This window comes from Chlamydotis macqueenii, chromosome 10 (assembly GCF_036417535.1).
Source record: "Chlamydotis macqueenii isolate bChlMac1 chromosome 10, bChlMac1.mat, whole genome shotgun sequence".
Classification (NCBI taxonomy): Eukaryota; Metazoa; Chordata; class Aves; order Otidiformes; family Otididae; genus Chlamydotis; species Chlamydotis macqueenii.
In genome coordinates, this window is record NC_141565.1 from 574,427 (window position 1) to 862,784 (window position 288,358).

Sequence of the window (288,358 nt, forward strand, 5' to 3'; positions counted from 1 at the left end):
GCCGTTAGACGTTTAACGAGGGTTCCAGGGGCTGTTAACATCGTCGTGGAAACTGGGAGTCGGTTAAAAATGTCAAACATAGCAAAATAATTCTCAAACGTTTGCTGACAGCACGCGAGCGCTCGGCCAGCCGGGGCTGTCGGGTATGCCAGTCGGCTGCTGGCGGCGGTGGGTGCGGTGAGTGCCTTTGAGAAGAGGTGCAGACGGAGACTTCGTGGGACTTCGCAGCCTTGAACGTTACATTTCGGGGGTTAATTGAGAAAGGTAACCTGGTTTTGCTGTCCTTTTTAAATCGAAGTGTGTATTTTATAAAAAAAACCCCAAGACATAAACTGGAGCCAGTGGCGCTCAGCGTTTCTGCGCCTGCCTATTGGTGGCAGAATGAACCTTGATTTCCATCTCCAGTTCAGCCCAGTAACGCTGGGGGGAGCGGGGACCGGAGAAGGCAGCAGGCAGCTGGGAAGAAGACGTGCTTCTTCGCCTGGTTAGGATCATCCCTCTGGTTTTGCTCTCGCCGGCATGAAGTAACAACCAACCTCAAATTACTGGATGCCGGCTGTCCCACCCTCCGCCCCACGAGACGCGGGACGGTGTCGGAGGCAGGCTCTGCTCGCCGTTGCTTTTTTAATAAGCTCAGAGATGCGTTTCCGTTACCTCCGTTGACCCGAGCGCCGCGCTCGCAGGCTTGCGGCGCTGTTTCTATTAGGCAGATGAAGTGATTACACGTCTTTCAGGCCGCGCGATTCATTTTCTTTCAAAGGAAGCGAGCAGAAGAGAGCAGGGCGATGCGGGATGAGGGGCGCACGCCCACCCCCAAGTTCAGCCCCCGTGGGTACAAACTCATTTCGGAGTCCATTTCTTACCAGTGTGCAATCTGGCAGAAGGGTTGGGAGCAAACGTGTCATTTTTTTTTTTCCGCTGTCCTTTTTAATCAGGTCTAGGACAAAATGCTCAGCGTGCGCGCTGGCGAGCGGGGCGCAGGGGGAGCAGCAGGCTGTAAATACTCCGTTCTCTTTATTTTTTAAGAAAAAAAACACATTACATCCTGGCTCTGCCAGATATTGCTCTTCCCAACAGTTAATGAAATGCCGTGGATGCTCGGGAGCTGCCCGAAACCCATTCCAAAGTATTTCTTTTCCCAGAGCAGGAAAAACGGAGTATTGAAGTAAAGCATCGATGTATTTTTCCACGCACAAAGAATTTCTGATGGGCCCAAGTCAGCTTTTCTGCAGGCAGCCCTCTCTCCTGGTCTTTGTCATGGTGATGCAGTAATGCTTCACCGTTGTCATGGCTGCAGGGTTACTACCACAGCCCAAGCAACTGCGCAGCCCTTTTATTCGTAGTTTCAGTGTATAAACTAATTAAGTAAACTGAAAGCAGCAGTCTATTCCCTGGGCCTTGTTTTTGTGACGCTCAGGATCAGACTCACTCGATTCCTGCAACCCTCCCAGATATCAAACCTGCCTCAGTTTGGTCTCCCGAGATGAGTTTTGTGTCTTAACACCGGGCCAAGTTCACCGATCGTTTAACGGCCCAGAAAGGCCCTCGCAAAATCAAAATGGTCTCTGGAAAAATCTCTTTTGAGCTGCTAAAATAAAGCTGGGAGGCCACGCGTCTCAGCCCAGCTGCATTCCTTGTCGCTGCTTTAGTCGTGGCAGAAACCCAGTCAAAACGTTGAGTTTCTGAGTTCATGCTTTGCTGTGTTTAAAAAAAAAAAAAAAGAATAATTTTTAAAAATGGTGGCAAAATGATGATGGTGGGGGGTGGATTTTTGCAAAGCTCCTCACTCCTTGCCCCGCCATGGGAGGGATGGCGAGCGAGAAGCACCGTCCGCCTTCTCCTTGGCCGTGAGAAGGTCGGGTGCACAACGACACATGAAGTAATTTTTTTTTTTTAATATTAAAAACTGAATATGAGCGCAGGATCTCCTTGCAAGCCCCCAGAGCGATGAGAGGAAGCCGGTCGTTTCTGTGTGAGATGGGAGCAGTGGCACCGGCGTTTGCTGTGGTCGGGGACGGGTTTAGGCTATTCGGTGTCCCCAGTTGGTGTCCTGTTTACTGATCAGCTGCTGCTCTGCCCTTGGCACGCAGCCTGCTCTGCTGTGGACAAGGGGGAATTTAAGGAGAAGCAAAGAACGAATGTATTTCTGCCTAAAATTAGCTGCGCCTTAGCGTTCCCGGAGCGCTCGCCCTGCCATCCAGTCCTGGGGAGTGCAGCGCCGTGCAGGGTCGGCCCTTCGCCTTCCTTGTGCAGAGGGAAGCGCGGAGGTGGGAGATGCTCCCCGCCGCTCGGTCGAGCTGGGCTGAGGACAGGGCTGCTGATCAGCTCCTCTTGAGGCGCAGGGGGAGCCTGGATTTCCCCCCTCAGCCCATGCGGAGCTGTGAGCCGCGGGTGGTCCCCTCTCTGTGGCAGTGGCACAGAGGGGAGCGCTGGGAGGGCGTTCGGGGTCCCTGCCTGGCCGGCAGCCTCAGACGTCCGTCCGCTCCCCATCATTAGCGTGGCGGGGATGGGGTGCAGCAGCTGAAGGGGCTCTGCTGCTCTGGGAGGGCGGTGGGCACGGGGCTCCTGGGGAGCTGCCCCTCGTTGAAATGAGGGGACCAAGGGGCCTCCTGGGGACCGTTGAACTCCTTCCCTGTTCCACACAAGGTGAAAACTCCCCAGTTCTCATACAAATTGGCCCTACAGAGAAGTTTCTCTCTACTGTTCGTGGTCCATGCCTGTCCTCTCCCTTCACTGGGGTGTGGGAGCAGCAGGAGCCCAGCTGAGATACCCAGGACGGAGGGATTCAGAGACAAGCTTGCTGTGCCAGGCCTCCTACTTACGGCTTTCCCTATTTTGTATCATGACCCATTACTCTGGTAGGACTTTTTTTTTCCCTTTTTTTTTAATATTATTCTTCACATATGAGAAAGAAACATAAAAATAAAAGGGTCCCTCTAAGGAGAATGAGCCCAGGAGAGGCAGCGGATCGATGGTGATACTTGTCATTCTTCAGAATCAACTTTTTTGTCACTAAAACTCCAGCTACGGGCCCAGCAAGCAGGCCCCGCAATGCCCCGGAGAGGTGAGGGGGGCCCAATGGCCTCCAGCGCCGAGGCCAAGAGCCGCTTGCGTTAGCAGCACGCCGTGGAGAGGGCGTTATTGGAGTGTCTGACAAATAAATAAGGAATCCTGGCAGCGCTTAAAGGGAAATAATTTGCAGTAACAACAGAGCAACAGTAACGTGAGCGACGGCCGTGCACCAGCCCCGGCCCTGCATGGCTGCTCGGGGACACCGAGAGCCATGAGGGTCCATCCCGCTGCTAGCGGGACGTTAGGTGCGTCACTGCTGGGAGAGCGAAGACGTGGCCGTGGCCGTGGTGAACGCCAGGAGCTGCCGGGCACTGGTCAGGCCAATGTTGTCTACTGGACCCCAGAGATGCCCTGTGCCCTCATCCACACCGTGACGCCGGGACGGCTTTCCTGAGGGCCGAGGCCAGCAGCTGGAGCAGCGCAAGCGGATCCACCCAGACCAAACCGCAGTAACCACGTGCGTACCGTCAGCACCGCTCGATCCGGAGCGGGCTGTATTTGCCGCAGCCTTGCTTGTGCCAGCAGGTAGCCATGAGCCACCTCAGTCGCTGCCTTTGACAGCTCTTAAAAGTGCCGTTCAAATGAGTTTATTAGCTGGAGGCTGAGAAAAGTAACCGTATTTTCTACCTCTTTTAAATTTAGCAAAGCAGCATTTCAGAGCCTGCAGCTCCCCTCTTATCTGGGAAGTGCCGTCTCATCCTGCAAACGCCACCTTTTCCCTTTTGTATTAGCAGCGAGATCAAAAAGGGTGAACACGGCAGCAAAGCAGCGCTTGGCTGCAGGTGTCAGACCCGGGCAGGTAGGTGTTTTGTAGAAATACTTCCTACAGGCGATGAAATCCTGCCTCTTCGAGGGCCGTGCCTTCGCGCCCACGCTGGGAGTGACTCTCTGCTGCTCCACAACCGTGCAGGAATAATTGCTTTGGTTGCTTTCTTAGGAAATATTTTTACTCTTAAACTTATTTGGTCAGAATACTCATGGGGGGCAGACGCAATAGAGCACACAAATACCACAGATACATGGGTGGTAGATGTTCCTCAGCTCCAGCCCCTGCCTGGGGACTGTTAGGGTGCTTAACTTATCAGCTGGAGCTTCTGCCTCTCCAGATGTCCCAGCTCCACTGCTGTTGTCGTCCCGGTGCGGTACCTGTCTGAGATCTGGGCCTGGGGGCAGTGGGAGGAGGGACCCACCTGGGACGGTGCAGAGGCTGGTTCCTGCTCAGCAGAGCTCAGGTTGCGTAGGAATAGGAAGTGATCCACGGCAGGAGCTCCACGGGAGCCAGCCGGGTGTCCCTGAAGGAAGGAATCGCAGCAAGGCAGGAGGAGGACGGCGGGGCAGGTGACAGCTGATCTCTGACCAGCCTGAGAGATCTTAGCACAGGAAAACAACTTGGACTCCAAGCGTTACCAGGCTTGTCAAATATTGGCGCTCTTGAACTCAACATCTTCCTGTCCTGGTGCACGTCACCGCTGTGGTCCTGGTGCTCAGCAGGCCAGTAGAGCCCGGCCGGGAAGAGCGTTACAGCCGGTGACGGGGCTGTTTGGCCCACGCTGCTCAGTAAAGGCGTCTGGAGGTCCATGAGTGGACCTTTCCGGCTTGCTGGGCATCACCAGCAGCACCGTTGGGAACGAGAGCGGCACAGCAGAGCAAGACCAAAATTGGAAAGCGCAGCAAGGAGAGTTCTCTTGATTCAATAAATGACTGGGACTTGTACCCTAATACTTCATAACTTTAGCTGCAAACAAAAAATAAGCAACCTTTATGTGTAACTGAGCCTGCTGTATTTTTGCAAACTGAGGACCTATTCTGGGCTGGATGAAGGGACGCATTCATTCTCCTACAGGAAGGACTTCCACGACTGATAAACATCAGTTTATATTTTTTAGCCCCACCAAAGTAAGCAGGACAGAAGACAACTATTTATAAATAACCTTAGGGATAAATATCAAGCAGGAGCAAAATTCTGGAGCGCCCCGTGATTGCAGAGGTGGTCTGAGAAGCTCATGGAAGGATTGTGCAACTAAGTAGAAATTCCTGGAGACAGAAAATGGCCTTTTGTTTTTAGTCCTTGGGGATCTGGTGGGCTGCTGTAGTTGAAAAGAGAAGGGATTGCTGGTTTTCCCCTCCCCTCGCTAGATCTATAGCGTATGAGTGCTAGGGCTTCTGCTGGTTTTCTGGGGGGATAAGAAAAAATGCCTGTTGGTGTGTCACCTGACTTGTCGGGGTTCGAGTTGTTGTTTTTCTCCCTGTCCTCCTAACCACTGACGTTTGGTCACAGCCAGAAACAGGATATAAGTGAGATTTGCTAAGCGGCATTAAAATCTTGGGAGTCCTGGCTGGTGTTCTTGCAGTCAGATTGCTCACAAGTTCGGGTTCGGATGGAAACCCTTCCCTCCGTCAAGGCAGCAGAGGCTACCGAGAGCTGGTATCCTTGTCCTCGGGACATGGTTCACTGCCTGAACATCTCCAGCCATTTTCACTGAACCGATTTGCATCAGGATGCAAATACGCATCAGGAACCGATGCTACTGATGACTTGTAACTCTCTTCTTGGTGCCTGTTACAGGCATGAGCTTGGGCTTCTGCTACAGGCTACGGCACTGTCATGTCTGCAGCCTGTAAGGAGACAGCCTTCGTAGTGTTTTAGAATCATAGAATCACAGACTGGTTTGGGTGGGAAGGGACATTCAAAGCCCATCCAGTCCAACCCCCTGCCAGGAGCAGGGACATCTCCAACCAGATCAGGTTGCTCAGAGCCCCGGCCAACCTGGCCTGGAATGTTTCCAGGGATGGGGCATCCACCGCCTCTCTAGGCAACCTGGGCCAGTGTTTCACCACTCTCAGCATAAAAAATTTTTTCCTAATATCTAATCTGAATCTTCCTCCTTCTATTTTGAAACCATGACCCCTCGTCCTGTCACACCAGGCCCTGCTGAACAGTCTCTCCCCATCTTTCCTGTAGCCCCCTTTAGGCACTGGCAAACCACTATAAGGTTTTGCCCAAGACATCTATTGCCCAGGGCATGCAGACGTTGGGGCCTCAGCTGTGGCGTCCCTTCCAGCCCCAGGTTATTGCATTAACCAAATGCACAGCAATCCGTACAGATCATCATGCATCTAGCAGTCAGTGATCTTGCAGTGGAAAAGGAGGGTGTAAAATTGTCATTTTCTAAACTGTAGGTGAGGGAGGCGCTGGGATATGTACCTGAGTGCTCGGAGGCAGCATGGGCGCATGGTCTGCTGTCCCGCTCGCTGGCTTGACACGCGTAGCTTCACATCTGCCGAGGGACCACAGCCTCTATTAAACGCACGGGACACGGTGTGTGGACAAACGGAAAATATCTAGAAGACCCTGATAAATAATACAGTCACCTTCTCTCTGCAACATAGAAGACGTAATCACAGGTTGGTATTTCATTCATTGAAGTGCATTTATTTTCATAACAAATAAAGGTCCACGTGGTGTTACAGAGGAGATAAGACATCACAAACTGTCCAGCTCTCCCGTTTGCTTTATTGATTGCCTTGGTCCCCTGCCAGCAGCTTCAGGCCTGGCTCAACTCTTTCTGTCCATCCTATCACAGCCGTAGTATTTTTGTAGACTCTCAGGTGAACACCCTGCACTCCGGTCATCGTCCTTTCCTGCTGTTACACAGTACCAGCCCAGAGTATTTAACGCGTGATTTTGTATTGTACCAAGCTGCTCTAGAAAGCCCTCTTCACTGATTATAAACTAATTATGGAGGACAACTTTCACCCAGCCCCAAAATAGCCCGGCATCGCATTCTCAGCTGAAATCAACTGCTGTCTTGCCATTGCCTTGACGCAGACCTACCAGGACAGAACAGCAGCAGGTCTGGTCCCAAGTGGTGAGCGGTAAAAAAAACCTCATAAAACTGATGGTAAGTTACTTAATATATATTTTTTAAAATTTTATTTTATTTTCCAAACTGCTGGGAAGGCTGAGATTGAGGGAACCCTTAGAGTATCCAAGTCAATGTAGTTAAATTATTTAAACCAAAGATCCAGCTTTCTTTGGAGCCCTTTCATACCTTATAGGTTAGTGGTGAAAAAGAACCTTGAGTTGAAGGCTGAAAAAGCAGGAGATGAAGATGCATTATTTAGAGCTGAAAGATGTTCAGGATGAACCTCTTTCTCTGGGCGTGGCACAACGGGACACTCTTGCATGGGGCAGGACGTAGCAAGTGTAATTAGCAAAAAATAAAAGAGAGTATTCCTTGTTCAGGCAGAACAACTCTAGTAGGAGAAGACTGACAGATGGATGAGCCCACACTTGTCATTAGTATCTGAGCCCTATTTAATAGTGAGGTTTTTCTGCCTGCTGATCTCGATTTCTGTCCTGAGGAAAGATGTTTCCTTCCAGAAAGAGGAAGGACTAACGATCTATCAAGCTATTTCATTTCCTCTTCCCATTGCAAATCCTTGTCTGCTTAGTTTGGGAAAAACATCTCTACTTCAGAGAGTTTTTATATTGGCCAAGGATTCAGTAACCTTGAAGGGAAATGTGTTCTGTGAATCTGGAAAAACCTGCACTGCTTCCACTTAAAAATCTCTTGGAAATCCCTTTATGAAATACTGTATCTTTTATTGACCATAACAGATGCCACAAAAGGCCACTGTTTGATTTGGCAAAGCCCCAACCTGTCGATTGCATTTTACCACCAGAGATGTTCTTTTATGTTTGGTGTTTAGATGAAAATGAAACTTCATTCTTGAATTTGGTAGCTTCTCATAGATCTATTTTCCCCAAATTCTGCTTTTTCTTTGTTCTCATATCATTTTCACCAGTAAGAAGCCTTTTGGATCAATTAAACCGTTCATTTTTCCTAGCAAAGGGATTCTTTCCTGTTTTCTTTTTTGACTCTCTTCTACTGTCCTTTTATTTTAATAGGAATTATTACTGAATTGACAAGAGCAGGAGAGGGGTGTTACTCCCCACTCCTGCTCTTTCTCCTGATGGATTTTTCAGAGTTGGAGAAAAAGGGTCATGTTACTTCAGAAGCAATGTCATGTGCTTTGGCTTTCAGCTCTTCCTTTCAGGACTTAAATGACCTTAGAGCGGCCTTCCAGTACCTGAAGGGGGCTTATGGTAAGGAAAGATGGGGAGAAACTCTTTAGCAGGGCTTGTTGTGATAGGACAAGGGGTAATGGTTTTAAAAGAGGGTAGATTCAGGCTAGATAGATGGAAAAAAAATTTCACACTGAGGGTGGTGGAGCACTGTCCCAGGTTGCCCAGAGAGGTGGTGGATGCCCCATCCCTGGAAACGTTCCAGGCCAGGTTGGCCAGGGCTCTGAGCAACCTGATCTGGTTGGAGATGTCCCTGCTCCTTGCAGGGGGGTTGGACTAGGTGGCCTTGAAAGGTCCCTTCCAACCCAAACCATTCTGTGATTCTATGATTCTAAAATTTCAGTCTCCGTACGTCATGTGCATATTGTGTGTGTTCAGTTTCCAGGATAACTAACCTTTCAGCAGGAAGCTAAAGCATCTCTTTGAGGTGCCAGTGGGTACGCCTGTTTTCTTAGTCATCAGCAAGATAACCGGCCCGGGGCATGTGCTGAGCAACAGCAATCGAGTAGCAAACATTGGAGTAGTCCCACCTATCCTGGCCAGGCTCCTGCTGGGAAACAACCCAGGGAAAACTGAGGAACGGGAAGCTGAAGGGCTATGGATGAAGAAGGTAATCACGGTAAGTCTGAAACATAGGAGATAAGGAGTTGGAAAATTAAAGTACAGGGCCTTAAACATCCCTGGGACCACAACTGTCATGTTGTCTATGGTGTGAGGTGCTAAGCAAAGGGAAGAGAAACACTCCCTGCCTCCAGCTGCTCAGGACATGCGAAGATTAAGGGGTCTCTGGAGAAAAGGCTACAAAATGCACAGTAGATCTGGTGATGGCTAACCACGTTATACTGCGAGCAGTGTTTCTAATGAGTTGTATCATCTGCTCACTGTTGCTCCTCTAATTCTGAGGAGCTGTAGTGGTTCAAAAAGAAGGGAGTCCTGGGATGAGAGACATTACATAGAAAACTGTGGGATTAAAGGCACAAAGGACAGAAGAAAAACATGGCCAGACAAGTAACTACGAGTAATGGTAACAAAGATCTGGAGCTGGTAGCAGAGCAAGAAGGTGGGGAATAGATAGTAGCTGGGTATCGTGCTGTTTCAGAAAGAGGACTGGAAAGGGATGAGGATGAAGATGCCTGAATAAATCATGCAAAGGGAAGAGAGCCCACCACAAAAAAAGTACGGCAGAAGCAGCACTAGCAAGGCAAATGCTGGTGGCCTGTAAGGAGAGATGGAGGGGACAGGACCTTCTCAAAGTGAAGACTGGGTTGGTCAGTCGCTTCACATCTTACACGGTGCTCCGAGAATTTTTCCTGGATAGTAGTTTCCCAACTTCCTAAATGTTTTTTCAGTTTTTATGAAGCCACCAGTGAGTAGCATCAGACTGCTTGAAGTCAAGAACATGAATACTGGAAAAGACAAAGCAAAGTGGAAGAGTATGAGAATGACAGATCACAATTATGACGACAATTCATGATGTCTGGATTATCACATGTGACGTCTGGGTACGCCACAAAGCAGTTTCTCTATTCATTTATTTTAAACCATCTGGTTTTTTTTACATACTCTGTGAAAATCTTTCATCTGCTCTCAGTGCCAGAGCTGACCCTTGTCATCCGAGATGTTCTTGCACTCAATAGGTTTGTTCCCAAAAAAGCCCAATCCTTCTCCCTCCGTGAAGAAAACAGCATGATTAATGTTTTTCCAAGGTTAAAAAGTTTTTTTTATTTATATAGGCAGAACGGGAGCACTTCTCAGTAGTACTACAATTGACTTAACCAGCTACTCAGCGGGTCAAAGGATGCTTGTGAGCAGTTATTCAATCGAATGGGAGGCTACAGATGTAGTATCACAGCAGTACCCATGTTGTGAAATAATTAGGGTATTTTCTAGCACAGAAATCCTCCTCAACACCATATGAGGCATCAGAAAAGTGCAGCTAAGGCTAAAGATTACGATTTCTTCTCAAGTTCTCAGATTTGCATGTTGCTGTAGCAAAACCTAATCTTTTGAATTTCTATTAATGTGAAGCTTTTTCCAGAAAAAAAATGCATAATACATGAAGTGTTAAGAATGATAATTAGAAGTTCTCAGATTTGAAGACCATGCAAAGATCTTACATTAGGTCCGTATGATACGTACGATTTAGACAATAGTGTCTGTGGTATAAGCTGGAGGCAAGGCCAGACATCGCTGGTATTGACAGGACTACAGATCAAGGGTGTCTGCATTTGTGACTGGACTTGGCTCATCAAATAGGAGGTAAAAGGCGGTCTGCGCAATTGAGAGATGCAAATATGTTACCAATATTAGAACAGAAAGTGCAGGGAGCTAGGAAATACCTTTACCTACTTTGCAAGCCTGCATTTTGAGTGAACTGTTTCTTGAATGATGGAGTATATCAGGCTATCCAGACCTGGTTTTGATCGCACACCTGATTTTATATCAACAAATAACATATTGGTACTAGTGGGAATTATTTCCCATGTCCACTGGTTATTTCAGAAGAGGCTCTATTGATCAGTGCTCCAAGAGATTGGTATTACCAGTAAACTGCCTCCAACACCCAAAGTAGGTGACAGAGGAAAGCACTAAAATTCCCAGGAGAAAAACGAGCAGGGAATGAAAATCTCATTTTCTGATTTCCATTTACAGCCTAAAATAGCCCGTCTGCTGGGAGCAGTTCTTTGGAAAAACAGTGATTATGAAGACTATGGTCTTATTTACTTTCTGCCAGCGTTGCAGCACGCTACGTATACTCACAGGATATTTTTAGTCAGAGATTTTGCCAAGCAGAAAGGCAGTGGAGTTAATCGCATGTAGCAAATTAAACAAAAGCAAAAGAAGCTGGTAGGCTTGGGGGGCCCTGCAGCAGCTGAACATTGTTGCCCTTTCTAGGCAAACCTTCCCAAATTGCACATGGGGAGGGAAAAGGCAAAGGGCAGTGGTGGCTTTGTTACCTGGATCAAACAACCTACACATGTATCTGCAGTTAGCAGGCTGAAGCAGGCTGAGAAATCTGTCTGTATTCAGATCATTATCACAATTAAAGCTCTTTTGCAGTGAAATTGTTGAAGTTGGTCCACCAACATGTCAGCTGTCCTCTGACAAGTGCTTTGCAGGTGATGAGCTACTCTGTGCCCTGAGCTCCTGTCCCAAGCGCAGATGGATGATACAGAAAGGGCTCCTAAAGCATGGAAGTTCACCCGCAGTGGGCTGCCACTACCATCCAAAGACATTTCAAGCATTCTTGGATCTAACGTGGCTTTCCAGCATGGGAGGAAAGGTACAAAGGGCAGGAATTAAAGGTGGTTACAGTGCAGCTCAACTGGATGCAGATATCCTCACCCTGTATCGTAATGGGCTGATGAAACAGCCCCTGAACGTCATCTTCTGCAGCATGTCCTTCCTTTGGTGAAAACGTTGCCTAGAAAAATTCTTGCAGAAATAAACCTTTTTTTTTCTCATTGTTCCCTTCAGTGGACATGGTAATGCATCAGTCCTGGTAGCTTTCTCTCTAAAAAACATAGAAATAGTAAAATTAATTTATAATCAACGGTTAGTGTTAAGTTATAACAAGCTAACTCAGCCCAGTTTAACTAAGCCAAGAACATACAACAGAATTACGGCAGCCAGCATTTATGGGAACGAACACGTCGCTGTTTTAAATGAAAACTATTCTTCCATTAGCTCAAAGTAGCTTGTAAAATCTTTCACTGAAGTGAAAATCTGGAGTAATGTTGGATATCATTCACTCCAAGATTGTGTTGTAATGCTTATTTATGGCATTAGCATTCGAAGGTTTTTGTGAAGTAAAGCAGTAGGGATCAAGTGGAGTCCCTCACATCTGCTATGCCTTTGAAAGACAGCCTGTGCCTGCTCAGGAATTAAATTAGGAATTAAAGATTGAATCAAGAATACAGGCGTAAGGAGTTAAGGAGATCCGAATGCTGAACTCGCATGCACCACGCCACAGGCATTAACAGAACTTGCTATAGTCACCCTCTGTCCTGAGCAGAAGACAACTCTGCCAGCATCCTGGTGTGGCATCCTGGAGACGCTTGCCCTGAAGGTGGCTGGCTTCCTCCCAGGGACTGGGGGAGAAGAGACAAAAGGTGGTCTTAGGAGAGAGACTCCCAAAGCGGGCTTTGAATTCTTCCAAGAGGAAAGTAAATCCCTGATCGTTTTATTACCATGGACTGAAAGATGGGCTGCTGGAGATGCAGTTTACACAAGACTCCACAACTCAAAGGCTGTGAAAAGATACACCAAATTTAAGACTGATTATGTCTCCCTTCTGGAAGGGCAAATCCTTTACTCTCCAGTGGGAAGATGCAAAGAGGATTATGATGGCAATATCCTTCCTCAGGCAGGTTTTGTCTTTTTCCTGGCAAGAGAGGTCTTTCCTAATAAACAACTGCTCTTTCTTACGAGCTAGCTGTTGTCAGTGACCACAGGACTGCATGGACACAAAACAGATTCTATCTGCCCAAAACAGCTCACAGAGATTGACTATCATTTTGCTTTCTTTACTGGGTAAAAGGAAGAAAATGGCTTTTAAATTAGATGTGGAAGCCCTTCCAGAATTGCAATATAAGATACTGAATCAATCATTCTTCATACAGTTACCTCCTACTCCATGAGCTCCTACTACCATAAAAATTGGTTGATGCCAACTGAGCTGAGTGAGTAATTTGCAGTTTCATATTTGTTACAGAAATTTTTCCTCTTCCTCTTTTCATTATTTGTCCATGAGCAGATTGATTTTTCTTGAATATTTTTTTTTTTTTCAAAAGCCTGGGCTGTAATCACTCTGCAAGTAATTCTCACCACAAATCATTTGTGAGCAATTTGTTGCGAGAAGTCTTCAAGCATTTGTCCTAATTCCGTTTGTTCTGTATGAACTTAAGTCACATGGTGTCTGTTTCTGTGAACACAACATCAAAAAAGCCGCTTTGGAGTAGTCTCCCTGAGAACAATCCCACTTCTGAATCCAGAAAACTCACAGAGAAAGCGCATTTTATTGAAAATTATTTAAGACTTATGGCTGCACATTCACTGAGATGCTTCCAGTTTACATGCATCTGTATTTTTCAAGCTAATGAGAAGACAGCTTTTCTAACCCTAAGGAGAACATTATTTTACCCACTCCACAACTCAAATCTGCTCCTTGCCAGAGCTTTTGTCTCATCCCACTTCATTACAATTTCTGTCTCACAAAACCTCCCTTGTGAGAGATGAGCCTTTCAACGGCATATAAAGTGATTGGGTTCCAAATTACGGCTGAAATGATGCACCACATCGCCGTTTAAAAATTACTTAATTCCCAGAAATAATTATGGGATTCTCCTGATTATTGTTGCATCTTAACGAAAAATAAGACCATATCAAAACAGTAGCAGAAGAGTCTGATCCTGACTCTGTGGAGTCAGCGCAAAGCCTCCTGTTGTCAATTATCTAGATGGAGGAAACGGCCCTTCTCAGACTGTAAAATACCATCTTCTCAGATAGAAGTTTAAAAGAATGACTGCACTGTTCAGAGGGATTTGGGTACTTTACCACGTGTCTTCTTTTTAAAGTATTAGAATGACTCTGCAATATTGAAAAGAGGGAAAAGTCAACTCGAACACCCAGTGCCATCACGCACCAGAGTGAGGGTTTCAAACCCAAGCCTTGCAGTTGGCCTCAAATGTTTGCTTTGAAGATGTTTGTAAAATATAGGCCTTGGCTCTGGTTGGTATGCAGTGGAAATACTTTGCTGGCATTTTAGATCATGTAAACAGTTGCTGCAGCTGTCACCCAGGCACTTTATGATGTTAAGTAGGAGAAATGGAAATGAAAAAGTCATAAAATTCATGGATTATGAAGTCTGTGATTGTAACTGCGCTACGTATGGGTGTGTCTGCCCTTGTCCCTTACAAAGAGTCCACTCTATGAAAATATGAAAACCTTGAAAAACAATTTTTAAAAAATCTGCATGGAAGCACGGAAGAACGCAAGTCATAAACCAGTTAACATTGTTTCAAATAAGAATTTTGCAAAGGGAAATTATAATTTCCTCTCCAATTTCTTCTGAAATTATTTTTGTCAGTGCAAAAAAGACTTAGTGCATCTTATTTTTAAGCTGTACCATCTGAGACGGACTGAAATTTTAACTCTTGGTGCTCATTATTAACTCCTGGGATAATTCAGTCTGTTTCATATAGTCTGCTACAGAAACAAGTTGTTGATACTAAGCATCAAAGTTCCCTGAACCCAACTTCCAAACCACCAGTTTAGGCTTGTCTACCAACCTGGGCAGTGAATCCAGCTCAGCCGCAGAGACAGGACAGCCTCCATGGGAGCTCCCGCGCGGAGCTGTGGCTGCCTTCCAAACATCAGCAGACCCAAGGCAGCTGATACTGAACGGTGAGAGCGCTGGCTGTAACACAGAGAGTAGAATCACCATGAGCCATCCAAACGAGGTAATTAGATTGTGTTAATTTGCATCTCATTTTTGCAATGTAGTTGTACGCAGCCAGTAAAGTAACTGGAAATGAATACAGCATGATTCGTGCTCTTGTCACACTGCTGGCCTTTCTGAGCAAGAGGTTTTTTTTTACTCCTATACTCATAAATCAAGTCCCTCAGGACAAGAAAATTATTATGAAGCTGAACAATGACAACTTACACTTAGAAGAGCTCCCTACTTCTTCTTCCACCTGGAGCAGAATAGGGAGCTCTTAATTTATTTTGTCGTATGGCAAAGTTAAATTCTACATCTTCAGCAAGAGCAAATAAATCAATGTTTCTGTTAAGCTACTTAACCAGCGCAGTGTTGTATCCACTCTCTGTAAAGGTCTGCATTTTCTCCTCAGAACAGAAAATGCTGCACACATCAGTCTAAAGGCTGGTACCACCATTTTAGAGCAGTGGCACAGCAATTCCTGCTTCAAATTATATGTATGGTGTTCCTCTTCCTGCTAGATGTGGATCTCGCATATAATAGTCTTTTAATTTCGTTTTAATTATACTTTACGCTGAATTATGTAAAATGTGACTAACTCAGAGACGCAATGCATCGTATTTCTTTGCACCTTTCACCATTAGCTGGTATTTTTCCCTATTATGCGACTTCACATTTGGTATTCTGATACTAATGGAGTTTTAGGGCAAAGAAATGGTGATGTGCTGGCATACAGTTTTTCAAAACTTTGTAAGAAGACAGATTCTCTCCATGCATTCTTTTACCTGTAATTATTATGAAGACCTACATTATACATGAGAGGAAAAAGTTGCTATAGTAAAAAACCAACCCAACCCTTAGCCTGTCTGATTTTGAATCTGCATATTCCAGTCCATTTACATCCCTGAAAGGGCGGCAGTCCAAAATATAAATAACTTGAGCTCAAAAAGCAAGGTTGCCACCCTGAATAGCCAGAAACCACAGCCATCATTTAAATAACAGCGCTCTGTGCAGATGCATGTGCAGTTTCATACCTGTGGCTCGCTTCCCCCTACTACAGAATGAAATACTTCATTAAACTCCGTCGTACTGAGCTCTGCTTCACCGGACCAAGCGATGTGAAGTAACAGAAAATAAAGCACACCGTACACCCTGTACTCTTATTCTACAGGGCAGGTATAATCTCTGTAATTATACCACAACCGCACGGCAAATACCATGTAAATGCACAGCAATCGCGTGTTCCTGCAGCTTACTTGTTAATTATGCATTGTTGCTAAGAAGTTCAAAGATAAATTATCATCGCACTTGCAGCATTTAGGTGCTTGCAAAGCTCCTGAGCTGTGTAATAATGGAATGCGCACTGTTAAACGCTCACTTTTGTTGGTTTCCCGTTGGAACAGGGAAGGGAAACAACCCACCTCTTACGCCTGAAGGAGTATTTCTTACTGCTAGAGCAGAGGGATGCTATGACAGAAAATAACATGATGCTCCTACCAATAAGGAAATCTGGATGAATTAACAAAAAAAAAATCATTTCCATTAATAAATCACCTTCCAAATTCCATTTGTAATCCTCCTAAGCAAATGCTGTATTTGAGATCACCGGTACTTGCGTGCAATAGAACAAATACCGGTTTCCTGACCCACCATTTGATCTTGCACGGTATAAAAATGAGAGGAAAACCTCATTTCACTGATGTCACCAGCAAAACTCCTGCTGATTTCAGTGAGGGCAGGGCTCTACCCAGACAGCTTGCTTGTAAATGGATCCTTGAAATAGGTTATATTATATTATTTCAGAAACGTATCACCAGGTAAGGCCCCTTCACAGTTCCGTGCTAGCTCTTCTATGAGCCGCACTGCAGTATTTTTTACTACAACTTATAACTTTTAATAGGTATTTTAATAGCATTCCATAAAATATAATTAAACTCTCTATAAACATTGCTCTTCTCCAAAGTGAAGCTTCCCTGTAAGTTACGACTCCGTAATGGCTTGCGCAGCCATGTATACCAACTTTTACAACCTACATTGGATCACCTTTTTTCAATTTCATTATTTTCATATTGATTTTCAATCTGAAAGGTGACTTTGATGTTTCTGACCTTTTTTTTTTTTCCTACTGTAGTTGTTGAGCTATTTCTTCTACCCATGCTGACAAGTAACGGCCTTGGCCCCCGCCACCGCATTTGGGCGTGGGACAGGAAAACAAGGATCTTTTGACAGCATTTTGAGGAAGATGAGGAGGTAGCTTTGTGGATGAACTGGCTTCTCAGCTGCAGAGGAGATTTTGGAATTATTACCCATCGGAGACATGAGTCAGTCATTTCCTTGTGAAAGGGATGGCTAGGGGAGTGGGTCAAGGAGAGTACTGGGAAAGCAAAGAGCAGTAACTTACTTGAAGTGACAGAGAGCAGAAAACAAAAGGAGGCTGATGAGACTAGTAAGGACACAAAGCCATAAATTATATAAACTGATTTTACTTTATCATTCCAACAGCATTGGTCAAGCTCAGAAAACGGGAATATGTATGTGAGCCATAAGATAATCAGAGCCTGGTTCAAAGCTTTAGTTTTCAGTTGGGATCGAAAAGGATGTTATTTTAAAATGCCACTCCTGTCACAGAGAAATAACTGTCGGGTTTGGATACAGTCTGTACAGGCTGGCCCACAGAGGAACCTCTGCTGAAGATGAGACAGTGGATGGGAATGACAAACAAGCAATGTGATCATACTGCTCACAGAAACTGGGAAATAGATTGATGGGACAAGTTTTAAGATACTGACCTTGAACAGGTAACTACACCTTCATGAAGAAATGCCAAAGACATGGGCTGAGCTTCCGGTGTGGATTCAAAAGTCTGTCCAGGAACGACAGGAGAATTCATGTTTGTGGTAGAGGCTCCTCAATGACCAAGTGCGGAGGAAACAGGGAGAGCTTACGGGTGGTCGAGAAATGATGAGGATGATGTTCCAGTCTCTTTTGAAAGAGCAAATAGAAAGGAGAGAGTCTAGCGTACAAAGGACTCCATTTCAGCAGGAGAACAGCTGGCAATGCTCAAGGCAGATTTTAAAGATAAAGACAAGACTAAGAGAAGGGATGAGAACTGGCTTAAAGCAGCCAAACAGGAACCAGAACGGGATTGCTGCGGCAATGCATGACATGCTGGGAGTATTTTATTATCCACTGTTCTTTTTAATTGCAAGTGCAACACAGGTAATAATTTAATAAACAAAGTACGTTCTTAATGAAGACCTTTGGCTCTGTAGTGGGAAAATAACTTTATATGCACCATGATTGTTGGTTTTAATGGGTTTATTTTTACGTAACGTACATTGACTTTAAATGAAAGGGAGCTGTAAGTTTCCAGTACTGAAATACTGGCAGTACAATTGAGGCTCATTAGCCTAGCTGCTGAAGCTGACGGTGTCTTTGAAGACAGTGTCTGTGTTCAGATGGAATTACCTTGTTTTCCTTAACTTATTTTCACTCCCTCCTCAATCCTACCCTGAAGAAATGGTTCTAGGTTTTCCTAGAAAATAGACATCTTCCTAAGACAAAGTGAATGCTAATAATCCTTTCTTCACTCCTACGGTCTGATCTTACTCTTCCTGAAATCTGCAGCGAGATTCCTGCTGTCTTCAGTGGTGCCAGGCACGGTTCAACCAGGCCAGATGCAGGCTTGAAATTCGTTTAATAAAAAAGGCCTAAGGACACTGAATTCAAGGCCAGGTTGGCCGGGGCTCTGAGCAACCTGATCTGGTTGGAGATGTCCCTGCTCCTTGCAGGGGGGTTGGACTGGGTGGCCTTAAATGCTCCCTTCCCACCCAAACCCTCTGTGATTCTATGAACGGGGGAGATAGATACTCATTAATAACTATTTAGGAGAACGTGGTTCCCTTGAAAGGCTAATTTCAAGTTACCCATTCAAAAAAAAGTCTGATCAATGAGAGAACAAATTAAAAATGAAGAATCTCTCATAAAACCAGACAGCAGAATACTGCATTCGAGAGGACAGCCACCAATTAAAAGAAATGTCAACAACTCAAGTGGCAGCAACTTCAAAAGGCAAATCTTTTCCTCGTTTTCATATGCATTCTTCATGAGCAACATCAGAAGTGTAAGATGCTAATAGCTAATAACACTCAGAGTAAGATTCACTAATTTACTAACTGAATAATTTAATGCATATCAAAGAAATTATTTTCTCTTTTTTTTTTTTTTTTTTGGATCCAACACTAAGCTGGGTATTATCAAGTAGATGAAACTGCACAGATTACAAGTTATCACCAAAACAGTCATTTTAAAATTAAGGGGTTTTTTTTCTGTTGAATATCTCTTTTGGGTTTACGGAATCACATACCTTTTTTCCTTGTTATAATTTAGATTTTGAAAAAAACAAATCAGGAAGATATCTTTGGGGAAATGTGATGTTTTGCTAAAAACAGTGTTTTGCAGAGATGTTACGATGTTAAACTTGGAAAATGTTGGGTACTGCAGAGAGATAATGCCATCCACCTGTCCTAGGTAAGCCAGTAACGCAGCGGCTGGGAGATGTACCTGAGGTTTAGGAGATGGGGCCCTGAGCTGAAGCAGGGATGGGACATGGATGATGGTGTGCGGCAGAGGGCCCGTGACTGTCCTGGCATGGAGAACTCTCCCTCCTGCCTCCCACGAGTGGTGTGACGTAGGTTTGATTCCAACGCAGACTGAAAGACAAATGTTGTTGGATTTTTTTTAATTGCAAAAGAACTTTTGTATGCTCAAAAATGCTAGACTAGGTACTAAAATTGCAGAAAGTCTACACAGTAAGAACCATTTCTTGTTTACTGTGATTTTTAGAAGCCTATTTACAGAATTCTACTAAATTTAAACAATGTTTTGCCTTTGCTAGTATTGCACACTATGTAGCCCACTACCATCTGCTAAAACACTTTAAGAATAGGTTACCAGTGAAGGTACCAAACAGAAAACCAGCTCTTCCTTCAGTTTGGGTGTCACAGTCAGCAAGCTCACTCAGGGAGGCTCGAGACTGAAAGACAGCCATCAGTGTCTCAACATCTGTTTGGGGACTGGGGGGTAGCAGAGTACTCCTGAGTCAACATCAGGGTTGGTATGGTTTGGCATCTTCACTGATGACCTGGATGATGGCATAGAATGCAGGCACAACGAATCTGAAGATGACACTAAAGTAGGGTTGAGTCCTTGACATGCTGAATATTGATTTTGGGGGGTGGATCTTCAGGAACTTGGGATCTGGCCAGCAGAAATCTCATCAAGTTTAACAAGACGTACAAAGTCCCACACCTTGGGCAGAATAATGCCACGCACCAGGACAGGCTGGGAACTGTCTGGCTGAGCAGCAGCCCTCCAGGAGAGGACTTGGAGGTTAGAGTGGATGGATGTCAGGTCAAATGTGAGCCAATGGTGTGCTCACTGCAAATGGGGCAAACTGCACATTGGCCTACTTTTGAGGGAGGGTGGCCAGCAGATGGAGGAAACTAATTATCCCTGTCTCCTCAAAGCCAGTTAATGTCACACTTGGAATACTGCATCCAGCTTTGGTTCTCCAGGTCAAGAGGACATTCAGAAATGAGAAAGGAAGGTAGCAGAGGGCTACTGGGATGGTCAGGGACATAAAGCACATACTTCAGGTGACGGAGGAGGCTGGGGCTCTTCAGTCTGGTGGAGCGGAGGTGAAATGGTGATCTAACAGCAGGCTGCAACTGCTTGAACTGGAGTTGGAAAGAAGATGGAGCCGAGCTCTTTTTGGTAGTGACAGATGGTATAGTAAAGGGCAATGGTCATGCACTGTAGCCTGGGAGCTTCAGACTGGATATTTGGGAAGAACTGCTTCCCTGGGAGGAGACTGCAGTACTTGAGAGGTCAGTGACAGCAGGACATCCAAGATCTGGCTAGGTAAAATCTCAGCAGACCTGATCCAGTGTTGGTGGCAGTCCTGCTGTGGAAGGTGGGAGTTGATCTAGGGGTCCCTTTACCTCAGTATTTCCATGATGTAACTCAGATTTAAGCCAGTGGCATTATCAAAATCTGACCTAAAAGCTGTTAAACACAACTAAATTAGAAGTACATTCACTAGTAAATAGCAAGGAAGACGCAGCTCCTCAGCTGGCTTGTTTTCTCATGGCAAACTTCTCACCAACAGGGCACACCGGCCACACGTTCATATCACTTCCCTCTCCCGATATCCCAATGGCAAACATAATGTTTCTACGATGCCCCTTTAACGGGGAAGGACAGACTGTTGGAACCAATGGCTTTGTGGCAGATGGAGCGACATTTGCAATTGGGAAAAAACACTCTCGTGCTGCCAAAATATTAACAAGGGGCTTCCTCAGCAATATTCTGCCACAGGCACTGAGACATGTAAATTCCCCATGTAAATATGACTTCTTCCAAGGAAAAAGGTAGTGTTCAGCAGGCTTTGTGAGGACAAGGACCTCCCGGCACTGTTTTTGTTTTTGTTTTTTTTTTCTCTCCTGCAAAACCTTTGACTTCCAGTCACAAATGGGTAAATGCTGGAACACCTTACAGATGCCGCTTGTGGTAACGCAGATGAGAGACAGCAGCAAGCAGGGCTGGTTTGGGGCAGGCTGTCCACCGATCGCCGCTCGGCTGGGCTGGGTCAGGGGACAGACTTGGCAGCGAGGGCACATTGTGAAATTGAGCTGGGAATGGGTTCTTTTGGGATTGTTTTTGCATAATGTATCTCCCTCTGTGAATGCTTGTGTTCCTTACGCAGTGAGAAAACCAACAAGAATTTCTTGACCTTCCTTTATACCACCTATTATTTTGCATATTTTATTAATTTTCTTTTAAAAATAAACTCTCCTATTCCTTTCAAATTCCACATATATGCAACATCAAAGCATTTCAGTGAATTTTTCATTCCATTTATATGCCAGCTCTCTGGTGCTGGAGTCAGACATGTTGTGGTCATACTGCAAGCGGTAAAGATGTCCAGCTTCCCTGAAACTGCTACAGTTATTCCTGTAAGTACTGATCGCTGGGGAAACTGAGCCTCAAATACCAAAAAACCTTTCTGTGGTGACCTACTGTTTCACAGAGGGCAATGGGACCAGCATGCTTTTTCCTTAAAGATAAAAAGACAGCCGTTGTCCCTCTACTGAGAAGGATCTGAGATTTATTTTTAACTTCAGACTTTTCTATGCATCGTGAAAAAAAAAGCTGAATAATTCTATTTTCATTTAGGAGGAGACTACAAGAGAGAGAAATAGTCTGATACATTTTAGAGATTTCTTCCTTAAGGAAAGAGGCTGTCACAGCGAAGTGTCCCATGCCAAAGAAAATCTTTTCCCCAGTACTGTCAGCTGGGCCCAGTTCTTCACCAGGTATTTTCACGCTAAACTGGGAGTTCTTCAACATGATGCTTCTGGGAATTTAGCTTACTCTCCCTCTGTCAGTACTGGGATTAAGAAGTTGTGAAGGTAGTCTGCATCTTAGTGATATGATAATGATTGCTCTGAAATGGATAAATATCACACATCTGTGTTTTCATTCTCCAGCCTGAGACATACCTTTAGGAAGTCAGTTTCTGATGACATGTTTGGGCAAACGATGCCTTATCTGCACGCTTTTTTCATGTATCATCCTGATCTGGTAACTTGAATGCCATAACCAGAAAGCTATGTTAATTGTACGTGTTTTCAAGTCAGCGTAGTCCAAAACATATTCCTCAAAACTATCAGCCTCACAAAGTCTGCTTGCTTGTTTGAGAAACTGGAGATGTTCTGTCTCTGTTGGAGGAATCATAACTTTTTGTAACAAGAATCTCCAACCAAGATAATCTTAGGCTCATGGATATAATATATTTCTATTCCCTAAAAATAAAACCCACTAAGTATGTGAACTGGTACTGTAAACAGAAGTGCAAGTAAAAGAGTTCCACTGTTGCCGGACGACTCCTCCCAGTCGACTGCGGCAGTGAGCAAAAATACTTATTCAGTATTAAGTTACAGTAAAGAATTGTTGACCCCAGTGTAACTGAGAGCAAAGATAAAGTCAAGTCAATAGGGTTTGCTTCAGCTTGCAACATTTCACAGAAAGCCTCTAAATTTGTTTGGATCATAAAAATGAAAGTGTACAGAAAGTACTTGTTAAAAACAAAAGATTCTATACAAGCTTCTCTATAAAGTAATTTTTCTGGAAATGCTCACAGTTGAGTTAGCATTATATGCTTCTAATTTGGGCTTCACTGTAAATACTGTACGTTAACAAACTTAGAGCACTTAATGCCAAGTGCTTTATGTTTAATTAAATTTCTCCAAAGAATCACATTACATAAGCATCTGCCCATACAAATAGCATGCTCTCGGAGATCCTGGGTAAAATTCAGGCACTCCTGCAGTCACCAGTAAAATTCCCATTCATGTCATTGGAGAAAGGGTTCTACTCTGGGTCTTTGCTGTAAATGGGTAATAAAAAATTATCTGGTTACCTACGTATTAAGTTCTTAGGTACGCTACTGTAAGAAACTTAGATCTTACTGAGGGCCATGCTAAAGCGTTCCTTCAGAGTTCAATAATGTCTAGTTTCAAGTATGCTTGTAATTGCTGGAATATGCAGCAGATGCCAGTTCAGATAAGCTTCTAGCCTGTGGATGGAGGCAGGCATTTGCTCTAAGAATCTGCAGTTTTACTAGAGGATTTGAGCGCAGCATTGCCTGTACCAAGCTCTGGGAAAACGTGAACCATTAGCATTTAGGGATTCTTTTAACTACACAATTATATGATACGGTCATTAATGTAAGACCAGGCATAACAATTTACCTTTATTTAATTATGAGATTTTTTTCCTCTGTGTCAAACATGTTGAAGTGAGCTAGTTCTGTCGTTCTCCCTCTTACACAGTTTTTTTTGCAGTAGTTTTCTCTTCCATACCTCAGCCATGCAGGGCTGTGGGGTTTGATGTTTGAATTCTCCAGAGGCAAAAAAAAAAAAAAAAAAAAAAAAAGGTAAAATTAGCATTGGTCAGAAACGGAAAGAACAGGAGCAGTTTGAGATGGTACCACTCCTGCCACTGCTCTGCGGGACATTATCACCTTGCAGCTGCAGAAATGGTAGAGATTGTCTGACTGCTGCTCATCTACTTTGGTGCAAAGTTTCTTTTCTAACTGATATTTTTTTCAGAGTTACTAAGATGTTACCTAGTTACCAGCTAATTACAGCCTGGTAACGATTTAGAGAAATCTAGATTTTTACTGACGACAAGGTAAGTGATCCTAAATAAGGGTGTCCAATTTAAAACAGGATAAGGCTCCACACAAAATTTATTTGAGGTGTTCAGACAAAAACTGCAGTTTGAAATTAATTATGATTACTCTTGACAACACTAATTCAATTTAAAATATGCTTAACTGGTTTAAAAATAAAACTTCAGATTCCCTTCGACTGCAACTCACTCCTGAAGCTATTTAAGCCTGCATTGCCTATCCCATGCCTGATTTTCTGATCTGGTTGTAAGATTACTATTAATAGACCAGAAGTGGGGTAAAAAAAAAAAAAAAAGAAAAAAAAGTGAGATTGCCTAATTTTGCAAACACCTGTGTTTGTTTACTTGCTTGCTTTGCTTTAGAGAAGCACTGTCAGAAGTTTAGTTCTCTGACAGGGATTAATCTTTCCCTTTTGTGACTCTGGACCATCCATCCCTCCCCGCCTCCCCTCCAATTCCGGCGCGGGGTTGCTAAGCGACATGTTCTTCTCTTCTGTACTTTAGCAGAGAGGAACACATCAAAGACACCCACAGTCCTGAATTATTTTATAAATGAATTTAAAGAGACACTCTCCCATGCTGTATTATGTAGGGGGCGATCAAAAATTACTCTATATACTGACTGTATCTAGAGAATTAAACTGATGTCTTCTGGAAAACAAAAATGCTCTCATTACTGAGAACTATGTAGTATTTACCTTTTTTTTTTAAAAAACTTTTTCAGAACTAGACTATGAATCTATGCTAATTAATGTTTCTAGTTTTCTGGCAGTCAAGACATTGAACGCAGTCCAAGCTGCATGTTTGTACGACTTTCAAAAATAAGGATTTCTGTCATCAAGTGACAAGCTTGCTGTTTTTTTAACTCTTTTCATCTCTTGCAAAAGAGTTGCCATTATTCAAAAAATATTTCATTCCCTAAATTTTAAAGGCTTTCCAGACTTACATTAAAGGCAAGAAAATCACAGGGTAGATTTCAAGTGATACATCTTTAAAAAGTATAAATGATGATGAGGAAGTAATCTGTGTAAATCAGGCAAAAAAACTACCACACCAATATCTCAGACCTTTCTGAAAAGAATGAATACTAAATGAATAATCTTTAATTAAAAAATGTGGAAATACATAAGTTTCAACGTTACCTCTTACCAGACCAGCACTTATCTGGCATCAGCTCAGGTCGGCTATTCTGTACAAGCTCTGAGATTTGTAAGAGCGTACTGGTCGTTCAGGCAAGCATTTCCTGAAACAGAAAAGGGAGAATTATTTGCCCTCGGATCTACTCAGTTTCAAACACCATCAACACTGTAAAAGGAAAAAAAACCAGCACGTAGTAACAAAGCGCAAGAATCTTTCAGGACTTTGATTTCCAAAGATACCATCGCTGCACAGCCTTAAGAAAAAGGAGAGGAACACAAATAACACGCTCCAAGCATTATCTAAGCAACCGAGACAAGATCATTTACGTGGAAAGCAGAACTCCCAGGTCGAATGCCTGTAAAAAAAGCATCTTGAAAATTGCATGCGACATTCCTCCCATGTGCAAATCTTGTCGGTCTGTAACCAGCCACTTTATCTGCTTAAACAAATGTCTCCTTTAAAGCAGTTTTGGGGCTTGTTCACATGAACAGGCGCTCAGCAGCCATAGGTACAAAATCGCTGGCTTCAGGTGGAAAGCGCGCACAGACGGTCTCACTCTCTTCGGGGCGTGCCTGGTCACAGAGCAGAGCTAGCTCCTCGCTCTCATCCTGTGCCTGCAATCTCACATTAAAAATTGAGGGTAGATTAGCGAAACCTAATACACTCTAGGACTGTAAAAGGATTAATCTCACATAAATCTTCACCAAAAAAAAAAAACCAAACAGCATTAGTATTTATTTACATGCATTTTATTTCCCAATGAGAAAACACGGCTCCCTTTTTTTCCTGCACCCGTACAAGTCTCTTCAAAATTCTAATTGCTTAGATTTGGCACTTTAAATCCACTGTACTACAGTTAACCTATATTCTCATAAAAGCATGCATTTTAGAAAAGGGCTTAGCCAGCTTTTCCATGTCATTACTAGGTATCTGTTACACAGGCACGATGTGTGCTTTACTCTCACTGATAGTGTGTTTTACGTATAAACATCTTCACCACCGCTATGTTGTCACTGGTTAGCAGATTCGGTGTGTTTTGGCTGAATTTCTGAAGGGGAAAACTGTGACTTGCACTCTAAATATTTTTTCTGGAGAATGGATTCCTCAACAGACTATGGGCATCTTGTACAAAATACAAGTAAACATTTGGAAAGGAATGTAACGCTTCTAGCGGGTACCGACTTGCCAGCCTTGGAAACGGAAATCCCTGCGACCCGCGGCACGAGCAGGGTGCCGCACAAGCTCCACAGATTGGCCGGGTTCCCCACTGCTCCTCCTGCGCGGCTGCAACGCTGAGGAAAGAAATAATGCCCGCTATGAACTGGCACGCGGCTTGTTGGTATTTGCATTTCTGGCGAGCGTATTTAAACATCCCGACTGCGCTTTGCTCAGAGATTTCAGTTCGATCGAGCTAGCATTTAAGGTAAAATGTTCTGAAGTGGGGATGTTTTAAGAATTTTAGTTAATATTTATTACTATTTTATTAATATAGGTAGAATTTTGGTTCATGAATGTAAGTAATTTTGAATGGCTGCTCTTTTCTTATTTCTAGGATGCCGTAAAAACATCTGCAGCAGCTGGGCAGCTGGATCACAGACGTGAGTGGCCAGGGCAGAGGTTTGGGCCTACGAACAAGAGATGATGCTTTTGATACGCAGGAGGGCGTGGAAGGCCATTGAGAACATGAATAATCTTACTTCACGTTTCTACAGTGCTTTGCCTGCTTACACCACCACATACGCTACCAGTAATTGGTGATCTGGATGTTTCTGAAATGATCAGCAGTATCATTTAGATTGTCACTAAAATACAATTAGCAGCCCTTCGAACCGAGCGCTGTAGTTCAGAACAGTCTAATCGGTGGCTCGTGGGCCAGATCTGGACAACAGGAGGATTGTGTCTGCTTTTCCTCTCCTCTAACTGCACCAGCTCAAGGAGCACCTCGTCCCAGGAGTGGCGGCCGGGCCGGTGGGACAGACATGGAGAGCCATTATGCGGCAGGAAAGGCAGCGGCACAAAGTATCCCTTGTGTCCAGCCCACAGCATTGAAAAGCCTGGATTTTGTAGAGCTCATTGCAGCCTGCGCGAGGATTCAAGCAGGCACTGCCCCACAACTTTATACTTTGCAATTCAAATCAATTTAATTTCTTTTTTTTCTTTTTTTCACTTGGCTTCTAGAGCAGAGCTTTGTGCAGCGAGAGTCATAGGGATGAAATAAGGGCACTACCCGGTAAGACAAGTAACTGAGCGATCTACGTTTTTGGATGATGCGCTGGGCTGGTAGACCATGCTGGCGTGTTTGGGTAAGATGAAAAATTTACTGTAGCAGACTGAGAGTGAAGGTCTGGCTTGGATGGTGTTCCCAAACCTGGCATCCATATCCCACATGTAGGTCGCTAAATCTGTCACTTCCATGCTTTAGATCCTTGTGTTAATTGCATAAGCGCCAACAAAAATGACATGTTTTTAAAGTGTTAGGAGTGTAAATAGCTGCTCTTCTGAAATGGCCACAGTAGATATTTTTAGCTCCATACCCTTCCAATGATACCACTTGCAAATGCACAGTATTTGTCGTAGTATCTAGCTGTAGTAATGTATTAGTAGCTTTTTGTAACACCATTGATTCTCCTGCATAAAGCACTGCAGAATATACTTCAAATACTGGCTTTTTGTACGTCTCACACAACTATTCATTAATACCAAGGGAACAGCACGCTACTGTTCCAGGTTTTCTAAGAACCAGTGCTATTGCTCGTCACCAGCTCCTGTTACCTGCTTCATAATGCCTTGATTATTTATGCTTTTACTCCTGAAAATTCAAATTTAGAAGTGAAAAAATTTTCATGCTTTTGTTTTTTAAAAATAATTCAAGGCAGCGAATGGACCTGATGTAATCTGTATACTGTGTGCCACGGCAAAGTATCCACTGCTGTGAAAGCACTGCTTGTTCTCTGAAAGGAGGAATTCTTTCAGACGGCGTCACTTGCCCCCTCCTCCTCGAGGCCGCTTTTCCCATACACTCGCAGGACTCGCTGCCAGTCATTTTCTTGCCCGAAAAGTTTGCTGGGGCAACATTGTCGTTGACGCGACGTTTGTACGTGGCCTAGCTCCTAACAGGTTGGCCTCTAAGTACAATCCACAGTTTTTGCGCTTGGTGCAGCAGTTGCTTTGCTAAAGTATGATGGCTTTTTAAATATCTTTTTTTTTTTTTTTTAATTGGTCCTTGGACTACGAATTGCTTCATCTTAATGCGGGCTTTACAGCAGGCTTTTGGAGAAGTTCTTTTCTCTTCCTCTGCCATTCACGTAGCAAGCAGCGTGCTTTCAGATATGTCCCATCTACAAAGGACTTCAGTGTGGGCCTGGCGTGTTTTACTGTATTTGAATGGCCTAAAGAAATTATTTGGAAAGCAGCAGATGCCTTTGGAAAAGAGGAAAAAAAAAATAGACTAGAAAAGGATATTAATGGGTCAACTGGCCCAAGAAAATAGAAAAAAGTGCAGCTCGAAAGCGGTTGCCAACGAGCAGTCTTGTCATACCCACCCGGCAAGATAACGCAGCTCCTCGTGATCCCATTTTTGTGGTGTTACGCCTTCTCTCCCTCTCTGCATTCATCATTCTATACAAGAAATGTAAACCGTTGCTGAGTTCATTCAAATACAATACACTTCCCAAATCTGCTTTTTTCAAACACACAAAATACGTATTGTCTCAGGAGGAACAAGAGACCAGGTCCTCGAAAACGCGATGTGAGGTTTGTCATGGCCGCAGCTCTTGGTATAGCGGCGCTCCAGGAGAGACGTTTGCCGGTGTTTTGCATAGGTAATTGTTAACGATACTAAAATAATTGTCTGCTGGATTACAGACAACACGCCAAAACACAGGCCAACAACCGTAATGGGAGAAAGTATTACAAGGAGCTCTTCACGGGGCAGTGTACAGAAAACACTCTGAATATGCAAGAACTCAGGATTTAGCAATTTTGGGAAAGACTGACAGTTCTGAAATAACATACTGCAATTAATGTTGGGCCGGAAATGTGAGAAAATCTTTGAAGAATTAATCAAGAATCAACAGCGGTCTGTCTTGAGAGTAAAGGCGGGCGCAAGACATAAACCAGCTCACCACAAAATGGCTTTTGACTAAGAGTGAAAAATGCAATGAGGAAGAACACGTTTTGGATAAACCTACATTCCGTTAAGGTAAATAAAAAAAAAGCAAATGCTAGTAGGAGGGGAAAAAAAAGACTTCTTCCTGTACGGTCACCACTAGCGTGTATTTGCATGAGGCAAGCACAAGGAGAGCAGACTTCCTGCGTGCCAGAATAGCACCCCTGCCTTCGATGGGCAAAGAAGTAGGATTTACAGCTCGGTACCACCAAAAAGATGTTGCAGTGATATCTGGCGAATACGACTGACTAGTTTCTCACAATTTGAAGTTACGGAAGCTGAATTTTAAACCAAGCTGAAATGTTAGAGCACACGAATGCCTGATGGGTGAGAGTAGATAAGCTGAAACTAAAAATTTTAACAAAGTCTTTGCAAAGAGAAAGTTTTACAAAATAAACCACGAGAACTGGTATTACCAATTATTGCTGGAAGACTAATATTCCTTCTTGTAGATTAAGAAAAAATTTAACTGTTAGCAACAGATCTATTTAAGCTATGGGTTTCTGCAATCTTAGGTCTTGCAGAAAGCTGCAAAAGGAAGAAGTTCCAGAAATAGACTGCAACTCCTCTAAGAGCTGATGCTGACAGAGAGACTGATCAGCATTTAAGTGACTCAGGTGTCTCCCATATGCCAATTTTTCTGTCCTGAGAGGAAAACATTCCATCATAGGTATCATCGATATTTGAAAAAAAAGTTATTGTATGATAAAGTGAGATGGTGTTTGTAGATACTTTGGAAGGCTATGGAGAGGTACCTGAACATGGAAATTCTTTAGTTGTATACATTTTATGTGACTGTATATGGGTATGATACCATTTTGTATATGTTAGCACCAACCTAAGATACAAGAAAGGGACGTCTCACCTGGTAGCAAGTACCGTGATACAAAATTAGAGCAAGGCTAGTGAGCGACAAATTTTGTCCCCTCAAAAATCCTTAAACCAAAGTAATTTTTCTTCAATTTCTACTATTTCAGACTATAGGCATGCCTATAACTCAAAAAAAAAAAAAAAAAGACTGGAAATCACTTGAGATAATGTGCATACTGAGGATGAAGGCAAGTCAACTTGCAGAAGTGTCCTGCTACAATTTTGCTGGTTTTATACAAATTGTGTGAAGATTCTGCAAGCTTCTGTAACCAAAATTTTTACTAAGTATACAAGCAATATACCATGAAAGAAACAAGGGCCAGTTTTACTGCTGTGTGCTATTTACCCCTAGTACAGTCAAATGCTCCAGATGACAGCTAATAGTCGAGTATTTACATTTATTGGATGTTTATTTGCAAATGTGTGCATTTAAACTTAGTACCGAAATAATAATGCAAGAGACATATTCACTTTGAGCACTTAAGTAACAATGCAGAAAAGTATCTTGCCCACAGGACGAGCCCGTGGCTGTATGGAGGAGGGCTGGAGTTCTTCTCCTGTAGCAGCAAAAACTGGGAAGGTCGGGGCAGTAGCTCCACAGTGAGACACACCAAGGTGAAAAAGGCAGAGAAATATTAAGGGAAATCATGAAAACAAGCGTTTCCCATGAATAATATATGTATCAATTATTCCCAGGCAAATGTACCTATCACGGTTACCTGGGATAGCCTGTTCCACAGCCTAGCTCCGTGTTCATCTCGCAGGAGGCCTGAGTTTCGTTAACAGAGGAAGCAAGACTAAAATGACAGCATTCATCTCTACATTCTTGCCCTGACATGGTTATTCGTTAGGAGTTCTTCCTAATGACTGTTCAGTTCCTTCCTTCTAGGGAGCCACTCCTAATTCTCTTCTGTTCAGGTTGGATAATGAGTCACTGACTTTAACGTTAATCTTTATTAACTCTTCCCTCACACAGCAAACATCTGGTAACAGTGAAACGTGGTGTTGTCTCAGTGCTGAGAAAGAAAGCTCTTCAAGGCCTTTTCCTCCATTACGCCATTTTCTTACATGCAGATGACCCGATGATTCCTGCAGGCTTTCTGTTGATGAAAAAAATACCTTGTTTGTCTTCATGCCTTTGCTTAATTGCTCTTTAAGTCTGTCTTAATCTACCTGTTCTCCAGTGTCATTCTGCTTTCCGCAAATTACATTTCTTTGCCTTCTTTGTCTGGCCAGAGTTTTAGCCGCAGCAAAACAGCTATTTGTGTCAAGTAACTTCCTGAAGCACCTTGTTTCCCTTTCTGGTTTTCCTCTCTCTTCTCTCCTCTTTTGGGGAGGAGGGTTGTGTTTGTGGAGGGGCACGTGAGCCCAGCAACATCCAGTTCTGCTGTGTCGACCTAACTCCGCGGGAAGTGTCAGGATGTTAACAGCCAGGTTTCTGCTGGCTGGTGCTTTTGACTACTTTTCCTTCTTAAACAATAACAACAAAAAAAAAGAACTAAACTTGGGAGATATTTTATTTAAACATGATTTGCCATTCCTAAGACTACTGAACCCTAAATATCCTGTGAGAGAATGAACGACTCAAGTATCTAATTCTTCTTGAATCAGCTATTGCTCATTTCTTAAGACTAATTAGAGAATGGCTTGTCTTGATCAAACTGTATACTCTGGTTAGAGCGTCAAATGCACGAAGGTATGTCTGATTACCTGCTTTTTAAGCACTTCATGTATGGCGGTACTTGTTCTTTTGACCAAACCTTGGCGTGTTTTGGAATATATGGAATTCTAAATTTCTTTCTCCTTGATCCTCTTTCCTTGTATTAGCACTGTTGGTCTGCTACCATGTTTTGCATGTCCTTCAAAGCATTCTAGTTTTTTATTCTTTTGATGTTACCATAACATGTAACTAGGAAGGAAAATCTAGGAAGTCTAAGGGAAAAGTAGCTTGGAAAGAGATGACTATTTACTTAGGAAACCACACTCTCAGATTATTACAAAACCAGATTTCTAGGAAGAAATGTGTATTTCTCATTGACTGTTTCCATAGCTTTTTCAGTATTCTTTATATCCCCATCCTTATGCTGTACCAGACGGTCTTGGATACAAACATCCACCGAGCAGCCCTGCGTTAGCGCTGCACTGCCTGCGAGCGAACCAGCCCACTCCCTAAGAAACAGCTATTCCCCGGTGGGAATATTTACTGTAGGTGCCAATCTAGCTGACTGAAATCTCATTAACAATACATTTTTTTCCTGATTAATAAAATATTAATATGAATATACAGGATGTGCAGCTTGATATTTTTTTGACACTTGCATAGCAGAGGACTGCTCAGACACAATGTTATTTCAATGGCAAACTACATGCAACTTCTGAAGCTTGGGGACAGTCCTGATCTCGGTCTTTTAAAAAATAATTTCATCCAGTTGAAACAGAGGAAAGGTAATTCCTCACTGCCTGTGCAGGGAAGAATGTGTTTGTTCCCCAACACTTTATATTTATGCTCATTTACAGCAAGAGTTTGGCTAACCTGCGGATGGCAAGCCTCAAGGTGCAACGAGCCACTTTAAATCTACTCAAGGTGAAAGGCCATCAAAGCCACCTGCAAGTTTTACCGGCAGCGGTAAAATACTCGGTTGCAGGCCAGGCTAAGCCAGCCTGTAATTATTATTTGTAAATAACGGCCATGGCTGCCATGTCTGTCAAGCGGGGAAGGAACCGTAAGTTGGCTGAGCCGCTCAGGCAGCCCCGGGCCGAGGGCCCTGCAGCGTCCCGGGCCAGGCCCGTCCGCGCCGGGGGTCTTTCTGCTGCAAACGGCAGCGTGGCCGCTGTTCGCCGGGGCTCCGTCGCGGCCGGAGACACCCGAGCCGCGGCGGCAACAGGTGCCTCGGGGCCGCCGCTTCCCTGCCTCGGGCTCGCCATGGCGGCGGCAGCAGGGACGAGGGGAACTCGTGGCCCGGCCTGGCCTCCGGGGCAGGGGGCGAGATGGCGGGCGGCGAGGCGCACCTGCCGCCCAGCGCCAGGGCCGAGCCCGGCCCAAGTCCCCCGGCCCGAGCAGGCTCCCGCCGCCGCCACTCCCCCGCCTCCTCCCTCCCCCCCCCCCCAAGCCCCCTCCCCTTCCCCGCCACCCGCTTCCGCCCGCGCTCCCGCGCATGCTTGGGTTATGCAACGGCCGCGGCGGGCGGGCTGCGCGGGCCCCGCCGCCCCAGTGCCGCAGGGCAGGGCCGGGCCGCGCGGGGGGCCGTGAGGGCGGCGGGCACCGGGCCGGCGGAGCGGCCCTCGGGGCGCGCTCCCGCCGCGCACACCCTCACCGCCCGTGTGCGCGCCCCGCGCTGCCTGTGAGTGGCAGCGGCGGCCGCCGCCAAGTCCCGCCTGTTCCGCTCTCCCTGCCGCAGGCGGCGGCGGCGGCGGGTTGGCTTCCTGCGCGCTGTGCCGCTCCCCCTCCCCCCGGCAGTCGGAGCCGCAGCGGCAGCAGCCCGGATCCCCGAGCCATGGCTCTGTGAGAGCAGCACATGGCGGCCGCAGCAGCCATGAGCCCCCCACTAATCCATACAACTCCCCCCTGAACGGCCACCGACGGCAGCCAGCGCTCCCACCCGGCTCCACCGCTCTCACCGCCCACCCGCAACTCCAGCCGCCGCCGCGCCGCCCGGCCCGAGCCCAGACCCCGCCGCCGCTGCCGCCGCCGCCGGGCCCCCGCTCGCCCGCCTGCCGCCGCCGCCCGGTCCTCACCATGGGAGTGCAGGGTTTCCAGGACTACATCGAGAAGCACTGCCCCAGCGCCGTCGTGCCCGTCGAGCTGCAGAAGCTGGCGCGGGGCAGCCTCGTGGGTGGGGGCCGCCAGCGGCCCCCCCAGACCCCGCTGCGCCTCCTCATCGACGCCGACAACTGCCTGCACCGGCTCTACGGCGGCTTCTACACGGACTGGGTGAGCGGCGGGCAATGGAACCACATGCTGGGCTACCTGGCGGCCCTGGCCAAGGCCTGCTTCAACGGCAACATCGAGCTCTTCGTCTTCTTCAACGGCGCCCTGGAGAAGGCCCGGCTCCACGAGTGGGTGAAGCGCCAGGGCAACGAGCGCCAGACGGCGCAGCAGATCGTCAGCCACGTCCAGAACAAGGGCACCCCGCCGCCCAAGGTCTGGTTCCTGCCGCCCGTCTGCATGGCGCACTGCATCCGCCTGGCCCTCATCCGCTTCCACATCAAGGTGAGGAGCAGACCCGCGGTGGCGGGGTCGGGGGGGCTCCTTCTTCCCTCCGCACCCCCGGGGACGCCAGCGCCCCCTCCCCGCCGCTCTCTTGCGCCCCCGCCGCTCCCCTCCTAACGCCGCCACCGCTCTAAGATGGCAGCGGGGGCTGCCCTGGGCCTTGCCAGTGCCAGGAGGGAGGAGCGGGGCGGCGGCGGGCGGGGAGGGGGGGCACCCTGCCTCTCCCCCTCAGCGCCTCAAAATGTCGTCGAGGCCCGCGGGGGCGGCCCAAGTTTCGGCGGCCTCAGTTCCCGGGGGGATTTTGGGGTTTTAGACGGCGGGGCGACCGGCAGCGCCCAAGCCCTCCCGGATTCCCCTGGCTGTGAAGCCAGGCCCAGCAGCAGGGAGGTTTTTTTGCCTCCATGTTCTTTCGGGGCCGCGGCTCCGTTGACTCAAAATGTCCCTTCTTGCCCAGGGCCTTCCCCCCTCCCTCCTTCTCCTCCTCCTCCTCTCCACTCAGTGAGGCTGGGACTTTGGTACCGCAGGTGAGAGCGGCTGGTGGAAAGCATCGTAATCTAATTAATTATTAAGACGAAGAGGAAGGGAGAGGAGGAAAAAAAAAATCAGTTTAGTTTGCGCGCTATGGATCTGCAACAAGTTCCCTACGGAGGCGAGGTGTTTAAACTTGGGCTGAAGGTGAAATCGCTTGCTGCGAGATACAGAGGTTCGAGTTTCGTGTTTAGGATAGTGGGGGGGTTTTGCTCGGCGTTGCCCAAACATCTTAATGGGCTTTTTGGTCAAGCGTTCCTCAAGCTTCCTCCGTAACGGCAAAGCGCTTCCAATTTGTGGGGTCAGGAGCACCGAGCTGACAGTTCTTCATTTAAACTTCTTATTTTAAGGGGGAGCCTCTGTTTTTTGACAACATCAGGCTGGAATTGGGGTCTGCGATGGTCTTAAACTGACACCAAGGCCACAATTTCAAAGGTTGCAGAATATTAACGTGTGGCATCTCTCTGTACAGCGTTCGTGATTTACAATGGTTTCTGTTAAGCCAAGCAATTGTGTATATTGAAGCACAAGACGCTGGAAAAACAAGCCCTGGGATGAAGCTGCAGTTTTAAGAGTTGCTTGCTGGCTTTCCCACTGGGGAAGGAAGAGCAGCGGGAGTGAAGTGCATACTTGTAGGCTTTATTATCGTAAATTACTTTTGTGTGTAGAAAATTATTATGCAACCTTGAGAGTTACGTGCTTGATCACTAGCAGCAGCTTAATGTTATCTGGCTTCTGTACTGCCCTTTCGGCAGATTAGAAAAAGTCTGGCCGGGTTCCGGTCCTGGGGTAAGGATGACTCTCTCGAAGGAGCTCACCCAAAAGGTGACTTTGGGTGAAGTTTCTCCTAGTTCTCCCAACGGGGTGAGAGTTGCTATTGCTCCGTCTTAGCGCTCCGCTCGCTTGGCCAGGCCCATCCTCAGAGGCTCGCTTGGCCAGGCCCATCCTCAGAGGCTCCCTCGGCTCACTGCTCGCCGGGCTGGTGTGAAGGCAGCAGGTACTCAGCCCGGCTGGCGGTGGAAGTCCCACCCTGTGGTGGCCCCAGCCGCGCCTGTCGAAGCGTGCGTGGAACAGACTGGAAGCAGAGGCGAAGCTCGTTCTTGCGGGGTGCGTCGAGCTCTGCTGAATGCAATGTACTTGGGCTTGGCGCTTGGTTAAAGTGAAAAGGTTACGGCTGTGTCTGCTGTAGTAATGTGTTTTCCTGGTCAGCGTAGAAGCAAAATCGTGTACGTGTTTTGGGTATGAATGATGGTGGGAATTTGAATGATAGTAAAAACATCCTCTGATTTGAACTTTTTTTTTTTTTTTCCTTGTAGCTAGGAAATACTTTTATTCTTTATGCAGAAAGTTTTAGGGACCCTGTAGTGGAGATACGTAGCTTGATCTGGTTATGAGTGCATTATAAACCTTCCTTAATTTGTTACTGAGACTCGGAGATCATTAGTAAAAGCAATGGATGGAGTAAATTAAGAACATTTTTTTCTTTTGGTGTGTTAAACTGTATACTTTGTTTAATGCAATATTGAAATGCATAGTACACAACAGGAAGCCAGCTGTTTTGATGATATTGATAGGAATTTGGTATTTGTGATAGTTTTGTGGCATGTTGAACTAGCTGTTAGTCTTTTAAAGGCATTCTGCCTCAGACCTGGTTAGTTTATTGTGAGGTGCATTATGTCCAGATGAGGTTGCCACATTTGACAATGCTGTCACCTGTAGCACTTTGTTTACTTTCAAGCTTAGCTACAGCATTAGCTCCTTTACAGTTTCTCAGTAATAGGACTTATTCTTAATCTCTAGAAACAGTTTTAGGAGTGAGAGGGCACGTCATACTGAGTCCCTTTTGTAACATTAAAAAAAAAAAAAACAAACCCAAAACCAAACAAACAAACCCAAAACTCACAAACACAAAACCCCCCCAATTTTTATGGGGAAGATTTGGGGGGTGGATATTTATTTGCTTTAGCTTAGCACTGGGAGTTGGCAAGTGCTGGTTACCAAATACCAGTGTGTGTTGGGGGAGAGCTTGTTGCTGTTAGGAACGTTCATATCACTGAGCCACCACCATGCTTGTCCCAACTGCACTGGTTCTCTGAACTGGTCCGCTGTCTTGGGGATGGGAAGGATATCAGCAGTTCCCATTTGGTGCTTCATTCGCACAAGCTGTTGAGAAACTGTGGATAGCTCTGGTTTTAACGGATTCATTTTCAGATTAGGTAGTATGTTTCATGGTTATAGTGGTAACATGCAGAATATGCATCAAAGATACCGCTGAACTTAGATCACATTCCTTTTCAGGGTTTCTTCTTCTCTTACACAATTTGTTATCTTTCTAAATCTGCTTTATTACCTGTAGCTTTCTTTCTCTAAACCTTACTCCAGTTTTTTTCATGTTGTTCCTTGTTCTCACTTTCTAGCAACCCTCCTGGTGGGCCAAGAGCACGTACGTTTTGAAGGTGTGATTTCTATTTCCATGTATGGGTGATTTTTTAAAATTTATATATACATAAGACAGTTGCCAAATCGTAGTGTTTTCTCACTTTGTTTTGAGAATTGTGTTTGAGAATACTGATTAACTTTAAATATGGAACTGATTTTCATATTTTCAGGAAATGTTTGAGTATTGAGTAGAAGACTTCTGTGCAGAGCTAGGAACTGGCTATGAATTTAATCTATTTTGGTAATTAAAGGGGAGAAAAAGAGGAAAAAGAGTAATGTCTTCCATCCAGAACAATTACAGATCACTTGCGGATGGCTTCAGCAGGATGTGAAAATAACGGGTTCCTCCAAGTTATCTCAAATATCCAGCAGGTTCTTAGCTTAGTTGTGGCCTGGTGTTTTTCTGTTTGGAGGAGGGAGGAATAAATCTTAAAAGAAACTTTTGTGCAAAGCAGGTTTGCTAAAATTTAATTATTTAAGCAGTGGAGATCTTAACATCTTTAATACTTTGGTGAGACTTTGTTCTCTAAATGTGCATCTGCCTGTTTACTCGGACAGGATTCTCTCTGATCCAGCATCCTTAATGTTTACATAAGATTTAGACTTGAAAATGATTCCAAGCTCCTGGCTGTGTCTCCCCCTGCGTGTCCTCTCCCTGGGCTGATTTTGAAGCGTGCACGTTGCCTGGGTATCGTTGCATCTTTGGACTTGCCCTTTGTGAGAGTTGTAAGCTACTACTCTGCCTCTCATCTTGTTAAGAGTTCTATGTTGCGGGTTAGCTGTACCTGGGTAAATACAGCTCTTTTCCCTGTGTTCAGTTATTTGAACAGGGATTCTGATATTACCCGAACATAATGCAGTTTCACGCTCGTAGCTTGCTGTGTCAGGGAGCTCTGTGAAATGGGGAGGGAGGGAACTGGAGGCTGTGGAGGTAGAGGAAATCGTTTATAGGAGATCAGAGAGGGCCGCACACCAAGTTTCCTCTTGTATTATCTGCACACCCATGGCACACCTCATGCTGCAAAGAGTTCTTACTTTGTTTTTTATAGATGATGTGCTTGCCATGCAAAGGGATTGATTTTAGATATATGTACATAAGTTATCTACCTTTAATTAAAAAAAAAAAACAAAAACAACATATGAGGGATTTCCTAATTTAAAACTTGGTGGGTGGGGGTGGTGAAGCCTAAATTGCTCTCTTTGAGGTAGTAACTGTATAAATCTGGTACCTTTAATTTTTTCCAAAAGTATTTACATTCTCTTCCAATTCTGTGTGTAGCAGGCACACATTATGCTAGGTGACGATATAATTATTAGAAAAATGAACACAATCATTTTTCTCTCAAACAAAATTCAACTTCAAAATCACTCTGGTACAGTCCATCAAGTGCATTTCTGAAGAAGTAAGACTGTTAGGTGACAGCATTAGGAGTAGAGAGAGCTTAGTGAGCTGGTTATTGATCGTAGGAAGCTCAGAGTGATGCTGGCTGTTCAGCTGCTCTGGGTTTTGCTTGAAAGGGAACATCTCATGAAGCTACAGGGAAAAGTAAAATTTTACGTACCTCACCGGAAGACCGTAATTCAGTGTGAAGTTCAGAAAATGTAAGGCGTAACTAGAAAGGAGGAGTCACTAAATTTGCTGCTGGACACAAATTCTTTGCGAGAGGTAGATGACTGCAGGGCCGTTGAAGGTGTAGGACCCTCGCTCATGTTCTCCAGGGCTTCTGCTGCAGAGGAAGTGAATGGCATCACTGGCACTAACACTGCAGTTATTCATGCAGACAGTGGAGACTGAAGCTAATAGTTTTGTGTCGTCTGTTTTGGGATAGCTTGCTATCTGCATTGTTAAAGTGGAATACTTGGTGAGGGTAGGTTATATCAACAACCAGCTTCAGTGGGGTTTTCTGAATCGCTGAGAGTTTATTGTGTATGTAGATGGTAAAAGCATTTGACATCAAAAGCACTCAGCTCACTTTATTTTTATGTGCTGGGGATTGTGTGCAGACTGTAGTTGTAACGGTTCCTGACAGTGTGTATGAATGCAGGACTGTAGGTACTGATCTGTTATCGTGGGTTTTTTTTGTTTTAGTATAATCTTGTTGATAAGAAAGGGTTGCTTTCATATTTGCGATGTTAGGAATTGGCCCATGTACCCCCTGCACAACATGTCTGTTCTAGTCATCTGATTGCCATAACCTAAAATATGTGCTTTGCTAGGCAACATGCGTTGAGAGGTGAAGTTTGGGCTGTAAACTTGAAGCAATTTGCACCATCAGAGACAGCTGTGCATAAATGAATAAGCTGTAGAGGTCTGAAAGTGGAAAGAGGAAAAAATTTGGCTTAACACTGCAAGGTAGACATTTGAAAGGTCAAGAAAGTTACCTCTGTTCATCTAGGGTTATGTTTGTTTCTTTTAAAAACAAGGCTGTAAAACTTTAAAAGTGATCTTGACACTGCTTTTTAAGGGGGCGTCTTGGCTTGCTGAGCTGCTTAAGTATCCACGGCCTTAAGATTTTTCCTGTGAGTTAATACAGACACTGGTATAGTAATATGTTTAGAGTTTGAGCGTTTCTGTTAATAAACAGTTACTTCAGATGAGCTTGGGAATACGTAACACCACTTCAGCACGTCGGCTTCCAGAACTTTGTATTGTGTTTCTGAGTGCTCCTTACATCCTGTCCGTATGTGCTGCGTCATTGGATTTTTAAAATTACTTTAAATATACTGCGAGTGTTTCAAATGCGCATATAGAGTTTCAGAAAGACCCAGTATAGTGTAAGACGTGATAAATCAGTACTGCAGTTTAACACTGTAGCTAATTACTCTGTCTTCCACTATAGGTTGCACAGAGCATTGAGGATCATCATCAAGAAGTAATTGCTTTCTGCAGAGAAAAAGGTTTCCATGGTTTGGTTGCATATGACTCCGATTATGCATTGTGCAACATCCCGTACTATTTCAGTGCCCATGCCCTAAAACTGAGCCGTAATGGGAAAAGTCTCACAACAAGCCAATACCTAATGCATGAAGTTGCCAAGCAACTGGACCTGAATCCAAATCGCTTTCCTATTTTTGCTGCTCTTTTAGGTAAGTGAAGTCATAAAATGAACTTGATGCTGCTAGTCAGAATTGTGATTTCAGTCTCTGTTAACTGTTTTAAAATATTTGTGTGTGTTTTGACAAAGCACCTGGGCAAAAGCATCCCTTTGTTTCAGGCATTCCTACTATATTTGAGGTGGGCCAGAAGCGTTTTTGTGAGGCCAGACATGCCAAATTTGTAGAGACCTGCGAGCAATGCAAATTGTGGCTGTCTAGAAACAGGAGTAGAAAGTAAAAATTTCTGCAAAGCTCTCTGCCTGTAGCCAAAATGTTCTCAGTGGGTGGGGAGGGATCGGGACAATTGTGGTTCTACTAGTTTTGGTCTTACATCACGTATGAGGTCTACTTCTCCAGACTGAGAAAGCGTACTTCTGTCCTGTTTTGTATTCTACCTAAAAATAACATATATGGAGTGAATATTTTTTTATTGTAGGGTTTTTTTTTCCCTCTGAAGTGGATATTGGACACATACAGCAGCACATCAGCTGCACCAGGAATATATTATACTACGTGATTGAGTGAAACTCCGCATTCCTGAGAGCACAGACGACCAGCATCGTACTGTTCCATTAGTGTTGTTTGGGGTAGTTTATTAGCACTCCTGCTTCTACTGCTAAATGGTGTGGTATCTTTAAAGGAGGACCTTGGTTTCATGTCTCTGCTTAAATGGGACAATTTTAGCACGCTGGATTTCCAAAGCAGCGGTAGAGAGTAGCTGTCATACTCTCAGATGGAAGAGGGAATTAATTGCTAGTTGACTCTGATGAATAAGATCTATTTAGAACAGCATTCTAGCTTCTTTTTGAGTAAATAATCATTGAGCAGCAATGTTCTTGATCTTGTCGTACTGAGCAGAAAAAAATTAAGAAAACTAGTTTTTATTTTTTGTTTTCTCACTGACTTTTGTGTTTCATTATGAGTACATGATGGAAGAAGAAAACTTCTCATTTGAGAGCTGTGAATGAGAGAGGCTCTGTGTTATTGCTTTAGCCTACTAATATTTTAGTAGTCTTTAGCATTAAATTGTTTCTAGTCCAGGCAGGTACCTTCCCTGTTAAGAAGGAAAGAAAGAACCAATGCATCTTACAGCAGAAAGCCACAAATATTTGGCTAGGTGAAGCTGCTTTTTGGTAGTGTCTGTTTTTTCATATCCAGAATGGTTACCTGCCTGCATGGCTGTATGGAGGAATGGCAGATTATTGGCTAAGCTGCAATTTAAAACAAAAACTCTGCTAACTGCATGACAGACTACTATTGCTAGGCTTTGTTTTGGAGGCTATAAATAAGTTGTTGCATGCCAGTTCAGTGAGTAAGAATTACTGCTTGAAAAGCAGTTACACAGATAGGCTTTATGGAATTAATGTGAAGTACACGTAAATAACATCGTTTTACCTTGTCACAGAGTTAGAGCGGCATGGCCAGCTGAGGCATTGCTTGGTTAGAGTAAATGGTATGTGAGAAATGTTCTGGTACATTTTCTGAAGGTTTTGTGATTTTATGCAAGAAGCTCTTGAATATTTTTTTCTCTCTTGATATCTTACACGACAAAATATTTTTCAGCTTGTTCTTGGGAGAAAGAAACTTGAGGTCATTTCACATGATTACTAGGGAGATATTTTGTAGCTTTTTTTTTTTCAAATTGGTACAAAGGTTAAAAAAAACCCAGTTCAGCTACAAGTTTAGTTTTGTGTATTCTTTTGCATTTCTTTTGTGTCTGTATTCAGTATGAGTAAATGGAATAAAGTTTATGGAAGTCAGGGTTAGAATGGAAGATACTTTGGAGGTCTTCCTGCAGTAAGGGGTTGATTTTTTTTTTTTTTTCCTTGTATTAGTGAATATTATGAAACCTTAGGTATTTGGCAATATAAACAATGATTATTTAAGTTTACAACAAACAGATACTGTTTGACAAGAAGTACTGACAAAATTTTTCAACTTTTGCAACCTTGGGAATATAGTGACTTCAGTTTTTAAATAAAATACTAAATGCCTATAGGCACATAATGGTGTGTAGTGTGGCAAATGTTTAAAGCAGGGTAGTTCATTCAGATGTAAATGTTTATATTTTTATTTAATATCAGAGGGCTTGTCTCACTTCACAGGTTACTCTGCCCATCCTTCTGTGGCTTCTTTGGGTCTCTTTTGAACGTGATAAGTAGAATGAAGAAAATCACAATGGGAAAGGATATGTGAGCGCTTGGTTACGTGGAAAGGCATATGAACCGGTTACATTGCTCTTCTGTTCTGGGTACATCAGTGTAACTCCCCATGCTAGTGTTTGGTTTAGGAATAAATTAATATATTTTGAAATAATCGCAGTTAAGCTGCTGGTTTCATGTTTACAATTACAGAAAGCCAAAACTATCACAATAGCTGTATCCGTGTTCAGCTTCAGGTCTGCAAATCAGTATTCCTGTATATGGAAAACACAAACTTCTTTGTTTTCAGATTCTTCCTTGTTGTTAACTTAAGGGTCAATTTGAGGATGCTGAAAAGAGGGGGAAAAAAATTTGAATGAGTCAGCCAAACATTCAGCAGTTGGAGGAGCCTGAGGAATGGCACCTAACTGTTCAATTAAAAAAAACATTTGCAATGGCAAAGTATTTGGGATTGAGTTATGTTCAAGGATAAAGTCTCTGCTGAAGTATTCCAGCAAAATATTTCTCTAACTATACCAACTAGGCAAATTTTAAAAGATTACTGTCTGAGAAGGTTACGTATACACTGTGGTTGGTTGATTTTATAGCTTTTTCCTTCTTAAATTTTTCCATGCAGAATGGTTTTGTAGTTTTAACTTCATAATGTAAGGAGTATCCTTCTCATGGGTAGTTAAAATGTGACCAAGATACTGTGTCCTCTCAGAGTGTGCTCTTAAAAAGTTGTGTCCTACTTGCTGGTGATCTAAACAGAGAGTTGATTTGGGTTATTTTGTAAATTTTGACTGAAATACTTCAGCATGTTTTAAAAAAAAAGCTTCAGCAGCAGAAAAACAAACACAGTGTGAGGTACAGGGCTGTAATTCAGTGAACTCTTTCGAAAGGGCAGTGGCTTCAATTAGTGTCTAATTACTTTAAAAAAATCTAAGGCATACACTATAATAAGCCATTAAAATGGGAAAAATCAATATATGGTGAGGTTGTTCAGCCAGGTCAAGAAATAGAGGTTGCTTATGTAACATTGATCTCTTTCCCACTGTGACAATACTTTGTAACACGTGTTTAGTTATGTAGTCTCATTCTGTTTCTCAGTAAAATTTTAGAACTACGAAAGGTAAGTACAGGCATCCCTTCTTATTTGCACTACAGAAGACGCTGCTGCATTTCAACATCCTAAATTCTGCAATTCAGCGTGTGGTGAGAATTGATCAAATGGTCAGATTGTCCTATGTTTGTGTGTGTTCAAGGGGATGAAATTAACTGAAATGAGAGAGAGGGACCAAACAGGGTTAAGGTTTTGGTGCAAGGGAGAGAGGCTCTGACCGTTTTAAAAGGTAATCTTGGTATCTGCATTGTTATTTATCATAAACCGTCCAGTGGTCTGGTTGTAATTGATTTTTTCAGACCTGCATTATAAAGGCTGTCTAATCCTACCTTGATCAGATTAGTAGAGTGTGGCTGTTGTATACTAACTTTTTGAATTTTTCTGATGTGAGTTTAAAGTTTAGCTCCTCATGAATAAAGATTATAATGTCTCCCTGCTGGAGATCTCAGCAGTAGGTGAAATACAGATTGGACATGAAGATTTCCCTCTCTAAGAGGGCATCTACTGGTTGCCAGGCCAATGGACAGCTTTCTTGGTTTTCACATGTTAAAGAGCATTAAAGGCAAACTAAATTATTTTACAAGCAAAATATTAAGAAAGTAAACAACTATGTTGTCATATTCAAAGAGTCCTGTCTTTAGGGGAGAGTTCAAGATGTCCAAACTGCAAAATTAAAAAAAAAAAACAACCCTGTAAATATATTAACAGCAATGAGAACTGCTAAGCTGCTGCTCTATAAAGCTGGATACTGAAAATATCCTTAAGTTTTCTACCAGAAGTGTAGTAATACATTCTGTTTAGCTCTAAAGTAAAGTTTGGATCCACAGATACTGAAGTCTTAGTGGTTGATTAGTTAGTCTTTGATTAATACAAATCTTTGAAATACTTCCTAGTAAGAATTTTTTAAAGTTTGGGTTTTTTGAATGTGATGTGCTTTGGAAGAAAAACCAAAATAATTTAAGTGATCTCCCGTTTGGTAATTATAGCCACCATCCCTATTCATGGAGACAACTACATAATTCCCCAATTACTTTAATGCTGCCAGTCCAGGCTCCTGTCTGGTCTAGTCAGGTCAACAAAAGAAACCTCAGGAACTGGGAACCTGCTCAGTGTCACCGGAGCTGCCAGCACTCCTGAGGGTCAGATGAATCTGCCTGGTGCCTTGCTGCCTGACCCACGTTGCATGATAGAGCGAGGTGCAGATTCCAGAGGCAGCTCCAGTGTGAATCACTAAGGGCACGTGCTGGGACGCAGGAAGGGCTTACCAGCTTGTGTTGGAGAGCACCAGTGTGTTCTTACGCTGTTGCACCTGCATTACTAAATCCCGTTGAGGATCCCCTAATGGGACATGCCAGGTTGAGGTTGACACCATGTGTTGTGACTGGCTCTGTTGCTTCTGTAAGCAAGCCGGGTTTCATGGAAGAGCGCTCCTGGAACAGAGGGGGAAGTGTATCCTCCTGCAGTGGCAGCATGCTAGTTAGGTTTTTGGGGAGTAACGAAAAGATATCTGCCAGTTTAATCTCTCTTTGTTAATCCTATCGATCGGGAATTGAGGACTCATAGCAAATGTGTTTTGCTGCATGTAGAATCAGTATGTAATGTTTGCTGGTGTGTTTAAATCAAGTTCTGCATTACGTTCTAGGTAATCATATTCTACCTGATGAAGATTTGGCTTCATTTCATTGGAGTTTACTTGGTCCAGAACATCCACTAGCTTCACTTAAGGTACAAATTTAATATAACTGCTAGCAATTAAGCTAAAAATCAATTGTAAGGGTTAATCAGAGCAGTGTGATAGGTTAATTCACAGCAGCTATGCAAGGCTCTTGTTCTCAGTTACCCTCTGGTGTCCCAGTCCCTCTCTGTTGACTGCAGAGGATACCTGGGGCGATTAGCCTTACGAGGCTAAACTTAGCCTTCGTGATCCCTCTCAGTGCCCTTCAGCTACGTGAGCCGTGTGCTCCATAGTTTCAGTGTGGTTTTGCTTTGAGAATGTAACTTCTTACTCTCTTCTTTTTTTTTTTTTTTTTTTTTTTTCAAGAGGAGAATTTTTTGTTTAGTCATGTTCTTCAACTGTCAAAAATAATTAGCTGGATATCTTCCTACCATATTGTTTTATTTTCTACTGATCTGAGTTTATGTATAATTGTCACTTTTCTGTACCTGTTAGAATGTAAATATGCTAGAGAATAGGTTGCACAAGAAAGCTAACATGGCCTCTTTTTTTTTTTTTTTTTTTTTGAGACAAGTAACTTGTGTCTGATGCTCTTAGTTTACAGTATGTCTGTTCTGCTGCTTCATCACACTTGCTTTGTGCATCTGCCAAGTAGACAGTTATAAAAGGGAAACTGGACCCATCAGAGAGTGGGATAATAGTGACCTTTCTTTCTGCTGCAATAGACATATCTTTTTCCCTTTCTCCTAAGGTGTACCATGCAGCAAATTAATTTACTTCTTGTAAATTCTCTAAGAATGTTTTGTTATATCTACAGCAGAAATAGATGGGGTTTTTCCCCTTCTGCTCTGGAACTTTTGTGAAGCATTGAAAAATTATAACTTATTTTACTTAAGGTAGAATTTAAAACAGATTTAAGATTTTCAGCAGTTTTTAAGGCTTGTGCATGTGTTGCTTAGTGAACAGCTGTGACAATTTGATGTTACGCTCATCCCCTATTTTGCTGCCGCTCCTGTGCTTAGAAAGGTAAGTGTCAGCACGTTGTAGTGGCAAAACAAAATATGCATGCATGTTTGCTACTTCCTTGTAGAACTTGAGATGAAAAAATGAAAGACTGAAAGACTGTGCCTGCATTTTCAATTTTACTAAAAAGGTTACCATATAGGACTTCTCTCAAAGTGATTGATAAACTTTCTGGTGTTCAAAATCCTTTTCTTGTTTTATGCGGCGTAGACTTGTTTTTCAGCCAGTTCATGCGTTCAAGACACCTAGACCTTCTGAAAAGCCTTCTAAATACATTCTGAATTACTTGACTAGAATGGAAATTAGATATTTGTCATCTTTGCTTCTAGATTTACATTTTCAGTGGAAACACCAATTGGGCTTTGTAGCTGGCATCCTAAAGAAATGAAACTTGTTTCCTCAGAGCATCACTGGGCTGTCTTAGGCAGTCCTCCCTATATTTATTTAATCTGTTGGCCAGTGTTAATCAGATTTGAAGGTGGTTGCCATTTGGCTGTTACAGGCTCTGTGAAAACTGATACACTGTTATCAGTGAAAAAGACCCAAATTAGTGCCCTTAATGAGGGAAAAGGCGAAGACAACACATGCTTTCTATAATTTCGCAGCAGCTTGCTGGCCAGTTGTTAAGTACGTACCCCCACGCTAACCACAGCATTTCTGTCTCCTGACTGATAGTGATGTCAAAGGGAGAAAAAGAAGAAGGGCTCAAGCGACAAGGGCACAAGTCTACACAAAACCAGTCTTCATTAGTTGCTGGTCAGGGAACAATTTATTGTTTTTTAGCTTCAGTTTGAACAGGGCTTACAGTTTGAAGTTATAACTTGTTTCAGTAGGTCATTAATTCAATTTCATTTCATTTGACATACTAGTATGTCAGTGATGTCATCCACAGGTCTCTTTGTAGAGAGCTCTTCTATTAGTTGTAGGTGTGCAGAAAGCAATATTCTTTGTAAATTTTATGAATGCTTAAAAAAACGAAAAACCACTTTTTATATTAGCCATAGGCTCAATAGCAAGAAGTAGTTTCAGAACAATTACAAAACATGCAAGCTGCCAGGAAAACTGGAAAGGGAACGAGGGGAAGGTGTTGCGGTTGCCCAGGATATCATCCCTTGGCTGTACTTACAAACTTTGCTTTGTTGTGTCTGTTTAGAGTTACTGTTGAGTATTCTCCGTATTGAGGAACTAAGGACTCTGAGTCCACGCCTCATTCAGCTCGGGATTTAGAAAACTTTTTTTCATTGTGTAAAGATTCTAACCTTTTGTATCTATGATCAGAGAGTATCAGAGTGAACAAATTCAGTTCCCAATGGCGTGATTTGTTGCTTTTCAGTGAGAACTATGGCAGTTAATGTACAATTTATTTTCTGCATTCTTTCTCACTCTTTTATTAGCAAAATGGTTACTCTTCCTGTGAGAGAAATTTTGCTAGTTCACCAATTAAAAAGTGTAGCTTAGAAGAGAAACTACCAATCTTCACTGATACAAACTCGGTGTATCTGCTCAGGTGTCAACATAGTGACGTCAAAAAAAGCAAAACTAAGGAATCTGTACCTCTGTTGTAAAGAGGGACATGAGGGTGGTGCATTCCATCTAGGAGCAGCTAAGAAGAAATGGGAAAAAGGAGGGGAAATGGAAACGTGAATGAGGAATCTATCTTTCAGATCTAGAAGGAAATGAACCTAATGGTCAGGGCAATGTCTTTGCATGCTAGATAAGAAGCCGTGCCTTTCAGAAGACACCAACAATGACCATCAGCTCAGCAAAATGGTTTTAAGTTCTGTGGACAAATTTAAATGTAGATATTTAAATTGCTATTGCTGCAAAACTGAAAAAGAATCAAAAACTGACATTGCAAGCTCTTCTGAGTCAGGGTCTTATCTGTCCAAGTGTCTCCATATAAACAGATAATGCATCTAATACATGCATAGATCTGTGCTTGCGTCCTCTTACCTGACTGAGCAGAGGGCACTGAAGTGACTGCCTGAATCAGAAGTTAAAACAAGAAAGGAATTGATAGACTTCCTGAGAAGTAGTTTGACTGCTAGACTCTGAAAACTAGCATTATACAGCGTTTAGTTGTGTGCTTTGGGATTTATCTTTAAAACAAAGACAATTCAGTTCTTAGTCTGGGAAAGCTTTTTACGGTATGGAGCAGCAAGATCAATGTGTAATACCATCAGAGTGATATTAGCGGTGTAGTTTCTTATCTCTGGAATGAATTAGTATCTATTTGGGAGCACGTATCACTGAAGAAGTGCTGACTCTTTATTCACAAGGTAACTTTAGAAACAAGTCTTAGTGCAATCTCCCTTTTTGAAAAAGAAGATTATACAGGGAAACTTTGAGATTGCCATCTTCATTTTGGGATGGATCAGCTTCCCATTAGGATGGTTTGGGAAGGATGAATTCATTGAACTGTCTTTGGCAAGCTCTTGATATGCCCAGCGTGCAATATTCCACATCTGGTTTTACCTGGCAAAATTAGTTAGCTGGTCTCCTTGGTTGTTTTGTCTTAGTAGACAGGCAAAGAGAGATGCTTCCAGAAAGCAATTCAAAACATGCAGGTTAGACTTCTCTGAATTGCTCTAGGATATTCCTGTCTTTCTCCATTTGTTGACTTCAGAGAGAGAGAGACTAATACGCGAAGTACATGCTTAGTACATGCTGCTGCTCAGATAACAAAGGTGGTACTCTTACGATATGCTTAAACTAAGTGTCTGATTGTTTTGGTTTGGGTTTTTTTTATGCTAAGGATCATCATAAGATGATGCAGGTTAGAAAGGACCTCAAGAAGTCATCTAGTCCAACCTCTAAAAGCATGGTCAGGTTGAGGTCAGAACAGGTTGCTCAGGGCTTTGCTGAGACTAGTCTTGAAAATCTCCGGGATTGGAGACTGCACAACCTGTCTGGGCAGCCTGCTCTGTGGTTTGACAGTCCCAACGGTAAAAATTATTTGCCTTGCATATAGTCTGAAGCTATGGTGTTTCAGGCTATGTCTGTTGTCTCTCATCCTTCCCCAGTTAAACTTCTGTAGGTATTGACAGGCTGCTGTAGGTATCTTCAAAGCCTTGTCTTCTGAGTAAGCCCCGTTGCCATAGCCTCTTCTTAAAGAGCAAGTGCTCCAGGTCTTCAGCCATCTTGATGGCCTTCTGCAGATTTAGTTCAGCTTTAGACATCTGGCCAGAACTGAATGCTGTTCTCTAGAGGTGATCTAACAAGCGATGACGAGCAAGATCCCTTGATCTGCTGGCTGTGCTCCTGCTACAGAGCCCAGGGCACAGCTGGCCGTCTCTGTTGCCAGGGCACCCTGCTGGCTCACATTCGGCTTGCTGTTTTCTGACAGCACCAGGTCCTTTTTGGCACAGCCCCAGCCTGCAGAGTAGCCAGGGGTTATTCCTGCCCAGGTGCAAGACTTAGCTTTTGTAGTTGTTGAATTTCTTAAAGTTCTCAGTGACTCATTCCTCTAGCTTGTCTGGGTCTTTCTGGATGGCAGCCCAGCCCTCCACTTTGTGGTAGCGTGCAGGGTTGTCACAGAGGCTGTCTCGTATGAAGTCTGTCTGTATCACATCTTTGACTTGTGTTTCTGCCCTCCCTTTTTCTTTCTGACATCATTTTTGTTCCTCTGTTTAGATTTGGTTTTCTTGGACTCGTAGAATCACAGAATGGTTTGGGTGGGAAGGGACCTTCAAAGCCCATCCAGTCCAACCCCCCTGCAAGGAGCAGGGACATCTCCAACCAGATCAGGTTGCTCAGAGCCCCGGCCAACCTGGCCTGGAATGTTTCCAGGGATGGGGCATCCACTGCCTCTCTGGGCAACCTGGACAGTGTTTCACCACCCTTAGTGTAAAAAAATGTTTCTTTTATCCAGTCTGAATCTACCTCCTTCCATTTTAAAACCATGACCCCTTGTCCTATCACAACAGGCCCTGCTAAAAAGTTTCTCCCCATCTTTCTTCTAAGCCCCCTTTAAGTATTGAAAGTCCTGTGTGTGTAAATTGTTATCAAATGATCTCCATGTTGCGAGTGTTCTTGTTACCATCAGGATATGCAGAAGTAGAAAGAGGTCAGTTTCCCAACCAGGATGGAGGAAGGAGGAGAAAGAATTTCTAATTGCATAACCCAGTCTTCAGGGAAAAGCTGAGCTTTGCTGATTTGAGAGGATTTTAAGTCATCCAGGGAACTTCTTGCCACTTCAGAAAGCTTTTCATTAGATCAGATGCAGCACAAGCTCGTAAGAGTAAATATTTTTAACCTTCAAAGGCGGAAACAAGATCCAAACAGTTTGGATGTGATCTCTAATAGAAATTACTAGATAAAAGTGACAAAACCCAGGCAATTTGTTGTAGTATTCTTCGTATCTTCAGCCTTTTCTCTTGCCAGTAAAAAAAACCTGTTCACTCTGTGTCACCTCGCAGTAACTGAATGTTCAAGGTCTCTTTTCTAATGGTTTGAAAATAAAACTCAACTGATTATCTGTCTGCAGCAGGCCCAACAGTAAATGCTGGTACTTGTGTTGATTAGCTTTTCAAGGCTTCACTTCCTGGAGACAGTGGGCAATGCGAGTTGTCCCGGAATTGGGGAGCTTTTCCCAAGTGTAGTTTAGATACTTTCTACAGTATCCTCATAATCCCGGAGAATTACACATAATACGTGAGTCTACTCTCTTTCAGTAAAGCATTTTTGCAGGTTTATTTTGTCAAAGCCAAGACATTTTTGTCTTGTAGCTTCTGGGCTTGTCATGTTACTCTCTGCCTCTCGTTTTGACAAATACCTATGTAGAATTAATTTCTTTTTCCCCATGTAATCTTTTCAGAATGCGTTAGTAGGTCGCTTGTGATTTTTGTCACTGGTCTGTCACGAAATGGAAGTAGTCCTTTTCCAATGAGCAAAGAAACAGTGCAGTTTTCAGATGTTGTGCTTCCTAACCCCATCACCTCCAAGTCTGTGATTCACCTCCATGTTTGCCTTTCTAAAATTGGTTTTCCATGTTGTTGCTTGTCTGAAGCTCTTCCGTAGAGGCTACGTAAAAAAAATAGCTTCTAGGAAGAAATCTCTTGTAATGAGAAATTGGTAAGATACGATGCTGCTTTTGCTCTGAAGTGCTTTGCATGCAACTGAAAGTAAGTTTGAACCACTGACAGATTTTCTGTAATTTTTGCTATTAAGTCTTGATTTTTCCCATACCTAACACTTCGTAAGACTTAGCCTATGTTTTAATGCACACAGTATTAGAAACATTATTTAAGATTGAGTACAAAATCTACGATCTGGAAAAGTTCTAAAATTAATAGAAATCTTTTCTTCTTTAATATCAGGAAAGTACCTCTTATTTCTCCACTTCCATTTCTGACTTCTGTGTAGTTCATGACATTTTTAGTTTTGAGGGTGTTCTGACATCTGAACTGGATGTCTTTGAAACAGAATAAAAGAAAATAAAATCCAAATGGCTGAAACGCCTCTAAATGTGTAAAATGTACTTTTAGAAGGTCTCACTTCAGGCATGAGGAATACGCTCCAGTGAGGTCTTTAGGCCATTTGTTTAAAAACAGCTAAACTGGGGGTGATATATGTAGTAAGTTCTTAATATGTCTCACTTGAGCTAGGGTCTGAGCTGAATATTAGTGCTAGAATGACGTGATGTCTTCTTAAATTATTTTTTTATTAAATATTACTGTCTTGGAGATCACATAAAACTAGTGATAGATTACTTCTTTAATCCACTGAATTTTCAAGCAGAGATTGCAGAAACACTTAGGTACTGATGCAGGGTTTCTCCAAAGGGCTCTGCAGAGAGCGCGTCTAACACGACACAGCCATGTTATGATTCGGCTACTTTAGAGATTTACAGCTGTTACACGTGCAAATAAAATGCTAGGTGTTCATAAAATTACTTAGGTTACCAGTGAGAAGAAAATCTATTATTTCAGCTTGCGGATTGGGTGCAAAATTTTATCATCAATATTTGTGAATGGTTTTTTACATGCAAATGTGATCTATATTTAGTATTATATATATTCAGGATGCACACTAGTGAAAATGTGGGATTTACTGTCTGAAATAGAAATAATTACTGTGCCACTGACTACACTAAACAGAACAGTCCTTAATTTGGGCTCATAAAATGTGGAGCTCATCTCTGGTAGAGAATGACCAGGGATAGAGTGAACATCCTGATACTTGTAAAAAGTAGACATTAGGAGGAAATTAATAAAAATGGGAATCTGGGCAAAAATTCCATAGTGTAAATAAGAAGAAGGCAATCTAAGAAATTGCATCTTATGTGGATCAAATATGGGCAAGAAAGAAAATAATTACATATGGTAGGCTTCATATAAAATAAAAAGGGGTTGTGGTACAAATTTTAAAGTTGCAAAATAGAATTAATGAAGTATTAATCAGAGTTTTGCATAAACATTTCTGACAAGGCTGAATTGCAGTATTTTCTAGTAAAGTGTGAGCCCTCTGTGGAATACAAGCATAAAGATTTTTCACATTTTCTCGTGTCTTAAAAAATAGAACTGTTAAATAATAATAATGATCTCTCAAGTCTTGAATTGCTGAATTTTGCGAATAGGCAGATCAAAATATGTAAAAAGGAAAAACTTAGCTGCCCCTATAGACATGGATGGAGTGCTCTAGAATTGTACAGAGGTTCTGGCAGAAATTTTAGAAATTCCTCAGGCATTCTCTGAAATTTAGGACATGTAGTTGGAGACCTCTTTCCTGCCCCTCTGAGTATGCGCATTGTGCAGCACGGAGGGACGGTAACAGAAATTGCCTGCAGTTGAGTAGTTCTTCAGAGCCAGCAAGCAGTACCGCTCACCGCTTTTAATTTCCGATGGTCCGTGATGACTGCTTGACCTGAGGTGTCTATACCCTGTATAGGATCACACAGTGCATAAGAGCAATAATTCCTGTAATCCTGTGCTCAATAAGCCTGAGTTTATTTTCAGGAGGAGCCTATTGAGGAGATTGTTGAGTGGAAGTCCAGGGTTTCCAGGACTGTCCAGTTCCCTTCCTTTCCCTATGTGGATGCAAGAAGGGATCGGGCCAAAGAACTGAGTCTGGAACTTCTGGTACAGCACATCCATCCACAGCTGCCAGTCACTGAGCTGCTGGAGCGTTGTCTGTAGGGACTTTGGACGTCGTCCCACAAAATTCTTCCATCTCTTTCTTCTTACTACAAAGAGAGGTCTTCTGCTACAAAGTCCGGTGATTCTTATCCTTTCAAACCCGTGGCTTGAGTCAGTGGCTGATGAATCAATGGGAATTCATCATTTTCCTAACATCTTGAGTAGACTGTACCGTAGACTCTTGATTTGTAGACAGATCTGTGGTCTGTATGGGCTCAGGTTGTAAACACGAGGGAAATTTTTAGCATACATTTTAGTGCGTGTTTCTTATCCATTTAAAATAGTTGGTGAATATGGGAGGTCAGACACATCTGTCATTGGATGGTGAAACGTCAATTATTTTAGTACTGGAATAGTGAAACTATTTTATCATGGAATTATCTTAAGAATTTCCTCTGTGTCTGCAAAAAGAGTAGCCAGCCCTATAACCATCTTGATACTGAGACGTTTGAAAGTAACTATGCTCACATCATAGCAACAGGAGAAATCCATACATCCGTTCTTTGTCAATTTATGATATAAAAGAAATAAAAATAATTTCTTGCCTGAAAAGTTATAGATAAGGTGAAGCTGTATGAGTATATTCTACTACAGGTAATGAAATATACAGGATTTGAAAACACTAATTAATAAAATATGTAATCTTCAAATAATGATTTTTTTTTTAGACCAATTTCTGTAAAATCTTAAAAATAAGTTTCCTTGAGATACTCCTTTTTCTGCATTTGTTTTTCAAATCCTCTGTTTTCTGTGTACGTAGAGATCTTTCTTTTCCCAGTGGATCTCTCTCATCAGTTCTGATACCAGTTCACATTCAGAATATAAACTGTGTCAAAATACTTTATATATATAAAGGATGTATCCACATTAGATAAAGCATTTTGCACTAGAGGAGATGTCCAACTAGAAAGCAGTAAAATAATTAGCATTGTTGGAGCTGATATTTAACCTGCAAATATTTACGTAGAGGTGAGGTTTCACATATATATAAAACAAACCATAGATGAAAACCATGAGTCATTGTTTAAGGTGAAGTCTTAAAAACAAAGTGGAGGGCCCAAAAAATATTTAAATGCTGAATCTGGCAACATAAAATTTGTTGAATGTATTTTGAATAAAGAGTTTATTCTCTGCTGTGTAACTGAAGTGTCTTGGGCTACCCTGTTGTTTCATGCTGGCATGTGTGTTTGTTTGCATAGGTACGTGCTCACCAGTTAGTTTTACCACCTTGTGACGTAGTGATCAAAGCCGTAGCTGACTACGTCCGTAATATTCAGGACACCACTGATTTGGATGCCATAGCAAAAGATGTTTTTCAACATTCACAGGTAAAGTATAAAGCAAAATATTGGTCTGGAGGTTTTTTTTTAAAACCAATTGTGTGACATTGAAGAATTGCATTCTATAAAAACCAGTTGATGATGGGAATCTATAGGTATATGCAGTGTCTTAGAAATCGTAATTTCACTTTCCACTTTCCATACTGCATTTACCCTCAGTGCTTTAAAGTTATTAATTCTTGATAATTTTGTAATTTGGCTTTATGCACTGTCACTGAGAATCAGTGATACATGAAGATGGCATTTTCCAGCTGTATCCTTACGTGGATTAACATATTTCTTGTGCTGGAGCAGTGCTGTATTCCTGAAGGGTCCGTAGGCATTCGTACTGTGTGTGGTATGGTGCACATTAACTGCGCTGCGGTACAGTGCTGACCTGTAGATGACATGCCTGGATTTGCTCCTGACAGATCTTTTTATTTTTTATTTTAGTCTAGAACAGATGACAAAGTTACTCGATTTAAGAGAGCAGTTGCTTATTACTCAGCAACTAATAAACCTATGCCATTTCATCCACCACATTACCTGGGTAAGTAATTAAAGCAATAAGGCTTTTCATTTTAACTAAGACCTGAGATAGCCCTAAATTGGAAATAGTGTTATTAGCAGGATCTCATTAAAATGTTTATACTCTCTGGCAGTTTTCATTGACCATTGAGTATGAGGTTTCAAAAGAAGGTTTTTCTGCAGAAATTGTTCTTTCCTCAAAAAGAGGAGAACAACCTGGACTGCTTTACCTGTTAGCTGTTGCTGCGTCATTTCTAGCATTCGGACACTTGAGAGCATGGTGCTGTAAACAACTGAAATCTGGTGACCTGCTCCAATCGTGAAGACAGTTTCTGTTTCTGTTCCGTAAAACATAGTTCCTGTTTCTCACTGGACTTGTAACACATTTTAGAAATGCTTTTATAGCCTTGGATTTTTTGATGTTGTAAACCTTCTTCAGTTGCAGTCACAAATTGTTTTGGCATTGCAGTTTATTCTCAAGGCTTACAAACAAACTGTATGATCACAGAATTTACTACACATGCATCATTCTTAACAGTGAAACATAAGTTGAGCTGGAATCTTCTAAAGATTTTAAGTTAGCCTACTGATACACAGATCTTTTCTTCTCTTTTTTTTTGAGGGTGGAGTGTCTCTATTTACATTCAAAGACCTGCAATAAAGGACATTAAGGCTATTGAGGTCAAATATTCAAATGATAGAAAGTGCCAGCACTGTGTGTCTGTGAGACATGGTTTTTGCTGGCTTCTCCGTTATGGCATCTCTTGGGCTTTTTTTCCCTTTAACCTTCTGTTGATTCCCAGGTACAGTAGTGAAATGTGCAGTTATGAGAGACACAAAGATCTGAGAGAGGGTGAGACAGGTAAAATAGACTTCACAAGCTACAAAGCATTTTTATTAAAAGGCAAAAATGAATAAAACTGACTTAAAGGCATACTAGAAAACAGTACTGCTAACAGAACAAAAACAAATAAACTATAGAAGCAAAAGGATAAAAAGAGTAATGTTTGTGTCAACTAGTGAGCATTTTCATGACTTTTTTTTTGTGTTTTTTTTTTTGTTTGTTTTTCTCCTTTCCCCGCCTCTCCTTCATGTTTGCGATCCAGCAGCCAGACCAAATCAGTTTGGTATGCCTGGGATAGTGCCACCATATGTTCCTTCTCAGATGCTTAACATTCCACAGACCTCACTACAAGCAAAACCTGTGGTAAGTGTAGCCCTCTGCCCTTCTCCTTGGGAGAAACCTGCTGTGCTCATCAAATTAAAATCTAGGTGGGAAAGGTATATCTAATTTTTTTAGCGTGGGTGTTCACTGATTAAGTCTGGAACTACAGACTCTGGTAGAACAATTTTTGTGGATGTCCAAGATGGCTGAGATTTAATCTACACATTTGGAAAATGCCACATGATTAAATAATGTATTGTATGTTTAAAGAAAAGGCTTATTACCTTCACTTAAGAAAGATCACTTTCTTTTAGGCCCAGCAGATGTCCAATCAGGGTGGGGCCCAAGGTCAGGGTCCATACCCATATAATCTGTCTGAGCCGGCCATCACCTTGGAAACAGGTGGAAAAAGTCTTTCTGAGCAGAACAACTACAGTAACATTCCTCACGAAGGAAAACATACACCATTGTATGAACGATCTTCTCCGATAAATCCAGCTCAGAGTGGGAGCCCTAATCATGTGGATTCAACCTATTTTCCTGCCTCTTCTACATCTTCATCCTCCGATAATGATGAAGGCAATGGAGGTGCAGTGAAGTAAGTTTTTCATGAGGATGTTTTCTTACTTGGCTTCTGTTAAAATAAATTTATTTTCAGAGTTGTTCACCAGTATCCTGAAAGTAAGAAGTCTGTTATTAGTGATATGATAGACCTTCAGAAAATAGTTTTTAAGGTCGCTCTGACTGCAAACATATCCGTGGTTCAGTCTAGTCACCTTGTTTCTTAAGAAGCAGAAATCCAAAACCAAATAATGCTGGGTGTTTTTCCACTTTTGCCCTTATGTTTTATTAAAAGAAGGAGTGTGTGAGGTTTTGGTAAATGTCATAAAGCCTTTGAGCTCTTTACTCCTACTTCATAGTATAATTCATTAAGATTTCAAAGGCTAAAAACTCTGAAACTTCACTGAATTTGTAGTGTTTACACTTCTTAAATTTTGGGATAACTTGGCTTTGCAAGGAAACCTGGTGTGAATGTCAGAAATCCACTGTTTAGGACAGTGACTTAAGAGCCCTCATTGACAGGCTGTGCGTGGAACAAAGCAGCAGCAAAATTGGTTTTGCTCTCCTACTAATGTGCCTTGTTTACTGCAGAAGTATTTCTGACTTCCACTAGATCATATGTCTGTCCTTGGCAATAAAGTTGTGCCGACTTTCATTTAATTACTGCTTGCTGACCTACAAAAAGGAAATTTGAACAGAGGCAGTTTGTGTTTACTTTTGTCTTGTTAGGTGCAGTGGCTTGCTGTGTGAGAATCAAAGCCTGGGGCTTTAGCGGGTCTGTGATTGCTTCTAAAAGTTTGGGGTTGTGTACAATAGTGGAAGTGTGTTCCTACTCGGTATGAAATTCTGAATGTGTCTGCAGTTATGCATGGTGGCTTGGACTTTGTTTTTTGGATGCAGTCTGCCAACTTTAAATATTATGTGTTTTGCTGAGTAAATCAAGTAAGTTTGCATGGCCTCCATGCAGTGTAGAATTGGAAATGTACCTGCTTTAGGAAAAAACAATATTTTTCAGCATTTTTTAGTGTTGCTTTGTGCATTTTGTGCAATAAATTTTGAACAAATTCAGAAACTGAAATCTAGACAGTGTCATTTATATCACAGTTTGTAGAAATACTCTTCTAATTAAGGGAAATACTTGGCATAGCGACAAATATTTGAAATTCAATCCAGAATTATTCCTGCATGAACATTATTTAGTCATTGTAACATACAGCTTTTAAATACAATCTCAATGTTGACATAGTGTAAATTAATAAAGACTCCTACTAATTGACACTTCAAATACATAGCATCCCATGAAATCAGCATCTCTGGCCCGTAGTTCCAGTATCAGTCCCCAAGGATTTATCCCCAAATACCTTAAACAGCACTTTAATACCATGTTTTTCTTTATGTTGTCCTTCAGCCATGTCAGTGGGAACAAAATAGGCTGGGAAAAAACAGGAACCCAGTCAGAAAGTCAGACACGTGGAGAGCTGGGAGACCAAACAAAGGTAATTCCTTAAGTTCCAAACATGACAATTTGTTATTTTGTATTAAAGCTTTACAGCAAACTCCTGAGTCGAATTTTCAATATTGATCTGTGGGGTTTAGTGTAAATGTTTACATATTTTTGTGAATTACAAAGCAGCACAGCTTTAAAGTACTCTGAGAAGTTTTCCAAGGACTATTGTAGCATATACATAAAAATGAAAGTTAAATAGGATGTGTTAGAAAATCTGAGATATAAAATAGAAAGAAACCAATAAAGTTGTTTACTCCTTAGCTAACAGTCTCATCCTTGGCTGTTGCTATCCGTGTTTACAGCAGCGCGTTATTTTGAGTTTTACTAAGGGGTGTAGCAGTCTAAGTGTCTGTGGGTTCAGGGTCCATGTTGTATAACCTACAGTGTAGTGAGAGCAGCTCTAACACACATTTCGGTGTTAGCCACGGACCGTTATGGGTGTTTTAAAGCTCAGCTGAGGAGTAAAGGTCCTTTATAACCACCTGGTATGAATTTCACGTAGTACATATTAGAGTAGCTCTGTGGGACCGGTTAGAATGTGTTGCTGCTTAACAAAGTAAGGATGAGATAATTAAGCCCTTGATAAAGACTTAACAATATCCTATTAAATTTCTTCAGACCGTTGTAAAATGAAGAGTGTGGTGGTCTGTGTTCTGAGTTTGAACTGTGTTTAGAAAGAACATTCAAAGCATTTGCACGTAATATCCCTGCGTCTTTGTGATGGAACTGTACACCAACTGTTAATTTTGTGTTTAAAAAAAATCACGAGTGAGTTACGCTGTGAACAAACAGAACATTTTCCCTGTACCTTTGGCACAGAAATTCCAGTAAACTTGGGCTTTGTGCTTAAAATATCAAGCTGATGATTTCATCCATCAGTGGTTATTATTTTTGCAGACTACGCCCCGTATGATAACTGTATCTGCCTGCAGATTAGTCACCATATGCAAATGCTGATCTGACCTACTACATTCCTTTCTCCTGTGTATCCCGGGCCGTGTCCAAAGCGTGGTGTGGCCCAGTTGCAGCCCTGCATGTGTGCTGCACAGCCCCATGTCCTGCAGAGGAGGGAATTCAATGTGTAAATGCTTGTGAGTTTACTTGCCCCCTTTTTTTTTTTAATATCAAATCAATTCTTCAGCCTTCAGTAGCAGGAGAAGACGGTTGCATCTGTGGAGCGTGACAGGGAGGATTACGAGTACATTTTGTAGATGAACTCATTTCCTAGAGAGGCCTATATTAATGATTAAAACAAAGAAATATTTCCTGAAGATTTCAACTGAATGAGCTATGTGAATTTTTGAGGTAATTTAAAGTGCTGAAAATCTAGCATAGATCAGATAGGTAGCAGCAATCTTGACGCTCCTTTTCCTTGACTTAAATGTCAAAATTCCTTGCTCGTAGTTGTCTCACTCCGTGATTACACACGACACAGGTATGCTCATCTCATTTGTGTGGATGTATATTGCTAAAGGAAAAAAAAAAACAACCACTTTTAACTGTGGTAGTTCCTCAGCTGTAGATGTTTGAATACCACTGGAGCAGATCCAGGAGGAACCCGGCCAGTGCAAATGAGGAAAGCATTGCTATCTTTTGAGGTTTTTTGTCTTCTTCCCTCCATGACCCCAATAATGGGCAGTTCTGCAAACTTCTCATTCTGGGAAGTAGGCAGTAGAAGACAGGGACAGAAATCTTTAAACAGGTAAAGAAATATATGTGATAATATAACACAGATTTAATAGAGCTGTGATAGCTCATGTGTCTATAAAAACATTCTGTACTAGTGTGTTGTGGTTTGCAGGTTTTAACCATTTCTTCTGTATATTTTCATTTTGATAAATAAAATGAAGTCTGGATTACCAACTCTAAAATACAACCTTTCAGTAGCGTCTCTTTGATTGTGTCCTTAAAATGTAATCTGAAAATAACATTGCCCCTTTGATAATTTACTAGAGCATGTTTTTACTAATATACACCTTCCTATATGAGGTTTTTGGAGGTTGTGTGGGTTTTTTTTTTTTGTTTTTACACGTAGATTTATATTTTTCGTAAGAGCCTGAAGTGGACAAGCTGAGCTTGTCTGGGCCTTTTTTATGTTGCTTGTTCTGTGGGATTTCATGGCTTTGGCCATTTCTGTTTCAGCTTTGCTTTTGAAGTCTTATGAAGCATGTGAAATTCTCTACACAAATTGTGAAAATACTCATGCATGATGCATCATCAAGTGAACAAACTAAATCTGAGTCTCAAAATTTCTTAATACTACTGTAATAGTTTATAGACATGAAACCAGTATGAATTCTTAAGCTAAAAAAGAGCTTTCAGTTATGAAGACAAGGATTTTTAGGAATGAACTCTACGTTTTTTGGGAGTGTCTATGAGAGAAAACATAAATGCTTACAAAAGGCTTATTCACCAGGAGGTTTGCAGTGTATTTTTATGCGTCATGTTTTTCCTATGAATTGGTGAACTACATTTCTAGAAATGGAATAAAATGCCACTTCAATCTTGCAGTCAGAAAATGTTGCCATTTTCTCTCACAGTCATCTTCTCAGATAAAATAATTTTATGTTTAAAAGGAACAAAACATTTACAAAACTCTTGAGTTCAGACACTATACGTTTTCGAGGTCTTTAATTGAACTATGGGGTTTTTTCCTGCTTAATTTAGAAATGCAAATTGGGAAGGGATGTATTAATGAAGTATAGGTAAATTATAGACCTTGTCAGTTAATCCATTTAGTTGCTAATATCTTGGAAATACTTTGTTAAGAGGTCATTCACCTTTCATTAAGAGGTCATCAGTCACCCACTATTGTGCAATTAAAAATTAAAAAAAAAAAAAAAATTACTGTTGGTGTTAATAAGTTTAAAGCTTTGCCATAATATTTATTTTTTTCAGTAATTTGCTTCTGCTGGCTGAAAGTTTACATTTTCTGCAAAACTTTTAACTGGCTTTGGATAATACTTTCTACATACTGATACAACTTGATGTGAAGATTTACTATTTTTATTGTGGGTGAAGAAGGAAATGTGCTGTTTCTCTTGGCTGATCTCCTGGTATGTTTCTGTACGTGTTCAAAAGCGCTTGATTTTGTATGTCCTGTTACAGGCAGAAGGTTCCTCTAGCGCTTCTTCAGGAAGTCAGGCAGCTGATGTCAAAGGGAATCAAACCAGTAATCCACAAATCCCATGCCTGTTGTCAATGCCCACCAGAAACCACATGGATATTACTACCCCTCCATTACCTCCTGTAGCACCTGAAGTACTAAGAGTGGCAGAACACAGGCACAAGAAGGGGTTAATGTATCCCTACATCTTTCATGTCCTAACCAAGGTATGACATTTGAAACTTATGCACTGTGAAGTAATGATTCTGTAAAGATAATTGCACTTAATTTCTGGCTGAAGAGGGTCATAAATTTAAATCTTTTAAGTGTTGAGTTTTGGTCCATTTTTAGTGCTTCTAACAATTTTTTCCCCGTTTTCTAGCCACTGATCTGGTACATTGCTCCAATAAATATGAGGTGACTGTAATTAGAAGTGTTTACTTACAAAATTATTCATTTTTCCTGGATATATGTAGATATTTTTATGTATCTATTTATATGTGTGTGTGTTTTCATGTAGAGTGCATTTCCATCTAGAACCTCCTGTGTATGTGCTTTGGTGTCAAAAAGATTGTTTTCCCTCAGAATTTGATCTGTCTCATCCCTGGTAGCTAGCACAGATAGAATCATAGCAGCTTTAAGAAATCCTTTTTGTATAATCCTAAAATATAATTATAGATGAACTCAATGTTCTGAATTTTAGTTCACTTTAGTTTGGCAGAACATTTCTGATGGCTTTGGTTTTTTTTTTTCTTTGGTTTGGCTATTTTATGTGCTAGCCTTCAAACCCCAGGTAAGCTGCAAGCGTTTTCACACAGCCTAGGACTTTGTCTGCTCATTGTGTCCTGTAAAAAAAAAAAAAAATGTACCTGAATGGCCACATGAGGACACCTTGGAAAGAAACAGGAGAGCTTCTTACAGAAACAGGCAGTGATAACCTGCTTCGGTGTGTCTGGAAGCTGCTGAAGGCTGCTTTGTGTTGAACAGGGAAGGAGCCAGGGCAGTGGTGTTCTGCACAACTCTGTGTTTGACTTAATCTAGTCTCAAAAGACTTGAGTTCATTGTTCCTTCTAAGTGCAAACAGATGAGTCCCAGAATGAGACAACTTTAATCATCTTCCTCGTTAGTGTTCAAGACGCTTAGTACTGGTTCTCAGACATCAAACCCATTCCTTGTACATGTTTGTACAGCATCTCCTGAAATGGCACTGTCCTCATTCCTCTTAACTTGCATTCATCTTAAAAATCCACTTCAGGACAATAAGGACCATAGGCGAGGATCTGAAATCCATAAAAAGAGAAGTTTCTGTGTCAAGGTTGAGCTTTGGATTTCCTATTTCCCATGTGTTTGTTTTGCACCGTAGCTTGTATTGCTTGTCATGTTCTTACACTTTCCTTCATTATCGAACCAAAGTGGGGAAGACTCAAAAGGTGTACAAAGACCATTGGTGCCAGTCCTGTGTCATACTTTGCGTAGCCAAGTACTGTTGGTACATTTAAATACTGCGTGATGTTTAATGTCATCTCTTACAATGGGAGGAAACAAATTAAATGCCTGCGTTTGAGAAATCCCCTCCCAACAGAGGAGAAAAGTAAAACTGGAGATGGCTGCATCAAAAATAAATCAGTACTACTCAAGACTGTTTTGTTTTCCCCACTATCTGAAGTGCTTTTGAACAAGTACCCTCAGGGAACGTAAAGTATACCGTGGGTATGCTGACAGATACTTTCTGGTGTAATTATGGGATTGTTTAGAAATTGGCACGCAGAGGTGTTGCAGGTTATGTTGCTGTTAGGTATAGAGACCTTTCAGACATACCTTACACCTAAAGTAGCATTGTAGGAGTTAAACCTGACAGTATCCTAATGAAATCGCTCCAAGATGTCACCTGCAGTATTCATTACTGGGACAGTTTAAATGGTTTTTAAGTGGAAGAAGCAAAATGGAGTGCTTGCTTGTTAGTGTTGAAAATAAAGGCTGATACTTGGGAGCAATACAGTAAGGTCAGTCATTTTCCAAGAAAACCTTAACATGGTTGGATGCACAGACACAGAAAGCATAGAATGTTGCTTCTGTTTTGAGAGAGAATGTTGGAAGGTTCTTTCATGCACTTTTTCTGAAAAAATATAAAATGCTAAAGCTTAATTTATATACATTCAAAAACAACCTTACATGTGTCATTTCCAGTTATGATTTTTTGGCCTGGTCTTCTCATAAAGTTGTTACTCTACATGTTACTCTGTCTTCATGTGTACTGTTTCACTGTTCAAAGTATCCATATTTGAAGATCAATATTTAGGTAATCCTAACCTGCAGATAGTCCAAACAACAACAACAAAAAAGGTGTATGATGGAGAAGAGAAAGAGGAGAGCAACAGGGTTAATCAGAGCCTGGAGACTTATTGGAGTAGAGCAAGTAGTTCATGGGGTAATCCTCCTCTGCCGTTACCTTCACATACACAAGATCCATGTTGCTGCTGGATCCCATTTTTCTTGACTAGATGAGCTTTGTAGCAGAGCTGGATTCACTTACCATGCATATCTAAATACTTTCTGTTTGCTATAACGTGTCATATTTTTCTGCTTTCTTTCATGAACAAGGGTGAAATCAAAATTGCGGTTTCTATAGAAGATGAAGCCAACAAAGACCTGCCTCCTGCTGCTCTCCTTTATAGGCCAGTTCGTCAGTATGTTTACGGAGTCCTGTTTAGTTTGGCAGAAAGCAGAAAGAAAACTGAAAGACTTGCTTTTAGAAAGAACAGACTTCCACCAGAATGTATGTACTGCAGAATCCATTCTTTATTTCTCTTCACTTTGCTGTGTTTTCATATCCATTTGTACCATGGTTTAAATGAGAACAGTTACTGGTTTCATCAGTGTAGCTAACGTTGGAGGAATATATGGCTTATTTGATCAATGGATAATAGAAAAAGATGTTGTTAATTTGAAATTTTATTTCCTGTAGTAGTTTTAAGAACTATAAATGAAACCATTTCTAAACAAGCTCTGGAGTTCGGTTTTTTTAAATGTGTGCTCGAGCTGCTATCAGGCTTGCAGCAAGTAATGTCAGTTTGTGGTGTAGTTTTCAAAGTATATGTCAGAACTTGATTATAGGGAACTTCTATTCTGTGCATATGCATACAAATTTGCTTTATGGTGCATGTGTTAACTTACCCTCTCTTCCCAAATGTATAATTAAACGTACTTCAGTGAAATTTGCAAGTCTCTAGTACCTTTCAGATATTGGCATATAAAAACTTGATTTAAAATCCCCAGAAGTCAAGTGGAATGTAGGTAAAGGTAGACCTGGGTGAAGACACACTGAACTTTTGCAAACAGACTTGTCAAAAGATGATCTTGCTAATTCAGAGGGATGAATTTTAATCTTCATATTAATCTGGAAGTTGTCTTTAAGTCTTTTGCTTCCAGGAGTTGCTAACGTTCCAGAAAATGCAAACTCCTCATTCTAAAGCGTTTGGTTTTTTTTTTTTTAAATAATGAAATGCGTACAAGGAAATGATTGAACTTTACAGTAGCATCTTAGAAAGGTTAAAGGAATGCTAGAGCAGTAAGTGGATGGCAGCAGCAGAAGTCTTTTGTGTATAGGAGCCTGCTATCACTAAACTAAATTTAAGAATGACATATTTAGAATGTATGAAAGCATCAGTCACAGTCTGCATGTGTAAAAGGTTAAAAATAATCAGTTGTAAACTTTGTCAATTCCCTTTTCTCTTTCTGTTTTTAATTGTGAAATAGTTTTGTATGTTCTTTGGGAAGATTACAATCTTCCCACTATGTTGGAAAAACTATTCATCTCAGCCAGTTATTCTGTGAGAATATTTACTGTGCTTGAATTATCTCAGCACACGTATTGTCACAAACTTCTTAATTCTTTAAGCTTGCAGAACTTAGTAGTACTTCAGGTTACAAGGTTATTTCAGGATTAAAACAGTGCTGTTATTTGCCGTATTCATTTATCCTCATGAGACTTCTGTCCTTAAAAGTGTACTAAGAAGTTTGTAGTGGTGAAGTAGCCGAGTGCTGAAGACTTGCTTCAGTTTTCAGAATGTTTTTATCTTGGAAGCCTCGAATGTTCTCTGTAGGCTTCTGAGGATCCCTATATAATCTCTGTTTTCATGTATACTGCTTTTCAGAGGTTTATTCTCAGTGGAGGCTAAGAACACTACTGCTGACTTGGTTTAGTTGCAGGAGCTCCGGCAAATCTTGCTGCAGGACACATTCAGCTACTGACCTACTTCTGTCTTAGGACTGACTGTGCTCTTAAAAAAAAAAAAAAACAAGAAAAAAATTCAGACGTCTACCCAAAAGTTAGTTCCTTCAGTGCAAAGCTGACAGTGCTAGTAAAGATGGATTTGAGCTGAGATACAAGCATGTGGTTTGAAAGGGCTGTGCTGCAGGAAAGCGTTTATTTTGTTTGCCTCTCTTACAAAGTAGCAAGAGCTGGGCAGGCTGTGCAAGATGGAAAGAGAGAATGGTGTCTTAAGTGGGAAAAGCAGATTTCTCAGATCAATTATCACACTCATTAGTCCTTGCTGACTTTTCTGATGCTGATTCTCCTTCAGTGTCTTAATTTTTTTTTTTTTTTTGCTGCTCTCAAAAAGGAATAAGTTATGAACAGTTATGAGAAAATTTAAGAATGAAGAGACATTAAGAGAATTAAGAAATTAATTTCTAAAGAAATGTATATTGTCATTAAGATTTATGTAGAGAGTTAATGAATATATTAATATCTAAAATCCTGTCATAAAACACTGGCAACATAATAATTGTACGTGAATAATTTGCAAGTATATAGGAGGCTATGAAAAATACATAATAAACTCACATGTCGTTATTACTAAATATATAGACAGCAAGATAATGGATCTTTCGTACAATGGATGACTTCCTGTCTTTTAAATCATTATTATTTTTATCTAGTTGAAAAGCCAGTAAAAAGCAACAGATCTGTTGGAGGAGGTAGTCAGTGAGGGTGAGGTTCTTCAGTGATGATTGTCTGCTAAGGAGTGCCTTTGCTGTACGTGTCCTCATGTCCCTCCCAGAGGATATGACAAGCTGAATCCCGAAGTTCTGTGCCCTTGGCTTTTGCTGCCCTTCCTTCTGAGGAGATGGAAGCAAAGTGACTGACTTGCTCTTCTTTTCAAGCTCTGAAATGGGTTATTTCCCATGTTCTGATAAATACACACATGTAGATGAAACCATCTGCCCTTTCCACTCTGTGGAAAAACGCACACTTGTACAAGAGGTCAGAACTCCTGGTTGGATCCAAAGGTTTGTTATTTTGAACCTAGCCACCTTGTGATGTACTGTTCTCCATCAAGGAAGTATTCAGCTGGTGCTGTTCCTGCCAAAAGGAAAGCTGTGCCTTGGGCAGTAGCCCCTTTGCAAAATCAAGCCTGCTTAGCTCAAGCTGTGCTGTCAGTAAAGATTATAAGGTTAAAAATGAGGCTTGATTAATCTGCATTAGCCAGCTCATCTTCTAGTGGTATTAAGTACCTCACACCTCATGTTCAGTTCATGAACAAAATGCAAAGAGAATACCAAAACCACCTGAGCTGTGGTTAGCAACAAGGGCTCTAACAGTTTGGGTGGGCAGGATGCTGTTGCTAACGACTTCAGAGCCTGCACCAGCATTCAGGTGTTTATCAGGCAGGTTACCCTAATGCAGATTGCTGCTGACCCTTTTTACATGGATTGACCTTACAGTGTCACCAGGGTAATGTTCAAAGCTGATGTCAATATATTGTGCGGTTGCTTGGGTTGCTCTGAGTATTCAAATCTGCTGATCAGCAGCAGGAGGAGGTTTAGTATGAAAAACAGTGTAGTTAGCACTGCGGTGGTGTTGCTGAACACCCTCTGATCCCGAGCATTCATTGTAGTTGTGTCGTCTTCAGGGTTGACGTTGCTTATCTCCAAGTGGAAGTCCTGGGAGGAAAGCACAGAAGGTTCCTCTGAGGACAGCAGATCCTCCGCCGTTGAGGAAGACAGTGTTTTTGGCAGCAGTCCCAGTACAGAGTTGTCAAAGGTGTAAAAATGCCCTGGAGAAATAAGTGGATCTAGACAAGTCCTAAATTCAGCTGTTACATTAAATGCTAAATTTGGGTGAAGAGTGCTACAGTTACTTGTCAACTGATATAGCTGTAGTTCCTCATCGCCATCCTTCAGGGCGGATACTGTTTGCCAGGCCCCTAGAGTGACCTTCATATTAAACTGTTCTGCAAGAGGCATGATTACCTTTCCCTTAATAACCGTTACTGCGCAAAATGGTGCAGCCAAGGTGGATCTCCAGAGTGACCTCTACAGGTAGCACGTTAGTGAAGCCAGTATGTTTTGAGAGCAAACTGAGGTACTCTTCCTGTGGCCTTAATCACACGGGGCCGTGGAAGTTGTCATCCCCAGATGAAAAGCTTTGAACCGGATTTGAATGTTGAAAGGTAGGATTGCAGATAGAAAACATAGATATAAAATATCTGCCCCCCCTCCAAGCTTGAGGTCTTTATATATGAAATATGTATATATGAAAGAAACAATAGTGAAATCGTAGAATCATGGAATGGTTTGGGTGGGAAGGGACCGTTAAAGGCCCTCCAGTCCAACCCCCTGCAAGGAGCAGGGACATCTCCAACCAGCCCAATGTTGTGTTCTGTATAGCTCTGTTTCTTTGCTGTTGCCTGCTGTTCCAGGTGTTGTGGAAGCTGAGGCCGCGGTCATCTGAGGGTGCTTAGATGTGCTCTGCATAGAGTTTGCATCTGCTTGCCTTTGGACGGGCATCCGGACTGAGAAACTGAGTGTAGCTAGGAGTGTTGCCTCCATTGTCAAAAAGAGGTTGAAGGAAAGAAAAAAAGGACTCAAAACCACAAACAGCTCTATGTCAGTTGTTAACAGTTTGGAGGTTTTTACTGCTAACAGATTAAACTGTTACACATAGTACCCTCATTGTGTTTGCTGTCTGTTTGCTGAGAGAGCTAAGAAGTTTGGGTCCAGAAGTATCTTTTGCTTCTGAGACATAAAACAATTAAATGAGTCTTTGAAAGCCTACATAAAATATATCTTTTATTTGTTCGTGTTTACTGTCCCGGGCCTAAAGAAGTGAAAACCGGTGCCATAAGCACAAATAACGGAGTAGCTCTGCTGGCTGTTAAAGCCCATCTTGTGCAGCTTGGTGGCACGTGAAAACTGGTAGCAACCAAAATAGAACATGATTTTGTAGTGAGGCTACCAACTAAATATATCAGAATATTTATTTTCATTGCTGCGTGTTATCTTTGCAAAATTTATCCCAAGCTCTATGAAACGTAGCTATACTGCTAGAGTAGTTTGATTCCAGAAAAGCATGAGAGTGTTTTGGGGAAGTTCTGGGGCTGGTTTTTTCAATCCCAGTCATCCCCTCTGCCATGGTTTGCCTGCCCCCAGCTATAAAATGACTGGTAAGGCTGATGTCTGATTGCTGAAAGAGACTTTGTGGCTGTAAGGGCTGTCCTGGCACCAGCGGTACTCCCTTCTCGACTGGTAATAGAAAGCCTTCTAGCAGAAAGCGGGTCTGTGCTCCTGCGCGAGTCTCCCTTGGGCTGTAACCTGAAGCTTCACTAACAAGCTCCTTGAATCTTTCCACACTGCGTAACTGGGCTCTGAGTTAAGAAGGGTGCAAACAAATTTTGAGCTGTGTCAAACTTGGGGTCATTCCAAGGCCAAAGGTATCATTTCTCACTCCTGACTTTTTTTTTTTTTTTTGAACTTGTGTTCTGTTTTGATTGCCTTCAAACATAAAAAAAAGGAGATGATTTAGCAGCAATGTAGAGTTGAACAGTCTTTGTTTTGATGTGGATGGAAGGGAGCTTAGCAGACACAAAAATATTAACTTCTTAATAGAAAGCAGTGCAGTACACTGAAAGACTTATGTAAAGTAATATTTTGCAAAATTTTTAGGCAAAAAAAACCCAAACAAAACTGCTCATATTTGAGGTCTCATTCCATTGCAGTAGTTTAACAACCACAAACAAGTATAATCTAAGTTTTAAATCTGATTTGAATAAAATCACTAGGATTATATAGTTCTTAAAAGACCATGTATGGAATATATTTGTATTTGTGTATTACTTTTATTTATCACTGTAGGTTTTTGGTTAATGTCACGGATATTTTAGGGGAAAATTGCATTTTCAAATTAATGCTGTTTATTTTGGAGAAATATATGTAATTCCTTTGTGTTGTATATTAATTTGAAAATATGAATGTGACATTCCTAGTGTACACTTGCATGTACTTAATTTCTCAGTGATCGCAGCTGAAAGTTGGCCCATATAGAATCTGAATTACCAATTTGGCAATGTCATCCAGAACATCAGTATCTATCGCAGTCTGAGTGATGCTTTTTGGATCAAAATCTCTTGCATACAAAGTTTTTGGTGTACACTGCTTTTTAACTGGGCGTGTTTTCTTTCAACTGTTGCCGTTTTGTAGTTTCACCAGTGATAATTAAAGAATGGGCTGCTTACAAAGGAAAATCTCCTCAGACCCCTGAGCTGGTAGAAGCACTCGCCTTCAGGGAATGGACCTGTCCTAATCTGAAGAAGCTGTGGCTGGGAAAAGCAGTAGAAGACAAGAACCGAAGAATGAGGGCATTTTTGGCCTGTATGAGATCAGATACACCAGCAATGCTCAATCCAACTAATGTGCCCACTCATCTTATGGTGCTCTGTTGTGTACTAAGGTCAGTGGTACCTTCAGGGAAAAGAGAACGAAGGAAGGGTTTTACTGCGTAATCTCTCTGACATTTTTAACTTTGTATTAAACCATGAGTACAGAAAGTGATAATTCATATTTGCAACATCACTAGAAGGGAGTTGTTCAGGTTTTTTTAGAACATTGCTGCTGTGAGTCTTAAAAGCATGCTGTATATTCAACGTTTCTTTCGTCAGTCCCTAGAGGACTGAAGGGAAGAGGAAAAAAATGTTGTGTTGCAAAGAGACCACTGCAGCATTGGAATTATTTTACCCTTACTATACTCTAGACTTCGCATTACTGAAAAATAACATTTAAGGTGTCAGACGCTGTGTTGGTGAAGTTGGAAAGCAAAAAAGAGTGTTCTTCAGAGAACAGCTGCGTAGCAGCTTCTCAGGATACAAAGTTCATGTGAATTATATTCTACCTATGCTGTGTTAGATGCCCTGTGTTAGAATTGCTCATCTCGTTGAGATGATGATAACCAACAGCTGAAGTATTAATTCTTTACTTCAGCTTTTCAAAGAGAACCTCACGAGGTCCAAAATAGTTGCCTGTTTAATTTTCAGATTGAAAATAGACTGAGGAATTGAGAGATGCTTACCTTTTTGGAAAAGGGAGGATTATTTCAGTACAACTAGTTTATAAATCTGACAGAATCCAAGATTAGCATGTGGCACATGAAAAATTTTAAGCCGTTTTTGAGAGTCATAAATGTAAATTTGTCTTTAGTTCTATTATACTGCATCTTGGCTTTTGAGCACTAAAACTCTTTTCTTTTTCTCCTTATAGAATAGTAAAGTATACCAAAAAAAAAATAGTCCAAATGGTATCTTAAAGCAGACCTCATTTCATTTGGACACTGTGTTTCTCTGCTCTGACATGTGCCATATATAAATTGTTGTTCATTAGGACGTGATGAGCATAAAATTCACCGACGAGATAATTGCTGAGTAACGTGTTATCTGGCAAACATATTCACAAAGTCCTTTTACCATTAGTCTTTTTTAATAAGGAAAATTAATCTTTATATTATTTCATTTTTAGATGTATCAGAATCCACTTATGTTTTAAATTTGGTTTTGGCAGCCTGTCCTCCCCTTCCTCACTGGAAGCAGAGTTTGCACAACTCATTCAGAGCCAGTAGCTCTTCCATGTGAATTTAAACAAATTTAAACTTCAAATGTATTTGGTGTTTTGGCCTTTTCAACTCTTCAAGTTTAGACAACAAAAAAGATTTTTTTTTTTTTTTGATGTTGCATTCTTCCGATCACATAAAATACCATTTGATTTGTCTATTAAAGGAAGCTTCTGAATAATTATGGGATTTCTCTGTAGGTATATGGTACAGTGGCCGGGGGTTCGTATACTTCGTCGCCAGGAACTTGATGCTTTTCTTGCCCAAGCATTGTCTCCAAAGCTCTATGAACCTGACCAGCTTCAGGAACTGAAGGTAATTCTTAACTAGAACTTTCGTAATTTAAGAGATTTATTCCTAGCTGGTCCATATTGTTAACTGTGGTGGGTGATGGGTATGTGCCTGTCTCAATAAAAGCCTTGCATAATTACCTGTACTTCCCAAAATATTTATCTTAGTATTTTAAAATGTTGCAAAGATTGATAATCAGTTCTGTTTCACTGGTTGGATAGGTAACTAAAATCTTAAACATGCTCTATACTGCAGAACCTTTTCTCACAATTTAAGTAATTGTCTTTTGGAAGTTTGAAATAAATGTGCTTCCACTGAAAAGATTAAAAAAAAGAAAAGAAAAGAAAAAGACTTCTTCCTTGCGTGGCTGGTTTTAAATACTAACCTAGGTATTTTTTTCATGATTCAGCATACAAAAGATTTTTGCAGGTAAGTGTAGAAGTGGAGAGACTTGCAGAATCTTGAATGGAAAAATGCAGGAGGAAAAAAGGGAAAAAAAGAGAAAACAGTTTATTAATACAGAATTGTAGAAATCATTATTTTGAGGATTTTAAAAGTTAAGATCTCAGTGTTTCCAATACAGCAGTATTATATGAATAAATACTGCTAGCTAATTGTCGTAGTTCAGCCCCGATCGGACCAGACTACGCAGTCTCTCTCTCACTCCCCCCACACTCCGAGAGAACAGGGAGAGAAAATATAAGGAAAAACGGCTCGAGGTTTGAGATAAGGACAGGGAGAAATCCTTAAAGTTACCGTCACGGGCAAAACAGACTCGACTTGGGGAAAACTATTCATTTATTACTACAAACAGCAGGATAATGAGACAGAGAACAAGATAACCTCCCTCCACCCCTCCCTCTTCCTGAGCTTAACATTATCTCTACTACCTTCCCCTCCCGAGCGGCATAGGGGGGAAGAGGGAATGGGGGTTGCAGTCAGTTCATCATACGTTGTTTTATGCCGCTGCTTCATGGTTGGGGGAAGAACTCCTCGCATTCCTCCCCTGCTCCGTTGTGGGGTCCCACCCCTACGCCACAGTCCTTCGTGGAACTGCTCTGGCATGGGTCATCTCTTCCACGGGTGCAGTCCTTCCAGAACAGCTGTCCCAGCGGGCCCTCCACGGGCCACAGCTGCCTTCAGGCATCCACCTCCCCGGGTACGGGGTCCTTCACGGGCTCCAAGTGGATCTCTGCTCCTCCGTGGACCTCCATGGGCTGCAGGGGGACAACCTGCTCCACCATGGTCGTTACCACAGGCTGCAGGGGAATCTTGGCCAGGAGCCGCATTACTCCTCCCCCTCCTTCTGAACTGACCTTGGCGTCTGCAGCCGTTCCTCACAACAGGCTGGTAGATGTCTCTCAGGATCCTTTTTACATCTTATTCACTTCTCATCTCCTCTCCACTTTTTGCAGCCGGGCTGGACCGAGTTGGGCCCAGTCGGCTGCCTGGCGAGAGGCCAGAGGGTGAGGCCTGCAAGGCCCATGAGGCTCGTGCCTCCCCCTCTCTGCCCCCCGCTCAGCTTCTTCACATCTTCTCTCCTCTCTCTCTTTTTTTTTTTTCTGTTTTCCCCTATTTAAATACGTTATCGCAGAGGCGTTATCACGAGACATTCTGCTACCAATCGGCTCGGCCTTGGCCAGCAGTGGGTTCGCCCTAGGCCTGGCCGAGTCCACTGAACAAAGGGGAGCGACTTCTAGCAGTTTCCTACAGAAGCTACCACCTTAGGCCCCCCCCTCACTAACAAAACCACGACACTAATTGATAGAGTTGTTCAGTGTGGTATCCTTATCCTAAACACAGAATGCCTATCAATCTGTGCAACATCGCCTTACTCTGGGGGATTTCTCCATTCAACCTTCGTATGCTCACAGTGAAATTTCCTCTTCTAGCCTTTGAGCTAAAATATACAAGATTTGGCTTTTGGTGTTACCTTATTTGCTCCTCAAAACTTGTTCAGAACATACTGTGAAGTTCTCTGAATAGAACGGTGGAATTTAGTCTTGTCTTTTTTTTTTTTTTTATGCAAACATTTTTCTGAATTGAAATAATTTCAGATGCTTTTTTCTACATAACGTATCTTAAGCCCAATTGTGTGTTTGATAACTGGAAGCGGTGGAGGTATTAGGATGCATAGGGAATGCACAACTGGAAGTGATATATCTTACCTCCCGTCTGCGTTTATGATCAGTGTAGCAAAGGAAGTGAGATGCTGATCACCTCTTCATCACGCAGCCTCATCTTGAGGAAGTCATTCCAGACGGTCTTTCAGGCCCTGTGTGGCTCAAGTTAGGAAAGTCTCCTGACCAGTTCTGCTCCTAGCAGTGCCTGGATACGTGCTGTCCTTCATTAAATCAGCAAGGAGGAGGAGGTACTTGCTTCCCAAGTTTGTTCAAATTCACAGGTATGCACTGCAGAGGGGCACAGACAAAAGCAGCAGTCCTAGCACCACTCTTCTCAGAGGAAGCAGTAATTAAACTCACTCAGATTTCAGCTCTTAGGCTTTTCTGAGGGTTATTTAGCCACTAATACCAAGTCTGCAAGGGCGTTCTCAAAGCCAGCAAGTGACTGTTTTTCTTCTGTGGGTGTTGAGCAGAATCTGGGTTACATTCCTGCATTTAGCACCCTGGCAAGGACTTCTCAGTCGCAATATATAAACTGAATCTGTCTGCTCGTGGAAACCCAGCACTTAGCCATAGAAGTGCTAATAAATGTAAGGAGAAGAAAAAAACTGAATCCACTTCAGAATCTATTTGAACTTGCCACAGAGCCAGTAGAGGATTCGTGTATTAGCAATTGCAATGGCAGTTAACAGAAAAACATAATTTTCTTCCTAAACCAAAGAATAAATGCCAACAGCAAAAATAATAAATAAATGAATAAAATCCATCAGGAAGACATTTGGTCTTTCTTTCATTGTTGAAAAAGATATGAAGAAACAGAGGATGAAGACAGCTGTAATGAACACTTGATGAGTTCATGCAAGACTGCTTGTTTGCTTCACATCTTAGAACTGAATTGCTGCTGACATGGATTGTAAGCATATTAGACTCCAGAGAAGAGCGTTTTTGAGTACTCCTTGTTGTGGCAAATTCCTTAAAAGCAGTCTAAATGTAGATCGTGTCCATCAGGAAAATCATTCAGGTGTTTGCTGGAACACCTTTCCAAGGTGTTTACTAGCTATTCCTGCTGGAACCCTTGTGTGCTCATGGGACCTTTCAGAACCGTGGAGATTCTGGTCCAAAGACGATGACAGTTGTCCGCCTCATACGAAGAGCAGTACTTTGTCTTCAGGGAAGCATGTGGCCAACCTCTGCCAAAGAAACTGATAGTGAGTTATCCTGTATGTTCAGAAGAAATGTACGTAGGTCATCTGAGGTGACAAATGCTGGACTTGGCAGAGTATAGTGGAGAGCCTTTCAAAGTCTAGCGAGAACTATGAGAGCATGGTTGAAGACCAAGTTCTCATGAAGTTGAGCAATTGTACCTGTGGGTATCGGTGAAAATTCAACTGACAGTTTTGCAGGCGAGGCTGGAGGCATTAAAGAACAGCAGTGTATCAGCCACATAGTCTTCAGTGTCCATTTTCAAAACACCACGCAATAAAGAAATAACATCTAGGGGTAGAGATTTTTGCAAAGGTATCGGTAAGAGTTATCAAAGCCTTGCCTCTGTCTTAAGATTTGATGCAAAGAGGAGGAAACCTCACTGTGAAAATTGCTGGTCTTGGAGATCTAAGAAGGGAATTCCCAGAGAAAATATTTTTTCCATTCCAAATTAAAATGAAAGGCAGAGACAAGGGAAGTGATAAACAGCATACAATATTTTTACTGGAAATTGTTCTCCGAGTTTTATTTTTAAATCCCACGTGAAGAGTAATATGGATAATTTCCATGATATATGTTCGTTAACTGAAAGATGCAATATTTCATGCGATGTTGTTACTGTCTCCATGTGAAGCAACTGCTTCTCTTTTTGTTGAAGTCAGACAGACAGAGCAGCTGAGTTTGAAACCCAGCTGCATATCTGCAAAACAATCCGGATAGTCTTTTGGATCTTAAAGGTTGCTTATGCATAAGGAAGGTAATGTAGTTTAATTTTAAAGTTTAATATCAAGGTCCTGAAAATGTTCCCAAGAAAGGGCTGATATTTTCAGAAGTATTTTGGAGAACACTATAGTGATATTTTCTTATGCCAGAGCTAAAAATACATTTGCTGCAAGCAAATTGGTTTTGCTTCTACCACCAGCTATTATTCACTATTTAATTCCACCTTTGTGGATCTGTTCTGCATCCTAAATAAAGCTGTTGTGTGCATAAACATTACTTTGTTAATAAGAGATGCATTCTAACAGCAAAACCTTGAATCAAGCTAATAAAAAATCCATGATAACAGAGTTGGAAGGGAAATGTGGTACGTGGGAAGAAAAATTGAATGCTAACACTGAGCTCATGCCTGAAACTTCCTACAAAATATCTCAGAAGCACAAGATTATTGAAATTATTTTTTCAATGAAATTTTCTACTGCTAATTTCTTGTAAGTGTCCTTAACGCTTTTCCTTGCTATAACATGCTTTAGCGTTGTTTGAAAAACTCTGAGCTGCTTATTTATCGACAATCTTAGTGCAGCTAAAGTATGTCTCTTACATGATTTATACACCACATGCCGCAAATTGAAGACGAGTATTTTATTTAAAAGTTCTTGTTCACTTCTTGGTAATAAATAGAGTTAAAGCACTAAAATACTAGAAATAATTTCCTGTGCTTTGTTGTTGAGAAAACAGAGGGGTTTGCTTTTATCTCTCACCTTTAGAATGGATGGATGGTGACCACAAGCTTCCTGAGTATTGCAGTTTTGCATATACAGGCGATAGATGCTGGTGCTTTCTTCTGTCAAACTGGTGATTACGTGTGAAAAGTCAGGACAACCTTTTAAAATTGCTCTGTTTTAAAGAGTTTTAAAAGAATGTAACTATTGGAGTAACTTTGACTTACATCTCATTATTATCTTACTAAATATACGATGTTTTTAAACAGATTGAGAATCTTGATCCCCGAGGAATTCAGCTGTCTGCTTTATTTATGAGTGGTGTCGATATGGCACTCTTCGCGAACGATGCTTGCGGACAGCCAATTCCATGGGAGCACTGCTGTCCGTGGATGTATTTTGATGGGAAATTATTCCAGACCAAGCTCATCAAAGCAAGCCGGGAGAAAGTTCCGCTCATTGACCTCTGTGATGGTCAGGTGTGTAGTTCCAAGTCTGTCACAAAGGACTAACCTGCAGTGGTTTTAAAGTGAAAGAAAATTTGAGATTTCTAACTTATTTTACAGACTGTGAAGTCATTCTTATGGTCCTTAAGCTCAAAATCTTTTCACATTTCTTACGACCCTCTTAAAATACAAATGAATTGGCTTTTTGTTTTATCCAAATCGTGCAAAGTTATTACCTAGCTATAAAAACAGGAAACTGATGAAAATCAGCAGTTTGCTGAATGCCCAGGTTTTTTTATTTCTTTTAACTTCCTGGGAGGTATGAGATCGTAACAAAACAGCTTAACTCTTCTTATTTCTGACTTAAGGGAGACTGATCATAGATTAAATATTGATGATGGCTGTGGTACCTCTCAGGTTCATCAGCCTCCAGGCATGTTTTTGCTGGACTTTGTTTTGCAGTCCAGGTTTATGATGATGATTCTTTTTAAATAAAGGGCTGCATTAAGTGTTCAGGAGACTACAGATGGAAGTTTCTCAGTTCCTTTCTGGAAAACTCTTTTTAACTTGTAAACAGTTTCTGTGTCACTGACTTCTAAACTGTTGTAGTATTTAGACTCCTATCTCTCTTATGATATGTTGATATTTTCTTGTGAACAATTGGAATATCATTGAAGTAGGTATGCAAGACAGATTATTGTAATTTTCTAGCTAGCTTTATGGGAGCAGTTTGCAGTAGTTATTTACTATTTTGCTTTCTTTGGATTTGTTGTGTAAATGCAGCTTTATGCAATTGAAATTAGAATTTTAACATCTCTAACTTTCTCTTTATTCATAGGCTGAGCAGGCAGCCAAGGTTGAAAAGATGCGTCAGAGCATCCTAGAAGGATTAAATTTCTCCAGGCAGAACCATCCTCTCCCTTTCCCACCTCCACCTGCCATGCCTTTCTATCCAGCTTCTATGTATCCTCGACACTTTGGGCCAGTCCCGCCACCTCAGGGCAGGGGGAGAGGCTTTGCTGGTAAGTGGTGGGGTGACTGTGCAAAACGTGTTGGTGTGAGGCATTACCTTGCCTTTCACATTCCCAAAACAATGAACTGGTTTTCTTGTTCAGTTTCAGAGGAAAAATACATAAAAGCAAGTGGTTGGCAGTGCCAATCACTGTGTTTTGTTGTTACTTTTATTAGCCACAGCCTGACAATATGGAATGTGCTGCACTGCTGCGTTTTAGTAACTGTGCCAGATCAAAATTTTTTTTACTGCTATTGTATGAAAAAAAAGAAAAAAGAGGAATGGATCAACACTGGATGATATGAAAAGGCTCTTATTTGCACTGTACATTGCTTCAAAATGGTTGTATGTATAAATATTAAGAATGCCTAAATTCACGGACACAGTTTAACTGTCAGGGCTGAAGACAACCTTTCCTCCTCCCCACCCCTCTGTGTTTTGCTACAGTCATTTAACCGTTGGCACCCTTGGGTGTAAATGTAACCATTCCGAGCTGTTTCTAGAATTGTTCCCTTTCTCAAAATCTCTCTGGTACCAAGGCCCGTAGGTGTATTGATACTGGGAGTAAGATATTCTTGGGGTGCCACAACTGTAGCTATCGCAGCTCATTGCCAAAAATTTGTTGCAAGCCTTTACAATGCTCATTATGCCACAGAAGTCGGGATGCCCGTTCTGAACCCAGGGTAGAGGCCTGCTGATTGGATAAGAGACCCCGTGCTCGCTAAGGCAGCACGACATCTTTGGCCAGGGTTTCCTCTGCAGTGGTGGCTTGATCCCATGCAGCATCGCCTGCGGGAGCGCGGCCCTCCCTGCTGACTCCAGAAGGATGGAAGGAGGCAGCAGCCTCTCTGGTAGGGGCCTTCCCGGATACCTGCCCCCCTCACAGCTTTTCCCCTGTCTTTCTTTACCCTGGGTCTAACAGGAGTCTATGGCTTCGGAGGCCCTTATGGGGAAACAGTAGCCACAGGCGCTTACCGGGCCTTCCGGGTGGCGGCAGCGGCAGGACACTCCGGAGCCTTCTCTGGCAATGACAGCAACAGGACTAGCAAGTTTCAGGGCGGTAATTATACCCAAAACCCTTTTCTTAGAGCTTCTGGCAACGGCTTGCTTCACTTTACGGTTTGGTCTGAGGCTTTCCTACTGACTGCCGGTCTCCCTTTCTCCCTAACTGTCTCAGCTCTCCCTCTCTAGAGCCTGCCCAGGCTGCTGTCTCCTCTGCTCTCCCCAGGTCCCTGCCACGAGCCCCCTCATTGCCAGCCTCTCTCACGCCTAGAAACCCCCTCTCAACGCAGGATAGCCATAAAACCTCACGAGACGGTCCGTCTCCTGCACTTCAACATGCGAGGGTGGAATCAGCTGAACTCTGCTTGAATGTATTAACAGTTATTTTCTAAAATTTGGGGGTAGTTCAGCTTTTTGCAAAAACAAGCCAACGTAGGAGTGACTGACTGCAGCGTTACTGCTGACCCGTTCCTCGCTGGCATCAGTGTCGGCGTGGACACAGGCGTGAGATTTACTGACCTACCTGTATGCCCGTTGCTCGTCTCCTGTACGAGGTGGTACGATAGAAACCCTATTAATTCCAATTCCCCATTAAGGGTAAAAATTTTTCCATATATTTAGCTGTTCTTTCTAGCCTCTGAGCTTTTATCCTAAGAGCAAACATACCTCTAATGCTTCCTTCTGTGAGTAACTTTGCCCCTGTAAACAATGTGCACTTGAAGCTGAAAGACTTGTACAGGGAAGTATGAACCTTTTTGAATTTAATCAGTAATTTAGTTCCTAGCATATTAACGTTTGAAGACTAATTGTGGCTGCAGAAATGCTGTGTTTTGTAACCCTGTCAGTGCTGATGGTCTCACCAGTCACATCTGGCTCAGTTGCACTTAATCCAGATTTCTTGACGTATATGTTATGCCCCAGAGCTGATTTTTAAGGGCAGAACACAGATATAAAGATACGAGCAACCTGAGCAGAAGAAACATTTGTATTTTGGACAATTGCAATTTTAGCTGCTTTTTTGGTAGGGAAAAGATAAACCTACCTTTTACACCTAGATCAGGTTAAATGCTGTAATTTTATAACAACTTAGTACAGATAATTCTGCCTAGTAAGTTGTTTATAGCAATTATAATTGTGTGTCTATGCTAATATTTGATATTCACTAGAAAGTGCCTTTAAATCTGCAAAAATTACTTTTTCATTAGGAATGCAGGAAAAAAAATAATCTTCAGGTACCCTATGAAATTTCACTTCAGTTTCTTAATGCTTATCTAAAGTGTATTTTTAATTACTGAAACTGAGGTACTTATGTAAGATCATTTTTTCAGACTTCATATCTATTTTTTAAAAAGGGAGGAGAAAGACTCTTGGAGTTAAATACTTCTGAAAGACCACAAAATGAGAAATAATCTGCCAGTATCAAAAGAGGAAACTGTAGATGGGATAAAATCTGGGCAAATCGGTTCTCCGCTCATTCGTAACTTTAATGTGATGATTGTGAAGATCAAGGTTTGGTTTTGCTTTTATGTGCAGGAGTCCAACCTATTCCTTCTCAGGGAGGGAAACTTGAAATTGCCGGCACTGTAGTCGGCCATTGGGCTGGAAGCAGACGCGGACGAGGGGGTAGAGGACCATTTCCTCTGCAGGTCGTTTCTGTGGGAGGACCAGCGAGAGGGTAAGTGCAATCCTGTGGAATGTACTTTTCGTATGTAATTTAATGACAGGGAGGGGAAGTAAACCGGTGAAATGTTGGAGGCATTAGAAATTGCATACAACACATTTTAAGACCCGTTAGGTAAATTATACCCACTGAGTGTGGAAGGAAAGCATTTACATTCATTTTAACATGTTTTCAATCAGTTTTTCAGATCAGTACAAGTATTTTTATATGCAAATAAAATTTGTACTCTGAATCTGATGTATGTAGATACGCGCACACACACACTGGCTTGTTTTGCATGAGGAAATGACTTGGGGGCTTTCTCTTACATGAAATCAATAAATACATTATATTCAATCAAAACTATCACCCCACTCATTTACTTTCTTTGTCATGGCAGAGCATTTATTAAGAAGTATGATAAAATTTTTAATAACTTCATTATGTAATTCTTCTGTGAAGCAGAAAACACCTGAAGGACATTTCCACGTTTAATTGTTCTCTGCTACAGTCATGATGGCAGACGTGCTTAAAAGAATATTAATTTCATCAGCTCTTCCACTTCATTTCACTACATCTGAAATTACAGGTTCCCAGCATTTCTGAAAAAGAAATACTTTGTTACAAAAATATCTACTCCTTTACTGTTAAGGTTATATTTTTCCACAGGCTTAATTGTTCTGTGCATTACAGAACTGTCTGTCATCTTTAATTACGATCATACTGTTGCAGGAGACAATCCCAAAGCAATGTGGTTTATATTTTATGCACATCTTTAACTATATCAAAGGGATGGAGTAAAGTAGGTGTATTTATGCCATCTTGAGCTAGGAGGCAGCAGTCTGAAAGAATAAGTCTGGACTGCATGAATTCCTCTCTGTCCACTAATTTAATCAAATGAGCACTGTAAAGCATAGTGCCAAAGTCAGCAAGCGCTGTTGGGATGCCGTCTTGTTGGACTGAGTGAGGAGCTGGTTGGATCTGAAGCCCTGGGAGAATGGCACCAGAGGGAGAAGCAAGAGCTGCTGGAGTGAGGATAGGGAGAGGCAAGAACAGCAGAAAAAAAGATTGAAAAGTTCAGCAGCAGCAAACGGTATTGATTTAAGAGCAGAGCTGACGCTTGAAGGGGAGCAAATCATTCTCTGGGATAGCGGGGTCCATGGGATACCTCTGCTCTTCTAGAGCAGCAGCAGGAGACCAGGGGAACAAGCTAAGGTGTGTGATGAGGGACTAGGCTCCTCTGGGTATTTTGATCTTACTCCTTGGTTTCCGTGGACAAAATAACATTTCTCATCATTTCAGTGAGGTTAGCCTGTGGTTGTGAGTCGTGTTTTTGGCTCCTCATGAAAACCAGACTCTTGCTTACTACAGAGCTTGTTACTTTTCTCCAGGTACATACACTGCCAGCAGTACTGCTTGTAGAAATCGTCCGGGTGATTTATAGTGTTGTACTCGGACTGCTGTCTGACTGAGGCACCCTGAGTGATGATCTGGAGACACCTTCAGGCTCAAATCTGGCTTACGTTTATACACAACCATTGACTTCCTTCACAGAATAGCAGTTCCTCCATTTTCTGAAAAGCAAATACATGAATTTAGGCAAAACAGCAGTAGCCAGGGACTAACACTAGCAAGTCCTAAACTGAGAACCCTCCTCACCTGGGAAGCAGTTAGGTCATTGAAGGGGTGGTATTGCTCCTGTGAGTACCTTTACAACAGAGAAATACTGCTCTCCAATAGTAGCTTTTGAGTTAGGAGATAAAAAGCTGCTATTTTCTTCCTGTCAGAGGTACTGTCTTTGGGCAGTTAGGTTTTGGGTGCAAGTTGTCACCTCAAAAAGAGAGGAGAACTCTCAACACCAGATCTTCCTGTCTCCATCAAATCATAACTGATGTTAAATTCTTTACATGTGGAGTTACTAGAATTAGTCAAAGAGGCAGAAACCACCACAAGCAGATTATCTGTTTGTTGTGTCAGTTGATAGTAAAAATAAAACCGGTGTTCTGTCTAAAGACAGGTATTTTAAATATTGAGGTCTGGGTTGGCAGATGCTGTTTCATACTAAAGAACATGACTAGGAAACTGCGCAGTACATTGTCTGCAATTTATCACCTAGTCCTGCACACTTCTATTTCATCTTTTCTCTGTTTCAGCAGAGGGGATCCTGTCAGGCTTGTTGACACCGTTGTCTTGTGTCTCTGTGCAGCACTGAACTTGGATGTTCTTGTGGTGTAAAATTATACCAGCTGCTTTTTATTGGCTTTGATCCATCAGTCTATTTAGTGTGATTTTCTGAGTGGGAAAAGTCTTACTCAGCTTCCTGAAGGGGTATGCTTTCACTTTGTAAAAATTAGCAAATGGGATAGGTAAGCCCTGTTAAAATCTTTGGAAGGAATGCTGTGAGCGTTACTCAGATATAAAACACAGCTCTTTCCTCTTTTTATTCTTTGCTGTTGCTTTTAATTCCCTGTATTTCATTTCTTACTGCTCAGCGTGGGAATTTGCAGTGTGTGTGAAAAGACCTCGCAGATCAGTGTTTCTCCACAGGGTCAGTTCAGCGTAACTTAGTTTTTGCAGCACAGCAGCAGAGGAAGTAGGAGCACGACAGAAAAGCTGACCTCCTTTTCAGGCATTTTTTTGAGGTGTGTGGAAAATGAGATGCAGTTGAATTGCAGCTGACATTTGTTGCTGGAATGACAAACTGGGCAATTGCAGCCCACACAGCTTAGAAACTGGGCTGGATGCAGGCCTGGACCTGAGCAGCACCTGGCTGCTCTGTGCCAGATTTAGAGGGGTCTGTCTTCATGCCAGGACCTCCCAGTATCGTGCAGTGGGTTTGGAGAAGTAGAGTAATCACATGCTTCTAGTAGAGAAAAAGAATTTTTAGGTGAGAAGTAGTCCTGGACATAATAAGGAAATGGAGTTTCTGCAGCTGATGGCATTAAAGTAGTTTTAGCTGAGTCAAAGTTTGTTTTGATCTGATCTCATCTTTACTGAATCAAATGAAAAAGCCACCACCTGATGTGTCCTGGTTGGAAGCCTCTGTGTGAAAGCATCCAAACTTAATAAGTTGCTACCTGTGAGATACAGCTGAAGCCTCCATTTTTGACTCAGTTTCTTTGATAATTTTGTATTCTCCCATCAAAACTGAAGCAATTTTGTATTTTGCTATCCTTTGTTTTATCTGATGTCTTCTGTTTAGCACGTTTACTATGTGGGAAGTGTTATTAAATGGGAGAAATGGTCCAAATTGCTTGCGTATTTTTTTAAGGAGAAAGTATTTTGAGCTCTGTTTTTAAAACTCTGTTTTTAAATTATAATTTGACACTTTGAAAAATGTTTCTGCAAAGTTGAAAGTACTGTACTAAAGTATTGTTCTCTGGAAGTGAAATATAGAAATAAGTAATTTTACTGCTACGAAAACAAAAGATTTGTTAGGTTTCATACGCTTGCGAGCAGTAGAAGCCTGTAGTTCTGAATTAGTTCCTCATGTTGCTTCTTTAAAGAACTGTAAATGTTAGTCACTAGACAGTAAAGCTAGAAAAAAATCTTCCAGCAAAATAAAGTTTAAAGACGTTTTAAACAAAGCTGATGTGTATTTTTCTTTCTTCCTTTTCCCCAAAACTTGCAGGCGTCCCAGAGGAGTTATTTCCACTCCGGTGATAAGAACTTTTGGAAGAGGCGGAAGGTACTATGGGAGAGGTTATAAAAGCCAGGGAGCAATTCAGGTAATAAAGCCATGTGCCTGACTTCCCAACGCTCTAGTTTGCAGGCTAGGATGGTGTGGACTTCCAGACCAGCTAATACTGACAAGCACAACTTTAAAAGATAACGATGTTTCTCACAGCGATCTTGTCTGCCTGTTGAAGCTGTAAGCTGCACTGCTAGTGGTGGCTGACAGGCTAGTGTGGCATCTCAGTTCTAAGCAAACTTTGGTTATAAAGACAGACATGGAAAAATGTATTTGGATGTAAAGGCTGTGCCTACACGGCTCTAACCGGCTGTGGGAGTAAAGAAAATTTAGAAAAATGGGAAAAATACAAAGCTGAAAAAAATTAGCCATTTCTGTTCCTACCCCCACCCTTTCCCAGTTTCTTTTCTGGGACTGTGGTCCGACCTCATGAAGAAAAATCAGCAGCAGTAGAAAGTTCTCTGCTACTGTGTGGCTCCAAATACACGAACTTACTTTAAACTTCTAGGAAATAACGGACCGGTCTTTGTCCCCATGAGCACACAGTTTCATTTTCAGAGACAGTGTATGAAGTGTCTGGGTTTTGTCTTTTCCATGGATCCTTTAAATAGAGCTGGAGCAAACTGCTATTTCGTATTAAATGCCAGTTGCTTCAGAGTTATGTTTTCCTCCCTTTTCCATTGTTCTTGCTGCTATGCAGCTTTGAACGTTGATGCAAGTCCCGGTGGTAATGGATGAGTGGGAAGTAAATAGGTGGAGAACTTTCACAATAAATAGATCATATGGATCTGCAATTTGTCATGGAGACATGAGCATGTAAGAGTCGGGGGTGTTTGCAGGTATCAGGGATGTTCTGCAGTGGATAACGAAGCTGCTATTAACTTCACATAAAACTTGCTGTGTTCTAGGTGTAAAAATTCAAATACTTCTCTTCCTCATTACATTTCTGTGTATACAGATTATGTATGTCTACAAATGTACCTATGTATTTAAAGCTTTACATCTTTTACTTTAAATAGAAGAGAAACCACTATATTAATTAGATAGTGTCTAATTTCCAAGTACTTTAACCTACGAATAAAGGAAGGCCTGAGAAGGAGTTTCCAAATATTCTGGGCTTACGACAGGTTTATAAATGTAAATGTAGTTCAGCTAGTTCCTGTAGATGGGCTTGACAGACAGCAGTTTGTGTATTCATATTTTCATTAATGATCTGTAACTTGGATGGTAAATACCTGTGATCACAAGGATCTTGTTCTAAAATAATTAAAAAGCATGTGGCAGGGAGAACTTGGGAAACTTAGTGAGTAACAAGTAGATTGTGATACCCAGTTGAGATGAACTGGCAACGGTTTACTTCCCTGTCCCGCAGACCTGGGCGGTTAAGGCAGGAGTGCAGGGCCAGACTCAGATGTGTGTGTTTACACCAGTAAGATCCTCCCTGCGGCGGCTTTATTGATGCTTGTTATGAGGCGTTACGATCACGGGTTGGAGAATCTGCCTGGAATGAGCAATTTGTATTTATCAGATGTAAGACATTTCTATTTTTTCACAAGATGAGACCTTTTACTCTTGATCTGGAAAGAAACAAAAGCATGTATTTAATCTAAAACCGAACACCTACTAAAGCCTCCAACCAAGTACGTTTACAGACGTGATAAATAGCTGTTGTCCTCATACGCCGGTCATACGCCTATGCAATGTTACTGCAGTATTTTTTGTGATTTTCTGGATAAGAAAGTTTCTGATTCTGATGCTAGAGAACAAGAGTTCTTACCTGCAAAATCTTTCAGCTCTTCAGAAAAGTACTAACCACACAGTTTCTAGTACACCAAAATTAAGATTACGACACGATGAAACCAGTCGCTACCGTTTGAGGTGTATAAGGTGTCCGTATCTTAAGTAATTGACTTTGTTAACAGCGTGACAGATGAGAACGTTGCTTCTTAGCGACCCAGCCTCCTTCTTTTGTTTTGTTGTTTAAGGCCTGTTATGCTTCTGGAACACTAAGATTCATCACTGCAGATACTTAAAAACTAACTACACGTTCTAATGCTGCATAAATCTGGTTTTTATTGCTATACTCAGTCTTGTAAGGTTCTACTACATGCTTTTGGTATGAAATCACTTTGCTAATCTCAGAAGCATATAGACTGGTACAGATAATGCTGCGTGGTACCTTGCACTTCTTTAAAGATTGTCTGGAAAAAGTTTTGGTTTGTATTTGGATGACATGTAAGCATATAATTAAATTACTACGTATATGAACCAAGAAGCAGAGTTAAGCTGTATATTGATTCTCAGTTTTGGGGTTTCCAGGCGTTTATGTAGCTCTTACGTTGTGAAATAACTGAGGCACCCAAGTTAGAAAGGGCGTTTTGCCACAGGAGCGTCAGAAGTACTGAAAACTCTCTCTCTTCTGTGCTGTGCTGTTTATTTTGTGTGCCACTTTTATTTCAGCAGTAGATAATGTCTGGTATTGGCTCGTGATACTTCTGCACCCTGCATGCTGCCTATTAATAGCATCTTTGTAACAGGTTGTACAGCTATAGCAGTGGTCCTTCAGTAATTTTCTTCTTTTTTTAAAAAATAGGGCAAACCTCCTTACGCTGCTTCAGCAGAAGAAGTAGCCAAAGAACTTAAGTCAAAATCAGAGGAATCTAAATCCTCAATTGTGTCTTCAGATGGATCCCTGGCTGAAAATGGAGTTGTGAATGAGGAAAAACCAGCTTCCCAGATGAATGGGAATACAGGAGACATCAGGGCTTCCAATCAGTCTGAAAGTGCCTTGAGTAATGACTCTAAAATGTGCAATACAAATCCTCACTTAAATGCACTAAATGCAGACAGTGTTTGCCATAAAGATGATGCTCTTGAGGCCACTGTCTTAAAAAAAGAAGAGTAAACTTATTTTTTATAGAGGGTGAAGGATGTTGGGAAGGGTCAGGATTAGGAATATCTGGAAAGAAAGAGAGCCTACAGTTACGTACATTTTTTCCTTTCCGTAAGAGAAAAATGAGGACTTTGGAAATTCGGATCCCTCTTTGATGTCAGAGATTTAAACAACACATTTTTAGTTTTAACCAGTTGTAGTCAAAATGCTACAATAAAACAAAAAAGAAAGAGAATGAAGAGCATTTGACTCCCGCACTTAAAATGAAGTATACATAAAGTTTAAACTGGTTATGACAAAAGCTTGTAGTTTTGTTTTTTGAACTATAAAGAAAACAAATTTTGGCAGTCTTTAAGTATATATAGCTTAAAATATAATTTTTAGTACTTGGCACCATATGTATGCCATTATATTTGATTTTTGCATTATTGTGTCACAATAAAGCTTTCTTTAAGGCTTTGATTTCATGATTATGGGGGGAAAAGGCACAACCACAGTTTTTTCTTTCTTAAATTTCATCACCGTTGACGTGGTTCTTTTGTGTTAAAATGTGCAAACTATCGAAACGAAAAAATTATAGAGTAATACTGCAGTTCTGCTGATTTTAAATATACATCATACATACTTTACAAGCAAGTTAAATGGAGATAAACTTGAAATCATAAAAGATGCAAATGACCTTTCAAAACAAACACAATGTGTTCTGAAACTTCTTGTGACTAATACCATGCATCCGTGATCAATGAACTATGTGGTTTTGAATCAGACGTAGACCATTAGTACTACTATTTGAGCTAAACTTCTGCATGGTTCATAATTTTTAAAGTGTGTAGTTAATATTATGCATGTTATTGTCCTCTTTCTTCCATTCTTACAAGTACTGTGCCCATTTGCAAAACAAAAAAGCTAATAATCAGTAATAGTCCTATAAAAGATGTTAACTATGTTTAGTCATTGACTGATCTTGCTCTAACCTTAAAATTTTGTGATTATTGACCTCTGTTGCATTTATTCTAAAACTTAAAAAAAAAAAGTTATCTAGCCGTTTTGAATATCAACGTTACCCTGGTGTACTCATTGCTGTATGCATTATTGTTCTCTGTTGCTGTTTTATGCCTTCATATTAGCAAATATGAAATTCTGTGAAAAACAAAAAAAAAAAAGCTTTGATCTTCAAAAAAAAAAAAAGTACCCCCCTTCTGTAGCAGGAAACAAATGGCTTGTTCTTGAGAACTTTCCCATCAAGAATTTAGTATAAGCAAATATACCTGTATCATTTTGATGTTTTTGTTAGTGTTTCCAAACTTAATGTACTTCAAAATCAGAATCATTTCTTTATATTCGTTTTCATATAATTCTCCTGATGCTCTTCATCACACATTAGTGATCAGAAATGAGGTGTAATTCCCCATTCCCTGCCCGCAAGAGCTAAGTAGGTATCTTAATGTAAGTTGAAGGGAGTTCTGCCCCAACTCATGGATTGTGCAAGAATGAACTACTGTTGGGTTTGATTGGTTGTAGATGGATTGTGGTGTGGTGTATTTGAAGGCTATTGAATGCAACTTACAGTGCTTAATAAAAATCTTTATTCTTTTAGTATAAAATACTGTATGCCTTTTTTGTCAAGTATTTTTTTAATTAACACGTTGTAAATAAACGTTTTTCTGTGCTCAAAGCAAGCGAGTGAGTCGGCAGACTACGTGACGCCCTCCCAAAGGACGGAGGAGGAGAAGACAACCTCGATGGGCTGCCGCTGGTGGGGGTTTCATGGGAGGAACGCTTTGTCCTTTTTATTTTATGTCCAGGTTTACAGGCGAGACACTTAACAAGATGCAAGTAAGGCAGAAATAACAGGGGCAGTTGTTTCAAGAAGAGAAAGACCACCCCCAGGTGCTCACAGGGATTGAAATACGAGATGACAATGCCTGTGTCAGCTCCTCGTAGCTGAGAGTAAATTACTCCGTTATGCGGGAGTTTTCTCTACATCGTGGATCACACTGACGTAACATGAGGAGTTACAAACGTATAACTTGGTTGATATCTGGAGATTTTTTATCTGGGCACACCTGTATTGTCTGCTGGCTCTATCTGAACGTTCATCTGTTCACTGCGGTGCCTGACACAGTTAAACCAGGCTCACCTGAGCGGTTTTGATCTCCTGTCGTGTCTACACGAGCGGCGTTACCAGCTCTGCGCTCCCGGTGTGATGCCGGTTTAGAGCCCCGCAGCTCTGTTCTGTGCAGTTGCCGGCACTCGGTCTTCTTCTCTCCTTCCAAAGTCTCCGAGGCGGAGAGGAGCGGTTGTGCTGGCATCACGGCAGCTGTCCAGGGGATCCCTCTCTTCGACGTTGGCGGGACCGTCTGCTGCATTTACTTTTCCCAGAAATTACTTGCGTGATGTCTGTGTACTTCCCTGGAGCGCGTATTTTCTTTGTGGCCCGTTTAAACCCTGCCATTGCCCCGCAGAGGCTGAAACCCGGCTCCTTGGGCAGAAACTACGCCGGGGCAGGAGGAGGACAAGCCTTCAGCTGCTGGTAGATGCTGGTGGAAGTAGCAGCGGAGATGTCTTACAGGTACCAGAGCTCCCTGGTTCCCTGAGTGGGAACATCGGTGTCAAACCCAGAACCAGCACTGGGTTTATTTTTTTTGTCCTCTGCTATGGGTGCGTGCAGTTCGGCAACCGAGGAGTTGGGTGGTGTGGTCGTGGGTGCTCTGGGGCTGAGCAGGGACTGGTGGGATGTGGGGAACCAAACGAAATTCTGTGAATCTGCACCTCTCGGGGACAAGCACGGGGCCTGTCTTCCCTCCTATCCTGAGCGACATCCTGCAGGAAATAAGATGCATTTTTAATTAATTTAGTCCTCTTCCAAAGAGCTAAACCGACTCTGGAATCAGTCATCCCATGGAATGACCTGGGCTTGCTCCTGAAGAATGCCTCTCACACGTGAGTCTATGCATCAGCAAGTACGTTCTGTTCCGTGCTGGGTTACATGGACCTTTTTAACGTGCTAATAATCCCCGGTGTAGAGAGGCTGCCTGCGTCTCCTGTAACGATGCCGCAGGCTGCCACTGGACAGCAGCTCAGCCCCGAGCGTGGAGGTGCTGATGCTGCCGACTTGTGTTCTGCTGGCGCTCCCCTCGCTGTGTCCATCTCCACGGCCAGCCTGTGCCGGGATGGGGAAGCGCGGGGGCTGCTGGAGTGGGGACTGGGGTCTCGGCTTTTCGTGTGGTGCCTGAAAGTCTGTTAGCAACGCAGAAAAAGGTCTCGGGCACTGAGCGTGGAGGTGCCCAAGGACGGGGAGGGGCTTATTGCTATTTAAAAATAGGGCTCCAGGAGAAGTGAGCCTTTCTGTTTCTAAAGTGAAGACTGATGCAAATGAAGATGGTGGCTCTCAGACCTCTTGGCTTGAATAGAATCACAGAATCCCAGACTGGTTTGGGTGGGAAGGGACCATTAAAGCCCATCCAGCCCAACCCCCTGCAAGGAGCAGGAACGTCTCCAACCAGATCAGGTTGCTCAGAGCCCCGTCCAACCTGGCCTGGAATGGTTCCAGGGATGGGGCACCCACCACCTCTCTGGGCAACCTGGGCCAGTGCTCCATCACCCTCAGTGTAAAAAAATTCTTCCTACTATCTAATCTGAATCTACCTCCCTCTGTTTTGAATAGAATAGAGTAGAACTGCATCGGATAGTTGGAAGGGACCTACAACGATCATCTAGTCCTGAACTGTCTGACGAGTTCAGGGCTGACCAAAAGTTAAAGCAAATTATTTACGGGCCTTGTTCAAATGCCTCTCAAACACTGAGAGGCTTGGGGCATCAACCACCCCTCGGGAAGCCTGTTCCAGGGTTTGGCCACCACATGTATCCTGTGTGACCAGTATCTCATTATCCATCTCCAAGACAAGAGTTAAACTGGGAGAACTGGCCGTTTGGGTGTGGACGCGTGGCCACCCAGATCCCATGCTGGTGGGCTTGGCGGTCAGCTGAGGGCAGAGCCCTGCTCGCCACTCGCTCACCAGCACCTACAGCAGCCACGCTCCTCCCTGGGCCGGCCTCAGTAATTGTTTAACTGAGTTGTTAACGACTGACAATGATCTACGTGTGCCGCAGTCAATCACTTTTACTGCTTTTTTTTTTTTTTTACCTCCTATCTTCAGTGAGTCTGTAAACGCAGGTGGGTGGGTAATTACTGACAGCGGAGGAGATTCAGGGGCCGGGGGTGTCAGCACAGCACTGGCATCCCGGGGCGTTTCTCCTTTCCGACTCCAGCACGTTAAGTGCAGCGCGGTGTTAGGGAGAGAGGAAAACGGGATGGAAGGCGTGTGCCAGATGGGAAGCAGCCAGACAGCCCCTCTCCCAGCCGGGACGGCGAGCGGCAGGGGCGAGGAAGAGCCGCGACCATTTTATTTCCTGCGCTGGCGGTTGCGTTATTTAAGGCGGTGGTTGCGTCGCTGGATGGCTGCGTCATGGGCCGGGGGGGCGTAGGCCTGCCTGAGAGCGCAGCGGCCCCCACACTACGTTAAAAAAGTCTCGAAGGAGTGAGTTTTTCAGGGGTTGTGGAAAGCCCTGCAAGCAGGAGAGGCCTGCAGCGGCTGAGGGGTCGGGGGGCTGTGCCTGCGCCCCTCAATGAAAGGTTCTGAGGCCCCTCGTCAGCGGGGTCCTGCAGGACGGCACACAGGATGGAGCCCCGGCGCCTGGTCCCAGCGAGGACGGGCGATGGGATGGCGCAGCCATCGCTCTGGTGCTGTGGAGAGATGAAAAGTGAGATCGTGGGCACGTTTTTCAGTGCAGTCGGTGCCTGAGAGTGTAGTTATCCAGATCCCAGCTCCCTCAGCAAAGGTCTGTATAATCTTTTTTATTGCCCTGAAAGCCCACGGAACAGCCCAGTCCGGTCACAGCAAACCGCCGGGTCGACGCGCGCAGCCCTGCGGTGAGGTGACATCTCCAGCATCTGCTGCCCCCTCCCCTGGGAAGCCCGGTCCCTATCCGGTACCGCTCTCTCCTGGGAGCTGGCACATCGTGTAGCGGGTCGGAGCGGGATGGGTCCCGGTGGCCGTACCCCACTGGTGTCCCCCATCCCCATCCAACCCACCCGTGGGCGATTGCCTCAGCAGCAGCGACTCCCTGCGGGCGACGTGAAGGGCCGGGGCCGTGCCGGCCGCAGGGCTACACCCCCGCGGCCACCTGAACCCTCGGGGTGGCTTTTGCAGGGGTAAGTAACCCCCACCTCTGGTGACTACAACAAATTAATGAAAAGGAAGAAGTTTTGCTGTCGCTCCTCCAGACGTGGAGAGGCCGTGGGTCTCTCCCCCACCGGCACAGCAGCAGGTAAGAGCTACGTACCATTTATTTGTATTTAATCCCCAAGAAGAGGATGCTCTTGCCATGAGGAATTCAGGGGTTTTGGCAGGAAAAGGGGTGTTTCTGAACGTACCGTGGGACTGTAATCTCTCCTTGGTTTGGCTTTTGGGTCTGGGGCTCGCCGGCGTATTTTGTGAGATAAATGACCGGACGTGCGCCCCGGCTTCGGGTTGAGGTTGTGACTGTTCACACGCGGCTGTGCGAACTGATACAGCGATTTAGAAACACACGGGTGAAGGATGAAAACAAAAATATTCAGTAAAATTTGGGCAAGGTACTACAGAGGAGCAGGGATGTCATAAAGCAGCGACAACACTCCACTCATAGTGGTTCTGTTACAAAATTTGTAATAAAATTTAATGTTTAGTGACCTGCTGTCAGGCAAATTAAATATCTGCTGGGTGCAGCTGGTGAGCGCAAAGGGTGAAGGACGCGGGCAAAGAGCTGAACTGAGGGAAAGGGGAGAAGAACGAGGACCTGTGCGGCTGCTGCTGCGTGGATGGACGGGATGGGATGGATGGGACAGGATGGGACGGGATGGGATGGGATCGGATGCTTGGGTTCCCTGCTCCAGGCCAGGCGGTGCCCACCCTGCAAAGCTCCAAGAATCGTGTCCCCAGGTGTCATTTCTAGTAAACCTCGTCAGCGCAAACGTCCTTTTGCTTTGAGTCTCCCTGTCAGAGTCATGTTCGTTAACATTTAATTCTGCTTTATAAATACTCCATCTTCTGTTTCATAGCAGGCTCTCAGCAAATTGAAAGAGAAAAGTTATAAACACTTTGAAACTCTCTTTTGCTTGGTAAACTTGTGGCTTTTTTAGCTTCCTAAAAAATGAGCTTCCCAATCCCTAAAAAAACACAGCGGGGAGAGGGGAAATAAATGTGAATTAGGCTGACGACAGCGATGGGCTCGTGTGCATCTTCCTCCATTACGAAGTCTCAGGCTGGAAAATGCTTCCGGTCCCGCGTGGATGACACTGTGTGAGAGACGGAGGCAGAAGGCAGCTCCCAGCACGACAGCGTGCTCCGGGGGAAAAAGAACCCAAATCCAGTCCCGCTGCCAGGTTATGAAACCTTGTTTACAAAGGGTTTAAATGTTTATAACAAACATTTTGCATGAGGCTCCGTGGTGGCTACATAGCTCCAGTAACCCTGGCCAAAATCCTTTTTTAAACAGCGTTTTTGGAAAGCTGGTGCCGGGGTTGGCAGCCTGCGTAGGCTCGGGGGAGCCGTGGCGGCCGAGCCAGCGACGATGCTCCTGTGCCCGGAGCAGCCTGGTATTTCTACACCCCCAGAACATGACTTTTTCCCCCCAAAATGTGGCAACCAAGTACTGATTTCCAGAGATTGCAACTGAAACTCTTCTAATAGTTTTTCTATTTGCTCATCTCAGCCCTCGTACCCGGCCAGTGACGCCCGGTCTCACCACGGCAGGGATGAGGGCCTTGCTCCAAGACCCAACTGTAAGAGAAATTATTATTAAAACACATTTTAATAAATATTAACATGTGTTTTCCCTTCTTTCTGCCTTTTGATTCTTTTTCTCTGCAGCACTCACTGCCGGGGGACTTTGCTCTGGTTTTAACTTCGCATTGGCGCTGGTGTAATCAGGCCGTTGTTCCTGGGGGGCTCAGAGGTGGTTTGGGGAGCTGGAATGTCCCTGATGAAGCGGGGCCTTTGCAGGGAAGGAGTGGAGGGGATGGCCGCTGCTCTCCCCCCGCAGATCCTTTCGAGGGAGGTCTCCTTCTTGGTGCCGTGGCCACCTCTGTGTAGGCCTGCGAGCTGGATCGCAGCGGTGCCGGAGGTGATTGTGATTAATTGTGAGTATTTTATCAGCTCATCTGGATTTACAGCTGCCGTGCGCTGCCTAAATTGGCCGTTGCTGTAGAAAACAAGAGTTTAACCAGGACTTAAGAAAGAGGCGATGACTGGGGGTGGCAGGAGACGATGTGCTGGAATATCCCATCTTGGGGTTTTTAATTTTTTTTCCTGTAAATGACTGCCAGGAGCGGTGCTTCAGATGTTACATTTGCTCGCAGAGCCTGAAGAGGGCTGCCAAGCCTAACCCGATGGCGTGGGATGGGGAGGAGCTGGTGGCGATGGGCAGCGCTTGGGACGCAGTCAGGAGTGGAACATGTACACATCTTCCTTTTTTTTTTTTTATTTCCTAAGCACCAGGGATCTTCTAGTGTGTGTGAAACTCAAGATGCTGAGCAAATGATGAGGACGGTGTAATATCCGTGCTGGGAAACAGCGGAACTCTCGGAGCAGGTGCGCAAACTCCAGCCCAGGAGCACCTTGTGCAGAGCAGAGCTGAGTTGGTAACGTTGTCCTTGCACCGAGGGGCTCTGAGCGCTGCAGCCTGGGTGCCACAGGGGTGCTGGTTTCTGTGACTACAAGTGATTTTCAGGGTGTGAGTGGTCCCCCCTTGATGCCACCCAACGCAGGTGGTCAGGGCTGATGCAGGTTGAGGGAGGGGGTTGGCCCCGCAACAGGCCTGGGGGTCTCCACGCCAAGCAGCACGGTGATGGTCACACAGGGATCACCCCAAAAATAACAGCGGTGCCATCGCACTGCTCAGCGCACCATGGGCCGTGATGTAAACTGGGATCTATCCCAGCCAAGCCATGGGGCACCCGCTGCGGGTGGCCATGGTCTCACCATGCTGCTGGCTCCCAGGTGTGCCCCATCTCCCCATCTGTGCCAACCTTCTTCTCCCTGCTGCTTGCTTTTCACCATCGTGGATCCTCCTGCCATCCTCCTCCTGCTTTATTCTTCCTCTTTCAGATGAGGCTCCATCACCCTTTTAACTTCCTGGGTGCAGCCAAGAGGCATACGAAGGTTTTGCTTTTTTCCCTGGCCCCCAGCACGGGGGGCACAAGGTGCTCCTTGGGCCTATTTTTTTTTTTTTTTTTTATTTTATTGAAGTTACTTGCCTGAAGGTTACATTCAGCGAAGAACTACACACAAATTTTAAAGTCAGTATGACAGTGACACCCAATGAAGCAAGTTCTCCATGTGGAGGTGGCGTGCCGAAACACAAGGTAAGAGAGAAGCATTTGAGTGAGAAGGCGCATGTATGGACTGACAACCGCAGACTGCATTAAGAGTTATGGAAACAAAATAATTCTTTAACTAGGTCTTTAAATGAATTTGCTACATGAAAAGCCCTTTTAAACCTTGGGAAACCTGGTGTCAGACGGGAAACTGGAAGGGATCATGGAATCATTCAGGATGGAAGAGACCTCCAAGATCGTCAAGTCCAACCATTGATGTACGCTGTCATCTGCTGACCCCTCTCTTGCTGCAGCTCCCTGATCCCCGTTGTTTCAAGGTTGGTTTCATAGACAGCTTCTTTGCAAACATTGGTTAAAGAGTAGATACAGCCAAGAGGAAAAAGGTAACTTGGTTTGCTTCTTGGAAATAACTATGGGGACAACCTGTCTAATGCTACAGGGCATCACAAAATGGAAGGACCTTGTATATGCCACCGCAGAAGACATCTATAGGAAGGACACTAGAAAATGTTAAGAAAAACTGGGAAGCTCAAAAAATGACAGCAATCCTTCCCTCCATGCTGATGGCCAAGCCTGGGACCTTCCTGAGCACCACACCAGTGGTGGGACCAGGGAGCTCCGTATTGTGAGCCATCACCGTTCAAGCTGGGGGAGCAGGCGGAGGCTTTTCCGGAGTACCCACTTCAAGACGTCACCGTCGATGAGACTTCTGCTCCCGGGCCATTGAAATACTCCTAAAAAAATCCCGGCCTCTCCCGTGAGCTCCAAGAGAGCAGCAGATCTCTTTGTGTGATGCAGCCCCTGGACTTCAAGCGCTGTGCCATCCGATGCAAATATCCAGCTGCTCGCTGCCCGCAGGGTCTGTGATCACCATGCAGATGTTTTCTGGGTATCTGATTTTTTTTTTTCCCAATTGGTTTAAAAGTATGTGTTAAAAACTCACTTTAAAATTTCAAAAAAGTTAGCTCGATGATCAAATTATGTTTTGCTGAGGCACGTCAGCTTAGCTCCACCACTCACTCCTCCCTGCCTGAGAGCTGCCAAGCACCCTCCTTGTGTGGCTTCTCGATTGAAATGCTCATGGAAGAGTCAGGACGATGAGAGTGCCTCACCAATTCGTTTCTTTACCTGCTAATCCCTGGTAAAACAATTAGCTCCTCAGAGGGGCAGCTGAGGAGCCTGAATCTGCTCCAGCCCTGTTTGCAGAGGTGTGCCCGGCTACAGTTGCCCTTTGTTGCGGTCACCAACATCCTCATGGAATTCGGAGGGTTTAGCTCCCCAGGGGCTGCAGCGGAGATGTGCTGACACTAGAATTTCGGGCGGTGCTTTGGAAATAAGGGCTGTTTTCACAGAGATGCTTGTGGGACTTGGGGAAAGGCGACGAGCATGTAATTTTTCACAGATTGTAGAGGCTTGGTGTGAGCAAAGCCCACAAAACAATTGGGAGAGCGGGAAATGAGCACAGAACGCGGTGTGGATGAGCTACTGCGCTTGCGAGTGCTTCCATGCTCCTTAAAATGAAAATACTGGATTTACCAAGGGAAGGCGGCACTCCAGGCCGTGGCTGTATGCATTTTGGGTGGGCAGAGGCATGAAGCTTGATTTCCCCAGGACCCTCCTGTGGCAAAGGGCACTGAAATTGCTGCAAGCTCTGTTTAAACGCTGAGCTGAGAGGTGCTGGTAGAGGCACTTGGCACTGACGAGCAGCGAACGGACTCCATAAAGGTGTGCGCGACTCTCGCGATGGTTCCCAAGCCTTTCTTTCCTCCTCATCCTGCTTTACTCCCTAGACTTGCTCTTCTACTTTCTGCTTGAAGCTCCCAGCAATTAAAGTCATGATAGACCAATTTAAACTTAAAAGAGGTCTGATTTTTAGAGGGCAGATGCTTATGCTGAGCAATGAAGAAAATAGGCCCCTTTGTGTGTCTTGAGAGATTCAAAACATGTCATTCAAAACAACTGAGTCAGGACTAAAAACACAGGCCTATAATCTTCCCCCCGTGTTACCACACCTTGAGCTATGTCAGAAATTTCATCTCGCCCTCGTAAACATCCACGGTGGACCAGTGGGCCATTTCTGACACCGCTTCAAATGCAGCTCTGCAGCAACGCCGGCAGAAAGTAATTTCTGTGGCATGTAAATTCAGTGGGCAAGGCAAGTAGTTTTGGTAGTCCCTCTTCTAGGTTCTGCCTAGACCAAAAACGGCCTTCTCTCTGTATAAAAACTTAGAACTGAAGTTATTTGGCTCCTTGAATTGTCCTCCACAGGTGAGTTCTGAGGATTTTTGCAGACTGACGGAAAAAGGCAGAGAAATATTAATTTTTTTTTTCTCTGAGAAAAAGAGATTCCCCCCCAGCCCCTCAAATGAGATGGATCCAAGATACTGCATCCATCATAACTGGAATTAAAATCACATCTCAGTTGGGACTGCCTGTGTGACTACTTCGTAGGAAGCTCTTGCACTTCTCAGGGAAACATGCCAACGGCTATTGAACGCTCTTGGGACACAGATCCCCCCCAAAATGCCCCACAATACAACCATTTTAACCACCTTCAGACCCTGGGCGTTTGGTGGGGAGTGTGATGTTCTGCATCGTCAATCTCCGTTCAGACCCGAGGGTTCTTCTTTTGCTTTCACCGCCGCCATTGACCCCTCTCCATCTGAGAGGAAGCTGGTGTCGGTGCATACATGCCGTCTCGGGCTACGCAGGTGTTTTGGGTCAAAGTGGCCCTTCAGAGCATGAATCCAGCACCCCCCTGATTTAATTTGGTCCTTCACAGGCATGAGGTATTTACTTAGAATTGGAGAATCAGAGGATCACAGAATGGTTTGGGTGGGAAGGGGGCTTCAAAGCCCATCCAGTCCAACCCCCTGCAAGGAGCAGGGACATCTCCAACCAGATCAGGTTGCTCAGAGCCCCGGCCAACCTGGCCTGGAATGTTTCCAGGGATGGGGCATCCACCGCCTCTCTGGGCAACCTGGGCCAGTGTTCCACCACCCTTATCTTAATTTTTTTTTTTTCCTTCTGTCCAGTCTGAACCTACCCCCTTTTAGTTTAGAACCACTGTCCCTCGTCCTATTGCTCCAGGCCCCGCTAAAAACTCTGTCCCCTTGGTGCACCCCTTCGGTGCAGCGGTGTCCCCCCCACCCACACCCAGGGGACGGGGAGCGGGCAGAGCCGCGCCGGGACCCATTTCTTTTTTTTTTTTTTTAAAAACCCTCCCTCTTGGCAACCGGATTAAAAAAAAAATACAGACGTTCCCCCCCCGCCCCCAAAACCACCCCAACCGACCCTGCCCGGCGCTCCCGGCGGCGGCGCTCCCCGCCGCCCGCCCCGGCCCCGGCAGAGGAAGCGTTGCGATGCCGGGAGCTGACGTAAGGCGATGAGGAGGAAAGGGCTACATTTCGGAGTGTTTATGAAAAGCCTCGGTACTGTACTGTCACCAGGGGGCACGCAATAGAATGCATTTCGCCAAACATTTTGAATAATAATCATTTAACAACAACAACAACAACAAAAAAGCCCCAGTCCGCTCGGCGCTCGCGGAGCCGGAGGAGCCATGCAGCCAAACTTTGCGAAGCCCTTTATGATTATTTTTCTGACATTGCTCGCCCGCCCTTGAGGAGCCGTAATTGCATTATCTGGGTTGTTTTTTGTTCCCCCCCCCCTTTTTTTTTTTCCTCCCCCTCTCCCCCCTTTCCCTCCCTTTCCCCCCTCCCCGTCTCCTCCACACCGCAGACCCGCGGGCGGGAGCAGCCGCCGGAGCCCAGCCCGCGGCAGGAGCCGCCGCCAGCCCCGCTCGCCCCGCTGCCGCGGGCGGCCAGCCTTGTTTTGAAGGGAGCTAACATGGCGACGGTGCCCGTCTATTGCATCTGTAGGCTGCCCTACGACGTAACCCGCTTCATGATCGAGTGCGATGCCTGCAAGGACTGGTTTCACGGCAGGTAACACAAAGAGAATCGGGCCTTTCCCCCCCACCCCCCGCTCTCCCGCCGCCCTCCTCCCGCTTTCGCCGCGGTCCCGCCGCCTTTCGCCGCCTTTTCTCCGCCGGAGCCGCCGCCGTGTGCAGTTTTCCAACAGGCCTTTTTGGAGAGGGAGGAGGAGGAGGAGCCACTCTGCCCCCGTCTCTCGCTCGCTCTCTTTCCCCGTTGTATTTGTTTTGTGTGCGTTTTTTTTTTTGTTTTGTAAATTTTCTTGGGTTACCCGCACAAAGCTCCCCCCCCCGCCCCCCCAACCCCCGCCCGCCATCCTCGGGGCTCCGGTGTCACCGGGGTGGTGGTGGTGGTGGGGGCCATTGTGCTTTCCTCAGGGAGGGGATGGTTCCCGCCGGCCGGCGGGGCGATGGCAGCGGGGTGTTGTGTGTGTTCCGCGCCGCCCTGCCCTCCGCTTCCCTCCGCTTCCCTCCTGGAGACGGGGCCCGGGGCGGCGGAGGGGAGCGGGAGCCGGGGGACGAGGGGGGGGGGGGGCCGCGGCGGCGGAAAACGGGGCTCGGGCCGCTCTGTCACCGGGCTCCGGCGCTTGGCGCGGCGGGCCGGGCCCAGGAGAGGAGGGAGGGGGGGATTCCGGGCACCTCCGGGGCTCCCCGGGGCGGCGGGAGCGGGGAGGAGCGGGGCGGCGGGCGGCCGGAGTGTTTCCCGGCTGACAGGGCTCTACCATCGCATCGCCGCGCCGGCCCTGCGGCTTAACCCTTGGCGGGCCGGGGACAGCGCGGCGGGGCCCAGCTCCGGGCGGAGGGGGCGGCGGGCGAGGGGAAGCCCCCGGGCGAACGGCCGCCCTAAGGCGGGGAGAATCCCCCACGCTCGCCCGGAGCCCGCCCCTGAGCGCGGGCAGGGCACCCCCGCCCCGCGGGGGCCTCTCCGCCGCCCTCCCGCGCTTCACGCTGGGCCCGGGCTGCGGGGCCGGGGAGGGGGAGGCAGCCCCCGACCACCACCTCCACCACCGCCCCCCGGGCGGGCCCTGTGGCCGCCGCCGAAGCGCCCGGGGCCGGGGCCTGTCGTAGCGGCGGCGGCCGGCGGGCGAGGGAAAGCGGCGGGGGAGGGAGAACCAGAGCAGGGCGGGTCAGGCCGTGGCGGCGCCGGGGGGGGACACGACTCCTCTTTTCGGCTCATTTCTCCCCAAACCGTTCTCCCGGAGCGGCGGTGCGGCAGACAATGGGAGGAGGGGTGGCCGCGCTGGAGTTCAGGCGGCCGGGCGCAACTTCAGCGGCGTGTTATGATGATTTTCTTCCCCTGTGAGAAATGAGGAAGTTGGTTGACTGGGAAAGCGAGGACGTTAAAACCCACCGATTTACCCGGGAGAGGGGCTGTCAGCCCGGAGGGCTCGGAAGAGTTTGGTGCAGGAGGTGGAGGCAGGAGGCAGGAGGCACTGCCACCGTTGGGGCCCTGGGTTCAACCGCCTGACCCCCCCAAACTACCCCTGTGCGGAAAAACCTGCCAAAGAAACTTCACTGTGGCGTTAGGGATGCCACAGTTTATTTAAAAAAACTGTGCGGATAGCACGAAGGAAGATCCTGAAATAAATCGCTCTCGTGATGATGTTGGTGGCGGGGCGGTTCTGGGTGCGAGGCATAAGGGACGCACGCTGGCCCATGTTCGTTGGGACCTAGGTACGGGTGACGAGGGGAGGCTGATGGAGAGGCTGGGGAGAAGCTTCAAGTGCTGTGCGCTTGACACTCGGAAGACTGAAGAAGGTGAAAAAAATTAAGGTTTTCATGCAAAGTGGTGATAGAGTGGATCTGTGAGCAAATAAACAGCAAAGGGAGTTAAGCTGCCAGTGTACGGTGGTGAATTTTGATTAAAAGTGATGAAAAGTGATTAGTTGTATCTGATCAAGAAAACTATCATTTCAGTGAGCAGCTCAGGGCGCTATCTCGGACGTGCACAGAGAAAGGCGTTTCATTTTGTGGTAGAAAGAGAACCGAATTGTAGCTCTGTGGCAGGAGTGCTGTACCCTTTTTGCTTAGCTCACGATAGCGTCCAGAGATGGATTTTAGAGTAAAGGCAACTGAGAAGGAGGAGACTTCTCACCACATTGAAACCTAAGATAATAGTATTGGAGAAGTACATCGAGTGATTTAGTAGAAACCAGCTTCTCTGTGCCCCTGTTTGCTTTTCTGTGAGCAACTAAGTATTCAACAAAGGAAAATAAAGTTTCAGTTGTGTAAAATTGTCCTGTCTCTCTCCTAGAAACTAAAAGCGCTCACACTGTTAACTGTACTGCAACCAAAACTAAGCCAGCCTGCAAAGCTGCATGCCGTTAAGGAGGCTTGCCCAGTTTTTTAATCGTTTCATCACACTGATGTCTCTTTTTAATATGTCATGCAGTGTGCATTTCAGAAAAAAAAAAAAAGTGTTGTTTCTATTTTAGTTTTGTAGAAGCAGATCAGGTGTTTTCCTGCTTCCTTTCTGATGGTAGTTTCCAAAAATTTAAGGAAACGTTTTTCATGGTTTTATTCACATAGCGGTCATAGTCTCCCTCGCATCTGAGGCTGGGCAGCATCTCTGCGGCAACTTCAGCAGTTCCGTTGGTAAATCCTTATGATAAAAATATCAAACGCACACTAAACTTATTTTGCGCAGTTTAGAAGTTGGAAACGGGGAGATGGAGCCATCGGCACATGTCGGACGAGCGCTCCTCAGGCCACTGCTGAGGACTCGGCAGTTTGCTGACGTGCCGTTGACTACAGTTTGGAAACCACTGCTTCGTGTCACTTCTCGATACAAGTGCCAGAGGGATGGATCTGGGCTTCTCTGGGGCTTTTAGATTTCACTGATAGTTTTTGTTATCTCTTTCAGGGAGGATTTCTCTTGTGAAGCGGTGTTAGGTCCTTCTGTAGAAATCATTACCTAATCCTGAGAACTGTCTGGGTGGTCCCACGTTGCTGGATCTGAACTGCTGCGCGGTGGGGAAGGCGGCACCTCGGAGCTCTCGCTGCTCTTGCCTGGGTGCCTGTCATCGTTCCGGTCTTAGGCCTGCACACAGTTGCTGTGTACGGCTGAACTGATCCATGTGCCTGGCAGGTTTCTTTCGATAGACAAAGATTAGGCACCCGCATTGATTTTGTAGGTTGGTAGCCTTTGGTGGTCTTGCCCGTGTGGTGTTACTGGTCTGTAGGAAGAAAGAGTAAAGAATTTGTCATCGTTGGCTCTGTTCCTTTGTTTCTGAAAGCTTTCTGAGCCCCTGTGTGACGACTCTATGTTACCCATCATCAGAGACCCTTGGACACCGTTTATGACGTGTGTTGAGCTATGGAGCAACCAGTATGTTCACAGAACACTGTGACTTCTCGTTAGACTTTCAGTCATTTTCTGTGTTTTCCATTTGCCTGAGCCACTTGAGGAAAGCAGCTCGAAGCTCTGTCTGGAGAGGCTGGAGATGCTCTTACGGGCCAAAGGAAAATAACTTAAAGCAGACAGTGGGGTTGTTGGACTCCTCTGTTTGTGAAGACCGAACGTTCTTTGGTGCGGATGGTTGCTCTAATGAAGTCCCCCCCGCACCTGAGTTGCTTTCCTGTAAAAAGCCAGCCTCGGTGCTCCGTGCTTTCCTGGCTTCTCCATCGTTTTGCCGTAGTACGTCTGTGTTATGTCCTCACCTCTGGGGTCCCCTGCCCGACGAGAAGCTCCTGGCGTCGTTTGGCGTGTTACCCAGCAGCAGGACTGCCAGCAGTAGCGGTAGCTGGGGCCGTAGGCTCTTTGGACTTGGAGAGATGGCTCTTTGGACTTGGGGAAGGCAAGAAGAGGAGGGAGTTTCATCTTGTGCTGATGGATGAAGAAGCTGCGAATCAGCAGGTACCCAGGTGGTCGCTCTGCTGCGTCAGCTGTAGGCCTGGCCTACAAATGGCTTTGTGCAGGCAGTGCTGCAGGCTGGAGGAGATGGTTTGTGCGGTGCAGGCTTGCTCAGAGGATGTGGGACAAGATGGTTCACCAGCTTGGTGGAGCGGTTGGGCCAAAGCCATGGTACACCTGTGCTGTGTGAAGAGCACTGCCGTCTCCTCTGCTGCTGGGTGGTGGTGTCAGTCGCGGTCTCTGAAGCGGTGTGCGGTTTCGGAGCGGCCTGTGCCAGGGACACCCGCTGCTCCTGGGCGCCTCTGCTGCAGCTAGGGTGGGTTTGCTGACGGGCTGTAAATGTAAACCACTGAGGGCTGGAAGAAGTCGTATTTAACAAGTCTCTGCATCTCTCCTCTCTTACAGGAGCGTTGCAGAACCTAATATTCAAAGCAAGGCAGATCCTTTTGTACAAGTTTGTTCAACTAGAAATCTGCACTGGGTTATTTATTACAGCTGTAGGTGAAGGAAGGTGAATTATTTATTTTCTCTGCAGTGGATATTTCGTTACCACTTCTTACAACATGCACCTGGCGTTGTAGAATGGGATGGTACAATCACTTGCTAAATAAAATAACAAGTGGTTTTGTGTTTATTTTTCTACCCCATGTGTGTTTAAACTTTGAAACTTCTTGCCCCAGGCATAGCTGAAGTGAGTAACTTAGTAACATTACAAAAGGTTTAGTTATCTCAAAGTACTTCATGCAGTTACCATAGCAGCCTAAAATTATGGTGGGTGTTAATCAAGGCGCCTGGAGGCACCGAATGAGCCCCGGCCAGGTTAAGAAACGCGCTTGTCTGTTAACACTGCAAAACTGAAAACCCTGGGTATGGGGAGATTTTATTCTCCTACTGGAACGTTCAGCACTGTCCCTTTTAAAAATAGGTTCAGTTTTGCATGGCAGCATCTAGTTCCTCTCTTTTGCACAGGCTTATCACTAGCCGTGGCCAAGTTTAGAAATTTGGGTAAAATTTAAAGACGAGAATAATCCTAAAAATATGATGCTGTTTGCTTTAGTGTTATCCCAGTGGAGGGAGTGACAGAGGTTAATTGCACTGTGCACAGAATGGTTTCCTTCAGTGTGAGGAGTTCAGACAGGAGCGAGGTCCCTGCTAACACCTATACCAGAATGCTTTCCCTTACAGATGCTCTGTTCCAGCAGAAAAAGAAAACCTGGTTGTTTAGAAATGATTTTCTAGAGCCTGTAAAGCACGCTAATTATTCTGGAGAAAGCGTCCACATGGGCACTTCAGTGGGTGTTGTTTGCCTGAGGAGGAAAGCAACCCAAACAAACCAAAACACCTACTTTTTTAAAAAGTACAGGTTGTTAGTGTGGATCGTGAAGAAGTTTTGAACGCTGTTAAAATCCTTCTTGTCTTCAGGTTGAAATCACTGTCGTTTTAGTCTTCCTTCCAGTAACGTAGTGTTACTTGTTCTGTAAGTTGAAAGCTGTTCAGAGAACCTGAGAAGCTTTTTTCATTTCAAATCCATTTTCTATCTTTTAAATTTTTTAAAGAAAAATATCTGGGATTGCATAAAGGTAGAAACACATGGCACGCTTGTCCCAGTACTGATGCTGGGTTTCTTGCCTTGTGCTGTTGTGTGGTCCCACAGTGATGATGAACACCAACTTCCAGAGCATCCGGCATCTGGCCAGATGATAAAGCAAGTCGCTTTTTCATGCTGCCAGTCAGTGTTGTGTTCTTGGTCCTTTGGCATGGCTAAATAAACTTCTCATCTTACCATTTCACATCCGTTTGTGCTCTGAGAAAGGGCCTGAGATTCAGAATGGAAAATATGTCGGAGTTTTAAAATTTTCAGTTGACCTCAAAGAGTCTCGTGGGCCATTGCAGTATCAATCACAGCTGCAAGAATACTCTGGAACTATTTGTTAAAAGTGTAGTCTCAACTTGTGAAGCAGATTTCCAAATATAATTTTTTTTTTATCTGCAGTTTTATCTTGCAGAGAAAATATGCTGGAGGGTTAAAAACTTGTATTTGGTGTAAATTAAAAGGGTTGAAGTCTTAATAAAAAAAAAAAAAAGTTTATGTGGAAATTCAGGTTCACTCTTAGCTTTACTGTGGTGGTATTGTAAGGCTGACAGCCGCAGGAAAAGCCCTTGGCACAGCACGCTCTTGGTGAACGGTAGGATAGGCTCCATGTTTAGATAGGCATGCAAAAAGTGCGTCAGCGTCCCCATTTCTGAATCTTCCGTCCTCTTCTGGACCACAGCCTAAGTAGCGAACCAATTTTCTGTGGATGTCCATGCAACATCTAGGGCTACAAAGCTGGCTTGGAAGCAGAAGGGACGTTTCTCTTCATCAGTTCTTGGCTGTAGGGCTGAGCATCGCTATTAGACACCTCTGGGTTTACGGTGCTGGGTGTCTTGTAGTAAAACTTGGTTGTTAGAAAATCCAGAGGTTTCCGTTTGAAGAAGATTTCAACTGAGACATCAAGTCTACTTGTGAAAAGAACTGATTACTCTAGTTTATGCAAACAGGAATTTAGGTATCATGAGTGCTTAGCTGGCCTGAACATCGAGGTTTTGATGTGTCAGCTCAGAAATCATGGAATTATTCTCCAAATTAAAATGTGCTTTAGGAAATCCAAGTCTAAGTGATGCTAAGTGTGGACAGTAACGTGGGAAGAACTAGCCTACAGGTACGTTGTCTGGTACCTGGTACTTGGCTGTTAAGCATAGATCACAGAAGGGTGTTTCTAATTTCAGAGGGTAAAAACCCAGTAGTAATGGGACTGCATCCTTACCACGTGCTGGCTTTTAATCAGAAAAGTTAAAGCAATCTCAGAACAAAAAAAAAAAAAAAAATCAGTTCTGCAAGCAAAGTGGGACTTGGTTACCCACTGCTTTTTCCTTACTGCTGAATAGCTCTGTAATGAAGGAAATGGATAAAAATGTCTTGAAAAAAATAATCAAAGCAGCATAGCTATACATGGGGAGAAGCTGGGGAAGAGAGAAAGTGTTCTAGAGTCACTATAAGGCTTTGTGAAAACCATTGTCATTAGCACTATCTTAATATATTTTCTTTTTTCTGATCGATGTGTGGCTCGGACAGCCGTCTCCTGTACGGCAGCCGGTAACAATGCGAGCGTGGGCTTCAGCCGAGGAACAGTTTGTAGAACTGCACAAGGACTCGCAGTGAATCCTCGGTGCCTGGAGCCGTGTAACCGCCTCGAGTTTAAAGTCAGCTTTGGTCTGCCGTCGTGAGTTTGGGTTCCGCTTCGGGATTGCAGTGTGGGCACGGGCAGAGGCTGCGCTGAGCCGCGCTCTGTGCATGAGCGGTGTGCTGAGGCTGTCAGCCTTTTGTCCGGCACGGACAGAACATCCTTTCGCTGTCAAAAGCAAATTATCTTTCTTCGCTCACAGCTTTATTAGCAAAATTTTATTACACTTCAAAAATACGTTCGAAATATAAAATCCCACTACTAGTGTTATTTCTTATTGCAGTATTATTCTGACGAACAAAACTCTATCAGGTAAATGGCAGTAACTCTCAGTTGTAATGACTTATTTTCCTGCTTGTCAGAAATGTGTATATCTAAAATACTTTACCGTTCCCAAAAACATTTTATTAAACCTGGTTTGTGACATTAAAAGTACCCCATGAAGGTGGACTGTAGCAGCGCTCGAGGCTTTTTTGTGATACAGGTGAGCTAAGCTCTTGAAATCAACTGTATTTTTCATAGTAACCAGTTTGTGCATCTTATCTGTGGCTGGGAACACCACAAGGTGCGTGTATATTAGAAACTCTTACACTAGCTGAGTGATAGGAGTAGTAATTCCGTTCTAGATTTTTATTTGAAAACAATAACGCTGTGGACAGTCTATTTTAGGGCGTTACGCACAATCTTTTTCAGGATGTTACCTGGCTGTTCGTTGGATCTAAATACCTTCCATATAGAACATATTGGCAATAACAAGTTTTTTAGCAAATTTCAGTCTCTCACCTGAGGGGTTCCTGAGGGGTTTGTTCCCCCCATGGCTGAGAAGCTCAGCCTCTTCTGAAGAACATGCTCCAAGGGATGGTGGTGTCCCTATGACCATGCTTGCTGGTAGCGTGGTGCGATCAGACTGCAACATCTGCTTGGCTCCGATACTTGGCGCTCTCCAGAGCGGGGATCCCAGCCAGGGGTGCGTCCAGGGTGCCAAGGGATGGTTTTCGTCTGGTCTCGGAGAGTAGAAATCCTTCCTTGTTGAGCTCTTCTGGCCCTTGGGTAGAGCTGGTGGGAGAGGCTGAGAACGTGTGAAGGATACCTGGCCAGCAGTCCATGGAGTTCCTCGCTCCGCTTGCTTTGGTACATCCCCAAAAACTGATGGGTGCTACTTCTCCAGATGAGGCCATGGCTTAGTAATGTACTTGCAGACCTCAGCAGATGAGAGGGCACCGAGTTTTGCTGCGGTGTTTGCGTGCCTAAAGTTGCCCAGCTAACTGGTGTAGGCCTCTAACGGGACATTCAGCATTTTTCAGTATTTTATGCATTGGTCTTAGCAAGTAGTTGAGACAAGCAGGAAGTTAAGCAATAGTATATTTTGATGGGAAAAAATAAGGCAGAATTGTAAAAACAAAAATATTTTAGAATTCCCTATTTGCAATTGTTGATCTGATAATCTAGAACTATGTGAGAGCAGTTGGAGTTACGAATGCCTTTTTGTTTTTCTTGAATTGTTTATAGATTTAATTGCGTTTTCCTCTTTTAGCAAAAAATACGGTACATTTACTCTCAGGAATAGCATTTTTCCTTGAAGCTTTCGTCTGGCAGACTGAAAGGATGTAACAAATGAAAAAAAAAAAAGTGAGATATTTTTGCTAGGAGTCATTAGCTGTGTTTTTTTTTGTTAAACCTCCTTTTTTGCTTTTAACATCTTGATGGAAGGTGACAGAAATGTGAAAATTGGCAGGAACATTGTTCCTATGACATACGTGCCATTCATTGGCCTGGAAAAGCTGCGTTTGATATGGCCAAATTACAATGATAGTTAATATACCCATTATTTAAAAAAAAAATCTTCCTGTGCTCCTTTGGCACAGTGGCACCACGTCTACACTACGTCATCTCAGTTGACTAGATACCATCTTTGGTTTTCGTGGGATTTGCGCACGGAGCATGAACGATGGTAGCATGCGTTTGTGATTGTTTGTCATTAAACGTGAGCCATGTGGTTGTGATTTACCCTTCCGGCTCGGACCTGTACTGTTACTGCCGCAGTGCCGAACAGTGTCTCATTGTCCGTGTCTCGCGCTGGGCACTGTGCGGCCCTTGGCCTTCTGATGCCAGATACAACAAAGGCTGCGAATGGTTTTCGTTATGTTTTTGGATGAGTGCAGAAGAACGTGGGAGCACATGAAGCAGCCAGTGATCGTTATTCACGAGTACAATCTCTGTAGCCAGAATCTAAGCAATATTTAATCTCTTCTGTTGAACATCTCCCCAAAATCTGTGGATTGGGGCAGGAAGGGGAAGTGGAAGGGCTTAGACTTCTGTTGCTGGCTGGCCTTTGAACAAGGAGAATATCTCCTGGATCACCGTGCTTTCCGTTTGTGATTTTCTTTCTCTCCGTTCAAGATCACTAAATACCCTTAAATACAATTGCAGCAGTTGCTAAGGAATGTAAAATTAGAGTGTTATCTAGTGTACTTTTAATTTTTTTTAGCTGAAACGTGCCGTTTATTGGCTGGAATTAATTGGGAGCAGGACCACTTGAACCTCGAGCTCTTTACAGACTATGAACTCCTCTCCAAGAAATATTTCTTGAGGAATTAAGGAATGCTGTTGTGGTGAGGAATCCTGCTGGATACCTGAATGAATACTGATTGAGCAAAGAAGAGTAAGCTTGTAGGGCTATTAAGTGTTTTTTCCATGGCTGCTTCAGAAACGAAAGTCTCAGAAGTACCATCAAAAGCAGCAAGACCCACAGGATGACCAAGTAGCCTAAGGCTGCTTTCCCACTGTGCGTAATCTAGCTGGAAAAGAAATCTGTAGGCAACTTCTCGGCAGTCTCGGCTCACTCATCCCTGCCTGCTGTACATGAAACGCTAAAGCTTGTACTCTACACTTAGTTGCTGACTAGGGATTAATCATTCTAAAGACTTGACTAATTCCTGGTCTGGAGACAAGGTCTCTTGGTTAAGTTTTACTACTGAAAGCCGTAAAGATACTAGAGAGCATTAGAGAAGATCTGAGAAAGATGTGGATGCCATTTCCTCACAGCCGAACACAGGACTTCTGTTTTAGACTGAGTAGGCTTGCTTTCGCTGAGGATATCTCAAAACATTCAGGCTTGTGCTGAGAAGATCCTATGAATGCACCGATCTTAATGCCAAAATGGTGCTTGACAGTATTCTGAACTCGTATGTAGATCATCAACCAACTTTTTTTTTGTGTCAGAACAAACACATCAGATAAAGAAAGCACATCTACTCTTGAGGAAAAGTCAATAAATCCACTAGTGAGTTGTCCCAATGGTTTATTGTTTCATTATTGGAAAAATCACCTGTATTTCCAATCTTAAGTTTGCTTATTTTCAGTTTCTGGGTGTTGTGTCTTATTGTTTTAGTAGTTGAGTTGAAGAGCTTGTGCTCCCTCGGTCAGATTTTTCCATCAACATTTTGATGTCCTTCTGCTAAGAGAGTGATCATCTTTAATTGTGAGATGATGTAATTGTTCATTTGAGTTCTGCTGAGAAGGTAGTTGAATATTTCTCCTACAGTCCAAGAAATACGCTTAATTTCCTAGTTCTGTACAGAGACCTTTTAGTTTTTTACCATATTTCAGTGAATGTCTTTTCACATATCTTCCACTCAACAATAATGTTTTCCCTTTAGCTTTGTCTGTATTTGCAGTAACTTACCAGGCATAACCAGCAAATGTTTATCTGCTGTAATCTTATAAAGAAGCCAAATCAAGGTTTACCGGTTATTTTTTAAGTAACTTGTTTCTGAAATTGTTTTTTTCCCTTTTGAATTAGCTCATGAGTAGCAGCAGAAGATTGTGTTCTGAGTTCGTAGGATGAAAATCCCTCTCCAGCATGGTGAACGTGCACTGCTAAGTCATAGTATGAGTATTTGAAGAACAGTGAAATCACTTGGCAGTGTGGGCTCACGTTGGATTTTGTCACAACCGTGGCATTGCTGTAGCAGAGCTACAACCCAGTAGCTCTCAGCGGTGGCCGGCGGTGGGAACGGCACATCACCAGTTCTGTGGGAAAGCTTGGTGGTTCGCAGTCAGGCGGAGCAGGTATCGCGCCTCTAAAGCCATACCCCGCTGTCAGCGTTTTTCAGGTGTAAAATATTGTGGTTGGAGAAGAACTCTTACTGCTGCAAGGGTTCACGTGCTCCGGTCAGTCTGGTCTGATGTTTAAGAGAGGGTAAAAACTTTATGATAGAACTTCAGAATGCAGCAGGGCATTAAACAGTGCTATAGGAGAACAATCCTTCCCGAGCCCTGCAAAAGGCACGCTGGGACAGCAAAGGTGAAATGTCTCTGAAATACTTGCTTAACTTGTAAGAGTCCTGTTCAAGCAATTCTCTAGATTTCAAAAGAATTAAGAGAAATAGATATTTAACTTCTTTAAAGCCTCTGTATTCATTCAGAAAAGAGTTTCTGTCCTGACGTACCATGCCTTCTCCACTGACTTTGTCTTCCACTTTACACTTTATGAACAGGATCAGAAATAGTAACATTTTTTCATCCACAGCTGTGTTTCACCCTGCGGTATTATTCATAGTCCCCCGCGGTTTTACTCCCACTTCTTCGAGCAATCCTAGTTTACTGATGACTTCTCTGTATCCCTCGAAACGTACCCCTCCCTTCCACAGCACCTGTAGCTGTTGTCTTCAGAGATCCTGGGGACAAGCTAAAGAAAGCTGAGCCGTACTCGGATGAGAGCCCACAGTGTTGGTAAAACCAGTAACGAGGATTCAGTAAATAGTGTGCTGCCCTTGGAGCGAGTATTGAACCAGTTACCCAGCCTCGCCGTGCTGGAAGGAGCTGTACTGTGCAGCAGGTACGCTCTGTGATGTGGCCCCAGCAGTCATTAGAGTGCTTGGTGGTGATTTGTCTGGATTGGATTTTGTCATACTAAGTTCTGTCAATGCAATAGCCTAAAAATCTCTTTTATTTCTATTTTCCATGGTTCTTCAGCATTTTCACGTGTTGTTGCGGCGAGCCTGGTGTTCCAGTTGAAATGCATGGTATGGTGCAGCCCTACGCTGATGTGCTGCAACTGTCTGCGTGCTTCGCAGAACTGCAGAGCGCAAGGATACTCTGGATTTACAGTTGCTCTGTAAATTGTTATAGTCAGAACTCTGTGTTAAATACTGGACGTTTATATTTTCAGACATTCTGGTTAAACACAGAGACTAATGCAGAGGACAGAGAAATGGGACTGCGAGGTTTCATTACTGGCTTTGCTCTTCCTTTCCTCCCGAGTTTTTGTCAAATCAGTTAACCTCTCTGTGGCTGGGTTTGGTTTAACTCACTCTCATGCATGCACATTAATTAATACATCGATATTTTCAAAGCAATATGTAATGTGATGAGGAAAATGGATAGTTTATCTCTGGAAGAGGAAGGGGAGTGAAAGTTGTTCTGGCAGACAGAGTCGGGGAGGACCGGGAAGGTCTGGTAGCACCGTGGTCTGTGTTCGCTGGATTTCCCATCCTGACAGCTGGCTGACCGCCTGAGTTGCCTCCGCATCCGAATTGGTTAATTCAGGCATCCCCCTAGCTCCCCTTCTGCCTGGCGCTGACTTACACCACGCAGCAAGTCTGCATCAACAGCCTCTGCAGTATTTCTGTTTAGTGGAAGCCCAGCAAGCTTCTAATTGCATGGAGTCTTCCTCTGTTATCTGGTACCTTAAGAAAATTATTTCTTTAAGGCAGAATGTGTGTCTCAAACATCCTGCGCTTGCAGCTTGGCAGTGATAAGGCGTAGCAGATAAGTGACAATCCGCTGTGAGTTTTCAGAGTGTGTGTCAGAATATTTAGCTCTCGTTATACATGCTATTTGAATCAACAAATCTGTGTACAAGTTGTGGTTCCTGGAATGCTGCTCGCTCTTCTGGAGGTTTTTTTAATTTCATTTTGGGTTTCATTTTTTCTCAGCAAAAGTCCCTTGATTTTACTTCTTACTTAAGGCAGAGGTTTTGGTTTTGATCAGCTGTGTTTTCCTCCTGCATGTCCACTGCTCACTGTAACAGAAAAAAATATGTGAGCTGGTTCTCAGGTGATGAGATTTTATTCTTTTGATTTTCAAGCTGAATGTGGTCCATGGCAGTGTGCTGCGGTCTCACTTACAAACTGGGGCTGCTCTTAACTCACATCAGCTGCCCGCAGCAGTCAAGGACAGCCGGAGCGGTGGGACGTGGTGGCTCTGCGTGCTGCCCTGGAGGTGCCCTGAAGTGGTCCTGGGGCTGAGATGCTCTCACCGCCCGGCTGAAGTCCACTATGCTAAGCACTGTGCTGAGCAGGAGGGGAGAATTTGTATCACTTTTTATAATACTACTAGATTTTTCCGTTTTAAAAATGCCAGAATTAAGTCATCGCTGAAATTAAATTATTTCAATACTATCTGAAAAATACTCAAAGGGCTGAAATAAGCAGTAGTTGGAGTTGTTCTTCTATGCTTCCAAAATAAAAACCAATAGGAAATGATCAATTCAGCGTAGCAAGTGTAATCAGAGATGCCTTTCCCCATCATGTTAACGAAATGACAAGCCAAGCTTTGAAGTTTTTAATTTGTCAAGCCTATACTTTTTCCTGGGAGGCTTTCCTCAGGGAAGGACTGACAATTTTTTTTTGTTTGGTTGGTTTTTTTTGGTTTTTGTTTTTTTTTTTTTTAGGAGGCAGAACAAGCAGAGCCATCATTTTGTGCTTTGGTAAAAGGCAGTTTTTCACAGATACTAAATGCTTGCTACAAATGCTATTCAGAATATTTTTGTCTGCATTTTCATGGTGAGAGAGCTGGCGAATGGTGTTAGGAAGAAAAGTAGGCTGCAAGGAGGCGTTTCTGAACAGCGCTTAAACTGAATTTAGCGGCAAGCGGGAACGTATTATGTTTTCAGAGCCCCTCTGACTGCTGGTGGTCACAGGCTAAACCTGCTGGCTGCTGCTACTTTTTCTTTGTCCTTTCTGAATTTTGTTTTTCTTTCCATCCTCGGAGCTCCGAAATTCTGCTCAAAGCAGAACTCTTTGCTTAAAATGCAAACCACGGCTGGCAGGGCTCGCTGCAGGGGAGGTTCAGCTGCACTGGCCCGCTGCTTTCCCGCCAAAGTCTGTGGCAAAATGCCTCCAAGAACGGCATGCAAGACCTTGCTCATGCCACAGGTCTTCGAGGGGACAGAAATTTCACAGAAAATGTCACAGGCATTTAAGGAACGATGGAGTATCTTAGGGGAAAGCCAGCCTGCGTGGACTGCAAGCTTTCACTCCTTAGGTAAGGGTTTCCCTTCGAGGAGAACAAGGCTGAACTCTTTAATTCCACAAGGAGGGAAATGGTATTAACGCTTTATGTCGTGTTTGTAAAAAGGCATAAAAAGTGTCTGGAGAAAATGAGAATATTAATCACTTCCCATATAATAACTTAAGTAGCTTTGGAAATAAAGGCCATGGGTAACGGTTTGCATCTTCCTACCCTTTTTATATATGAGTTCCAGCAAATGTACTGTCTTGATATATGCAACGTAATTTTTAAATTATCATTTTAAAGCATAATATTAAACAGAAATATAATGTCAGTTGTGCTTAGGAATATGTATCCGAATGAAAACTGAGAGTTCACTTCATGAAACTGAAGTTTCACTTCATCTGAGAGTTTGCAGAAGCGTGGCCGCATCGCAGTACCGTGTGCTGAGTGTTGTAGGCTGGAAGACCCAGAGGCTCTGGGTGTAGGAACCATCAAAGCCATTTCATCCACGTCGCAAAATGTAACGTGATTACAGTTTTTTTTACAGTTCTTTGGTAAATGGAAATCTGCTTTGTAAATTGTGTGCAGTTAAGTGTCGATTTGCAGAGGTCTGAATCAGCTGCAGTGAACAGCAATTTCCAACAGCACACCATTACACCCCTAACAGCGTGCAATCCGGAGAGCATGTTCGGTAAGTGATGACACTGGATATTGCTCTGTGGTTTAAGTTCTGTTACTGCTCCTCTGCAGTTCAAAATAAGGTGTTAGTAAGAAATATTTAGGGGTTCCCGTGTCAGTTTGGACCAGATTAATTGCAAAAATGTGAAGTTGGCACTTCTTAACACATTTGGAGTAATTTGAAAGTAGATTAAAAATTACAGGGGACTGCAATGTGTGTTTCCTGTTGGACACAAATTAATGTCTCCGTAATTATTCACTAGTGATGGCATCGTATGAAACCTAAGGAAGTCAGTTTTATACAGGTTACTTTGAACATCACTGCTTACGTTTGATTTCAGATTTACTTTTTAATCTTTTAAATGTTTTGTGCTTTTAAATGACGCACACCCACATGAAAGATTTGATAAGGAGAGAGAAGAAAAGCATCATCTTAGCTGTGTCTAGTCTGACTGCCAGAATAGACCATTATGGCCCTCGAATGCAACCTGGTAGACTCTTCTGAAGCTTGCCTTCTGCTTTCCTTTTAAAATGCCAGTTAAATAAAATTCTGATACTTACCTGAGTTTATGAATTCTTTCTTTGATCCATTCAGAGGAGGCATGAGTTTGTCAGGTGTCTTGCCCAGAACCTTGAACAGCCCTCTCAGCTTCCTGCTCTTTCTTTGGTTCAGCTTACATTTCAGTTCAGGCAAACTCACCTGACAGAGTATTTGTGTGTTGCTCTGGAAGTGTGTTCGAACTTTAGCTTTACGTGGCATGCATGACTTCCACAAGTCTTCGGTATCGCCCTCCTTCCATACGAGCAGCTGCGAGACCAGCAATTCCTTCTGGCTTTTGGACAGACCATGACATGCTGAACAGTTTTGTAAACCCCGCCACGTGTCTTCCTAGGTTAAAATGAGCACGGACCTCTCTTCCCTCCTGGGGAAATGGAAATCCCAGTCGCTGCAGGCACGTCTGCAGTCAAGCCATGTTTCTCACATGAGTAAGCTCCAGTTCGCCTCCGTGTCATGAGAGTAACGCTCTGTGTTTACTGGGTCAAGGTCTAAGACTTCATCCCAAAACAGAGCTTAAAAGAATAGGTTTTTTAAAATGTCATGTTAATTTATAGCTAATTAATTTTCTAGGAATCGCTTATTGAATCCCTGAGACCTTGCACCGCTGCAGTGCCTAATGGGCTACTGGTTTCTGCGAGGCACGGTGTCTGTGGGTGAGATGCTGTTGTGCAAGCTGTAACGAACAACGTACTGTAACACGTGTTGGTATGGTGTGTGGGTATGTGCTCTAAAATTGCTGGTGAACAAGAGTAAACCCCAAACAATGCAGTACACAGAAGGAATCCATGCAGCAGCGGTGCCCTGGGACGTGTTTCCCTAAATAGAGGTTCTGCTGAAGTCAAGAGGGAGAAATGATTCAGACCAGTGATTGGTCTGAATGGGTGATCCTGGGAAACAGATTTGGCTTATGCCTCTGGATAGTACAAATAATATTACCATGTTTTTCTTTCTAAGCGTGCAGGTTTGCTTTTTTTTCCCCTCTATGATGTGTATCAACCGTCAGTCTGAGGCGTGTATCTTACCTGCTGTATCAGAGGAGGTGAACCATCTCCCTGATGGCTGTTTTCAGTGACGAGACAATGCGGAGCGTTGTGTGGGCAGCAGGTTCCCGTATGTTCACGCTGGTTAATTAGTGTTGAGGTGAGTTGGGCAGAGTTACAGAGAACTGCACAGGAAGGGCATTCACAGCTCAGCACGGATGTACACATGCATATAAAAGTGATTTACCATCTTGAAATACTAATAAAATGTGATAAAGCTGTCATTAGACAATTTGAAATTTGGTGTTAATCTTTTGAAAAAGGTATTTGAAGTACTGAAAACTAATGAAGTAAAAATACAAGAGCAGCTTACGCAACTCAACAACAGAAAAAGGCAAGAATGGTTTGGGGGGTTCTGTTAATAATTTACCATTCTTAAATTGTATTGTTGGTTTTAATACAGTGAAAATCATTCCCTTTTCCCCTCCTTGTTATATCATCCATTCGTTTTGGGAGCTTCCCCTGCGAGCATTGCAGTTGACTCAGATTGTTTGCCATGCAAAATAGAGCATAAAAAAGGTAACGTCAATGTACTATCAGGCCTGCTGTGTGTTTTTTTTTTAAAAAAAAAATATATAAAAAATAATACATAAAAGTGGTACTGTGAATAAAAACAAGAACCAACTAAATGTTGATGTGTATTTTTAGTGAGATCTTAGTATAACAATGGCTATGTAAATTACAATTGCAAGTTACCGCAGATTTAAAAATAAATTATATAAATGGACATCACAATTAAAGCAAATCAAAGAAATACAGTGCTCAAAATTGTATTTAGTTATATTTTGGTACAAGTGGTTATTGTTGTACAGAGTTAATAATGTTGCCTAGGGCTTTGTTGCTGTTTGGTTTATTTGTAAGGTGTTTGTTTGCATTTTTCTGTAGTTGGGTTGTAGACGTCTGTCACTCATCTCCCGTGTGCTCTTGCAGTGTGTGTGTTTTTGTACGCGATATGCAGAACGATCAGATCCTTGGTGTGGTGGATGGGTGGTTAGAAGGAATATGGTGAAGTCCACAGTGCACGGGGGCTGCTGGAGACATGAGCATTTGTTCGCTGGTTTAAGGAGTGGCTGGCTTGGTGATGCGGTAGGCGAAGCAAAGCGGTCCCTTTTCCGGGATCGTGTTTGTGCCCACGTGCTTGTGAAAACAGTCCTCCGGTCTCGGCGAGGAAGAAGTGTTTTCTGAACCTTTTGGATGGTTTCTTCAGAGGGCAGAGCAGCTATGACAGTCGTCAGTTGTTTTATTTTGAAGTATTTATGTAACTGAAGCACTAAAACTTGGACTTGATGGACCTCCCATGGAGATATTTAACCCAGGAGATGGTATAACAGTGTAACTTCAGCGGTAAAATTGCCTACACATTGCTCCGTGTAAATGAGCCCTCAGACTCGTGTAGAGGAAGGCAAAGATCTCATTTAATTTCAGTAAGCTTAGAAACACCTCATTCAAACACATTTCCCCTGTTCAGAGCTTGATTATTTGCAAACCCACCGTTAGCAATGTCAATGTAAGTGCAGATTTGTCTATCCAGGCTGAAATCCAAACCCCTGCTGTTATTTGTGCTCAGAAAAATTATCTGAACCCTTTTTTAGCAGTGGGAGAAAGCCCTGTTTCTTCTCTGATTCCTGATTCAAACAGCACGGAGATTTTATCTTAAACTATCCACAGAAAGTGAAAATTATTCCCCCAAAGAAAACAACAGTGAAAAAGATCAGCCTGAGGCACAGCTTCACGCTACTGAAAATGTGGATGTTGAAAATCATAGACAAGCACGGCAGTTTTTCATAAAGCAAGAGTGCTACGGCTGACTTCGGTGCAGCTGGGCCAGTTCCCATGAGCTGAAGGGGTGGTCCGCGTGTCTTTCAGAGAAAACAAGTGCTTAGAGAAGAGAGCATGCACGTTTTTCACTGCAAACAGTTGGATTTGTTTGTCTAAACTTTGTTAAGTTCTCTTGGTCTTCAGGCTGCAGAACGACATGCTCTCAACCAGTCGGATCAGAGGGCTGACAGTGCAGGTCACGAGGGAGGGGACCGAGCGATGTAAGCACAGGTCTGCTTGCTGCTGGAAAGACAGGAGTGTAAAATAGCTTTACACCAGGTAGTGATCTTGTTATTAATTCTAGCATGCTTGGTTTGCTAAGGTACGTTGGTTTTATAATGAAATAGCACTGCATTATGGTTCACTGTGTCGGCTGGCGAGTATCTTAATGTATATTTCTCTAATTTTGTTTTCAGCTATCTGGAGTTTGCCTTTAAATTCACGTTGGTCTCTTAATCGCTAGGCAGAGCTGATCAACTGGAAATTTTCCTGCTGTTTGCCAAAGCTAGCAAGTTACTCTGAGGCGTATCGCGGAGTACTAATGGAAACCTTCCAGCCACCCGGATTGCCCACATCCCGCTAAGGTCTCGTGTCTGCCCATCCTGAGACGCTGGGAGTGCGTCAGCCGAAAGCAGGAGTAAATGCTGGCCCCCAGAGCAACAAAACCAGCATCTCCAATGACAGCACATGCGATATCCCCATTCTCATGCAGCTGAGCTGTGTCCTGGTCAGGTTTAGTGCCGGTACGGTCGCAGTGCGAGGGAATGGTGTTGCTCCGAGTCCTGTGGCTTTTGGAGAAATTACAAAATGAAAAATCACTGAGGAATCTACCGGAGTGCAGATGTGGGTGTGTAATAGGCTAGCGTTACAGATATTTTAGGAAGTTGTGCATAGTGTGGGGCTGGTTTTACTGTGGGGACAGGGCACGGTTGCAGTGGTGGTTGCAGTAATGTTCTTGTTGTAAAGAGAAAAGAAATGACAGGATCATAGCAAGACAGCAGTCAAGGTTTTTACATAATGGTTTATTTCCTCTGCTTATTTTTAAAAGTTAATTCCTAGAATCGTAGAGGACGAGAAATAAGGAATATGTTTTACAAGGTGGTATTTAAACTGTTTTACATTGCAGTGCTGCAGTACGGGGGAAATTAATCAGTTTGGCTGGCTCAGCTGAACTCAGCTCCCACTCCTCGGTTCTTAGTTTTAGGGCAGCCTTTGCTGTCCTTTCCACCTCGTGTCCATGGGGGCAACCTTCAGGCTCTCCCAGGCCTGCCTACTTATCAACCTGGGAGGTGGCATCCCTGGTAGAGATGTTTTTCATCTTCAAATCCTTGGGACAGCGAAGAAAGCCTGAGGGTGAAATCAAGTGTTGTTCCCAATGCTGTCTGCTGCCATGGTGGGCTGGTGGCTTGCAGGTCTCACTCAGACTGGTCAGCCACTGTTGTCCGCCGTGGTAGTCTGTGGGGTCTACATCGTAGCTAGATAGCTGTCAGTGTCTACCCTCGTCATCCATCGTGGATTAAACCTTGAGACGGTGACCTCAGTCTCTGGGGTCTCAAGGAACCAGATAGTGTGGTATTGCCCATTTTTGAGTTTCTGACTTCCAGCTTTGGAAAATAATATTTGTCACTGGCGTGCACCAGTTCTAGGTAGGCCACTAAGCAGTGTGATGCTGGCAGAGATTTTGATTGTGTGGTAGCTTTAAAGTGCTGTGATCTAGAAATTTTATTTCTTTCTGTTTGACTCATTTCCATTTTACCAAGATATGTAATATTTCATTATACAACAGCACCAGTTTGTTTTTGCTGAGGAGCAAAAGGCACTTGCTAATAATAGACACTTTTCTAAAGCGGTTTTGACCTGTGCTCACGCAGAAGGTGTCCTATTAAGGAAAACAAATGAAGGCTAAATTGCCGTGCTTTGTGGAGAACAGTTTATGCTGGTTTTGTTACGTGGCTGTAATACAAGATTATTTTGACAGTAACTTGCATACGGGCTGCATCCTGAAGCTTTTTATGGAGCAGTGGGAAATAGCAGAGGTGACACTTTGAGTGAGGAAGAAGTGCTGAGACGCTAATATCACAGAATTTCGTTGATCATACAATGAAGCACGGATGCATTTTTTTTCCCAAGACAATTCCCTTTCCTACCCGCTTCTGCACTGGGCAGAATTTAGCCTATGGTTTCCAACATGTATGGGAAAATAAGGACATTGCTATTATTTTTTTTGTTTACTGCTGCACTTGACTCTCAGGATCTATTAGAGAACACACTTCATCACCTGAATATTTGCAGCTGATAAACCCAGCGCTTAATTTGTAGCTACCTGGAGAGTTGCATAAGCAGTGTGGTAGTGAGCTGGGAGCTGGAGCGAGGAAGGGTAAAGGACAATTTTTCATGTGAGTTTAATTCCAGGCTGAGCCTCAGGACCTACGGAAAGCTCTCAGTGACTCTGGTGGGAGAACTTTAGTATTTATCCTCTGTAATCTGTGTTTTTTAGATCTTGGCCATCAAGAAACTTAGTGTGAGGAGTTGTTCTGCTGACAAGAGGCTTTTATTAGCAGTGTCCGGTGAGGATACCAAGTTTGAAGGCATCGTGCCTGTAAGGTGAACGTGAGGCTAGTCCATGCGGTGAACTGGTAACAGCCGCCAAAGCTCCATACTTCGTTAAAGAGTGTGAAGCTGCTGCTTTCCTGAGGACAAAGCAGAAGAGCTTGACGGTCATTTGAAATGGCTGCCATTGCATGAAATGACCTATCTTTGAAAGAGGCCCAGTCTCTCCTTCTCCATACACAACAGAAATGTTCTTCAGATTCCAGAGCAAAATGCTCTACTTCAAGCATGTTTACTCTTTCAAAAATATTTTCTTGAGTGACTTCCCGTGCTCCTTTCTGCTCTGTTGTTCTTGGGAGTTGAGTTGATTCTGCTCAACCTCGACGTGCATAGGAAGATGTAGTTTAAAGTTGTGCATTGCAAAGGTCCATGGTTTCTGCTGAGTGCAGGTCACAGATGAGGAATCTGTACTGAAATGTGAGCAGAGCTTTATGAGACCCTACAAATATGTGTAGTATTTACTTTCTGCAGTCTTGCATCTAGTCTTCACCTGAGGTTGAGGTCTGCTGTGCTGAGTGTTGTTTGAGACTAGAAGGAGGTCTCTCCTCAACAGTGCTTATCACCTGTAAGATAGAACCGAAACAGGAGATTTTAATGTCATTTTATGAAAATGACTTATGCACATTAAAGCAAAACTCCAGAGTACCTGGCCATTTTGTTGTGGATGAGGCCGTTTTTCTCTTCCATAGTGTTCTTTTCCTCTTTCTGTGTTTCCTGGAAGAGTATATGCATCACCGTTGCCAACAAGAACCACTTGGTCCATGTGTAGGAGACAAAGGCAAAAATATTTTCGTTTTCTGTATGTAGAGCCAACAAAACAGTGTGTGCCATCATGTGTGTAAACAAGTAGTATGAAGAAAAAAAAAATATGTGTTGACACAGCAGACATGACTGCTGCCTGCAGAAATAAACAGAAATAAATGGAAATGTTTTCAGATATTCCGGACTGGGAGAATGTTTCCATCCCATGGGGTACTCCTGGGCAAGCATTAAGCTCTTTTACCTAAGCAAGGTGAAATACGCTGCAGAGACAGTCACGTGAATTGAGTTTCTTACTGCTTTGATCCTAAGTCTCATGGTGCTTGGTGGCCTCTTCTCTAAGGCCTTGATCAAGACTGGAAGGGACAAATTTAAGTGGAGTTTTATGCTGTAGTTTTGGAAGCTGATTTAGTGGTTGTGAATGCAAGTTTGATTAATGAAGATTATATTTCACTACTCTTTCTGTCTTTAACACTCAGAGAAGCTCACCGAGAGAACAAATATATTTGCAGAGTTTTCAGCCTTTTTTTTCACTATGAGAAGTACAAGAATGTGCGGGGATTTCATGCTCTGTTCCTCTGTGTTCCTTAACATAAGTTTTAAAAGATGTGAAAAGTTGCACCTGAGAACATTCATGAAGAGCGCTCATGTCAGGTGTTCATTCTGTTGCTGATCTGTGGGTCCACTGTCTAAAACTTCAGGTCATGCTGACCTTATTTGTTTTAGTGGAAAAGTCCTACTGAGCTTGGATCAGGCCGATTTTGCTTATTTAAGATGTAGTTCAGATTTTTCTGGCTGGTTCCTTTCGCGTTACTGGTTTTGAGGTTATTGCCTCTGTCTCTTGACTAGCGAGTCAAAAGACCCGCGTGGGTCCCTGCGTGGAGGGAATGCTGTGTTGGTCACAGAGCCGAGGGCCACCAGGATGGACAGCTGAGTTTTCTGGAAGGGATCCTGCGCAGACCTGAGGATTGCCGGAGCAACCCTCTGTGTGCAGAGGGAGGTAGGAGGTGTGCAGTCTACTTGTGTTGATTTACTTTTGAGTTCTTCTGCAGAGTGCCAAACAAGGTCTGTTCAGGTGTATCTTCTTCGTATTTTGTAACAGAGGAGCTTAGATGCTGCCACGCTGAGTCAGACGGGTGGCTTGGCTGGTGGCTGTTTTGCAGCCATTAGCTCACACCTGGCACATCAGTTGAAAATGAAATGGAAACCTCTATGTAAAGAACAGAAGTTAACTGGCGAAAGGAGAGGAGGAGGAAAGCAAGCAACAGAGAAAAAAGGTGTGCAAACTAATTCTTTTCTCACACCTGCAGGCTATCAGCTTACACCTTAAAGCAGGGAGCTTCCTTGCCCTCATCAACATCTTTTGTTGTGGGGCTCGGATGCGATGCGATGCTTTTGAACGCTTGCGTAGTGATGTGGTTTGCCAGCCAGCGCCACGGGCTTTGAACCTTCCCCAGCTGCCAGTCGTGACGAGCACTTCTAGGCTCCCTGCGATTGCCTTGTGTCCACGTAGCCTGGAAAAAAAATGCGAGTTTTATTACTGCGTGTGGCCGGATTCTTCTGTGGACTGGTGCCACTTCTTTCAGCTGAGCTACACAAAGAATTAATTGAAAAATAAGAGGGTGAGTTCAAGAGGAGGGTTACTTTTGTGTTTTTGTTTAATGTAATTCTTGACCTTTTGGTTTTGATTCGCTGTAGCTTTGCATTTTTTTTTCCTTGAGTTTTGTTTTGTTCCTGCTTTTTACCACCGCCTCTTTCTCTGGTTCCTTCCCACTTGGCTTCTTTCCCATTTGCTTTTGGGAAATCCAGTAAGGAGAAGGGGCAGAACAAGAACGGGAACAGCTGTAATCACACAGGGCCGAGCAGCCTCTGCGCCGAACGGGTGGCGTTTGGCAGAGCCCTGTTTCCAGCAGTGTGTCCTTGGCAGGGTAACAGGTGATCTCCGCAGATGTTCTGCGCCGAGTGCAATGCTGCGTGTGGCAGAGGGCAGTGGGTTCGGCCCAGGCAGGCACTGCCAGAAGATAAGGCGAGAGGGCAATGGTCGAGCAAAGAAACTCAAGGACAAACTTCGTAACTAGGGCACGGATTGGGGAAAGAAACTGTGAAATGGTAAAGTCTAAATTCTAATCCCAGCTGTATGTGGATGAGTCCCTTGATTTCCATTAGCATGATCCTACATGGCAGCCTGATGTGGCTGAGAGCAAAATCAGTCTCTGATTGTCCATTTGTCATGGGAAGATGATGAATTTTGGATATAGAGGGGAATATGTTGCTGTGCAAAAAATGGCATGGGCCATTCTCCCCGTGTTGTCTCTGGTAAAGGTGACCTCTTCAAGGTGTTGCCTTTGGTGTCACCCAGATTACAGGCATTCGATCAGCTGGAATTGTGTCACTAAGCATCAGGGTCAATCTCTAAGCCTTTAATTATTTTAAATTATATGACAGTGAGGTGAAATAGAATTTTGATTTGATATAAAGTAACAAGAGGGAAAAGAGTCTCATCTGGCACTTTTCACTTGCTTCCTCTTTAGAAACTTTCTTTTCAGCCTAAATTTGTTTGTGGTTGGTCTATTCTTATGAGAGTGTTGTCTTTTGGCAGTAGGAATTGGGAGAGCTGGACTTGCTTCTTAAGTCTGCCATGGATTTTCTGCATGACTCAGCTTCTCTAGTCAGAGTCTAAAACTCAGCTAATCTGCAGCTGTGCATGGTCTGGCCTGAAGTGGCAAACACCAGCAGCCTGGTGCTCTGCTGAGGTGTCTCCATGGGACAACCCAAGGGATGGTCTAGGAATGAACGGGCTCTTGACTTGAAGTTGTGGTGTCTCTGGTGTACTTACATCTACATTAGCTGATACGTCCTGAAGGGCAGTGTGTCTGACTAATGTGTCCTCAACGAGCTGCTCTTCCGAGTGAAATAAAATGAACTGCAAGGGCTGTAACCTGGGCAACTACTCATCAAAATGGTGACGTTACGTTTTGCTTCCTATATTAGTTGTATACAACTCAATATTTTCTGTTTCTTTGTTTTCCTTTCTTTCTTTACTGCTACCAGTGGCACAGTAAACTCAATATTCATATAATAGGTAACGAAAGACGCCATACCCCACAGCGTATGAAAAAATGTCAACTGGAAAGAGCCAGTCTGTGGTGTCTTTCCTTGGTCTGCACGTTGCCTTAGTGAGAAGAGGTTGTTGGAAAATACCATTCATTTAACAGTAAGCCTCCTTCAAATTATATCTTAATAAAAAAAGAGAACATCTTGGATAGTCTTTGATTTAGACACACTGCATTTTAAATGTGTCCTAATTATAGTGCTCATCGCTTAACATTAATTTAATGAACATCCTCATTTATATGGACAAGGTTGGCAAATACGAATTAATGCCATTAAAACCCACAAGCCTCCCAAAGGAAAAAAATCAAAAGATCTATGAAGAAAACATAACCTTATTATTTATAACAAGGCAAAGCACAAAATCACCAGCCATACATTTTTGTAATAGGCTCAGAGGCCCTTAGCAGACGCAGTTTGTGAAGGATGGGATCCTGACGCAAGCAGCCGTTGCCTGCTCGGCGGGTGGCTGGCTGGGACCTGCCCATGGGCATCGCCCCTGCTGAAGCACAGCTTGCTTTGAGGGGCTTTCAGTCTAAGGTTTCACTCTTGTAGGTGGACCCTCGGCTTTGTTTTGGTCTCGGTTGTCTGGCTCAAGACCAGACCTCCTCTCATCAGCTCCAGAAATGGCCACAGTGGTTCATCAAGGCCCAAAAATAATGAGTGTAGGAAGATGTCATTGTTTTCTTGGTGGATCGGGAAAAGTGTTGATGGTGCACATCTCTGCTTTTATCATTTAATTGCATGCTGATGTCAGAACTGCTTGATTTTAAGAAACAATAGCTGTCAGATTTTCTGCCTAGGCATTGATTTCAGCACACACGGAAGTCCACTTGCTCCTTAAAAACCTTTGTCATTCTGATCTGTGTTTCAGTGAAGTCATAGGAATGCAATGGCAATAACGGTTATTTAGAGACCAAAGAGACCTAAGGGTATATATGTTAACGAAGGGGTAGCGCAGACCTATACTGATCCTGTGACCTTCACAAATCATCCTCTTACAGAATGTTTAGCATGTGGTAGTCGTCACAGCCCACTCATCGTATGGGCTTTAATGGCGTGTAGCCGACACCGCAGTGGCAAAGCTTTCCGTCTGGTCCAGCTTGGTTGGATTGCTGTACTGCGGTCTCATTTTTCTCCTAGAATACGATGGTGATCTGCAATATTAAGCCCCTTCTTACTGAGTGCAGTAAGCATCCTTGTCCAAATGCCACTGTAGGGTTGGAGGAGCACAGCTGTAAGCATTGCTGCTGGGAGAGTTATGCCCCATACAAATGCTACTCAGCAGAAAAATGCTGTAATTGAAGGCCCAAGTTGTGCGGAATTTTGTTACAGAACTGCGTTTCACCTTCTGTTTGAAATCAACAATGAGTGCATGCTGAAGGGCTGCTTGGCTCGGGGACCAAGTTTATCAATAGCTGATGCATCTGATGCTTTGTTCTCAAGATCTCCTCCATCTGCTGCTTCTGCTTCTCTATCCCCAGACCACAGCCAGCATTAACACTGAGCTGTGAGCACTGTGTGCTGCTAATACTTATGGTCTTACTGCTTAAAAATGAGAGGCTAATGCATTGATCCTGTATCTTCTGCCTCCCAGTCTTGGGAACGGTGCCGCTCAGTACGTGCTGGGGTGAAGGTGAGCAGTCCTGTCCCTAGATGGCTCACGGCAAACAGTTTAGTGTCTGTCCTCTACGTGTAGAGTCTTAGACTCTTGGGTTCCTGTCAAATAAGGCAGCCTCTGAGCATCTCCCGGGTAAAATCAATAGTAATTCTCTTGTGGGCTTCATGGCATCTACTTGGGGTCAAGACTGTGGTTACATGAAAATGTTCTTTGGGTCTGTCTGTGTAAGTCTATACATATATGGACATATCTGTGTCTCCAGTGGTGGAGAGAGAGAGAGAAGTGATGTATTTATTTATTTATGTGTTTAGAATTCTGAGAGGATAGGTGATAAATTTGACAAGTTCCACTATTGACATCAGAGGATCCAAGTTATAGTTTTGTTCTGGAAACTAAAGTTCTTTGTAATGAATTAAAAAAAAAAAGTTACAACTTAGAAGCTAAACTGAAGGGAAAAGTTGGTTTGAATACTGCTATGACAAAAGGGACTGTGAGATAGAACTTCTCCTGAAACCAAGGAAAAGGTGTTTAACACAGAATAAAACATCAGTCATGCGAAGAAGTGTGTGTATGTTTGAAAAACAGTCTCAGGATTAGTGGTGTGCTTGTACCTTGTCTCCATACAGGTGTTTTTCCCTTTTTTATTTCATTATTCATATTTAGGTTTCTTTCTATTAATAAGACACAAGCAGATCCCAATTCAGCTCCCACATGCGTAGAAGAGGATGGACTCTAAGAGCAGAAATTGGCTCAGATGATTGCAATTTTTGTGTGAATTTACATATTGCAAGGCACTGTAACTTCACACCTCTTTGGTACCTGGCAGTGTGTTGTTTCTGTGGTGCCATGACACCGCTGTCAGCCTCCAGAGACAGTGCACCATCGGAAACGCACATCTCGGATTCTTCATGTGAATCGTTGTTTGGGTTCCTGGATCAGGAAATGTGCAGTAAAGCTGTTTCACAGTTTATTGATGTTAGTATTTTGTCTCCTACATGGGCTTCCTGTCTCTTTGGTACTCTTTTAATTTCGTAAATTTATGGGTTTTGCTTAAGGCAAGAGGGAGAGTGAGATTACCTCTCTGCTTGTCGCATGACCTATTTATTGTTGCTTCAGAAAAACAGAATTGTGTCTCTCTGCCTCTTAGCTTCTCATGGAGTGCAAACCTGAGGAACTGCTCAGGTGTTTGGTGACAGGGGACGAGAGCCAAGCTTGTCACTCGGTTCTTTGCCACTCGTTCCTGATATCAAAGCCAGTGGCATTGAAGAGGTTACCTGAATCCAAACTGAGGTGGGGCTTCAGAACCAGCACAGCGAAATTATTTATTGGCGTGCACGCCTAAGCCAAGACCACCACCATGTCCCTGGTGAATTTCTTGCCTTTTTTTAAGGGACTGTTTTGAAAATTAAAGCAGTAATTAGTGACCTGTAGCCTGTTGAAATGAGCATGGGGACACCTGTGACAGGACATTTTGCTTTTCATGCTGCTTGTGATAAAGATTGTGGTTTCTCTGGAAGGGCACCCACAGTGTTTATATTGCTCCCTGCAATTCAGTGAACACCCATCTTTAAAAACCTGTTCTTTTCCTGATGAAATACTGGGGTTCTTGGCTACTATGAGGAAGAAAATGGGTTTGACCTTTGGAAATCTAGACGCTTCCCTGTGTCTCCAAACGTGCAAGGTTTCCTGAGCATGAACCCTCAGGAGTGGCGGCGGTCCATCTGCACTAAAACCGTGCTGAGGTGTATGTAAGCTCAGCAGCAGCAGTTTTAGTTCGGTCGGTTTTGAGTGGCCAGTCGCACAGGCTTCATCACAGCCTGGAGCCCTGTGTAGATGCGCAGGGTCCTGGATTGGTTTAGTACCCACTCACAATGGAGTCATAACCTCTGTTATGGCCAGAGCTGCAAAAGCTGAGCTTAACTTGTTCAATTAATGTCTAGTAACTCTTTGAGCTCCGTACTTTTCAGAGTAATTTCAAGGACTGGTGGATTTTGAACAGTTACACCAAACAGGTTCAATATTCAAAGTTATAGGTCATAGAATCACAGAATCACAGACTGGTTTGGGTGGGAAGGGGCCTTCAGAGCCCATCCAGCCCAACCCCCTGCCAGGAGCAGGGACATCTCCAACCAGATCAGGTTGCTCAGAGCCCCAGCCAGCCTGGCCTGGAATGTTTCCAGGGATGGGGCATCCACCACCTCTCTGGGCAACCTGGGCCAGTGCTCCACCACCCTCAGCGTAAAAAAAAAATATTCCTAATATCTAATCTGAATCTACCTCGCTCTACTTTGAAACCATGACCCCTTGTCCTTTCACAGCAGGCCTTGCTGAAGAATCTCTCCCCGTCTTTCCTAGTAAACCTATCCTGGTTGGTTTGACAGATGAGATTTAAATCTGCATTGGTTTATTAATAACTACTTTTCATAATTGTATGAATAAGTGAGAAGTTGTTACTGGGTTTTCAGAACTTTCCAACGACTGTACTAATTTAGCTTCAGAGAAAGCCTTGGAAGAGTAACCCCGGACACCCTGGCACGCCCCGATGTACCCTTGAAAAATAAGAGGCGAGCTGTTTGCTCAAAGGATCCTTCTCTTCTCTCAGCTGAGGACTTAGAGGTCAAAAGAACTTTAAACCCATTGAAACACCTTCTTAAGAGTGGAACGGCGGTGGCTTTCGAGTTACACAGGGAGAAAGCTTCTTGGAGACTACGGTAGGAACAGTTAGGAGAAAGATAGGTGTGCAGTCGGTTAGGAGGAGGTTTGTTTTAAATAAACAGTACTTGCTTTCGGGAGCTTATTTGGCCACTGCTTACAGTTTGTCATTGCTCCTGGAGGGAACAGAATTGCAGGTCTGAGCGTGCACGAGGTCGGCTGAGCTAATTATGGCTCGCAGGGCAGCGCTGCCAAAGTGCCAGGGCTGAGCGCCGCGCCAGGCTCTCGCGCTGGCTCGGGTACGGCAAGCGGTGCAGCTGCAGAAGTGCCAGGTGCAGTTTTACCAAAGAGATAAGCAGGCTGCGGTTTCCCCCCTTCTTCCACCCTTCCTTCACAGTGCAGTGACAACGACCTGGAGGCTCCACTTCCCCAAGAGCGTGGATGTTCAAATGCGGCGCTCTCCGGTGTGATGGGTCCGGTGGAGGAGTTTGGATGAGCCTGGGCAGACAGCTGGCTAACGGAGCCGTGTTGTTCTAGCACGTGAACAAGCTGCGTGGCGCACTGTGAACAGACCCGAGAGAGTCGTTTGATTCCAGCCTCTGCGGAGAAGCAATAGTGAAGCTCTTGTGTTGAAATCCAGCGTCCACAGAGGAGGTCAGGAAGACCTCTGGGAAACTTCATCTGGTGACTACAGCAGGAAGAACACTCTGCAGGTCATAAAGTCTCTGTGTCTGTGTGCATCTCATGATTGCACAAGTATAACTCCTAGGTGTAGGTAAACATCTTCGATTCAGGTCATGCAAATCTTCTAGTTTACAAGTTTAAAATGCCTTTTCTGGGGAGTCCCAAACATGAATTTAGAATCTGCTTTTTCTGTGACTTTCCCTGACATGAAACACCTCATGTAAAGATCTGTGGTTCCTGGGCACGGCAGAGGGTTAAATACCAGGAAAGTTGGATTCTTATGCAAGCTGATGTTTGTAAAATACTCTCTGAGCTCTTCCTGGAGGCGCTCTCGATAACTGGGTGAGAACAGTGACGCTGGCTGGCTCTTGCAACAAGGAGGAATTTGGCATGCAAAGGAGAAATAGCAAGGCCAGAAGGAAGGTGTGGACTGCGTGTTGACTTGCGTTCAAATCCCAGACAGCTGCTGCAATAAAGGAGCAGTCTTGGGTGCACCAGGAAAACACTTTGCAATAAAATTAATACAGGAAAGTTATTAACTTCAAATCCGGGTAGTTTGTTGAGGGAGAAAATGGTATTACCATGTTGAGTTGTAACGCCGTCAGGTTGTTGAGAACCATCGAGGTGTTTGTCAAGTAAATGGGATGGATTGTTGATGATTGCTAACTGTCCCTTTGGACAGGTAAATTTTATGTTAGCAGCGCTGTGAGTATCCCGATTGCGTAGTTGAGGGCATGTCGACACTGTTGCGTAGCTGTATTTGTGCCTTAAATAATGTCCCGTTATGGTTGTAATCCTGATGGCTCCTCTAACTTAAAACAGCTTTTGAGTTGCTCCTGCTTTTTATAAGATTGGCTGGCCAAAACCTCGACTGTTTCGTATCTTTTTGAGTTTCCCAGGTGTCAGAAAAGAGAGTCTTCTCTTTCAGCATGTTCCAGGGACCCCTTGAAATCACTGTTTGTTTTTAACAGACTCTTGATCTAAGAAAAATAAGCCTGATGTTGGTAGGCTTGAAATTGCTCTACAGAGAACGAGAGGAGAACACACAGGACTCCACAGACCAGCAAAGTTTGGGAAACCACTTTCAAGTAATTACATTAGCTAAACATGATATTGAGAGAGATAAAGAGATGTTTTTGTAACAGCTCACTGGGCTCCAGTCCTCTTTCTGTGTGTTAAATAGGTGAAGATACTGGCTGTCTGCGTTACTCCAACTGGGAAAACTGTGTTTTTTTTAAGAAAGGAAAATTAAATTAGTCTTGTGTTCGATACCTTATTGAGCACTTTTGTTACCTGATAGGAAATCAGGTGATGCAGGCTGGTCCTGTGGCACCCATGCATTCCCCTGTGCTGGAAAAATTCCCAGCCCAGCAATTAGGGCAATTTTTTGGTCCTTTGTGCCCCAGGAGCAGCTCGGAAAGACTAGAAACAGCATCCAGAATCTGGTTCATAGTTGAAATACAGCTGTGCAACTGAAGGAGAGGAAAATGCAGGCAAACCTGTGCTGCTTTACAGGGATTCATCTTCTTACCATCAGCTGAGGAGAATCTCCCTTACGGTATTTGGAATGTAGGAAGAGGCTGAAAATGGGGTTTACGCATCGAAGCCGCTGGAGTAGTTTAGCATTTCATGCCTATGAATAGCAGGAATGCAACCATGTAAAAATAGTAACTCTCTGCAGTGATCTGAACTTTTGTTTCCTTTGTAATGTCTTGAGATTACAGAAATCGCTGGGGACTTTGGCGAGTGGATCAGATATAACAAATTTAAAAAACAGGATGTCTTTTTCCACAACAACTAACCTGCTCACAAAAATAGCTACGGAGGAGGGATTATCATTAATAGCGTTCAGTGTGATAGAGACAAAACTATTATACCTTAGGGAAACACATCCTGTAATAATTGCAGCAGTTGCTAAATATGATTTGTTTCTGGTGTTTGAAAACTTGTTTTATGACTCAGGCTTGAACAACCTGGGAATTTGTTGATTACATAAAATCTGTAATTCTCTGAATGTCATTTAAGTTCTCAACGCCTGCGTTTTGTTTCAATGCTTACTTTTATTTTAGCTTTTTTTTTTCTTTTTTTTGCAATGTGGGGTACACTTTATGAAGAACGTTCAATCCGTGTTTTCAAAACTCTGCCTGTGATTTTTGCTCTCTGGAGAGCTCGGTGTGGGTTGCCACTTTCGGCAGGAGCTGCAAGCCCCGATCCCAAGCAGCCGGTCATCTCACATTGGAGTTTGAGAAACTGATGTTGAGACCTTTGCAGGTATGGCTGTGATGAACATGTAGGTGGAACATACCTTGAATGCCTGTATTCTGCGGAGATAGGGTCTCCACGCCAGCAATAGGGCAGATTATTATCTCTTGACCGAGGAGGTGCCGAGCACCTGCACTGGCCAGTAACATCCCTGAAGTCTCTCAGCCATTTGCAATTAAAAAAATATTGTACAGCTGGCTTAGTTGGCTGTAACATTTGTTTTTCAGGGAGGTCCCAATTTCACTCACTTTTACAAATAGTTTTATAGAGGTCAAGCAATTCATGCTTTCTCCCAACGGGCTAATTCTCTGCTGCATGCCACAACTGCAAAGAAGTTTGAAAAAAAAAATAATCACAAAACGTGGTTCAGTCAACAAAAGAGCAAAATTTATCCAAGACAGCAAAACTCCTCCAACTGGCTGAAGCGCGGGGGTGAAGAAGCAGAGAGCAGGCAGCTCCTTGCTGTAATTCAATCCTGTTTGCATTTCTCGACTGGGCTGTAACAAACAGATTTACTCTGTTCCTCTTTCTGAAAGAAGGGACGCCTACTTCATAAACAAGCGATTAACTTCCGGTACAATTGCAAACGTCAAAAAGAGCGGGCAACATCCCCGTGCCCCGAAGAATTCCCAGACGATAAATGAGGTAGAAATGGCGATACATCCCACCCTGTGTCCCTGAGACAGCACGGCCCTGTGGGTGCTGGAAGGGGTGGTGGGACCAGGTTTGTCACATCCAAGAAGTGTGTTGGAGGAGTAAGGAGAGCATCGCTTGCAGTCCTTCCTGATTTCAGCGGCGGTCCCGTTCATGCCCTTTTCCTCATCGGAGTTGGATCTGGGTCTTGGGAAAGGCTGGCTCGGGGCTGTTTTGGGGTGCTGGTGCTGCCTGGCATCCTGCCTGTGCCCACAGAAAAGAAGCTCCTTCAAGATTTTTATAAGCTGGAGGAGGCTAATTCTTCCTGTTTCAAATACACAGCGTGTTCTCTTTAAACAAGCCCCGGTGTTGGGCCCAGAATTGCGGAAACCGAAATGCAAATTTTAGTTTAAAAAAGTAACCATGCAAGTGTGTGGAGCTGTGAAACCCAGGAAAGGCCAGTGTCACAAGGGAAACTCTGATTTGTAAATTCCCACAGGCAGTAGGGACAAACCTCCGAAGCAAAAGCTCTGCGTGTAGGGAGCACAGCCTGGCACTTCCACAGAGATTGTCATCTTCAAAGCTTCGAGCAAACATTTGTTAATGATACATCAGCAGCCTTGGAGGCCATCAGGCAGGTGTTAATATTTTACAGGTGGAGAAATTGAGTCAAAGAAGGTACGTAATTGTCTTGGGATTGAAGACAGTCATATCCACCCGATGAACAGCGCAGATTTTCCTATGTTTGCCTGTTGCAAAAGCTGCTGTGCTCCCAACGGAGACCAAACAGATCCAGTTTGGTGTCACCCTGTAACAGACACCAGAAAAACAGCACACAAGACGCAAACCCAAGGAACAGCTCGTTTCACTGCTCTTAGAATGGCTTCTTTCCCTTTTTTTTTTGTCTTTTCTTATGATCTCTTGTGTCTGCAGTGTCGGCCGTTGCATTTCTGGATGCTGTGATGTGGACACACAAACTGCTGTCACTTCACATTGGCCCAGCATCAAAATGGGAAGCGTGAGTCTGCTGCTGGGAAATCCTGATTTTTCTGCAGTACCTATATTTTGTTTCAGGTGGTGGAGGCTTCTCAAACTGGATGGGTGTCTTCCTTACAAACCACTCCTTATTGTTAAGGAAGAGCATTGTTGTGCAATGCATGATAAATGACACGTCCAGAAATTATACCAGTTTGAAGGGACAGAGATGAGGTCAGCTTTAATTACTAATTATGACCTTTATTACCTATAAAAATGCTGTGAATACCTCGTATGCACTGTGGCAGCTGCCCCACCCGGGGCTTTGATGCTTTATCCTCACGTGCTGGGGTGGAGCAGGCGCTTGAGACGCAGCTGCCAGACCCCGAGCGCACTGGAAGACGGGCCCATCAGCACAACCCTCTGCTCTCCTGGCTTAGGGACCATCGACAGTGCCTCCGGCCTCCGAGAGGAGACAGAGGATTATGAAATCAGAGAGTTAATGCAATGCTGATGTCCCAGGTTTGTGGCTGGGAATAAAAGTTACTTGGGTTTGGACTGATGTGGGGAGAGAAGGAGAAGCAGATACGTGGTTGTGTGAAAGAAGAGTTGAAGTGTCATTTTTTTACGAGTGTTAAAATTCCCTCAGCTTTCAGCGTGCTTCCAGTAAAGCCATAAAGGTTGCAAACAGAATTTAAGTTAAATACACAGGACATAGCAGCTAGTCTAGGGATTTATTTGTACTGGGCAGTGAGCTCTGAGGACCTGTGCCATGCGTTGGGCTGTGCTGGTAACCTGAGCAAATCCCTCCCGTGACAAATTCCTCATCTGCAGAAAGGTACCGTTGTGCAGACCTTCTTGGTAAAGGGTACAGCGTGAGGAGAGGTACGCTTTTTCCCACTCCAGCGTTCAGGACCTGTGGTTACAGAGGTGAGGCTTTGGTTTGTTTTCAAAAGTTAAGATGTTGGCTTATTTTTCCTTCTGCTCCATTTATGTATTGCTAGATTTTATTTTCTTTCCCATCAAATAGCCTGTTGTTTGATTGCTTTATTTTTTGATATTTTTCTATACTTGTCTTCTGGTTGATAATGGAAATTACATGGTTTTGATAGAACAGATACTATGTGGGTTAATTTTTCTCCTAAAATTACGTAAAATATCATCTCACTGAAGGTGACAAATCAAGGTCCTCATAAGCGTTCATGCTGTAAAGCCAGTGCTGATTTATGCAGCTTTTATTATTGTTGCCTGCATGAAAAAATGGTCATTAACTTTGTCAGAATACTGAAATTTGAACACCTCTTCATTGTGAGCACTGAAGCAATTTCATTTTAAAGTGGCAAAGGGCAGAGTTTCTAATAAAAATGTAATTTTTAGCCTCTGACTGCACATGCTTCTGTTTGTGCCAATTCTCATTTCAGCCACTGTAAAACGGGTGATATATCAGCTAAAAGAGCTGCGATATCAAAGGCTTTACTTTTCATTAGTATTGGTTTTTTTCCTATAACAGTTTAGTAAAATTCAGATGCGTCAGTAATAATGTTTCACTTTTATCTCATTATCAGATTAGTTTTACACTGCCTCAACTTGAGTTAAATCACTTCAATTCCATTTAAAAAACAACCATGAAGTTGTTTTAAATAATTCCAACAAGATATTCTTGGATACACAGTAGTTCATCTTTTATGCCATCTTTATTGCATTTGGGCAAAAAGGTGGAAAAAGTTTTCTCCAGGTAGAGCACGACGGTGGAGCGGTGAGTGCTGGCTGCCGCCGTGGGGCTGGTCCTCCTGCATCCTTACCCTCCGCACTGGCTGCATCCCCGATTCTCAGCTGGCATGCTGCGCTCGCAGCCTCTCATGCGTTAACACTGATGGGCCAGCGAGCGTGAGGCTTTGCAGGATGCTTGGGGAGAGTTTCCTTTCCTTGCTTCCTTGTCCTTCACCAAAGTTTTCTCCTAACTTACTTTGGAAACCTGGTGTTTTCCCAAAGAAGAACGTGTTTGGTCCTGCCAAACGCCTTAATTTTCACACAATTAAAAAGCAGCAGCTGGAGATAATTCACAAATGGTCAAGGACGCGTCATTGGAGGACACCCGCTTTGTACCTGCGCACACCTCCGGGAACGAAACCACCAGCGGCCGTGAGGTTCCCTTGCCGTGGGAGCAGGAGGATGTTTTTAGCCGTCTCTTTCACGGATGTAAACGCTGCGCCACTTGAGTTGTGAGTTCATGCAGCAGAGTGGGATCTTGTTGGGCTGCCAGCGCGCTGTTTTGGGGTGTCTGTGGGCTTTGTGAAATGGGTTCTTGGACTGCTGGTACAAATGAAGCAAGTAAATCTGCTCCTGCCCTTGGTCCTCTGCTCCCTGCTGTCCTTGTGCAGGCTCTGCCTTGCAGTTCCTTTGCCGAACCTCTTACGTCCATTTTCGTCTCATCGGTGGATCTGAATAGTCACACAAAAGCGCTACTGAGAGCTTTTCCCAGTTCTTCTCCATCCACGGTAACGCATCCGGGGCTCGTATTGACAGATTAATGTGGAGCTGGCTGTAGCGGGGCCGGTTGCCGGAGGCTGCTCCCGAGCACGCTGCCTGTGATCCCACGCGGTCTGACTCCGAACTGTTTGATCCTCGTAGGGGGTCAAACGCTTGGCTTGAGCCTTTTTTATGTTTGTGTTTCTCTCAGGCGAGTGGGGCTGAAAAAAGAAACTGGAGGGACCAAAGTGGAGTGTTCTCATGAAAAACAAAAAAATTAGATGCAAAACACAAAGCACGATTTGTGCTCGAATTCGGGGGGTTGAGAGGAAGGACAGCACTGTTCAGCTGCTACAGATGACTTGGTTTTCTTCAGCTGCAGAAATGCTTTAATTCTATTCTATTGTTAATTAACCGCTCTTGAGAAAAAAATACGTTTGTAAATTAGGCAGGAGACCACTTCAGGACTCTGTGCTGACTTCTGCCAAGGCTGGTAGCGTCCTTCTGCTTCTCATTTACAGATGCAAGTGCTCTGGAGACCAACCCAAGGGTAGGTCGCTGCTGTGGAGCTGATGGCCCCTCTTCGCTATCAAAACCAGTACACCCAGCAAGAAATCCTGGTTCCTTGAGGGACTGTCTCTGTCAGTCTGTCTTTAGCGATGGAAATTCAATTTTTATGCCTATATTCATGTGGAAGCCCACAAACAGTTCTGTTGGTGGAAATACCTGACGAGTCAAGCTCTACCCATTGAGAAAAGGGGCACTGACTGGAACTGGTTTTTATTTTGGTTGGAGATCACTGGAGACATTTCAATAGAGCGATCTCTTGGAGAGTTGGTGCTTGAAATTTCACGGACAGTGAGTGTAGCAGCTTCTTCCTATGAGTAGCTGTAAACGGCCAAACCTTATTCAAAAGCTGTGTTGTAGTTGGAAAAGTTGACTGCATCTTTTAGAGGACTGTTTGAGTTTGAGGTCAGTTATTTTTACTTTTCCGTTTTGTTCTAGTTAAATATTTCTGCTTGCTCTCGGAACAATAGCTCCCACCACACTGAAGCCTTCTCCCAGTGCAGCATCGTTTCATACCTCCTCCCATAGCAATCCACGCAGCGCCCAAGGGTCTCATCTCCTTAGTTTGGCTAAATATAGACTTTTCAAGCCCTTGTATAGAGTCTAATCCATACCTTTAGTAAGCTTAACAAGCTGAATCCAGTGGCATAAGCAGCTGACGCAGCTTTATGGGTAGAGGAATCCTCTACATTCTCTCATGCTTGCTCTAATCTGCCAGGGTTTGTTTAAATTTTCTGCCGCTTAATCTGGTATTTTACTGCCTGTACATACTTGACTCTGAGGACTAGATTGTTGTGATGATTTTTCCTGCCTGCAGACTTGCTCTTCAGTTTTCCATGCTGTCTGCCCAGGGAGTCCCAATAATTCTGTATTTTTTCAAGTAACTGTTTAATAAAAAGAATGGCATCAGGCAAATCTGCAGTTGGTTTTACATGATTCAGAACTAACGTCCTGTTTACCAGCCTGTTCACAGCCTGAACTTACAAAAAGGAGAGTTTCTTCAGCCCTGGTTTGGAGGGAGCTGGGTCCCATACGCACACTGGTGGCTGCAACAGGATGAAAACATCCGCAAAGGTTTCTGGCAGAATCTGACTCTGACACAACACTTACAATGGTTATAAAAAAGCTTTGTTTCCGTATCTTAGCTAGCCTGACTTTCTCCAGCTTGGTCGCAGACTCAGTATGGATTTGGTTTGATGCTCAATTCTAAAAGCAGGTAGATGTGGTTTGTAATTACAGTGTGTGCAGTTACACATCGCTGCGTGCCTCGGGTTCAAAGGTGGTTTCAAACCCACCTTTGTAAACAGAGAGGGTCACAGTGCATGTTAACAGTTACTCCTCCTGCCCCAAGCGTGCACGTGTTTGCGTGTGTGCTCGCGTACACCATGTTGTGTGCACACCCCCAGCCAAAGTCATCGGAAGAGCTCCGAGCTCCGTGGAGCCGGGCAGCTGGCTCACAACAGCGGTGACTCGCAAGGCGTAGAAAAGCATGGAAGAGGTGGGCATGCATGAGCATGCGTTATCCTGCCTTTATCCGTGCACCTTCCTCTCCGCCAGCAGCCTTCCTGCATCTAGACCATCACGTTTAGTAAGTACTGGTGTATCCAGCTGAATTTCTCTAGTTATTTAATTTGTTTGTCATTTTGGACACTGTGGTATTGTCCTAAAGAGCTTGAACACAGTCAGAATGGTTTGGAAGATTCTCTAAGGCGCTTGGCAGAACTGACCCACCCTGTTGCCTTGCCTGTGGGAGAGGAGCAAACATCCTCTCCTCTGCTTCCTTGGGGTCAGAACCAGCAGCTAAAAACTCTGAATTCATCTTCCTGCGCTAACCACTGCTTTGCCCTGCCAGCGGGATGCAAGGAGGCTGAACGCTACCGCAGGCGTGGAGGTGACATTGCCGTGACACGTGTCCAAGCCCTTTCTCTGGCAGAAGAGATGTGTCTGTGTTTTCTCCTAACGGAAGAGCACTGAGAAGGCCTTCAGGTGGTGAACTCCAAGAGTACTCTTACCGCTGTGTGATCCTTGTTTGTGCAGGTGGCTCAGGTGATGCTACCTTTGTTGCCTCTCCTGGATCCTCCTGCCTAGTTGAGCTCTCATGGAGCCACGACATGAGGGCTGTATCTCTCAGCATCCGGCTGAAACTTTTTTCTGTGCTGCAGATGTGCCTTGCAGCCTGGGCCACTTCAAACTGAGCAAGCAGGAGCAGAATCCTGTTTGCTTTCCTTCTGTCAGAAGGAACAGTGCCATTCTAGAGTTTGATTATTTGGCCGCTTGCTCACAGCAACGAGTTGACTGCACAACGACTTCTTGTCTTGGGTACTTCATTCCTCTGCAGTTCGGTTGTGTTTTTCCCCAGCGCTGTGTTCTGCCCTCGGATTGCGTTCACGTAGCGTGCCCGCAGGCTGCACTGTATTATTGCGTCTGTTGTGCCATCCAGACTAATCTCGGTGGGTGTTCGAAGCAGCTGCCGTGATACAACCCATCTTCTTGGCAGCCAGAAGTGCTGTGAGCTATGTCTCTTCTTCTCCTCCTCGTCTTCACATATTGCAATAGATACGGAACCTACAGAAGTCTTGCAGATGAGATACCTTGCCAAGATTACTCTGGTACCTAGCAGCTGTCCATACATGCTTGGTAAAGAAGATGTGTTTTGTTAATTAGATTTATGTGGGATGGTGCTTGGAGATCTCTATGCAGATACAAAATGTCTCCCTGGGAAAAAAAAACCCATTCTTTGGGACTCTCTGCCACGTTTTAATGGAGGTCCACAGGGAGCTGGTACTGGGCTTCTGGCTGACACCTACTTTAGCACCACATCAGGAATGTAGGCTGCAAAACATCCCATCTGACTGTACCAGTGTAAAAACACCTAAGCTTTGCATCGATATAGCTGTTAGCAGTCAGTGCAGCTGCATAGTAAATGCACAGCTTACTGGGGTTTGGGGTTTTTCATTATTAATTGCGTGCTTGCATGTTTGGAGATGGACTCAAGCTAATGTAGTATTTGCCTTCATGTATTCCAGCTGTGTGGGTGTTGAAGAAGAAGAGGCACCAGATATCGACATCTATCATTGTCCAAATTGTGAGAAAACCCACGGAAAGTCTACTTGTAAGTATACTTGCGCAGCTGGTCCTCAGATACGCGGCAGATTCTGTATATTTAAACAAAAGGAGCTTTTTTTTTTCCATTACACAAAGACACACCTAAATATCACGTGTCATAAATATTGGAATTCAAGCCACGAGGTAAAAAAAAAGGATGTTGGAGGGGAAAACCATGGATTGGGCTGTGGAGCTTTGGATGCAGCTCCCTGGCTGGCCTCAGGCAGTGTGTGTGAGCTAATGCAAGGCACCTTACCTGGGCAGCTTCAGGCCCGGTGATGAAAATGATGCTTCCTACCTTGCACGGAGTTAAGAATGGTGAAGACCAGTACTGTAGGCTAGAAAAATCCTACAGAAACAGCTAGTTCTAATACAGTGAGTTTTAGAAACTACATAGTGTTTTTTGTCTTTGGATGAGAAGAGTAAGAAACAGTATGTTGTACTTGGCCTGGATATAAAACTCTAGCAATTTCAGCGGCAGTCAGAGTTGTAGGATGCACTGAGGGTGCCAATTCTTGCAGTTCTTACACAGGAAAAAGTTCTCCTGAGTGAAAGTGACAGTTGATCTCAGTGGGAGTTTTGTCTGGGAAAGAACTGTAGGATGTGTTTGCTTTGGTCAGATTAATTCACAAAGTCTTTCTATTATACAATGGGGGGAAAAAAAAAAAGAAAAGAAACTAATCCCTGTAAAAGATGAAATGCTTTACTTGAAAGCCATTTATTGTAAATAAGCAACAGTGATGTGGAGGTTCTCACTGCTTTGCAAACTTACAGCAACACACAGCGGAAGAGCACTGTGCTCATCTCCCAGGAGCCAAATGAGTGGTAATGTTCCTTTTTTAGTGCAAAATAAGGGATGGCAGGAAACTGACTTCTGTTGTGTTAAAATTCAGTAGTTTTAAAAAACACAATTATTTCACCACTGCCTTAAAGTTTAGAAAATTTCTTGAGGGAAAGAGGAGTCTGAAATGTTTGTTTTGGGGGCAAAAATTTTTCCACTTTTGACTTTTTTCAAAATCACGTGTGAACTGGAAACCAAAATGACCTGCAGCTGCTCCTGTCTCCTAGATGGTTTGCTAACAACTTTGGCCTAAGCAGGGCACCCACAAATTGGGCAAGCTAGCAACAAAAAACCCCTTGGGAGGCTTGTTCTGAAAAACTAAACAAAATCAATATGTCCCCACAAAATGTTTTGATTTAAGAGTCAGCCTTTCTAATGTTTTCTTGGAAGATTTCTGACGAATACAGTGGAAATTAGTCAAACAAATAACCACAAATCATCTTCAAGTGAACAATTTGGTGTTAGAATGGGTTCTGTTCAAAAGGGGAGCATGCCTGCAGATTTCCCAGGCTGCTGTTGACCAGTAAAGAAGCAGCCGCACAGGATTTCTGGCCTCTGCCAGTTTTTGTATAACGTTTCATCTTTACCATGAACACCACAGTAAGGATTAAAGGCCCATTAGCATGTGCAACAAAAACTAGCTTTGGCCAGAAAGGCCACTGATGCTTTGATTTCTTTCACTTTGCTTTGAATTATGAATGATGAGAGGCACCTACTTTTCCGTGTGAGAGGGAGAAGATCAGATAGAAGCAGAAAAAATCTATAATCAGGAATTAAATATCAATTCTATAAAAACAGTGGTACATAATCTTAGAATTCCAGAAATGGCAGTTTCAATAAAAAGATTACAAGTTTAGTATACCAGTTAAGACAGGAGAGTTGAATCGGCAAAAGTCTGATGCTTTAAGAAGATTTTTGGCTATCTCTTTGTCCAAATAAAAATCCGCCTTGGCAGTGCGTCCCTCGCTCTGCATTGTGCAGCACAGCAGAAAGGGCTTCTGGAGCACTGTCGCTGCTTCTGGTCTTATCAATGGGTGAGGTTATCCGTGTGGTGGGAATACAGAACATGATCTAGTTCTGCAGCGAAACAAGACGACTTTATTTTCTGCCTCAAATGCATTGCAGTAAGTTTAGTGACGTACAAGATCAATCATTAAAGTAGTCGAGTGTAAAAATTTCGGGAACGTTTCAACATCAGTTATTGAAAACCTTACCTTGAGTTTTGGTGAAGTGCGAGACCACGGGTTCTCAAGCTGCGGAGCCATTTCCCCCGTTAACTCGTAGAATCATGGATCCTGGTGAAAAATGAGGCTGTGATCTTGTAGCCCCTCCTTGCGGAGTGCAATAGGCCGGGAAAGTTAAAAGACCGATGAAATGAAGGCAGGAACAGCTTGACTTAATGCATTCATTCTGTCAGGCATTTGTATGCAGGGCATCCTGCTACACGGCTCCTGGGCTCTGCCGGGACTTCTGCGAGATGATCGCTGCAATTTGTTTGTTAACTGACACAATATATGTTTAAAGTAGTCACCTAGTGGCATCACTTTCAAAATAAAAGAGTAAGGGTTGTTCCAGAGCCAGCAGCTCACTGGTAGGGTTTAATTATTGCAAGATTAGCAAAGGGAAACACAGACACCAATTGTATGTTATGCAACTTGTCTGGATTTAAAAATATACATGTATTTCTGGAGCGCACATTCCGCAATATATGTTTTCCAGATGTCAAATTTAAAAATCATTTTCCTCCTCTTACATTTTTCCACTTTGCCGCTGTGGCTTAGTGGCTACTATTTCAGAAGATTGCTTCCTGTCATATGACATTTCAAGCCATTTTGGTTTAATGAAATTTGTAGGGACTCCTCTTTGGGAAAAATTACACACATTCGCGCAGAATTTCCTGACATCATTTAAATAAAATGTAAGTGCTTTGTTTAGGCAGGCTTGACTCATTTTCATAACATGCTCTGAAATGTTTGGTTTGATTGCTGTCCCGTTTGCAGCAGTGCAAATCAGGAGAAATTATTTTGGAACCGGCGAAGTTACATAAATGCAAGCAAACCAAAGTCAGGCTGAAACTGTTTTTAGGTAGTTACAACCTTTAATCTAAATCAGTAGAGAACTAACAGAGTGCTTCTAGGTCCGTTCTTCACAAATATATTTGAAATAATGTGAGCATGCCTTTGAAGTCTGGAATTATTCATTTTGAGATACAGTTTTTAGAAGGATATGTTCCCTTTTTCCTCTGGAGGGTTTCCTGCAGAAGGAGCAGGTTATACTTTCCAGCGGTCCAATTTGGATCGGAAAGCTCTGCAGAAGAAGAAATCTGTAATCATTTAAATAAAGTGGCCTTTCTGGCCAAAGCTAGTTTTTGTTGCACATGTTAATGGGCCTTTAATCCTTACTGTGGTGTTCACGGTAAAGATGAAACGTAAAGAGAATGGCTGAAAATGGGCCAAATGTTGATTTTTTTAAAATGTAGTTATAATGGAGTACAGCAGCCGTCCAGGAGACAGCAGCTCCCGGGGAGTGTTCTGGCAGAGGAGGCATCTTTGTTGCCTCTGCATGCGAGGTGGGTGTGAGAGGTGGATGCTTGCCGGCGCTCCCCGGTGCTTTTTGAAGAGTTGCAGTGGATTTCTTAATTCAGCGCTGATTTGCTTCTTTTATTTTTCGACACTCCATGCTATCTAAAGTGTAATAAAAGAACAGGCTAATATGATAAGCTCTTTAATTTTCACTGTGGCAGGCGACACCTGTTTCACTGGGACTTCTGTGAAGAATCCCAGTGTTGGTTCGGATCTGCTGAGAGGGGGAGGAGGCAGTCGTTGGAAAGGGAAGGTTTGGCATTCATGTAGGGCTTGTTTCCTTTGTTACCAGGAGCATTGAATTAATACACTAAGCCTGAGAGTCATTAAGATAAAGAACTAGCAGCTTTAATGAATATATCCAGCTAGGCTGGAGAGCTGCATGGAACTAATAAAACCAACATGCTTTGTGCAAAACCTGGGATGGATTCGGAGGGAGATGTCTTTACTGGAGTTATTCCAGGGTTGTGCTCAGGAAAACAAAGTTAGCTTTTTCCAAACCTCGTGTCGTATAGCTGTGGCCTCCAGATTCCTTTCTTAGTGAAAAAGTGTGTGGATCTGTGTGTGTGTGCATGTGCAAAGAGAAAGGAAAGAGTGCCGACCGTGTACTGAGTCTGGTTCATTCCCTGGCTGTTTTGAACAGTTAGAAAAGCCTGAGATCTTGATATTGGCTTAAAATATTGAGTTTCATTATTTAAAACAAGGATATAAAATAAAAGAAAGTTGTGACATTTGAAAATTCTACTAACGAAGGCTTGAAATGCATTAATATGCACTTGGGACAAAACCAGTTTACTACCAAAACGAGCATGTCTGTGGACACGACTGGAAGGAGGAGCAGCTGCGAGAGGTAGTGCTGACTAAGAGAAAAAGCTGGACGGGTTTTTCTTGCTCTGTGTTATCTGGCTGTCAAAGAGGCAAGGCAGAACTACATTGACATTTGATTTACTTATTTGTGATGCTCCAGCTGACCCTTTTTCCACGATGAACTTGCCTATATGTCTCACCCACTGGGAGCACAGTTGAGGGGCCATCAGTGTGCTGTCATCAACTTAAGGCCTAAGCCTGGCTTGCCTTTCAATATCTAGGAATAAGAGGAGTTCTAAAAATTGCATTTGTGGTGCCCTTGCATCTTTTTTTTCTTTTCTTTTTCCTTTTATGTGCATGCTGTGCGCAGGGCATAATTCAAAGCCCATCAAAATTGATGTCAAATCTGCCACTGCTGGACAGACCCTTAGACTAAGGTAATTAATGACAAATATATTCATAAAGACCTATACTGCATATTGAGAAGGCAAAACCAGTGGCTTTCTAAGAGTTTTATGATAAGCATTAAGTGTGTAGTCTGGCAAGTACAAAACGTCCAGAGCCTGTGTTTGCATAAAGCCTGCGGTAGCTGTGCAGCTCGGTAATTATCCGTCTGGTTGCCCTTATGTTACAAAACGAACACTGTTCAGTATGTAATAGATCTTCAGGCTACAGTATAATTGTCTAATGGTGAATTGAGAGCGGTGTTAAAATTTGCAGTGCAGCATAGTGGGGGTTCCCTCTTCTCTACTCGTGTGAGAAATAAAATGAAGATTTGTCCTTCCTTCAAATGTCTTAATAATTATCTTCTGCTCAACGTACAGTACTGTCTAATTCATTATTTTTCAGTGAAAAAGAAAAGAAATTGGCATAAACATGATACTGGACAGACGACAGAGGTCAAACCTGTACAGAACGGGAGCCAAGTCTTTATAAAAGAGCTTCGAAGTCGGACTTTTCCAAGGTAGGTTGTTGAGCTGCATGCGTGGACAGGGTTGTTGAGGTAAAGTGTAGACTGCCAGTTTGCTATGAAGCTGTTGATGATCCACGCTGAAAGCATTACATAGTACAGAGTGATGAAATTTAAACAAGTGCTGTTTTATTGCAGATGTCCCAGACTCTTCCCTTTTTTATATTTGTGCAGCCATGTTAAAGTCTGGTCTTGATTGAGCCCAGTTCCTATGGATTTCTGTAGAAATACGAAATACTTGCATACGAAACGAACCAATTCATTGCATAGAGTTGTCAAGTTCTCAAAAATACTAGTGGTTTCGCTGAAGTCTGTCTCCATCTTGAAAAGAAGAACAATGACGTCCTCAGTTGCTACAGTGACAAAGGCTCTCTTATCTGGGGCAATGAATAGTGCCAATTGTTAGATGACATGTTCCACACTTTATTAGGCTGCTTCACAGCCATTTGTAAGAGAGATGATTTTCTCCTGGTTCTTTAATGTAGGCCTTAGCCAAATAAATCCTTAATTAGTAATGACTAATTATTTTAGAAGAATCCTTGGAGAGTGGTAAAGTGTACTTGGTAAACACAAAACTTCTTCCTTTTTACAGAGAATTTAATTTCACATTTCATTTCAGATACTGGTGTTAGGATGGTTAAGGAAAAGGCTGACAATACCTCTGCAAAGAGCAGCACTTAGAGATGTTTTTCACTGAACTCAGTACGCAGTATTTTTACTTGCTTGGCTATTTTTATTTGGGCCTGCTAGGTTTTTATCTCCACTTTTTGTGTGTGTGTATACAGAGCAATTTGACAGATTGCAAAGCTAATTTCTTAAAAAAGGTTTAAGGCCTCAGCAGAATGATTTCAGTAACCTCGGACAGCCTCTGAGGTTGCACTCATGTATGCAATATCTCTGAGTCACTCCCAAATCATAAAAAAAAATATAGACCCTCATTTTTTTCTTTGTTTGTTTCTCACAGAAATGTGCACATAAGAAAACCCTGCTGCCAAATTAAAGTTTCTGACAAAGAAGGGTGTGTAGCCAAAAGGAGTGCCTGCAAGATTCAGGCCTCTGACATCTACGCTTGTGCCATTTGTAAAACAAAGTCTTGTTGAGAAATTTTCTCTTCTGAAGAAAATGAATGAAATCTGCAGATGTTCACAGAACAAAACCCAACACTCATCAGTCAGAATGTGATGAACAGAAAAGGGGGTCTCAGTTCAGAGACAGAACTTTGCTGATTCACAGCAGACAACAGTAAATTATAACGCACAGTTAGTCCCTTGGTGAGGCTTAGATCAAAAGGAACAGTGAAGAGAGTAAAAAGGCAAAAAATATAATTCATGTCATTCTGCTCCTGTGTGTTTAATACCAAAATAGCATTAGAGTAATAATAGTAGTAGTAGTAATAATTAAATTGATGGTTCAGGTTTGCGTCTTGCTCCTTAAAATCTCCAGCCTTGTTCTTTGTGTGTTGCTGGCGTGGGGTACCAATGCTCATATAAATGAGGAACGCTCCTTTTAATTCATTATTAATTAAATTTGCTGCCTGATCAGCCATTGCTGATGCACTGTGGCTGGGGTGACCCAGAAATAAGCTGGGTTTTTACAGCTTTTCCCTGTTTGCGTCCAGCCGTTTTGTTCTCCCTGGGGTTCGAACTTCCAGCCTGGCGTATCCCTGCCAGGGTGGCCTGAGCAGGCCCAGGGCAAGGGTTTCCCCCCGGCGTGGCGGGGTCAGAGGAGGAGCCCCCACTGCAAAGGGTGTGGGGAGCTCACACAGCCAAAAGGTGTTAAGGGCTTTGCCGCAGGTTCGGCTTCAGCGGGTGGCAAAGGGGTGAGGCCTGATTGTCCCAGCCGCCATGGCAGCCCTCGCAGCTTCCTCCCCTTTCCCGCCGTTTTTTAGTGCTGCATGAAGACATTAGCTGTAGTTCAGAACTGCTGCAGGAGAGGGCAGTCATGTATTAGCCTTACCCTCTTGGGGAGGTAGTGTTTTTCGGGGTGAACACTCAAAATTTTGCAGTTCCCCCTGCCAGCAGCCATGCGCTCAGCCTGCTGCGTGATTTTCACAGCCCAGCTGACAAACTACACACGGCGGCAGCATGCTTTTGGGACTGATGGTCATTCACATACAATCACTCTTCACTCCGAATTAAAAATGTTTTACTCTTGAAAAGATCTAGAAATCGGACTTGAATTTCCCTTGAGGGTTGTGGGTGCAAATAGCTGGTCGTCTGATGAAGCTGCCCTTTCCTTAGGCCCTTTGACGCCCTCCCAGCAACTTGAAAATGATTTGCAGAATATTTCCCGAGCAATTTATGTGACTACTTAAACATGATCTGCAAAGTACTTCCTGGACAATTTATTTGAGATTATGTAACGTATTTAATCTTGCCTTCTTTAGTGCAGAACATTTAACGGTAATTTCTTTAACATTGATCACTAGTGACTTGACAGAGCCCTGTAGCTGCGGAAAGCGGTCTTTCTCTGTAAGCTGTTATTTTAGGAGTTTCCAGTAGTTGGTGCATGAGACTTGAGCAAATCGATTTCGGACGGTTTTAGCGTGCCCTGCATGCTTTGCAATAAATGGCTTTTGTCTTGTTAACTTAGTTTGCTTATTCATGACTTTTTCCTTTCAGTAGTGAAATGCAGAAGATCCCAAACCCTGCGTGGAAGCACCTCACCGTTGAATCTGTGTTTACTTTTTCAGTGCTGAAGATATAGTGGTGAAAGTGCCAGGCAGCCAACTAACAACAGAGTATTTGGAAGAAAATGGCTTTGCAGAACCCATCCTTGTCCCAAAGAAGGACGGCCTGGGTTTGTCCGTACCCGCACCCACCTTCTACGTCAGTGATGTTGAAAACTATGTCGGTGGGTATCTGGCAAGCGGGTGGCACTGTACTGTTTGGAGCTCAGCTGCTTTAAAAAAAAAAAAAAATATATGTATATGTATATATATATAATTTGTATTTAAAAATGCAGAAGATATTGTAAAATATTGTCTGTAGCTTGAGCTATGCTGACTTCAGTATTTGTTAGATAGTGGTAGCTTGTAATTAGCAATTAATTCACTCTTGTTTCTTGTACCAACTTGTGTATCTTACTGTGAGCCTGAGCCAGACTGCATTGTACTCCATAACACTGCATTGAAAGAAATAGTCATAATAGTATCAAAAAATTGTTTCTTCAAGCCAGGTCTTAATTGATTGCTGCCATCTCACTTTGTATGGAAGGAATTACTAGACTGAGACTCCCACTGTGCAAAGGCAGTCCATTTTTTAACACTGCTGTCAGTGAGAGCTATTTTCGTTGCTGCTGGTCATTTGGATTCATTTTGGCATCCTCCTGTCTCTAACCTGAGTGGTGCTGTACTGCATCCTCTCACAAGGCATCACGTCATCCTGCCTTGGAAGACATACCTTGGCCAGGAGCCATGGAAGTGCTCTGAAGTCGCTTGTCTTGTCTCCACATCCTTCTTCCTTTAGCATGTGTGATCTTGTCTCTTGTCCTCTCTTGCTCCATCCCTCCTCTGTGTCACTTTCTGTCCAGTTCTCTCTCATTCCAGTCTTCCAGCAAGGCATCAATCATCCTTTTGGAGCCATGACTCCAGCTCCAGTGTATCTGCCTGTGTTTCGTGGTCCCTTTATCTCCTTATATATAGTCTGCTAATCACCTCCTCCTCCTGCACTCTCCTTACCAGGCCATTGACCTGTTCCCCAAACTGGAGGGTGCTATCACCAGCCACTGCTGTTCTTGTGTCTATTGCTTTTGCAGTGATCGTGTGCAGTGAGATAACTATGAACAAAGGAGAATTCAAGACCCCTGGTTTTATTGTTCTCTCTATCCCGTTGCTTCTACAGGAAACATATTTTCCTTGCCCATCTGCTACACTTAGCAGATTTTCTTGTATGACCTAGGTGCTCCTTCTGCATCTGCTGGCTTCCTCTCAGCCTCTAGCTGAAATAATCCACCCTACCAATGGGACAGTTAGTGAAAAGCTGGGGGGAAGAACACGGGTTGTTTAATCTGGAGCTGGCACCAGATTTGAAAGTGAACGGAATGAATATGTGCTTGTCTAACCTCCATGGGGTTAGTTCGCTTGAATGCAATTTCCCAGGCAGGGATTTATCTCGCTGTTTCGTTGGACCTAGAATGTCTTTTAGAAACAATCTAAAGTAAGTAGCAGAGGACAAAATGTCACAACCGAGACTGCCAAATACATTATTACTGTTCTGGCATTTCATGAGAAAACAAATGGATTTTTTTTTCCTCTCTTAATGTGAAAAAAGCTATGAATGAAACGCTGGGAGAGGAAAAATAAGGCCAATTAAAATTGAAGGGAAGAGAGACCAGAAAGATGCTTTTCTTGCAGAAAGGAGAAGAGAGTGTGCTTAGAAATGGGCACTCTTGTAAAGCTCTGACGTCCTCCGTGTGTTCTCTGGTGTGCCCAGTGTTAAATTCCACTAATTGACTAATGCTGTTAGTATTAACACTGGGAGATTTGTATCCAACAAGGTCTGTCAGAGGAAATGTATAAGTACTAGCAGCTTATTCTCTGTACTCTAGTACAAAGGGGATGGATTTTTGATAGGCATAATTTGGGGTAAAATAACAAAAAGTCAAATTTTTTTGTGGCACAACTGAAATATCATGTCTAAAAGTGGGAATTTTCCTGCAAAACTCCTCCTCGATTATAGATTTGGTAAGCAAAAACTTAAAATAGAGCCTAAGAGAGCTTAAATTTTGGAAAATCAATTTGACAAGATATCCTGTGCAGTATTACACTCTGCCTACAGTCATGAGATTTCTGCAGCGTGGTGAGTAGACCTTACTCTGCATCTATACAGATATTTGCACATAATTTTCACTAAGCAAATAAAATCCATAATGAAATGAATAGATTCAAAATCACATTGATCCTTTAAAGATAGAAACTACAGAAATAATTATGTCAGTGGCATGAATGTAAAGGCACCATTTTATGTATATACATGTCTTTTAGACATCTATGTATATGTATGTACATACATAAACAACAGGGAAGCTACAAAGGCTAAGAAGATCAGAAAGTCAAAAGATGGAGATGTTTCTCAAAATGTTAACTCACCTCCAAGCATACAAAATGCGTCAAGTCAGGCTGCCCTCCAATCTCTCTTTTTCATTGAATTAATTTTTAGGACCAGAGAGGAGTGTTGATGTCACTGATGTCACCAAACAGAAAGACTGCAAGATGAAGCTCAAGGAATTTGTGGATTACTACTACAGTACAAACAGGAAAAGGGTCCTCAACGTGACCAACCTGGAGTTCTCGGACACGAGGTGAGAGTCCAGCCTGCTGTACCACACAGTGTCCAGGGTGTGCAGTGGGGTTCAGCTGGGGGAGTTTGAACAACCCCTGCCTTCTCTGCTGGTTCCCTCTTTAGGAGGTACTGCTTTAACCATGGGATACTACTGGTTTGTAACTAGAATATAACTTAATGCTCCAGGAGCAAATCCTCTGCCCTGTCTTGGTAGTGAGTGATAACATAGTGTGGTCCTCATGTCATCTTAGGTACTTATATACAGCGTGACAAGTACGGAGACCAAAGAAAGGAGGACAGAGATGACCACATGGGTACGATAGAACTGTATGTGGGTTCGTGGGAGAACATGGCTGGAATGGGTCTTTTTTTTTTTTAATATTATGTGTTGTTTTTGTGGTGAGATGGGAATCCTGCTGGATATAAAGCAACAATAGCCCTTCTTCCGGCTTAAGGTGATCTTGAGACACGGTGATCTCCTCAGAGCATTCTTTTCTAAAATGTGTTGTACAAGAGCGAGCATCCTGCATGTATAGCAGGTTTCCGTGTCGGATAGGACCACTGGTTTCCGTGCATCGTATATTGCTTACTGAAATCTTCCATTTAAAGTAGCAGAGAGTAAATAAGTAGATGAGGTGTGGTGCGAGGTATGGTGTTAACATGTCGCTGGATGTCCTGGAATGAGAGTAAGTTTGAAATTATTATAATTTTGTAATCCTATACTGTACATTATAGTTTTCATTTCAGTGCTTTTGTGAGTTAACCTGTAATCTATATGACAGCAGCTCAGAACTAGAGTGATGCTGACTTCTCAGTGGAAAGTCAGCTCGGAATTTGAGGCCGAGGTGCTGTAGTGATGTAGTGAGCCAGAGGGAATTGTGCTGGCTACGTGAGTATCACCAGTCCTCAGTGACAGGAAGCCTACTGTTCTCCTCATGTTTTACATTGTGTTTTATACGTTGGATAATTAGCTGGTGTAAACGCCTAGGAGTTCGAGTTATTGCTTTGTGCTTTGTATAGCTGTATTCATCACAGAAGCAGGCAGATGCATCCATAATGTATTGAACTTCACGCGACTGTGCAGATCATTTTTACAGTTCTTGCAGCCCTTCTGGGTAGCTGGTAGCTAGTACTTCCAGGAGGGAAGCGTCAGGAAAGGAAAAGATTCCTTTATATACAAACGCTCCACAGAAGATGATGAATGTCAACGTAAGAATAAAAAATGGTTGTTGTGGAGAGCATTCCATTTTACCAAGAAGACTTAAAGTAGCTTTAAAAAAAGAAGGCTGATGAATAATTACCAGCTCATTATTTTTAAAGCCATTACCTTTCGCCCTGTAGTTAGTGGTTTAGTAGTGCGCTCTCATTTCTGCAGAGAGCATCTCTAGTAATTACAGGCTTCAAAGATTACCAGGATCTTCAGTTGAGATTTTTTTAGCTTTCTGCCATTATCCCAGAGTAATGGGAACTCTTTTGTTCTGAAGGACTGCTGGAGCTGTCACTCATATGCTGCTAATTTAGACATTAACTAGCAAATATTTTATTTCTTAACATAGACGGTGACACTTTAATTGAATGCACTGCTCCATCTTTCCCTGCCATTTTAAATGGAGCTATTGTTATCGGTGTTTGACAGTGAGCATGAATGACACATAGGAGCATTTAATTTTAGTCTGAAGTGCAGATACTCTTACTGACGTGATGTTTTACAGCGTTCAAGAGCGAACCTCCACCTCCTGCAAATATTATTCCGAAATTTGAACTATTTAAATACAAAATTCAGTGCATTCTGGGATGAAACACTTTTAATACCTGTTTGTCATCCACTACATTGTGGATTTATGGTATATATTATATATTTTATGTAAACATAGTGTATAAATGGTCTAAATAAATATATACAATATGAATATATGCTCAATGTAAATTAGTATATTAATTTTTCTATATTATAGAAATATTATATATATATTATTTTAAATATATTCACACATATCAACCCAAATTAGACTTTTTCCTTCTTCTGAGCTTTTAATGTAATTTAGTCAGTCTAAATAAAAAGATCACTGTGGTTTTGAACATCAGGTCAAGACTTATTTAGTCTTCAAATATTGTTAATTTTTATTAGGATTTTTAGTCTAAGCTTAAGTTGCAGATTTTTAAGATTTGCAAGACCATTTATGTAAGAGAGCGCACGTCACTTTCTATTCTGAAGGGAGCTGGAAAAGTGGCTGTGGTAATGGCGCTATCGGTAACCGAGCCTCTTGATAGCAAGAGGCAGGGACTGAAAAAACACAAACAGAATATACTTGATCATAAATACCGCTGCTAGGCAAAGGATCGTTGCTAGGTCATCATATTTAAAAAGCCTTACATCCTTGCGCTCTTTTTTAAAAAGATGCATGTTTGTTCTCAATTCTCTCTGAAAAGGATGTCCAGTTTTGTAGAGCCTCCAGATATAGTTAAGAAGTTGTCCTGGGTGGAAAACTATTGGCCTGATGATGCTCTTCTGGCAAAACCAAAAGTGACCAAGTACTGCCTGATCTGTGTGAAGGACAGCTATACGGATTTCCACATAGATTCGGGAGGAGCTTCTGCGTGGTACCACGTGCTGAAGGTGAGGCTTCATGTTTTTGCGGTGTATCTAATAATGAACTAAATTTTAGATGCAAAGACCATGCTAAAATCGTCTCAAAAATTCAAGTCTCAAGGATTTTTTCCCCACCGTCCCGTTGTATCCGTAAGAAATATGCAGAGCCTTATCTGCTGGAAGTGGGTGCACTCCCAGCAGTGCCAGGGTCTGCTGAGCGAGGAAGCCACTTGGAGTGTGGAAGTTGTCTGTGTGTTTTCACTGTATGTGGGTTTTAATATTCATTTAATGTCTTCTGCACATATGTTGCCTAAGACCTGAAAGATCTTACGTTCTGCTTTTGCACGGTAATGGAATCTGGCAGTGTAAACTTCTTGCAACATCAGTCCCACAAATCTGAGCAAGTGTGGTCAGCTAGTGATTTAATCATTTCAGCCATTCTGTCAGCCAAAGCTGACAAGTAAATTTTATTTCAATAGTGTTAAAATCTTGTCGTAACGCTATATATTTCTTTAGATAAGTATTTGTGCGTGCGCGTGTGTGTGCATGAATCTGTGCCAGCGCAGCAGTGCCTGGTTTGGCTACTTGTTGCTAATTTTATATTTTTATTTCAGGGAGAAAAGATATTTTATCTCATCAAACCAGCCTCTGCAAATATTTCTCTTTATGAACGCTGGCAATCGGCAGCAAACCACAGCGAGATGTTTTTTGCAGACCAAGTAGATAAATGTTACAAATGCACAGTTAAACAAGGACAGACACTCTTCATTCCATCAGGTGAGCGGGCTGTTGCAGGTGAGGTTTGCTGCTCATTTTAGAGCTGCTGAAATAGCATGCCCAAAATGCTAGAGGGATGTGATTTGACCACTTTCTCTGAGAAAGCATGAAGTGTAATTCTCAGTAGAAGTATGATTTCATATGCTTACACACACAAAAAAATCAGAACTTACTGTTTTCTATCAATATTTTCACACCTTTTTAAAAATACAACTAGCAGGGAGAGTGTTCCACTCTTGGTCTAGCTGGGTTGCAATAACTCATGAGTTCTCTCCATCTATCCAACCATGACATAAGTTCTTTTTGCCATCTAACAGAGAATTCACGTTGAATTACTTGCTGACCATGACTCCCCAAAAAATGCTTTTCATGGTCATTGCTTCCCTGTGACACCAAGGAACTTGGTGCCCGCACAAGTGTGAGTGTGCATTTATGCTTTCACATGAGGCTGAAGACCTGAATGTCACAGATTTATATGGGTTACTTGATAGACTCGGGCTTTCATTGCAGGTTATGGATAGTGGATTTCGTTTTTCTCAGTTCCTGGGAGTTGATCAGCAGGTAGTGGAGAGTTTTAAGTGAACGCAGTTCTGCTCCTGCCCCTGTCCCTCACCTTCCTCTCACCATGAACAATTATTTCCTCATTTGCATTGCTGTTTCCAGCACTCTGTTACCTGTTGATCCCTGTTTGGGACAGGGGTTTTCTCTCCCTCTATGTGCCTTTAAATGATGCACTGCCTGCTCAGTCAGTAATCAGAGTTGAGGCTTCCAGGCAGCGTGAGTAAGTGATAGCACTGGTACTTGTGTTTTGGAGGCAGCACCCAGTAGTGCCGTTTTCCTGTGTGTAAGCATATTGTTGCACAGGATGTTTACATACTTCAGTTTTACTTTGACTGTAAAAAGTGGAAAGTAGGTATTTCTCTTATGATCGTATGTGGAGCAGATGGTGGAATAAACACCAAGCAATTTACAGAGATTCACTAATTTAAGTAGATTTTTGTAAGAAAACAAGTGTTTGGAAAACACCTGTTCCTGGCACTACAAATAAAGTCAGCGTTAGGAGCTGTCACAGGTTTTTATGGAGATGTGAAAGCGGCTAGCATTGTGTAGCTGCTGCTACTTTTCACAGTAACAAGAAAGTAATGTCAGTGTGAGCAGCATGTCCCCTCTCACTGCCTGCACCATTGAAGGTGGGTCCTGGGACTGGGTGCCAAAGGTGCACAGCACCTTCCTGGGCTGGGCCTTTGTCATGCAAAACAAAGAAGGGGCCAGATGCAACTTTGTTCGAAGCATATGCGGTTCTGGTGCTGGCTTGGACTGAAAAGCTGTGCCTAGGAAGTAAGTTGCTAAGTGAAATAAAAACTTCATGTTGTGAATAAAGTCTTGGTTACTGTGTTCCAGTTTTTATCCTCAGGACTCTTCTCTTTCTCTTTTAGGTTGGATTTATGCAACTCTAACACCTGTGGACTGCCTGGCCTTTGCAGGACATTTTCTACATAGCCTAAGTGTTGAAATGCAGATGAGGTAATCTGTCTTTAAAATCTACAGTTATGTAGAGGCTCAATTTTTAATAAATTGGCCATTGTCTCTCCTATTAATTAGCCTACATTTGCAGTAGCTTTGATGGAACTCTACTGGGCAAATTTGGAAAGTGTACCCACATTTGTCCTCTTCAACCGTGTTCTCTTGTGCTGAGTTATGCCAAGCTGTATTTACACTTGTCGCGTGTGTGGAAGGATATGCGAGGTGCTTGTACTGATGTGGCCAACTCCTGGAGGAAGAACTGTTAGAAACTGTCAGGAGTTTTGCCCTAGAACATGCCATTTGCTTTCTGGATAAGCACCCACCTGCTCAGCTGGGTTCTTTGCCCAGTGTAAGACAGTACAAGTAGTTCTTTACTGCTTCTGAACAAATAATGCAACAAAACTCCTTATATCTGTATCACACAGTTTCCTACTAGTGTTATTTTTATATTTTGCTTTTGGTCTAGTGCCAGAACACATGGTAGCAGCACAAAGAAATGAAGCACTGCAAAATGAACCTCAGGCGTTTATGAGTAGTGGTGGTTGTCACTGTGCAGCATACTTATGACCTGCTTTGCTTTAAGTTCATGTGGCTTTTTGTTACAGGGCGTACGAAGTAGAAAGACGATTGAAAATTGTCAGCCTGACCCAGTTTCCAAATTTTGAAACTGCGTGTTGGTATATGGGAAAGCATCTACTGGAGACATTCAAAGGTAAAACTGCGTTTCTTTGCCTGCTGTAATTGCTTAGCTCTGGGGGTCTGAAAATAGGTACTCTTTATTCCTGCTGATGTGTCATGCAGAAGATGGACAAGTGGCCAAAATAAACCTTGTTATTATTGGAAAACTACTTCTAACGTACCAGCAGAACATGCTGGTCTGGTCCAGCTCTCCCCTTAATATCCTGCCATCTCGCCCTAGGAAGGACCTTCGCTGTCCCTCTTACCTCTGCCTAAGGGAAGGTTTCACCTTCTCTATAAATGCATTTAAGTTGCCTCAGAGGCAAATAATGTTGTAACTTTATTTTTAGTTTTTAGTTGCCTGTCAAGTCTGCATTCATTCCGTGTTTTAACCTAATGAACTACATGCTCTGTCAGCCCAAGGCATAGAGTAGCACTTCCTTCTCCCATCATTCTGCTGGTTCCAGTTGAAGTACGTGGGCAGGTCACATATACACGGGGCCACAGGAATATCAGAGATGTGGCCAGCAGGAGCACTGAGAATTAAAGCAAAACTTTCTGTGAAATTCAAAGTCTTCTCAGTCAGATTCCTTCAGACTTCATTCAAACATCCATGCGTGTATGTTCTTTACAGATTCAGTCTCACTTTGCTCTTGGGTCTCTGTTTCTCTTATTACAGAATGTGTATAGAGACACTCACCAGATCCTTTTATAATGAGAAAAATGTGCTAATTAATAAGCAAGGTGAGGGGTCCCTCTGAGTGTCACCTGGAAGGGCCCCCCTTGTGACCAACTGAACAAAAACTGGAATGAGGGGAGAAGTTTAGGCAAGCTTATACTCATGCGGAAGTGAAATGCTTTGCCCAGTGTAACCTTTGTTTCCACATATTGGTACTTGCTTTTTCAGTCAGAATTAAAAAAACCGCTGACGGTACCTTTTTATTCCCACAGCCTAGGATGTATGAACGTGGAAGCTAGCTTGAGTATGGGACCAAGAAAGGAACCAGGAGGATTGCCAGTATAGACATAACTTACAGGTGCACAGTGTAGGAAGGCTGAGTTGGATTTATGACACAGTAAATATACTCCTTATTCATCAAGTTATAGTAGGGATTCATTTGTGGTGACTGACTTTCAAAGAGTTAACTTTCACAGTTAAATTTTTTCAAATTAAAGACTTTATGTAGAACAACTTTAGCTAGCAGTGTTTGAATAGCATTGTTTTTTTCCTCTACTTAGGTTTGCATAAAGCTGGGCAACAGCCTCCCGCTCATTTACTCCAAGGAGCAAAAATTCTCAACGGTGCTTTCAGGTCATGGACCAAAAAACAGGTAGGAGAAGCAGCCTGTTTAGTATTGTGTGTGTTCCTCAGGTTTGTCAGTCACTGGAACAGAGAGCAAATGCTAGAACAAATAATAGCTCCGTAGCAAAACAGCTAATTCTAAAATCCCAAAGGGAAAGGACTGGGAGAACGTGGAAGGAGAGCGATAGCTGGGATTTCATAGTGCCACACAAGGAGTCAGCAGGAAAAAAAGGTACCACCAGACTTTTTAAAAAGTCAGTTCTGCACATGGCCAGAAGGATGCTGAGTAAATGTTCTCCCTGACTCTGAGCATTTTTGTATGCCAGATCAATTAAGCAGGGATTGTGTGAGTGAGGCCTGCATTTTTGTGTGCAAAAGGTACCCAGTTCCTGCAAATCAGCACATTAATTGGGCTAGAAAATACATACTGATCGGAGAAAAGGCTTAAAAGGATTTGCAGCCTGAGTTTCCTGCTGCAGTGGTTTCAGAAGTATCATTCTTGCGTGTGTTGCTCCTGAAGTTTTGGGGAATTAGCTGCAGGAGGCAGGCCATTCAGACATAAAACGTGAACAAGGGAACTAGCAGCTTTAGGATTTCAGACGTTTTAAGAAGGGATGAGCAGCTGAGTACACAATGTTGCATACTCAGTTAGGTGACTGTCCCAGATTTAAATGTCGTCAGGAACTTGGCTGCTCCCTACTGCAAAGAGCCAGTGCTTGAGCCTGAATTCAGAATTGTTCCCTGGTTTCCTGTAGAAGGACTGACTGGTGTGGAAGCTCTCTTCTCCATGTCACTTTGTTTATTTTTTCCACTTGCCATGCAGATGAGAAATAGTGAGTCAAAGGAGGTGAGACTGTGTTGGCATTGAGGTAAAGCTGAACTTTGAATATTACAACATGACATGGGCATACAAATGTTGTTAGTCCTGTCAGGGAGCTCCCAAGCCACGCTGCTGACAAGGTGTATGCCTGTTACTGAATACACCAGCCTAAGACAATCGCTCCTTGTAGATGTCAAAAAGGAAATTCTCACAGAGTCTCATATAAGGGGGTGAGCAAAGTGATGTTACAGTTGTGAAAATACAATAATATCTGAAAAAGACTGTTGACTTTGTTGTTCTCTCAGGAGAACTATTTACAACTACATCCAGAAGGGGAAAAAAAGATATTTTTTCCTTATTTGGACTACTGATGCAGTCAGTATTGATTAGGAAAAATATTGATGTGTCACTTAATGAGGAGTTTTTAATATTTTTGCCAAAAAAAAAGACCCAAACCAAAACCACAGAAACAGCACTGTGGCTTTGTTCTGTTTTAGGCTTTAGCAGAGCATGAAGATGAACTACCAGAAAACTTCAAACCAGCACAACTTATCAAGGACCTTGCCAAAGAAATAAGATTAAGTGAGGTTTGTGCTCTTTTTGTAATATTAACTGTATTGTGGGTCTTTGAATAATGTAGGCTATAAAATGAATGAATTGAAATAAATGAATGTTTTTTTCCCACTCTCTCAATTAAAAGAACTCATGTGAGGTTTCACAGTAGGGGGACTGCTCAGGACTCCGGTCTGTGGCTGACTCACCATGTATTTTGGGCTCCTCTTTGCTTTCTCCTTGGCTTTACGCTGTGCCTGCCTGTCCTACATCCTTCCTCTCTCACCTCCTCCTAGCCGGACTGGCCACACTCCCCTCTCCATCCTTATTTTCCCTTTCCCTTTAGCTACACCCTACCCCAAAATATAATAGAACTCAACACTGTTGCCATTCCCGTGATCATGCTCCCTGTGTGGTATCTCCTTTTCCTCATGTTCATCGATCTTGTCTGTGACATTGTCTGAGCTTGGGACTATTATTCTGTACATTGTCCCAGTAGGAAGCCTTGCTGTTAGCTGGCTTCTAGGCAGAGTTACTATAGCAAATGCAATAATAATTTTAACACATACACCCCTCCCCTGAGTCAACCCCAAAAACCCAAAAAATGAGGTTGCATGAAGGTGTCATCCATTAAGTCTGGTGTCATAGTCCACTTAGTGGAGATGTGTGACTGTGCAAGGTGCTGGTCCAGTTGTTTCAAGGAGGCATTGTGTTACATTCCACCCCCCTTTCTAACTATATCTGAAGACCTCAAAATTGAAATCTATCTTGTCCTTTTATCCTCTTTGATGTAGTCTATAAGTTTTCTGATTGTCAGAATGGCAAGTTAAGCAGAAAATAATTTCTTTTTAATTAGTCAGTGTTAATTTTAATTGGGCAGCTATTTTACTGCTTGTTTTTCCTGAAGGCATGAAACATGATTCTGCTACGTTTATCACATCTGAATTAAATGGAAATGGTTTATGCTCAAGCTGATTAGCATTTGAAACAAAAGACCGTTCATTTTATACATTTGTTTGTGTGGGCAGTCCATTTAACAGTCCAACCTGATGATATAACCTGATGAGGGTTACGTTCCTTACGAAGCCGCTGGAGTTTCTGCAGGCCAAACTTGTGCTTGAGCAACGTAGGGGCAGGAATTAGTGGTGAGCAGAGCGTTACTGTGGCACGTGATGTGGTCTTCATTCCCTGGCTGGCCTGACCAGTGAATGCAGTTACCCCTTTATTGAAGGAGACATCTTTGGGGTTTGTTTCCCCAAGGGAGGAAGGGTGCAGGGGAATATCTGATCTGAGATAAATGGGTCTGAATGCTTTCCCATTTTGTGCTGAACTACAGAATGCTTCGAAAGCCAGCAAAGCAGACACGAGTGCCAACACGAATGCTGAGGAGATCTGTCCTGTGGAGAAGGAGGAGCCACCATCACCCGTCCAAATGACGCCTCCGCCCCCACCTGTAGAAAAGCTCCCTAAAAAAAAGACTCCCAAAACTGTGAAAACCCCCAAACAACTCAAGCCATCCAAACCCCCCAAACCTCCCAAGCCACCCAAACCCCCTAAGCCTCCCAAAACACCAAAAGTTAAGGGAGAAGGAAAAAAGAAAGGAAAGAAGGCAAAAGAGAGTCCACCACCAGCCATTCCGAACCTCGACCTGCTGGAGGCACACACAAAGGAGGCTTTGACAAAGATCGAGACGCCAAAGAAGGGGAAGGTGGGTTGTATTTTAACCTCTCCCTCTTCTCTCACCATAGTAGGGATAAAATCACTCATTAGGTCTCATGAAAAAAATAATTTAAGCAACACAGTGTAAAACTCTGTCTCACTGAAGTAAACGGTAATTTTGTAAATGCTAGCTTGTCACTTTTTTTACCTAACTATTCGATTTGATGTGACTATTTGCTGTGTTATTCATTTGATACGGAGCATCCAAGAAACCTATTGATTCAAGCCAAGTCTGGCAAACTACTGCATCTTCCTTCCCAAACTGAAACAAGATGAACACTAAAATATATTTTTAATGGCTGTTTTTTAACTTCTTGAACTATTACAATATTTTTTCAAGTGTTATTAGCACTCTTGGGTGCATTTCCATAATCGGTTAGCTAACATGAAGAAACTAATTTCTAAAGCATCTTATCTGCATGAGATTTTGGTTTAGAATGAGTGAATGAAGATAAAAGAATAGTTTGCTTCCATTTTTGCCCATGTAGGACAAGTTTCATTTTGATGTCCTTTAATGCGAGGTGAATTTTGCTGCTGACTTCAGTAGGGGCCAGAATTTCACTGAGGCACTGACAGAGTAATGTATTGTACCATGTTTGTTAAGAAGTATCCATAAGTCTGTTCTAAAATGCTTCTGAATTTCCTAGTATATGGAATTTCCAATTCAGGGAGATTAGTATGGTTATGTTTTTACAGTACTCTTGTATGTGGGTATATCAAGGAGAAATGCAGCTAGTTTTCTGCGTTCTGCGAAGCAGCAATGTTTGATTTGATCTCATATTTGGATTCAAAATGAAGGAATCAGAAGAGGAGTTTTCAAAAATACATCATCTTATATGCCAGATTAAAAAAAAAAAAGTGTTTCTGTAACATGCCAGCACTCCATCCTCATTAAGAGTACATGCTGACTTTTTCCCCAGGCTGCAAAGAATGTTTTAAGTGTTCCCAATAAGGAAACTGCTAGTAAGCAGAATGAGGTGGAGAAATTTGAAGTTCGAGAGCAAAATAAAAGCAAAACAGAAGCCAAATGGAAATATAAGGTAATGTCTCCTGTTGAATTCTGCTGCTGATAAATCAAGGGTGGAGAAGCGTTCATAGTTCCACCTAAGTGGAGAGTACAAGCCACCAATTTTCAGTTCCCAAAGAAAAAAATTTGAAAATAAAATAATCAAGTAATCACTGATAAAGGAGGGCGAGGGGGCAGATTCTTCTTATGCTGAATTGTCCATCCTCATCCTTGGTGAAGCCAGGGGGAACACTGTTAATAGTGAGATTTTTCAGTGCTCATCACTTCTGTGGTTCTCACTTTAACATAGTCATACTACTTTAAGTCTGGAGTAGTTCCAGAGAAATCGATAAATAGTGATGCCATAAAAGCAGAGTTAATGAAATCTGACATATGCCACGTTAATTAAAAGCTTGCCTTCCTGGAGGGCTAATACGGGGTAAAATATAGAATAATACATTTTTTTCTCCAGGTACCACTTTAAACAAGGTGACACTAGGCTTTCTAACAAAAATGACTGTCTGAATTTTACCTGCTTTGTGAACTTCTAATGGCAATGGTGCAAACAAATTCCCCAAAACAAAAAAACCCATGCTTTTTTACCTGGGGAAACTACTAAGAATCACAAATCATTAACATCAGAGACATCTAAATGTTTTGTGTTAATAGAAGTCACAGTTAATGTGAGTAGATCAATCTGTACCGATTTATTCCACAGCCAGTACAGCTTAGGAAAGTACTAAGGCAATACTTAAAAAATAATCAAAGGCTTCCTTTGCACTGAGTGGCTTTGATCTTAAATTATTAAATTAATAATCCAAGCTCTTCTGAAGGTGTGAAAGAAGCAAGTGGAGCCTGGGAATCAAATGCAGTCGTATTTGTGAGGTTATAGGCACTGTGCTAGATTCTGTCCTTAGCCACACCGGCACGACGCTGATGAGCAGCGTGCTTAGCCTCTGCTCTGATTCACAAAAAGTGTCTGTAGTATTTGACATCAGTCTGTACCAATTTAAGAGAGCAATATTTAAATTTGATGTTTAAACTGGTGCTGAAGTCCTTCCTGAATGGGGACAAGTCCCTGAACTAGACCCCAGGTAGTCTAAGGACGAGGATAATCCTCTATTACAGCATTTGGGGGAAATATTTTTCTCTGCATGTAGATCGGTGGATTCTGTGAGGTTACCTAGGAATCTGAAATATCAACAACTCAAATTCAAATAATTTTTTGTTTTGTTTTGGGTGTTTTGCCTTTCAGAACAGTAAACCTGATTCACTTCTGAAAATGGAAGAGGAACACAAATCAGAAAAGACGCCTTTATCAGCAAATAAGGACAACAAATTTACATTCTCTTTCTCTAATAAGAAGTTGCTTGGGTAAGTGAAAAATAGGACAGTACACATGAATTTTAAAAAGCAGATTAAAAAACTTGTCATTATTTATGTTTTTTTATACAAGACGGTGAAAATCTGCCTTTCTGGTCAATGTAGAAAATACACTTACACAAAAAGTTCTTCGCTCTAGAGCTTGGTTTTACCTAGAACCCATTGTAGTTGGCAATAACAGCAACAACCTATCTTTGAGGCTGGTAGTCTGCTTGAGAGTAGTGTCTTCAGTGTTCAGGCAGCGTCCAATGTTTTGGCACTTCAGGTTCTTACTAGTAAGTTCTTACTCTAACTAGAGTTAAATTAAGTAGTTTTTGTGCAGATCCTACTCAGGGTACATTTTTAAGAAGCTTAAATGAACTCTGCGTATCAAAATTCCATGCTGCCTGTGCGTTATGCACACCATGATATACCTTGGGACAGCTTAAAATACTATACTGCTTATTTGAAAGACTAGGGCTGCTCTAGTTGGCGTCATATTGTGAGATATAAAGTGTAGGTACAGAAATGTGTTTGTAAAATTATTTTAATTGCTGTGGCACCTCTGAAACTATTCAAGGTGACTGAGGTTTCTGCATAAAGGTACTCATCTTCCTCTCTGTCAATTCGCAAAATGTTTTCCAGTCAGAGTATTGTTACTGATTTGTAATTATTTTTTTATTTTCAGTTCAAAGGGAGTCAAAACGCAGCTGAATACTAGTGTGTTTGGGTCACTGCAGAATTTTAAAGAAGATAAAGCAAAACCTGTACGAGATGAATATGAATATGTGTCAGATGATGGTGAACTAAAAATTGATGAGTTTCCAATCAGAAGGAAGAAAAACACTACAAAAAGAGAACTGCCCTGTGAGAATATTTCCTGTTTTGTGTGTATCTGCACAACAAAGCCTTATGTGTTGATTGTCCAAAATTAGTCTTTAAAATCTATGTGATTTATAATAAAGCAAGCCGTCAGTTAAATATAAATGGATTTGAATCGCTTTAGAAGTTTCAGCTTAGGAGTGCTATCTTTTGAAGGGGAAGTAACCATGACTTTGTTTTTCTTTTTTTTTTTAAATTCAGTTTTATCAGATAAAAAAGACACTCTGCACCACACTCCTGTTAAGAAGCCAAAGGTGGAATCGGTCTCATACAAGGTACGGTTATAATTGTCCCTATCACAGGCAGGCACCCGCTGTACGTCTCTAACAGCGTGTGGGACAGTACTGTAATGACAGCACGAAAACCTTCTCACAGCTGTTGTCACGTCCTCTGCTTCATTCCACCGTCACAGTCTGCCCAGAGTAGGTAGCAATCAGACAGTTGTACACCACCACAAGAACAGGAGCGAGCCGTAAGAAGGAATGGGAAGGATCAGAAGGAGTTTTCTGTCGTACCCAGCTTGGCGTTGCATTGCTGGCAGGCAGAGGAGTCTGTCCCAGGCTGTGCTCCCAACCTGTGCTGTCCCCCCATTTCTATGTGCTTTGGACACTGGTGGTGAAATTTGCATGTTCGTATTTGACCGAGGAAACTTGCCAGTACAATTGAACTCATGTCATTTGGCGTTTCACATTACTAGAAGCCCTTAACACCTATACTGCAGCAATTAAAAGTTTGGGTTTTTTTTGCTGTTGCTTCGCAGAGTCTCCATGTGCCCATCCTGGGCTTACGTCTAGAATGTCTGTGACTCAGCGTGATACTTTAGTGCATCCCTAACTTGAGGCAGTGTCAATGTGGCTGTTGATAGCTTACCTTCAGGAACCTGAACAGTGCAGGCATAAGTTTGCTCTGTGTTAGCGTTGAAAGTCAAGGCTGGAAATTAAATGACATTAAGTGACATTAAATTTAAATGTTTTGCCCAACTGTGGTTAATACAAATTCATACTATAATATCGGAATCAGTCAGAAAAAGCAAAACAGCTTGTTAACACAGAACTGTAGGTGACTGAAATGTCTGGCCCTAAGAACTAAGGGATCTTATTCATCCTGGTTTGGCTGAGGGATATTTCAAGAGCAAGCGCAGACCTCCTTGCCTCAGTTGGCAGTTGACATCTGGAGAGCAGTGCACAAGAACAGGGGAAAGCATCCTGGTATCTCACTGTGCAGAAGCGTAAGGAGGGAGGCCAGTTCCTGGGGAAAGCAGTAATTGGCAGTCTAAGCAATAAGGGCTAGGATTTTAGAGGCCGAAAGCAGGGCAGAAAAGTGGAAAAAAGTTGTTGTATTATACTCTAGACTACAGTGCATAGAGATACCAGCCCCCGGAAGAGGTTAGAGTGGTTTGATCCTGTGCATAGGATCAGATCTCAAAGGTGGTTCTCCAGTCTTGGGAGAGGAAAGAAAAACCTGCCATGCCTACAGGAACAGATTTTTACTGCATACCTGGTTTGGGTTTCGTTTGTTTGGGGTTTTTTTCCCGTAATGAAAGAAAATTACCAATGCTAGCCCTGTGTCTTTGGAGGAGCAGCAGGCTGCAAAAATTATTGTGGTGTTCTTGTTGTCTGACTTACTGAGTTTCTGAGGTTTTTTGAGCCATTTCCTTGGTTTTGCAGAGTGATGAGTCGTCAGATGAAGATTTGCTTCACATTGACACAGAGACAAAGCCAGGGCGCAATTCCAAAGTAAAGAAAGAGAGTGGAAGTTCAGCAGGAATTCTTGATCTTCTGCAGGCAAGCAAGGAAGTTGGGGGTTTAGAGTATAACACCAACAGGTATGCACCAAGGGATGTTTTTTACTTTAACTCATAAACAAAAATTGCTCTTTTGTGGTTGTGTGTGTGAATGAGTGAGAGAGAGAATGAATTTTGCAGCTCAGTAACTGCTTTTTCTCCAGTAAGCAAGTTCTTCTTTTATCCTGTGATCTGCAGGGAGAGGTGGGAAATATTTTGATGGTATAATTTAAACAAATAAAGGCATTTCTCATCTGTAAATGCTGAGCATTCATTTCAGCAATGATACTGTAATAGATGAATCATTCAAAAGGAGGAGAGAGCTCAGTGAATGAAGCTTGAGGGCATGAATAGTGTTTTTTAATGTAGTAATAATGTAATAAAGTAATCTAAATGACCAGCATTCTTTCCATAAGGCATTGTAAGGTGCTGTGCAGTTCCCTGAATATTGAATGTTTGAAAGAAGACAATAGGAAACCGTCTACCCTCCCACACACCCCTGGTGATCATTCTTCTCTCCGCTGAAACACATGGCTTGGAAAAAACCAAACACTTTCATGGGTACTTCTATACCTAAAATGGAAGTGCTTGCCCGGGCTTGGTTGTGTTTCGTATGGGACCACTGTAGGTGGACACTGTTGACACTGGATGTTCTGGAATATGGTTAATAAGCTGCAGCACTAGATCTTTTAGTAATCCAAACAGTGAGCAGTGAAAAGAAAGGCAAAATTGGAAAATAGGGTTCCCAGATGCAAGTGCTGCGGTTCAGGACCTTCTGGAACAAGAGTTTTGTTTGGGCTCATCTCAAAACAAATGTATGGGCTCACTACCTCCGCTCTTTACAAGCCAAGTCTGATCTTAAACCAGTGATAGACCAATTAGGTAATAAAAGTATGCGAGTCATTTTGAAAGAAGCTAGTGAGACTCTTCACATATGGAAACGTCTTGCTTAACTCAAACCTTAGGAGCAAATCCCCAGGAAGCGAATGTCAACTGAGTTTATGGCTTCCACGCACAGAATGGCCCTGCAGACATGAACTGCTGCGTCGTATACCCTGTGCTCCCCAGTAGCCTGCTGATGTCTTAATGGAATGACTTGTCCTCTATCTGTAGAAAACCAGAGGTATTCACCTAAGCACACCCACTGCTCCACAGGGACCACAGTTGTGTTGATGTTGAGAAAGAAAATGGAATTTTTTAAGGTTGCAGTGCAGTGACAGAGCTACAGAGAAATGTAAAGGTCCAGTGCTGCTGAACAAGAAACAGCTTCTGGTTCAACCTTCCTCAATATATTAGGCAATTGTCTCTTTCACAGCTTAGATGGTTGCCAGTGATTTTAAAATCAAGAAACATAGTCACTGCATGTCCTTAGAAGGCTTCTTGTGACAAGGCTGCTGTTTCTAGGGAAGAGATATAATCTCCGTTTAGTCCTGGTTTTCCTCCATTGCTACCTTCCCCCTAGCAAGGAGTGATTGATTAGAACGGCCAGCCACCTCCTGTGTTTGCAGAGGTGTCTCTTGCTGTCTGCAGCGGGTTAAAACTGCCACTCGGTAACAAAGTAGGACTCAGGCCTTTCATTTTTCCTCCCTTCAGCCTGGGCTCTGTACCCAGTCTATTTGTAGACTTTGCGGTTTCTGAAATCAAAGTCACAAACGCAGTCACATAGCTGGACTCTGCCTGAATTCCTACGCTGTGTGTGGTGGTTCAGTGGGAATGTGTCACATCAGTTTTGGCTCTTGTATAAACAATTAGGCTTTGGCAGTGTGTGTTGCAGCTTGATTGAAAAAAGCTCCTGATAAATGAAATTACTATGTTTCGTTTCATAATTACGCTAGGCTTTTTAAATGGCCATAATGTGCTTTTTGAAAAAAAAAAAAAAAAAAAAAAAGGAAGAAACGTGATATCCAATGTGGTCATGTCTGACTCTCAGGAACAATTTCCAGCTTTCTCTGCTTGTAAGGCAGGTGAAGGGTAGGCATATGTACACATTCACAGATATACGTACATATATGTATGTACGTTCTGGATACTCCACGTAGCGGTGGCGGAGGTAGGTCATTTCCATCTGGTCACAGGTAGGGTGAGAGGAAATGCAGAAATGACAGGGAAATACAATCACAGAGAGAGGATGGTGATTTATTGCCTTCCCCTTACATGCACAACTGTTTTTCTGTGGTTCTTACTTGAAGTGTTCCAGAATAACGGTGGTTGGAAGGGACCTTGGGAAGTCACCTAGTGCAGCTGCCTGCTCGTAGCACAGCCGGCTGCAAAGTTTGACCCAGTTGTTCAGGGCATTACCCTGGTGAGTTTTAAATAGATTTAGCGATGGGGACTCTGCAGCCTCTCCGTGTGAGCTGCTTGGCCACCCTCAGTTCGACCTTTTCTTCTTCTGTGGGTTGGGATTTCGCCCGCTGCAGCTTGGGACCGCTGCCTTTCATCCTGTTGCTGTGCACAACCAAGAAGGATCTGGCTGTGTCTTTCTGTAACCCCATGAGATGCTTCTTGTTTCACATTAGTTCTTATTTCCCTTTAGAAAATGCTTGGTGGTTCCTGTGACCTGCCTTTACCCTTATCTATTTTTCCCCTCATCTTAAGATGAGACTGGGCAATAGTTATTGAGAGGTGAGACATCAGTAAGCTCACTGTCCCTCATCTGCCCCTTGCCCTTTGGTGCCTCCGGCCGTCTGTGTAGGCAGCATGGAGAACGGGGAAGAAGCCACCCCTCTGTGAGTAATATTCTGCTGAAATTAATAAATTCAGTTTCTAAATATGAGGATATAGGGTGATTGCTTCTGAAAGGAAGGAGATGATCTGCCTAGTGATGCTGAACCCTCAGAGATGTCAGTAGTAGAATTGGTTGTGAAAAGTGAGGCACGAGCTCCCTGTACGATACCTTCTCCTAGCTTTGGGGCGTTGGGATCATTCCTGTTCCCAGACAGCGCAGGGGCCAGCCCCAGCTAAGGAGGTAAAACCTGAGTCTGTCCAGGCTGAATTCCCTGTATTCTTGTCACGATCACAGCTGTTTGCCTGTTGCCATCCACACTGGAACACGATGTGAGGGAGAGGATGCTCTTGTTGGGAAAGAGGGGCAATGTGAAACCCCCAGAACGTAGCCTGAAGGGATGTTCTGTGCTCTTCTCCCTGACGAGGATACTGCTAGCGATGGCAAGCTGTTCTGGGACACTGAGCCCTGAGGCTTAAACCAAACACAGTAAATAGCTGCAGAGAGCACTGTGTGTAGGGCGCAAAGCCGTCTGTGCTGGACAGACCAATGTCGTCTTCGCTGGGTTCCCGCTGAGATGAGTTGCATTTCTCTGCTCCTCATCATGACACATGATGCCCTGTGGGAGATTTTATTTGGGATGAGTTTTACCAGCAAAATTTCCCTTCTGTTATGGTGCTTCTCTGTGTTAATAATGTGAAAATGTGCTGCCGGTTTCAGCTCTGTGGAGCAGCAGCAGGAAGGCAGTTACTGGTGATGATAATGCACGTGGCTCATCAGCTTCTGGGCATGGGTGCAAGCTTGGCCTGCCGGGCTCTGTACCACCTCAGGATGGGCTGGGCCTGGCAGACCTCGGACTTGTCCTCCACAGCCCAGCCTTGCGGGTCATTCCTGTGGCCACCATGCCGCTTTGGCCCATGCTCTGTTGGCCATCTGAGTGGTTCTTCTGCCTGTGGACCGTGTGGCGGCTGCACCGATGTTTGCTGCGGGGTGTTGTAGGGAAAGCTGGCAGTTCCCAATGTGGAGCTCTGTCAGTTCCTGCACTGTGTGCAGCTGAAAATCACCAGATGCTGCTACCAGTCAGTTTTTTTGAAGTGTCCTTTTCTCTGTTCATCCACAGCATCATTTTTTAGCTTGAAGAGAGGAAAGCAAGGCTGCTGGGGTTTGCAGAGCAGTGGCAGGGTCACCAAGCCAAGTGCCACCTCGCTGTGTGTTCGAAGGGCCCTTGCCAGCCGGCTGCTGGGCAGGGAGCACGGGGGCAGAAGCGCTCTGCCCGCTTTGCTCCTGCTCCCGCTCTCATTTTCAATGTTTTTTAAGCCATAGCTGAAACTCACAGATAGTTTACTTTCCTAAGTAGCTTTTTTAAAATCATTGCTGAAGCTACAGAAAGGGGGTATGTCCTTCCAGAGCTTAAAAATTGCTTCCTGATTCTTCCTGAATTTTTTTTTTTGGCTTAGAAAGCTGAAATACCTCTAATGGCAGTACAGGCAAGCACATGCCCTAATGAGAAACACTTTGCCCTGTGTGCAGCTCTGTTTCTTTGAGGCATTTCACCCACACGTCCAGGTTGCGGTTTGACTCTCCGAACCACTGGTTTTGATCATCTGCCACAATTTATTTACTGAAGCTTACGTTGCTGAAGGCAGTTCCTCTCTGATTTGCCCATTTAGCGGTCAGCGTTTGATGGTCTGCTTGCAGTGTTTTGAGAGTCCAGTGTTTGCAAAAATGGTTGGGGGAAAAAAATGGAGAGAAAATATGTTAATTTCTTATAGATGGTGCAAAATACGCCTTTGACAGGGAGAAGGCATGATAATGAGGGATTAAAATCTCTTTCCTAAATAAGTTTTTCAGTGTTCTTCTATCTGTTGAGTTGCTAGCTGCTAAGACTAGTCTTGACTCATTTTCAGGATTATTATAAATGCAATTAGTGCCCAGAAACTCTCATTATGTCTTACACGTTACTCTATCCAGAGTCCTGTAATGGTTTAAAGTGGATTAAATTAAGATCAAACAAGAAAAAGCAATGTGGTACTGCTAATTTACTTGGGAAATGCTGTGTGATAGTGGCTTCTATTGCGTAATTGTAAAAAAAAAAAATCATTACCATAGCAAGGTTTTTTTTTTTTTTTTTGCATTTCACTACTTGACCAAACTCCAAAGTTCTGGAAATATCTGATGATGTGTTCTGCCTGTTGCAGAATTAATGCCTGCTGTTCTCCGACGAGATTATCATTCTTCAACGTTCTTCTATATTGTGGGGAGCATGCTTTCCCACCTTGCTAAGCATACACACCAGTCAAAATTTACACATCGTTTGACCTCAGTGCTCTGTAGGAATGTATTTCTTTCTGTAGCAGCTGTGCCTGTTGTCAACTGGCAATGAAATGCCAAAAAGCAAGTTCAATGAAAGCAAGGTTTCCACCCACTCTGTAGTCCACCCATCCAGTCTGTATCTCCCCAGCATCTCCCATCTTCGATCCATCCCACGTCACATCAGAAAACCCTCCCAGTGCACTGCAGAAATCTCTTGAAGTGCTTGTGCCCTACCACGTTGCTCTTTCAGCAGACCCTGGAGTGGTGATGGTCCCCAGTGAGAACCATGGCCTGTGATCATGAGCTTCCTTCCAGTTGTTCAAAGTCTTCCTCTCCTTGCTTGGCAGTGTAGCAGAAGCCCATCACAACATCCACCTCCAGTGCTGACCCATAAGCCCTCAGAGTTGGTAGTAGAGACACGGCGTTGCTGGGAACGCTGTTACAGGCTTTGAAAAGTGACCTGACCCCTGTCCTCGCCCACCAGTGACAACAGCCCTCAGGGAGCTGCACGTCGCACGCCCAGCAACGCGGTGCGCAGCTTCTCAACTTCTGAGGCAGCAACCCCAAATCTGATGTACTGCCTGCGATATTGCAGGCAAGTTTGTGTTTTTTCTGGAATTGATAACAGCTCTTGTGTTTCTCACTGTTTCCCTGCAGTCAGCCACCTGCCTCCCCCAGCACCCAAGAAGCGATCCAGGGCATGCTATCGATGGCAAACCTCCAGTCGTCGGAGTCCTGCCTCCAGACGTCATGGGGTACCAATCAGGCGAAGAATAACTCCATCTCCACACAAAACTCAAAAAAAACGGGCGGCGGCGGCAACAAAAATGCCAGCAAGCGGTTACTAAAGAAAAGCACAAAGAACAGTATTGACATCGAAGATTACGATGAAGATCAGGACCACTTAGACGCCTGTTTTAAAGATTCAGATTACGGTAAGTACGAAGGAAGCAGTCGGGGTGCGCGTGTGCCGGGGTACGCATGTACATATTTGTGCATGTTTGCGAATACACCCCGCGTGGTTCTCATGATACGCTTGCTCCCTTTCTGTCACCTTGAAATCGGCTGGGCATTTTGGCAAGGAGGAGAGCAAATAGCAAGAGGTCTGCGCGGCAAAATTAAGCAAACGCTGTATGATAGGTGGACTGACTATGGCGCCAGTGGTGGTACGGCCATCCAGGTAGACTGTATTTAAGGCATGTCACAATCAGGAGATCTTAAGAGGTATGGGAGCCCACTGAAACCACAGCATTCAGCCAAGAAACAGGAAACTGTCCCAGAAATGTCTGTCAGGTACTGGTACATAGAACAGAAATGTCCTTATCTGCACAACAGCGGTAAAATATCTAGCTAAGATAAGTGAGAAGCTGGGTTCGTACTGGGAGAAGGGATTCAGTTGTATTTTGAGCGTTGACAAATACAAGTATCTGAAGCAGAAATGGGCCCAAAGCCAGTTTGCACCAGTTATATCAGTTCTGCCTTAAAAATCCACAGGAGTATTTTTGAATATAAGAAGTGAGGAAATGAAGAAGTGTAATCATGTGAAGACTGATAGGGACTGGAAAGCCTGAAGTCCCAAAGAGGGCAAGAAATTGGTAGAGGCTTATGCTGTATAACAGGAGGGTCTACGTGTATGTTCAAGTCTCCCTGGCAAGCATGGCCATCAGAAATTGTCTGTTATGACTGAGAAAAATGGAGTGTGTGTTCTGACATTAACAGAGATGCCAAGGTGAAATGAGATTGCAAAAGAAGGCTGCCCAGTCATTTGGAGTGCACGGCATGCACTGGGATGTGCTGCAAGGTGCTTTGGGAGAGGTCAGCTCCGTGAAGGTGCTGGACTGGTGTGCAGTTGGCAGACATGCCCCACATGACCAAGGCTCTGCTCTGCTGAGGGCTGGATTTGCTCATTATGTGTCTTCTGCCGGTGAATGGAGAGTCTTTGTTGTGGTTTGTTTCCAGATGCTCCAGATGCCACGTCTAATCAGCAGACTTCTAGTGTCAATGGCCAAATGCACAGTACTGCCAAAATCAGTAGTGATGTAACAAATGGCAGCTGGCAAGAAAATCAAACGTATGTGGAAAAAAAAAACCAAAACAGAAACTTCATAGTAAAGGCTGGGACAAAATTTAGACAGATAAGTTGACGTTTATCCCAGAGGCCTGTGAAGGGTCCTTTGGTAGAATGGCTCACGCTGGTTTTTTGGATACTCACACTACTTTTAATTTCTCTCTGCTAACTGCGAGAGTCACACCAGGAAGGTGTGGCGCTGAATGAAGCGGTTCGCTGCCGCGTCTTCAGTACCAGTCTCGCGATAAGGAAACCTGTTTGTGTCTCTTCTAGCTGCACTGTCGCTCCGCAGACCAGACTGAGAAATTTCACTGTGTATCCCTGAAAGTAGCTTGTCGCAGTAATGAGAGCAGCTCCCAAGTGCAGAGTGTGGATGAGAGCAGGAGAAAGTCCCCTGAGTGTTGGCGCTGTGTCACCGCTCCGTGGTACCTCTGGGGGACCTTGCTGTTCCAGCTGTGCTGCCTGTAGTCGCCGCACCTGTACAGAGCAAGGGGAGCTGTTTCCTACACTGAAACTATTGCCTTTGTTTCCTACTGTAGTTTACCCTTCTCTCGAATCAGATGAAGATAATCCAGTATTCAAATCACGATCAAAGAAAAGGAAAAGTTCAGATGATGCCCCTTACAGTCCAACGGGTAAGTCCATGTGGTCCGTGCTGCCCAGACTCAGGCTAAGTTGTGCAGGTCCCTAAAAAACCAGCCATTTTTCAAGGAGCATGGAAATTGTAAGCCCACAACTAGCAATTTCTTTATCATGTGAAGGATTAATCCTTTCCAGCACGGTGGGAGGTGATACCGTGTGCTGGGACTTGTGCCGAGCAGTGTTAGCCTTCCTCTGTCAATCAGCTGGCAGGAAAAAAAATCATTCCTGGGTGGGTTTTTGCTTTCTTTTTCTTCATACGCTTGGGGATGGAACAATTGTCAGCCACCTTAGCAGAGGTATAACAGTGAAACCCCGGACAGCTGAGTAGCCATGGCTTTTAGGGCTTGACTGTGTAAAGAGAAATGAGAGCGTGTGGGAATGGTCCCCTCCAGGTTCAGCCAAAGCTGGAAGTGTTTTTGTGGCGGCTCAGCAGAGGCAGTGACAGGCCCTGGGGTCCTTTAGAGTCCTTTGATGCGGCCCACTAGCAGAGGAGTCTCCGCGGTCTGCTGCATGTGTGACAAGCAGCCCATCTCTCATCAGCCTGTGGCACTGCATGTCTGCCCCCACCTGATGGGGCGGTGGACATTTGGAAATGATGCTGGAGCTGCTCCTATCAGTAGTGTGGGCAGAAGCATCCCATGGCTTTGGCTTCCTACCAGTGAAGTTGCTGAGCTCTGTTACATCTTTATTAGCAGCTTCTCCCCAGGTCACTGTGACTGGAGGCTGTCAGCACCTCCTGCCTTCACGTGCATCCTGGGGAAGGAAGGGCAGAGACTGCGGCATCCCTGGCCCTGCCTGCTCAGGAGGGCAGAGTACGCTGCACGGTGTGTGGTTGTGCTGCTCGCACGCGCACGTTCTGCACATCTCACCTGCATCTGCTTCCCTTGCAGCACGAGTTGGCCCCTCGGTGCCTCGACAAGACAGACCGGTGCGAGAGGGCACGAGAGTCGCCTCCATTGAAACTGGACTGGCCGCTGCTGCCGCCAAGTTGTCACAGCAGGTGAGGTTGCTTGAGAATTAGTAGCTGTCAGGAAATGAAAGCCCGCTTCCCCAGCAGCAGTTATCCCCAAAAAGCAGCATAGTGCCAGTCCTCCTCAGTGTTGATTCATGCTGGTGACACAAGGCTCAGCAGTCGCAGGGGAAATAAATGGGATGAAAGTCACAGCGTGTCTGACAACACTGCAGCGCAGAGCAGGTGGTGTATCAGAAGTGTGGAGAAGCATGAGCAAGCGAGCGTAGTTACCAGGCTAAGGTAGAAGGAGGCTGCCCGAAAGGAGTGTGACTGAACCACATATTGATGTGTACTTGAGAGTCTGACTGGTGTGATTGCCTTGTCTGTGGAAATCGGCTGCTGGGAAGTGTAAGGATTTACTTCCGAAGATTTGGTGAATCGTGGTTAACCGTGGGTCAGTTTAGCAAAGGCACTTTGGGTGTTGGTAAGCGTCCGGTCCTGAGGAGGTCAGATAGATGCTAAGCACCCAACACAAATGGGCCCAACAAATGTGACGTGGTGAGGCGCGAAGGTGGTGAGGTCTGCTGGAGCAAGGTTGGCGAGGCACCTTGGATGTAGATTTTGGTGGCATTGGGCTCCTGTGATGCGTACGGTTGAGCAGGAGAGCTCTAAGAGTGGTGGCAGGGTTTCATCGAGAAGCAGACTGAAGGTAGGCAAGGGAAACAGGATGGTGACAGTTCTCATGGTGCTTTTGTAAGTGCAGTCACAGGTCGAGAGACAATGCGTGTGTCCTAGCAGGAAGCAGATTCTGAATCAGTGGGATGCTTGATATCCTCCGTGCTGTTGTGAAAGTGCATGAAGATACCTGAAGATAGGAGGTGCCCGTTTTTGTGGAACATCAAAAGGTTTGTTCATGCAAAATCATGCTGGTCTCCCAAGGCAGGGTCATTGTGGTCCTGGCTGGCTCCCGCTTGCTGCCGCGCACAGAGTTAAGAAACGAGGAGGCTCCGCAGAAAGCGCATACATAGATGCAAGAAAGGCAAGCGTGTGCGTGCAGCAGAGAGAGCTGTGAGCGAGATGGTGTCGGAACAGACCCTGAGCAGTTTGTACAAGGCAAACTTCATGGGTTTTCATTGTATCAGGACCCTAAGCAACACCGCTGGCCCTTGCCGTAGCTAAAGGTCTTCTGGGGATTAATCTGAGCTTCATGTTTGTCATTTTAAAGGAGGAACAAAAAGGCAAGAAGAAAAAAAATACCAAAAAGAAGCTGTCAACCAACAACGCGAACAAACCGGCTCAGGAAGGCAGCTCGCCAGAGCCGAAGCTGGAGTCACATGCCAGCAGCCTCACAGATCACGAGTACACCGCAGGGGCCAGCACCTTTGGGGTCGCCCAGCCTAACAGGGGATCGCAGCCGATGGCACCTGGTGTTTTCCTCACACAGAGGAGACCCTCATCATCCTCGCAGAACAGTGCCTCCGCCAAAGGTACCAGGAAACGCCTGGGGTTATGGTGTAGGAATGGGGAAGGGTGAACTGGTCATGTAATCCCTGCCTTTTGCAGGGCCCTCACGTGTTGTGTCTGTCACGGGTACGTGGAAGAGCTTTGGCAGGTCAGATCTGGTCCGAGATAGGGCCCATGGCCTTGGCTGTCCTGGCACTGTGGGCCCACATACACGTTGTGCTGCTGGGCTGCTTGTTGCAGGGTGTGAGGCATCCCGTGCTAGGAAGTAGTCCTGAGTGTGCCCCAAGGCTCCTGAGGAAGACCTGCGGTGGTCACGTCGCAGTCCAGCCTGGCTGGTGAAACCTTGTCCGGGGGAAGATGCATCCGTGGAGGCTGTTCTGCCCCGGGCTAGGTGGTTGGGTGGTGTTTGTGCACCGGTGCTGACGTGTAGAGGAGGACATCCTGCTCAGCGGGTGTAGCGCAGCGCGCATCTGCAAACCTGTCTTGAGAGTTGCCAAAAGGGAGCAGAGGAGTGTCAACCCTTGGGAGTAAGCACAGCTACGCAACCAAAGCCAAGAGAGAGGAAGAGGTCATTTGTTGTCTGCCGTAGGGAAAGCGTTGCAAAGCTGAGACTTTCCTGCTTGAACTTTGCTCAGACGGCGTGACAGAGGCGGGTGTGTGGGACAGGCACTGCATAGTGTGAAGATGAAGTGTGCGATCCCACCGGGAGAGGCCCTGGTGTAAGGAGTGAGGCAACGTGGCAGATGTTCTCCGCATTCCCCTGTGTCCAAGTGGAGCAAATTAGAGGTAGTGCACAGGGTCCTGCCAGGCAGTAAAACATCAGAGCAGCTTGAGTGGGCCAGAGAGGAGGATGTGCGTAGCCCATTGTAGGTGCTAGGGTCCTGCCAGGGGCTGGTAATACCTCAGGCTGGCTGCAGAACCGGAGTGGAATGAACGTATTTGCCTGGAATTGTGTCACTGTGGTGAAATGGTGGCATTAGTGAAACAGGTCCAAGCCAGTGGAAGATGCAATAGGAAGAGGAGTGCTGAACGGAGCTGAACCCCGGTCTGGCCGGTGAGCTGGGCGGCCCGGTCAGGGCGTCTTGAAGGGAGACTGACCAGGCACATGGATCACACCTTGCCGGTGGTACAGCTCAGTCCTCACAGGAGGGACGGAGCCGTGTGCCAAGGAAGCGAGTGGCTGACCTCGCGGGGAGCGCTTCCAGCGCCTCCTGTGCAGGGACAGCTGGGGACACCAAGGGGACTTCGGGACATCTCTCTGCATGGAGCACAGGAGAGTCTTGAGACTGGGGATTACCAGATCAGGCATCACTGGGAATGAAGGGACTGTGGAAGGAGGTGGTGGGACGAAGCAGAATTAGGGAGCTCTAGGACCTCGTTAGGGAAGGTCTCTCAGTCTTAAGAGTGAAGCGAAAGGATGAGAAATGAGGGAACTTCCTGTGGAAAGTGTCACCCTCACTGTCGTGGTTTTTAAGGCCATGTAGATGGGAAAAGCAGAGAGGAGCCGAGTTTCTGCAGGGGTTGCAGAAGAGCGTAGCAACAGCAGCACGACGGGAAAAGGAAAGGCTGCGTGGGCTTGTGGTGTGTCTGGGCAACCAGGGGAGTTCCTGGCCGTAAGGTGGTAGCTGGCGAGTGGTGGGGCAGCCAGCAGCTGCCGTAGCTGCACGAGTCCCTGAGGACCAGTACAGAGGGAGCGCACAGACCTCACGGAACCGCACAGCTGACAAGCCAGGGCCTGGGCTCCTGGTGGTGGTGTCGCCATGTTGGCAGGGGGATGGGGAACGTTGTCCGCTTCGGCTGTGTTGTAGTGCCTTGGTGCCAGCCTGAACCTGTACGAAGGAAGAGTGTGTGTGCGTGTGTGTCTCTGTGTGTGCATCGTTCCAGTGTCCTCCTGGCAAGCCTGGCTGCAGGTGGTCTCTCTAGCGCTAGGGGAAAAGAGGGCAAGACAAAATGTGGGGCTGCGACAGCCCGTGGGTTGGTGTCGGTGCAGTGGGTAAAGGGACCAGGCGTCCTCGGGCCAGTGCTTGGCCCAGGACTGACGGTGCCACGCGAGCTCAGCACTCCCGTGCCACAGAGAGGTGCCCACAGATCCCCTGGGAGCGTGCGGGGTGCCTGTGCGTGTCCAGCCTCCCCATGGGGCCCTGAGGAGCGGGACGGGCGCTGGGTTCGGACTGGCACCCGTGGGGCCAGCCGGCATGGGTGTCAGGCGGGGAGAGGGCGCAGGGCTGGCGCTGCGGGGGCAGGAGGAGACCCAACAGAGAAGGGACGAGAGGAGCCTGTGCTCCCCGCTGAGCCTTGGCCCACGGCTGAGGGGCGGTCGCGGCCTTCTCGGCGCTGGGCTGGGGGCTCTGGAGGCGGCCGGTGCGGGGCCTGGGGGGGTCGTTTCCGCGGGGTGGCATGGAGCGGGCGCTCACCCCGCTCCCCCCCCGGCTCTCCTTCCCAGGAAAGCGCACGAAGAAGGGGATGGCCACGGCCAAGCAGCGGCTCGGCAAGATCCTGAAGATCCACCGGAACGGGAAGCTGCTGCTCTAGCGGCGGGGCCGGCGGGGAGTCCGTCATCCCCTTCACTTTCAGCGGTCGGAGTGTACAGAATCCTGCTATAAATATTTTTTAATATAGATGTCCTTTCTCAGAGTGCTGAGAGTGACTAGCCGCAAAAAAAAAAAAAAAAAAGAAAAAAAAAGTTAATACTAATCCCGGCCGCGGAGGAGCGTGCCGGTCCCCCGGCCCGGCCCTCGGGCGGAGCCGCTGGCGCAGCAGCAGCGGGGCGGGCGGCCCCCGCCTTAGGCCGCGCCTCTTCCCGCCGTCCAGCGGGCAGGGGAGGGCGGCAGCGGCCCGCGGGTGGGGCCGTGGGGCCGGGCCGGGGCCGCGGGTCCCTGAGGCCGGTTGTGGCGGGGCGGGGGCCGTTGGGCCAAGGCGTTGGGCTGTGAGGCCTTGGGCGCGTTTCTCAGGCAACCCCTCCCCGACCCCCGACCTCCGTCGCCCTGTGTAGCTGCGTTTCCCGAGGCATCCTTTTCCTAGAATGTAGCTTGTACATAGCTTTTGGAATAACCACCACCGGTTTTTTTATAAGGGGAAAGTCTCTCCGGGGCACTGCCCGCCGGTACCAGCTCTTTGCGTAACTTCTTGTACGAGGAGGGAGACAGTTATTTTACTAGCACCTTGTGGAGTGTTTTCCGTGTTTTGTGACGATGTAATTTATTAATGTTTGTAGCTTTTTATATTTGTACATTTCTTATGGGCTTTGTTTATATACACACATTACCGGGGCGCGGCACCCGCGGGGAACCAGAGCCACCCGCCGCCGTGGGCGAGGGCCACGAGGGCCACGCTGGCCTGGGCGTCGCGCCGGCTTTTTTTATTATGATTATTATTAGTAGTAGTATTATTTTTTCGCGACATGTACATTTCTAACAAAGTTTATCGTGGCTATCTATCTATGACGGTGTTTTATTTACCGGTTCATATCAAATGCTCTTGTATCGAGTTCACGAAATCTAAGTAAACCTAGAGCAAAGTTTAAAAAAAGAAAAAAAAAAAAAAAAGAAAGCAAAGTAAACTATTTCAGGTTTTGTACACAACCGCCTGGGCCTGACCTTTTTGTGGGGTCGGCGAGGGGCAATGTGTGGGCTTGGTGGGGGAGCGGAGGCGGCCATGGGGTCCCTGGGTGGGTGGGAGGAGCGGGCGGGGGGACCTGCAGCCAGTGCCCCGTCTGCTACCCAAAACCCTTACCTTACCAAGACCTGCTTGCTGTAGCACCATGAGAAGCCCTGGCTGATTTGACGTGGCCTTGAGCGTCCGGGTAAGATAACCTGTGGTCCGCGCGGATGCGTGTGCCCACCGCGCAGCACTGCTCTCATCATCCTCCTCCCTTGGACAAGCAGATGCACTCATTTCCCTCAGCTTCCTGCCTCCATCTTGCAGGTCACCAGGTGCTACAGGCTTACTTTCACTCACTGAAACATCAGATATCTCACTGTTTACTTTGAGCTGTTTCTCCAGATCAACCCTACTGTCCCTGGGGCCATTTCCCAAATACTCCTTGGCATTTGAGAGAGGCTGAACGCAGCACCCGAAGACATGTGCAACCCCTGCTGCTCCCGCAGGTCTTTTCCCTAACACAAGGCCGTTCACATCGCCCACGCTAGGCTGCTACCTGGCACTTGGCCACGTACGCTGCAGTGACGTGAGCCAACTGCGGCCTGCACAGAGTTGCCCACTGCCCCTTCTGACAGCCCCAGCGGGCTCGAGGTCAGCGTTGCAGAGTCCCCAGCCTAGAGGTAAGCATGGTGTGGCCTCAAACCTCAGTCATGTTGTGTTCGGCTACTGGATGACACGATGGCGTAATAACGGATCTTGTCACTGACCAGGTGTGCTTTTGAGGGATTGTTTCCTTTTTGGGAAGCATTGCCTTTCAGAAAACATCTATGCCGCCTGTCTGTCCCAGGTCTCAGTGATGCACAGCAGGAAAATGCACAGGCCACGCGTGCAGGAGAGGTGGTTGCCTGATGTTAGGTGCAAAACCCATCCCAGTCAGGAGTTGTCAGCTTTCAAACCAGGCGGGCAGTGGTGACGTGTGGTCAGTGGATACAGGAGAAAGCTCTGAGAACCCATTTGGTTTGAGGGATCTGAAGGCAGTTTGTGATACATGCTGCCTTCCTGTTTATGCCGTGCAGCAGCGTTCCTGACGCTTTTACGTGTTACAGATCAGACTTTAAGCTCCATCAGGGATGGTCTGTGATCTGTGATGTCTAGAGAACCTTGCACACAAATCTCCCGAAAATGTGCAGGTGGCCTGAACCATGTGGCATGGGCCAGCTTTTGTGGCTGTGTTCTTTAAGTCATGCTTCGAAGCGGTCCCAGTATGATGGTTCCTCATCACTGGGACTGTAGAGCATTGACAGAGAAACTGCTGTGCCCGCAGCTGCTGGGGGTTCGGCTCTTCCCACATTCCCATCCAGCATCCCACAGTGCTCAGGCTTCATCAGACAGACAAACCTCACCAAGCATCCAACGTGTAAACACACGCCAACCTTCTTCCCCTTCACAAATGACAGACGAGAGACAGTTGTGCCTCTGCTCCCCTCAGTAGGCCACATCTGGGCATCGTCCTGCAGCTACGTATCGCTCGCATTTCCCCTCCGGGCTTCCAACTGACCGGACATCTCCGCGTGCTGGTGAGTTTTTTGGGATTGATCTTGCCATGTGGCCTCACAGAGAGGTTTTGGGCTGGGGGGGAAGGTGGTAATAGCAGACGTTCACCAGCTGGGGGAGGTCACAGTTCAGAAACAACCACAGCCTAGAAAATAGAACCGAGTAAATGCCGAGCAGCTGCTGAGTCTCGGTGACCGTCCAGCCTTCGTTCACCAGGTTTATTGCAGTGCGGTTGAGGATGCCCTGTGATTCGGTGCAGTCTGCAGCTACCAGCAGCCCGAGGAGGGCACCGCAGGGCTCTGCTTCGGTCCTTGGAGAAAACATCCTCAGAAATCAGCAATGGCAGAAGCTGCAGCTCTCATCCAGTGACACGAGGTAACAGTTGCTCCAGCTCCCTTTTGCAGTAGTGCAGGGCTGGCATGGGGCAATGCAGTGCAGAACCTGGCTGCCCGTGTCCCTGGCTTGTTATTCCTCAGTCCGTGGTTCTGTCCAGTGGTTTCAAATCTCTTGCCTATTTCCCAAATTGTTATTGCCCCCAGATCCTCAGTGTCTTTCAGTCATATGCTTACACACCAGCTGACGGGGGCAGAGCTCAGTCCTGGCATTCACCGCGTGTGGTTGGTAGAGGTGTAACAGGGTCTTTGTCTCTACAGATGGGCTGCTGACCCTCTGCGGTTAACGCCATTTCCAGGCAACTCCTCCACCCCTTCCTGGACAAACTCCGGAGGGAGGGTTTTTTCCTTATCTCACACTGAAAATACAGCCTGCACAGCTGCAGTCCACGCGTGACACCTCCAGCAGCCCCCGGGTTGTCCTAGCCCCCTCTCCTTGCCGCTGTGCTTGGTGGGTGCTGCCCCAAACCTCCGCCCCAAGATCAGCTGTGCGGAGAGCCTGCTGCCTTCCGCCTGCCCAGCTCCACACGCAGCAGGGGTTCACTTCCCATTCCCCACGGGCTTTTGAAGAGGCCACAGTGTGCTCCACGTTTACTCCCGCTGAGTGGGCTGAGGATATCCCACACCCCCAGGTTGCCTCGCTGTGCTTAATGGGTGCTGTCTCAGGCATTTCTGCAGACTCAGGTGAAATGCTTCATAATTTTTTTTTTTTTTTCCCAATATGGAGCTGCCTGCAGGAGGGACACCTTACATTTTCCTTTTACAGTGACTGGAAATTCATTAATCCACTGCTTAATATAGAAAGGAGGTAATTTCTGTGTGCAGAAGGCTGCTCCTGGTAAACGATTGCCAACAGCATTTGGGTTTCTAGTGTTTCTGTCCTTAAACTGACAAGAATCATTCAAAAATGGCCACTTGGCACAGCCCCTGATTAATCTTGCAGACCCTACATTCATCTTTCATCTCAGATCGGGGCAGAGGCAGACTCTGTGCTGCAGAGAGCATGTTTGTTTCTTAGAACAGTGGCGCGGTGCCATCTTGCACTACAAACGCCGTTCTTTCCATTAACATCTGCCATGGATTTGTAGTACCCACGCCGCAGAATTCACAGCCTTCATGTAAACAGTTTTGAAGTTGTTCTTTGTATATTGTGAGAGAAAGTCTGCTTCTCCTCTTCTCTTAAAAGTGTAATAATTATAATTAATTAGATTTCCTTCTGTTTCCAGTCTGCTGGGAAGACGCACGTTGAGGCCCATTTTTGGGTCACTCTTCTGTCAAACTTCACATACTTCTTTCCTTCAGCTAACTGTATTTACTAAACATTTAGCTCCATGGCGCGCTCCTGGGAGAAAGGCACATAACAGCCTGTAGCTGCCAGCCGGGCTCAACTCGTTCCTTGGCTCGCCCCTTTGTGCACTGGTAGGCATTTGCAGCCCGCGAGTCTTCCTCTCACCTTCAACTCCGTCAAATTAATAATTAGCTGGCACTTCAGTGACAAGGAGACACGTCTTAAAAGGCTTTGTGTTTACACTGCTCCTTCATTTGCTGTTTAAAAAGCTTTCTTTGGCAGCTCGAGGAAAACACGATGCACCCTTTCTTCCTGAGGTCACCGGGGCATCTTTGGTTCAGCTCCTTGTGCACGAGAAATGGCGGTCATCACTCATTTCTTGCTGTTAGCTGGGAGAAGGCAGCAGGCACCACGGGCCAGACCTCTGCTGTGCCCACAGCTCTTTTGCAGCTGTTGCTTCATGGTCATGCCAAAGCTGCTGCGGCTTCACAAAGACTCTGCGCTCGTGCCGCAGAGCTCCGTGAGGCTCCGCGAGTGCACAGGGCTTGTTAATGGTGGCGGGGAGGCAGCACAGTCTGTGTGTTGGTTTCCTCAACATAACCGGAGGACTTTTAGCACAAGGCCATTTGTGTCGTCCCTCCCACACTTCTTCATTCTCGGTCTGCTTTACACTAGAGGGACCATCTATCTCAGAGTGGATTTATTTTCCTTGCATTTGTGGTGTGGAACAAATGGCCCTTTCCCAGAGCTGGAGCCCTCTTTAGGGTGGTGCTACTCACAGACCTACTAAGAAGACCCTGATCCCCAAAATTCCTTTCCTTCCTTTCCTCTCTGCCCTTCATCTTTCTTTCCTAGCACCATGACATACCTCCAGCCTCAGCACACCGATCCTCCCTGCCACTTGGTGCAGGCCGAACAAACAAGATGCTGCTGTGTAGGAACATCTTGAGATGTTCCTACACAGAACTTCTCCATGCAGAACGTACAGTGCGTGAAGGTGAGACGCTTCATGCAGGTGTGTAAATAACACAAGCATAGCTTCTCACACAAGAGAGTCTCTACGGGTCTGAGCTTTGCCTTGCTGAATGGACAATAACGATTTAAATGGTTTCCCCTGGGACACCACAGCGTTCTTTTTAACCTAGGTGTGCTGGTGGCCATAGCACGCCGGGATAATGTCATCCCGTGATGCATGAGCAGAATGCTTGAGAGGTCCTTAACACAAGAATGAAGGAGATGGTATATCAATGTCATGGGAGCCATTAGATGGATTAAGTGCCTCTCTCTCTCTCTCTGTGCACAGCCAGGGAGGGCTTCAAATTGCACCTGATAAGCTTGTAGGTAAACCTCTCAACACGTAGTGGCAGTTTTTCCTACTGTACCTCCAGTTTACAAGTCAGATCCGTAATTACTTTGCTCTCCTGAGCAAGCTGTATCCCGAGGAACTGCAGCTGGATTAAGAGACTGCTGCCTAACAATAACCTGTGGCAATGAGGGACCGCTGGACGGAGCAGCTCAGCTCAGACGCAGCCCTGTAGCCGTCTGATGGCTCCAACCAACCTGGGCGTGCAGGGCCACCCTCTCCGGCTCAGCTCTGGGGAGAATTTCCCTACACAACTAGTGCACGTTCAGCTTGGCCAGCCTCAAGCGGGCTCCAGTCAAAGCAACACCGGGCGGAGGGTGGGAGCCGTGAAGGCTGGATGACCATCCTGCGTTATCTAGACTCCTTGCACTTGCAGGCAGCAGAAACTCTCCTCCACTGGCCATTTTTTTTCCGCTTTCTTTGCTGAACTCAGCAGTTCCAGCCACGTAGCCACTTTGTTTTATTGCTGTTGTAAAATACATTTGGTGGGTTGGTTTGGAAAGCAACCACCTCTGTAGAATATGGAATATCAGATGCCCCAGTCCAGAGGAGGTAGAAAGGGAAGAAGGGGTGAATGTTTCCTAGCAGCATTTATATATGGATTTATTGGAGCACCCCGTAAAATAGGACATAGAACAAGTTATACAATAAAAAACTGCACTAATGCCGTATGGTTTACGTGTCCCTTGCCCAAAGTTAAAGACTGTAACAGCTCCTTTCAACAGACTTTCTTAATTCAAGCTCACCAACCCAGTTACTTTGCCTCAAAATGTGCAAACCTTTAACTTCTCTCAAGGGATAACTCGAAACTCGCTCTGAGAATGAAATACGAATTAGAGTCAAGAATCTCCCCGTCCGCCCGGTCACTGTGTGGCCTCTAGGAAGGCAGAGGAAGCCAGACACGCTCCAGACCTAAAGTGCTGCCTTTGTGTGGGGCTTTTGTTCCCCACATTCCACCCGTTCTGCCCTGTCACAGCTGATAACAGCTCCCCAGCCCTCTGAAAGGAAACTGTCATAGCTAAGTGTACCTTGGCCTGACGGGAGAATATAAGCTATTAACGAGCTTGTTATCTTCAGCAGGTTTTACACAAATCGTTCCCTGGCCGGCATTTGGCGTAAGCGGTGATGACAACTTTTCGACAGATGCTAGTGAGAAGAGAATAAAGATGCTGTGGCTCCAGCCCATCTGCAGGGATTAAACCTTCATCACGTTAGGTGACTTTTCTGCTCCTGAGACAAAGGAAACTTTTCTTTTTCTTTAGCTACACCCCTCAGTTTCTCCAAGACACTGTTTCATTGCCAGACACTTACATCGTCGCTTGTCTATCACAGAGCCATTTGAAAACCCCTGCAAATTGACTTTTTGCCCATCTAACATCCAGACAAATTTAATCCATGATGCTCGTTAATGCTTTTCTGCATCTCCAGCTACAATCTTCTCCCGATCCAGGGCTGTTCTGGTTGCTGTTTAGGCTTTTCATCAGCTTCTGAGCTATGTGCAATGGGCAAAAAAACCCCTAAATCAGCAAGAATGTTGTTATTCCCCATTTTCTGCACAGTGTCACAAGTACAATTTGAGGAACGGAAAGGAACATTTGCTATAAAAAAAGGGGAAAGATTAACGCTAGAGTTTGTTTGTCCAGTGCTTAAAATTAAACAGGAAATTAAATACATCCAGGCAAAGCAATTAACTTCAATTAAGAAACTCTGCTATTTGTTTTCAGTCTGTTTTAGCTGTGTACAGTAGCATACGAAGAGGAACCAACAGCAAAGGGGCCCTGTTTATGTGGTGGTTTATCTCATCAAAATGACTCAGCCCTCATGTCCGATGCTTCTCAGAACGCTGTGGCTTACTGCCCCCCGTTGCAGTTGTGTTTCCGCTGAGCTCCCGATCATCACTTCGTGCTTTTATTCCTTCCAGAGCCCTGCTGAGTATATTTCAGGTAGGACTAATGAAGTTAGTTAGTTACCTGGCTTCCTACAGATCTCAACTGGTTAGACAGCGAAGACGTGCAGGCAGTAGGATCCTGGGTTGCATGTGTTGTTACTGGCCAGAGCAGATGTCCCGATTGTGCCGTGCTGGATGAAGAATTGGCCGTCATCCTTGTAGGAGCGCACACAGCATGGTGAGTTCTCCTTCTGACTAGTTCCTGTGTGCTTTCCAAGTGTACTTCCAGTGGAAAAAGGCTGTGAAGGTGTCTTCCTGGTGCAGCCCCAGCACCCTTCACATTCTAAAGCTGTCCTGGCTCTCCATTTAGTGCTCTGCTCTTGATAAACGTGACCCTTGTCATCTCTCTTTAGATGAAAAGGAGAGGAGATACAATTCCTGCACCTGCAGCTTGTTAGAGTCCCAGACTCACTTTTCACAGGACATGGTATGAACACAAGTTGTAAAATATGTCACCTGGAGATGCTGTTGTGTTGAACATTTCTGATGATTGGTTCTGCGTCCGTGGTGGTGTGAGCTGCCTTCTTACCAGCTGTCCAAATCCGTTGAAACAACAGGAGAAGCTCCACTGCCCAAGTCACCTTTCACATTCAAGCCAAGCGGGCACTCCCCAAGATGCTCTCCAAACTCTCATCGTTGTGGACACCACATTGCTGGAGTCACAGTGCTGAGGATTTCTGTCAACCTCACTGGGCTTTGGGTCAAGGAAGCTGCCAGCCATCAGTTTCTTGCTCTCCAGAGGTCAGTGCAGTTCGCTGTGCATCTCTGTGTAGAAGGCGGAGAATCTCGGGAGTTACCCAGCCGGTACCACAGCGTCATTGCCACTCACACTGTCCCTAATTCATCCTTGCGAAAGAAAAGTTCTTATTATTGTTTACCTCTCTGGGGACCACCCACATGCACTGTAAGCGTCCGGTGTCATCATCCCGGGTGGCCAACCTTTGACCATGCATAAGGGGAGGGGAGAAAGCAAGTACCTAAGCATCTCACGTTGATAAATTTCACTTGTAAATAGGTGAGGTGCTGCCTGTTTTAATACATAGTTTACAAAAATTCACAAAAGTCTTTCCTACTGTACTGGTTCTGGCTAGGGTGGAGTTAATTTTCACCAGAGCTGGGAGAGGAGCTGGAGCTGGTGGCACCCCTGGCTGGGGACACAGCTGGGACAGGTCACTGATCAGCCACCAGCTGGGACAGGTTACCCAGACTGGCCCCAGGGCTGTTCCATCCCATGGGCCACCATGCTCAGGGTACAAAGTGGGGATGGTGCTGAGGGGCAGGGTTTACTACTTGGGAGAGAGCTGGGCATTGGGATCCACCGTGAGCTGTTGTACTGGAAATTATGTACAGAAAATAATGTATTTTCTGTCATTGTTTTGTTTGTTTTCCATCTCTGTTTCCTTTCCTCTGTTGTTCTCTTTAACTGCTTTCATCTCAACCCATGAATTCTTTACTGATTCTTCTCCCTGTCCCACTGTGCGGGGAATGAGTGAGCGACTGTGTGGTATTTTAGCGGCTGAGTGGGGCTAAACCGTGACACCTACCCTTTCTGTTATGAAGAGCCCAATATGTTGAGGATGTCCAAACAGGCCTTTCAGAGGGAGGGACATAACCACCTCTGCGACTGTCACAGGAACGTTACTCCCTGCACGGAAGGAGCTGATACCATAGTTCTGTACAGCGCTCGCTGCAAAACCTTCCGCTTGTCTCTCAGCAGCGCGTTAAGGAGCACGAATAACCTGATCACCACTGACAAGGGCTGCGGTGAGTCTCCCCCATCCCCTCCGCTTTGGCAAGGCTGGACAACCCGTAACTCACAAAACGAGACGGCGAAACAGCCGAACCCTTCCTAGGCCACTCCTGACCTCCCTCGTCTATCATTTCTTATTCAAGAGCAACACCAACTTGATCATTACCCACCAGGAGCCTCATGAAATATTTTCGTGAGTTTTAACAATCTTGGTTTGCTAAATGAGGAGCAGGGGGAGAAATAAAGCTGTAAAACTTGTGCAGGCAGTGGTTTTTTGATTCATGCTTACCTTGCGCTTGACAAAAAGGTTGGCCAACTGTTGATGTGCCTTTTTCTGCATCTGCATATGGATTTCCTTGGGTTTTGGAGGGCTGTGAGCTTCTAGTGCTCATTACTTGTGCACCGTTCCACACAAATACTGCAAATAGATAAAAACTCCCCAGCCACGACCTCGCAGACCTCTGAAATGGATACGTCTTGCAGTGTTGCCAGGTAAACAAATGAATTCTGAATTTGTTTACTAAAAAATATTTTATTTGCCGACAGTGTGCTCTCTGTGCTTCATACTGCATCGCCCCACATAACCCAGTCTACTTTTAAAGCAGAATAACCGAGTTTGAAAGAAAACATGACTTCAAAGATTAAGAGGTAGGATCAGAAATAAGCCACCTGTCAGACGGGATAAGAACCCAGGATTTTTTTTCTTTGGATTTAAGCAGTCATTTAAAATGTAGTAGGCATATGTTTTGGTGTTCTTATATGGTCTGATTTTAGAGTATTTGTACATTTAACGCTTTATTTGCATCTTATCTTCTTCATTGTCCTAGCAAGGACCAAGACTCTATTATAGTTATCTCTTGTCAGCAGCAATTTATTTTTATGCAGAAGCCAAGGAAGATTTCTTTCTGAAACCTGTCCCCGCTGTGGCCCTAAATGGTCAATCACTACTTGGCCAGGCGAGGCACCTCGTGCCCACACCTGTGTCCTGGGCAGCCACGTTAATCCTATGCACCGTATGGATTTGCGTAGGCGTAAATAAACAGATCTGTGCCTGCCATCCTCATACATGCGTCTTGAGGTATTTCTCTTAGAATCATAGAATCATAGAATCATAAAATGGTTTGGGTTGGAAGGGACCTTCAAAGATCATCTAGTCCAACCCCCCTGCAAGGAGCAGGGACATCTCCAACCAGATCAGGTTGCTCAGAGCTCCATCCAACTTGGCCTGGAATGTTTCCACCACCTCTCTGGGCAACCTGGGCCAGTGCTCTACAACCCTCACTGTAAAATTTTTTTTCCTAATATCTAATCTAAATCTACCTTCCTGTATTTTAAAACCATGACCCCTTGTCCTATCACAACAGGCCCTGTTGAAGAGTTTATCCCCATCTCTTCTGTAGTCCCTTTTAGGCACTGGGACGCTGCTCTAAGTTCTCCCCGGAGCCTCCTCTTCTCCAGGCTGAACAGCCCCAGCTCTCCCAGCCTGGCCTCACAGCAGAGGGGCTCCAGCCGGCTGCTGGACCGACGTGGGATTTGGCTGCAGCCCTTCTGCGCGGCTCCATGGTGGGATTCCCGAGCTCAGGTCTGCCTACAACTTCACCAGCTATGATACGCCGCTTCTTAAATGTTATTTTCCATAATGAGCGACTAGGATGAGAAATCTAGAATAGCCGAGGGGTTTTATGCGGAAAAACGTCACTTTGCCCTTAGAGATATTCTTTATATGTATGCATATTATATACAATATGCTTTTATATATATGAAAACCAAGCTAACCTTAGCCATAACAATAGCTAAAAGCCATACTTCAAATTGTTTTTCATTGTTATTGCTATTAAATGGCTGTTACTCATAACACAGCCCTGCAGTACTTTGGCTCTTAATCTCCTTTTGTGGTATAAACCGCTCCAAAACAGCTGCTAAATGGAACAAAAGCGTAATCCATCCGAATCGATTCGAGTAAACATAAACATCCCCTTTCCTTGCAGACAAACATGGCATGGGCTGAGCGGCTCGCTTTGACCGTCGGAATGATGCTCCTGGAGCTCCACCAGCCTGTAAAAGCGGGGTGTTAACCTGAGCCTGGCCTCCATTTTGGGGCGTTTAGGGGATGTGAAAGGAACACTTTGTGGTTTTGCCTTTTTTGAGGGGTTGGAAAAGGCAAACGCGTGAGGCAGAGCCACTCGTGCTGGCTCCCCGGCTGCTGGTTCCTGCTGGGAAGAGCACTTTGCAGCAGTCCGGGGTATGGCAAGAGCATCCAGCGGCACCCAGAGTAGGAAACCCCAGCAGGAAAGAGTTCTCCTTGCGTCTGCTGTACCAGAAAAAGGAAAAGTGGACGTTATTGGGATGAGGTTCCTCTTCAGACCGCACTGCTCAGTACCTTCTCAGCCCCTTCTCCAGCAGCACTTGCCAGGATGCTCCTGGCAGCTTGGAAATGCCCATGACTGGAGGAAGAGGATGATCAGAGAAGTCTGGCTTTAAGAAGCAGAAATGCTCTCTGATTGAATTTGAAAGTTAAAAACCTGAAGCTAATCAGAAAAACGTTTCTCCCATTGAGTTGCGCAGCTATTTTGAACACGTGCGCATTTCTGTTGAGCTCGGGTTCAAAGAAAAGCAGGCCCTCTGCATCCCAGTGCTGCTCGGCCAACGGGTCGGGGTAGGATGGGTGAGGTCGTGCTTGTCAGCCACACCCCAGTATGTCAATAACTTATACTGGGCTGGAGACAGACTCTATAGCTTGGGGAACAGGTTGCCCAGAGAGGTGGTGGATGCCCCATCCCTGGAAACATTCCAGGCCAGGTTGGCCGGGGCTCTGAGCAACGTGATCTGGTTGGAGATGTCCCTGCTCCTGGCACGGGGGTTGGACTGGATGGCAATGTTGTGGTTTTGAGTCTGGGACTACATGGGAGTTGATTTTTTTTTCTAAACAGCCAGGCCTCTAAATCTTCCCTCACAAAAGAAAATGATCAACAATGCGGCTTTGTTAATAAGGAGAAGATTTTAGCAAATTGCAAGTGCTTGCAGAAGGTTCGCGTGCTTTTAGCTGCCACCAGTCCAGACTCGGAGCCCCATTTGAACGCGATCTGCTGTATGAAAGTAATTGGAAAAACCTGGCTAAACATGTGCGTGGACACATGCAGATAGGAAAAGCAGCTGTCATTAAACATAGAAACATACGCCAGCAGATTTAAATCTCAAAAGTTTCCCTCGATTTGCTGCACCCAGTGCTGGACATACGGAATGGTACGTTGCTCAGCTTCCTCACATGCAACGCTGAGGCCTTTAAGCAAAGAGGTGAAGTCAAAAAAGAGAGGCGGGCTGGAAACGTGGAGACCGACAACAGAGCCTCGTGGATCTTCACTGTTTGAGTAGGAATCAGGCCAGGTGACCTGGAGACATCTTCACTGGGGCAACCCACGAGGCCTGTGAGACCAAGACTTCCTCATCTGCTTGCGGCAGTTGTCAGTGCAAGATCTGGTGAAGACAGAACCTGATTTATGTCTTTGTGGTGAAGATATAAACTGGTTTTTTTGGTAACAAATGTGCACTCACACAGGTAAGCACATCTTGGATTTCCTCTCAGGTTTCCGCCTCATGCTGATTGCTTGTACGTACCGCTGGATTTGGGTTGCTTTCATCACCTTTTCCACCACAAAACGGCTCCAGTCCAACACGCTCCGCTACCCACGGGCCACGTCCAGGTCTCCAGCAGGAGCAGAGCCCCAGATGTAGCGGCTCGCCTCCCCGTGCCGGTTACTTGGAGGCCATGAGAGGAAAAGCAACGCGTCAGGCCAGGTGAAGGAGACAGGGCGACAGGGATGTGGTGGGCCTGAATGTCCTTCCTCAGCTCGGCAGTGATGTGCCAACACCTGAGGGAGCACGGGCAGCTGGTTGCAAACCCCAGCTTCAGCTACGAACGTGACGATTGACTTAACCCCACGTAAGCGATTAAACCGCATCTAATCCCACCCGTTTGCTCTCGGGGAGCCTACGCCACCCCATGGCCTGGCCTGCTGAGCTGGGTGGATGCAAAAGCAGAGGTGCCATGCCGCCGCACAACGTGGCGTGTCCTGTTTACAGTACGAGGGAATTAGCCAATCTGCCTGTTTACCCATGATGTTAGCTGGCCTGCTGCTGTAATGGGAGTGCAAAGATCATGGATTTAGTTTGTAATGTGTTTAACTTGTTTGTTTTGAGGCTAAATTACCAGACCTTTCTGCTAGGGAAAAAGAGAATTGTTTTTAAGGGGCCTCTGTAACGTGAAGCCGGAGGTTGGACGTGTCTTTTGAGCATAGCCTGTGACGAGCCAGGGTTCAAGTGAAAGAGAATGTGTAGTGGCCACCAAAGAGGCAGTTAATAAGACCAAGGAGATTTTAATTAAAAAGTATTAATTCATTACATCACTCACAGACAAACACATGCTCCACGCTCAGCGCTGGCTTGGACTATACAGATGCACTTCAGTTTCAGGCTGGCCAGGCAACGCAGCCAAGGGGTCCGGTCAGGGACCCTGCAGCTGCAGAAGCTTGTGTTTCTCCATGAAAGAAATATAAAGGGGGAAAAAAAAAAAAAAAAAAGTCTTTGCTGTAGGGCCCCTTTAGGTACTGGAAGACCACTCCAAGGTCTCCCCGGAGCCTCCTCTTCTCCAGGCTGAACAGCCCCAGCTCTCTCAGCCTGGCTTCACAGGAGAGGTGCTTCAGCCCTCTCATCATCTTTGTGGCCTCCTCTGGACTCGCTCCAGCTGGTCCATGTCCTTCTGATGTTGGGGACTCCAGAACTGGACACACTACTGCAGGTGGGGGTCTCACCAGGGCAGTGTAGAGGGGGAGAATCCCCTCCCTTGACCTGCTGGCCACACTCCTCTTGATGCAGCCCAGGATGCGGTTGGCCTTCTGGGCTGCAAGTGCACATTGTCTGCTCATGCTGAGCTTCTCATCTAACATCACTCCCAAGTTCTTCTCCTCAAGGCTGGTCTCGATCCATTCTCTGCCCAGCCTGTATTTGTGCCTGGGATTGCCATGACCCACATGCAGGACCTTGCACTTGGCCTGGTTGAACTTCATGAGATTGGCACAGGCCCACGTCTCCAGCCTGTCAAGGTCCCTCTGGATGGCATCCCTCCCCTCCAGAGTGTTGACATCACCACATAGCTTGGTGTCATCAGTGAACTTGCTGAGGGTGCACTCTATCCCACTGTCCATGTCGCCGACAAAGATGTTGAACAGGGCCGGGCCCAACATGGACACCTGAGGAACACCACTTGTCACGTGTCTCCACCTCAACACTGAGCCATTGACCACCACTCTCTGAGTGCAGCCATCCAGCCAATTCCTTATCTACCAAGTGTTCCGTCCATCAAACCCATGCCTCTCCAGTTTAGAGAGAAGGATGTAATGTCAAATGCCTTGCACAAGTCGAGGTTCAGTGAAATCTTCTGCAGCAGACAGTACAAGCAGGTCAGAGTAAGGGTTTCCACCAGTTGCTTTCTAGGTTCAGAAGGAGCACTCCCACATGGGACCGTCTACAAGAGGCACCAGCTCAGCCAAGGGCAGGAGACTTGGCCAGTGACAGTCAGCATGTCCTCAACACAGGACAGCCCAAGAAAATTGCTTCAAAGGTGCTCAGTCCGCTCCAAAGCCATGCCAAAGACATAGGACGTGGAGTGCCCTGTGGCACCACAACCACGTCAGCAGGAGGGTCAGGCCGGAGGAACAACCACAGAAGAGAAAGAGTGGAACATGCGACCTTTGGAGGGGGGGAAACGTGCCGTTCATATAATGGCCCTGCGATGTATAATGTTTAGAAACATGAAACCAAGAGAGCCGGTAGGTTTTTTTAATTGGGAGTGTAGAGTTTTATTATTTAAAAGGTTTTATAAAGGAGTTTTAAATAGACCATGGAATTACTATAGCAGGTTTTTTTTTTTTCTGTTGGAAATTACTCAGCCATTTGGTTTCTATTTTTGCAAAAAGCACAAGCTTTTTGAACAATCATTTGATATGCTTGTTGATGCATCACAAAAAGGAGATATGCTTTGAATTCTCCTTAAAAACCCCGTGTAAACACAAGGCTTATGTATAATTGCAACAAAATACCATCTCCTTAGTGAGTGCTTTCACATGTAATTTCCTCTCTGACTACTGCGTGTAAACACACTTATTGTTTTTGGGAAACTCCCAGATCTCAGGCACGATCAGGATCAATAGCTCAGCGAAGGCAAATTAGAGTTTTAAATGTCCGTGTTTTGCAACAAGATGCCTAGATGGTAACAGAGGAAGAAAGAAAGGGACATCACTCCTTTGTGTCACGGGATCGCACCGCGCATGCCCGCAGCATCCTCCGCACCCAGGGAGCCTGGTCCGCCGGCTGTGGGACCTGGTCCAGGCACAGGAGTGTCATTTCAAACAGGCAAGGGCATTTTCCTCTCTGTCCCCTAAACCGCCCCCTAAATTTACCTTTCTTTTTGTAAAGAAAGGTCTGCGGCCATGCCGGATCCTGACCTGGTCCCCAGCTGCACTGCCGTCGCTGCCCCAGAGTGAAGCTGAAGGAAGAGGGTACCCAGAAGCCTTCACATGAGGAACGCCACGAAGACATGAGCAACAGCACCAAGACTTCATGCAGGTGAGAAGAAACAGCAACTTGTGTAAAATTCAACATGACAAAAGACTGTAAGAAAATTATTAATGACCGCTGAAATGAGTGCTTGTCTTGGCTTCCAATCCTGCACCTAGCACATTTTTGTGCATGTGCATGTGATCACTGTGTGCTTCCCTTTTGCTTCTCCCCAAAGCCAGCCAAAACGCTGTGTGCATTTTCCATTTCTTGATCTTCAGTGTCCCCAGAGAGGCTTGGAAGGTTTTTTTTGTTTAGCACATAAGCCATTGCCACCTTCTTCCCCTCAGCCGGGCCTTCTGGAAAAAGCACAGAAAGTCTAAATCCTATTAATTTGTAGATGAATAGCCATTAAATTATCTTAGAAAAATTCTAACGTACTATTTGTACCCCTAAGGCCGTTTATGGTTAACATGGTTCTATGGTTACAACCACCTTCATTGTTATAATTTTCTTCTGCTGAAATTGATGCTAAAATTTAAACTGGACACAGTTCCATTGGTACCTGAAGGCAACATAAGATGAGGTTTCTACTTCATCAAAGCCCTTCAGCTTCCCCAGGCTGAATTTCACAGCGCTGGGCTGAGCACAAGAGGGGATCAGTGCACCTTGGACCTCGCCGGTGTTGTAACACAGCAGAGCCTTCACCTATTCAGCTTCATTAGCGTACAGGCCATTGCATCACCGGAGCGCACAACGTCGTTGTCAAGCAGAAGAGCTGCGTAACGTGAGTATCCTGTAAAAATGGCACGATTGCAAACTGAAACCGTTTCCCCCCCCAACTTTCTGTATATTTTTTTTATTTTCAAATTTGTTTCTGCTATGCCCTGATTTATCAAAGCACTAAAACACATGCTTGACTTTAAATGCTTCGCTGCAGCTAAAGCTAATTGCATGCTTAGTCTTTGATGGCTCAAGGTCATAAAGAAATCACTGGCTTTTCCAAACAAATACTCCAATATGTTAATTGCTAGCAAACCAAACCCCACAACCGCTTCAGTTGTGGGTGTAGGGTTGTTTGACTGACTAGAACGTTAACATATTTCTGCCTGGGATTTCCTAGCACAAATGGAGGCACCACACAACGACTCAGGGCACAGAAAGTCCAAAAGTATCAGACTACATGGCTTGGTTGAACATTGGTGCATCGCACGTTCGCCTGGAAATGCCTGACCGAACATATGGAGCAGGACAACTGCGCGGGGGACAGGCACAGTGCGAAACCTCTGTTTTCTGCAGGTTGGCATCCTGACCCTGCTGGCATGCATCTGGGTCGAAGATGCTTCACCTGCCAGCGTTACCTGCACATGGCTGTGAAGTCTTCAGCACCTCTTCAGCAAACATTGCCCATCTGGCTGTGGACATACAATAGGCCTCTCCCGACCATGTAGTCCATGCCATCCATTTTGCATGAAGATGCAAGGCCACAGAGGCAGGGGAGGGAGTGTGAAGCACAAGCGTAAGACGTGCGGCGAGACGACGATGGCTCAGAGCTGGGTGAACACGAGGACATTGCTCCCAACGGGGACGTTGTGCCCATCCTGATCATGCCACCGCCCAGCGCACCAGCACTGCATTGGCTTCTCCTTTGGGTTTTCACTCTTCGTCTTTAAGTGAGGCTGAGAAAGGATCACATTTTTCTCTGGAAAGGTAAATCATTATTTACTTGTGAAAGTAGGAGGTGAAACTAAGAATACTAAATGTCTCATACCTAAACAGATAGATACACACACACACAATTATATAAATATGTAAACATACACATATATAAAAGTGTGAATGCAATACTGCATGAATAGCATTCCCATGGACGTTTGCTCTGACAGCCTGGGGATATTCCCCTCCTCTGTCTGTACTGGCTGCTTTCCCCTCCAAAATTCTTAGTAGAACAATAATATTTTAACAGTTGCAGCTTTAAAAAGCTTGATTATGACCAATCATCTCTCTCAGGCAATTGTATATTTAGCAGAAGGGAGAAATTAAACTTCCCAGGAATGAGGTTATTTAGGGCATAAAATTCAAGGAAATAGGTATTTAGGTCATTGTGGGCATGGTTTTTATTTTCCCTAATTTTCAGATTACTTTCGATTAGGTCTGTTCAGAGTGGAAACTTCTAGATGTGAAATAGATACTATCTAAATCATTAGAGCTCATTCATTGCCATGTGCCACCTTTTAGAGCAATTAAACCTGACCTTGGGGTTACCTAGCTGAGCGCTCCCCGACCCAGGGCACTTCCTCTGCATCGGAATAAGCTCGGACTACAAATACGGTCAGGAGGCAGTGTCCCTCCTGGCACAGATAATGCCTTTGTTAGCCGCCTGGTAGACTATGGACTCCATTGATTCAGAACATTCTCTGTTGGGATCAGTTCTGGGCTTTGGTTGGGTTTTTTTTTTCTCCCTGACATCTGGAGTCTATCCCTTCGCCAACCTCTCAACCCCCTACTTAGAAAGAGAAAGTGAGGGAAACAGATGGACAGACTCATAGACAGACAGAATGAGCCCTAAAAAAAAATTTAAAAAAATAACAACATCTACATTTTAAAGTCTTTTGAATGTTCATATTTTTGTCAAGTCTTTGCCAGCTGAGCTTAAGGCGATCTCAGAAACGCATCCCTGATTCTTCCCAGGTTGGTTTCTTCTCACTTTCCAACATAAGGTAGTTCTTCCTAACCGCACCTGCGCGCCAGATTTGTAGCTCTTTGATCACGATATATTTACGGGGCATGGAACGACCAGTATGTAAGTGACTGATTTCCCTGGAAATATCTGGGAAGCCAACCTACCCATCAGACTCATTTCAATGCCTTCTTCCTTCGGCAGAAAAAATGTGGAAGCTGCCTCTCCTGATGTTAAACAGAAGAGGAGATGCTGGTAAACAATTAAGTGGGGTCTTGTTTGGAGAAGAAATCTTTTTATACACTGCCAAGCTATGCTAAACAATAACTGTCAGAACCTGTTAAAAGAGCAGAAAAACAATATTGCTTGGTACAAAACTCATTGTGCTAGCATTTGTTCACAAACATGTTTAGTCCTGCTTACCCCACAAACTCTCAGCAGTCTAAGACCTCTCCAAATGCTGTTTCTTTTAGCTTTCATAATGTGTTAAGTAGGGGAAAAAAATAAAAAAAGCCATATGGCATTCCTTCGCCTGGCAGGGCGACTCCTCATTAGGCTGGTGACCTGAAATGTAATCTCCGCTGTGACCTTCGGAGAAACGCGCTGCAAAGTAAAAGCCCTTTTTGAGCCAAATTCCTGACTGCTGATGTGTCAGGATTCACCTTCGGGAGACATTGACAACTGGTATGTCATTGCTGCGATGTGCCAAGGTGGGACACCATGGGGGCCTCTTGGGTTGTGAAGACTTCAGAGATAAACCATTTTTTTTTTCTTCATTTTCTCCATGTTTGCTACATGTGACATGCTGAATTATATAGAATTGGAAAGTTTTCTTTTTACCTTTAGCCTAGCTTATGGTGTGACCTACAGGCAATTTCTGTGTCTATGCTGGCTGCCAGTGGTGTTTCAGTGGTGCTGGGATTGATCCATGCAGAGCAGAGGGAACTGCTGGCAGGAGAAAGACATTCTTCTGTCAAGAGAAAGGAGTAAGCTTTTCTGTATTAATATTTGACAGTGGACCACTTCTGAATTCTTAACACCATTCATCTGGTACATGGGGTATGCGAAGTCACAGCGGAGCATGAAGAAGGAAGGTCAGGACTTAATGTTGGACCTAATGATTACTGTACCCCTGCAGTCTATAAGTCTAAAGAATTAGGAAATATTCACAGCCATGGCAGATTTGGGCATTCAAATAGATTTTTTTTCTTTTGCAGGTGTAATTATAAAAAAAAAATGATGGAGACTATTTTAAATCCAATTTTATCTAAAAATTCCATCCCAAGTAAGGATACAGCCAAATGAAATTGTTGTGATAAAGGTTCTTCATGCTGATTGCTATCTTCATAACTGCTAATATGTTATAAAAATACTTGTTCAAGAAAACTTTTCAGCTTTAAAAGGCTTGAAGATGGCACTGGAAGGCTGCTCTCAGGTCTCCCCAAAGCCTTCTCTTCTCCAGGCTGAACAGCCCCAGCTCTCTCAGCCTGGCCTCACAGCAGAGGTGCTCCAGCACTCTCATCATCTTCGTGCCCTCCTCTGGACATTTTGTTTTCTGAACTTCAAAATTAAACATGTGAATGAACTGTTGAATGCTTTATCACAAATTAGACATAGTGGGAGGTTTCCATTCCCTGGAGTAAGGCATCCACGTGTCCACCACATATACCTATATAAATAAATGATGGATTTTTGTAGAGCTCAAGCAGCAGATTTTGTATTAAACATGACTTCATTATCTTAAAGTGTCTATAAATAAATAAGCATTATGTAATATGATATAAAAATAATTAAGCCTGTTAGATAACTCTGCTCTAGTCTTCCACTTGCTCTGACGCTGTGTGGACCTGTTGCCTTTCAAAATCCAGCCTACATTAAAATCATCTGGCAGATCCGGGAATGGCATTTCCAGTAAGGAGGTAAAGTGAAGGATACTTTAGGAGTTATCTAGAGAGCTATGGAAATTGCTGGCCTTTTTCTTTTCTCAAACAGAGGGAGAATGATCATTGGGCCTCTTAAATAAAGACAAAATAATCACAATTCCAGATGGAAATCTTATAATCTAATCCAACTGAAATGGTTGTGTTTTTTTTTTTCCCCCAAGTGGAGCAGCTGCTAATTCCTGGGGAATGGCATAGTAATTTGGGGATTTTTGCCTGCACTGAATTTATGAACGTACAAAGAAACCAAATACGAAGTCATCCTGGCTTAACCAGAAATGGGAGGTTGTGCCATTACATGGTGGGGAATGTGTTTCAGTCCCAGCTTTCTCAGGAGGTCTTGCATTTTCCCTGCAGCTTTGATACCACAGCCCTTTGGAAAGCCCATGTTGCACGGACCACAGCGTACTTGGTGACAAGAGGCCCTGCCTCCATGTTTGTATGATTTTAAAAGCCACTGCCCCTACGTCTGTGATGGTCTTTGGTCTGTAATCCTGATGCCTCGCTGGGTTTGTCGTGTTTATTTACAACATAGGATCAAAGTTACTGACTTCGAGGCTGAAACCACCGACCGGCCTCCTGAGAAGATGTGTGTGAGTTGTTTTTCTCCCAATTTCTGTTCAGGCACGTTCCCTCCATGCTACACCCATGACGTGTATTTTAAACAAAACTCCCCGTTTTTCCTCCCCTCCAGCTGGAATGCAGCAAAGCCAGCTACCCGGGGCTTTGATGATAATTATGCCAACGGAGATTTTTCTCTGCTTGTTTTTCAGCGTTACAGGAGCAGACTATTGCTTCCTAGCACCTAAGAAAGCAAACCTTGGAGGAAACCAAGTTCCTGTGGTAGCTGAAGGGTTTGAGGGCAAAAGCTCTGCTCTCTTTTCAACCTCATGTACAAATGCAGAACCAAACCAGCCGCTGTTGCACGCTCACAAGTGCAGCACTTGAGTTCATGAAAACAGCACTCTTCTCCTCTTGAAAGTTTCTTTCATCATACATTCACATCCCCCAGGGAGCCACTCGTTTTCCGTGTAAGCATTTTATCTGAAAACTGTAATATTACTGTGCAATGAAAGTAACGGAATGTCACCCATGCTAGGATATCATGTTGGGAAACAGAGGCTGGAGATTCACACCACTGTCATCCTTCACAGAGAGCCTGTGCAGCCAGCACTGTTAAAAAGTAGAACATTTGGAAAGCAGTAAGTAATCCCACCTTCTCTGACCATGCGGCTGACCAACTAAGCCATGATCAGAGAGGAGCCACAGGAGCAATGCTCCTGCGGCATCCAACGTGTCGCTTGGGGATGCGCCTTGGTGGGTTCCGTGTTCTTCCTCAGAGAAGAACAGAAGGGCTGTCCTTATTGGTTAATGTCTATTTGATAGGGAAGGCAGGATAAATGCACTAATAATCTAATTCTCATTTACTAGAATCACAGACTGGTTTGGGTGGGAAAGGACCTTTCAAGGCCCATCCAGTCCAACCCCCCTGCAAGGAGCAGGGACATCTCCAACCAGATCAGGTTGCTCTAGATACGTCATCCCCAGAATCATCAGTACAAGTTGATACTGTTGGAAAAATGGCCAAGAGACCAGTTCACTGGTATTTCAGTGGCATGCTAGCATGACAGCATCTATGTGTTTGCAGGGTTTCGGTATTATTTTTTTAACCAAACTGCATTTTAGCAAACTAGAAGTATCCTATAGCTAAGTAGATCTTTGCTGTTCCGGGCACAGAAACACCACATTTATAGGAGAAATTAAACAGAAAATTCTAGTTAGAGCAAACCCATTGATTGCAGAAGTTTAAACAGCTCACTAACAACACTACTCTGGCTCTTTTTGATCATGCAATTAGAAAAAATAAGGGCTGCCAAGGGAGGGCTGCCGTGAATACGCGGAGAGGCTGGCGGCAGTAGGAAAGGCAATGTTGCCAGCTCCACTCCGGCCATTAGCAAGAGCAATTTGCCCACAAACAATCTGGAAAGGGTTTTCTCAGGTTGCAGTAGAGTTAACGGAGTTGGAAATTCCTCCTCTTTCGGATTAGCTCAGCCTTCTTTACGCAATGTTTAAGTACGTGGTGAAGCGTGAGGAAGGTTTTGATAGCAGCAGAAGCAACCGGGCCTCATATCACCGCATATCGTTCTGCGAGTGGAGGTCTCCAAAAGCCGCAGTGCGGGGCCTGATCCAGGAGCCCCTCACTGCTCCCAGTCACCTCCAGTGCAACGGCACAAGACCTCACTCTCCAGATGCCTTGTAACCTGAGAGGAAAATTAAACAACTTGTAGGCTGATTCTCATCTACCTGGTTACTTAAGGGGGTGGGGAGAATTGATATAAACAATAGAAGTTTAACAAGATACGGCATCATCACTTTGATATCAGATTTTCCTGACAGCCAAACCATTGTGGAACCTCATAAGCACAGAGAAAGCTGTTGAGAGGAGAGACAAGTAACATAGACGTGGCGACAGAAAACATGCCTTCTAGATTAAGTAAAATGGACTGTCGGTGTGAGCCAAAGTCCGTTATGTGACACAGATTAATCAAAACATCAGAAACCAGCTCGGTGATTCTGCGCATCAGAATATCTGATGTGATAATAATCTGTTCCGTCGATCTCTGATCTCATTCTCTTCAAAGCCAAGTGACGGTTCATCAGGGATGAGCCCGCAGACAGGGGTGACCCATCTCAGGCACAGCCTTGGTCATCCTCAGACCTCATCCTCCTGGATGGAAGAAGATGGTGAAGGCATATCCTCCTTTTTTTTAATCCCCATCTCTCTTTTTTTTCTTTTTAAAGTGCCATTGCCTTATTGAAAAAATACTTAGCGTTAATCAGCACTGCTCAATCCTATTCACTTCCATCTGTGCCTCTGTAGCCTGACACCTCTCCTGTCCCGAGGCCATGGAAAGCGGAGGGTATTTAGTGCACGGGCTCTGCGGTTGGAGGCCGCTGGGGAGCAGCTGTCCCCAATCATCCTGTCCACGGCCCTTTCATTCCCAGATTACATCTTGTACCAACAGTTGGTGTGTGGGAAAAATCAGCGCTGGCAGGGGCTCCTCCCAGGACGTGCACTTTGCGTAAGGTGCGCAATCACCGGGGCGCGGGCGCTCGACCTTTGCACTTGTGGGGAATAATGAATTGGGGGCCAGTTTTCAGGCACTCGCCATCATCATCCAGCCCCCACCAGAGCTCGGCATTAGCATAATCACTGACATGCCAAAGCAATGAAAGCAAGCTGTTGTCAACGGGCTGAACTGGCTTGCCCCAAGCCCCAAGACTTCCTTGTTCAGGCATATTACACAACTGTAGTTCTCTCTTTCCTTAAAGGAGAAGGAAAAACCTCAACAGGCTAAAAGATGCCTCCTCGTAGCCTTCCTTCCCCTGTCCAGGGGGCTCAAGAACAGTTGACTGCAAATCCAAGAATGAAATTTGAGAAACCATAGACAGCAATGAAAGTTGAATGCCTGAATAAATCCTAATGAACTAGAAAGATTTGATAATGAAAAGAATTTCTTTAATATTAGTTCTTCACCCAGGCTTGTTGCGATGAGTCTATTGAACTACTCGCATTCACTGCCCTGGGAAGAGCCCTCAGCCTTTAGTTGCAGCTGATCGGGGGATTTCCAATGGTTTGGAATGAAAACACACAATTTCTTTATGGGTGCAACTTCGAACCATAATTCACAGCAGACAAAATTCTATGTTTTTAGTGTCAACACAGCTACAAAGCAGGCCGGGGATCTGAAAACCCACTGCCTGCCCAGCCTTCACGCAGCAGCCGTGTGACAGCAGCTCTGCTTCAGCCTGTCACCAGCAGCAGAGTCATCACCCTTGTGTCCCGGGCTTTCATCTCAAATTTTATTCTCTGGTCCCCACTTCGTTACCACCAAGTGCATATCTGCCAACAGTTGTATTTTAATTGTCTATTTATCAGTTAAATTAAGCGTTCAGTTGGGCAAGGACCAGATGCTGTGGGGTTTCTGCACACGAATGTGCTGAGCATGCTCCAGTTGGCTTCTGGTCATTTTTAGGTTCAGACATGATCCTATACACCCCAATATCCACACAAAACCATAAAAATAAAGATGCATTGGTAAAGGAAGGGACAGCTAATCACCCAGCTAAGCTCGTCTCAGGAGCCCATGGCTGAGCTAGGAGGTGAATCTTGCTTCTTGCCACCTGCACTATGCTCGTTAGGTGGTGCCAGCTTCCCTGGATCATAACGAGTAGCAGATACTTTGTGGAAGGGATGGATGGGCCAAAGCCTGGTTGCACATCCCACAGGGATGCCCATCGTGCCCAAAGGCTGTGACACTCCTTCCCTCCCATGTCCCCATCCCCACCATGCTACCTGTGTGACCCCGGCCCTGTGCCATGTGTGGCTCTGAGCACAGCTCATCCTTCCGCTCTATTGTTAATCCTGGCCAAGCTACAACCACGTAAATCATAGAATCATAGAATGGTTAGGGTTGGAAGGGACCTTCAAAGGTCATCTGGTCCAATCCCCCTGCAAGGAGCAGGGACATCTCCAACCAGATCACATTGCTCAGAGCCCCATCCAACCTGGCCTTGAACGTTTCCAGGGATGGGGCATCCACCGCGTCTCTCAGCAACCTGGGCCAGTGCTCCACCACCCTCATTGTAAAAAAATTTTTCCTAATATCTAATCTAAATCTACTTCCCCCTATTTTGAAACCGTTACCCCTCGTCCTATCACAACAGGCCCTGCTGAACACTCTCTCCCCGTCTTTCCTGTAGGCCCTCTTTGGGTACTGGGAGACCACTCTAAGGTCTCCCCAGAGCTTCCTCTTCTCCAGGCTGAACAGCACCAGCTCTCTCAGCCTATGCTCACAGCAGAGGTGCTCCAGCCCTCTCATCATCTTTGTGGCCTCCTCTGGACCCTCTCCAACTGGTCCATGTCCTTCTGATGTTGGGGACTCCAGAACTGGACACACTACTGCAGGTGGAGTCTCACCATCACAGAGTAGATGGGCAGAATCCCCTCCCTCGACCTGCTGGCCACACTCCTCTCGATGCAGCCCAGGATGCGGTTGGCCTTCTGGGCCGCAAGGGCGCATTGCCTGCTCATGTTGGGCTTTTCATCCATCAGCACTCCCAAGTCCTTCTCCTCAAGGCTGGTCCCAATCCATTCTCCGCCCAGCCTGGATTTGTGCCTGGGATTGCCATGACCCAGGTGCAGGACCTTGCACTTGGCCTGGTTGAATATGTGTCTGGCTTATGGCACAACCTGTCTCCCAGGCAAGACAGAGACTTTAGTAACAGTAGATACACAGATGTGGTTAGGGGTCCACACTCGTGTCAAACGTTCTTTTTTTTTTTTTTTTTTCAGTCCAGAAACACCATTGTTGAAGATATCAATGGTATTACTAGATAAACTTGTCAACCCTGGGTAACATGTTATGAGTGATTTAAGCACTTTTTCAAATTGTAAAACAAAGGCTTCTCTTCCAGCTTGGCTAGGGAAATGCTACTTAGCGGCTAGGCCATGTGAAATAAAAAAACAAGTATTGTTATTTTATGAACAGCATACAATGATGCTATCGCTATTTCTTCCACACTTCAAGGGCTTCCTGTTGCTGATTCGTTAGCGGGTATTTTGCAGGATTAAATGACCTCATGTTATCCGACTGTGGGGCAGAGTTTGGCGAGTCCGGACAGATCTGATCGACTGATGTTATGTCCCCTCCTCAGCGCCCAGGAAAATAATCCCCATTTTTCATGCCACGAGCCAGGAGATGTTGTCAGGCTTGCATAAACAGCTATTTTGACAAGGAAATTTAAGTTTTCCCTCAGTTATTTTGTCTAATACTTCTCATGTTTTGTCTTTTGTATTGCAGATTGGTTAAAACAGGAGAGCAGTCCATGCAGCAGCCTGCAAAATACGTAGACAGAAACTTACTGTCCACTTCATTTTTCTGTTTGACAAGACTTGTGAATTGAAGAAATCTACTCCAACTTAGGAAAATATCCTCATGTTTCAATGCAAACCCTGGAAAAATGAAGTTTTAATACCAAACATGCATATTGCAGCCACAGCCTTGACACTGACCCTACAGTCATGCCCGCTGACCTGCAGTTGGGAGAACCAGCTCAGTCTGGCTGTGTCATAAACATTTCAGTTTCATTAAATCCCTCCTGCTGAAGGGCCAGGCCACATGCACCCTCCTGATGTCAAGGTGAAACATGGCCACGTATTAGCAGAGTGATCTACGTCCTCCTCCCCATCACCCATCCTCCTTGGTGAAGTCCAGCACTGCCGTGCATTTGTCCTGCTTGCCTGCAGGGACACAAGACCCTGTGTCCATGCCTAACATGGCAGATCCATATAATTTACCCACAATAATTTTGCTCCAAGAGCCATTCCAGCCCCTTCAGCACCCTCCTGCAGAAGCAAAGCAAGTCCATCTGTTGCTCCCTAAGCAGGAGGAGAAACAAACGGCAGAATGAGTCATTGGTTTGAAACACCTACAGGTGTATCCTACATAATTTAACCAATTTTCAGTGTTATCTTTATTTATAAATACATATAATGTCATATGTAATCTCTGGAAAGGTGGCTGAAGCTGCCCAGCAAGCTCACACTGCAGAGACCAATCTGTAATCCAGAGGTCCACAGGATCCTCAATATTTCTGCCCATCCTCCAGAAGTAACGGGGGTACAAAACACAGAAAGTGTTTCTTAAACAACTATCAATCACAACCATATCAGTATTATAGCACCAGTCTGGGCTGTTTCCTTTAAAACTAAAACAATCTTGCAAGGTGCCTTGAAAAATGAGGAAATCTGGGAGGTGAAGTCTTGGCTCTCTGCAACTAAGTGGCAAAGCTCACATTGCTTCAGCGGAGGTTGGCCGTCACTTCAGCTCTTTGGGTCTGGGGCAGAAAGGGAAATTGCATGTGTGATGCGGGGCCCCTTTTTTGGAAGGGAAGGTGCTGGTTTTGTTGGTTTAAGGGTCTGAGCCCAGCTCAGCAGCAGCGGTATATCTACAAGCACGTTAATAGCTGATGTAGGTATCTCCAGCATGAGTTATGAAGTTGTTAATCCTCCACAGGTTTTAATAATCATTTAGTATTTAGTGAATAGGCTATACTATAAATGTCTTATTAAACCTTAATTAAATGCAGATTTGGAACATAAATGTGCTGTAGAAATTTATGAGGGATCTTAGTAGAGAATAATTTTTTTAGACACTGCTGTGAAAGCTACAGAATATCAGCTTTCAAATAAGTATAAAATACTGCATGTTAGTTGTCAGTTATTAGAGAATGTGTCTGTGGAGGTATGTCCTAACCTCTCCCATTTAATTCCAAAATTTAATTCACCTGCACGAATTTCCAGGTCTCTAAAAAAGCAAATTAATAATTTCCATGTCAGTACAGCACTGCACCACCTGGAATTGCAGCATGTGGGTCCCACCTTCTCCATCCTAACCAAGCTCAGGATGTGCAGGAATGCTGGGCATATCCCAAAGCTTCAGACGTTAAGGTTGATGACGCTTGTTTGGATCATCGGTGTTTGTATCCCACAGGTACAGATCTCCAATGTGCTATATTGGTTGCAGTACCAGATTTGACTCCAGGCTTCAAGAAAGGATGATTAACACTAAATTTGTGGCTCTTTTCTCTTAGCACTTGTTTGCTGAATTGTTTTAACCCCAAGGCCTTTCACAAAAAAAACCCACCACCTCAGCAAGTGTTTCATTTTACACCCTGAATAGGTCCACCAAAACCCGGGGGGATAGCTCGCACACAAAAGACCTTTGCTGGCTGAGGGCATGACTCTGCTCAGCCACAGCCCGAGCACTTCCAACAAAGCTGAAGACCATTTCCCACACAGCTTGAACCAGAAGCCACCTTATGCTGGCTAGGCATCTTCATGCTGGTCTGGGGTCCCTGAACCCCCGCATCCACCCTGGCTCAGCATGGTCCTGCCCTGCGCACCTCCTGGGCACCACAGGACCAATCTACCCTGCAAAAATGGTTGGATGCATCCACCCAAAAGGGAAAAGAGTTGAGAAACTCATGCCAAAATGAAAAGGAAGAATAGAGCAAAAGTATGGACATGCTTAGCATTGCTGCTGGCTCTGGCAGCTGATGAGAAACACCGGTGAGAGCACCTCACATTCCTGGTGAGAAGATAAGAATCTGTCAGTAGCATTGTCACAGCTGGGTCCTACAGAAGCAATGCCACATTCCGTCAGGTCTTGGTTTCCTCTGAGAGTGATCATCGGAGCTCCTGCACCCCTCATGCGAAGCCTGGAGATGTGGTGTTGACAAATTCAGGGAAGCCATTCCCAATACATATCAAGCATATCCCACACCATGAAGCATCATCAGAGGACAGCACAGCATGTGTTGGCATGCTCTCGGTAGAATTTACATCAATAATACTGTGCATTAATTTGAAATACTTACTGTTGTTTTAAAAGAAGAAAAGCAAACCTACAACAATTTCAACCAGCTTACAAAGCTGTTAAGGAAAGCAAAAGCTGGGCCTCGTTCACACTGCAGGCATTTTTTGGCTCAGACGGTCAGGCTCTGAGATGCGCGAGGATCCCATTTTCTGCAGGAGCACAGGTCGTCAGTTTTGCAAGGTTTAACTCTTTCAGGCAGAGCAAAGCTGTTAGCTGAGAAATGAACATCATCAGTACCATCGTCAAGAAACAACATCTACCCAAAGCTCCTCAGTGGCTGGGAGGTTAGAACAAGTTTTAGGGAAGACAAAATAATGGAGAAGCAACTAATTAGCCCGATGATTGTGCTTTATTTGAGAGTCGTGCCAAATATACTTCATGCTCTGCACCAAAAATTAACACATAGCTGTCACGTCCGCATGTGTATTTCCTAAAGGCCCATCTCTGTTCCTAGTAATTCTAGAAGCGAATGTAAACCTTACCATAATCAGGCACCATGGAAATCTGCTCCCATTCAGACAGGGAAAGAAGGGGAGAAAGGAAGTGGCAGGGCAAGGGCAAACTCCTCTGAGCGCTGGTGTGGGCACTCTAGGTAGTTTCTAGAGAAAAAAAAAGACACTTTACATTGACTATGTGCTTTCCGCAGAGTGAAACAGTATTGATTGCTTCCTATCGCTTACGAGACTGATGCATCTACGATTTCTGTTTCCAGCCCTGCACTTGATTAAACGGCACTCCGTATCCAGAGCAATGTTGTTACGCAGAATGCCTGTGTTATCAAATAATAAACTAACTGTCACAATATTGGCTCAAGGTTTAGGAATTTTCTAGCATAGGAAGATCAAGATGATTAGAGTTCAAATAAGTACCATTTCTGACTAATTGTTTGCAGATGCAGCATAGAAGCAATATGGCGGACTTTGGGAAAGTCGTATGCAAATTTCTAGCTGAAATGTGCCTAAAAAATAAATGGTCAGAGCCCAGCCTTGCTTAAATCTATACATTTGCATTCACATGAAGGGAAGCTGCACTTACAGAGCTGAAGAGATGTCCCAACATGCTGGTCTCCACTTTAAAATGGAAATTAAAAACCAGTTACTATAGTCAATTCAATCACCTGGACTGGGTAATGGTTTTAAACTAGAAGGAAGAGACATCGGGAAAAAATTTTTAACAAGGAGGGTGGTGGAACACTGGCCCAGGCTGCCCAGAGAGGTGGTGGATGCCCCATCCCTGGAAACGTTCCAGGCCAGGTGTGGCAGTAAAAACACAGACTCCATGGATGGTGTTCCAGAGACCTTTATTGTTAGTCAGCATTAGTCTTTTACAGTCCAAGTTACACATGCAGTGCACACACTTAATCATCTAATTTGACTGGTAGCAATATACTGTTCACGCACCTTATGCTTCATTTGGATTGGTTATAGTTTTTTGGTTGTCTTTACTATTTTTGCCTTTCGTATTTCTTTATCTTGTTCTGGTTGCTGTTTTTTGTTATTGAGCAAGTGATGTTCAAGGACATAGCCCAAATTCGTTCATGTCAAACAGCTGTGCTGCACTCTTTGCCTCCACAGCCAGGTTGGCTGGGGCTGTGAGCAATCTGATCTGGTTGGAGATGTCCCTGCTCCTTGCAGCGGGGTTGGACTGGATGGGCTTTGAAGGTCCTTTCCTGCCCAAACCAGTCTGTGATTCTATGATTCTATGACTTAGATTTTCTTACAACCACATGGGCAGCTCTTCTGATCTAGTCTACAGCCAAGAGACAAGACCTGTGAACCACACTTCCCTCTCCCTGCACCATACCCATAAAGATACACGCAGAGACATTGACTGTACAAAACCCCTAGAAGCTCCCAATGCTTTGTCTAACCATTAATATATGGCCTTTTCTATATAGGAAGGACCACCGTGTCTCCATCATAAACTTCAGATGCTCCTGTACTGTCTGTCCACCTGGAGCCACCAGAATCGTTGCACTTCTCATAACACAAAGGGAAATGAATGCCATGCCTATGTCCCACCTGAGACTAGTGAGGATCTAGGTTATAAACAGAAAAATCCATGAAGAGAGAAGTTGTTGCTACTTTCCACCCCAAAAACACGTGGGGTTGGACTGCTACTCCTCTGATGCAGGTTCGCTGTTGCTAGTGACCTATTACTGGCATGAGGTGTTCAGCTGATCTCCGTGGGGTGACCCGCACAAGCACCCTCTCCTCCACGGGCACCCGGCTGCTCTGCAGCACGTCGAGCAAAAGGCACGCAGGCAGAAAGAACTTGGTTCACCAGTCCGGCTGAGTCAGAGGCTCAATATGTGACCTCCTGTCACTTGGTCTTCTTATGTCAAATACAAAACTGAATTTAAAAATAGGAATGCACTGAGAACCAGATGCTCCATCTGAGCCAAACCTTTCTGGGTAAATATATTGCAAAGAGCACAAATCATAGCATTTCAAACTTTGGGAATCTGTATATATTTAAGTGTATACAAAATTCTGCTGTTTCTCGACAATAGGTTTGTACTCTAGAAGAGCAGAAATCCAGCAGTCTGAAATTAATAATGCATTAGAACAAACACCAGTGCATTGTTTCCCATTTAAGGAACTGCCTGGATATAAATAAACCCTTACTCATATTCTGTGATTTAAACAACAGAATCATTCTTACCCAGTAACAATGGCACCTTTCAGAAAAATAAGAGATAAAAAAAATTATTTTCAAGAAGAAATCTGAGGAATTACGCTTAAAGTCAGATCAATGCTTTTTCTGTTGGTGTACCACATAAGTGGCATGTGACTCAGTTCAAAACTCTTCCTCTGAACATCTCCAAAATTTTAGAAGACTGAATTGAATGAGTGAAATGCAGGCTAAATGCTTTACCTGAAGGAACTGTTTCCACAATGTGGTCAAATGATGTATTGCCTAAATTTGCACCTAGCATTGCCTCTCACCAAGACCAAGTTTTCCTCTTGCGGAATGCAAGAAGCATGAAATGCATGGAAACATGGATACAAATGTTTGCCCAAAACAACAACTTAGCTAAAAATCAAAAAAGATGAACACGGATCAGGGATCATGGACCCTCACTGAGACAATTTTCTTACAGAACTGGTCTACTGGCAATGAGACGCGGTGTTTTGGCAGTAGCAAAGATCTGCTTTGCTGTGCCTCTTCAGTTACAGCCTGTGATGAGAGGAGCTCATGAGTTTGCCAGACAACTGGCAGCTGAATTATTGCACATTTACACATTGAATCATAGAATGGTTTGAGTTGGGAGGGACCTTCAAGGGTCATCCAGTCCAACCCCCTGCAAGGAGCAGGGACATCTCCAACCAGATCAGGTTGCTCAGAGCCCCGGCCAACCTGGCCTGGAATGTTTCCAGGGATGGGGCATCCACTGCCTCTCTGGGCAACCTGGCAACAAATCTCTCACAACACCTCCAAATAACACCAGAAAGAACCCATTTTTAAATGCCATTTAAAAAATCTGAAATACAAAGAAAGAGATCAATTTAATAACCAGTGGTATGGTTCCAAAAAAAAAAAAAAAATGTACGGTTCTTTACACTCAAATGCAGTAACAAGCTCCTTTCCCCTATAATTCCACAGTGGAGAAAGTTGGTTGCAAGGTAGCTTACTGGCCACTTTATTTTTACTTTATTTATGAAGTGTATAAGCACAGAGTATTTTACTATAAAATTCACTGCAGCATACAGAGCATTTGGAGTGAACAAGAAAAACACGCATCATGAAGTCTTTTCCTTTGCTTATATTATTGGTTTGTGAAAACAACCATCTCATGAACACACCATTTTAAACAAACAGAATTTTATTAGCGCGCAGTACAGCGGATTGTGGTTATTTCTCACATAACTTTGCTGCACGTCGAGGACTGATTTCCTTTTTATGTAAATGAAAGCCTATAAACCGATGCAATTACCCTGCACACATGCATTAGTTTAATGCTGGGGCGCTACAAAAGCCATTTATCTTTCATACTCTCTGTTAGGCTGCAAGTCAGCGCTGAGGTTTAAATGTTGTTTAAAAGTTCTTGGCTAATTGATCACTTTAGAGATGCTTTAAACACAGGTAAAACACCAACAAAGACTTTTAAAGTAAGCTTTCTTAATGGATGAATTGTAACTATCCATCATTCTGCTTGCTACTTCCCTACCACCGTCCCATTAAACCTAATAAGTTCTATTAAAGCTGTTAACATGTGGCATCTGTTAATGGAAAGTATATAATGCACAAGGCATGAAGGGGGACCTGAGGGCTCATAGAGGTAAAGTTTGGAAGAGAAAGATGAATTCTGACCGTTCGTGAAGTTAATGTAACGACAGGTCAGTGTTTCGGGCCTTTCTTGGAGAGAATTCCCATTTAAAGCCTTGCCGTCGCAAGGTTCACCGGTGGAGCGTTGGGTGCTCATGTTATATTTCAAATCCTTCAGCAGATGAAACGTAGAAGTTGAAGGAAGAAAAAAAATATTTTTGGCTTGAGAAAACAGTGTGACACATGACAAGCCTGGATCTCTGTTGGAGAGGCTGTGCTCTATATTACTGAGATTAAATTTGATCATTCCTGAAGGAACACAGAAATCCCCAAACCTGGATGGCAAGGGCTGTAATAGTTGCTCTTGATGTCTGCTGTTAGCTGATTACTGACATCTTGAAAGCATTGCTCAAGCAGGCCTTCTTGTGAGCTTCTGTCATGTGGACGCTCCCTCAGATGGAGAGCATGCATCACAGAAAGTGGGTGATGGGGAGCTTCAAGGACCGAAGCGTAATCAAAAGCTTTGAACTGTTCCTAGCTTGCGAGACCGCTTTACTCATTACAAGGGGAACGATCAGAACATATTATAATGACCAAAGCCAGCCCGTGTAGTAACAGCTGTGAGTGTAATCCAAAAATTAGCTCATTAATTCACAGGCAAGTATTTTCTACTCGTCTTTCATTACAAAAAATGTGTCTGCTTGTTAGCGGAATCTAGAGGTTTAACTGGGACCTTTAAAACATTAGCCATGCACATGTGCTTTTCTATGCCTTAGTGGGAGATTTATTAAGTTTATTCTCTAATCTCTGTTTACAAGCAGAAATATGACAAACATAAATCACTTGAAATACGATTTCAAGCTACAAATCCAGTTTGCTCTTTTCCGACGTCATTATGTTATTTCAAACCTGCAATTAATTCTTTTCTTTGTTGGCCTGTTTGTTTTGAAAAACAATTTCACTCCACTTGACCTTTGTATTTCTTGGAAAAACGTTCAAAGTTGGAAATAACTGGAGATGTTATCTGTTAGTGCTTATTTACCGTACACAGCATGCTAGACTTGAGCTGAATCTTAGGAGCCCCAGAGAGATACAAGATGCGAGGGGCAAAGCTGCAAACTACCAGTAGGAATTAGCATCACAGCTATGCCACCATAATTATTAAGGACAGTCAGGCTAGTTTTTAAGTGGTGGCTCTTGCAAAAACTGCAAATATTTTAAGAAAAGGGAAAAATATGATGATTCCTTGCCAGCTCTTGCTCAAAACTTACTCTATTTTTGCTAAAACTTTGTTTCCCGTCATAGGACCAAACAGTGCAAGCGAGCAATGACACTGCAAATTAAATGTCTATACAGTCAATGCAAAAGCCCCAATCAATGCATAGCAATTATCTTGCAAAACATTAATGTATATAATTTACATGCTATATAATGAATATCTTTTCATAACATGCTAAGTTGTATCTTCTTTATAATGAAGAAATTCACCGACACAAAAAAATTAGAGATCTAAACAATAAAGGGTTTTTGCACTTTGAGAATCACCTTAGCATATCCCTTGGTTTATGGTGCTTTCCTCTTTGGTTTCCTCATCACCTTTTTGCGCAGTGCAGGAACCGTAATCACATATATTTAAGAATTGTATAAAGTTTGTTCTTTATTGCCAGCTCAAATTAGCTCATTTTGGTCTGCAACTCTGAAATGTCAGCCATTAAACCAGCCTCAGCTATCTTTCAGAATGAAAAACCCTTGATTGTATAATTAGCTTTTAATTGATCAATAAACTCGCATACGCCAGGCCCCTAGCACAGCTTGCTTGGGACCACACACTCGTCAGGTAGGACAAAATTCTAATTAATGCAATAACCCGATGAAAATCCAGATGCCCGTGCCCAAAGGGAAAAGAAGCTGCACGCCGTTACAGGTTACAGAAGGAGAAGGAGGTTATGTTACGGCTTCAGAGTCAAAAAAAAAAAAACCCAACAAATCCCAAACAACCATAAACTTTAAACTAAACAATAAAATACATCTTTCTGGTCCTAGAAGCACAATATCAAACCGGAAAATGGAACACAAATCCTTTTCCAGGTGTGTGCATGTCTTCAGTTCCATATATTCAACCTCCTGGTCCACAATGACACCTCGACACACTGCACATCTGTACCACAGCACCCCAGACCAGAGGCCAAAAATATTTTATTTCGTTTACATTTTCTGGAGGAACAGCTGATTGTCTGCCTGGAAGAGCAGAGCTGGCCCAAAGCACACACCCCAGCAGCAGCAGAATTGCACACCCCAGCAGCACGTCCCACAGGAAGGATGTGTGCAGCTGAGAGAAAACTGGAGTGTACAAAACCCAATGACATGAAGAAACGGTGGAAGAGAAGAAGAGATTGATCCAAGAAAAGCCAAGGCAGAAAAGTACTGAAATGGGGAGACCCCATTTTCTCCACCAGGTGAAGCCATTCCAGTTGTTAAACAGAAACAAGGAAAATAAATCTGTTGCCAGGGCATTTCAGTGAGATTTTGGTTCTCATTTATACAAGTGAGAGGAATTACAAGCTGATGAACAATGAGTGTCTGTGATGGAATAACTGTGGCAACTCCCTTACCCCTCCACTTTCTCTACGGATGTCATGAAAAGTGCAGGAGAGGTGCAGAAGTTACCGGCCTAACAGGGGTTTGGTGTTGCCGTAAAATGTCAGCACACTGCCGAGCAGTGCCACTTCCAGCCTTTAACATTACACACAGGACCGATGTTTATTTTTTAACAGTGACCAGCAGAAAAGCACCTATCACAAAACGCTGATGTCTAATGGGATTCTGCTCCTGCAATGGACCTGTGTGAGTTTGGAAGGGCTCAAAAACATTTCACTTTTTTTGGTTACTCTTAACCCATCCGCCCACCCTCCTTCTCCCTCCCCTCAAAAAGAAGCACTTTCCAAAGCACTGCATTTTAACTGTATTTATACAAAACTACTGCCTGAAGAACTTTACTGCAACTCCATGATGAATGGGATGGTAGCAGAAACTCAGCATGGTGGAGCTGCAGCAGTGCTGTACTAAACAACACAATTAGCAAAAAGGCTTACTCTTTGAAATTAAAATACTTGGGGGAAGACTAAGCACTTTAGCACCTCTTTAGAGCTCAAGGTGCTGAGCACATTGGCCATCACCAGGAAAACACTTCAACGCATGCCTACCTCAAGAGTAACACCATGCCATCAAGCCTTCAGGCCCACAAAGCACTGCTCAGGCACGGGGACAGAATTGAGCCCAAGGTGCTGAACAAGAAACTATTGTCATTACTGTTAATTAATGACAATCACTGTCGTTACATTATTCTCACTGAACAGGAGAACAATGTGCTGTTCGCTAACTGCATTAAAGCAACTCCATCCCTGTCTCAGGAAGAACAGGACTCTACACAGCTGGTAAGCATGACATAAGAAGAATTTTAGTACATTCTGCAAGGTTTATTTTTATCTTCTTTGGAAGTTTTGTCTGTTTTCAGTAGGGAATATGCCTCTTAAAATGGCTGCACTGGTTTTGAGATCTCTGCTGCCAGCTGAAACCTGTGCCTTTAAAAATACTGCCCATCTATATTGGATCAGGACCAGAGCAACAGCAGTTCTCTAGAAGCATTAGCTAGACTGTTATACCTCCATCCTATGTAACCCAGATGCACAATCTCAGCTTTTTTTTTGTGCTAGAGGGAAGAAAAAAGTTCAACTCTGGCGACAAAAAATAATTCAAAGAAAAAAATGTAATAGAGAAAGCCGACAATATTTACATTTAACAGATTGTAGCGTTTTTGGTTTTCAAAAGACTGAGTCCAAGGCAATTAAAACTTTGGTGGCCTCTCAGTTTTTAAATTGCAAATAAAGGATAAGAGTGAGGTCTTTCTCCAGCACATGTGGCACGAGAAGTCCGCGCCGTCACAGTTTGACAGGTGTGTGCTTGTGCGCTGCTGGGACGGCTCTTGCGCCGAGTTACTGGTGAAACCCGAGAGTGTTTGTAAACAGTCTGTACTTTCTCAAAAGTGCCCTAGAGATTTGTTACAGGAAGTCAAATTGCTCAAATCTACCTAATTTGGCACGATACGTTGAAAGCATGCTTGAGTGATCATAATTGCACTGGGACTGACTTCATTTAGCAATCTCTAGGCATACCTTTCCAATAACAACTGCAGGCGATATAAATTCAATCTCTTGTTTGTTTCTGAAAGTGATTAGCCTAAAAAATTTGGAATTTAAACACTCATAATTGCAAAGTGTTATTTATATTCAATTTTGATTTATTAAATAAAAAAGTCCCTTCCCCCCCCCGGAATGATTTGAGTTGCTTTGGAAAGTGAAAGGGACAGCACATAGAAATGAAAGGAGAAAGATAATTTTCATCGGTGGTGAGTGCTGCTCTTACAAAAGCATTTTGATCCTGTACAACATATAATATTGCAAAAGGAGCATAAAAGATTCTGATGTTTATATCAAACATGGACTTTTTACTGTGAAATACCTGTGGTTCACTAGGATTAATATAAATTTTCTTCACAACTACACAGAAATTTAAGCCAAATCAACTGTGGTATACAACTAAAAGGACAGAAAGTAGAGCTGAAAGAGTCCCATTTTCATTTTGAGTAGGACAATCAGTGTTACTCAATATGATGAACAAGCTTGAATGAAAGATATTTACTTGATGCACCCATTCAATTTTTTAAAACCAATTAATCTAATATGTATTTGTGTCCTTTCTGTACTGGCATTCTCCAGAAAGTGTTGGGGTTAACATCACGATGGGCAAGAATTGTCCTGAAAGTGAATTCTGGGAAAAGATTTGCAGAAACAAAATACTGCATTCATAAATGTAGGTAAATACTCATGACGGCTTTTCAGTAGGATGTTAACTCAAACAAGCAAAACAAAAAAAAACAAACAAACAAAAAACCCACATAACTTGTATATAAACCCTGCATGTCTGATTTCCAATTAAAGAAAAATACTGTGAACTCTTCATAAAGCATGCAAAGAGCTGAAAGAAATTAGATTTCTAACAACTATACTGGAAAGAGCAATTTCAAAAATTCTGAGAAAAACATAAAATTTGTTAGAAAAAAACTGTTTGCTGAGAACGTCTTGCTTAGCCCTAATCATGAACACATCCATGTATAGCTTCCTTGCTGTAATTAAAAAGAAGAAATGAGAGATAAGGCAAAGCAGTAAAAATCTCTGTAAGAGTTAACCCTCTGGCCCCAACCCTACACTGTCAGGAAGGACTGGGTTCTCCTCGCAAAAACAAAAGCCGAACAAGTCTCTCCTCCACACCGATTTCTTCATAACTTCTTTACAAGCATCTTCCTCTGTTCCTAACCTGAATTCTCATTGATCTTTGCAAAATCCATCCCCACAGATGGGCAAAACATTGCACTCAGCATCAGAAATGTTAAGTCTTGACCAAAAGCCCCAATGAGCTCTTGAATGCGTATTCAGCCAGGAACACCGGCACTTCACCACTGACGGCCAACGGCAGGGCAGCAAAGCTGTGGTGTATCATTGCACGGTGCCCACCTCCATGCACCCGTCTCACCTGGCAGCCACTGACCTGCCCGGGTGCTGCTGTCGCAGGATGCCTGCAGCCCAGCCTTGCTAGGAAAGGCAATAGCACTGAGGATATGGGGGGGAAAGGCAGTTGCGCTTACTAAAACTCAGGTTAAATCTTCCAGACATTTCTGAATCCCTACGGGGCCCTGTGATGAGTTGTGGGATCCTGTGTAACTATAAAGAGCTGTGCAGGAAGCCCCAGTGCCAGCAGGTGTATCCTGTGGGAAACGGGTCATTCAAGCGACGCTGAAAGAAAGAAGGAATTTCTCAAAACCATCAAGCTTTACCTAAATTTTACTTTGATTTTAAAATAACAATTTAACCAAATTCTCCCTAAAGTAAAGCCAAACCTCAGGGTGAGTCTGATTTAAAAGGCTCTCTGCAGAGTTTGTTTCAAGCTAGGTGGGACCTTCACCTACTTAAGCAAATAATTTAGTGCTATAATTTAGCCCATTTCCCCTTCAGCAATACTACTACTTGCCCAAGACATCTCAATTTATTTTTAAACCAAACATATTATTTATTTGGCAGGAGGGAAGAAAACAGAAAGAGCAGCACAACCTGAACATTCGTCATTGTTGTTTGTGCTCCTTGAAGGACATTGTTGAATTATTTCTATAAACATTCCACATTTGGCTAAATGTTGTTGATATAAACAAGGATTTTTCCTCATTAAGGTAATTTGGTACAGTCTGAGAAGCTGATTTATCAAGAGAATTAATTAAAGGCAGATATGATTTGTGGCTCTTTGTACTTGTAGATGTTTCAGCATAAACATCCCCATTAAGATTAAATTACTGCTAATCTGATCCTACTAACAATAGTTTTTAAATACACTTCACATATGCCCCTACTCAAATTTGGAGCTGTGCACACAGTGTCCCAAGCTCACAGTTGTCAGGGTGCATAGGTGGAAGGAGAGTTTTGTGGATACATCGTGTGGTGTATGGTACCTTCACACTGAAGGTTTGCTGGTTTGCGGGGAGGGCAGGTGGAAATTCTGTTTTCTCCTCCAGTTACCCCATGAGGTACAGATTTAAGAGGACTTTCATGGGCTAGAGAGGGGATGTAACTAGGCAATTAAAATAAAAAGTTTCTCCCTCCTTCTCTCACTTTATGTAGTCCACAGAGGCAGGACACAGATCAGGTACCAGTAAAACCAACGTCCCCTGAATCAAGCAATATTTCCCTGTGGCACCTTGGTTCAAGAGTCAGCCTTTTTATATCACATTGTTCTTTTCAAAAGGCTACAGAAACAGGAGAAAAAAAAAAAGACACAGTGGCAGATGATGTCCTGCTCGTTGGACTTGGGTGTGTTGCAGACGAAGTCCTTTCAGGACACACATTGGTCACCCACGGGTGCAGCTCTTCATTTCTCTAACCCAGAGGAACCCTGGCACAGCTATAGAGCCACTGCAGGGAGACACGGACCAGGAGCCCTGTGCCCTTCTGGGGCAGCATCCAGAGACCCAACAAGGAACCTACGCTTATGCACCCTGAGTCATCCTTTTACAGGTTCCTCGGTCTTTCTTTCACATAAACCCACCGGGGAAAGATTCACAAGAATTAAGCAAAGTTGCTGAAGCGTCACTCCCTCCTCTTACAACTGGCACCCAGAGCCCATCCACAAAGCAAAACCAAAGCACAAGTTTGGCCCAGGTTTCCCAGCTGCTTTGGATGGCATGTGAAACAGGGAGCAGCGTCAGTTGTACCAGTCTGCCTGAACACCAGGCCTGGGCTCAGGGAGGTACTAATTAAGACCCTATTACTGTTTATTTTGTTTCCCGTACTGGGTCATAGAATCATAACCGTTGGAAAAGACCCTTAAGCTCATCAAGTCCAACCGTCATGAAAACTAGCAAATAAATGTGGTGTCCCTCCCTGCTCCAAACGTACCAGGATCTTCAAAGTCAAGGGGGCACAGACCTCACTTGGATTTAGGACACACTGGTTCCCACACTCTCACATATTGGTTCAAGTTCCAGGGCAATCAAAAGTGATCATATCATACCTATTTTCTTACCTGTTAGCAATACAGAATCTAATTTGATAAAGAAAGCAAAGACTTTTAACCTTGACACAGAAAGAAATCAGGTGTGAAAGGAATAGGGAAGAAGATCAGTCTAGCTTAGGTGATAGAAGTCTACCTCATGTCGTAGCTAACAGCCTCTCAAAGATTTAAGTACTTGCTGTTCAAAACACAGATGGAAATGCCTGAATTTATCCACAGTTAAAGGGAACAGGCATTTTGTGATTTAGGAGAAGCCACCTTTCTGTTCCCAGTCTTAGTGATCAATCCTGTAAAGATGCTGAACATCTTCAGGCCACTGTTAATTGAGTCTGCTAATTCCAGTGTTCAGCAGCTCCCAACCTATGAACATCACAGAGCCTGATAGAGTACGTATTTACAAAGAGACTTTGGGAAGTCTAGATTAGTCTCAGGACAACTTGAAAGGAAAGATAAGGAAGCTTAAGGAGACTCTTCCTCTCCTGCAGCAGACGAATGAATTAGCAGTGAAGGCTCCAGCTCTGGTCAAAGGGAAGGGATAATGTGGTGATGAAGTAGGCCTTAAATCATTTTGATGTATTTAAGTGTCACTCTAAACAAGATGTAGAGATGTAGAAAGAAAACAAAGTATCAGTCAAAATAATCAGGCAAATGTGAAGATGTAATTGGTCGGTTGGATACCTAGTTTGAAAAACTAGAAAATTTTGATCATTTTTAAAGAATCTGTTTTATATTTTTCATTTAGGTGGCAGAGCTTTTGTTTAATCAAGTTATTTATCAAATTCTATTATTTCATTTCTCTCACAGGGGAGTCTCTCAGAAAGCATTTTATTTTCCACAGGCAGAACAGTGTCACGAGGGCAGGGAGAGTTACATCCTGCTTCACTGGGAAACTACAGACAGTTGTCGGGACTCTGGTGCTTCCTCTGCCAAGGGAAGCACAGCCCTTCCCTGGTCCCTGTCATAGGACAGAACTTGACATGTGGACTCCAGCACCAGAATATGATCCAGTTACAACACTAACACTGGAGTCAGCATTATGGTGGCACCCAAAGTCCCCAGCTGAGGTATGGTGGGTGTTAAACACACTGATATTCTATGTAAGTGGTGCATGGTGTGTATCTGAGACACTTACAGGACTGCCAGGCAGACAGCTGAATCTCTGAGGGGCAGGAGAGGAGCAGAGATGCTCCTGCACAGTCACCACAGCACAGCGCAGGAACATGAGGATCATCCGGGATGCTCCAGGGGAGCAAACCAGTCCTATGCCAGAGCTGAATCCAGTCTCCAGGGTCCCTTCTTGGGCCAGTCTCCATCTCTAATCACTGAAATAAAGGTAACAAAGTGTCGTAGTTCAGCCCCAACGGGGACCAGACTACGCAGTCTCTCTCTCACTCCCCCCACTCTCCGAGAGAATAGGAGGAGATTTGACAAACAAAAAAAAACCAAACACGCGGGTTGAGATTAAACAAAAAGTAAATTTAACAGTAATGACAAGAAAACAATAGAGTGATGGAACACAAATACAGTATAATAGCTCACAACAGATCTCCACATCCAGTCTCTTCCAACTAGGAGAGCCTCCCTTCAGCACCCTCCTCACTTATATACTGAGCATGATGTCAGATGGGATGGAATAGCCCTTTGGCTAATTTGGGTAAATTAACCCCAGCTGTTAGCTAATTAGTTAACTATCCCAGCCATAGGGGCTACCAGCTTCAGTTCTCCACCCAGCTCAGGTAAATATTAACTCTATCCTGGCCAGAACCAGGACACAAAGAGAATACATCGCGCTCTTCTACTTGAGGTTTGAATTTCTCATCCTCTGACATAAATCACAGAGATACAAGGCTCAGGGGAACACAGGGGAAGAAAAACTCCTTTTTGCATGTACTTTTTCAGATGTAAGCGCTCCTCAGTATACACACACATAGTTGAGGTACTACTGTATAGAAAAAAACCCATAACATTTCACTTGGAACTCATTAACTAGGAATTCATTAACATCTTTTGCCTTCATGCAAATATTTACTTCAGGGAAGGATATCTGCGTATACATGGTCTGGGAGGAAAGAGGGAGAATGAAGGGTTTATCTCGTAGAACTTGAGAAGATACAGAAGTCATGTTGTTCCTACACTTCTCGTAATGGTTGGCTGTCAACAGCTGCGTTAAGTGGGCTGCACCCATTACGGGGATGGAAGCTGTCATCAGAACGAATTACAGGCTTATTTGGCCATGGTTGCGTTTTATGTTCTGCTGGCAGTTCGCTGTCTGGCACAATAATGAAGAGTAGGCTGGGAGAAGAGGGCACTAGTACATAAGAACACAAAGAATGTAGATTATTTTTCCTTTTCAAAATGGAATACTGTGGCGTTTTGCAGTCATTTAAAGAGACATTTTTCCTTTTCCTTTTTATATATCCCACTACTAAAGAGCAGTTGTCATCCTAAATCTTAACTGAAGATTATTTGGAAAGCACAATTGATGGCTATGAAGTAACGCCACATCTGCACAATCACATAATTAATGAGTAGTAACTGATGTACTTGTGACTGCAAACAAAAGCGTCTCCCCTTTAAACTTAACATAAAAACAGTCACAAATCCTAATTCACCTAGAACAGCAATACATGGCCATAATAAAGTACAAATATGAACTTCCCTGACCCTTCTCACATGAGTTCTGGAGGAAGAAAGAAAAGACAAATAAATTAGATGACAGTCTACCCCAAACCTCTCCAATACCATAGCTGTCTCTGCTATGAGTGGTCTTACAGTAAATTCCGGAGAAATACCCATGTCCCATGGTTCATTGGTGAAACACAGTCAAGGGACCTTCTATAGCGCTCACAAGCACAAGAAAACCTTGCTGCTCTTCCCAAGGCCACCAGCAAGGGCGACATGCAATAGTGACTGCAAGCGTTGCTCTCACAGGGACCAGCAAAGAAGGGGATGGTTTGCCTGGGGTTAAGGTGTCCTTCCCCCCACCATTGCTGTTTAATCTTATATTGCTGTCTGCTACCTGCCTCCTGTGATGGACTGAAACCAAGGAAAACGTAAAAAAAAAAATTCTTGTTTACCAGGAAATTCTCTGCTGGCCCATGCTGGCTTGAATCTGGCCTCCAGGTGCCCAAACACACAGAAAGGTGCCTACTTAGAAAAAATAGATGCATAGTTTAAACTTATTTTTAAAGCTTGACTAATGAGTATTTCAGAAAGCAGCGGAGAAAAAGGTGGTCTGTACATGAGGGTATTTATTTTACGCAGATATATCCAGCTTTCTGGGGTCAAGAAACTGTAGCACACATATATTTTATCAGCAAGAAGGAGGGGTGGGGGGTAAGAGGTGGAAGCACCTATTAGGTGAATATGTTCATTTTGGTCCCAAAATGCTGAGCCTCACTGACTGCATCAGTGTCAAACATCGCAGCACCCAGAACTGGCAAAGACCAGCCTGCGTGCTGTCTGCGGGCTCTGGGGCCAAGTATTCACCTTCACAGCTCATTGGCAATTTGCTGTAGGACTGCAATCCCACAAAGGCAATACGTTTCCTTCCTGTGAAGGTGCAAAGCCATTCATCATTTTCATGAGAGTCCAAAACACCCATGTACTTTTCTTAATACAACAAGCTGTGTGTTGAAAAGGCGAATCCCCTGTGTAGGAAGTGGGGCAGTTCAGCTCAATCATTCCACCCTCCTCTTCAGAGATTTGAAGACAAAGCTCTAACAAGGCTTGAGTGGAAGTATCTCATATGCCATCAGAAAAAAGAAGCCAACACTGCCCTCCTAATTTTTCTTACTAAATCGGTCCATCTCTTAGCACAGTGTAGTTGCTTGTTCAGTAACTTGTGGCTGAGCTCACCGACACCACCATATGGAAACAATGCCCAAGAGGACAGGATTTTTCTCTATCAGTCATAGTCCTACAGCCCTTGCCCATCTATTACCCCTAAGTTTGTGTGCACAACGTGGTGACACGAGCTCAGTGCTCTGCCAGTGCCACCTCATCTTTCACGGAGCTCGGGACAGTTCAGCGGTACAATCTGGATGCTGTGATGTGTCGCAGAAAAATGCTGAAGCGTCACATTTTACAGCGTTCTCCAGCCTTCAGACCTGCCTGCGGTTCCTGAATGTGGCTACATTTATGAAATGCATTTTGCACTCTTGGTTGCAACGTGAATGCAACCTACTAGGCCTAGCAAATTACTCTGATCTAGAAAAACATCATGAGGTGAAAAACAGTAATTCAATAGAAGTCTCAGGAAATTGATAAATGTAACGATCATATTTTTATCATGCCAATCAGCCCAGCATACAATCAATTATAGGCTATATATACAAGGCTGAAAAAAAATCATCACCTCTGGGCTCTTTCCATGCAATTCATCCATCCCTCAGAAGCAATAACTCTAATAAAGAGGAGAGGTGGATAATTCCAAGCAGTTCAGTAAATCACAAAATCATCCTAAATTCATCTGTTTGCATTTGTGAATCAGCACCCCTGACTCCCCTTCCTTCTGAATTAGCCCCATCAGTCCTGTGTGAAACGAGTTGTTTTGCCTTTGAGTCTTTTGACCCAGAAGTAACATCGTTTTTGATCCAGTCATTTGTATTTCGTCTCAACCAGTCCAACTGCAAATTTAAGCATATGCGACACTATTTGGACTTGGAGCCATTTTTTTCCCAACTCAAAGAGTCAGCAGAGAGAAAAGGGAGGTGTTGGCTTTGCAGGCCACCTCTCAATGCAGATGAGTTTATTGAAATCCCAGTGAAAAGCTACTGTTGTGCAGTAGGCGATTTTCAAGTGTTAATAAAGCAGCCGGTTTTGCTGAGCAACACCCCAGCTCCCAAGATTGTAATAAATACTTGAGCATCCTGCCAAATTTCACCGTAAACAGTAAAGCGTTTTCTATTATCAGAGCACGAAAAGCGCTCTTGACTAGGGTAGCTTGCCCCTTAACTTTAATTCAAGGCACCCCCCCAAAATCATTATCCCCTGGAAGGCAGGGCTCATTTAGGCAGGCAGCAGCCAAGCCTGGCCTGGGAGAGCTGGAGGCCTGACATTAATAAGGTGCTCGATGCCTGAAAGGCCATAAAGGGAAAACCTTAACTAGGTGTTATAACAAGGGGATATGAAGTGGCACAAAGTGTGTAAATGTCACGAGCTCCCTACAAGGCCTCTGTGTTATAAGTCTTCCTCATCTTACCTCCTCCAGGCAAAATGTTTTCCTTCTGCTGCTGCTCCTTTGAAAATATTTTGATAACGACAGTGAAAATGATAATTTCAGTGGCGTGTACGCTGGCAGGTTTGTGGGGATGGCAGCGCTGATCACAGCACTGAGGAGAAACAGGGAGTACATAGCCCAGTAAGAAAAAGCAAACATGTATCATTATTAAAAGCTGTTTACAAAGTGCCACAAATGTTTCAAATACAATATAAACCCTGCTTCCTACCACCAGCATTTACAGCCTCATGTTCTTAACTTTACGTGCTTGGAAAACCCGTGGCGCTGTTCCTGTAGGGCTGGGGGGCTGTGAGCCCCATCCAGGGAGTCTTGAACCCATGGCCCACATGGAGCTCATCCCTGGGTGTAACGCTTCATTAGGCAGGTATTAATGGAGAGAACCCCACAATGCAGCCATTCCAGACTGGATTAGATCACAGGAGAAACTTTTCTGGAAAGAAAATTGCTGTCATTTTGTAGGCCTGTAGAAGTTCGCCTTACCGTTATCTACGCATGGGCAAAGAATTAAAAAAATAACTGTTACTTTGTTAGAGCCAAATATTTTATAGCAATTCTTATGGACTGCTTTAGGTCCTAATTCCTCGTACAGCCAGAAATGGTAGTTTAAAATTACCAGGAGACCTCCCAGCCTGTTCCTTCTGGGAGAGGCCACTGCCCGGGTGGCAGCCACCTCACGCACGCTTCAGTCCTGCACGATCTGCCTCAAAATACTCCTGGGTTTTACACCCAGACTTATCTCTGCTGCGGACAGCAGTATGAATTGCTTCATGTCATGTTTTTTTTGTTAATGAGAAGGGCGTTGAAGTGCTGTGCACAGCACCTTTCCCCAGCCCTGCCACTATCACTGCTGCCTGTGATGAATTAGGGCTGTGCTTGAACATAAAGACCAGCAAATTAACAGTTAATTAGGAGCTGATAAATAGCAGAGTCACACAGACCCTCTGATTTAGCTTGTTTTCAGCTGCTGCCCTTCTCCCATATCTTGAAACAGCAAGTGTTTATGTGCTTGTAACAAGTGCTTGAGTGGGCCGCCATGTCTGGGGTTTGTCAGGGGCCTGGATGGCTCTCCCGCTCACTTACACAGCTCTACTTGACACAGCCGCTTTATCAGTATTTACCCCTGAGATAAAGAGATGTGACAGTGCTTTCAGGGGGAAATTAAGCCGTGTGGTGGGTGGGCGGGAGGGGGACATTTCCTAGCCCATCCCTCGGTATAGCTCAGCTCACTCCCATGGAGGCACTCCTGGTCCTGGAGTTTCCTCTCACAGGGACTGGTATCTCGTCTGACGGAATCAGACAAGCTCTTGGCTCTTAAGAGGGGTACTTTACAGAGCTGAGAGGACTGGAATTCACCCCTCCTCTAAACAAAGACAGTTTTCCCAATTCCTGCAGAATTCACTGGAAGAAATTCTCCGTTTCAGTGGGAGCAGCTTCGCTCCATCCACCTCAAGTGGAGCACAAGCAGTTTAGTGAGGTGCCCGTGCACTTCACGTGGAGCTTGATAGCCTCTTTTATGTCTTGATACTGCTACTAGATGCAGTGGACCAGGGAAGGTTACCAGTAAAATCAAATTAAAGGATAAAATAACCAGAACTGGTTAAACCTGGAGATGCTGGACATTGGCAGGACCACCTTAGGCCCGTGAAATCCATTAACGATGGCTGTATGCATGCTGTAGGTGTATGTGCTGATGTGTGTACGCACATTTATTCAGTTATCTTTCCTCTGCTTCAGAACAACTTTAAGATCTAAGGTTGGAATATATCATGGAATCAGAACAACTTTAAGATCTAAGTTTGGAACAAATCTTTGAACTACCTTGAAACATATGTAGTTTGGACAGCCATGGTGCAGAGATACGACCAATATGCATTTTCAAAATTTCAAAGGTAATAAGGCTTTAGTTTTTTTCCTTATGAGTGGGAAGCTCAAGTGTATGTGCCTATGTCTGACAGGAATGAATAACATTGCCTAGATTCAGCTGAAAATGTGATCTATGTCCTTCAAAAAACTATCTGCTTAGTTGAAGGCAGAATTACCTAGATTTTTAACTCCGTAACGTTGCAAGGAAGGAGGAATGACAAATACTCCTGGGGCGAAAGAGGTGCTTCAAGGGGGAAGGAAAGCAGGGTGCACAGGCTAAATTGGCATGGGCTGACCTGAATAAACTGCTCATCCTTGAACAGCTCTGCTCTACCTGAGTAAATACATTTCACCTTCCTTTTTTTTTGTGTTCCATTTTTACCTACCCAGTGTTTTTCTAGCTCTGCAAGGTATGGAGCCTTCAGCAGTTTACGTATGCTTTATGGCCCATTCCAGAAATTACTAGATTTGGCCAAAAGAAAGGAGAGTAGACCGAAAACATTACTTTTAATTTGAAGGGTTTGTATATTCATGAAGCAGGATCTAAAAGAACCCCTGTTAATAAATACATAAATCAACAAAATCCCTTAAGTGCCTTAAAGGTGATTAAACATACACTCAGATTAAATTAAATCCACTGTAGCTTTTACACATTTCTTTAAGGGACTTGAATAGGTTTGTTTTCCCTCAGAAAAAAAAAAAAACCCACAAACAACTGTGTCACATTCATATAAGATAATTGCTTCTCTCAATAAAGGCACATTCAATCAAATCCAGAAACTAACATTTAAATAACATTACAGCTGGGCTTAAACCAACAAGCAGAAAAGGTTTGCAGTGAGGGAGTGATCCAACCTTCCTCCCTAGTCCTGTTTTATAAAAAGAAGGGCACCACTGTTAAACAGAAACAATTTACCAGTTTTACTTTGGGAGTCTCTGTGGCTTTGCATTGCTAACATTTGGCTCTGAGTACCACGTAGTAGTTTATAGCGTTATACTTCCATGCTTGGGGTTGTGAAACAAGATGGAAATTTATTTCAGAAGTTATTAAACAGTTATCAGTCTCTGAGGTAAATTAACATCTGCAAGTTTTAGTGTTCGTTCTAATTAGTTGTAGCCAGCGGTAAAGGGAATATCATTTACGTGTTGCCGTCCATCCTCACTTACTGTGCAACGTGATGGAGGAACTGGGCCATTTCAGATGAATGCCTTCATAGTGATAGGTTTCATTTACCATCAGTGCTCAGAAACGTAAGAATTAAGGCCCTGAAGTGAAACACAGGCTACTGAAGGAGTCAGTAGGAAATCCTTCTGTAGGAGGCAAATGGACTTTGGACCAGATCCTGTAAGAAATGACCGAGGAATTCTCAAACAGTTTTTTGCTCAGCAGCATCCTGTAATGCTATTCCTCAGCTTTGCCTGCTCCCCACAGAGCATGCTAATGAATCATTCTTCATTTTTGCAAATAACACATTGAGTTGCTCATATCAACACCTAGAAATAAAGGTTTTGATCTGGCTATATGTAACTATTTCATCCTATTTCTGTATCCTTGAGCATACACATAACTTTAAGCAACAGTTTAAAACTTATATTTATCTGTCCTTAAGATTCCAGGCCATTCCTTTGACTGCTCTCTAGGATTTTCCTCAAATTAGATGCCTTCAAGAGGGTGTGATCTTTTAAGGTCTGAGCTCACAGTAGCAAACTTAATCTACAGTTATCTTATTAATTGTGTATTCTCCTAGGATTAACACTACTCTGCAGCACAGATCCAAAGTGTGTGGTGGAACAACTGGTGGTTATATTTAACCATGTAATTTGGAGTCCCTGTTTAAGTAAAGGAAACAATAATGGTGGCCTTAATTGCAGAAATTACCAGTTACTTTGAGTTTGACATGTGCTTAATGACTAGGCGGATGGAAACACTAAACCTAATGCTACTTGGCAGACAATTGGAATGGATAATCACCTCTGTAAAAGCTATTGATGGTAATCTGTTATGAACAGATTTGGCTAATTCCGAGCAGAAGTGGTGTATTACTTAGCTTTAAGACACAGCCTCCATTAGATAGATAGTAAAGGAGAGTATTCACATATTGTCTAAAACAGAAACACAAATCCAGTAAAGAAAACCATAAAGTAGTAATAAGCAATGTTGTTTCTATCACTATTGTTTTTTACAGAGGGTGCTTACTTTCAAGTAATAATGCACTGGACATTATTATCTACCTTATACTATTGCTCTATAATACTGCGTGTAGCATATTCTGTGTACTATTTGTGCTCCATACTCCCAAATAACGCACTTCCCAAAGTTGTGACAAAGTATGCTGATGTGTCGTTCAATACAAAAACTGGACCTCTCCCCTCCAGCATGAAAGAACCCACAGCAAAGCCAAGTTGTGACTTTTGGTGAAGCTGCCTTTAGTGGAAGAAAAGCCTTAGAAGGGATAATTATAGGACTGACGTTGAACAGATCAGTATCAGTGTATATCCCAGGTGAATTTTCTTACGCGAAGGCATGCAGAAGGGCTTGCCCAAGTCTGTCTTGTTTCTTTAATATCTGTCTCCCCAACAGCTTGGACAGTATTTTTCTTTTTTACTCTTAAAAATTATTTCAGCAGAATTTGCAAGTCTCTTATATACTATGTAATTTGTATAGACAGCCTTGGTCTGTCCCAACCGAAATATTAACAGGATCCTCTGCTGAACTTTGTTGTAACCTAAAAAAAGCCATATCAGAATGTGATGTTTTTGAGGAAATGTGTAATCACTGGTATCATTTTTCCTTGTCTGTTCTTTAAAAGAGCTCCTGGGCAAAGCAGCCTACCCAGTACTTTAACAGGTTCCAGGTTTACCTTGGGATTAGTTAGATTCCCCTCCTAGGCAAAATAAAGAAAACAGAGGTGGAAAGCTGTTATTATGCTTATGCATGGTTCTCTACCCACATAACCAAGCTGGGGCCAACAAACTCACTGGATTACCTTATTGTCCTTCACAAAAAAGAGTATGTAAGAAAGTCTTGAAAGGCTGTGGTTAATATTGAAAATAAAACACTTGCCCTTGAGGGGCGACGGGGTTCCTTAGCATGAAAAATAATTTCTAACTGTTCTGCTAACTACTAACTACTGACAAATCTCATACAGTTTTATGCTGAAAATCCAGGCACCTCTATAAGTTTACACATGGAATCAGACACACAGACAATGTACCAAATCTAAAATGAAAAAAATTCTACATATTTCTTACCCCTTCCTTATCCATCTGAAGCTTTTTGGGAAATATTTTGCTAGACAGCTCCTGAGTTTGTTCCAGGTTTGCTTCTTTACTGTTTCATCACTGGAAGAAAATAAAGATTCTGAGATTTCATGCAAAAGACTGGTCAAGAAAATTGAGAATTCCCCCTATTTCAGTAGGAGCAGAAACCACCTGTTGGCTAGGCAGCTAAGCTGATGCTGTTGTGAGATAACTCTCTCTCCAGGTAGAACTTACAGAAACAGCTAAACAACTTGGGCAATTTTGGAGTCTAGTCCAGGAAATTTAGGTATGCAAGTCACAGAACCAACCTTTTACTCTCTGTTTGCAATATCTACAAGACATTAACCCGATAAGGGAAGAAAATCGTATGATAAACCTGAAATCATTTCTCTGTAAAAGCAAAAAGTTGAGGTGATGCTTTGATGTGAGATAGTTTTAGACATCCAGCAGGATCTAAACACTTTGTATGAAAGCCAGCTAAAACCTGCATAAGCCTTTAACGGCCTCTGGGTAGTTACTGGGAACTCAAGCAGCACACAGAAATAAACGATGCACGGTAAATGTGTAGAGAGGGGCTTTGATGAAATAAACTTGCCATGTTAACCAAGTGCTCATGTTACTGCTGAAAATCATATCCTGCGTTGCCTCTTATTTCAGTGCCTTTTTTCCTGTGTGGTGCACTCGTATGTTGTGTGTTATTCATTGATTTGAATAAGCACAAGCCAGGATTAGTGGATCCAAATCAAGCAACGAAGAGATGAGACCCCACCTGGAGTACTGTGTCCAGCTCTGGAGCCCTGGACATCAGAAGGAGCTGGAGTCCTGTTGGAGCGAGTCCAGAGGAGGCCACGAAGATGATGAGAGGGCTGGAGCACCTTTCCTGTGAGGACAGGCTGAGAGAGCTGGGGCTGTTCAGCCTGGAGAAGAGGAGGCTCTGGGGAGACCTTGGAGCAGCCTTCCAGAGCCTAAAGGGGCCTACAGGAAAGATTGGGAGAAACTTTAGCAGGGCCTGGTGTGATAGTACAAGGGGTAATGGTTTTAAACTAGAAGAGGGTAGATTTAGACTAGACATAGGGAAAAACATTTTACGATGAGGGTGGTGAAGCGCTGGCAGAGGTTGCCCAGAGAGTTGGTGGATGCTCCAGCCCTGGAAACATCCAAGGCCAGGCTGGTCGGGGCTCTGAGCAACCTGATCTGGTTGGAGATGTCCCTGCTCCTTGCAGGGCCTTGGACTGGATAACCTTTAAAGGTGCCTTCCAACCCTAACCATTCTATGATTTTATGATCAGAAAAAAAACATTAGGCGGTAAAGTGAAACTCGGAACAACCATGTACATACGTAACTAAGTACCTCTCAGGACTTTGCCTTGCTGTGCAGATGCCTATGTTGAAATCCTGCTCTTGTGTCCAAGTTGCATACTGGAAAGAGCACTGCACAAGGTGGTCCTGCAGTAGCTTTCTAAAATTTGGACCTTTATCTCAAAGGGTAAGGCACTGCAAGTCCAGTTTCTAAAGCTGTTGAAGTCAGTGAGATAACTAAAAACATCCAGAAGTGCACACATCAGCAGCCGTGACAGGACTGAAATGGAAACCAATTATTTTCTTATTTTTTTAAATTGTTCTTGTAACAATTGCTACAAACCTTTTGGCCATTTTTTTCTGCTTTGGCATAGCTTTAGAAATAAAAACAGTTGATTAAAGCGAAAGAATTTAGAGTCATATTTTTGTCTAGCCCAATATACTTCACTCGGTACAACTAACTTTCCCTAACGTTTAGGGAAACTGAAAGTGAAAGGATTGGCCAGAAGAGGGCCAGAGGAAGATACCTATTTTGAGTCACAAACTTAGGATAAAAATGAATGGTGAAATATAAATATGAATATGAAAGAAATAAAAATAAAAATGGTTCAATACAATTAAATAAAATCAAATTAATTGGTTCAGAGTTTTTAATAGACTGCATATCTACCTAATCACGAAAGGAGGATATTAAAATAATTTTAAAGGCCACTAAGTAAAGGCATAATTAATATAAATCCATTTAATAGAGAAATAGCTTTTTGGAAAAGTAAAATGCTCTGATAAAAAAAGAAAAAAAAAATTCTATAAGAAAGCCTTCACATTTGGGGGCTGCTAGAACAAATAGCCCTACTCCTTCAACCTCTCCCACAAACATTCTGCATTGTGACAAAATGTGAAAGTTTTCATCCCAAAGGAGTTACATATTTGAAGAAAGATGAAGCATGAGAAAATGGAAGATAATAGTGAAAATCCCTGAACTTCAGCCATTTGGCAAGCTGCAATTTTGTAGAGTGATTCCTGAGATAACAGGAAAGCTAGTAATAGAATCTGCACACCAGGTTCTCAGTTTTAAAGATGTACAGTTTTTATAGTTAAAATACTTTCCATGCAGGGAAAAAACAAGTCCTGACTTAATTTATGATTTAGTAATATGTCTATCTCAGCTGATATTTATTTCTTGCACAGCAGATGCATAACCAACATCTTTTCTGGACAAGCAGCAATATTTTTGTGACCAACCCAAGAGGATGTCTCACTCGTTGGAAATGCACTGAACTAGAATCAAAGATGTCACCAGTAGGACTTGCAACTAATTATTTAATGGATATTTTAAAATACTATTTTAGGTTGTGGTGCTTTTCTGGTATGTGTATTCTGCATCAACAGACTGTAATAAATTTTTTTTGTCTTGCAAACTACTTGAAATCTTTAGTTTTCTCATTTGAGGACCAAGATTTGTCAAGCCTAGTCCTATGTATGTTCCAAAGAAGTAAGTCTGGCATCCTGTACCCCCTGCACAGAACCCTCTCCTTGGTTCCCCTCAGAAAAAATGATGCGCAGAGGCCTTTGAAGGCACTCCTAAGTCATTAGCAAGCCTGGAAAGATCCAACAGTTCCCTTACAATCTGTGGCCTGCTCAAAGGAGCTCTGCCATGCCCTGTGGCAGCAGCTGATCCCACCTGGGAGCACAATGGTCCATGGGGTTGGAGCCTAACTGGGGAGCAAGTATGCAATCGCCCGGGTACGTTCTGTAGCAGGAATTCTACGGCAAATAATTTTTCAGGGTTATACCTCACAAGTTCAGCTGTGTAAAAGAGCTTAAGCTATTTTTGGCTTTCAGATGTTAGCTAGTCCCTCTTTGCAGATGCGCAGTAAAGCTAAGCTGAGCAACGCTCCTCTGTTCCAATACGCAGTAGAATGTATTAGGTTAACTAGCTTCACTACGTCCTTAGAATAAAAGGTCATGGCACTGGAAAGGATTAAATCTAAATATGAAGACGCAGCAAAAGACATGCGACAACTGCTGCCCATCACTCTCCACAGAGTGCCCTGGCCAGGATCCCTGTGCTCCTGTCTGAACACCTTCCCAGGGACATGCTGTCTCTGTGGGTGATGGCTCCCTGGCCTCCCAGCCCAAATGCTAAGAGGCAATATGCAGATAAACAGTGAGATGGACAGTAAGCCTGATACTGAACTTTAGACTGGGGCCTACATAGCAATGCAAATTCATCTAGGAGGAATTTAACTGACAAATATGATTCAAGTGTAATTATCCACAAGGTTTTTATTGATGTTTTTAAGAATGAGCACTGCTTTATAAACGCATTCTTGAGCCTGTCGTAAGTAAGATAGGCAGAGTGGAAATTTACTGTAAAGAAAAGGAGTTGAGAATTTGTTGTGAAAGGTGAGAGACAGCCCCACTCTCGAGGTATTGGAATAATTCTCCTACCTTATTCCAGGCAGGAGCCAAAGCTGAGTTTTAACCTGAGCCACAAGTGGTGAGATCCATCGGCAGGAGCAGCCGGTCAGTGTGCTGGAACCCTGTTGGTGACACAGCAGCCTCATTGAGTGGGACACTGGATAAAAACACAAGCAAACTCCTGATTTCCCTTCAGAGCACCCGAATGCAAATAATCTACTGAGAAAAAGAAAAAGTCTAAAAGGTAAGTCAGCAGCAATAGATATTACCAGCAAGAATCATTAGGAAATTCAGCACAGCCCAGTTCTAGCTTTGATCTTATTAACTTCTAGAAATTTAAACATTTTTCCACATTATTTCACAAAGACTGAAAAATACACCAAACTTGTTAGCATTTATAACATGTAGATTTGTCTCCAAATTGCTGCTCTAAAACAGGAGCTAACATTTTGTCTGCTCCTTTCAATAAGCAATATGAACTCAGAATACAATACTATATAATGTTGAGTCTGTGCATCAGTTACATCCCACTTCAACCTGACGTAACAGTACAGCTTGCTCCTTACATTAGTATGAATTCTAACCCTGAAGCCCAGGTGACAGTCCAAACCTAACTCAGACAGCATAAATTAGAAATACAGTTTGTGGATATCAGTTAATAATAAATATTGAATATGGTTTTTTTTAATACAAAGACAGAAATGTCCACTTTTGGTGATGCTACACATCATATATGTCTGAATCAGGAAATGTATATAGCCGTTAATCACTAGTAAGTAGTCCTCTCTTGTTGAAGATACCATTTGGATGGGGGCTCTGAGCAACCTGATCTGGTTGGAGATGACCCTGCTCCTTGTAGGAGGGTTGGACCAGATGACCTTTAAAGGTCCCTTACAACCCAAACCATTCTGTGATTCTATGATTGCGTGATTTCAGTAGAATTTCTGCATTACAGGCACAGAATTGTTGAGGCTGGATGGCACCTCTGGAGATCATCCAGTCCAAATCCTTTGCTTGAGAAGCCTGCTCACAGATGTGTCCAATCAGTTTTTGATTATCTCCAAGGATGAGACCCCATGACCTCCCTGGGCAACCTGTTCCAGTGTCTAACCACCCTCACCGTGAATCTCCAGCATTTCAACTTATGCCCATTACCTCTCATCCTGTCACCAGGCACCACTTAGAAGAGCCTGGCTCTGTCCCTTCAGGTGTTTATACACACTGCTAAGATTCCCCCCCAACGCCTTCCCTTCTCAAGATCTAGAAGGTGAATTGACCTGTTTATTTAATTACAATGACTTATAAATGCATACAAATGGACTTGAGATCTTACCCATGGCTACCTCACTAGCTACCTAAAGCTTTCATTGGCTCTGAAGTGTGAGATGAAGTCTCAAACATAATATTTTCACTGAAGTCTGTCATTCATTGCAGAAAAGTGATAATCTCTAATTAGTACTTCCAGCATGAAGAAATACCCTAGATCACAGGTATTATTTTTTAGACAGCAGTTAATGTAATCAAACACATAAAGCCTCCAAAGACTATTTTGAAGCTGTCTGGACCTTCTCAATACACTCAATTTTCTCTCATTAGAAAACAAATTACAAAATAGCATTGGCCAACAGTGTAAAAGCTGTGCACTGCCAATTGACTTTGGAGGTAATCACATGCTGCACGCATGCTCTCTGCCTTTGATTCCCTGAAAATTTACAATGTCAACAATTACTTAGGCTTAACACCAGTGCTTCAAATGCGTGAGTAAAATCCTGAAATAATGAAATAAATTATTTTTGATGGGATTATTTTCCTTGTGTTCTGATTTATGATCCATAGGGCTTACAATATTTAGGCAATCTTGCACGCATTGGGCCTAGAGTTTGTTTTGAAGTAAGAGATGATTCACAGAAGTATTTGCGTGCAGAGCCTGGGTCATTAGGCAAAAGTGAAATATTAGGAGAACAATCATAAATTACAAGTGTTAACCACACTGCCACCCTACATATCAGGGCAAGGTTTTGGTTTATTGCTCTACACGAGATTCAAGGCAAACATTGTTATATGTCAGAGATTCTCTGGCCAGAACTACAGGACCATGAACAGAACCACAAACCTGATAGCAAAAAATCCACCACGTTTAAATGGTAACTGCATATTTCTCACCTGCAAGGCTGAGATAATATTAGACTGGCCAGCATCAGTATCAAAAACTCAGATAAATTCTGCACTATGATAGCTTTAAAATACCTCCCTTTGACCAAACATATCCAGACCTGTGTGACTTTTACATTAAAACAAAACAAAAAATTTATATCCTTAGAAACATTATCCTTGAAAACAGTCCAGCATAATGCTGGTGTGAGATGAGAGCACACAAAAAGAAAAAAAAAAATCATGGATTACATTCTTCACCTTTTTATTATACACAGAATTCTAGTATCTATAATGTTTTAAAGTACTTATATACACTATAGTCTAATATGATTTATTTGGTTATTACAATAACATTTTAGTGCCATTTTATCTGAGAGTTCATGGAATGTTTTAAAATCCAAGCCTAATGGAAGCCAATCAATCATCACATTTTCAAAGAACAAATTATTTAAGTTTTTGTACTACACGGAGCTAATCACTGCGCAGAGATATCCTATTGTTTTGACTGATGTCATTCATTTTTCTTTAGGCTGGCCTGATTGATTGTCTAAGTGCTGAAGTTAACCAGACAAATGGATATGTACTTCTGGGGTATTTCCAGTCCAGCTGCCTTTTTAGCACTAAAAACTTCATACGCCTGATAGCGATGTGCAGCTGCTCCTGCTCAGAGAATTGAAATTAAAGTCTGGAACTGAAAGTGACAGCCTACACTTTTTCCTCTTACATTAAGGATTTTGTCCGTGATGCCTCTAAGCAATCACCAGTTATTAATGAGTGGTATTAAATCCACGGCTATATTGGAGTATGTGGTGGCCTGCTTTCCAAGTTCCCACTTTCACATCTTCAAGCACTTATTGCCGAGACGCCCGAGCGTTCTTGCGGCCATTTCTTTCTCTCCTCCGCCAACTGGAATCCAGCGCTGTGTCACATTAAGGCTGTTGCTTTCGATAACCAGGAAAGCCCTCCACGTGCCAAAAGTGAGCTAGACTTCATCAGGGGAGCTGCTTAACTGAAATCTGCGGGATGATTACATGATTAAGACAAGGAAAATTTGGCTTATCACATGCAAAATCTTCAGTAATAAGAAGGCAAGCTTCCCCAAAGTCTGGGAAATCTAACACAAGCCAGTTCCAGCCCAAAGTACTGACTAGATTCTTTTACTCTAATGTATTACATATTACATTACTGCTTTATTGGCTGACATCTACTATAAAAAGTTTTAAGGAAAGGTTCGCATGAGGAATTAAAGGAAAATCTTGCATATCCATGATTTTTCATTTATGCAGTCACTGGACCAAATATGTCCCTGGTTCCAAGCAGTCACATTCAAAGCCATTAAAGCACAGATATAATTGGCCTTTATGCTATGACAGAAAACATAAGCAAGTTAAACAAGTTTTGATTATTTAATCTAAATTTACATTTTGAAGTCTCTCCCAGCATTCACTGTGAAGAAAGTATCGGCATTGTTCTTTTTGGGCTGCTAATGGGAAAAGTGTGCAGGCTCTGGAAATGCACGAGCAACTTTGCCTTTTTTTTTCCCCCGTGAACTTTTATATCGCAAACACAAGCTGCACAGAGCTGCTCCTGGGATAAAACGGCAGAGCTGGAAATAAGAGAGCAGATTGTTACTGGATAAAATGCAAACATCTCTTTATAAGACACTTTTACACAAACGTGAATCTCTAGAAATATTACTTGATTCTTTGATGAAGTATGCCAAAACATATGTACATGTATATATATACCGCTCAAAGATCTGAAGGCTTTAGCTCACAATTACATCAATTATAAGCAGGCAACACATTCCATCTCCTATTGCCCCCAAGAAGCAAGTTTACAGTCTAGGAATCACTGATACTGTATAGTACGGCTTTGGCAAAAACAATTTTAACTGTGTGCCACCTGACAGAAGAACTCATATATGGTTTGAACGCTAATTATGTTATTCTTGTAAAAAAAATCTGTCCTGTCAGCTGCGACTTAAGGGTCACTGCTGCTGTAAAAGAAAAACCACAGGAAAGAAAAAGGGAAGCACAAAGAGTTACAGGGAACAATTGCAGGTATGAGTCCCAGTAAAAAATAACACAACTGTAATAAACAACGATGCATCATTTCATTTTACCAAAATTAACAATGAAAAATAAACCTGCCATAAATCAACCTGCCATGAATTAAATGAAATTTTGCTAGAAACTACCACCACTGGAAGAAAGCACGTCCAATTTCTACAATGCATTCTGAGAGAGCGGGTCAAATGGCTCACCAACCGTAGAAACATTGAGAATACTATAGAGAAAAGCCGCATGAAGAGGTTCTTTTCAAAATGTGCTTTTTGAAAGATCAAGTATATTAGCAAGGGTAAAATCCTGCTCCTTTTAAAATCCATTAGATGTTTTGCTGCTAAGCCCAGGGTCTGATGTCACAAGAGCTAAACAAAAAAATGAGTAGAAAACAGGTATTTTTGCAATCATTCTTGTAACCGAAAATGTCATACTGTAGGTTTATTAACCCACGTTTTGCTAAGGCTGAATTATCACAACACAAATATTTTCTAGTGGCAGATTACTATCAACAATGAAAACTAATTCAGCCCCAAATTGGGGTTGATTACGTGAATGTTCAGTTGGCACCTGATGTATGAATACTGTAGAGACTACACTGTCACATCATTATTAGGCAAACTCAAAAATACTGGATGAAAATTCAATTCAGAATTGAAAATTTAATTCAGAATTTCATATAGAAGCACTTACTGTCATTTAGGAAAAAAAAAAGAGAAACCAAAGGGAACCTAAGCAACAAAAAACCAAACCAAACCCAAGAATTACATTATGAAAAGCAAAATCACTTTTGGCTAGTATATAGCACCCGGTCCACAGAGTTTTCTACGATGAACTGAGTGAAAATTGAATGTATTTTCTGCTATGTAACCACACCATTCCTTTCTATGTTTCATCCTTTTTGTATTCTGGCTCTGAGCTATCTCTAGACTTTGTAAAAGAGGCAAAATCCCTACAAAAGTGACTTCTCTGAGGTCTTTCTGAAAAACAGAGTGAGAATTAGGCATATTTCTTCCCCCTATGGGTGCTTCACGGGTAAGCGTTCTCTCATCCATCTTTGTACAAGCGAAATTTTGTATTATGCCACCCCTCACCTTCGCACACATTCTGTTATTCTGCCCTGGCCTGAGAACCTCAGTGATGCCAGCAGAGTTAAAATACAGACAGAAGGCAGACCGTACAGTTTATTTCCTGTATTTTTCTCAAAGATCCTAAAGTAGGACAGCGTCACATACATTAACATGTCAGTATAGCTGGCTGCAGCATTTGCCAAAGCACTGGACAGAGTTGACAGAAATTTTGATGAAAGTAAATCAAAATGATTAGGTTTGAAGTGAGCATTTACTTGATAAAGCACAGTTAGAAGTTGTATTCTGGAATTTCATAGCAAAAATATCACCTCAAAAGTCAACTGATTGGAATTTTAAACAGCAGCTGTTGAAAATGTGGCAGACTTTTGCTCAGGACAGAGAATGAGAATTGTAAAAGCCATAAAAGCAGGAACCTCCAAAACACAGAATACAGAAACTCTCAATTCACTGAATAGATAAAGGATTCTGTTGTTGGAATACATTTAAAGTCAGAAAAAAGTTATTCCACATGGAACTGGACTTTTGAGAAGGCAGCCACAGTCTGGCAGGAGCTGCTTTACGTCCACCAGCACAGATCGTGGGGCTGGTCTCCTCCTTCCATCACAGCCTCATCCTGGGGACTGGTCCACGTTTCGTCATCCTCATCCTGCCAAGGACACTTATTTGTTTGTGACAAATGGCATTCTGCCACAGGAAGAAATTGCTTTCGCTGGGTTTTACCCTACTTCTCCCTACGACTCTCAATTTTATAAATGGCTTAAGGTGCACGGGTAACTGTGTTGGAACGTCTAATTGTACAGTCATTCATTTTTAAATCTCTCTCTAATAATAATGGCAATCATAGAACATCAACAAAAACTAAAATGGAACATTTCATTTCACACAATACAGGCGAGATTCTGCTGCCCATAAAAACTCAGAAAACCCATGGTGACTAAGGGTTGAGCTTTCAAAGCCATTTTCTATTTTACATTCAAAGAAAAACTGTTCAGATTTTTTTTCAAGACTTGGAAACAGCTCTGAGGAGGGGGAAAAAGACAACTTTTCAGTAAATTAGTTATTCTAACTCTTTAACTTCCTAATTTTTAAATTCAGTCGTGCACGATGTGTCCTTCAGTTTCACTGAGAGAGGTTCACATAACCTCCTCGCATTGACTTTGTACTTCTAGGTTTGTTCCTTTGTTTTAATCTCTGTAAAACATACAACAATCAGCACTGGGACATTTGTAAATTTGTATTTGTCAGTATAACTAAGTCCTACTGGTTTGAATATGTATAGTAATAAAAAGTGTTTATTTTAGAATCCCTGAAGTAAATTACAAGAATACTGAAGTTTAACGGAGCCACAGACACTAAAACAAAAAAAGGACCATTACAATCGATTTGTAATGGTCTTTTTTACTTACTTATTTTTACTTACTTACTTATACAGAACTTACTTATATAGACATTACTTCTCACATAGAACTTCCTCTAACATTTTCCTCACCTGAACACAACTTTTGTTCATCTATAACATGTCTTTTAGGAAAACGTGCAGTCTTCATGCAAGTATTTCAAATTAAGAGATCATTTATACACAGGCAATGGATATTTCCAGTAGTTGCCTTGGAGAAAACCCCATCTTTGACAAAGGGGAAAGAATCGAGCCCCTTCCTAAACAAGAAACACAATTCTCCTTCCCCAAGGACAACTTCCTGAGCAGTTTTTTTTCTCAATCTACTCTGTTTTCTCCTTCCTAATTGTGTTTTATTTTTCATGATGTCTAGGTTAATCTGGTTCGTGTTGTAACTTCTCTGAATAAAAAAATATTGTGTCGTGGTTTAGAAATAGATGATGGCAAAAGGGAAAGCTTTGCTGGGAAGTATGAAATACAAGTACAGAATGACAGCAACTTTGTGATAAAAGTAACTTTTTTTTGTCTTAATTAAAATTTTAGTTACTGTATTTTTCTTTTCTTTTTTTTTTCCACCTACACAACTAACCAAAAAATGTCCCATGCATGAAAAATTGTGATCTTATCTAGTGTCATTAGAAGTGACTCATGTTTGTGTGTTCAGCTGGATTATGTGAATTTATCCAGCACGCATTTGAGGAAGAGATGTTAAGTTTAACATTGCAATGATCTAAAGATGCATCATACATAAAGCAGAGAATCCGTGCTGGATTTGCAGCCATTGAAATCCACTAGTCCCCATTCCCCTGTATGACCCCCGCACCCGGCACATTCCCATGCAGGCAGCACCTCGGTTGCTCCTGCCAGTTCAGAGGAGCCTGGGTTCACAGTTACGTCCCAGAGCTGCGAAGTGATCCTCATTGATGCACGCAGAGGGGGAATTGCTGCTGAATCTCGCTCTTTGGAGAACCAGCTATCTAAAGCTTCATCAGTAACCATTTTGCCTGAATTATTACTCAGATTAGCTCTGGATCACGTATCTCAGGGACAGACAAAGCAGATCGACGTTATCAGATCAGCTAAGTGCTGTTTACACAGTAGCACGGAAAAGTTTGTAGCATGTTGTGCTGTTTGGCGCAACCGAGGGCATCAAAGCCTGCCTCTCAGTATGTCAACACGGGAGTGATTTAACACCTGCAAGATCTCACATACAAAACTTCTGTTAAATAAATGTACCCAGACCCTCCTTTTATAGCATCTGTACTTTAAACCTCGGTTGGGGTGACGGAAAAGGGGAAGCTTGTACCTGTGACATGTAGGAAACACAGCGCTGTAATTGATACGCTGTCTAACAGGGAACTAATGTACATCTTTCAGCGAAGGGGAAATATGCTTTGAATGTTTACTTTGAGTGATAAGGCCTCCTGATACATGTTGAACCTGCTCAGCTGTAAAGGGTCTTGCCAGGAAAGCCTGCAAGCATTAGCGTAATGAGCGGTCAAAAAAAGTCTGGACCTCCATTCCTCCTCACAAATACAAAATGCATAGTTGGGCAGCGTGCTAAATGGAGTCTTTAACTTTCAGACTAATATTTCCTAATGTTTATTTAAGAGCCCGCAGCGATGGGAGTTGCTGAATGTAGGTATCATGTTATTCCTATTAATGGGAAAGAAGAATAACACAAAAGAAGTTAAGCAATTGTTGAGTTTACTCCAGCAGAATCTAATCCAATTTCCATTTTAGCAAGAAGAAATTGAGTTTTGTAATACTCAAACAGATATATTGGGGTTTTTTTAAAACTAAATGCAGGTTTCTTTATATTTTATAATTGCATCAAAAATATAAAATGGAAAGATATAATTTTCAGTAATTTTCCTTAAAATGTATTAAATATTGCTTTTTGAAACATTTTTGTTCATTTTTTGAATTAAAAGCATTTAACTTTTCTCAGTTATGTTTGAGATGATTATTGCTTAAATAAAATGCCTGAAACAAAATCTCTTGAGTCAATGGAAAGACTTGCACCAGCTGGGAATTTGATCAAACTTTCATTCAGAAAATATTTTTCTCCACCAACATACTTAAGCTGTTAAAATTAAAATGCAATTTAAGCAATTAGATAAATAAGAGTGAGAAATGTTTCTTTTCCTAAGTGCAAGCAGGTGTAGAGCAGAGTCAAGGTTATTTGGCAGTCTTTACATATGCGGGCAGTACCGAACAAGCCCAAGAGAAAAGCAACAAAAAACATTACAGACCTTAAACAAGATGAGCCTGGTTTACATCCTGTTGTGCAAACAGATCTACAACATCATCTGTTTGAACTACGCCAACTGTTATCACACGTCCCTGTTAACACAAATAGGCACGTTACTTCTTTAACACCCAGAGATATGTAACATATATATGTTTAAATTACAAAATTGTGATGCTTTAGTTTGCATGATTGATCAGTTAAGCAAGTAATTATATTTTAAAGAAATCAGAGCTCATCTACCAACTGGTTTACTTTAAAGTGGGAAGTTTACTACGTACTACTACTTTAAAGTAGTAACTTCACTGGAATAACACTGACATTTTCCACAAAAATCTGCTTCAAATGTATCAGGAAGTTGCAGAAAAAAAAAATTAAAGTCTTTTAAATGACGCGTGCTTTGATCAGCTTTCCACTCTTATATTTCTAAAATCTAGCTCAATCCTTAAATACTCAGATTTCTGCCTCCACTGATAATACACTGTCCAACTTTAGGTAAGCAGAAAGTTATCTCAATACTTTACAACATTTCTGAAAAGAAAATTTTAAAATATGAAACCCTCAGCTACAGCAGTTCAGTAGCTAATGTAAAATACCTACTCTTAAAATATACAGAAATTAGAGAATCCATTGCTTGTTAACGACCACCTCTCCATTACTGATCTCCGACTGCTGGATTTTTCTTCTATTAGTCTCCAATGCTCTGTATTTACTCACTCTATCAATACAAAACTTGCAGAATATTTGTTATAAAGGTTTTCTTTGGTTAACCAGAAAGTAAAATCCTGTTACTACAAATGCGTGCTGATGTACAGCTAAAAATCAGATCACAGAGTTTTGTTTTGATTAGAATAAAACCTTTTTTGTTGTTGTTGTTTCTAACGGTTTTTATTTGAAATTCTTTCTGTATTTTCACTGCCAGTATGTGATTCTAGGTATAGTTTATTAATGAATTCTTCAGATCTCTTTTTGTATATATTTTTTCCTTTTATCTTCTCCCACTTAGCAATGAAAAAAAGCTGAAAACAAGACTGAAAAGCCACCTAAAATGAGTATTGAGTAACATAGCTGAAAACTAAATTGTATTTGCCTCTTACACATTTATCTACCATTAATGCCATTACTATTTTTTTTACATATTTTTAAAAAATCTCTGACTATCATCTTCCTTGAGATTCTTCTAAATATACACACCTTTATAATCAGAAACCACTGTAATGTGCAGCTCAACATTTGCTACTTTTTACTGGAAAGGCTGCATTTTCTCCTAACATTTGCTTAGGGTTTTTTGGTTTTTGTTTTTTTTTTTTTTTTTTTTTTTAGTACAGCTTTGTTAATGGTAGAAAGATAAGACAATTGTGTGGGGCTCATTTTTCAAGCAAAACTGTTTCAGAAATATTTTTGAACAATCACTGTCGCAACTATTTTGACTGAGCTTAAGAAAAATTGCACTTCAGTGGCTTTTTCTTTCCCCCATGTATGTATATATAAAAAAATACCCATTAGCCCAAATGCAGCCTTGTGGGAAATGATTTGGTATAACAACTTTATAAATGACTGAAGGATTTAATTACTGACCTGTATTGAAGGAAATGATGGAGAGTTTTGAAAAAATCTGTCGAGATTCCCGTGTAATTGGCAGACGGCACTCCGCTTGCCTGATCACTGATGAACAGTTGTCCCCTCAGAGCACCGCTGTGGCTACTATTAACTTCCCTTTATTGGAAAATTTGGGTGCAAAGTAGGTACGGTGGAAATTAACCAAATGGCCAGTTCTTGGTGATACCAATAAAAATGCAAGGAAGCTTCACTGAAGTTGGCGTAGTTGCTTTGCACTTCCATGAGTGCAAGGAAGCATGATTTGGTCTATTTTAACACAAAAGATAACTCCAGGAACAAACTGGTTATCACTGCCCCACAGCTCACAGGGAATGTTCAGTCAGTGCTAATACCGACCGAGCCGTGTTACCATCTGAGCTTCCAGCAGAAAGAGTTTTGCCCAAGAATTATGATCCAATTCTTGATAATCTTTTGCTGCACTTGGAAGGAAATCATGCCAACATGCAAACCTGGCACCAATTATTTCTCAGTCTTCACTGATTGAGGCAAGTGCGTTACCACACAGCAAGTGAATGCCAATGGCTCTGCTCATACTTCAACCCTGCCTTTCCCCCAGGTTCTTTTTCCCCCAGGAATCTTTATTCTAAATAAAGGAAGAGGACGTGTTAGAGCATATGCATGTGATAGCCAATGCAATTAGCAGATCCGTGCAACAGAACCTCTATTCTCTCTAAAGAAAGCAATCAATAAAAACTCAACGAGAACAGACGACCTGCAAGAGTTAGCTGATTTCCATGGTTAGACCCTGCCTGCTGAGACACGAGGAGAGCCACACACCACTAGATGGCAATGCCTGGTGAAAAAGAAATAATTTTGATTTTATATACCCTGTGTTGGTGAAGCGTTCCTTGTAACAGTACCAAAACAAAGTGTGTTCCTTCTGCCATGCTCCACGTGTTTTTTGAGAAGGTGTTACAAATACTGTTTCGTGACATGATAAGGATTTATTGCAATTTGGGAATGGAATAAATTACTTAAGTGCAATTATCTCCAGGGAGAAGAAGCAGTAAAATACTCACAGCAGAACCTACTAACTGTTTGGTACCTGTTGTGTTTATGAAACAGATTAAAATAAATAATTCTTTGATTTCTGTGCAGTTCTGTTACTATTAGTAGTAGCCTTGGTATCATCAGCAAGCCAGAAGAACATGTCTTAAGTAGCAGAGCATGTGTTTCACATTCATCCAAAATTCCAAATTTTGTGATTCTTTTATCACTACAGTCCACTCTATGAACAGACAATTAACTTACATGCCAAGTTTTGCAACAAGTGATATAAAGGAAAGACTAATAAAATGCTTATACTATGTTATACAAGTAGCCTTTAAAACTTTCTATTCTACAGTTAGAATTAATACTCAGATTATTTCTATTTTTGCTTTATTACTGCTGAAAATTTGCTTGGGATTACAGCTACGCATGGAAACACATCAAAAATAACATGTTTTAAACTAAACCCACATTTCTAAAACCATTCAGGGGGATAAAGAAGGATATTACATTCACTAACTGTTCCCTAAAGGGGATTTTTAAAGAATAATTTGTACCTGAAATATCTCTTATTATCTATATTTTTTTTTGCAGATAGTACCAGGAATCTCTTCCTGAGGACGTTCTTTAGGATTGTTAAATTCTGCTTCAGGGCATCTATCTTACTGCGATCTTCTGAACAGCCTGGAAGTAACAATATATAAATAACATCATTTTAAAGTCTATCTAAATACAACTTTGGAACTGGAGCAGCACTTCACAATGAACATCTATACCCATGGAGAGATGAAGAGCTGGATCGAAAGCACAACCAGCTCAACACGAAGACTTACCAATTTGAATTGTTACTAAAGACACATAGTAAGAAACCATAGTCAGCTACTCCACTTATTTAATTAGCTCTTGTTTCCAGCTGTCTGAAATGAAAGACAAGCTTAATATGCTATGTAGGCTGCTTTTCTGTAGAAGAGTGCAAATTCAAGGCCTCAGGTGTAAGATTTTGGGAGTATTTGGGCCTAAATACAACAACTGTAGCTAAAGTTATAGACTGAGCTGTAGCAGGACTTTTCAGAAATGCCTAAATACTTTCATCACGTGAGTGAATTTATCAAAATCTGGTCAAACACAGTCATTTGCTAGGACACTAGGTACTGATCTCCATCTTTAGACAGTTTGGATTTATTCTCTAGCACATGTAAAACTGGGACTTCCTGATATGTTCAAATGCTGCTGGCATCTTCATTTTAATGGTCTCATCACAGTCAGAAAATCTGGCTCCCAGCAGTAGCTTACTAATGACAACAGTTCCCCTTCAAACCATTTAATAATTTGCAGAATATTTATCAATATTAATAGTAGCAATGTATAATCCTCAACTACTAATCTTTAAAAGATGCACTTTCCATTTTTATGTTTCTTTACGTAGAACCTGCTGCTGTAGAATTTTGGTGTTGGTACATGTTTATAAAACACCACTTTATATAAACATTTTGGTGTCTGTTTTCTGAGAATTAACACTTTGCTTTACAGTAAGCATAAATAAGTGATTTTGTGCTGGGTAGTACAGCTCTAGTTCCTAAGAATTCTGTACTTTTAAAAAATAATTGGCATATATTCCAAGTGCTGACTAGGGATTTGCACAGCACTCATCCCAAGATTAATGGAAAGCACATTGTGAAAACTCCACAAATCACGTGGAAAATGTGTCCTAAGGAGTAAGTAAATACCTGCTAAGGGACAGGCTCTCCTTGCTTTTACATCGGGAGATCCAACGGTATTAAGGGCACCGTTCATCCTGAGGAAGGATAATAAAATCTACTTCATCTTCCCTCAAATGTGAGAACTTTGAGAACTTTCAAAGCGATTTTTCATTCTCTGAATTTGTTCCCAAATATTATTAGAAGTCTGCAGAAACATTCAGCGCTGGATAAGTCTTCCCAGTGTATTCAATGTAATACTGGATGCAATATAAGAAGCGGTTTGGCCTTTTAAGAAAACCATCAGTTCAAAGTATTTTCAGCATAATCCAGGACACTAAATCACTAGTTAAATAGAAACATTTACTGACAGCTTAAGTACAAAAGTTTTATTGTGAAGAGCAATGAATATAATGACCAGAGCTGTAGCCTCTTGGTCTAGCTACACAAGGTGGTGGCGTTGGTGGGTATATGTGATTAAAAAGTCGTTGCCAGGACTAAGCTGGCAGCTAAAAAGAAAACAGGAAGAGTCCCCACCAGGCCTATTAAAGCTTTAGAAGGGCTTTAATAACTTCTGTCAGTACGGGTCTAACAGAGATAGCCTTCTTTACTCTGAAGAGGGCAAAAAAATCCATCAAAGTCAGTAAAGCTGTTTCTAAAGTTTAATAAAATGGAAGACTATCAGAAGCCGCTCCCAAATTCACAAGTACAATTGACAAGCTGGTCCAAACCAGCTTTAATTTGACTAGTGCCAGCATCCAGCACACACCAGCTGGTCACCCATGGACCCTCCTGAGTTTGTATGGTCCACACCAGACCTTGTTCTTCCAAAGTGGTGCACGGGTACCCAGGTTGGGACAGATGAGCTGTAATCTAGCTACACACTCTACCACTGCACCCTCAGAGGAGATCCAAAGCTGAGATACTGTCCTGTTCAGCAAACTGCAAATATTTTCATTAGTTAGTATTTTAGACTAAAAAAAAAGAAAACTAGTTCTGGGTTCAGTGCTTCTATTCCTCTGCTACATTCTTTTTCATGCTTCAAGCTTCTGTCTGCTCATTACTGCTCTTCTAAAATAAACTTCTGGCTAATGTTGGGCCTCCTTTCGATATTTCTTACTAAACACCAAAGCTGACCAGGCAAAAAAGCCCAAACCCCTATCACTTCCCAAACTTTGCAGAATTGTTTCATTACTAGTTACATGCAATGTAACACTTACCTTCATTTGCTGGATACTTGAAGACCTTTGTAGCTCGGTGTCATGGGCAAGAGGCTTCAGAAAGGTGATGAAATTCACATTTTTGCAAGTCAAAATTTTGGAGATTGCTACTCATGAAATGGCAGTTCAGTGATTTCCACTCCTCAGTGCTTAAATTAAAAGAACTTTACCATACTACCTTGATATCTCCAGGGAAAAAAAAAAAAGAAAAAAGAAAAAAAAAAAGGTAAAAAAGACAGTTTATGTGTTCAAAGGACTGGGTTTCCAGACTAAAAAACTTTTGGTGAGAATTGTTTTAGACATTCACTGGTCTCCTAAAGAAGTAGACAAGTACTTCCTGCTACCCTAATGCTCTGCATCTGATGCTAGCAGTTTCTTTCCCTGCAAAAAAATGCCCAGAACAGTCTCACAGTTATCTACTCATTCTTCGTTAGGCTGAAAAGACGCCAAGAGATATGATAGTGCTATCATTATACTATTCTGGCTTGGCTTAATTATGCCATATTACATTACAAATTCAGCAATATAACATGTGAAGTGCAGGGTTTTTTTTTTTTTGCCAACAATCTACTTGTATTATTTCAGCTGTTTGTTTTCTCTTTAACTTGAAAAATGATCAGAGTAATACTATCTACATGCTTAAATGGAAGAATAAGTGGCTACCAATCCACGCAAAACCCCACTGGTGTTCTCCTTCTTTCACCAACTTTGGGACTAAAGTGAAACAGTGGATGTGGTAGCTGTACTAGTCAGAAAAGAACGACAGGGACAAATTCTGTAGAAAAGAAATTGAGCCAACTCGGAAAAAAATGGATAAACTTTTGTATGCACAGAGCCTTTTGTAATTATTTACATATTTAGAATAGTATGTTCTTATATGTAGCACACATCCCTACAGGATACTTGCACTACCTCTTCAATATTGCTAAGCTAGATTTCATTTTACCACCATTAACTAATGACAAGGAGATATGCACTGCTATAAAATACTCCATTACTCAATTTTTCAGGCACCAGATTTGAGAAAAAGTGCAGGAGGGCAAGGCGTATTTTATTCTGTTCAGGAGATTATCTGTGTGTGCTGTGTGATGAGGGAGTTGTCATGATCGGTTCACCTTTTTGTTGAAAAAAGTAAATCAGTAAGCAAGAAAATATGCATTGACTTGTCAGCTTTTACGTTAAGGCTGCCTCAGGGTAGCCTTCGCTTGCGTGTTTTCCTCTGTGTCAGAATCTTTTTAATCCACATAGCTTGAGCACTGAAGCATAACCCATTTCTTCCTTAATTGATTCTAAGGTTAGAAGTATATTGTTAAAAAAAAACCCCTCTAATAGTCTTTTAAGTCTAGGGTAAAACCATATTTGAGTAAATGCAACTTAGGCGAACACGTTACACTAGGTATGTGTTTCCAGGCTTCACTGAATGAGAGGCTGCGATCCAAGTTACTCCCGGTGAACATGGGCAAAGCTGGAAAGAGAGCAGGAAAACCCACCACAAATGCTATTTTCTCTCTCTTTTTGTTTTTTTATCAGCTAAAAATTGTGACCAGACATTAATTTATTTGTCTGAATGAAAGGGCATTAGTAGGTACAAAGGAAATGTACTGCAGGATGAAATGTTCTAGATTTTTCAATATTCTTTATAATTTATATAAATGCTAGAGTACCAAAGAATAACATCTCGACTTCCAGATGGCATGATGGCAATCACCTCTGCATAATGCAAGTTATATACAACTTTTAAGTAGGAATTGAAATTCAGAGACATCCCTCAAGGATACCATTGAAACAACACGCACCAGCACTTTACCAGCACTTTAGATTACTTTTGGTGAGTGTTTTTAGACTTTTTACTCAGTTTGGATAGGTCTGATATCTGCCTACGCATATTCCCCAGGAGATATGGAAAACCACCTAGCAAATATTAGAAGTATTTAGGTCAGATCCATTAGCAATAAGATCCATTCTGAACCACAGGCGTGCTTGTTCTTCAGTTTGCAAGGACACATCTGCGAACAGGGATGGGCCAAGTTTCACTTCTGCAAACTGAACTGAAAGGCAAAGCCTTTCTTGGAGTTCATATGAAGGAAACCAAAATGCAGGGAAAAAAACCCAAAGTGAATGTAAATAGCTTTTTTCACAACTTTTGATTGCAAAGATGTGTGCCTCATACAAGATCCATTTGCAAAGCTGATAGCTGGTCAGGTAACAGCCAAGGTATCTCTACTAACTCAGGATTACAACCCCATTTATTACCCCAAATTATTTTCTCTAAGAAAAACATAGATATTATAGTTCCATAGGGAAACAAAATCTCTCCAGCAATCTCCACTGGATCCCAGTTGCCATTTATGGCGACTTCACCTACCCATTCTTCTACTTGCCCCCCATGGACTTCTTCCACTCCTCTCTGCTCTAGCTACGTCATTCATGTTCTCAACTGGCTGCAGGTGGCAAGGGTAACTTTTCCTCAATCTTCTTTCAGCACTTTTCTTTGGACCTTTTTTTCCGACCTGGAAACTTGCACATGCTTTAGTCTAGACATGAATACGCTGTCTGTTTTTGCTCCTCAGACGGCATCTTTTCACAGTAACTTCACACATTATAGCTGAGAGTGGAACCTTGGTATTTACCATTGGGGGAATGGAGGAAAAAAACACCACCGCTTTGGCAGTGCCAAGTCTCTGCTTCCCAGGGTATCCTTTACCCAAATTCTGGTGGTGAACAGGGGCCAGACAGCAGCGTTTGCCACTGAGGAATGCCACTGTAGGGAAGATGATGTCTTATTGCTGGAGAGCAGAGGAATTTCCTCAGCAGCCCCCAGTGAGAAACTGCTAGCGATCCCTCACTGACACCAGAAACAAGGGAGGCTGGGATGCTTTTTCTGAGGGACAGCAGCATCCTGTTGGATAATGCAGTGAAATCAAGAGTTTGCGGTTAACCTGGAGCCCAGAGGTGGAAGGATGCCTTGGTGTCACCTTTGCACCCTACCCACACACCCACCTTGGTACCGACAAGGTTGGCTTATTCCTTCCCTTCTCCTCTGAGTCCTGTGCTTCCCACTGAAACAGAACAGCTGGCAACCAAAGTCTCAGTATACCTGAAAGAAGTGAAAAACCATTACCAGAGATGCTCAATTTTTTTTTTCATCAGGCTGATTTTGAGGATTTCAGGGTAAGTACATTCCATCCCAAACATACTGTCTCTGAAAGGCTGCTGAATTCCTCCTTCAAGCCTCACTCTGTTCATCGCTCAGTACCCAGCCTGTGCCTCAAGCCCAGGCCACATCACTACTCACGGTTCATGAGCGCTAATACAGATTTTGTTTGAAAAGCCACACTTTAGCAAACCACAGTTATTTGCAAGGCTGGCCCAGGGCTAGCGTCAAACATCAACACATAAGCAGCACAGATATTTTATTTAATTAAGTCATGCCATCTGGGCCAACAATGAAGGCACTCATATACTTTGCCTTTGCTTTCAGACTGCGTAGCGCTCTGATCCCCCTAAAATTGTTCTAAAAGCCAAATCTCCATGGAGTTTAAAGAACACTTTCAGCTGTTACTCGCATTAGGCTGAATTTCTGCTGCAACATACTCAGAATTTTTCCTATCCTAATAAAGTGAGCGACCGGAGTCAGATTTATGTTCCTTAGTTTCGTCCGAATGCTGCATCTACCATGCAGGAAATTACTAATGAGCAACTAAAAGAATCGTGCTATATATAGTATATGTGTATACTACCACTTAGCCACCAACTTTGTTCTGCCAAATGTTATTTATTACAAAAAAACAAAGGTTGCACCAAACAGCCAGGGGTTAGACCAAGGAGAGTTGCTACTTGTGCTCCGTAGGCTTTCTGGACCTGCAGTGTTACCATTCCTATCTGTAGACCCTCCCTACAAAGATGGTCCTTTTTACCAAATCAGCAGTACCACCTTGCTAATGGGGAATTTACCAGCCCTTCTCAGTGACGGATGGCGTGGGAAACACCAGACCACCACACTTACACCCAGCATTATGACATACGATTACAGTGTGACTCACAAATGTTTAAAATTAATTACACTATTTCAATAACTTCACTGAAACATCTTAGTAAAGTTTAATAAGTTTAGCTGAAATGTAGAGTTGAGTCAGACATGTAATTAAGTCACTGTGCATTCCCTCAAAATGTGTTACCCTTTTTCTTTATTTGGTATAGAGACGACTTTATCGTGCAAATCAAATTAAATAGGAACTGAACTGTTTTGCTAAACTGAGGCCTAAACCTATGGAAATTTAATTTTTTCTTACTGTATTAAATAGCATAAGGTTTTACTTGGCATATCTATCATACTCAGCTTTTAAAAGTTCTAGAAAGACATAATCACCAAATTTTCATGAGATAAGAAAGTAGGGAACACAAGCTGAGAGCAAAATGCCTTTATGTCACTCTCTAATTGTTGAATCTCTGGGAAGCTACCCAAGTCTTTGCAGGTTCTAGTTACATCTGAAAAAATTAAGCAATTAATTCTAACACACATATATCTTAGCACAAAGAAAATCCCACCTCCATGTTATTAAAACCAAAAATCAACCCATATATCCTGGGAAATAGCATCGCAGAGCATTTTCAAGGGAACGGGTATTTTTACATTCTTATATTCCAAGTTTCTGTATTTAGCAATGCTGGGCAGAAAGTCAAACATTTCCTTTTTACTGCAGCAGATGCGAACTGCTGAAACTTCTCACGCTCTTGCTACCATCTTACATTAAGAGAGCAAAAGTAAGTACTCTTAAGGACTGCTAAAACATCTGCGTTGTAGACATGAACAATGGATGGAAACTTCGGTCAAGGCCTACGTAGTGCCAGTAGCAGTGAGCAGTCAAGGTTCAAAGACATCCACGGATTAATTTCTTTAGCATGAAGTGTGTTCTCTACTGTGGGCTGCCTATTATTCTATTATTATGGCACTTACTACACAAAAACACTTTTAATGGATCCAAAAGAAGCATCACAGAGGTCATTATGAAGTATTTCACTAATGGACTTGATGCTGTATTTCTTTGCTTCCAAAAATAAAATCATGCTGTTTTAACATAGCTGGTTTATGTTGTAATGAACGTAGCAATATCAAGCAGTAATGAAGATCCTGTACAGAACAGCAAAAACATTCTGGGGAAATTAAAGTATTGGAATGTGTTTTAGCATGTCAGTTGATAAATCAAAGAGAAAGGCCGGCATGGTGATTAGTAATTGGTTTTAAAAAAGGGCACAGAATCACTTAAGGCAAAGCATTCAGAAAGTGCTCTAAAAAAAGGCGTTTTAAGAACTGCTAATACTGTTCTAAATATTTCAGAAACTATTTAAGAGGATATGAATATTCTTACAAAGTGTAAAATTTGTTTAGGTTTGTTAAGGACCAAAAAACCAACTTCCAACTTATCTACTCAGATTTAACCTGAAAGAATTAGGCCAGCGAGTTCTATGTGTAAGTTCAGTACGGTTTTTAAAGAAAGAAGATTTGGACTGCTAAGTAAGCACAGGCTTGGGGGAAAAATGAAGTTGGGAGTATTAGGAAATAGCATATTTGGGTAAATAGGAACTCTCCATATTTACACATGGCATGACTGGGAATGAAACCAAAGCAGTCCTTCCCTTGCATATATCACAAAGAACTCGTATGTATGATATACAAAGGCAGTACTGCAAAAGGCATTTATTGGATGTGCAAGGCGATTCACAGTTCTAGCTCCCAAGTTGAAAGAAACTTTTGAAAGACTGAATAAGTCGTCGTCTCATGATAGTGAGACAGGAGGAGTTCGATTTTCCCAATTTAAAAATAATTTTGAATAGCTTAAATGAACCTTAAAGGGACTGTCCCAAGTAGCTTACTCACACAGGAAACCATCCTTATTTTGCTACGGCACCATGGACTCAGAAGCTGTTCAGCTGGAAACAGGAAGCCATCCTTATTTTGCTACGGCACCATGGACTCAGAAGCTGTTCAGCTGGAAGATTCTCGGTTGCAGACACAGAAGATAAAGCAGACAAAAAGCAATGGCCAGAAACCACAAGGAAATTTTCAGCAACAATGTAGAAAAACATTTTGAGAAATGACAACTGGATAGTGAACAGATAGATAGGGAGTATTATGCTAGTAGTGCAAGAGTAAGACAATGGAGTGTTGTTAGTGACACAGAAAGACATTAGTGAAAAAAAAATTCTGCTAAGGTATAAATGGGAATACTGGAGCTTTGTACATCTTTTGTAGAGCTTATACAGTTGTGTTTTAGAAAGTACAACTACATAATGAGGTATACAGACCATTTATTTTTTGAGATGCAGGGTGCAAAGATTGCCAGAATTTCGTTCAACGTATAAAGAATTTACAAAGTAGTAGGAATTAGTGACATCAGAATAGCAATTTCTTCAAAGCATCCAAATTCAGATGAGTTACATTAGTCATCCAAAAAAAGAGTGTGCATAAGCGTGTAGAAATTGAAGACAAAGATCAGAGTAGAAAACTGAAGCATGCTGAGCTGAAAAACAGACTGGATGTGGGCAGAAGGATGAAGTCACCTCGCAAGAACATCATAATGCTTCCATTGCCCTACTGCAGCAAAACAACAGAAGCATAGTTTGAAGACCATCCTATTTGAATTAAGCATGTTCTGAAGTTCAGTGGGATTTTAAAATGTGCCTTAGGTGCTTTACTAATTGGGATTATTACGTTTCACAGTGTGAAAGCAATAGCTTCACAGTGACAGAGGTTTGGTGTTTCCGTCTGCCTTAGACGTTTCTTGGCACATGCGACTGCTTTCTTTGGACTCTGTCATGATATTTACACACATTTGCAGCTTTCCCTCATTCCATAAAATGGTTTTATCCATTTCAGTAGGAGGACACACATAAGATAAAAGTTTACATGTGAGCTTAAAGCATTAAACCCAGTTCACAATTAACTAGATTTCAACCAAACAAGAAGAAGAATAATTTCCTCGCGGCTTAAAAGACCTTGGTAAGGATGCCTCAATTCTATGGCCCTTGTCAAAACAGCTCATGCCAAAATTTGTAGTTCCAACATTTGCTGCTTTCATGGTAGTTTCTAAGCTTTATCTTTCTGAAACAGATAAACAAGGAAAAGGAAGGGAATTACATAAAGAAAAAAGTTACTGCAATTATACATCTTTATGTAAAAAATAATGCACAAGAGTTTGTAGATGCAAGTCAAGCTGAAAGCTCAACATCAGTTCTTCATCCTGTAGCTCCAATATTAAAACATGTTATTTCATCAATTTTCAAGACTGTGATAACTGACTTATAGCAATTGAAGATCAACTTATTTTTTTCTTTTTGGCCTATAAATTCTCCAGTGCTTAACATTTGCTATGATGAGGAGTATCTCTCTTAAATAAGCTTTTGTGAAGAAAAACATTACCCTGTTGTATACCTAAATTTGGTTGTTTTGTTTGGGTTTTTTTTAATTGTGAAGTGGTGTCAGTTGAATTTTTAATCTGATTGCTCTTAAATTTCAGAAAGTTATTTAAAATCACTGAGCACATCCTCCTAGATTTGCTTGCTTGCACGCTGCATACACAGACATTAAAACATATATACATGTCCTGGTGTGTATTTATGTGCTATATCCAAACTACTTAAGTACCTGTGTATGCACGTACATCAATATTTTAGATACCTGTAAATGCTACATCACTTCACTCTCCTCACTTCACTCACAATAAGAGTGACAAAACTCTTATTGACATGAATGAATCAAGATTTCAGCCCATCGGCTTTTAGGTTGGGGCTTCCAAACAGGTGTCAGGATTGTGGACCATTCAAATCCGGAATATGGGGTCAAAACATGCCAAAGGTTAAGAATCACTGTTTAATGCTATTTATTTTCAGCAAAATTATGTCAGCCTGCCTTTAAAATAGACTTTTCCTGAATTTTCCTCCTGTTTCACCTGATTGGATTAATCTATTTTCCACTCAATTGTATGAAATAGCTGTGTGACAAAGTGAAAAAGAAATCCCAAACAGAATATAAAATTAAATATAAATTATTTGAAAGTATGTTACAGCAAAGGATAAAAATACATAATTCTATCAATGAAAAGAGTTGACTGTCAAAAATTCAACACACAAAGTACATATGAAATATACAATCTGGCTTTTTTTTCATGTTTGAAAAATTACATTAATCCTTTTAGTGAATTTTTTTACCGTGTGGAGTACATTAGTCTGGATTAACGGATGATGTTTATCATACTTTGTATTGTGGTTTCAGGAAATAGTCTGGCAATGCTAGGTTTCTACAAATGGATTTAAAATTAATCAACATCTATTTATGAGAAAGTTTAAACCATTATTAATACACTGTAAATACAGATCTCCTTAGAGCTGACCCCAAGTGTCTACCATCTGCTGAACTGTTGTAATCACATTTTTAAAGACCATGGTCATACATAATGATTCTTCTCAGGAAAGAGCATACTTAAGCACATCAGCAACATTTTAAATTCCACTTGCGTAATGCAATAATTTCCTACTGCCCTTTGCTAAGGAAAAAAGCATATGGCAGTGACTAAAGGCCAATCAAGTAACTCTTTATTTGTTTTCAGTGCTGCACAGGTGATGAAGGACTTTTAATTTATTTTTAGAAAAAGCAACCAAAAAGCTATAGCTATCATAATATTTTTTTTAAAATTAATTTTAAGTATTTTCACTAGCTTAACTAAAGCAGTCTCAATGATAACATAGGCATAGATAATATTAACTCCAAATACAAATGTTATGGTAACTTCAGATATATTATGTGCATGAATTAAAGCACAGTTTCAGTAAGGCCACCTGAACCAAACATTTTAATTTGAAGTGCTCCACAAAATCCTTTTAATCCTAAAAACATAATTCCAAGTTAATAAAGAAGGCATGAGGCATCAGTTTACAACTAACCTATTGGAAACAAGGACAATGCATCCCGTACTTGCTTTATTTACACCCCCAGGACAAGGGGTTCTACCCATTTAAGACACTTAACTTTTTTTTTTTGTGGGACAAATGGGAGAGAGAAGGAAGGAAGAACGGCCCCACGTCAGCCTCCTGTCTCCACGGCCCTTGTCCACAGACAAACCAGCTCAGGAACCACCACAACATGGTTTTAAATGGGACTTCACATTCTACCTGCTTGCCATACCTACCTGTGCCTTGCCTATCTCCAATGGGGAAGTTGTTTCAGGGCTTCTGCGGGAAAGGCAGACACTGTTTTACAGGAAACCATCTTCATGCCATGCCCCTCCTGCGTACACTTCTCAGTGTTAAATCCCTCGTTACGCTACTGAAGCAAAGAAATTGTATTTATCTGTGGAAAAAGGAAAGACACATCATTGAAAGTTTACTGAAACTTAATACGTATTTTCCCCCCTACCAGGAATTTTTTCAGCTAGCTCACAGTCAAGGTCAGGCTTTAATGCCTGAACTACGTAAATCTCTGACAATTAAGTCAATATCTATTCTCTGTCTGCTTAACAACAAGAACCACCAAATAAGGAAGTTTTCTTTTTGTTTTCTTTGTATTTTCTACAATCGGCTTATGGTGCACAGTCAAGACTATCATTTTAGAAATATGTTAAAAAAAAAAAGGCAAAAAACAAACAGAGGGACACTTCTGTCTCAAAATCCTTCTATATTTACACATCTAGTCTTTGTCCTCTGAGTGTGGAAATGTTTCATTATTTTAGACCTGGAATTAGGTCCCAGAATCTAAGACAGAATCATAGGAGCTCTTTCTGGGCTCCAGGTAAGATTTTTGGGCTGCTTGCAGCCCTCACAGGCTGTGGAGCTTCATGGAGCTCTGCTGCAATATATTGTTGTTCTTGAAGAAGAAAACCAGGAATGAACTGTATATGTCTCCACCCATCCCATCCCAGTGTTTATATAACTCCAACATATTTTGAGCACTGATTAACTCTCCCTTGGAAATTTCTAGAGAGTTTTTGGTGTTGTGTTTTTTTTTTTAATCCAACATCTGGTTGAATTGTTGAGTCAAGAAATTGCCTTTCCATCTAAATTTTGTAGCTTCAGAAAGTAATTTCATTTTAATAATTTATTTTAAAAATAATTTTATTGGAAATAAATTATGCATAATGTTTATTCAACACTGTGACCCACCATGTTACCATATTTTGTATGATGTTTCCATTTATATTCAACAGTCTTAAGAATAAATGAAATGTCTATCACCAAATGAACCAAGAAATTATTCTGGATTGAATATGTTAAAGTTTCTTCAAATGGTACTAGAATGAAATATGTCTATAATTGTCCCAATTAAAACAAATAAACAATCAAACAAACAAACCCCAAGAGTTTCAATCTCTCAAACAATTTGTAATAAGATAGGGAGCTTTTCAACTTTAAGTCATAAGGTCAAATCTATCAGCAGCCAGTAGTACCAGAAAATCATTCTCATGGGATGGTTTTACAACAGTCCAACATGAAATAATTCTATCGTCACTGTAGCTCTGCAGAGTTTGCTGAGCTTTCTTCAAATTGGCTTCCCAAACTGTGTTGGTGGGTATGGCAGGCTTGGTCTCACATCTCCAAAGGGACTCCTCTCTTCCCCCATAACACTCCACTATTTCCCAGACGACACGGAGAAATTTTAAAGGCCATGAAATGAGTGAGTCTGTCACTGCATGGACAACTAAATTCAGTAGACACTTGTGACTATGCAAGTCTCCAATGAAACCTAAAAATCATTGCTTGTGTTTCTGTTGGCGGCATTCATTGGAATTCAACTGGCAGGAAAAACAGATGGGGATGGACATAACTTGAGCAAAGCCCTCTGAAATGTTACCAGCAGGCTACAATTATGCTATTACTGCAGCTGATGACTCCAGTAATGGCTAGAGCAGCCTTTACTTCCCAGGTTACTTCCAGAACAGTAATCAAGGACTCATTTTCAGCCATGAAGGAAATCCAAATGAATTGCTCTTTCACAATGGGCGCAAATTGACGTCTGTGGAATCTGATGAATTTCCAAATGAGGGAATTATTAGTTACAGACATTCTCCTGTCTATTAGCATCAAACCAATGGAAGAAGATGATGTTTTAGCAAGGCTTCGAAAGCTCCTTTGCAAGATGCCTTCCTACAGAGAAAGCCGTGCCAGTAATTTTCTTACCTGTTCTTTGCAAACTTAACAGAAACTTGCCCAGCAGAGAAATCCAGACTACACAGACAAAGTTTTGGTCACCTAGAAATGTGCCAGACAGGTAAACTCACAGGAGTGAATAAAACTCACAGGAGTAAAACTCACAGGAGAAAATGCCCAAGACAATGTTGACAAAAATAAGCCAAATGCATGTTGATGCAGTGCATGGGTGATGCTGTTGCGCAACGTTACGTTGTGTTTCTTATAATTCTGTATTTATTAAAATAAAAATGCTAGGATTGATCCATGCTTCTGTGCAACAGAAATAGGCTTTCTGTGTAATTATTTCAGAGGAGAAAGCACACAATGTTTTTCACTTGCCCACTCAAAAGCTAGGTTTGAATTTCTCAGCTGAATTTGGCAATGCCAGTTATTTGTTTTCTAGCTGTTTTGGCAATGAAATGAAAACATACACTATTTCTATGCCATCTTTATCCCTACAGCCATATGCTAATTGACAAAATCTGTAAAGACTTTGAGATCCCAGTTGCCTTCCTCTGCATCGCTGTTCTTAGCACCATACTGAAACACTTGGAGAACATTGTGTTGCAAATGTGCCAGTTTTGCCCAAAAAGGAGCCAGACATGCTCTGCAAGGGACAACAAATTCTCTTCATGTAAGGGCTCTGACATACTATCAACACAGAGGAAAATTTTCCTTCCATGGATACATTCAGTTAAAACTTGTTACTATTGCAATTATTAATTATTAATTATTTTCATGTATTACAAAATTATATATTATTATGAAATTATTCCATTTATTATTCATAAATACGACTAATTACATTACTATAGTAGTAATTATTGTAACTCATTCATATCTTAAGAACTAATTTAACTATGTTAAACACACTATTCCATTTAGTATTAAAAAAATAGAATACAAATAGCTTTTTCAGACACATTTACTTATGCCCCCTGCTCTTCAAGCAGGATATTTTCTTTGTTATTCACAGGCACACAGGTATTTTTAATTTAGTGCAGGTTATAAATTACTTTAAACTGTTTGATATATGTTCATGCTTTATAGGATGAACACAGTACAATGTTTATTTTTAACAAAAATTAAATTAAATATAGGTCTTATAGGATTAAAATTTAAATCTATTGAAATTTGCAGAGACACCTGCTCTCAAACTACATATAATACTCTTTGGAATAGACAGATAATTCTTTATTGGCAAATAATGCCAAAGGAATGTGCATAATTTGGCTTTTATAAGAATAATGACATTTATGAAAGAAATAAACCAAAGAAATCTATTTGGGGTTTACACCTGTGTTTGCTCACGGATTCCCATTTGTTAGCAGACCTGCGACAAATGCCTCCAGCCTGTGACGAGTGTCACTCTCTGTCTGAAGGCGGTGAACAGAACCTCTGTCAGCCCAACAAAGCAAAGCGAAGCTCAGCTGCTTGTGCCGCGTTCCCTGCCAAAGCCTCTCTGCCAGCCAGCCGTTCGCTTTCCAGCCGTCTTTCAGCGGAGAGTCGGCGTTCCTTCCCTTGCCTGGACACCGTTGCAAGCTTTTACCTTTGCAAGGAGCCTGCTCAGCAACTCTGTTTTTTCTTTCATTTTGCAGGACAGCAGACAGCTTTCTACAGCAGAACGCAGAGGGAAAGAGTCCAGTGAAAATCCTGGGGATGTCTGACTTCTTCAATTAGTTTTATTAGATTAATTGCTAAACCCATCTTTACATTTCCCATAAGCAAGTACATAACTTGCTGGTTAAATTTTCAGATTCCCCAATTCTATTAGTTTTAACTCTCATAATAAAATATACTGAAGATGTCTCTACCTAATTTATAGTTGTTATTATTTATTATTACATTGAGATATTCTTTGTTATAACATTTATCATAAATTTGTCACATTTTTTATTTTAATATTTATTATAGTATTATATATCAGATTTTCTAATTATGTGACAGCACCTGGAAGGAATATTTAGCAAAGTTGGTTACATTTGTGAAAAACTAAGCACTACAGAAATAACAATAGTATTATGGATTATTTTATTTGTGACCAATTTACCAGTGTAAACCTGTGTACACATGCAGGTCTCCTTGTGTAACACGTGAGCAAGCGATACGATGTATAATAAAGCAGCATTAACAGACAACACAACAGCCACCAATAAGCAATGTGGCTTTAGATTCTACATGTCTATTTTAATTATTCTGCTTATTGTCATTCAAAGTATGCGCTACGCATACAAGCCTGTTTGTCAGTGACTGGTGATATCTATTTGCGCTTGATTAATTAGTGGCTAGTAGAGAGAATGCAATATTTCGCTTTGCCAGTACTCACCAAGTTGCCCTCTGGAATTCTTCTTATTCTTCATCTTCAGGAACCTGGGTAGCGAAACAATTTTTAATGGAAATTTCTGGGCTGTGTATGCTCACTGGCACTTCGCAGTGATTGAATATTGCAGACCCCAATGGGGCTTTTTGTGAGCCAACAGCAAATCTTTAAAATCCACAATTTTGAGAAGGAAAAAAAAATATTTTCACCCATATATTTTGCTTGCTTTATGTAGTTATGCTTAGACAATTTTTGCTTTGCAGTTGGATACCGCAATGCACTATGCCAGGAATTCAAAATGCACCACCGTAATAAAATTTTCAGCGATACTATGATACTTTTTAAGGATCAATATCATGAGGAATTGCTCATCACTCTTGAAGGTGGCAGGGATGGACAGTAATCTTACTCAGCAGGAGACAGGCACAGCCTGGCAGAACAGAGTGGGCTGAACCACCAAGCCTCATTTCCGAGTGGATGGTGCCCACACAGAGAACCGAGGGGACATCAGAAATATACACCAGGCTGAAGGGTCAATGGCGAGGGCAGAGAGCAAACACAAGCTTGACTGATGGGTAAAAGCACTTGAGAGCATAATTGATGAGGGCTGAGAAGAGGTGAGAATCTCGTCTGTCGGGAGCTGCTATTTTCTGGCAGGTTTGATTGGGTGGTGAAGGAGGCCTCTCCACTCGCGCTAGCGGACATCTACCACCTCCATGTGCATGCTTAATCCCAGCTAGGCATGAAATCAGGGCACAGAGCAACCTGCGCTGATATCAGATGCACAGTTACGTGGATCTAACTTAAAATGAAAAAAAATTCCAACAAAACCAAAAACCTACTGTCAAATTGCAAGCATTGAACATCTTCCAGGATAATTTTCTTTTTTTTTGTCACGGAAGATGTAGCTTTCATCTACACTGTTTCAAGCAACAGGCATGTCCTAGTGGATAAAAAAATTAATTCCTGCCTGTAATAAATACCGAATCGCATAAACCTCATGTTAAACACAAATTCTTGCAATAGTAAGCTTTTCAGAAATTCTAACTGTAGAATGCCGATACAATTACACTATCTCAGGCAGCAGAGCTACCTGATAACACCTGAAAACAGCTGCTGAGGTAACATTATACGAGCAAAGTAATTAAAATTAAAATATAGGTGCCAACTTTTCAACCATGATTCACAGACAAACTCCTTGGATTGAGAGAGTGAAAGTGTAAAATTAGGTCCTTAAGAAACCTCTCTTTTACTCAACTTTATTTACCCAGGATTGCATTTAACAGTCATGGAAGACTGAAAATCAATGATGCAGAAAACACTTGGTAATTTATTTTGTAAAAAATCTTCTTAGCAGTTTTTGGAAGCCACAGCTGGATAATCCAGCAGAAGTTAAATGAAAGTTGTACTTTATGACATGACTCTGTAAACTTAACTTATAAAAAATAGGCTATACTACCTTTAAAAATTTCTCTAACCACATTCTTATTTTTCTGAAAGATTTTTAAGCATATTCAATATTTCACTGTGAAATGCACTGTTTCTGCCTTAAAAGTAGTAATTTATTTATCTATGATTTCTGTATTTATATGAATGATTTATGATGCCCTGTACAGATGAAATAATTCCATACCCGTTTCCTGTACCAGATGTATTTAGTTCCAATAATTACTATTTCAGACTAGTTATTTTTTGCATTCATTTTGCTGGAGGATAAATGAAAACACCGAGTATGGTGGAAAATGGAATTTGGTCAGCTGAATCAAGTATTTATTTACCAAATGCAGAACGTGTTAATGCATGAGAAGAAGCTTTGTTAGTGCATATAAAGAGCAAGAATTTAACATTTCAATGTGCAACTATTTATTGAAATATTACTTGAAAAGAAACTGCACCTACCTGCAGGTTTAAAGTGAGAAATGAAACCATTTGGGAAGCAAAATGAAGGTTAAATTGACATTGCATTATTGTAGAATTTATTCCAATTTTACCCAGGTGTTCGCACAAAAATACTATCTGGAATACATTATTGCTCCTGGCAGACGTACGATATTCATATGTCTATGGTGACATACTGCCATTGACGTTAAGTATAGCAGGGGCTGAGGGGGTTAATATATTCCTCCTTTCCTTCGGGAGGCCTGGGTTCAAATTTAGTTCAAGTCACAAGTGAAAATGAGTTTGGTGGTCTCGAAGCTAAACACATTTGTCCATATGCTACAAAACCGCCGCGTAATTTGGCACACGCCCACTCCATTGAATGTTTTCGCTCCGAAGAGCAGAGCTGAACGAGCTGGAATGCCGCAGGTCAGCTCTGCGGTGTGCCGGCAGGAGTACGTGGGAAAACATTAGCGCTCGCTCTGCTCCACCAATAGATCGTGAAGGTGCCCCAGCCTCACGCATCTCCTCCGCTGCACCGCGGATCTCTACCCTATCAATTAGCAAGAAAATAAATCACCCTTTTATAGGTGAAATGTGGAAGAGGTTTTGCTTTTTGTAAGATTCTGCTTACTTTCAGAAGATTTTGTAAATGTTTTGGCAGCTGTAATGCTCAAGGTTTTCAGAATATCTTTTAAAAGGAATTAAAAAAAATGTAAAAAAGAATCAAAAGGTGAAGTTCTGACTGCACTGTTTTCACTTGGAGCTCTTTCATTAACTTCAATGAGCTCGAGATTTAATTGGAGTAATTTTATTTTACCACATTTTCTATGTAGAGTCATTATTAATCCCAACTGACACAAAATATAGGGAGGAAAGAGGAAATTTGTCATTTTTCATTAAAAAGTGTTTCAAGAGACAGCCATACAGTATGTATTAAAAATAAAAATCATTGTAAAAATATTAAGTTATGTACCTATTGAAAACACATTTTTTAAAAAAATCCCAGTATCCAACTGAAATGCTGGGTAACCGGACAAGAGGAAAGATTATTTTCTTCCTTGTCACACACTAGTTACATCTGAAATATCAGATGATATCAGACGAAATTACCAGAAAGTAATTCTTTCTCTTGGAATTCAGTATTTTATAGACATTATTGAAAGAAATTATGTAAAGGTCAAACAAAAGGACAGTACTGAAGTCTTTGAAATATTTCATTCTTGAAAATCCTGCTCTCGGACATAGAGCATGAAGGAGCCAGGGGGGCATTTGTCTTCCCCGAAGAACAAATACGCATAAATTCTGCTGTAGCCTTCTGTGGTCCATTTACAAGATGCAAAAGCAAGTGACCAAAAGGGCAAAATTCCTAAAGCTTTCTCAACCCTTCACTACTCTCACCTGCCTCCTTCCTTCCTCAATATTTGTTTCTGCAAATATTTGAACATTTGAATTTAACTCCCCCCAAACTTGCAAGAGAGTGAAGGTTTCAGCTGGAATGAGTTTGAGCAACGGCATCGGAAAATGCCCATTTATTTATAGCGAGGGAAAGATGGCACGTACTTTATTCACGTAAATCTAACTCTCTCACCTTGTCTGGAGCACAGGGATGTTGGCTGCACCGGTGTGCTTTATCGTGGAACACAACTGGACCTACTGGTATTCAATTTCTGAGTTTTAGGGAAAAGTGAGAGTGCAGTATCTTATAGCTCACGCTTTAAAACCAAATATAAACCAGGGAGAACGAGAAAGCTTTTGGTATCTTCCCTTATCCCAAAGCCAATTATGGAATTTTCTGTGGCGGCTGAGGTTGCATCTTAGTTGGTTGAGTGTGGAACCATATTATTTAAGTATCCCCAAGAACATAAATAATGAATTTATTGCAAACAATGTAAAGAAAGTAGAACCTGAAAAACACTAAATAAAGAATTAAAATACTATATTTTATATAAATTCTAATATTTACACTAGCTACTTAGACTTTATTTGAAGGTATTTTTTAGTTTAGAAAGAAGTAAAAGAAATAGATACAAATGCTAAAGAGTTGCTACCAGCCTCACTTTTTAAGACTTGGCAAGCAAGTTCATCTCAGATATTAACTGAAGAGCATGTGAGGTTGCCTGCAAAAATCTAATGAGACTTAAAAGTAATCTGGAGTATATAAAGCAATAAGAAAAATCTCTGTCATTTCCTAGTGAGAAACTTGGATGCTGTCTAGTTCTAAATGCTATAATTTTTGGGAAAATATTTTTTTGCAAATGATGGGAAGTCAGTAGTTACAGTTACTGCTTACTGTTGACATTAGGTGACTGTTCATATGCCCAGAATACCACCTACCTCAGCTAAATGGTATCTTTATGAAATTAACAGAATGCGGTTACAACATGGCTATAAGAAAAAATATTAATGTCAAATTTTGGATTATAATTGGAAAACTGACCTTTGGAAAATATGTTACCACTGCAATCCTGAACTGTACTGTAAAACGACAACTTTAAGATCTAGAAGAATGACTGTATTATGCAGTTTAGAAAATGCAGCAAAATAAAAATAATTATACTCTTTATGCTTCATTAGAATCCTAAATTAAAAAAACCTTGAACATTTCTACAGCCTTCCTCCTCTGAAGAAATTCACGTTATTTTCTGTCTTTCAACTTTTTGGAAGTGTCTGTCAAACATTTTAAAATACTTTCAGTAAACTAGATTTTTTTCGTCATTATACAGCCAATCTCCATAGGCAATTGTGACAGGTATTGTAAATAAAGTTTTTCCTTGAAACATCTCACAGCGATATTATTTAACTGTATATATATATATTTTGTTTTTTGGTTTTTGTTTTTTTTTTTTGCTGTTAAACACCTATATTTGATTGAAAACCTTGAAATGCAAAAATCACAAAATGCGTCACGGTAAAAAATTTTGAGAAGCTTCTACAAGATTCACTTTGATATTTTACAGTTTCTCTTGGCTACATTACTCTTAAGACTTCTGCTGTTCTAAGTCTTTTGGTCCATTGCTTTCCTCCCCAGCTCGGTATTTATTAATGTATTACTCTAAGCTTATATATCTTTATTAGCATTTATTAAGCATTGGGCTAGTCTTATATCATTAAGCTGAATGGCAGTTTTCCAATAAAGACTCAAAGATGCATAGAAAAAATTCAGTCTGCCAGTATTTTTTATTCATGGACTACTCACAAATATTCAATACCTGAGGTATTTTTCTGAGATGTGAATGGTCAGTTATAGTTTTGTTTCTCACACAAAACATTTGATCAGTAGATGAACAGAATTCTACATAGATGAATACAGCTATATTGCAATTGTGTTTAATATTGTTGTGCTAAATTACCATCTAAAGGAGAATATAGAACTCAAAATACTTAGCCTAATATTTATTTCTAGGACAACATTTGGTTTATTTACGGTATAGAAAAATACCAACACCAATATGGAACACCACAATGGAGGAATATCGCCTTGGTTGTGTCAATAGGGCTGGCAAAACCCTTCCAAACCTTAAGCCCGATACAAGGATTACCAAACTCAAGCAAGAGTTTAAAAGTTGCAAGAGCAAAATTAAAAGCCTCCAGAACTCGAGGCGGAGGGGGCAGGGAGGGCGGAAATAATTCTTATTCAAATACTTTTTTTTTGTTTCAACACAACATCTTAAGACTAAGCTTATTTAATTAAAAAATACAAAATAAAAATTTAAAAATAATCTGATGAAGTGTGTTAATTTTTGAACTAAGCATTCTGGATTGGTTTGATTCAGGGGTTGGGCTTTTTTTTGTTGTTGTTTTGTTATTCATTTTGCTGAGAAAACAAAATAGATTTTGTTTGATAGTGACTTAGAACAATCCAACTCAGCCCAAAATTTTGGGGTTTGGCCAGAGAAATCAATAGAACACAGCATTCACACATCTGCATTTTAGATAAAGCTGGTGAAAGCTGAAAGGTCTGAGTTAAGGCTCACTTACAGAAGTGAGAACCTTCTGGACAATCCTACTGCATTTCTTTCACCTTCTTCTTTTTGACAACCATGTAATAAAGCATGGAAATTAGCGCTTCTTGATGCATGGCAAGCATTCATGACCAAAACCTCCAGGGTTTGCTGCATGTAATAAAGGTAATCCACTGAAAAAAAACATTTCTGGTATCCTAGGAGGGAATGATACAATGACAAAACAGGTTATTTTTCACAATTTTATGCTACTCAATACTGTTCAATTTGGAATATATCCATGTTCTATCACCCATCTCATCCTCTCCGGGTTTTATTTTGCATTTCCAAAGCAGCCTCTGCACTGGTCACCTGCAGAACAATCTCTCTTAGCTTCCTGTCTTAGCAGAGCCGCTATTTTTTTCTCTCTTTCTTCTAATTAAAATCTTCATGTCAGTAGCATGTATTAAATCAAGTGCCATTACGAGTCCGACTTTCAAAAGTGCGTTTTTTTAAGCAGCTCATATTTTGTCAAGCCTAATTGCTTTAGTTCTAGGCAATATTAGTTGCAGAACGGCCAGTAATAACCTTTAGTCCTGGCAAATTTTCTCTCTACAAGAGCTCAATCACATAACATAAACAGCCATAAAAGGAGGCTTTTTAAAGCTTTATTCATAATGCGTAGCACATGCACGTGGCAATGTGTATCAGATCACAACACTGAACGAAATACGAGATTTACCCACGATGTAAGTTATGCCAACGTATAGTAAGTTGAGAGAATTAACTGGAATTTTGTTATATTAGAAAGGAGAGTGGGGGAAAAAAGGACATGCTGCTTTATTAGCACAGGTTTTTCTGATTTAATATTCAAAATAATTTATTGATTCCTGAATGGACTTCGTAGTGGCACAATGCTGGGAGATGCAAGTGAGTGCAGAAAACTGTTGGCAGCAGAGAATGAAGGTGGTCTATATGAAGAAATGCACGTCAGAATTAATGGTAAGGATGAAAGATTTTACCTTTGCTATTGTATGACAGTAAAAAAAAAAAAAAAAAATCTGTAAGGACTGAAAAATCAGAGGAACAAGAATTTAGGATGGCCCCCAGGCCAACACATGTCTGCGGGCTGACAGAGCCCCGGCCTCAGACACGTACCTGAGAACATTCCCGAGACCCACAGGCAATGCAAAAGCCACATGTTGGCCATTGCCGACTGGCCGCGGATCCCACACTGCAGTCTGGATTGTTCTCAACAGCCCGTGTGTAAATTATGGGGTGTATTTACAAAACGACTTTAGCTTAAGCCACTGAATTTGTTAATCCCCAGAGATGAGGATACAGGCTTCAATATGGCAAATATACTGCAAGGATTTAATACCAACTCACTTAACACTTAATCTAGTATATTTTAAGCCAATCTATTAGAGGAATATGCCTCATAGACAGTTTTCAGCCTAGCTGGTGGTCAGTAAGAAAGACGGTCTTCTCAAACCCTCCACCACCACAGTGTCTGCTCCTAAAAGATGCCACAGTAACCCAGGGTGTATTTATTCTGTTCTGTTATTTTGCTGCTTTTAGATTTATTCATGTAACGCATTAGAAAAAAGCAGAGAATCAGAGCGGAATAACCTGAAACGTTGCGGTAAGAGACGATATTATTTTGAGAGTAAAATGAAGCAAGTCAATCTTTAAAACAGAGAAAAGGCCGATAATGAGTTATTTGTCATTCCGTATAGTACAACTCACCTAAAGGTAGTATATAACCAAGAATCTGAAAGGTGATGATAGAACTTTCTTTGTGATTTATGAATGTCTCTAAATCAAAAATAAACCATTAATTTCACAAAGGCTAACTACAGAGAGGCACCCAAAGCGAAAACCTACATCACAAGTTTGAATACGAAAAGGCCGAGATTCTCAAGAAACAGAATCTTCTGCAGGACCATTACTTATTTCATCAATAAGTTTGCATGGTTCAAGCCAAGGTTTTCTGAAAGGTAATACAATCCTTTTTCAAAGGATCCATTGCCAAGTGCAATTATTTGTGAGCATTTGAGGAGTTCATAGAAACATTATGCATACAAATTCAATTTGAGTCATTTAAAGAAGTCCAAATTCGTTAGGGAAGGCTGATCACAACTGAAAAGCAATTTGTGACTATGTCCAGCCCATTTATGAATGTTTTGCAATCCCCGAAATGAAATGTTTTCTTTTGTGGTTACAAAAAGAAAAAACAATCAGTACTTGGTAACTTGTTTGTTCTATAAATACTGTACAATTATTTATGTATAAGAAAAATATTGTTACATAACTGACAAAAGTCAAATATCCTGATTATTTTCAAAATTCAATATGGGTTTGCCCTTATTCTTAATGCACAATTTTTCTACTTGAAAAAATTAATAGCACCTGATTTTGTTTCTATCTTATAAAGATTTAGGAATTAGATGTGTGAAGAAGGGACTTATTAAAAAGCTTAACTTTCAGCATGTTAAAATCTTAAAAGTAGGAATCTGTATAAATCTTTTCTGGATAATGGAATTTGTTTTATTTTAAAATGGTTAATGTCTATATGTTTGGTTAAAACATTGTTTCTTCTAAACTGGATCAAATCCACAAAGCCTTCCAAACTAACCTTGAGCTGCTTCCACAGACTCCCTACTCAGTGCCTGGACCTACACGCAAAACCGGGCAGGCGTAAGCATCACCCACTTGTGGCAGAGCCACGTGCAGTTTGATAGCTTCATTATTTTTGGCAGATTCAAATAGAAAGGTGTGCAACTGGCAAGGAAGATCACTAATACAAGGTAAGTATCCGATAATTATAAACACCTCTTTCTGAAGCACGAGTTAAATAACATTTCCAAACAGCATGCCAGGTTTTCATGAACTTGCCGTATCAAAAAAGGATTTTCAAACTCATTCTTGAGCAAATCATGGCTACGTAGATGGATTCCTCAGTGCAAAGCCCCGCTGCTGTCCCAGGAGATCTCCACAGGTGAACCAGTTCATCCCTGCCTGCCATATTGCATATCCCATAGCTCTCCAGTGAGACCGTATTGTGTAGGGTAATCCAGTAACTGCATTAGCTCGTTCGTAAGAGTACCATTGAAGGGGATGAAAACACATAGAACAGGTATAAAACAGCACTTTAATTTTTTTTTTTTTCTTCAAATAAACATACAGGTGGTACTCATACAGAACAGCAATACAAAGTACAGTGTTTAAAAAGTAAGAAACAAAATATTTTCTTTCTGGAAATATTCCTAAAGGAGTTAATTACATTTCCTATCTCTATTAGGGACTTCATTTCTGTTTGTCAGCTGTTAATTTTATTTGTAATTATTTCTGTGTGGAAAGTCACACAAAATGCCATTTAAAGATGTATACACAACTAAATATTAATACCATTCTGTTAAAAAAAAAAAAACAGTATTCCCATAAAATACAGTTTTATACTGCCTAACTGTACTCATTTCCTGAAGAAGAATGTCAATAGATTTAGGATCAGTTTGCATACCAGATAACAGGACCCAACAGAATTCAAAACTGTAAAAAAAAAAAAAGAGGGAGATTTATTTGTGTTATTTACATTGCATATTGGCTTAACCTGTAATTACTGAAAAGTTTTCTTTAGCAGGGACCACAGCAAGCGGAAACCACGCTGAGTTGTGCCAAGAAAACTGCTGCCTGCTCCAGTTAATTACTAAATGTGTTTCTCTGACAGAATTTTATCTTTAAGACCAATTTTCGCATTAGCAGCTTGACCTTTTTCTGATAAATCGCCTGCATTATTGCCTTAATATGGGCCCTGAGTACTGAAGAGACAAGGACATGCACAAAGTGGGTGAAAGTAGAATTTTTATCATTTCTGACTTTCTTAAACCAGCATTGCTGACTGCCTAGGTCCTACCTCACAAAGCCTTGTAAAGCCAACTGGATATGGTGTACTGGTTATGGCGGAGTCACTGCAGGTCTGATGTTTGGAGTGTGATACTGGCACTGAGTTAGACATGACCACCAGAATTTTTCAAGTATATTTTACACGTGTCCATGAATGCTGAGGGTAATATCCCCAGCTGTTAGAGAATGTAGCTTCATTCTACCTGTTGACATTGGCTAAATAATTCCAACCCTGTAGACTACTACTTGATTTACTATGCATTTTACAGAGTCATAGATGGCCTGCAGCATTTGTGTATATACGGCAAAAAAATTCCGGGAAAACTTGAAATAAAAACAAAGAGTGACATTTTGCACTGCATAAATTGCTGTTGGTCATGCAGTTCCTAATAGAAGCTTAAGGAACCTCCCCTTGGCATTAATTTTCTCATCTACCCGTTAAAAAAAAAAAATATATATCCCCTTTAAAATGGATGCTAAAAATGAGGCTAGATCAGCTGACAAAACCCAGGCACACAAACATTTTCATAACGATGTAAACTTGTCTGGTTCCTCAGAGCTGTCAAGGACTGAGAATTCAAGTGGACCAAGCGCTTCACTATTAAATTCAACATCAACAGAAAAGTCTGCATCAGACTCATCATATTTATGTTCATGAAGCACAAGTGGCATTTTTGCTATATTCTAATATAATAAAGGATCTAAAATGTCAAAATCTAACCTTACAAAGCCACCAGATTAATTCCTCTTCATTTCTTCTGACTGCAGCATCCACTGCTCAGATTTTATGGTTTTCTCACCTTTTTTTACTCAGTACTTTCTTTGCTGCACTACTGCATCTGAAAACTAGACATTTTTCTATGTTGTAATGTGATAAGAATTTAAAAATCTCTACAAGGAAGGGACTGGATTTCAAGTGCCTCCTTTCCTAGTGTTTACAGTGGAGAGTTTATTGCTGTTAAAAGTTCTGGTTATTAGCTGGAACATCGAAGACGTCACATTTAGACGTCTTACTCAAATCATCACGCTCCACTAACTCAAAAAACAATTGGCATTATGTCTGTAGCAATGAATACAAACACGAAATGTTTAAATGGAATAATTTAAAAACCTGTCTTGTACTAGAAAACATATTTGTATGAAGCATTACGGAAGCCAACCATTTAACCATTTCCTATAGCTGCCACCGTAAGGCCCCTGACCTTTACTGTCACCTATTAACAAGCCCCACACAGACCAACTTCTCTGCTTACTAAAAGGACAAATAATGAAATTTTAAAAATTTTATTAAATACTAGATATTGTTAAAAATCTAAAAATATTCTATTCTATCTTGTTAGTCATCATTATGTGTGTAGTTCTAAAGTTCCCTTCAACTGGTAAGAAAAAATTTTTCTCACCAATTTTTCACGCAGGTTTTCTTGAAAGAATAATCATGTAGGCTGTCTCTAAGTGCTCATCATGTCTGCAACAAAAGAGAATAAAGCAAGCTGAAGAGCTATGCATTACTGTTGCCCAACAACCTTCACTTTCAGACTAGAAAATCCCAAATTGATTAAAGAATGAAGCAAAACTCACTCAGCTCACACTGTGGCTTTGTTGGTTTTTGCTATTAAAAAAAAAAGTTTGCAAATTAAGAATTTATGGAATTAGTAGATCACACTATCAGTAAACCATTAATAATGCTGGGAGCTCCTGATCTTGCAAAGCTTCCTGTGTTTTTGTTCACTCTCCTCACCAGGCTTTCTCCAGTAAAACCAGTTACTCCAGTTATGCTGGCTGTGCTTATGAAGGGCACTGTAAAGGCTGTCCCAAAGCAGCATGCTAAAGAGGAAAAGCAAAGCTCAGAGCAAAAAAAAAGAAGCCTGAAAGAAGAAACTGAAGAAGCTGCAAATAGCTAGATATAGACCCAGAAAGCAAGAAAAATGTCTTAGCAGACAGTGAAGATATTCCAGTAGGGCAAAGCTGGAGTTCAGATCCAGGTTTAGACATTAAAAAGCCCCAGAATATAGAAGTGTTTGGATTTGGACACGTATTGTAACTGTTTTCTTATTTTCACTTTTATAACGTATCAGAAAAGCATCAGATATTTTTGATAACCACATAAAACACTGTCGGTACAGTATGGCAAAGTGTATACGTGCGTGATTAGTTCATTGCATTATGGCTGAGATTAGGTGTGATTACTACAACCAAATCCTATGTTATTCTATTTCTAAAACTGAGATCTAATTTTGATCAAGTTTTCTAAAATCAACAAACTCTTCATATGTAGTGCACCAGCCCACTTGCAAATTCCAAATCTCAACCTGCAAATTCTTGCAGGCACATCAACCAGACTTCAAATGCACCTGGACACTACTATGGAAACACAGAAATAAATAGCAGAAACAGTGGGAAAACCTATCCCGATGGAAGAAAAACGTTACATCCAGAAGGGAATGTGGCTAGCAGATACAATTGCAATAACTACAAGTGAAATGGTTCTGTAAGTAGGTATCGTATGGAAAACAAATTAGCAGAACTTGAAAACATCTGGAATAGATATCAACATAAAGCCCAACAATGCATTTGAAAAGCAAACAAGTTCCAGCAGAAATATCATAGAAATAAAAGACTGGAAGCAACACTCAAGTACTGAATCATGGGGGCCTCGCTTCAGTTAATATAAAGGATTTGTTATTTTTATTCCATTGTCATTATCAGCTTGCTATGTGTATTTTGTCTAATAAAGTGATACATTAAATCAGTTGACCATTGGTACTAAAACATGAAAGCCTGAGAAAAAGAAAGATCTTGATTAAACTAGTTTACTTTTACTATGTTTTGTCAATATTTTACCTGGTATCTAGGTCTAGAGATGTTATTTTAGCAATAGTATAAATAGGGGAAAAAAAAACCAACAACAACCCCAAACAACCCCCCTCTCCAGAATCAACCATGCTTACTGGAAAGATATTCAGTTGAAATGTGAAAACCAGTCTACATTTTAAGATACATTAAATACAGAATATGACATTGTTCTATACCAGATGTTTTAAATATACAAGAAAATAGCCGGTTTGGGGTTAATTTAAATGTCTTTTTACACAGATTCATACTTTTTATAATGTATAATATGACATATTTTCTTAGTATATAAACATCCATATATTTCTGCAGTTGGAACATGAGGATTTCAGTACCAATTGCATTACCAGGGCACTATTTTAAATCTATTAAGGATTTTGAAAAGCCAGAAAATCCCCTTACATCACTGCGGCTTCCCAGACTGTTTCTCAGTAACTTCTTTACCTTTTCCTCCCTTGATTGCCCCCGTTGCCGAAGGGTCCGTTCCTCATCCGGTTCCCCACACCTCATGGGACAGATGCTTTCCTTCTGAGAGGCCGAAGGATGTTAACCCGTCCTTCCTCACCCAGGACCCAACAAAGCCTATCACAGAAAAACAGACAGACCTTCTTCCTCATTTTCCTCTCTCTTTACTTGTCTTTGTTCTAAAAGCAACATTATTTCATAGGCACGTTTAAAACCACAGAGAAGTTGCTTCTGACTGCCTCTACCATTCCTCTCCTTGAAATTATACCACTTCTCTCCTCGATTGTTTAAAAGTAACTTTATATGGTTATAAGGATCATGGTTATCTTGAGCAAGCCAGCAGTCCCACTGACCTCAAAGAACACAACGCAGCGCATGAACTGCGAGTTTCGCAAAACTGGAACCTTACAGTAATGCCATAAAGACATAGAGACCATGGAAACAGAACTGCCCACCACAGTCATGTCCTCCTCTCTGTGGCATCTTCCAGTAATGCTCCCTGTTCTGTTATCTCAGTGATTCTGAGCTTTATGAAAACCAACTTCAATGAAACAAAGTAGAGTATATTTTAGTGATTAGAAGTAATAGGAATAATGGTTTTGACTTGGGAAACAGAAAATCTCAAATGTATGTTCATTTAGACTACATGAGCGTCTCTTTTTCATCCTGATTTTTGTTGAGTATTACATGTAGTCGAAGCAAACCATTTCTTCCGTAATCACTCTTTTTTCAACAGTACCTAATTTTAAAGTACAGATCTATACTGGAAACAGCTAGTATAAAAGAGGTGCCTTCTTATTAAGCAGTTTGCCACCATTTCAAAATTTTTATCAGTATGACTCATTGGCAGCAACTGTCCTCAGGACATTCTGGTTTAGCCAACATCAGTATTAACAAAACCTGGAGCTAAGAGATTGACCATCAGTGATGAGAAAGATTTCACACTGACCAAAGTTTTGGCTGAGTTTGTAGACATGGCAATGAGACATAAAATAACCATTGTAATGTTGTAGGTGGCTTAACTAACAATTTATAATAACTAATAAACAATAATTAGCAGTTATGCTTAGACACATCAAGTATGTTGTAAGGTTATAAGTACATTGATGGATGGTATTGTAGAAAGTTAACAAGTATTATTATTATTATTATTATTACCATGTTATAGTCTACAAAAGATTGATTTGTAGATGTCTTAACAAAAGATCAACCATTAACTTCTATAAATAAGACATAAATACTAACTTAATGTATATGCTGACCAAAATTTTTTTTTTTTTTTGTAAACCAAAGATTTTTCACTAGAAATAAATGGCAATGACTATGGCTTTCCATACTGGCATTTTTACAGCAAAACTCAATTCCAATTATAAAGCAGTTAGTATGTATGACACATAGAGAAATTTTGAAAAACAGCTATGGAAGAGCAAAAAAGAAAGACCTCAAAATTACTTTAAATCTTCTTTTACTTTGTTGCCTATTCAAATACCTGTGATGTCTTTTGAGGATCTTTTGGTAATTTCTGCTCTACTGGTGTTTGAGTTACTTCAAGTGACTTTCTGTCGGCAGCACTGAAGCTGTACAACGGTGGTTTGGACTTAAACTCCAGAGTTTTTGCAGTAATTTGGCACTGCCTCAGAGCTTTTTCCAGTGTTTCATTTACCATGGCTTGGCATTTTCATCAATTGTTTTCTCCATCACTGCCGAATTGGTTCCACAATTTGGAATTAATTACTCGCTTTTTGGAGTATGTCACAATTCCAAGTAATTTGACATTAAATCAGAGGCTAATTACACTTTCCAGCTCTGTGAAATAGCCGAAGTGTTTGTAAGGGAGTGCATGACAAATTACCCATTTCACAGATCCGGGGAACAAGCTGCTGCAGCAGAGGAGTACTTTCAGGTGAAACAGATCCTTGGCCAGGTGGGAACCAAGGCCATTCACTATCTCCCTGTATTTTCCTAACACTAAATTAAGCTCATAAATCCAAGATTATGGCACCATGCTTGGTATGAAGGGGTTTTTAATTTGTTCCAAGCTCGTAATTTTTTAGCAATTGATATTAAAAAAAAATTGGCTCCAAATAGTCATTGTTCTTTATTTAAGCTCTTCTTTACTTACCAGATTTTTTTTTCTGCAGGTACGATTGCATCTGGCACAAAAAGCATCCAGCTAGGGAAAGTGCATGCACTGCAGTCTGTTCCAACCTCGAGAGGCTTCGTTTTCTTTAAAGCTGCATTTCCTCTGGCTGAGTAACTTTTGGGGAGTGCAAAGATGCAAAACAGAGGATGGACCAGAGAAGGAGCTCGCAGAAATAATGTCTGGCTCTAATCTTTGAATTGTTCAGTACTAAAAATACTGGTGTGTCAAATCTCTGGGCCTCATACTCTTTACCAAGAAATAGATATTTGAGAGAAAAGAATTATAGCTGAATTAGTATCAGTAAAAAAATCAACCCACTAATTGCACTTGGCCTCCCCGAGACGTAGGTGCAAGAGAACAGAGTCCAATTTCTCTACAGAAAATCTTTTACTTCTGTTCCTGCTTTATTTTGGTTTCGTATGACAGACACTACTAATTCAGGGAAGGAGTGACCCCTAGACCCCGCTGCTCCTCCCCAGGGGAGCTCCAATCAGTCAGATTTTTCTCTGCCTTCCTTACTACCAATGCATTTCAACTGGTTTCCATAGTTTTTTTTCTGCTAATTCCCATTTCCTTCATAATCACAGGCTTTTATGTGACTTGCTGGCCAAGCGATTTTCAGGGGAGCTATAATTGCCACAGGTCTTAAACATTAACCCTGCCAGGTGTCAGTGCTGGGACTGCTTGTGCATTTGATTAATGACACCAGAGCAAAAAAAAATTGGTTTTTAATTGACTGTCATGTTTTTCTTCTTGTTCAAGTGCTCCTGAAACAGTCAGATGATCTGGAACAAAGGTTTCTTGGGAAAAAACACCTGAGATGGCATGCTGAAATACAAGAAATACAAGCTAACTTAATGAAAAGTAGAAGGTCTCAGAAGCCCAAGATGTATTGACTGTTTTACACTTGCAGGGATCTCAGCAAGCCTGAAGTGTTTCCAGCTTTGCGACTTTGGATGGATGGATGTTACACCATTGGGAGTGGAGACACAACCAACAACTTTAAATAGAATCTCTCTCTTTCATAAATAAATACACACCGAAAAATAATGGTAACCTTGATATTATTCACTAACAAGACAGGTGCTGTTCTTTGGCTGGGGAGAGCCACACAGCAAGGGTCACCATCACAGATGGGTGAGGAACTCTTATTTCCCAGTTTGCCATCAAGGCGCCAGTTTATGCGCTTGAAGTTCGGCACCCACACGGCTGAGCTCTCAAGTTGCAGATGTTTTTTGAGCCAAAAGACAGAAAGATCCAGATACCTGTTGTCCTTTTTAGCACTTTGAGGATCAGAAAATTCATTGTTTTGATGAGCTGTTGGAGGTGAGGTTTTTCCCTCCTCAGAAAGCAGAAGCAGCTGAGGAACCATCAGTTATGATAAAGTAGCTTTAAGAACTCTCCCGAAGCCATCAATTGTAAACATAATACAGTGTTTTAAACACACACATCTCCACAAGCTACTGCTTGAAGTATATTACTTAACAAAAGTTGTTAGAATTGTAAGTATCGAGACAATCTCCAGGCAAACCCAAAAAAAAAGTAACCACTCAGAAGAGAGCATTGTTTTAAACCTATTAATGGTTAGAGTTCTTTAAAAACATAATTTTCACCTTCTTTTTTCTTTGTCAATCAAATACTTAGGATATTTCCACTAAATTCCACTATCCTAAGTAAAACAGGAGTGGAGGAAAACAAGCACAGGTCACCGTCCCATGGCCTTGGAGCACACTCTTCTAGGTGTTCTCATCTCTGTTAAGTCAACTCATTAACAGGACAAGCTGATGTAAATCAGTTGAGGTGATGCTCTCTTGAAGTCTCCTATTTCAGCACACCACCCTTCATATTTTACAGGCTTTAAGGACATCTTACAATCCCGCTGACTTCAAAGAGTGGTGGTCCAGCTCCTACTCCTGGCCTATCTTCAGTGGCAACTCATTTTCTCATGGGCTGTTATTGCTGTATATATAGCCCTCTGTTTTGCTGCTAGGCTGTAAACACAGGATAATTCTATATCACATTTACGATTCTGATTTAGTTGCTCTCACAAATACTTAATCCATTGTTAACTTCTAGCTTTTCAAGACCCAATTTCTTCAAAATCCGTCTTATTGCAAAATCACCCCCCAGGTGAGAGAAATCACTCTGGGTTTATGAAAACGGAGGTGGCACTTCAGGACGTAGTTTAGTGGACATGGTGGTGTTAGATTAATGGTTGGACTTCATGATCTTGGAGGTCTTTTCCAACCTTAAAGATTCTATGATTCCATGATAAAAAAAAAACAAAAACAAAACCAAAAACAACTGAAAAAAAAAAAAAAGAGGGACTAGAATGGAAGCCGGAACTCTACTCCTTAACGATACCAACCACTGCAAGTGATCGTTATAATAAGTGTTTGTTTGAGATACAGTTATTATATATTGCCTAAATATTTAAGTTAGCCAAACCTCTGATCAACTGAAACAAAACCTATACAGGCCAAGAAGCTGGAGCTAAACTGTTAGGGGGAACGTGAAGCTGGCATTAGCACTGAAGCGGGAATAGAGGTAGTGTGAGGCACACAAAACCACAAAAAGTGATCTCATGTCTTTAAACTGTCCAAAGAATCATAATAATAAAGTTCTAGATGAGTGTTGAGGGGACACATGCCATTTCAGTGAAAAAAGTAATAATTTTAGATGACATTTTGAAACATTCCGTGGAAATGTATTTGAAATGTAATATGGGGACTCCAATAAAGAATATGCTTTTAATACATTACAGATTATATGTGATCATCAGTTTAAGACTTCCCCTCAACAAGCAAGATAATTCAAGTAGACATCTAGTCTGTCTATACAGTTTGTATTGCCATCCTTTCAAATGCAAACTCTGATGTTTCTTCATGGCTGGAGAAACACAGAGGAGGTATGGTTTTAATTTTTCAAAGTCCTCTGCAAATAAGCTTAAACATTTTACAGTTGAAAGGACAGAATTTACATTTGCTGTGTCTGGTCAGTTTTAAAGTGGTATCTGTTATGAATCATGTTCACTTTTAAAGTTCATTTAACTTGGCTTATGGTTTATTTTTAAAAAAAAAACGTGATGCATCATTTGGAGCTGCACTCCTAGCCACTATTAGTAATAATAAAGGCGTGCAGGTTCCATCTGATGGCTCTTGTATAAACTTGGATTTCCATAGGAAAAAACAAAGAGGATCCATACAGACAGTGATAAGTCCCACAGTCCTGGGCCGTTAGCAATGCCAGCAGTTTTAATTGAGGTACAGCCATTATAGAGTTTTCTGCTGCCTTAATGGGATGTCTGTGCGGATGGTACTAGGGACAAAAAAAAAAAAAAAAAATTCCATTAACCAGCAACGCAATGGGATTTTTTTTGCTTTTGATGAGCAAACATGCCTTTACGGTGAGATGGAGTCACAGAATAACTTCAGCAGGACTCAAGGACTATCAGCATCTCCTGAGCATCTCATCTACTGAGCTTTTTTAGGCTAGTCTCAATTTTGCATCTCCTGTGCTATTCACTCAGGTTACCTAAAATGGTCAGGTAAGAGAATCACATCCAGAAAGAGAAGAAATGCAGTATTACAAGATAGTTTGCTTTCAAGGTGGATTAAGCTCCTTCAGTTAACAGACACATCCTCACGTGGTGGTGTCTCCTCACCACTTCCCTTTTTCTTTCTCTGAAGGTTATCCCAAACTGCAATGCTTGTCACCAGACTGAATCACCTATTTACCTTTGAAGTCTCTATGCTACTCTACTAAGACCATGCCAATGTTGCTCCCTGAAAACCTTCCCCATCACTCTTTTTTTAAGAAATAAACAATAATACAAAAGACAGTGGACTTGCTGACCATGCCAAAGAAGCCAAAGAGACTATGATGTCAGCACCTCCAGTCTTCTGATAGATTCAAAATGAGCTTCTGCAAAAGTCAGGTGTAGAAGACAAGGAACAGAGGGATCCAAAACTCAGACTGAACACACACCATCTTACAACTCCAAGTAATGTCTTTTTTCCCCTCACTGTTATGTATTTCAAAGGAAGAAGAGAAGAAAAAAAAAAACCCACACATTTGTCCACAAACCCTTGTAACAATGCAAGTACTTGCCTTCCATTCAGTGATGTTCACTGACAGTTTTGACACAAGAAAACCAGTTTTCTTAAAATTACATCTGTCCCATAAATACAATAAGATGTTCTTTTAAAAAGCCACCACATGAAATCCAAACATAGTTGTAATGAATAACAAAAATAACTTTTGAATACTGCAGTTTAGAACAAGCTGTGTTTTCCTGATGCTTTCCTGATGCCAAATTTGACATGGTTTGCACAGCAGTTCTTTCTGGCTACCATTATGTTCTTAGCCCCTATTCTTCTACCTCCTGTCCATCACTGATGGATAAAGAGACCTTTCCCTCACAGAAAAATAGTAGAGTAAAATTGCCCTGCATTCACCAGCCTCTTCATGAGAAGTTTTTCCACTCTTTATAGCTCTCAACATGCACATTTACCTGTTACTGAGCAGCTGTTTCATCCAGTTAAATAACTCCATCCTCCAAATCTAAGAGTCCAGTAAATAATTCAGTTAGGCAGAAAAGCTGATGGTAAAAAAAGATCACCTAACAACGCCGGTAGAAATCACATCACCGACAAGATGAGTAGCCACAAAAACCCCGTGGTCTGCTTATAGAATCACAGACTGGTTTGGGTGGGATGACCTTTGAAGGCCATCCAGTCCAAGCCTCCTGCAAGGAGCAGGGACATCTCCAACCAGATCAGGCTGCTCAGAGCCCTGTCCAACCTGGCCTTGAAAGCAGGTTGGATGAGGCTCTGGAGCAGATAGACTACAAAGTCTCTTAAAACATCAGGTTCCTCCAAGACAATAAGACTGAACCTACAATGATCAACGAGCTCTTGGAGCACAATGAAAAGATACATCTCTACGGTCTCACAAAAAGCATCAGTACCCTGTAAGACTCACAAAAAAAAGTCTCCTAAGCTTTGTGACCTACCTGTTAAACTTTATAGAGATGTACCACTGAAGAGCTCTGTGACAAAAGCCCAAATATTAACCTGCCAGCACCAGCCTGGTGAGCTTTGGCAGCTGCTGAGAACTGAGATAGCTATTTGCTTGTGTGCTGCCATCTGAGTTTCAGGCTGAGCTGCATGCACTAACTTGCTAACAGTGCCAGTTGTGTCTCAAGCCAAAACCAGACATAGCAAAACTGCTCCAAAAAAAAAAGTCCATCCACAGGCATAGACCTGATTTTTAGTTCTTCACCCTCTTTTAGTCACCGCATGGCAGCAGCTGCAACCATTGGATAATGGTGCTGGTTTGTATGGACCATCCTAGCTTAAGTCCAGCCCCCTAATCCCCCCCTCCCCAAAACCACTAGCTCCTAGAAGGTACACTAAGAAAAAGGCCAGGGGACACAAAGCCCAGCTCTACTATGGGTATCTGCCCAACTGCTGAATAGCTGTTTGGACCAAAAAGAACCCCAAAACCAAAAACCCACCAGGGTTGCATGTATGCAAGAGAGCAGGTTAAACCCAACCCTGCAGATGTGCTTATTTCAAGAGTTATCACTCAGCAAGTCTGTGCTCTGAAGTATAATCTACCAGGGGAAAAAAAAAAAAAAAAAAAAAGAAAGAAAACCTCAAGTCCACAGATTGCCAGTGCTAAAGTGCGAAGTATTTCTTTGGTGCCACAATGGTATTTAACAGCAGTGCAAATGTTTACCTCAATATTGCCTTTAAAACCAAAGGTATTTATGCGCTCTGGAAAACAAACCAGGGAGCAGGCAATGCGATTAGCTTCATTTACCACATATGGCAAGGAAGCTTGCCAGGCCCGCCTGCGAAATCCAGAGCTTTAATGGGAATGACCAGTAGTCACCTAAAAAAGTAGGTGAGTAATGGCCAATGAATAATCTATTCCATGCATTTAGGACTTCTTTCCATTCCAAAACTGTCTGTGAACACATTATATACTGTCAAATAACTTCTAGAGTAGTTTCTTGAAAGCTTACACATTCAAACTACATTAGTCAGATGTGCATAATCCTTGGAATTATTTCTTGTACTGCACTAAAAACAGTAAGCTCAAAATTTTCACAGGAACAAAAAGTTGAATTATTTTGTTAAAGTTTCCTATTTTGTTGAATGTTCACACCTCATTGGCTGCGTATTCTCAGAAAGCAAACAAGGTAGGCAGGGGTTCCTATAACATATCTGTTGAGTAAGAGTTATTTACCCTCTTCCCTCTGTCATTCTGGAGACAACTCCAGTCCACAGTTTGCCCCATTTAGAAATTAATTAACATGCTAAATGAAGTCCTTTCACTTCTGTTTCTGAGACAAAAGCCACTGGAGGAACTCTTGGGCAGCAGAAGAATAACCAGTCAGTGATGCATCTGCCCCAGCTGTGGGCTCGGCACTCAAGGACACACTGCTTGGGTGAGCCAAGAGGAATGTCACTCCGAGGAGCCCCACCTCCTCAACAAGAAAGAGTATTTACTTTGGAGCAAAAGAAGGTGAGGTCATCCAGAAACATGGCGATGTTGTCAGCAATGGCGGTGACTGCATTCCCATTCCTTGTTGGGAAGAACAGGGCGGTGGTTCAAGTAGTCGCTTTGACGTATAGGAAGCGGGTTGGTACTAACCAAGTCTAACGGAGGACTATAACCAGCTTGCTCCACGTAGCACCTTGGAGAGACAGAGATCAACAGTCAGATTAGGATCTTCTTGATATTGGTGCCAAAAGTGTTGTCCCAGCTGGACAGGTGTAACCCAAGATACATTTGTAGAGTCTGCTGCATGCTGAAAGTACAGCTGAGTTGAAATGTTTGGTATATATTTAACATATCAAATATAAAAAGTAAAGATGTCAATGTTCCTTGCATGCACCTGACATACCGTGTAGAGTTTGAACATGAAAATGCAGACGTAATACTCCAGCTCCTTATGTATTTTAAACACACACATTCTAAACTGCAGCTCTTTCCATTTGCAATTCCCTGTTTATGTCAATATATAAGTAGAAGTAAAAGTAAGATTATCATAAAATCAAAATAAATACTGCGAACTTTAGGGATCAGAGATGTGGATGCATAAATAAACTATTGCAACATAGAGTGTAACACAGACAGGCCCCTGTGATCTGCAATCCATTGTCGAAAGTGGGATCCAACACAGCACTGCTCAGGCCGTCAGCACGGGTGTCATGCCGAGATCTGACAAGCTTTTCCCACCCGCTGCAGCACCAATCCACTTCACGGGGAAGATAACACAGACCACGAGCCAGCAAGCAGGTGCTTTCATGACAAAGCAGTAAAGTTATGCTTCATCCCATACGCGCCCTTTGTTGTCAACAGAAGAGCTGCCAGTGGCATTGGAATACAATGAACATGTGATTTTGGACATGCAAGATGCTCCTACCCTCTAAATGCTGGAAAGTGCCACCAGACTCCTGGTGAAAGAGCAGATTTGGGTTCCTCTGTCTAGCATGCAGATAGGTCATTTAGCCCCACTTGGTCTCAGCCTCCCCTCTTGTGAGGTGGCATTAATGTTTCCTTATCACCCATGTTTATTAGGGCCTTCACAACTCGTGGTGATGGGTGTTATGGAATGCCTCGAACAACAAATAGCTCACACAGCTGGTTGCCTTGCTGGAAACACAGATTAGAGGTTTAACGCTGTCTGAGGTGCATTCACCTCCCTGAACTGGAATCCGAGTGAGCGAAAACTTTCTCATGCCAGTTTAGATCTCATGGTTACCTACACATTAAGTAACAACGGTGTCAAATTCCTAACAAGTTGTTACTGGAGGATTCAAGAAACAATAAGAGGGAATAGCTGAAGAGGAAGATTTTAATCAAATTATACACGTCTGACAGCTAATCTGTTTTCCAAAATAAAGGTTAAAAAGACCAAGTACACTTAATGGGTGTTTACACATTTTCTACTTTCTGAAAGCTTTCCGGACTGACTTCAATATAACCTGCTTTCTTGGGAGCTGTGCTTGTATCTGTATAGAAGACTAAACTCATTATTACTGAGATAAAAAACATTGAATAAATATGCTCATATTCTAACACTTGCTGAAGGGGAAAGGAGCGTATACAAAGACTTAAGTTTTGTTCCGTGTGAAACTAGGTAAATACCACAACAGTGTCCTGTAGGCAAAGTGTCTGCTGCATGGTACCATTCAGTGACCATTTTTTCATAATGGATTACACTAAATGCAACTGTGACCAAGATGCTGAAGTTGCATGACTGTAAGTATTAACTAAGCATTAAAAGATCTCCAATTATTATATTCACAGGATCATATGGCAAGAGATTGCTTAGTCTATCTATTGTAAGTCTTGAGAATAGGATCAGCCCTTCATCATCATTCCAGATATAGATGCATGTCCAGCCTCCAGTCAAACTCATCTATAGTAGAGATTTCCAACCCATCCAAACAATATTTAGGATTTCAACAAGCACAATATTTAGGGAATAAGAACCTTCTCTGCAACAACTCAGGACCACTATGGTGCATCATGTCCATTATAGATATGAAAAAAATTGCTATTCTCTTCTTCTAAATGTTTCATGTCATAGTTTTCCCTCAAGTATTTTCTTCTTTAAGCAACCTCTGCTCTCTCCTTGAACTTCAGAATTCTAGACTGCTAACCACTTCCACTGATGCCCTTTGAACTGGACACTTTTGTTGAGGCTTGGTATCCAAAACTGGTCATGACATCCCAGTTAAGGTCTTTGCCTTCCAACAGCCAAGTAGAGAGGAAAGGTGGTACCACACGTCTCACTGGCTGTGATTCTGCTGATACATTCTATTGCAATGTTTGTTTTTTCACAATAATGAGACAATGCTAATTCACATTCAGTCTCCATAAACCACAAGTCATCTTTTGCAGACTACGGCTCAGCCCATGGATTGCCTTGAGGCAGTCAACAATTTTTCCCTATTCAGCAGAGACAAAATAAGTAACCAAACCCCATCTCCTATTTGTCAAGACTGTTGCAAATTCTGAGCTTGTCCTCCAACATCTTTGCAGATGTCCAATGGTTTGGGGTTTTTAAAAAATATATTATATTTCCAAATAAAATTATGAAGAATAAACCAACCTCACATGGCCTGCTCAGTATGCTTTCCCACTCTGGTAGGGAATTAATAATACCTACTCTCTGAAACTGAGTGTCCAAAAAGTTTGCACCCCTCCCAGAATATTTTCTACATTACTATCGTTTAATGGCTTGTGCAGATAGCAAGTGAAATTATCTCAAAAGCCTTACTAAATTCAAAATACATAATTTAATTAGCTAAAAGACACCGTCACAACTCCTCTCCATTTGGCACCAGCCTAGGCTCCAGTGTGAGATCCAGGACTCTTGAATCATTCCCACTTTGCTTGGCTTGCATTTTTCCCTTCTGACCAAGAGAGACTGTGGGACTTTTATGACTCTGCAGCCTATTCCTAGGATCCCACATTAGAGTATAATGGCATTACAACATTCTGAGCCATATTAAGTCTAACTCGCACCACTGAGATCATGTTAGTGCATTACGTTTTGTTCTCGGGTCCCAAAGACAAGCAAAATTACTCACTCCACTCTCCTTTTTTATGCAAAATGTAACCCTTGTAGGAAACTAACATCACTTTACACCTTTCCAAAATATTTACTAAACTTATGCATCATCAAACTGTTGTATAAAACAGAGATTAATTTAGCAGTACTCTGAGTACCATTTCAGCTGAAGTGTGTATAAGGTAACATACGTCAGCATTGCAATGAGGAGAGAATTCTTCCAGGAAATCCAAGAGAGGAAAGTTCCATTTTCTTAAAAGGAAGCAGTTGTAAAACAGGATTATGAACAATTTAAGGATGAGCCAAAAAAGCACATCACTAGCAACCAAATATGGAACAGAAAAAAACACATTTTTCAGGTTTTCCTTCTCACAACCAAAAAGGTTTTTATTTCAAGTTTATTCACTTTTCTGCTTGAAGTTCTAACAAAGATTTAAGTAATCTAGTAAAAACCTCCACTGGAGGACATTAAAAGTTTACGTCTGGGGATTAAATCCTCATCTTGCAGAAGCTTCTTCATGAAGATTTCTTATGTGTATACATTGGTAAAAATTTAAAATGCTTTCCTTAAAGTGACAATTTAGAACTTCCAGAAATTTAATATCTTTTTAGAGAAAAACTTGCTCAAAACTTCCACTTTTGGAAGAAGCAGAAATATCTTGTTATGCTACAAACATAGCATATTGCTTCCTTATGTATTTGTTGAAGTATGTTACTTTAGAGTTCATTAGTACAAGGATGCTATATTTTGTGGTTGGCAAATTGCATCTTTTGTCATCCGGTTCTTGGCAATCAGCAACAGTCATGAGAGAAAAATCATTGGAAGAAAAAAAAAAAAAAAAAAATTGAAAGATGTTGTTGGTCCTTCAGATTTCCCATCAAAAGCCATGCATCTTCATTTAGGGACTGTAAGAAATTTCTGTTTAAAGACACAGAGCCAAATAACATGTGGGATGGCTCCTAATCTATCAGAAGGCAAGAACAAAAATTGGTCCAGGGTATTTGAGTGTCAGAAAGAAGGCTGCACCTATACTGTTGGGATACTCTTTATCTCAGCCCATGCATATTCTCACTTTTACCCTTCCCGTTCTCGTCCCTATCCCACTGGGATGGAGTGAGCGAATGACTGTGTGGTGCTGAGCTGCCTGCTGGGGCCAAACAAAAACCAACTGGCAATAAATACTACAGCATGAACACAAATGCTGTACTAATTTGACAATATTGTAGTATCAGAGCACTGTGACACATAGGCAAAAAGGAAAAATCTCAGGAATACTGTCAGAAAAATTATTTGCCTTTCACTCCCGCCTGTTTTATATCAGTGCACCTCCAAAGCCTCCAATAAATTTACTCCTGTATTAAAATGTATAGAAGTATTTTCAATAATATTTTTAGGGTTCTATCCAATAAAATAAAAATTTAAGTCTTTGTTCCTTTTATAGTCCTCTGTAGTATATGAATCAATTGTACTGAAATGCAGATCCCCCAGATGCCAAATTATTGGTGTGCTTTGTATATGATAGAAAATAGGACACAATGAAAGTTTTGCAAGTGTTACATGGATATCAGCTTCTACATTTATCCAGAGCCTCGGTGAAGGACCGCACAGAAAAGAAATCTAACCATTTTCCTTCCAGTTATCCAGAGAGGAAGGTGCTACAACTATTGGAAAAATTCTGACAGTGAAAAAGCAGAGCTATCCTGACGTGGAAAAGAGATGAGAATAGGACTAGGTGTTCTGCTAGATCCCAGAGAGCATATAAGACTTCAGAGACTATGTTAGTCTTCTTAATAAAGAACTGTGAGGAAAAATAAAAATTAAAAAAAAAAAGTATCTAAGATGGTCTAGAAAAGAAGGGGGTGAATAAACAGGAAGGCCTTTGAGGTGGCAGAGACAATGAAGGCACTTTATAGTGCCAGAAGACTGTGATAACTACTCTTGAAAATGAAGGATCTTTGTTATTCTTAGGCATAGTTGTCCATATGGATGTCCCTATGCTTCAGTCACCCCTTTCTGTATCAGGTTTAATAGTCCACCATGATCTTTGATCACAAAGATAGGACATGAATGCATCCCACTCAGAAGGTCTGCATTACCAAATACCTAGCATAAAATTAGTATTTCAACAAGAGGAAAACCCTACCCCATTACTTAGTGTGGCAGCCAAAATTAACCAAACTATCCGTGATTTGAACAGTCCTGCAGCTCCAAATTTCACAAATGCAGCAGCTAGAAAGAATAAAAATCCCAGAGCTTCAGCCACGGTTAAGACACCATAAAAAGACAGCTCTTCACACACCAGCAGGCTCTAAAAAATTTCCGTGACCTCTGCTACATTTTTTTCCTCTCCTGTTTTTGGTGTTTGTGGGGTTTTTTTTTTTTTGTGTGTGTGTGTTACGAACTACTAGAAACCACAGTGACCTGCAGTCTACAACACAGAACAATTGAGTTTCTGCTTGCAGAATGCTACGAGAATGGAAAGGAGGATCCTGACTCACTTCTGCTCCTTCCAAACACTCTGTTACATCAACTAGACCCACGGAAATCTGAGAGTATGGTAGCTGCATCACTTGGATAGCACCCCAAAAAGGCTGTGGTCTCACCTCCAGGTGAACTAAGAATTGACTGTACTACAACCAAAACTTATTTCCACCCATATTTATGGAGTTTTTTTAATCATTAATGTTTTCCCTAAGTAGACGCTCTTAGTTCCAGGCAAAGAGCTGTCAGACTACCAATGTCAGCAAAGTACGTGTCAGCGTTACGTGGCTGGATTGTATTTAAGGTGCATTCAATGGCATTTCAGCTGATACAATTGTAAATGATCTCTAGACTAAATTTTTAGTCCAAATTCATTAGCCTAGGAATAACCCAATTTGGGAAGAGATACCTTTGTAGCAGACATCCAAGTGTTGCTGAGCTCTAAACCATCAGTCCCATACGTGGCTCTAAACCAACCCTGTCACCTGCAAGGAGAGAGAAGCACAAATACCTTGCTGAACTGGGGCTAGGTTACTTATCCAGCTTTAAAACTTATTGTACAGAGGAAGTCAAGGTGTATTTGCTCT

General features: G+C 42.8%; 3 protein-coding genes across 22 annotated transcripts; 2 read left to right on the forward strand and 1 right to left on the reverse strand.

Moving 5' to 3' along the window:
- Window positions 1-9,675: 9,675 nt before the first annotated feature.
- Window positions 9,676-33,908, reverse strand: LOC147599448 (uncharacterized). 15 transcript variants are annotated; one of them, XM_086755311.1, is made up of 9 exons: window positions 33,772-33,908; window positions 28,541-28,616; window positions 25,008-25,101; window positions 23,417-23,542; window positions 22,166-22,384; window positions 19,167-19,315; window positions 14,452-14,579; window positions 12,161-12,252; window positions 9,676-11,675 (listed from the first exon to the last, which is right to left on the reverse strand). In XM_086755311.1, exons 5-9 carry the CDS (start codon window positions 22,190-22,192, stop codon window positions 11,655-11,657), a joined length of 417 nt encoding a protein of 138 aa, XP_086611437.1. In that variant the 5' UTR covers window positions 22,193-22,384; window positions 23,417-23,542; window positions 25,008-25,101; window positions 28,541-28,616; window positions 33,772-33,908; the 3' UTR covers window positions 9,676-11,654. The 15 variants fall into 15 exon arrangements, 8 of the variants coding, with proteins under 8 accessions (XP_086611437.1, XP_086611440.1, XP_086611436.1 ...); XM_086755314.1 differs by lacking the exon at window positions 28,541-28,616 and adding an exon at window positions 26,181-26,290 and having other exon boundaries at window positions 33,772-33,895; XM_086755310.1 differs by lacking the exon at window positions 28,541-28,616 and having other exon boundaries at window positions 33,772-33,899.
- Window positions 30,644-88,911, forward strand: FAM120A (family with sequence similarity 120 member A). 5 transcript variants are annotated; one of them, XM_086755301.1, is made up of 19 exons: window positions 30,644-31,142; window positions 33,772-34,246; window positions 40,054-40,300; window positions 45,216-45,298; window positions 54,607-54,735; window positions 55,180-55,276; window positions 56,361-56,461; window positions 56,734-57,017; window positions 58,389-58,476; window positions 61,596-61,820; window positions 64,195-64,369; window positions 70,075-70,324; window positions 71,674-71,788; window positions 76,802-77,011; window positions 77,817-78,000; window positions 78,913-79,050; window positions 80,526-80,667; window positions 84,284-84,380; window positions 86,937-88,911. In XM_086755301.1, the coding sequence occupies exons 2-19, from the start codon at window positions 33,773-33,775 to the stop codon at window positions 87,246-87,248; spliced, it is 3,351 nt and encodes a 1,116-aa protein (XP_086611427.1). In that variant the 5' UTR covers window positions 30,644-31,142; window position 33,772; the 3' UTR covers window positions 87,249-88,911. The 5 variants fall into 5 exon arrangements, with proteins under 5 accessions (XP_086611427.1, XP_086611430.1, XP_086611429.1 ...); XM_086755302.1 differs by lacking the exon at window positions 30,644-31,142 and having other exon boundaries at window positions 33,388-34,246; window positions 56,364-56,461; XM_086755300.1 differs by lacking the exon at window positions 30,644-31,142 and having other exon boundaries at window positions 33,389-34,246.
- A 10,133-nt stretch (window positions 88,912-99,044) lies between these two features.
- On the forward strand, window positions 99,045-178,488 carry PHF2 (PHD finger protein 2). 2 transcript variants are annotated; one of them, XM_086755576.1, is made up of 22 exons: window positions 99,045-99,563; window positions 139,331-139,416; window positions 144,489-144,603; window positions 147,302-147,462; window positions 149,769-149,910; window positions 152,322-152,508; window positions 153,096-153,258; window positions 154,695-154,782; window positions 155,388-155,494; window positions 156,700-156,791; window positions 158,081-158,170; window positions 159,472-159,843; window positions 160,775-160,894; window positions 162,116-162,234; window positions 162,911-163,089; window positions 163,306-163,379; window positions 164,772-164,929; window positions 170,580-170,857; window positions 172,530-172,625; window positions 173,523-173,632; window positions 174,810-175,071; window positions 177,492-178,488. In XM_086755576.1, the coding sequence occupies exons 1-22, from the start codon at window positions 99,466-99,468 to the stop codon at window positions 177,578-177,580; spliced, it is 3,186 nt and encodes a 1,061-aa protein (XP_086611702.1). In that variant the 5' UTR covers window positions 99,045-99,465; the 3' UTR covers window positions 177,581-178,488. The 2 variants fall into 2 exon arrangements, with proteins under 2 accessions (XP_086611702.1, XP_086611703.1); XM_086755577.1 differs by lacking the exon at window positions 174,810-175,071 and having other exon boundaries at window positions 99,333-99,563.
- The last annotated feature ends 109,870 nt before the right edge of the window (window positions 178,489-288,358 follow it).

Coding starts and splice junctions, on each gene's coding strand:
- PHF2 (XM_086755576.1), top strand. CDS start 99,466: ATGGCGACGGTGCCCGTCTATTGCATCTGTAGGCTGCCCTACGACGTA. Junction 155,495..156,699: donor TCTACTGGAGACATTCAAAG/GTAAAACTGCGT, acceptor TCCTCTACTTAG/GTTTGCATAAAGCTGGGCAA. Junction 175,072..177,491: donor GAACAGTGCCTCCGCCAAAG/GTACCAGGAAAC, acceptor TCTCCTTCCCAG/GAAAGCGCACGAAGAAGGGG.
- FAM120A (XM_086755301.1), top strand. CDS start 33,773: ATGGGAGTGCAGGGTTTCCAGGACTACATCGAGAAGCACTGCCCCAGC. Junction 55,277..56,360: donor TCATCCACCACATTACCTGG/GTAAGTAATTAA, acceptor TTTGCGATCCAG/CAGCCAGACCAAATCAGTTT. Junction 71,789..76,801: donor ACCAGCTTCAGGAACTGAAG/GTAATTCTTAAC, acceptor GTTTTTAAACAG/ATTGAGAATCTTGATCCCCG.
- LOC147599448 (XM_086755307.1), bottom strand. CDS start 25,029: ATGCCAGATAAGTGCTGGTCTG. Junction 17,467..19,166: donor CCCCATCTCCTAAACCTCAG/GTACATCTCCCA, acceptor GTTCCTGGACAG/ACTTTTGAATCCACACCGGA. Junction 14,580..17,392: donor GGTGTAGTTACCTGTTCAAG/GTCAGTATCTTA, acceptor TCTGTGTTACAG/CCAGCGCTCTCACCGTTCAG.